The sequence below is a fragment of the Hyla sarda genome, chromosome 3 (genome assembly GCF_029499605.1).
Source record: "Hyla sarda isolate aHylSar1 chromosome 3, aHylSar1.hap1, whole genome shotgun sequence".
NCBI lineage: Eukaryota > Metazoa > Chordata > Amphibia > Anura > Hylidae > Hyla > Hyla sarda.
Window position 1 is genome coordinate 433,587,227 of NC_079191.1, and position 287,713 is coordinate 433,874,939.

Here is a 287,713-nt window from a genome sequence, read left to right on the forward strand (position 1 = left end):
CAGAATATAATTTAAAAAAAAAACATCTGGTCCTTAGAAGGTAAATACAACCTTAGCTGAATAACACCACCCAGCCGATTCCACGGTGTCATTAGTTATTTAACAAAAAATGACATCAAGATGGAAAAGCCATGAAAAACTAAGGGCAAAAGTTATCAGAACCTGTGGAGAGGACCAGTTGCCTATAACAACCAATGAGATCGCTTCTTTCATTTCTAACAAGGCCTCTGAAAAATGAAAGCAGCGATCTGATTGGTTGCTATGGGCAACTGGTCAACGTTTTCTCTGCACAGGTCCTGATGAATCTTCCCCTATGTCTGCCCCATAAATCAATAGATTTTAGAAGCACCATGGGCAGCAATAACTGAAGGTAAGTAGAGGGCGCACCAACTTATACCAGTCGGGAGCAGGCCTGGTGCAAGGATTTTTGCCACCCTAGGTGAAAGCTGATTTTGCCGCCCCTTGACCCCGCCCATTGGCTCCTTCCGATGTATGGAAGCGCTTGCGATGTTAGGATGTTGGACAGACCTTAGTGATGCCCCCGTCTGCCTCGGAGGTGGCGCTGCGCTCCTCCAGCAGGCTGAAAAATGAGGATTAGTATAGTACAGGTGAAGTGGGGTCAGCGTGGTGGGTTTTTGCTTGATGGGCAGGTGCTTCGGATGGACGGGTGCCTCTGATGCTGGCTAACTTTATTGCAGCGTGCAGAGCAGTGCCTCCATCAAGAGGGAGCTCTAGACAACTGCCTATTTTGCCTATAGTTAGAGTCAGCCCTGGTCGGGAGAAACTAACACAGGGAGTGCCCTGCGGCACCATTACCACCGTCATCTCTAGGCCAACCCTTTCTTCCCAAGGAGTGTTGGAAATCTAGTGGAAAGACCTGAGCCACCATCCCCAGACCATGACATCTGAGGACTACCATGTCCATCATACACCCAGAAACTGATGCTAGCCGCCACGCCACCTCCATTCACGTCTATGGGAGAAGGCGTGACAGCTATGTACTAGCCGTCATTCCCCTTCCCATAGACATGAATAGAGGGGCGTGACATAACGAACGCGAAAGCTGCAAGCCGGCCCAGAGATTGCTGAGGTCCCCAGCGGCAGGCCCCCCGCGATCAGGTCTCAAAAATGGCAAGGGCATGATGAGAGTTGTAGTTTTGCAACATCTGGATGTCCACAATTTGGAGATCACTGTATTAAAGGCTTCCATGTCTGAGCATGCAGGGAGTTGTAGTTTTTTAACAACTGGAGGCACACTGGTTGGGAAACACTGCTCTGAGCATTGCTGTTGGTCTCCCATCCACTGCCCAGACCATGATACCTGCTGCTTAGCATTCTGGAAGTTGTAGTTTTGTAACATCTGGAGGTCCACAGTTTGGAGACCACTGGTTTAAACAATGACACCTGGAGAACAATGTAACATTCCCTTTAACAACGTCAGTTCTTTCTGTGCACAGATAGCATTGTATCCATAGAGATGTCTACAGCGTTTCCTTTGGAGGGGCAAGCTGTGCATAACCAGCTTGCCCCCTGACTGGTGAGCAGTTAAGGGGTTAAGAAATATACAGGCAAGGTTTTTAGCCCCCTCCCCCGTCTGTAAAAACTTGTTGGTAACTATAGTGGTATGTCCCATGGGTGGGGGGGAAGGAGTGCACCAATCAGTGGTGTAATAGTTTCCCGGGCTTTCAGGAGCCCTCCCCAGGGTATTTATAGCTGTGGTGCCTCCCTTCCCCCCTCAATCTGCCCAGGACCCGGAGTTTTGCCCTCCCTCCCTCCATTTTTTGTATCTCTGTTTATTGTAAGTCACAGCTTGGCGGTAAGAAGACGGTGAAAGCGGGGTCAACCCGGGGTAGACCTCCACACAGGACGGTGTGGCAGCACCTCTCGGGTTGGCAAGAAGCCAATCGGTGTCTTTGTTACAGTTAAATTGTTATTTATATAAGTAATTTTATTAATAAAGCTGTGGCCCATCCCCACCCACGGAAAAGTTGAATTGTTGTTGTGTCAGTTATTATTTAATTATTTATTGTAGTAAGGGGGAGGGGTAGTTATAGCCTGCTAGGAACTAATTGGGTCTCAACAGTCTAATCCTCCGAGACAATGGAGGAGCCGGCCGAACTTTGGGGTCAGCTGGTCACTAGTACCTCCTGGGTAACAATCACATGGTATATTTATTAAAGGTACAATACACAATATAATACATAACCTATCTACATGGGGGGAACAACTGCAGGGGGCCCTGGGGACACTGAGGTAGAGGGAAACACCATCCCGTACTGGGCCACCACACTGCTGTAGTAACAAACGTCTATGGCCTCAGGTGTAAGATCTAAATTCATAGGATGGAAAGAGACTGTTCCTTTTCAACGTTTATCTGGAATCTGATCTCTTCATAGATGTATACCGCAATATCATGACATAAAATATGATAATATCATGTTGTTGATCAATGAAAACCTTCTGGGACCTGCAAGAAGGGTTTTCCAAACCAGACAACCCCATAAAGTCTATAACTGCCCCATATTACATCGGCCAACCCAACCAATGTTGATTCTTCTTGCTGGTATATATAATAATATATCTTATTATCTCCTGAACTTGGCCGAATTCTGGGAAATAATATGTTTCAGTGTCCGACAGCATTGAAAATTGATCCTAGATACACATAAGGCAGGAACACGTAAATCTGGTTATTCCGGGTCTCGGTAATTGTGATATGTTCCATATGTCACCATTGTGTCCCCTTAGGGCATGGGGACAGAATAATTGCTATTTACAGTATACATGTCCAGCTGGACGCTGTGCAAATGGGAACAAATAGAGCAGACCTTATCTGGTGTCGGTATTATTGGGTGCAAGTGGAGGAATAACTTATAGCTTCTGGGTCCTAAAGCCAAATCGGTACCAGGCCCCCACTTACTATATGTCTTTGGACCACTAGGGCCCAGGTACAACACTTACCTGTGCATCCTACCATAGATACCCCATGGGTGTGATCGAAAGTGTAATTTAGGAGTAGAATAAGCTCAAAAAACATTCAGATCACATAAGCTAGAAGAGGCAGGAGTTGCCCCCAAAACTTTGTACCTAGATTTGTTCACTAGAACACCACACTAGCTCCACTCCCGCCTGCTCCCGTAACATGTGTGTCCAATCCTGCCCCCTCCCGCAAACATTTTGTCACAGCTTTTAGAAATAGTAACCCCCTGTGCCATTTCACCACCGGGACTGCATGGTGTGGTAGCCATGGGGGTGGTCAGGAGAAATACCTTATCACTTCGTGACGCCAGGGCACCGTTAGCCTATAAATGGTCCGAGGTTGGAGACTGCTTCTCCTGGGCCTGACACGGGGAGCAAAGGAACACACCGAGGTTATGGATAACTGTCTTTACTGAGCAGATGGTTTTACACGTTTAGTCTGGTGCAGAGTGAGAGGACGCAGCGTTACCCCTGTTGCCTTGCTGTTACTTGTGGTGCTTTCAACTAATAGATTGATACTGACTTGTGAGAGTAAATGATTGATCCTGGTAGCTCGGGTTCTGTCAAGGTCTTGTAGCTTCCTCCGCCAGGGCATGAACTTCCTCCGTGCGGGTGATCCTTGTAGATTGACCGGGGAAAGTAGATTTTATCTGGGCCGCCCCTTAGATCACATGACACACTGTACACCTTTGTTTAGACTAAACTAGACTGGGACAACTCCTCCCCCACTACACTATATGGGCTAGAATTTTGGGGTTCCCATTGGCAGGCAAGGTCACATGGGGTTCACACAGCTCCTCTCTTAAAGGTACAGTAACACATAAATCACACACATCAGAGTAACAACATTAAAATAATAAGAAAAATATATTACTTCGTAATAAAGTGCAAAACATAATAAATATGACAAGAAGTCTCTCAGTGGGCCCAAAACCGGAGCTGATAGTCTGCCTGAAGCCACAGGACAGCTCTTTACCGCCCATACCCGCAGGTTTTTTATTGGGTCCCCCAGGACCCACGGGATGCCAATCCTGATGCAGGGCTCTGTCACACACCACTTTACTCCAGATAATAAACATATAGGGGGAGATTTATCAAAACCTGTGCAGAGGAAAACTTGCCCAGTTGCCCATAGCAACCAATCAGATCGCTTCTTTCATTTTTAAGGAAGCCTATGAAAAATGAAAGACGCAATCTGATTGGTTGCTATGGGCAACTGGGCAACTTTTCCTCTGCACAGGTTTTGATAAATCTCCCCCATAGGGGGGTATTTATTAGGGATCGACCGATATCGTTTTTTTTTAGGGCCGATAGCCGATAATTTATACCGATATTCCGATATAAGTTATCGGCTATTTATCCCCCCGCGACACCGCTGCAGATCATTGATTTAAAGCGGAGGCTTTAAATCAATGCACTGCAGTGGCTTTTGCGGTGCCATAGGCCGCCGCTGCCACCACCACCCGCTTCTCTCCCCCTACCTGTCAGGGTGGTCCGGGCCATCCATCCTTCCGGCGGCATTCCGGGTGGAGGGTGAACCGGTCCGGGCTGTCCTTCTTCTCCGGGGGTCCTCTTCTCCACTCCGGGCGGGCTCCGGCCTAGTAACGCAGCATAGACGCCGCTGCGCAGTGACGCCCTTGCGCAGCGACGCACCTGACGTCACGGCGTAGCGGCGTCTATGCAGCGTACTAGGTCGGAGCTTGCCCGGAGTGGAGAAGATGACCCCCGGAGAAGGACAGCCCGTACCGGTTCACTCTCCACCCGGAATGCCGCCAGACACTACAGGAAGGATGGATGGTCCGAACCACCCCCATTACGGGTAAGTTTAATTTTTTTTATTGACTCGGAGGGTGGGGGAGGGGCCCGACCGGTATATCGGTATGGGCAAAAATCCATACCGTGGGAGAAAAAAAACCTGATATCCGCTTCATACCGGTATACTGCCCAGCACTGCGGTGGGGGGTGCGACGCGGTGCAGTGGGTCGGGGAGGCGGTCGCGGTGCGGTGCCGTGGGTCGGGGGGGGGGGGAGCGGTCGCGGTGCGGGCGGTCCGGGGGGGCGGGGCATTATCGGCTTATCGGCAAGGTAATTGCTGATACCGATAATGCCCAAAATCGTGATAAGGTAATTACCGATACCGATAATGCCCAAAATCGTGATAAGGTAATTGCCGATACCGATAATGCCCAAAATCGTGATAAGGTAATTGCCGATACCGATAATGCCCAAAATCGTGATAAGGTAATTGCCATACCGATAATCGGTCGATCCCTAGTATTTATCAAAGGATTTATGTGTTTTTTTTCACGTAACTTCTCCACATCTTCTCCACTGTCATTTTTACAACTTTCTCAAAATAACACGGTCCTGTGTGTGATTTCAACTTTCGTCAGTAATTCCTCATTTGCGCCAATCGATCTTTGGCGCAATTTTTGCGCAAATCCCGTTTTTTTTTGGGCGCGCCAATCCCCACCAAGAAATTTTGCACATGGAAAACACACTTAGCAATGTCAGAAAATGTAAAGGCGTCAAAATACATTAAAAAAAACATTTTTGCGAAAGCGGCGACAGCTCCGGGGCTGCGCAATACTATCCTGCGACATAGTTGTCTCTGAGGGACCTTCACCCTCCGTTGAGCCAGCATTGGACATGGCCGCACAGGTTCAGGAAAGGTAAGCACTAAAGCAGTGGTCTCCAACCTGCGGACCTCCAGATGTTGCAAAACTACAACTCCCAGCATGCCCGGACAGCCAACGGCTGTCCGGGCATGCTGGGAATTGTAGTTTTGCAACATCTGGAGGTCCGCAGGTTGAAGACCACTGCACTAAAGTAACCAAAAAAATAAAAAATAACCCAAGTTGAAAATAAAATCCATTTCACATGGTGGCTATAAACCCCACAAAAGAAAATAACTGACGTCGCTTACTGATATACTGCAGGAGGGACTACAAAATGGCTGCTTTATGGGGTACAATACGCGTCCTCTGTGGCGGTAAGTTCTGTGTAAAAGGCGCTGTGAGCGGCTGATTTCATAATTTGAGCCCAAATTACTAACAACTTGCACCAAATGATAAATTTGGTGCATGTCCACGAAAACCAAAGTGAAAAAAAAAGGGTAAAAAGAGACCGTCAACAGGCAAAATTGATAAATACCCCCCATACTGTACTTTAGCTAAGGCCGGGTTCACACCACGTTTTGTTAAATACGGTCTCCGTATACGGCTGGGAGGAGGGGGGCGGGGCTTAATCGCGGCGCCCGCACTCTGCCGTATTCGGGAACCGTATTTAATGTATGTCTATGAGCCGACCGGAGTGAACCGCAGCCTCCGGTCGGCTTAGTTTTCGTTGGTATGCGGTTTCCCGACCGTAGGCAAAAACGCGGTCGATCACGTTTTTGCCTGCTTTCGGGAAACCGCATACGGCCGAAAATGAAGCTTGACCGGAGGCTGCGGTTCACTCCATAGACATACATTAAATACGGTTCCCGAATACGGCTGAGTGCGGGCGCCGTGATTATGCCCCGCCCCCCTCCTCCCAGCCGTATTCGGGAACCGTATTTAACAAAACGTGGTGTCAACCCAGCCTAACACAGATCTTTACAATTAGATATTTTTGGTAAAAACATTGGCCCAGATTTATCCAACTGTGTGAGAGAAAAAATCGAGGGATTTTACTACAGCAACCAATCACAGTTCAGGTTTCACTTTACCTCAGCTCCTTAGCTGAGCTGTGATTGGTTGCTGTGGGAAAATCACTCTATATTTTCTCTCACACAGTTTGGTAAATCTGGGCCATTGAACGCCTCTATTTTCGTGGAGCCTAGAATGAAAACTTCAAAGTAGAAAACACTTGCCTTACATCTATGTACTAAAAACAATCATAGTTAATAATAAATCATTTCTCTAACAGAATCCTGAACACTAACATGCTATACTGAAAATTTAAAGGGGTTATCCAGGAAAAAACTTTTTTTTTTATATATCAACTGGCTCCAGAAAGTTAAACAGATTTGTAAATTACAGGTATCCAATAGGAGAAAGAAGCGGAGCACTCACCAGACCTTGAATGCTGAATCCTGGACTTGGCTGAATTCAGGGAGATATTATGTTACAGAGGCCGACTGTATAGAAGATTGATCCTAGATGCACATAAACAGGGACATGTAAATCTGGTTATTCCAGGTCTCAGTAGAGTTGATTTGTTTCATTTGTCACCATTGTATATGGTATTTGCGCGGTATTTACGGTATATACATCTAGCTGGATGCTATGCAAATGGAAAAATATAGAGCAGACCTCGTCTGGTGTGGATATTATGGGGCGCAATTGGAGCTTAAAGGGGTACTCCACTGCCCCAGCATTGTGAACATTTTGTTCCGAACGCTGGGTGTGGGCTGCAGGGGGTGTGACATCCGAACCCCGCCTCTTGTGATGTCATGCTACACCCCCTTCACGCCCCCCTCCCATAGACTTGCATTGAGGGGGCGTGGCGTGACATCACGGGGGGAGTGGCCGTAACGTCTTGACCCCCCCCCCCCCAGCCAGCACCCATCGTTCGAAACAAAATGTTCCGAGCGCTGGGGCAGTGGAGAACCCCTTTAAAGTTTCTTGGTCCCAATACCAAATCAGTCCCAGGCACGCACTTACCATGTAACCAAGGCCCAGGTCACAGACTACTATATACAGTGATGCAACATTTCGGTTACCAGTTGGGCTATTTTCAAGCATGTACAAGTGACGAAACACAATATATATGTATATGCATAACAATAAGATAGTTAAAGGGGTACTCTGCTTTTTATTTTTTTTGTTTAATCTTGCCTTGTTCTGTGGTGTATCCTTCTCCTCCCTGTGGTGTCTGCCTGAGTCGGGCGTATTTTACTTTCGTTCTTTTTCTTGTGGCGTGCATGTTGCGTTCGTGTCTTCTTCCGATTTCGCTGAGGATGTAAACTACGTTTTCCAAGGGTCTTTGCGGCTGTGTTTTTTGGGTCTGGTCATATTCTGCCCTTTGCCTCTAGTGTCCGCCCCGCTTCCGCCTCATTTTCTGTGATGTTCCGCCCGTCTCCCGCCCTGCTAGTGAACGTAGAGTGTTTGTTTGTGTGGAATCGTATGTCACTCCCTAGGAGACCTCACACAGACACCACGCATGCGCAGTACAAGAAGTCTTTCATACACACCACTGCCGGCTGGAGAATCAAGTACACAGGTGTGATGTTCAGGTATGGGATATAGTCCCGTACCGTACTTAGGCCCTGTCAGGTTGAGTCCCTCTGTGTTCTAGGAGCTCTCCTGTAGTGTCGCCCCCATAGTAATATATATAATGTATAGTGTTATGTGTGTTATGTATAAAGGACCTTTAAGGACCTTTGAGTTAGTCACATGATAATGTGTTCACATGATGTGTTTGTTACCCAGAGAGCACCATCTAACCAGGTGACCTGCAGCTTGACCTATGGGCTTCTGGCTCAGCCCCCGTTTATAAGAGGGGCAGCCATTACAATCTCTCTCTTGATCCTGAGGTAAAGTAAAGACAAGACGTCTCAGAGCCAGTGTCCAGCACATCTGGAGGCCTCAAGCCTAAATTACAGCCACAAGTCAGTAAGTCAAGTCCTCTATGTCTGCTGTCACTACCTACAGTCAAGTCTATAGTCTATTATAGTCAGCGTGGCTGTCCTAAAGTCTTTCAAAGTCACTACAAGTCTCAGCAAGCTGCAAGGTCCTTCTGTGTTACTGGCCACCTCTCTGGGATCCTGGCCTAGCTGTAAAGACTATTTCCCTCTGTCTACCTCAGTAAAGCTACCGTTAACCCTAACCTGGTCTTGGACTATTATTACCCTGCCTAACCTAGGGATAGTGGTACTACCGTTCGGGCGGTTACCAGGAAAACCACGCCCTGGTGTCACGAACATTTAGGGGTTAATAACATCTGCCCATGGGCTATGGCATCTGCCCCATACCTCACCTCATCACACCCTGAGACACCAAACAGGCGCACAGAGCTAATTACAATTTGAGACGCAGCAACCGCATCACACAGCCGAAAACAAACAAACATGCATGTGTGTGGCTACAATGACGATTGGTGCGGAAGTGCAAAATGAAAATATTTCCGGCATACAGTCACACAGTTGATTAAAGTCCATTTGATATTTATGAAACTATTAATGACACCCAGGAAATGGGGCAAGGCCAGAGTTTCCCAACTTGTATGCCTACAGCTGTTACAAAACTACATCTTCCAGCATGCCCAGACAGCCTTACTGAGACCAATAATATCAGTATACATGAAGGAAATATTATCACCATACATATTACCATCAGTCTGTTACTGACCAAATCCTGTAAACTGAGACCAAAATGTTACCAATAATATCAGTATACGAGGAATATTATCACCATACATATTACCATCGTACTTTTACTGACTAAATCCTGTATACTGAAACCAATAGTACTAATAATACCAGTATACAAGGAGGAATATTATCACCAGATATATTACGATTTTACTGTTACTGACCAAATCCTGTATACTGACCAATATTCTCAATAATACCAGTATACAAGGATGAATATTATCACCATACAAATTACCATCATACTGTTACTGTATACTGAGACCAATATTACATCCTGTATACTGAGACCAATATTACCAATAATACTAGTATACAAGGAGGAATATTATCACCATACTGTTGCGGACCAAATCCTGTATACCGAGACCAATATTACCAATAATACCAGTATACAAGGAGGAATATTATCACCATAATGTTTCTGACCAAATCCTGTATACTGAGACCAATAATACCAGCATACAGAGAGGAATATTATCAGCTTACATATTACCATCATACTGTTACTAAGCAAATCCTGTATACTGAGGCCAATATTGCCAATAATATCAGTATACAAAGGATGAATATTATCACCATATATATTGCCATCATACTGTTACTGACCAAATCCTGCATACTGAGACCAATATTACCAATAACACCAGTATTACTGAGATCAATATTACCAATAATACCAGTATACAAGAAGGAATATTATCACCATACATATTACCATCATACTGTTGCTGACCAAATCCTGTATACTGAGACCAATATTACCAATAATACCAGTATACCAGGAGGAATATTATCACCATACATATTGCCATCATACTCTTACTGACCAAATCATGTATACAGACCAATATTCTCAATAATACCAGTATACCAGGAGGAATATTATCACCATACATATTGCCATCATACTGTTACTGACCAAATCCTGTATATACTGAGACCAATATTACCAATACTATCAGTATACAAGAAGGAATATTATAACCATACATATTGCCATCATACTATTACTGACCAAATCCTGTATACTGAGGCCAATATTACCAATAATACCAGTACACAAGGAGGAATATTATCACCATACATATTACCATCATACTGGTACTGACCAAATCCTGAATACTGAGACTAATATTACGACTAATAATGATGTGTGTGCTTAGTCACTAATACATGCTTAACAATAGCTGTATAAGCATGCTAGGAATTGTAGTTTTGCAACATCTGGAGGTCCACAGTTTGGAGACTACTGCACTAGACCATCAAGGGGGTTGGCATAGACATCTTCAATATCCAGATGCCAAGGACCCTTGGAATCAAATTGTTATGAATGATTATTATATATTGGGGGAGATTTATCAAAACCTGTGTAGAGGAAAAGTGATGCAGTTGCCCATAGCAACCGATTTTTCAGAAATATATATATATATATATATATATTCTATTACAAGTCTATAACAGTTTCTATCAAGTTTTCTATAGTCTGGAACTTGTTCATTGGCAGGAGCATGAAAACAAGGCAAGAAGGGCCGGCCGGTGTGCACATGACCCTCCTATAAAGATAATGGCCTTATATACAGGTGACAACTCCAGGATCAGTGACGTAGCCCTCGTCTCGGAGGGGGGTGGGGGATCTGCTCATTTCCCTAATAGCAGCATGTAAATACAGGCAGAGCGGACACCCTCGGAGCTCAGGTAAACTTCACTCAGCTCTCACCTGACTGTAAAGAAAACTCTGACTACAAGTCAATTACTGATTGGCAAATATACAGGAATACAGATACAATACGGCCAATGTTTATCTAAGGCAAGGACTGAAGAAGAAGGAACAATACTGAGGAAATACAACGTTACACCCGGAGATCGTGGAGCAGAGGAGAGACTTTGATCATAACTGGATGGTTCCTTGAAGGACCTTAAGGTAAACCCATTGAGATCACCGTTAACGTCATGTGTACGATGTCTTAAGACACTAGACATCCTTGTTTTTGTGCCCGTAGACCGGTGTTTCCCAACCAGGGTGCCTCCAGCTGTTGCAAAACTACAACTTCCAGCATGCCCGGACAGCCTTCTGCTGTCCGGACATGTTGGGAGTTGTAGTTTTTCAACAGCTGGAGGCATCCTGGTTGGGAAACACTGCTCTGAATATTGTTGTTGGTCTCCCATCCAATGCCCAGACCATGATACCTGCTGCTTAGCATGCTGGCAGTTGTAGTTTTGCAGCAGCTGGAGGCATCCTGGTTGGGAAACACTGCTGTGAGCATTGCTGTTGGTCTCCCATCCACTGCCCAGACCATGATACCTGCTGCTTAGCATACTGGGAGTTGTAGTTTTGCAATAGCTGGAGGCATCCTGGTTGGGAAACACTGCTCTGAACACTGTTGTTGGTCTCCCATCGACTGCCCAGACCATGATACCTGATGCTTAGCATGCTGGGAGTTGTAGTTTTGCAACAGATGGAGGCACACTGGTTTAGAAGCACTGCTCTGAGCATTGTTGTAGGTCTCCCATCCACTGCCCAGACCATGATACCTGCTGCTTAGCATGCTGGGAGTTGTAGTTTTGCAACAGCTGGAGACACTTTAGTAGTTGAGGAACTAACATTACCAGCATAACCTTCTGTCCCATGTTACCGGTAGGTAAATAATGTTACCAGAGAGTGAATAAGGGACTTGTGGTAACTGATCGGAATCCCCCCCCCCCCCATTGTCTCCAGTATAAGCCTTGTTCACACTGGATACATATTAATTAGCAGATTTTCACTCTGTACACCATTAGTTTTGGCCATATGGGGCAGACATTAAATGGGCATCCAGGACAGGTAGTGTTTTGGAAAGACACTACTTAGGTACCTTAAGAGATTGAAAAAGGGTACCCTGGTCTATGATGCTGAAAAGCGTCAGCTAGGGTAGATACGTTAAAAAGGGCAGAATTAATAAAGAAGGCATCACTAAACTGGGCACTTGAGGTAAGGGGGCACCAAGGGCAGGGAGACTGCAAGGGGCCAGGAGTACCCAGGACTGGGATGCTGAAAAGTGTCAACTGGAGGAGATACGCTAAATGGGGCACATGAGATACCCTAAATGGGGCACGTGAGGCAGAATTACTAAAGAAGGCATCAATAAACTGGGCACTTGAAGTAAGGGGGCACCAAGAGCAGGGAGATTGCAAGGGGGCACCCAGAAGTGGGATGCTAAAAAGCATCAACTGGAGGAGATGTGCTAAATGGGGAACATGAGGCCGAAATACTAAAGAGGGTGTGGTGATGGTATGATAAGGGCACATGTTATTACCCTAGGGGCAGATGGCATTAACTGCTTGTATTCGTGACGCCAGGGCGTGGTTAACCTCTGCACCACCCGAGGTATGGCCGCTGGATCTTGGGCTAGGCACGGGGATAATAATGACTCCGACGCAAAGTTACGGAACAAGGGCCGCTTTACTGAGGCAGACAGATGGAATAGTCTTTACCGCTCAGTTAGGCCCAAGGAGGTGACTAGTGATTTTAGAGACTTGCGGGCTCGCTGAGACTTGTAGTGGACTTGAATAGAATGCTGCAGACCCACGCTGAATTTAGACAGACTTGACTGACTTGACTTCACCCCTATGGTAGCTTACCAGGCTTTGACGTTCACCTGTGGGGCACTTGGTTGGTGGCTGGGTGGCTGCATGGTCGGCCTTGGGTCTCTTCAGGACACCAGACACTCTCAGGTCTTGACTGTTCCTCAGCAGCTCCTCCCAGGGTTTATATAGGAGCACTTTGGAGGGGTCCTATAGGTCACCCACAAGTCATCTGGTCACTGACACCTTCCCAGGTTACAAAACTTGGTAAGAACATTTAAAAGTATATAACATTATAAAGGCATTCTCATACATAACATGAAGCACTTGTTAACCATTTATGATACACAGATTAAGGGGGGACTAAGGGGACACTGCAATAGAGTCCGCCACACAGGACAGCAATGTTACAGGGGTACAACTCCTGTACTGGGCCACCACAAGGACATCACTAAACTGGGCACTTGAGGTAAGGGGGCACCTGGAGCAAGCACTGGGGGGGGGGGGGGGGGGGGCATCTTTGACAAAAAGAATGAAAGTAAGCATTTGGGAACTCCCAAAGCATCTTAGGAAGACATTAAAGTTGGCACCTCGGGCAAATAGAAAATGGGGCACCAGAAGTGGACATTTGTCACAGACCTGTCATGGGTTCTTGGTGTAGATTAGTGTTTCCCAACAAGTGTGCATCCAGCTGTTGCAAAACTACAACTCCCAGCATGCCCGGACAGCCTTTGGCTGTCCAGGCCTGCTGGGAGTTGTAGTTTTGCAACAGCTGGAGGCACGCCTGGTTGGGAAACACTGCTCTGAGCATGGCTGTTGGTCTCCCATTGACTGTCCAGACCATGATACCTGCTGCTTAGCTTGCTGGGATTTTGTAGTTCTGCAACAGCTGGAGGCAGACTGGTTGGGAAACACTGCTCTGAGCATTGCTGTTGGTCTCCCATCCACTGCCCAGACCATGATACCTGCTGATCAGCATGCTGGTAGTTCTAGTTCTGCAACAGCTGGAGGCATGCCTGGTTGGTAAACACTGCTCTGAGCATTGGTGTTGGTCTCCCATCCACTGTCCAGACCATGATTCCTGCTGTTCAGCATGCTGACAGTTGTAGTTCTGCAACAGCTGGAGGCACACCTGGTTGGGAAACACTGCTCTAGACATTGCTGTTGATCTCCCATTGACTGTCCAGACCATGATGCCTGCTACTTAGCATGCTGGGAGTTGTAGTTTTGCAACAGCTGGAGGCACACTGGTTGGTAAACATTGCTCTGAGTATTGTTGTTTGTCTCCCATCCACTGTCCAGACCATGATACCTGCTGCTTAGCATGCTGGGAGTTGTAGTTTTGCAACAGCTGGAGGCATACTGGTTGTTAACATTGCTCTGAGTATTGTTGTTGGTCTCCCATCTATTCCCAGACCACGGTACCTGCTGCGTAGTTAAATTGTGACTATGGCAAATGTTATCGGCATGTATCAGCATTATTACAGGATATAAATGGTGCTGTCGGCAGAAACTTTCCTATATCCTGAGGCTCCGGATTCAGGAATGTAAAGCACAGCTGTAGTTATAGAATCCGGAGCAGAATGGTGGCTGAAGCCGCCACATGTAATACACTGAAACTACGAAAATATTTGGAGAATTTTTTTTTTTATGAATGTAAATTTTAAAGGAAAAAAAATGAATTACATCAAGTGTTTCATGTACGGAGAAGAATCCTTCTTGGGAAATTGTTCTTTTTCTGGTATAAGAATTTGGAATCTGGAAAAGTCTTATTAGACCTTCCAGTAGTTATTGATTTGTGAATGTGTTGGGGGGGACGAACTGTGCAGATACAATGATATTAAAGGGGCAGTCTGACGAAAAACATCTTCTACCCTATCCAAAGGAAAGGGGATAAGATGTCTGATCATGATGTTGCCCTTTAAAGGAAGAGATACATTCTGTCAAGCTAGAAACTCCATGCTGGCCCACCACAGATGTCTCCTTAAGTGCCCACCAGAGATGTCTTCTAGAGTGCCCACTACAGATGTCTCCTTAAGTGCCCACCAGAGATGTCTTCTAGAGTGCCCACTACAGATGTCTCCTTAAGTGCCCACCAGAGATGTCTTCTAGAGTGCCCACCACAGATGTCTCCTTAAGTGCCCACCAGAGGTGTCTTCTAGAGTGCCCACCACAGATGTCTCCTTAAGTGCCCACCAGAGATGTCTTCTAGAGTGCCCACCACAGATGTCTCCTTAAGTGCCCACCAGAGATGTCTTCTAGAGTGCCCACCACAGATGTCTCCTTAAGTGCCCACCAGAGATGTCTTCTAGAGTGCCCACTACAGATGTTCCCTAGAGTGCCCACCACCAATGTCTCTTAGAGTGCCCACTATAAATGTCTCCTGAAACGCCCACCACAGATGTCTCCTAAATTGCCCATCACAGATGACTCCTAGAGTGCTCATCACAGATGACTCCTAGAACGCCCACCACACTTGACTCCTAGAACGTCCACCACAGATGTTTCCTAGTGCTCACTATAGATGTCTCCTAGAGTGCCCACTACAGATGTCTCCTAGAATGCCCACCACAGATGTCTCCTAGACTGCCCACTACAGATGTCTCCTAGAGTGCCCACCACAGTTTTCTACTAGAGTGCCCACTACAGATGTCTCCTAGAGTGCCCACCACAGTTTTCTACTAGAGTGCCCACTACAGATGTCTCCTAGAGTTCCCAACATCAATGTATCCGAGAGTACCCACTATAGATGTTTCCTAGAATGCCCACCACAGATGTCTCCTAGAGTGCCCACTATAGATGTCTCCTAGAATGCCCACCACATATGTCTCCTAGAGTGCCCACCATATTTCATGTATCCTAGAGTGCCCACCAAATATCCTGTCTCTTAGAGTGCCCAACATCAATGTATCCGAGAGTACCCACTATAGATGTTTCCTAGAATGCCCACCACAGATGTCTTCTAGGGTGCCCACCATATACCATGTCTCCTAGAATGTCCAGAGCATCTATGGCAGGCACAATAATAGACATCACCAGAGGTTCTAAAGCAGATGCCCATAGGCTATGTCATTCTTGCCCCTTAGATTGCCAAGTACATCTTCCTAAATATGCACCTACCATAGCTTCAACAGTAAGTGCCTCATCCTCAGATGCCCCATTTTTCCTGTAATAGATGTCCCAGAGTATCTCCCACAATGCCCCAAGGTCCTCTATACCACAGATGCCCCTTTGCATGCCAATCCCAAATTCCCCTAAAAGTATCTGATACTGCCAAACTAATACGTGTCCCTGGGCATCTTCAGTGAATACCCCAGAGTATAGATAGATGATCCCAATTGGACATCATTATAGATGCCTCCCAGTGTGCCCACCACAGTGTCTCCCAAAAATACTTCCATTGTGCATGCCAAAGATGCCCCTTAAAATGCCAGTCACAATTGTCTTTGGATTCCTTTCTATATATGTTTCCTATTCCAGGCTATCACAAATGACCCCAATGTGACATTTGATTAAAGGGGTACTCCGGTGGAAAACGTTTATTTTTTTTTTAAATCAACTGGTGCCAGAAAGTTAAACAGATTTCTAAATTATTTCTATTAAAACATCTTAATCCTTCCAGTACTTATTAGCTGCAGAATACTACAGAGGAAATTATTTTCTTTTTTGGAACACAGAGCTCTCTGCTGACATCACGAGCACAGTGTTCTCTGCTGACATCTCTGTCCATTTTAGGAACTGTCCAGAGCAGCATATGTTTGCTATGGGGATTTTCTCCTGCTCTGGACAGTTCTTAAAATGGACAGAGGTGTCAGCAGAGAGCACCGTGCTCGTGATGTCAGCAGAGAGCTCTGTGTTCCAAAAAGAAAATAATTTCTTCTGTAGTATTTAGCAGCTAATAAGTACTGGAAGGATCAAGATTTTTTTAATAGAAATAATTTACAAATATGTTTAACTTTCTGGCACCAGATGATTTAACAAAAAAAACAAACAAACAAAAAAAACCTTTAATTCTGGCCCATTGGAGGACAGTAGGTCTTGGACCCTGAAGAAGTCACCAATTGGTGAAAGGTGCGTCAGAGGATTCCATGCAATGAATATTGCTATGTAAACTGGGTTTGCCAGGGGTCAGTTCCAGAAAGGTGGTCAGATATGGGCAGAAGAACTGGGGGGCATCGGTAATGTAGGAAAAAGCTGAGGTGAGTACGAGAGGGAAGGAACTATACTGAACTATACGTCAATAAGAAGGGCAAGGCAGGGGCAAAGGTCGTGTATACCACGTATACCATAGGCAATAAAGGGAGTATAATAATGGGCGTATGGCAGCACTAAAGGTGTCAGGGGTCACTACTCTGCTGTGCAGACAATGTATGAGGGGCAGATTTTGAAGGCATCCTTGGTCCTTGAAAAACACCAATTAAAAGGGTACCTGGATTCCGACAAGTGCCCCTGCTTAACCTATACTCTTCCTAAACGGGTTGAACAATATTCAAAAAACCTTGCTGCATTCTTCCCAAAACAGCGCCACTCCTCTCCGGAGGTTGTGTCAGGTATTGCAGCTCAGCATCCACGTGACACAACCTGTGGACAGGAGTGGCGGTGTTTTTAGAAGAATGCAGCCATTCTTCCGAAAGAAAATCCCACCCCAACCATGGACACATTCTGAGGACCCCCAAAAAGGAAAACTGCCCCTCCCCCCCCCCCCCCCAAAAAAAAAAAGAAGTTTGACTTTTGGGTCCTGCTGTTTTGTCACCCAGCTTTCCCTGAAGAAATGGCTGTAGATAAAATGTCAAGGGCTTGGGCTGGATTTTTGGTTTAGAACAGGGGTCTGCTAACTGTGGACCTCCAGATGTTGCAAAACTACAACTCCCAGCATGCCCGGACAGCCGTTGGCTGTCCGGGCATGCTGGGAGTTGTAGTTTTGCAACATCTGGAGGTCCACAGTTTGGAGACCACTGGTTTAGAGGAAGTAGACAGCACTGTGGCTCAGTGGTTAGTTCTGCTGCGTTGCAGCACTGGGTTCAAGTCCCTCATCTACAATGAGTTTGTATGTTCTCCCTGTGGGTTTCCTCCCACACTCCAAATCATACTACCAATGGCTGTCTGGGAATGCTGGGAGTTGTAGTTTTGCAAGAATTGTGGATTTATGGCTTGGAGACCACTGGTGGTTAGTGCTGTTGCATTACAGCCCTAGGTTCAAGTCCCCCATCTGCAAGGAGTTTTTATGTTCTCCCTGAGTTACCGCACTTCAAATAATACTACCTTCTTTCTGGGTATGCTGGGAGTTGTAGTTTTGCAACATCTTGGGGTCCACAGTTTGGATAACACTGGTATAGAGAATGTAGGTAGCACAGTGGCTCAGTGGTTAGTTCTGATGCATTGCAGTCCTGGGTTCAAGTCCCTTAAAGGCAAGGAGTTTGTATGTTCTCCCTGTATTTGCATGAAAACTCTTCCACACTCCTAATTATACTACAACAGCTGTATGGGCATGCTGGGAGTTGTAGTTTTGCACCACCTCGGGGTTCACAGTTTGGAGAACACTGGTTTAGCAAAGCAGGCAACATGGTAGCTCAGTGGTTAGTGCTGGTGCATTGTATCTCTGGGATTCTGGGTTCAAGTCCCTCATCTGCAAGGAGTTTGTATGTTCTCCCAGTTTCCTCCAAATCATACTGTTTGATGAAAGTAGATTGGGAGCCCCGACAGAGACTGATATTAGTGATGAGAAGTGCTGCAGCATATGTCTGTGCTATATAAATAAAGTTATTTTTATTAATCTCTGGGGTATTCCAGGAAAAAACTTTATATATATATATATATATATATATATATATATATATGTGTGTGTGTGTGTGTGTGTATATTTATATGAACTGGCTCCAGAAAGTTAAACAGATTTGTAAATTACTTCTATTAAAAAATCTTAATCCTTCCAATAATTATCAGCTGCTGAAGTTGAGTTGTTGTTTTCTGTCTGGCAACAGTGCTCTCTGCTGACATCTCTGCTTGTCTCGGGAACTGCACAGAGTAGAAGAGGTTTGCTATAGGGATTTGCTTCTACTCTGGACAGTTCCCGAGACAGGTGTCATCAGAGAGCACTTAGGCAGAAAAGAACAACTCAACTTCAGCAGCTCATAAGTACTGAAAGGATTAAGTTTTTTTAATAGAAGTAATTTACAAATCTGTTTAACTTTCTGGAGCCAGTTGATTATATATATATATATATATATATATAAAGTTTTTTTTCCTGGATAACCCCTTTAAATGCACAATCAGGTCTTTACTCTACTTTTCCGCAGCCTCTTATTCAGCAGTTTTCAATCTTCATCCCCAGAAAAGATCGATCAGTTGTATTAAATGCCTCGTCTACAGAACATAAAGGCGGTGACCTGCCATATAGTCTCTGTTTGGTGCCTTTTATATTATGGAGTGGCCCCGCTCCTAAATCTGCACCTAATGATCCGCTCCGGAGCCAAACAACTTTTTAGCCATCGATTTCTGCTGCAGCGACTGAAGGAGATTGATTTTAATGTGGAATATAATAGGATTACACCTCCAGGAGCCGCGGCCGCTGTCAGACGCCTCTTCAGGCTCCGTTAGCTTCATCTACTTCCATTTAATTAGAAATAATTTGTTCAGGGGAAGAGAGAAAAGTGAACAGATTCATGAGCCGAGCGATGTACGAGGGAATGATGGATGGAGAAGAACGATCCCGATCTCCCCTGAACCATCCGGAGGCTGCACGGCCCATAGAGAACTGAGTATTAGATGTAACTGTGGGGGATGGGGGTGAACTGATCGACGGCTCTGACTCTACTTTATCTCAAAGTGAGTCCACCCCATATATCCTGTCTGTCTATCTATCTGTGGTGTCAAGGGGTGGAATGTGAATGGAATGCACAGTTTGGGACCCCAGGGCAATGTTAACCTCCACTAAGGTTGAGATTCCTTCTCCTGGGCCAAGCGCAGGGACAATAATGACCACGGTGCAAGGTTATGGAAAACTATCTTTGCTGAGGCAGGAATGTTGTTATATCCTTCACAGATTTGTGTAGGGGGAAGTGCAGAGTAAGTTCGGGAAGCCTGTCGCCTTGCTGGGACTTGTAGTTGCCGAAACTGCAGACTTGTGCTCACTGACAACCACGCTGAATTAGAGACTTTATACTGACTGATGATTATTTTTCCACGGAGCGTTGTGCTTACCACCAGGCTTGAACTTCACGGGTTTTCCCTGAGAATGGCGTGGCTGCAGACTTCTTTCTGTGCTAAGGCCTCTCCGATCACCTAAGACTTCTCCTCACACTTCTCCACACTGTTCCTCAGCTCTCCAACTCCTAATGACTGCACAGCTCCCCCCCCCCACCCTTACACTATATAACAATAAGGTGGGGGCTTCCATTGGGGCATCAGGGTCACGTGGGTCACTTTGCAAAACTTCCTTAAGGAGACGGTAACATCATTGATTATAACATCGGAGGAGAACACATTACATTACAACAAAACACCTTAGAGTAGTGGACCCAGAACAGGAACACTAGAGGTGCCTGAGGCAACATTTAGCCAACAGGACGACATCCTGTACTGGGACACCACATAACTGAACAAGTCTTACAAAAGCAGATAATGACTGGGTGAGCTGCTTGACCTGTCTCTGATTTTGTAAGACTTGTTTTTTGGGAATGGAATAAACACTTTAGCATTTTTTTAAATCTGATGTGTGCTGCGGGAGATCATTTTTGTATCTATCTATCTCATATCTATCTATATATATCTCACATCTATCTATCTATCTCATATCTATATATCTCACATCTATCTATCTATCTCATATCTATCTATCTATCTATCTATCTATCTATCTCATATCTATCTATATATATCTCACATCTATCTATCTATCTCATATCTATCTATCTATCTCATATCTATCTCATATCTATCTATCTCATATCTATCTATCTATCTATCTCATATCTATCTATCTATCGATCTCATATCTATCTATCTCATATCTATCTCATATCTATCTATCTCATATCTATCTATCTATCTATCTATCTCATATCTATCTATCTATCTCATATCTATCTATCTATCTCATATCTATCTATCTCATATCTATCTATCTCATATCTATATATCTGTGGTGTCCCGGTACCGTATTTCATACTGTACCTTTGTAGAGGTCCCCATAGTCAGAGTCCCTAGGAACGTCGGGGTCCCTCTTCTATATTTCTCCCCTTGTCACCCCTCAGTTAATTCATATTTGTATAGAAGTTCATATAAATATAAGTGTAAATATATATACATATATATATATATATATATATATATATATATATTCAATTGCCTACCTGTTCAGCATAGCAGGACCTGCGGGTCATGTGATTAGGTTCAGAACTCTTTGGTTTTGCTAAAGGACCTTTGGTGGTTTTGGTCACGTGTTCACCCACAATGCAATGTAACGGTGAGTGACAGTTGTTATGGAACAATCCAAAACGGCCGGCCCCTGCCCATATAAGGGAGCCGCGGCCATTACTCGCTCTCTTGGGTTGCTGATTCTGGATGAGGTAGGACCTCCGCAGCTTACAAGACAATTTACTAGGCCAAAGCCTTGCGGCCTCGGCCTCTAACATAGCGGATAGACTAAGCAATTCCCCGCTACTCCCCGCAAGATCACTGGACCTAAACGCACCCTTCAATCCAGCGGATCTATGCTACAAAATCTCTGAGAAGCTAAATTGAGCTTATCTGATCCCAACCGACTGTCAATCGCTGCTCAGCTATATCTATAGAGACTCTGTTATCTGGACTGTTACTATTGCTGCATGTACAGAAAATCTTCAGTAAAAGTTCCTGCAAGTTTTCAGTTAACAGTGGTTGTGGACAATCCTTTATTTCTGCATCACCTATTGCTCTTGGGAAGGGTGGCAATAGGCCTATCAAGATTACAGTATTTAACCCTCACCCTGGCGTCACGAGTGACAAGGGTTAACAGCGCCCTTTATTATTCCGAACAGCAACGCCCTAACTACCCTACACCCCCACAAGGCTTTATCAACCAAAGTTACCACATATCTATATCTCAAATCTATCTATCTCATATCTATCTATCTATCTATCTATCTATCTAATAAACGAAAGGCAACAGCACTCCCATAAGATGCAAAAAAGTTAGGTCTTTATAAAAAGTTAGGTCTTTATTCACACAAGCGTGAAGGTGGCGACGTTTCGGCTAGCTCACCTAGCCATTATCAAGCCCTTGATAATGGCTTGATAATGGCTTGATAATGGCTAGGTGAGCTAGCCGAAACATTGCCACCTTCACTCTTGTGTGAATAAAGACCTAACTAACTTTTTATAAAGACCTAACTTTTTATAAAGACCTAACTTTTTTGCATCTTATGGGAGTGCGGTTGCCTTTCGTTTATTACTTGGGGAGATTTGCGACCGGGATCTGCAGTGTTACGCCGAGCGCTCCGGGTCCCCGCTCCTCCCCGGAGCGCTCGCTTCTCTCTCGCTACCGCAGCGCTCCGGGCAGCTCCACTGACCCGGTGCGCTGCGATACCGTCTCCAGCCGGGATGCGATTCGCGATGCGGGTAGCGCCCGCTCGCGATGCGCATCCCGGCTCCCGTACCTGACTCGCTCTCCGTCTGTCCTGTCCCGGCGCGCGCGGCCCCGCTCCCTAGGGCGCGCGCGCGCCGGGTCTCTGCGATTTAAAGGGCCACTGCGCCGCTGATTGGCGCAGTGGTTCCAATTAGTGTGTTCACCTGTGCACTCCCTATTTATACCTCACTTCCCCTTCACTCCCTCGCCGGATCTTGTTGCCATTGTGCCAGTGAAAGCGTTTCCTTGTGTGTTCCTAGCCTGTGTTCCAGACCTCCTGCCGTTGCCCCTGACTACGATCCTTGCTGCCTGCCCCGACCTTCTGCTACGTCCGACCTTGCTCTTGTCTACTCCCTTGTACCGCGCCTATCTTCAGCAGTCAGAGAGGTTGAGCCGTTGCTAGTGGATACGACCTGGTCACTACCGCCGCAGCAAGACCATCCCGCTTTGCGGCGGGCTCTGGTGAAAACCAGTAGTGACTTAGAACCGATCCACTAGCACGGTCCACGCCAATCCCTCTCTGGCACAGAGGATCCACTACCTGCCAGCCGGCATCGTGACAGTAGATCCGGCCATGGATCCCGCTGAAGTTCCTCTGCCAGTTGTCGCTGACCTCACCACGGTGGTCGCCCAGCAGTCACAACAGATAGCGCAACAAGGCCAACAGCTGTCTCAACTGACCGTGATGCTACAGCAGCTACTACCACAGCTTCAGCAATCATCTCCTCCGCCAGCTCCTGCACCTCCTCCGCAGCGAGTGGCCGCTTCTGGTCTACGACTATCCTTGCCGGATAAATTTGATGGGGACTCTAAATTCTGCCGTGGCTTTCTTTCCCAATGTTCCCTGCACTTGGAGATGATGTCGGACCAGTTCCCTACTGAAAGGTCTAAGGTGGCTTTCGTAGTCAGCCTTCTGTCTGGAAAAGCTCTGTCATGGGCCACACCGCTCTGGGACCGCAATGACCCCGTCACTGCCTCTATACACTCCTTCTTCTCGGAAATTCGAAGTGTCTTTGAGGAACCTGCCCGAGCCTCTTCTGCTGAGACTGCCCTGTTGAACCTGGTCCAGGGTAATTCTTCCGTTGGCGAGTACACCGTACAATTCCGTACTCTTGCTTCAGAATTATCCTGGAATAATGAGGCCCTCTGCGCGACCTTTAAAAAAGGCCTATCCAGCAACATTAAAGATGTTCTGGCCGCACGAGAAATCCCTGCTAACCTACATGAACTCATCCATCTTGCCACTCGCATTGACATGCGTTTTTCCGAAAGGCGTCAGGAGCTCCGCCAGGATATGGACTTTGTTCGCACAAGGCGTTTTTTCTCCCCGGCTCCTCTCTCCTCTGGTCCCCTGCAATCCGTTCCTGTGCCTCCCGCCGTGGAGGCTATGCAGGTCGACCGGTCTCGCCTGACACCTCAAGAGAGGACACGACGCCGCATGGAGAATCTCTGCCTGTACTGTGCCAGTACCGAACACTTCCTGAAGGATTGTCCTATCCGTCCTCCCCGCCTGGGAAGACGTACGCTGACTCCGCACAAAGGTGAGACAGTCCTTGATGTCTACTCTGCTTCTCCACGTCTTACTGTGCCTGTGCGGATATCTGCCTCTGCCTTCTCCTTCTCTACTATGGCCTTCTTGGATTCCGGATCTGCAGGAAATTTTATTTTGGCCTCTCTCGTCAACAGGTTCAACATCCCAGTGACCAGTCTCGCCAGACCCCTCTACATCAATTGTGTAAACAATGAAAGATTGGACTGTACCATACGTTTCCGCACTGAGCCCCTTCTAATGTGCATCGGACCTCATCACGAGAAGATTGAATTTTTGGTCCTCCCCAATTGCACTTCCAAAATCCTCCTTGGACTACCCTGGCTTCAACTCCATTCCCCAACCCTGGATTGGTCCTCTGGGGAGATCAAGAGTTGGGGGCCCTCTTGTTTCCCAGTACCCCTTGCCGTGACTCTGTGGTTCCCCCTGTAACCGGTCTCCCTAAGGCCTATATGGACTTTGCGGATGTTTTTTGCAAAAAACAAGCTGAGACTCTACCTCCTCACAGGCCTTATGATTGTCCTATTGACCTCCTCCCGGGCACTACTCCACCCCGGGGCAGAATCTATCCTCTGTCCGCCCCAGAGACTCTTGCTATGTCGGAGTACATCCAGGAAAATTTAAAAAAAGGCTTTATCCGTAAATCCTCCTCTCCTGCCGGAGCCGGATTTTTCTTTGTGTCCAAAAAAGATGGCTCTCTACGTCCTTGCATTGACTACCGCGGTCTTAATAAAATCACGGTAAAGAACCGCTACCCCCTACCCCTCATCTCTGAACTCTTTGATCGCCTCCAAGGTGCCCACATCTTTACCAAACTGGACTTAAGAGGTGCTTATAATCTCATCCGCATCAGAGAGGGGGATGAATGGAAAACGGCATTTAACACTAGAGATGGACACTTTGAGTATCTGGTCATGCCCTTTGGCCTGTGCAACGCCCCTGCCGTCTTCCAAGACTTTGTTAATGAAATTTTTCGTGATCTCTTATACTCCTGTGTTGTTGTATATCTGGACGATATCCTGATTTTTTCTGCCAATCTAGAAGAACACCGCCAGCATGTCCGTATGGTTCTTCAGAGACTTCGTGACAATCAACTTTATGCCAAGATAGAGAAATGTCTGTTTGAATGCCAATCTCTTCCTTTCCTAGGATACTTGGTCTCTGGCCAGGGACTACAAATGGATCCAGACAAACTCTCTGCCGTCTTAGATTGGCCACGCCCCTCCGGACTCCGTGCTATCCAACGTTTTTTGGGGTTCGCCAATTATTACAGGCAATTTATTCCACATTTTTCTACCGTTGTGGCCCCTATCGTGGCTTTAACCAAAAAAAATGCCAATCCCAAGTCTTGGCCTCCTCAAGCGGAAGACGCCTTTAAACGGCTCAAGTCTGCCTTTTCTTCGGCTCCCGTGCTCTCCAGACCTGACCCATCTAAACCCTTCCTATTGGAGGTTGATGCCTCCTCTGTAGGAGCTGGAGCGGTCCTTCTACAAAAAAATTCTTCCGGGCATGCTGTTACTTGTGGTTTTTTTTCTAGGACCTTCTCTCCGGCGGAGAGGAACTACTCCATCGGGGATCGAGAGCTTCTAGCCATTAAATTAGCACTTGAGGAATGGAGGCATCTGCTGGAGGGATCAAGATTTCCAGTTATTATTTACACCGATCACAAGAACCTCTCCTATCTCCAGTCTGCCCAACGGCTGAATCCTCGCCAGGCCAGGTGGTCTCTGTTCTTTGCCCGATTTAACTTTGAAATTCACTTTCGGCCTGCCGATAAGAACATTAGGGCCGATGCTCTCTCTCGTTCCTCGGATGCCTCGTAAGTTGAACTCTCTCCGCAACACATCATTCCTCCTGACTGCCTGATTTCCACTTCTCCAGCCTCCATCAGGCAAACTCCTCCAGGAAAGACCTTCGTCTCTCCACGCCAACGCCTCGGAATCCTCAAATGGGGTCATTCCTCCCACCTCGCAGGTCATGCGGGCATCAAAAAGTCCTTGCAACTCATCTCTCGCTTCTATTGGTGGCCGACTCTGGAGACGGATGTCGTGGACTTTGTGCGAGCCTGCACTGTCTGTGCCCGGGATAAGACTCCTCGCCAGAAGCCCGCTGGTTTTCTTCATCCTCTGCCTGTCCCTGAACAGCCTTGGTCTCTGATTGGTATGGATTTTATTACAGACCTACCCCCATCCCGTGGCAACACTGTTGTTTGGGTGGTCGTTGATCGATTCTCCAAGATGGCACATTTCATCCCTCTTCCTGGTCTTCCTTCAGCGCCTCAGTTGGCTAAACAATTTTTTGTACACATTTTTCGTCTTCACGGGTTGCCCACACAGATAGTCTCGGATAGAGGCGTCCAATTCGTGTCAAAATTCTGGAGGGCTCTCTGTAAACAACTCAAGATTAAATTAAACTTTTCTTCTGCATATCATCCTCAATCCAATGGACAAGTAGGAAGAATTAACCAGGTCTTGGGTGATTATTTACGACATTTTGTTTCCTCCCGCCAGGATGATTGGGCAGATCTTCTACCATGGGCCGAATTCTCGTATAACTTTAGAGTCTCTGAATCTTCCTCCAAATCCCCATTTTTCGTGGTGTACGGCCGTCACCCTCTTCCCCCCCTCCCTATTCCCTTGCCCTCTGGTTTGCCCGCTGTAGATGAAGTGACTCGTGATCTTTCCACCATATGGAAAGAGACCCAAGATTCTCTTTTACAGGCTTCATCTCGCATGAAAAAGTTTGCCGATAAGAAAAGAAGAGCTCCCCCCATTTTTGCTCCCGGAGACAAGGTATGGCTCTCCGCTAAATATGTCCGCTTTCGTGTCCCCAGTTACAAACTGGGTCCACGCTATCTTGGTCCTTTCAAAGTCTTGTGCCAAATTAATCCCGTCTCTTACAAACTTCTTCTTCCTCCTTCTCTCCGTATTCCTAATGCCTTTCATGTCTCTCTTCTTAAACCACTCATCATCAACCGTTTCTCTCCCAAATTAGTTTCTCCCACTCCTGTCTCCGGTTCTTCTGACGTCTTCTCAGTGAAAGAGATACTGGCCTCCAAGACGGTCAGAGGAAAAAGGTTCTTTTTGGTGGATTGGGAGGGCTGTGGACCTGAAGAGAGATCCTGGGAACCTGAGGACAACATCCTAGACAAAAGTCTGCTCCTCAGGTTCTCAGGCTCTAAGAAGAGGGGGAGACCCAAGGGGGGGGGTGCTGTTACGCCGAGCGCTCCGGGTCCCCGCTCCTCCCCGGAGCGCTCGCTTCTCTCTCGCTACCGCAGCGCTCCGGGCAGCTCCACTGACCCGGTGCGCTGCGATACCGTCTCCAGCCGGGATGCGATTCGCGATGCGGGTAGCGCCCGCTCGCGATGCGCATCCCGGCTCCCGTACCTGACTCGCTCTCCGTCTGTCCTGTCCCGGCGCGCGCGGCCCCGCTCCCTAGGGCGCGCGCGCGCCGGGTCTCTGCGATTTAAAGGGCCACTGCGCCGCTGATTGGCGCAGTGGTTCCAATTAGTGTGTTCACCTGTGCACTCCCTATTTATACCTCACTTCCCCTTCACTCCCTCGCCGGATCTTGTTGCCATTGTGCCAGTGAAAGCGTTTCCTTGTGTGTTCCTAGCCTGTGTTCCAGACCTCCTGCCGTTGCCCCCGACTACGATCCTTGCTGCCTGCCCCGACCTTCTGCTACGTCCGACCTTGCTTCTGTCTACTCCCTTGTACCGCGCCTATCTTCAGCAGTCAGAGAGGTTGAGCCGTTGCTAGTGGATACGACCTGGTCACTACCGCCGCAGCAAGACCATCCCGCTTTGCGGCGGGCTCTGGTGAAAACCAGTAGTGACTTAGAACCGATCCACTAGCACGGTCCACGCCAATCCCTCTCTGGCACAGAGGATCCACTACCTGCCAGCCGGCATCGTGACATGCAGCAACTGAACGCACCCTATCACCATTGCACATATCCTGTGAGTGCTGCTCTCTTGCTATTATCTCGCTATTATCTCGCTATTTGGCCGACAAATTGTGAGCTAAGTACCTCACTTTTTCATTTTTTGCACTATAGCTGTATAGCATTTCATGTTTTATCTGTATCATTGTGCTAGCAGTGTGCTGCTGTATTCTCCTGTTGCTGTATATTTAGCCCAGCAGCCTGCACCTGTATGCCAGGTCCATATAATAGTTTGGTATCAGTAGTGCTGGCCAATTTATCCTTGTTTGTGTTATACATGACTAGGGGATATTATAGCTGCTATGACCCCCCACCAGATCATCTATCATTTAACACCTTTAACTTAATCTTAACTTATTCCCTCCGATAAATGACATAAGACATGTGTTGGTTAAACAAAGGCCACAGCAGCCCATTTATTAAATAACATAAATAATCAATTACAACATTGTAAACCGATGTATGAACGTCATACATAACAATATAACCTGTCCTAACATTAGGATGTCTATTAGCGCAGGAGAAGAACCCGAGGGGCACCGTTACCAGACCACAGGTGATGGGATCTTCACTTGCTCCTAGCCGTAGCTCACCTGCACAGGAGCACCATTTTGTGAAGCCCACCAACCTGAATTCCACCTTCGGGCTGGGAACCGCTCCCAGCCCACCTCCACACCATCCAACATACCATGCCCATCCACTGGTGCCTCCCCAGATTCCTCTCCTGACCCCGCCACAACGGGGACAAGTGACCCCTTACTTGCCCCCGTTCCTCCACAGCCTCAATGCCCTCTCCACCGTCTCCTTCAACTCAAGAAGCCAAAGATCCATACCCATCCCATTAAGATGAATACCATCCGAGGCCACAAAATCCGCACCCCCTTCCTCCAAATCCCGGTGCCGCGCCACCAGACCCCCATTCCTGGCCACGAACTTACTCACCTTATTCACCTTAATCCTCGCCTTGTTGATCGCCACCACTGACCGAGCCTGCCTTCATTTCTGCCTGGCAACCATCTCGGACCACACCAGGACCAAATCCGGGAAAGAAGACCACAAGCGCAACAGGTCCAGTTTAATGTCCCTGATCAAGTCTCGAGACCTGCGCACCCCCAAATCATTCCCACCTAAATGGACAACTAGGACATCTGGGGACCGGTCCAGCTGAACAAAGAACTGGACCCTGGACAACAGTTCTGACCACCTCATGCCCCCCTTACCCAACCAGCGAACCTGGGCCACTGAACCGTCCAACCCCAACTGTCTGCCCGCCGACCGAACCCCCGCCCGTACTGCCCCACGCGTCACATATGAATGGCCGACAATCCAGACAAGCCCAGCCGCTCCACCTGAAACGACAAAAGAAAATAATACAGTACAACCCACAAGCGCAAACCCACGCACATCACAACAAATGAGGACGAACGTACAGCCTATACCTCTCAGATTCCCACCTCCCAATCCGCTTAACCATCTCCGGTCCCAGGCCCCACCGAGACGCCTCGGTCGCCGCACCTATCCGGAAGGAATGAGAACTGTATTCCTCCGCCACGTATCCCGCTGCACGCAAACACTTACGGAAAACCCCCACAAACTGAAAACGAGACAGAAAACCCCCGTCAGCATGGACCAGCAACGGACCCACAACCCCCACCCGCAAAGCCAAAAACGCGGAGTAACAAGCCACCGGGCACATCCCCGAACTCCCCTGTCGCGCCAAACGCACCACCGCCCCCCGACCCATCTGATCCGTCTTCGACCGCCAAACGCGGCACTGCAAAACCCTTTCCACCAAAACCACATCCGAAAAAAGAAGCCCCCCGGCCCGACAACGATTAGGAGACACCAACTCCGATATACGAAAAGCCCCGAAAAACGCCAACGCAAAAGCTAAACGGAACAAACATTGCTCATATACCGAAAAACACACCCCAGTCAATAAAGAACCCAAGAGCAACAACAAAGAAAACATCACCGGTTTGCGCAAATCCCTAGAACTAGCCCCCTTATGAAACCCCCGCACCGCCTGCCGCACCAAAAAAGACTTTGTCCCATCCGGCACTCCCATGATTTTTAGGTGATGAGGAAAAAACTTAAAGGATAGGGGATAAGATGCCTGATCGCGGGGGGTCCTGCCGCTGGGGACCCCGTGATCTTGCACACTGCACCCCGTTAAAATCAGTCACCGGAGCGAACATGCTCCGGGTCTGATTACCAGCGACCACGGGGCAAGCGGCGTGTGATGTCACTCCTCCGCCCCCGTGTGACGTCACGCTCCGTCCCTCAATGCAAGCCTATGGGAGGGGGCGTGACGGCTGTCACGCCCCCTCCCATAGGCTTGCATTGAGGGGCGTAGCGTGACGTCACACGGGGGCAGAGGCGTGACATCACACGCCGCCTGCCCCGTGGTCGCCGGTAATCAGACCCGGAGCGAACATGCTCCAGGGACTGATTTTAACGGGGTGTGGTGTGCAAGATCACGGGGGTCCCCAGCGGCGGATAGGGGATAAGATGTCTAAGCACCGGAGTACCCCTTTAACCCCTTAAGGACACATGACGTACTGGAACGTCATGTGTCCACTCCCGATCTATAACGCGGGGCCACGGCGTGGCCCCGCGTCATAGCGGTTCGGGCCCGGCCTCTAACAACGGCCGGGACCCGTGGCTAATAGCGCGCGGCATTGATCGCTGTGCCGCGCGCTATTAACCCTTTAGACGCGGCGTTCAAAGTTGAACGCCGCGTCTAAAGTGAAACCGAAAGCATGCCGGCTAGCTCAGTGGGCTGTTCGGGATAGCCGCGGTGAAATCTCGGCATCCCGAACAGCTGACAGGACAGCGGGAGGGCCCCTACCTGCCTCCTCGCTGTCCGATCGCCGAATGACTGCTCAGTGCCTGAGATCCAGGCATGAGCAGTCATGCGGCAGAATCATCGATCACTGGTTTCTTATGAGAAACCAGTGATCAATGTAAAAGATCAGTGTGTGCAGTGTTATAGGTCCCTATGGGACCTATAACACTGCAAAAAAAAAGTGCAAAAAAAAAGTGAATAAACATCATTTAACCCCTTCCCTATTAAAAGTTTGAATCACCCCCCTTTTCCCATAAAAGAAAAAACACAGTGTAAATAAAAATAAAAATAAACATAAATGGTATCGCCGCGTGCGGAAATGTCCGAGTTATAAAAATATATCGTTAATTAAACCGCACGGTCAATGGCGTGCGCGCAAAAAAATTCCAAAGTCCAAAATAGTGCATTTTTGGTCACTTTCTATATCATGAAAAAATGAATAAAAAGCGATCAATAAGTCCTATCAATGCAAAAATGATACCGTTAAAAACTTCAGATCACGGCGCAAAAAATGAGCCCTCATACCGCCCCATACACGGAAAAATAAAAAAGTTATAGGGGTCAGAAGATGACAATTTTAAACGTATACATTTTTCTGCATGAAGTTATGATTTTTTCCAGAAGTGCGACAAATTCAAACCTGTATAAGTAGGGTATCATTTTAATCGTATGGACCTACAGAATACATATGAGGTGTCATTTTTACCGAAAAATGTACTACGTAGAAACGGAAGCCCCCAAAAGTTACAAAATGGCGTTTTTTTTTTCAATTTTGTCTCACAATGATTTTTTTTCCCGTTTCACCGTAGATTTTTGGGCACAATGACTGACGTCATTACAAAGTAGAATTGGTGGTGCAAAAAATAAGCCATCATATGGATTTTTAGGTGCAAAATTGAAAGAGTTATGATTTTTTAAAGGCAAGGAGCAAAAAACGAAAATGCAAAAACGGAAAAACCCCCGGTCCTTAAGGGGTTAAGTGCAAAAACGGAAAAACCCGTGGCCCTTAAGGGGTTAAAAGGATTCTAATAAAGTGGACATTTTATCACTGCTGGATCGATATCTACCCTTTTTTAGGACACCCTGTACCCAGGCATGCTGAGAGATGTAGTTCTACAACAGCTGGAGGTCCACAGTTTGGAGACCACTGGTAGGTTCCCAGAAGCAGCCCTGCCCTGTGGATATACCATAACTCTTCTTGTATCAGTATACCCCGCTGTCATTTCCCAGGAATGTTCTGCTGGATCAGGTCATTGACAAAGCAATAAACCTCAATGTAAATTAGCGTAAAGCTGTTAATGACAACGTCACATGGGGTCAAGGGTCACCTGTATAGTGCGGAGTGTCATGGTTACAACCACATAACGTCACATACTCAGCTTTACTCTTGGGGTTCGCCCACTAAAAGTCCCAGTAAAATGACAGCAAAATTTGCTGGCACATGTATGACGGGAGAATTTTGCAATTTTTGGGAGATAACTTGACATTTTACATCACTGAGGATAATTAATGCTTTGTAACAAGATTTTCCCATTATCTTAATTTGAATAGCCGGCTTGTATTACCATAAATCCCCTGCAGTTGGCGCTATAACAGCCTCATAATAGGCTAGAACAACTATTTATCTATCTATCTATCTCATATCTATCTATCTATCTATCTATCTATCTCATATCTACCTATCCATCTCATATCTACCTATCCATCTCATATCTACCTATCCATCTCATATCTACCTATCCATCTCATATCTACCTATCCATCTCATATCTACCTATCCATCTCATATCTACCTATCTCATATCTACCTATCTATCTATCTATCTCATATTTATCTATCTATCTCATATCTACCTATCTCATATCTATCTATCTCATATCTATCTATCTATCTATCTATCTCATATCTACCTATCTATCTCATATCTCCAGGAGGTAATGGAGTAAATCCCCTTTGTCCTTAGAACAGTGTTTCCCAAACAGTGTGCCTCCAGCTGTTGCCAAAATGCAACTCAAGAATATGGGTCACTACTGTGGTAGATGTATACAATGACATTGGCTAATCCCTCAACACTGATGTTAAAATTGAGACAGTCACCAGTATATCCTTATATGAAGGACACACCAGAGCCCGCACACCAACGCCAAGGTTTCTCAATTTGGTGCGAGACCTAACGCTAACCTACCTGTGCGTGATAAACAGAACAGGGGCCAGTGGGCAATTACGGCAGCATTCGGCTGGCTCACAACTTCCTTCCAGATACCCTCCAGTGTTACTACGCACACATGCAATGGGAGGAGGGAGGCAAGCTGCAAGCCCCACCTGAGTTGGCTAATATGGGTGCCTGGCCTCACAGGTGCTACCTTAATGCTGCCTGGTAGATATTCAAGGCGCATTAATGTTGGAGTTTACACACCTCCAAATTTAAAATTTAAACAAACAACAAAAAACGTGGTCTCAAATGGCTGGAGGTGCTCAACCCCAAATGCGGTTGTGCATTTATACTGGGGGAGCAGATCCTGCCCTTGTAGTCCGTTGCTAGGGGCGATCCCCAGCATAAAAATGCATACAATGGAGGATGCCTGCAGCGGACTACAAGTGCCACAATAGAATCCTACACCAGATAAACGGTGTGGATGTGTAACAATTAGAATACAATACAGAAATGTAGGTGCACTACTGTGGTAGATGTAAACAATACATTGGCTATCCCTCAGGTGGGGCTTGCAGCTTGCCTCCCTCCTCCCATTGCATGTGTGCTCAGTCACGCTGGAGGGTATCTGGAAGGAAGTTGTGAGCCAGCCGAATGCTGCCGTAATTGCCCACTGGCCCCTGTTCTGTTTATAAAGCACAGGTAGGACTAGCGTTAGGTCTCGCACCAAATTGAGAAACCTTGGCGTTGGTGCGCGGGCTCAGGTGTGTCCTTCATATAAGGATACACTGGCGAATGTCTCAATTTTAACATCAGTGTTGAGGGATTAGCCAATGTCATTGTATACATCTACCACAGTAGTGCATCCATATTCTTGTATTGTATTCTAATTGTTACATATCCACACCCTTTATCTGGTGTAGGATTCTATTGTGGCACTTGTAGTCCGCTGCAGGCATCCTCCATTGTATGCATTTTTATGCTGGGGATCGCCCTTAGCAACGGACTACAAGGGCAGGATCTGCTCCCCCAGTATAAATGCACAACCGCATTTGGGGTTGAGCACTTCCAGCCATTTGAGACCACGTTTTTTGTTGTTTGCCAAAATGCAACTCCCAGCAAGCCTGGACAGCCTTCGGCTGTCCGCGCTTGCTGGGAGTTGCAGTTTTGCAACAGCTGGAGGCACACTATTTTGGAAACACTGCTCTCAGCATTGCAGTTGGTCTCTTAACCACTGCCCAGACCATGATACCTGCTGCTTAGCATGCTGGGAGTTGTGGTTTTGCAACAGCTGGAGGTACACTGGTCAGGAAACACTGCTCTGAACATTGCTGTTGGTCTCCCATCCCCTGCCCAGACCATGATACCTGCTGCTTAGCATGCTGGGAGTTGTAGTTTTGAAACAGCTGGAGGCACACTGTTTGGGAAACACTTCTCTAAACATTGCTGTTGGTCTCCCATACACTGCCCAGACCATGACACCTGCTGCTTAGCATTCTGGGAGTTGTGGTTTTGCAACAGCTGGAGGTACACTGGTCAGGAAACACTGCTCTAAACATTGCTGTTGGTCTCCCATCCACCGCCCAGACCATGACACCTGCTGCTTAGCAATGCTGGGTGATGTGGTTTTGCAACAGCTGAAGGCACACTGGTTGGGAAACACTGCCGTAGATGAAGTAAGATTCTGTCCAGGGCTGCTGCACTTGTCCCTATCTAAAGGGGGCACCACTGGCCTTGATGCCCATTCCCTGGACATAGGGTGGTATTGGTAACCTGGTACTGTATGGTATGATTACTTGTACATGATCATTGTATTACAGGGCACTATATGATACTCAATGGGAACTCCCTTGAAAAGTTTTATTTATTTTTATTTTTATGGAAGAACATTTCAAGTAAGACAGTATGGAGAAGATGGCAAATTGCGCAGTTAAATAATGCGATACATTACAGATTAGCAGTTTCGCGTCCCGCTTGACCCCGCTTCTGATTTTCCGAGTCTTCTCATCTCCATTTGCTTTTAATTCTAACACTTGTATGAGGAGAAGCCAAGTCTGAACATGAACGACAGAAGCGGAGATAAAAGCGAGCAAACGGGAGGTCGGGAGCAGAGGAACAGCCGGTGAACTTGGCTCCTGCTGTTTAAACTGGGAATCAGGTTGTTTGCATTCACCGAGCGGCGCAGAACGGCGCCTCAGATAATAAGCGTCATAAAATCAGCAGCTCAGTCATAATGACATAGAAGTCATCGCCACAAATGTCCTAAGTTTGTTCAACTTTTGCAAACTTTTTAAACAACTTTTAATTTATTTTTTTACTACTGAATGCTATTGTGTCTACCAAACATTATGGGGGAGATTTATCAAAAAAATTTTTTTTTTTTTTTTGTGAAAGAAGCGATCTGATTGGTTGCTATGGGCAATTCAGCAATTTTTTTTTTCTGTAGAGTTTTTACCTGCACAGACCATGCAACACATTGGCACCGATTTACTATTGTAAACCCGATATGTCTTGTCTGGTTGTGCGCCAAATTCTGGCACATTGCGCCAGAAATTCTGTCTGCGCCAAAATTTTAACCAGAATTAAAAAAAAAAAAAAATCCTGATCAACTCTCCATTTTACTAAAAACAGAAAAAAAGGGTGTGACCGTCTGGAAAAGGGAAGAGATAGGGAAAAAAAAAAGCAGAAGCGGCACTAATAATGCAGTTAATCCCAGATGAGGGAGGCTGGTGGAGATGTACGTAAAATTTGCTCCCCTTAGTGTGTTGTGCGGGTAGGCATAACACTGTATAGCGCTTGTCGGGAGGCAGCCGGCCGTTGCGGCAGCGGCTCGAGTGCAGAAGAGAACAGCTGGAAAGAGAGGAGCCTCTCTGGACCAGGAGGAAAAATCCAATTATTAGGCTCTAAAGGCCTGGAGACTCCAGATGTGTAAATCAATGCCGTCTTTATTCAGTCAAGGATGGCAGTTTACAGCAAGGACAACGCGTTTCAAAGGTTACACCTTCTTCAGGTCCATTTACATGTGTTACATAATGCACACTATATATACACAAAGTTTTATTCAAAAGTTTTTTTGAATAAAATTTTGTGTATATATAGACCCTCATTTACTTAGAAAATCGGGTTGTAAGTTTATCTTGCTTTCTTACCCGACTGCTTTTTTCCCCTGGTATTTATTATTATGTCGCATCCTGTTTGTCGCACGTGGGTTTTGTTGGTTTTGGTTTCCAACTCCTCTGAGTTGTCAGGAAAAAATCCACAACAATTCAACAAATTCGGGTTGGAAACCTTGATAAATACGTGGGAAAGCATGTATCTGGACCTGAAGAAGAAGGTGTAACCTTTGAAACGCGTTGTCCTTGCTGTAAACTGCCATCCTTGACTGAATAAAGACGGCATTGATTTACACATCTGAAGTCTCCAGGAGTGCGCCTTTAAAGCCTAATAATTGGATTTTTTCCTCCTTGTCTAGAGAGGTCAGTCCTGCCAGGCTCCTCTCTTTCCAGCTGTTCTCTTCTTTCTGGAAAAGGGGGCGTGGCCGCTGAAAAGGGGCGTGGTCCCAACATTTTTACAAAAACCCAACATACTTACTAAGGTTTCAACAGAAAATGTGGTGGATTTGAGCTGAGGAAAACCAGACAGATCAGAACATGTGTAAAAAAAAAAGCAAAATGTAGGGAAACCTTACTAAATACCGTGGAAAAATACCTGTCGGGAATCAAAACCCTCAAAGAAAACTACACAACACTCTTAGTAAATCACCCCCATTGGGGGTGATTTACTAAGAGTGTTGTGTCGTTTTCTTTGTGGGTTTTGAGCCAGTGGCTCTTCCTTCCTGTCAAACTTTCCACCGAGGGCTGTATTTAAAGGGGTATTCCAGGAAAAAACATTTTTATATATATATATATCAACTGGCTCCAGAAAGTTAAACAGATTTGTAAATTACTTCTATTAAAAAATCTTAATCCTTTCAGTACTTATGAGCTTCTGAAGTTAAGGTTGTTCTTTTCTGTCTAAGTGCTCTCTGATAACACGTGTCTTGGGAACCGCCCAGTTTAGAAGCAAATCCCCATAGCAAACCTCTTCTAAACTGGGCAGTTCCCAAGACACGTGTCATCAGAGAGCACTTAGACAGAAAAGAACAACCTTAACTTCAGGAGCTCATAAGTACTGAAAGGATTGAGATTTTTTAATAGAAGTAATTTACAAATCTGTTCGGGGACGACGGGACATCACCCCAAAAGCGTGAATGTCCTGCCGGATCGGGACGGTTAGGAGGTACGCTTTTCCCTACGTTTTGCTTATTTTTTTTTTTTTTTACACCTGCTCTGAACTGTGGGGTTTTCAGAGCTCAAATCCACTACTTTTTATGTGGGAACAGTAGTAAATATGTTGGGATTTTTTCAAAGTGTCGGGGCCACGCCTCTTTTGTCGGAACCTTGCCCTTTTCTTCAGAGGCCACACCCCTTTTTCTGGGTTTTCCTTGTAAAACAGAGAGTTTTTGGGGGGTTTTTGCTCATAAAATCTGATGCACGAAACGTGAGACACAATTTGGGTGCAAAACCGAACAAAAAGAGTCAGGATCACGTTAGTAAAAATTCACAGAGCAGAATTTATGCGTGTGGAATTCCACAAGCGCAAATTCAGAAGTGTGAATGGTAGCGCAGAATCCCATAGAAGTCTATGGGCTCTAATTTGAGGCAGAATTCTGCCGTGTAAATAGAGAGGACTACACAACTTCCTGTTAGGGTTATTTCAATTAAAAGCATACTGAATCTACCACATTTTGTGTTAACACTGTATTAGTAAGTTATATATATATATATATATATATATATATATATATATATATTTGGGTGATTAATACATTCTTTTTATAACAGAATATACCTTTAACCCCTTAAGGACCAGGCCATTTTACACCTTAAGGACCAGAGCGTTTTTTGCAAATCTGACCACTGTCACTTTAAACATTAAGAACTCTGGAATGCTTTTAGTTATCATTCTCATTCCGAGACTGTTTTTTCGTGACATATTGTAACTTGCATCCTTTCTTGGTGAAAAATCCCCAAATTTGATGAAAAAAATGAAAATTTAGCATTTTTCTAACTTTGAAGCTCTCTGCTTGTAAGGAAAATGGATATTCAAAATATTTTTTTTTTTGGGTTCACATATACAATATGTCTACTTTATGTTTGCATCATGAAATTTATGAGTTTTTACTTTTGGAAGACACCAGAGGCTTCAAAGTTCAGCAGCAATTTTGAAATTTTTCACAAAATTTTCAAACTCGCTATTTTTCATGGACCAGTTCAGGTTTGAAGTGGATTTGAAGGGTCTTCATATTAGAAATACCCCATAAAAGACCCCATTATAAAAACTACACCCCCCAAATTACCGTATATACTCGAGTATAAGCCGAGTTTTTCAGCACGATTTTTCGTGCTGAAAACACCCCCCTCGGCTTATACTCGAGTGAACTCTCCACCCGCAGTGGTCTTCAACCTGCGGACCTCCAGAGGTTTCAAAACTACAACTCCCAGCAAGCCCGGGCAGCCATCGGCTGTCCGGGCTTGCTGGGAGTTGTAGTTTTGAAACCTCCGGAGGTCCGCAGGTTGAAGACCACTGCGGCCTTCGACATCATCCAGCCCCCTCTCACCCCCTTTAGTTCTGTACAGTACTCGCCTCCGCTCGGCGCTGGTCCGGTGCTGCAGGACTGTCCGGTGAGGAGGTGGTCCGGTGGGATAGTGGTTCCGGGCTGCTATCTTCACCGGGGAGGCCTCTTCTAAGCGCTTCGGGCCCGGCCTCAGAATAGTCACGTTGCCTTGACAACGACGCAGAGGTACGTTCATTGCCAACGTACTTCTGCGTCATTGTAAAGGCAACGCCTCTATTCCGGGCCCGAAGCGCGGAGAAGAGGCGCCCCCGGTGAAGATAGCAGCCCGGAACCACTATCCCACCGGACCACCTCCTCACCGGACAGCCCTGCAGCACCGGACCAGCGCCGAGCGGAGGCGAGTACTGTACAGAACTAAAGGGGGGTGAGAGAGGGCTGGATGATGTCGAAGGCCGCAGTGGTCTTCAACCTGCGGACCTCCGGAGGTTTCAAAACTACAACTCCCAGCAAGCCCGGACAGCCGATGGCTGCCCGGGCTTGCTGGGAGTTGTAATTTTGAAACCTCTGGAGGTCCGCAGGTTGAAGACCACTGAGGGCGGATGATGACAAGAGGATGATGAAGGGGGGGGGTGTGGGATGATGACAAGAGGATGATGAAGGGGGGGGGTGGGGATGATGACAAGGGGATGATGAAGGGGGTTGTGTGGGATGATTACAAGGGGATGATGAAGGGGGGTGGGGATGATGAAGGGGGGTGGGGATGATGACAAGGGGATGATGAAGGGGGGGGGGGTGGGATGATTACAAGGGGATGATGAAGGGGGGTGGGGATGATGACAAGGGGATGATGAAGGGGGGGGTGTGGGATGATGACAAGGGGATGATGACAGGTGATGATGATGAGGGTCTGGATGATGACAGGCGGTGATGATGATGAGGATGTTAATGACGGGTCTGGATGATGACAGGGGGGATGATGTATTTCCCACCCTAGGCTTATACTCGAGTCAATAACTTTTCCTGGGATTTTGGGTTGAAATTAGGGGTCTCAGCTTATACTCGGGTCGGCTTATACTCGAGTATATACGGTATTCAAAATGACATTCAGTAAGTGTATTAACCCTTTAGGTGTTTCACAGGAATAGCAGCAAAGTGAAGGAGAAAATTCAAAATCTTCATTTTTTACACTCGCATGTTCTTGTAGACCCAATTTTTGAATTTTTGCAAGGGGTAAAAAGGAGAAAATTTTAACTTGTATTTGTAGCCCAATTTCTCTCGAGTAAGCACATACCTCATATGTCTATGTAAAGTGTTCGGCGGGCGCAGTAGAGGGCTCAGAAGGGAAGGAGCGACAAATGGTTTTTGGGGGGCATGTCACCTTTAGGAAGCCCCTATCGTGCCAGAACAGCAAAAAAAAACACATGGCATACCATTTTGGAAACTAGACCCCTCGGGGAACGTAACAAGGGGTAATGTGAACCTTAATACCCTACAGGTGTTTCATGACTTTTGCATATGTAAAAAAAAAAAAAAATTTTACCTAAAATGCTTGGTTTCCCAAAAATTTTACATTTTAAAAAAGGGTAATAGCAGAAAATACCCCCCAAAATTTGTAACACAATTTCTCCCGAGTGCGGCGATACCCCATATGTATTCTACGCCAGTGATTCCCAAACAGGGTGCCTCCAGCTGTTGTAAAACTCCCAGCATGCCTAGACAGTCAGTGGCTATCTGGCAATACTGGGAGTTGTTGTTTTGCAACAGATGGAGGCTCCGTTTTGGAAACAGTGGCGTACCAGACGTTTTTCATTTTTATTGGGGAAAGGAGGGGGCTGTGTAGGGGTATGTGTATATGTAGTGTTTTTTACTTTTTATTTTATTGTGTGTTAGTATAGTGTAGTGTAGTGTTTTTAGGGTACAGTCGCACGGGCGGGGGGTTCACAGTAGTTTCTCGCTGGCAGTTTGAGCTGCGGCAGAAAATTTGCCGCAGCTCAAACTTGCAGCCGGATATTTAGTGTAAACCTCCGCCCATGTGAGTGTCCCCTGTACGTTCACATTGAGGGGTTGGGAACATCCAGCTGTTGCAAAACTACAACTCCCAGCATGTACGGTCTATCAGTGCATGCTGGGAGTTGTAGTTTTGCAACAGCGCGAGGCACACTGGTTGTGAAACACCAAGTTTGGTAACAAACAGTGTTTTGCAACCAGTGTGCCTTCAGCTGTTGCAAAAGCTACAACCCCCAGCATGTATGGACAGCGGAAGGGCATAATGGGACTTGTAGTTATGCAACAGCTGGGGGCATACTACTTTGGCTGGGGATGCTGGGGATTGTAGGTATGCAACAGCTGGAAACACACTGGTTTGCTACTTAACTCAGTGTGCCTTCAGCTGTTGCAAAACTACAACTCTCAGCAGTCACCGACAGCCAACGGGCATGCTGGGAGTTGTAGTTATGCAACCAGCAGATGCACCACTACAACTCCCAGCATGCACTTTAGCTGATTGTGCAAGCTGGGAGTTGTAGTTACACAACAGCTGAAGGTACACTTTTCCATAGGAAAAAATGTGCCTCCAGCTGTTGCAAAACTATAAGTCCCAGCATGCCCATAAGGGCATGCTGGGAGTTGTGGTGGTCTGCCTCCTGCTGTTGCATAACTACAGCTCCCAGCATGCCCTTTTTGCATGCTGGGAGCTGTTGCTAAGCAACAGCAGGAGGCTGTCACTCACCTCCTGCTGCTGCCGACACACAGGTCAGTCCCTCGTCGTCGCCGCCGCCGTCGCTCCTGGGGCCCCGATCCCAACATTAACTCCGGGGATCGGGGTCCCCAGCACCCGGAGTGCACGTCCCACACCCACTCACGTCCTCCGGAAGAGGGGCGGAGCGGGTTGCGGGAGTGACACCCGCAGCAGGCGCCCTGATTGGTCGGCCGGTAAAACGGCCGACGAATCAGGGCGATCGTGAGGTGGCACCAGTGCCACCTCACCCCTGCTGGCAATGGCTGTTTGGGGCCGTCTCTGACGGCCCCGATCAGCCAGTAATTCCGGGTCACCGGGTCACTGGAGACCCGATTGACCCGGAATCGCCGCAGATCGCTGGACTGAATTGTCCAGCGATCTGCGGCCATCGCCGACATGGGGGGACATAATGACCCCCCTGGGCGATATGCGGCGATGCCTGCTGAACGATTTCAGCAGGCATCGGGCACCGGCTCCCCTCCGGCTAGCGGCGGGCGGCCGGGAATGGACAGAACGTACTCCTAGGTCCTCGGTCGTTAAGGACTCGGAAACGGGGGCGTAGGAGTACGTTTTTTTTACTTCGTAGGGGGCGTAGGAGTACTTTTTTTTTACTTCTATTATAAAATCTTAATCCTTCCAGTAGTTATTAGCTGCTTAATACTACAGAGGAAATTCTTTTCTTTTTGGAACACAGAGCTCTCTGCTGACATCATGAGCACAGTGCTCTCTGCTGACATCTCTGTCCATTTTAGGAACAGAGAGTTTGCTATGGGGATTTTCTCCTACTCTGGACAGTTCTTAAAATGCACAGAGATGTCAGCAGAGAGCACTGTGGTCATGATGTCAGCAGAGAGCTCTGTGTTCCAAAAAGAAAATAATTTCCTCTGTAGTATTCAACAGCTAATAAGATTTTTTATAGAAGTAATTTACAAATCTGTTTAACTTTCTGGCACCAGATGGGTAGAAAAATGGCAAAAGACTTATACAGTCTCCAGGAGGTAATGGAGTACATCCCCTGTCTGATAGGCTATAGAGGGTCAAAGACAGTGACTTATTTGTGTATAGAGAAGTGTTTTTATATTAGATTATCTAGGCCTCCAGCAGTGCATTAGAATTGTCATTGAATTTTCAATTCTAGTGGCCGTCATAAAAACTGCAATATTTAAATTTTCCTGTAATGATATTGAGGTGACCCTGTTCTTTTGGTAGTAATGCAATGGCTTCTGATCCTGTCCCAGTCTACATGTAAATTCAAGTGAATGGAACTGAACTGCACTAACTGGCAAAACCAGACAAACTGGAGAGACACATTATAGAAAAGCCTCCTTTGTACTTATTTGCAGGGGTCTTGGGATGGCCCATTAGAAGGTTTCCATTGTCCTGGAAAACCTCCAAGAACAGCAGTGAAGATAGAGGCAAAATTATACATACATATCAGCATGTAGGCCTGAAACAATGAAAAAATTTTTGTGCAATTAATAGTAATTTTTGTTTTTGTTACTCAGAATAGATATTATCAGTGAATAGTAAAGGTAACCAATACATCAGGTGACAGGGTCAATTCAAAGTAACAACCTGGAGGTTAGTTAAAATGTTTGGAACATTTTATTATGGAGATCACCTTGGAACTGGCTCAAAACTCCTAATTTTACTGCTATTTTTACTGACATGTTTATTCCTGGAACAGCTTGGATAATTTCATTCAAATTAGAAACAAATTTATTTGTAAACAAATCAAACCAGACTCCAGGCGGATCCCTGTACGGTGCACTGACTGGTTTGCAAACCAAATTCATGCTCATGGATTTAAATCTTCTGAAGGTCGGCTACATTGACGACGTCTTTTTTTTACATTGCTGCAAGTATCTTATTGTGTAACCATTCTCTTTCTCTAAATAGCTTCCAGCCATTATGCCGATCCCTGGAGTATATCAGAAAGTGGCAGAGGGCCAGCAGTCCCAGAGAAAAATTGGGACTGTAGAAAATCCCAAGAAATTTAAAGGACAAGACTTCAACAGCATACGGGACCTGTGCATCAGCCGAAAGCAGCTGTTTGAGGATGACATCTTCCCGGCCAACCTCTATTCTATCGGACAACATTTGCTATCACAGGATAAACTGCTGAGCATCAAATGGAAAAGACCGACCGTAAGTTAAAATAAATTATGCATTATTATTTTGCAATACATTATAAAAGTTTTCTTAAGTTTTTCCAACTTAACCTTAGATGACCCAATGACCATTCAATTGTTCAAGTAGAGATCAAGGGGAGCCAACCTTCACAGAAGGGAATAATACATAAATAGTTACATGTTATTTTTATTTTTATTTTGGAAGAAATACTCTTTTAAGTGGATGTTGTATTAGAATACTAAAATAGTTAAAAGTATTCAGCTCAGCGAGTGAAGTACCTCATTCATAACCTCCAGTGACCTGCTCCTTCTCTGGAGGACCCATCATATCCATGCACTACACAGACTTTGAATTTTAATGAAATCTGTGTAATACACTATTTCTCCTTTGGCGGCGCTACAAAGAATTGAATTGCTGCCGGGTAGCCCAACATATTAGAGTTACATGGTGGAGCTCTCATGGGGGCTCAAAACTGCTTAAAGGGGTACTCTGTCTCAGCATTTGGAACAAACTGGAATGCTGGAGCCGGGAGCTCGTGGCATTATAGCCCCACCCCTCATGATGTCACATCCCCCCCCTAAATGCAAGTCCATGGGAGGGGGGCGTGACGTCCCCTCCCATAGACTTGCATTGAGGGGGCGGGGCGGGGCGTGACGTCATGAGGGGCCGTGGCTATGACATCATGAGCTCCCGGCTCCAGCTCCAGCATTCGGAACAGTTTGTTCCAAACGCTGAGCAGAGGAGTACCCCTTTAAAGACCCCTTTAACCCCTTGATGACACAGCCAATTAAAATGTTTTCCTTTTTATTTTTTTCTCCTCGCATACTTAACCTCTTCAGGACATAGGGCGTATGGATACGCCCTGCATTCCGAGTCCTTAAGGACCGAGGCCGTTTTCATACGCCCGTGGGAATTCCGGTCCCCACCGCTAGCCGGTTGGGGACCGGAGCCGGATGCCTGCTGAAAACGTTCAGCAGGCATCCCGGCATATCGCCCAGGGGGTCATTATGCCCCCCCATGTCGGCGATCGCCGCAGATCGCTGGACAATTCAGTCCAGCGATCTGAGGTGATTCCGGGTCAATCGGGTCTCCAGTGACCCGTTGACCCAGAATTACTGGCTGTTCGGGGCCGTCTCTCACGGCCCCGAACAGCGAGAGGCTGCAGGGGTGAGGTGGCACTGGTGCCACCTCACGATCGCCCTGATCCGTCGGCCGACCGGATTACCGGCCGACCAATCAGGGCGCCTGCTGCGAGTGTCACTCCCGCAACCCGCTCCGCCCCTCTTCCGGAGGACGTGAGCGGGTGCGGGACGTGCACCCCGGGAGCTGGGGACCCCGATCCCCGGCGTGAATGTTTGGATCGGGGCCCCAGGAGCAGCTGCGGCGGCGGGACTGACTTTCCGGCGTGGATCGTTGGAGGTGAGTGACAGCCTCCTGCTGTTGCTTAGCAACAGCTCCCAGCATGCAAAAAGGGCATGCTGGGAGCTGTAGTTATGCAACAGCAGGAGGCAGACCACCACAACTCCCAGCATTCCCTTATGGGCATGCTGGGACTTATGGTTTTGCAACAGCTGGAGGCACATTTTTTCTATGGAAAAGTGTACCTTCAGCTGTTGTATAACTACAACTCCCAGCTTGCACAAACAGCTAAAGTACATGCTGGGAGTTGTAGTGGTGCATCTGCTGGTTGTATAACTACAACTCCCAGCATACCCGTTGGCTGTCGGTGACTGCTGAGAGTTGTAGTTTTGCAACAGCTGAAGGCACACTGGTTGTGAAACTTAGAGTTTTTTTTTTTTTTTAACCTAACTCAGTGTTTCACGACCGGTGTGCCTCCAGCTGTTGCAAACTCCAACTCTCAGCAGTCAATGTACACCATGCACCTTACATGCTGGGAGTTGTAGTTTTGCAACAGCTGGAGGCACACTGGTTGTGAAACACCGAGTTAGGTCACAAACTCAGTGATACATAACCAGTGTGCCTACAGCTGTTGCAAAACTAAAACTCTCAGCATGTACAGTCTGTCAGCGCATGCTGGGAGTTGTAGTTTTGCAACAGCTGGATGTCCCCCCCCCCCCCCCCTAATGTGAATGTAGAGGGGACACTCACATGGGCGGAGGTTTACAGCAAGTATCTGGCTGCAAGTTTGAGCTGCGGCAAATTTTCTGTCGCAGCTCAAACTGCCAGGGAGAAACTACTGTGAACACTACACTACACTAACCACAAAATAAAATAAAAAGTAAAAAAAACTACATATACACATACCCCTACACAGCCCCCCTCCCCTCCCCAATAAAAATGAAAAACGTCTGGTACGCCACGGTTTCCAAAACGGAGCCTCCAGCTGTTGCAAAACAACTCCCCCCAGTATTGTCGGACAGCCGTTGACTGTCCAGGCATGCTGGGAGTTTTGCAACAGCTGGAGGCACCCTGTTTGGCAATCACTGGCGTAGAATACCCCTATATCCTCCCCTATGCAAGACCCTAATTTAGGCCTCAAATGGGCATAGCGCTCTCACTTTGGAGCCCTGTCGTATTTCAAGGCAACAGTTTAGGGTCACATATGGGGTATCGCCGTACTCGGGAGAAATTGTGTTACAAATTTTGGGGGGTATTTTCTGCTTTTACCCTTTTTAAAAATGTAAAATTTTTTGGAAAACAAGCATTTTAGGTGAAAAAAAATTTTTTTTTTACATATGCAAAAGTCGTGAAACACCTGTGGGGTATAAAGGTTCACTTAACCCCTTGTTACGTTCCCCGAGGGGTCTAGTTTCCAAAATGGTATGCCATGTGTTTTTTTTTTTTTTTTGCTGTCTTGGCACAATAGGGGCTTCCTAAATGCGGCATGCCCCCAGAGCAAAATTTACTTCCAAAAAGCCAAATGTGACTACTCCTCTTCTGAGACCTGTAGTGCGCCAGCAGAGCACTTTTCACCCCCATATGGGGTGTTTTCTGAATCGGGAGAGATTGGGCTTCACATTTTTAGGGGTATTTTCTGCTATTACCTTTTGTAAAATTGTAAAATTTTTAGGAAAACAAGCATTTTAGGTAAAAATTATTATTTTTTTTTTACATTTGCAAAAGCCGTGAAACACCTGTGGGGTATTAAGGCTCACTTTACCCCTTGTTACGTTCCCCGAGGGGTCTAGTTTCCAAAATGGTATGCCATGTGTTTTTTTTTCGCTGTTCTGGCACCATAGGGGCTTCCTAAATGCGACATGCCCCCCAAAAACCGTTTCAGAAAAACGTACTCTCCAAAATCCCCTTGTCGCTCCTTCCCTTCTGAGCCCTCTACTGCGCCCGCCGAACACTTTACATAGACATATGAGGTATGTGCTTACTTACTTAGAGAAATTGGGCTACAAATACAAGTAAAAATGTTGTCCTTTTACCAAGTGTAAAAATTCAAAAATTGGGTCTACAAGAACATGTGAGTGTAAAAAATGAAGATTGTGAATTTTCTCCTTCACTTTGCTGCTATTCGTGTGAAACACCTAAAGGGTTAAAACGCTGACTGAATGTCATTTTGAATACTTTGGGGGGTGTAGTTTTTATAATGGGGTCATTTATGGGGTATTTCTAATATGAAGACCCTTCAAATCCACTTCAAACCTGAACTGGTCCCTGAAAAATACTGAGTTTGAAAATTTTGTGAAAAATCGGAAAATTGCTGCTGACCGTTGAAGCCCTCTGGTGTCTTCCAAAAGTAAAAACTCGTCAATTTTATGATGCAAATATAAAGTAGACATATTGTATATGTGAACCAAAAAAAAATGTATTCGTAATATCCATTTTCCTTACAAGCAGAGAGCTTCAAAGTTAGAAAAATGCAAAATTTTCTAATTTTTCATCAAATTTACGGATTTTTCACCAAGAAAGGATGCAAGTATCGACAAAAATTTACCACTATGTTAAAGTAGAATATGTTACGAAAAAACAATCTCGGAATCAGAATGATAACTAAAAGCATTCCAGAGTTATTAATGTTTAAAGTGACAGTGGTCAGATGTGCAAAAAACGCTCCGGTCCTTAAGGCCAAAATGGGCTTGGTCCTGAAGGGGTTAAAGGGGTACTCCCGTGGAAAACTTTTTTTTTTTTTTTTTTTAAATCAACTGGTGCCAGAAAGTTAAACATATTTGTAAATCACTTCTATTAAAAATCTTAATCCTTCCAGTACTTTTTAGGGGCTGTATAGTAAAGAGAAATCCAAAAAAGAAATGCATTTCCTCTGATGTCATGACCACAGTGCTCTCTGCTGACCTCTGCTGTTCATTTTAGGAACTGCCCAGAGCAGCATATGTTTTCTATGAAGATTTTCTCCTGCTCTGGACAGTTCCTGAAATGAACAGCAGAGGTCAGCAGAGAGCACTGTGGTCATGACACCAGAGGAAATGCATTTCTTTTTTGGATTTCTCTTTAGTATACAGCCCCTAAAAAGTACTGGAAGGATTAAGATTTTTTTAATAGAAGTGATTTACAAATCTGTTTAACTTTCTGGCACCAGTTGATTTAAAAAAAATGAAAAAAGTTTTCCACGGGAGTACCCCTTTAACCTGTTAAGGACCCATGGTGTAAACTTACGCCCTGAGTCCCGGTCCTGCGTTATAACGCGGGGTCACACGGTGACCCTGCATCATATCGCGGCGGGCCCGGCGTCATAGTGAAGCCGGGACCCGCCGCTAATAGCGCGCGGCTCTGATCATGGTGCCGCGCGCTATTAACCCTTTAGCCCCGCGCTCAAAGCTGAGCCGCGCGGCTAAAAACAAAAGTAAAAGTGCCCGGCTAGCTCAGGGAGCTATGGGGATGCATCAATCAGTGTAAAAGATCAGTTAATGCAGTGTTATAGCCCCCCCTATAGGAGCTATAATACTGCATAAGAAAAGTGTAAAAAAATCATTAACCCTTTCAATTATCCCTTCCCCTAATAAAAGTTTGAATCACCCGGCATTTCCAAGAATTAAAAAAAACTGTGTAAATAAAAATAAACATATGTGGTATCGCCGCGTGCGGAAATGTCCGAATTATAAAAATATACCGCTTTTTAAACCGTACATTCAATGGCGTATGCGCAAAAAAAATCCAAAGTCCAAAATAGCGCATTTTTGAACACTTTTTATACCACAAAAATGTGAATAAAAAGTGATTAAAAAGTCTGATCAGAACAAAAATGGTACCGACAAAAACCTCAGATCATTTTTTCATCCTCAGACCCATATGAGGCCCCTTTTTTCTTTTTGTACTATGCAATTATACTGAACACACATTCTAAACTGTTTTTTTATTTTTTCGTTTATTCTATTATCATCTTGTGGGTGGGCCACTTTTCTACACTCCATGGACATAAGCAGATGACTGTAGTGGGCATGCTCTGTGCCCTGTTCAGAGAGCGGGAGGAGGAGGAGAGCTGCTCTATATGACCTATAGCCAGTTCTGGACTCTGTGTTATCTACCTCCGGTGATGTTACCTCCCATTGTAACCTTCCTGTGTAGGATGACACACCTATTATATTGGTAGTGGGTCAGTTTCTGATAATAGATTTCTTTAAAATTGAAAGTTCTTGGTTATATCTTTTAAAGGGGTACTCCACCATCTCCATATAATGGGATTAGGATGGTTCCTGCGTCCTTAAAGGGGTACTCCACTGGAAAACATTTTCTTTTAATTCAACTGGTGCCGGAAAGTTAAACAGATTTGTAAATTTCTTCAATTAAAAAATCCCAATCCGTCCAGTACTTATCATCTGCTGTATAATACACAGGAAGTTCTTTTATTTTTTCATTTCCTTTCTGTCTGACCACAGTGCTCTCTGCTGTCAGGAACTGTCCAGAGCAGGAGAGGTTTGCTATGGGGGATTTGCTCCTACTCTGGACAGTTCCTAAAATGGACAGAGGTGTCAGCAGAGAGCACTGTGGTCGGACAGAAAGGAAATTCAAAAAGAAAAGAACTTCCTGTATATTATACAGCAGCTGATAAGTACTGGAAGAATTGGGATTTTTTAAAGGGTACCTTTCATCAAAAAAACTTTTGATATATTATAGATTAATGTATGCAGAATAACTTTACAATAGCATGTTATTAAAAAATATGCTTCTTTCTATTTAATTTTCCACTCTGAAAAAATGACCACTAGGGGTCTCCCTACTAGTCCTTTTTTATAGATTTCAGACTCATGTAGGAGTCCTAAATCTCAGACTGCAGCCGGAACACAGACAAACTCACCACTGCACACTGCCAGGGAGCAGTGTTAAGCTTGTCTGTGTCTCGGCTGCAGTCTGAGATTTAGGACTCGTGCATGAGTCTGAAATCTATAAAAAAAAGGACTGGTAGGGAGACCCCTAGTGGAAAATTAAATAGAAAGAAGAATATTTTTTAATAACATACTATTGGAAAGTTATTCTGCATACATTAATCTATAATATATCAAAAGTTTTTTTGATGAAAGGTACCCTTTGATAGAAGTAATTTGCAAATCTGTTTAACTTTCTGGCACCAGTTGATTTAAAAGAAAATGTTTACCAGTGGAGTACCCATTTAAAGAGGTAGGGGATAATATGTCTGATGGCGGGGGTCGTAGCGGCAGCACCCGGCGTTTTGAACATTATGTTCATAATGGTGGGTTTGGGCGACCGTGCTTGTGATGTCGCGCCACGCCCCCTTGTGATGTCACAACACGCCACCTCCATTCATGTCTTTGGGAGGGGGCGTGGCGGCTACCACGCCCCCTCCCATAGACATGAATGGAGGGGGCATGGCTTTTACATCACAAGAGGACGTGGTGTCACGACCACGGCCGCCCAAACCCAATAATGTTCAGAATGCCGGGTGCTGCATGGAGATCGCGGGGGTCCCAGCCGCCGGTCCTCGTTGGCCTTCATATAATAGCCTCAGCAATTGTATTGCCCCCTGTGGACTGCGTCACTCCAAGCCTGAAGATCAGGCGGGGAATTTAACTTTGGATGTACACGTTAACTTATAATTCCCTATATGAAATTTGGGTTTTGTAGATCCAACCCAGTCCTCAATGCCAACAGTCCAGGATTTGAATTTTTCCTTATTCTTTTCCAACGGAGTAACACGGATGTTGGTGGGCCTTGAGGACCTGATTGGGGCCTTTGCTCTAGAACATACTTTAACCAAGAGACCCAACAATATCACCTTCTATGTCATCGAGTCTTTCCGTGTGCGCCAACATTGGAACATTCTCAAAGTTCTTTATTTGGGCAAATCTGCTCCATGTTGACCAAGGGCTTGTTCTGGGATCTGTACGATAAGACGGCCAAAAGCCAACACCAGTCCATCACTAAAACTAATATGTATAAACTAGGTGTGCCCCAGTATTCCCACGAGATGTATAGAGCAATCAATATAATACAGTGTATCATGTCGCTGTTCAATTCCCTATAGTGACCACTAGAGGGGACAGGTAGTATTGCAGGGGGCCATTTAAATGGCTTCATAGTGTGGCAATGTAAAGAGTACCTTTCATGATTTTGTTAAATGTTATAATCCTCCCAGGTCACTGCCCCCATCATGATAAATCACCCCCTGCCTTTATTTATTTTATTTTATTTTTCTCCCTTGATATTGCTCTGTATTTTCTGCTCAGTCCCAGATTTACAGACCGGGAAGGGGCGTTCCCCAGCAGGCGTGACATCATCTGAAGCCATACAGGGGAGAACTTCCTCCCTCACTCTGCTATACGCAGCCCGGAGCAGTTCAGTGTGAGATGAGCTATTATTCGCTAAGGCTGCAACCCCCCCCCCCCCCCCTTCAGCACTCCAGACTGCATTTCCTGATTTTGGAGTCTGTGCAAGATATAGGGAGAAATGTGCTCTGGACAAGTAGGAAGACACCTAGTGGCAGCTTTTTTAAATACAAATAAAACTTTTTTTTCAACAAAGTACATTAGAAAGATTTTTCAGTTACCATGAGGAGTGCAATAGCAAAACATTTTTTTAATGATAGTGCCCATTGAAAGGGCTTCGTTCCGCTGTTTAGGGGGAGGGTCCTATCCAGGTAACCCTTATCAATTTACCTGAATAGTACATATTACAGGACCAGATAGGAACTCTAACCTCTATTATTTCCGAGTTAGATTTTCTTTTTTTTCTTCTTATTTTTTTTTTTTTAAGTAAGTAAAACATAACAAAATCAAACAAACAACAAACAAAAAAACATCAGCCGAGAATTTAAATATTAGGTCAAAAAAGGAAACTAGTTTTTTGGGCACGGCCCCACCCCCAAACCTCACTGAACACACAGGGCTGCCTCCGGGTACCCCTGTGTGTGCTGATCTGAGATTACGCAGCATATTTCCCACTGCGGAGCACATTTTGAGCAGCGTGAGATAAGCACTACGTGGGACCGTACCCTTAAAATTAATCTGACAGCTAGTTTCCCGCACTAAACAGAGTTTACTGGGTTATAGTGTCGGTGAACAGCTTTAAAATGAGGGGTCCCTTACTAAAATTGGTGCCTTCTATGCAGAGTTGTGCTTGTAAATAGTTTTATTCCTAATGTGCCCCAGTGTGCATTGGAGATGAGGAGCCGGCTGGCCGAGCTCCCCTGCCTCATCCATATTCCCTCTTCGGCTTGATTATTTGAATTCTTCACTAGGAAATGAGAGCCGGCAGGTGGAGGTTAGCGTGTCTCCATGCACCACTGAAGTCTCGCTACACCAAACTTCCCCCCACCGGCTCTCACATCCTAGTGACATGAGAGCGAAGAATTTGAATAATCAAGCCAGTGGCGGAACGGGGCAGAATATAGATGAGGCAGGAGAGCTCGTCCAGCTGGCTCCCTGCCTCCAATGTGCACTGAGGTGCATTAAGAATAAAGCAATTTTCAGGCATATCTCTGCACAGAAGCCACCGATTTCAGTATGTGACCCCTCATTCTACAGCTCTTCACCGGCACTATAACCCACTATACTCGGATTAGTGCAGGGGTACTTGCTGTCAGATACACTTTAAAGGAGAACTGTAGTGCACTATAACTTATAAGTCATAGTGATAAGTTATAGATCATGGGGGGGGGGGGGGGGGGGGCGGTCCAACCACTGGGACCTCCAGCAATCTCCTGTAGGAGGCTGTGGCAGTCTGCAGGAAGTGCCGTGTCATCCCCAGCAGGAAGCTGCGGCAGACATGCCCCCTCCGCGACCCCGTACAGGACATTGCGGGGGGGGGAGGCGAGCAGTCAGACCCTCCCATGATCTATAACTTATCCCCTATCCTTGGCATAGGGGATAAGTTATATTGCACAACAGTACTCCGTTAAAGGGGTACTCCGGCCCTAATACATCTTATCCCCCTATCCAAAGGATAGGGGATAAGATGTATGATTGCGGGGGTCCCGCCGCTGGGGACCCCCGCAATCTGTCATTCCGCACCCACCTTTGTGAGCTCTCCGCAGCGCTGGAGGCTCCGAGTGTGAAGCGTGATGACCACAGAGCCGGAGTATCATGACGTCACGACTCCGCCCCCCGTGTGACGTCACGCTCCACCTCCTCAATGCAAGTCTATGGGAGGGGGCGTGACGGCCGTCACGCCCCCTCCCATAGACTTGCATTGAGGGAGGGGCGGGTGGAAAGTGAAGCGGTAAATAAGTCAGATTTGTTTTCCTGCAGGTGTTTCTCTGTCGTCCAGTAATGTGATCCATGCGGTTATCTGGCACTATTATATTGTGTCACAATGGGGCGCCCACATATAATACTTTACACACACACAGGTCGTATCTCGGGTTCTAAAGTTCAGTTGCTTTTGTTTCCTTTCTTGCCAAATGAACTCACAATTATTAGTATATAAGATTAGATACTCGATCCCTTACCTGCTTTTTACGGATCCAGTTACTGTTTGTGGACATACAGGATCCAGACATGTTACAGTAAACGATGAGCCCTATGGGGGGCACTGAGGATAATGGGCGGGCAGCATGTAATTGGCACCCATACCCCCCCCCCTCCCCACCCCCACATTATTTGTTTCTAAAGCCTTTATCAAAGTTAACCCTGTGGTTTCAATACTAAAAACGACCATGATCATATGATCTCCTAAGAATTCAGGGATTTTACTTATCAGAAAACCTGCATAAATGCGGATTAACGAATTTATTTACGCCTCACTAGGGATAATGGGAGGAGATTTATCATTGCCTTCCTGAATTTTTTTTTTTACTGTAATTTGGCGCAAAATACATTTTGGGGCAAAAAAAATGTGCGCAATTTCCAAAGAGACACTTTCTGCACAACTGACAGATAAGACTGTCTGACATGTCTGGTAAGATGCAACAAATGTATCATACGACCTGCACCACTGTGATACATTTTTTTGCTTGTCCGGTCTAGTTTTATTGCTAACATTAGGAAAGTATTAAAGGGGTACACTGGAGGGAAAGAAAAAAAAATTCAATTAACTGGCAGCAGAAAGTTATACAGATTTTTTAATTACTTCTATAAATATATTAACCCTTCCAGTACTTATCAGCTGCTGTATGCTCCAGAGGAAGTCTCCCCACAATGATCTCTGCTGCCATCTCTGTGTCAGGAACTGTCCAGAACCTCTCCTGCTCTGGATAGGCAGCAGAGAGCACTGTGTATGGCTGGAAAGGCCTACACAACTTCCTGTGGAGCATACAGCAGCTGATAAGTACTGGAAGAATTAAGATTTTTAAATAGAAGTAATTTACAAATCTGTTTAGGGGTACTCTGGTGGAAAACACATTTTTTAAATCAACTGGTGCCAGAAAGTTTAACAGATTTGTAAATCACTTCTATTAAAAAAATCTTTACCCTTCCAGTACTTTTTAGCAGCTGTATGCTATAGAGGAAAGTCTTCGCTTTTTGAATTTCTTTTTTGTCTTGTCCACAGTGCTCTCTGCTGACACCTCTGTCCGTGTCAGGAACTGTCCAGAGCAGCATAGGTTTGCTATGAGGATTTTCTCCTATTCTGGACAGTTCCTGATACTGGCATCAGGTGTGGACAAGATAAAAAAAAAAAGAAATTCAAAAACAATTTTGAACAATTTCCTCTGTAGCATATAGATGCTAAAAAGTACTGGAAGGGTAAAGATTTTTAAAATCGAAGTCATTTACAAATCTGTTTAACTTTCTGGCACCAGTTGATTTAAAAAAAAATAAGGTTTTCCAGTCAATGTTAAAACTGTGTAGCTTTTGGTTTCTTTAGCCCTTTCTTGATTGTTATTTCTGCTGTTGTCATTTTATTTTCTGTTTATTCTGAGAAAATCAGATGGTCGGAACAGTTTTCCAAACAGGTTGCCTCCAGTTGTAGCAAAACTACCACTCCCAGGATGCTAAGTAACTGGTTTCATGGCCTCGGTAGTGGATGGTAGACCAACACCAATGCTTAGAGCAGTGTTTCCCAACCAGTGTGCCTCCAGCTGTTGCAAGACTACAACTCCCAGCATGCCCGGACAGCCGTTGGCTGTCCGGGCATGCTGGGAGTTGTAGTTTTGAAACAGCGGGAGACATGCTGTTTGGAAAACAGTGCTCTAAGCATTGGTGTTGGTCTCCCATCCACTACCCAGTCCATGATACCAGTTACTTAGCATCCTGGGAGTTGTAATTTTGCAACAACTGGAGGCAACCTTAGAAGTAAAGAAAAATTAGTTATTCATTAACTTACAAAAGTAGAGTCAAATCGCCATTAGTCAAACACAACTTCCTGATACAGATCGGTGGGTGGATATGGAGCCGCATGACTGCAAATAGCAACAAATAATAGCATTGTAATTGCAACTTTACAGAAACAAATCTCTTCCTAATGAATTCATTGTGTAGGGCAGAGGTAAGAGACTCCTGGAAAAGCCATGTAAACGGTGCGGTGTCCTACTGCATGAGTTACCAGCATTTTGTCGGACACAGAACTCCAAAGCCAAATTTATTAATATTGCATTGTGTTCTAGCTCCACTGTATTGTCTGTTAAAAGCAATGCATTTGGTGTTGGGTGTACTTTATTGACATCTAGTGGTTAAACTGTAATATGGCAGAGCAAATATGTTAGGGAATTATACTAAATGACACACCCATATATAGCCACCAGGTCCCTGCTCAGACATGCTAAGAGGTGGATGTCCTGCCTAGAAAAGAGGGGACTAGTCAGTAATCAACAGTACGCATGTTCACATGGCAGAAAATCTGCACATCTGCATGAAATCTGCATCCGCATTAGTTCGGTGCAGAATTCTGCAGATGTTAAACAGATGTGGAATTGATGCAGAATTTGTGCGGAAATGTTCACACGGATTCCACATGATTCCGCATCTTATCCACAGCCACCCGGGATTCCTGCGCTTCTGCGGTAATACTACTACTCCCATCTTGGAACAGAGTCTGCTCCATGTTGGGAGTAGTAGCACAGGGGTTGAGGGAATGATCGTGTGGTGGCCCAGTACAGAAGTGGCCCTTCTGTACACTATTGGTCCTAACAGGTGGACTCAGTCCCAGTCCCCTGGTCTCCACACTTCTCAGGACTCTCATCATCCCTTTTATTGTACAAAGAGTTAAAGTATTATATTCATATTGATGTTCCTTTAAGTGTTGTTACTAAGCCTTTGTAATCAAGGAAAGTGCCAGTGACCTGGTGACGTGTAGGTGACCTATGGGATTCCTCCAAATTAGCAGGGAGGAGTCGTCATAGGTCAGTTGTTGCTGAGCTACAGTGAAGTGAAGACCTGAGAGTATCTGGTGTCCTTAGGGAGACCAAGGCCCAGTCACGCAGCTACCAACAGTAAACCCCCTTCAGGTGAAAGTCAAAGCCTGGTAAGCCTAAAAACAGGGGAGAAGTCTAGTCAGCATAGTCAAGTTTGTCAAGTCTAAAGTCAGCGTGGGATTGCATAATTGAGTCCAAGTCCACTACAAGTCCCAGCGAGTCCACAAGTCTCCTAAAGTCACTGGTCATCTCCTTGGGCCTAAACTGAGCTGTAAAGACTATAACATCTGTCTGCCTCAGTAAAGCTGCCGTTGTTCCGTGACCTTGCATCAGAGTGATTATTTTCCCCGCGCCTGCCCAGAAATCAGCAGCCATACCTCAGCTGGTGTAGAGGATAACCTCGCCCTGGCATCACGAATACTAAGGGTTAATAGCATCTGCCCTAAGGGTAATAATATCTGCCCTTCATCACACCATCCCCACAATCACATCGGGTTTCACTGCTGAGACCCTATGCGCTCAAAAGTTATTAACCAGGGGAGCGGGCAGCATTCCAGCCGCATCGCTCTCCAACTATGTATTTTTTACTGTAAAAACTTCAGATTCAAATACCCTTCTATAGTGCGGATCAGGTTTTACATGTAGATGGCAGGCCGAGGAGCGCAGTGCAATGCCACCCGCTTCCCCGGCAGGAGCCATCTCTCCTACTACTGCTCCCATCATGGACAGTGTCCACATGAATTCGGGAAAAAGTTGGCACCATTGACTTCAATGGGATTCCTCAGCTGAAGTGGGGAAAAATATATATTTTCCAGACCACGGAATGCCGAATTTCAGCAGTGGAGTTCCGCATGCGGAAATTTAACTGTCTACTAGTCAGCAAGAAAAAGTCTGTGTACACAAATAAAGTGGAACTCTCCTTCAGGACCTAGTGGATATTAGTGTTGAGCGGCATAGGCCATATTCGAATTCGCGAATATATGGACGAATATTCGTCATATATTTGCGAATATTCGCATTTTTGTAATATTCTCAAATTATTTTCGCATATACAAAAAAAATCGTGTATGCGAAAATTAACATATGCGAAAATTAGCATATACGTTAATTAACATAAGCGGAAATTCGCATATGCGAAAATATGCATATGTAAATATTCGCTTATGCGCAAATTCGCACGCCGGTCTCACACAGTAGTATTAGAGCCTTCTTTACACCACACAAGCTGGAAGCAGAGAGGGATGATCACTGTGATGTGTACTGTGAAAAAAAAAATAAAGTAAAAAAACCAAAAAGAAAAACCAAATATTCGTAATTACGAATATATAGTGCTATATTCGCGAATTCGCGAATATGCGATATTCGCGAATAAAATTCGCATTGCGAATATTTTTGAGCAACACTAGTGGATATTTGTTCCCATCCAAATCAATTATTATTTGGTGCATGCATCGAAGTAAGTGAATAACACACTGACATGTTGTTCAGTACAGAAATTCTTCCTTCCTTTTATTACAGCATTTCACAGGGGTTTATATAGACTTCAGAATTAACATAAATTACCACCAACATTATTGATTAATTATTAGTGACGTGTGTGTGTTTAAGATACGTTTTTGCTAGCAGCTGCACACAGTTGGATAGGCGTGGCGCCAGGTTCGGTATGCCCTGCCGCCGACACTCCTATCCCCTGTACGTCAGCGCTGGGACCGCTGTGTGATTGACACACAGGTCCCAGCACATGCGCATCTTAGCTTATCCTCCGTGCGCGCCGCAGCGTGTTATCCTGGCAATCGCTCGCTCCCGCCATCTGCCTGCTCAGTGCGCCTGCGCAGTGCTAGAGGCAGAGAGGCAGGCGGCGGGAGTGAGTGCTTGCCAGGATAACATGCTGCGGCGCGCACGGGGATAAGCTAAGATGCGCACGTGCTGGGACCTGTGTGTCAATCACACAGCGGTCCCAGCAATGATGTACAGGGGATAGGTGTGTCGGCGGCAGGGCATAGAGAACCTGGTGCCACGTCTAACCAATAGTGTTGCTCCCGAATATTCGCAATACAAATTTTATTCGCGAATATCGCATAGTCGTGAATTCGCGAATATAGCGCTATATATTCGTAATTACGAATATTGTTTTTTTTTCTTTTCTTTTTTTTTCACAGTACACATCACAGTGATCACCCCTCTCTGCTTCCAGCTTGTGTGGTGTAAAGAAGGCTCTAATACTACTGTATGAGACTGGTGTGCGAATTTTCGCATATGCGAATTTCCGTTTATGCTAATTTTCGCATATGAAAACTTTCGCATATGCGCATTTGCGCATACGTGAAAATAAAACGAGAATATTACGAATATGCGAATATATGACGAATGTTCGTCCATATATTCGTGAATATTCGCGAATTCGAATATGGCCTATGCCGCTCAACACTACTAACCAACTGTGTGCGGCTGCTATAAAAAAAATTTGGGGGGTGATAAAAGCAGAGAGAACTAAGGTAAAAACACTACTGTAGACACAATCTGCACACAGCACAAAGGTGGTTATATAGCCCAAAGCTCATGACAGTTGCGCTTTAACCTTGTTCTTCTCCCCAAATATCCAAATGTCATTTTGACATTACTTTATCTCTCGGCAAACTGTTCAATCTTGATTGTCATGCTGCACTGGTGGGGGAGAGGCTGATTTCTGTCTGGTCAGCTAATATTGAGCAAAGAACTAAGCAGATGTAAAATAAGTAATTTTATCAATTAAAATATCTACGATTATATATATTAAATCCATTACACAAGTGCATTGCTGCAATCCAGATCCGGATGGGATTTTAGCCGGGCCTGGTCAATTAAGAGCAGCTTGAGAGACTTAAAATTTAAGAGACTACAATCAGGTGGTCTATATCCCGCCCTATGGACAGGGGGCGACTATAGAAACCCCTTGTGTCGGAGATCTGTGGCAAGATTCTGAAACTGTTTTGCCCAGCCCGCTCACAGTTTCTGCAGTAGTTACTTGATCACAGCAGAGTTCAAATACAGGAAAACACATTCACTTGTTTTACCAGAACTGCAATTCCCAATGGTGGGGTGCAGAGCTTAAATATTCATATTCTGAAAGAAATCCTGCACAAGGCCTGGCCAGAAGCCAGCTGGGGCAAGTAAGTGACTATGGGGCTTTGTGTATGTTATATCCAACGGCTGGAATTCTGATTTTCCTCTTCTCCTGCACTCAGAATAAATACTGGGTTAAAGGGGTACTCCGGTACTTATTTGCTGCTGAGTACTACAGAGGAAATAATTTTCTTTTTGGTGCACAGTGCTCTCTGCTGACATCACGAGCACACTGCTCTGTGCTGACATCCTTGTCCATTTTAGGAACTGTCCAAAACAGCATATATATGCTATGGGGATTTTCTCCTATTCTGGACAGTTCTTAAAATGGACAGAGATGTCATCAGAGAGCACTGTGTTCGTGATGTCAGCAGAGAACTCTGCGTTCCAAAAAGAAAAGAATTTCCTCTGTAGTATTCAGCAGCTAATAAGTACTGGAAGGATTAAGATTTTTTTTAAATAGAAGTAATTTACAAATCTGTTTAACTTTCTGCCACCAGTTGATTTAAAAATAATAATAATAATAATTCCACCAGAGTACCCCTTTAAACCTGAGTCCTAAATGGAATTCTTAGCAGGATCTGACTTTTCCCCAGGCTGTACATTACAGATACAATGGCACAACAGTATAAAATATTAGGAAAATCGATAGCACATCTGGAATGTGGCAATTTACAGATGATGCCTAACTACAAGCCCACCAGGGATCCCAGTGGGACACTGTACTTCTCGTTATCATTATAGGGGGAGTCATCTTGTTATTATTAAAGGGCAGAGTCAGCAGAGTCATCTCATTTGGTCAGGCCCCAGACCCCAATATTGTCCGTGTGCACCTGATACGGACCATGTATGTGGGCACCGCAGTAGTGTCGGGCCTCTGAATACTATGAACATCGTGTTGGCTCCGGGGCCTGAAGCTGAATGATTTTTCCTATTTCTACGGTCATTTCCTCGGCAGCACTAACCAAAGTGCATCTGTCAGGCTGTTTTCCCTTCACAGCAGAATTTGCACTTTAAGGTAGACCGAGCGCCCTGAAAAGCGTTTGCATGTTTATCATTTGCATCACAGCCCCGCAGGGATATGTCAGTAAAATGAAGTTATGTGAAGATCAGGGCAGAATCTCCGCTTCACAACACATCTCTCCATAGAGGTTTATCTCACAAGGTCGGCTTATCCTTCATACTATGAAATTCTCCCCCCCCCCCTTCTCTAACGCTATACGTCGTACTGCTCCATTTACCAACACAGTATAGGAAAAGCCGCCATCTGCTGTGTCTGTGATGTTTAAAATATCCTCAGGTAACAAAAATACATTGAACTTTATCCAAATATCATGATCTGGGTCCATTTAAAAGAGGCCAAGATGGCCATCTGATGTCTTCTGGACCTTCGTATATATAATACAGTATATAATAATATAAGTTCTCAGACCCCCTCCCCCCCGGACAATGGTGTGTTCACATACCGCACCAATGTCCTATGATTAATTACAGCTTATTGTGCACAGATGTAGCAGAATTGGAATCACGCGGTGAATAACAAACTCAGTTGTTGCAATGTGTTTTCAATCCGCATCCGACAAACAATAGCGCAGCCACACGGAAATGGCAGATGTTATGTAGGGTCGGCTGGAAATTTCCGGCCAGTGTTGGTGATGTGTCGGTAGCTAGAGAGTAGGTGCTGGGCCCTGGCCGCTTTCCCAACGGGCCTCGACATTGTTTGTCAATGGGGAATGCATAACCGAGAAGCGGACACTAAAATAATAAACAAATAATGGATTTATTTGCCCGTACAAGGGACAACGTGTTTCGAGGGGACCTGCTCCCCTCTTCCTCAGGTCTGTACGGACCTGAGGAAGAGGGGAGCAGGTCCCCTCGAAACACGTTGTCCCTTGTACTGGCAAATAAAGCCATCATCTGTTTATTATTTTGGTTTCCGCTCCTCGGTTATTTACTTAATCACTGTGCCACCAGCTAACGCCGATCAAGTGTCCTTAAGGAGTACGTGGGAACCACCACATAGGATGACCCTTGGGCACTTTTATAATTTTTATGTCTGGGTGCAGATGTGCCTGTGATGGTGCTGTACGTAATTGAACTATATCAAATTCCCATTCGGGCTTTCACCTTCCTGGGACTAAATCCCCAAAACTCAGGAACCCTAACCAAAATAAAATTTTTAATTACATTTTTATTTTGTCATTAAAATCTTAATTAGGGGAGAAATAAAAAAATATAGTGATTTAAAACCACAGAAATTGGGTCAGATCGGGGTTATTTGAAACATTCCCCTTTCTAATCTTAGATAGTTAGGTGTATATTTCCATTTGCCACCTTTATTTGTGGATTATATTTCTTATTATTTCCAACTCTAATATTTGTCAGTATATTCTGTCCCAATTCTGCTGTTGAAAGATACACACTACACCCCCCCTGACGTTTCGCCGGCCGTAACCGGCTTTCTCAAGGGTCGGGGTGCTAATGGCCATTAGCACCCCGACCCTTGATAAATCCCGATCTGACCCAATTTCTGTGGTTTTAAATCACTATATTTTTTGATTTCTCACCTAATTAGGATTTTAATGAAGAAATAAAAGTTACATTTAAAATTTTATTTTGGTTAGGGTTCCTGAGTTTTGGGGATTTAGTCTTAGGAAGGCGGAAGCCCGAATGGGAATTTGATATAGTATTTTGAACCCCTGGGAATACCTTATGGGTATTTTGGATTTGTGTAAGTAATTGTGACCCGATACAGTTGTGAACTTTAATGGGTACTACAATTAGGAAAAACTCCTCAGGATAGGGAATAAGTGTCTTATCGCGGGGGTGTCTGACAGCTGGGACCATCTGCGATCTCCTGAACAGAGCTGCATCTTTGCCTGGTCAACTTACCAGTCCCGTCTTCTCCCCTGAGCGCTATAGCCCCACCTTTGGACATGTACTCGTGGTAAACGGGAGGTGATTGGCAGGGCAGGCTCTGCCTACAGGCAAAATAGGCAGCCGCCTAGAGCGCCCTCTTTATGGGGGGGGGGGGGGGCGCTGCTCTGCCTACCGCAAGAAAGCATCCGAACCACTTGCGCAGCCAGCAGCATGAGGAGTAGGTATGTTGCAGCGTGTCACCCCAGTAGTAAAGTGGGGCGTGTCAAAGGGCGGAGCCAATGGACAGAGTCAAGGGGGCATCAAAATTAGCTTTTGCCTAGTGTGGCAAAAATCCTTGTACCAGCCCTGGTGATTGGCTGAGCTGGCCATCTCTGTTGTTTAGGACAAGCGCGTCTACAAAGAGGGGGTCAGGGTGCCTAGAGGAGTAGACATGACTGGTAAGTTGCCCAGGCAGAGACGGGGGGCCATTCAGGAGATCGTGAATAGAGGAGACATTTTACTAAGCTGGAGTGCCCCTTTAAAGTGTTACTGTTATGATGGTCCGGCAGCAGGATATGTTTCCTAAGGGAATCCCGTAGCCCAAAACTTGCACTGAGACTAATGCGATCAGATATAACGCCAAAAGTCCCATGAAAGTGTATGCAATACGTCTGATCTTGTTAGTCCCGGAGATCGTCCATGAAGTTCAAACATATCCTGTATCTAGATCCTCCTATGTACATAAACTTTACCGAGGAGGTTTCTCTGCGCAAACCCTTGTAGCAGACAGTCTATTTGAGGCGTAGGACTCCCCTTGGTAGCTTTGAAGAGAAGTTAAGAGAGTCTTTAGGGGTGACTAAGACTTAATTAATTCTTAAAGGGGTACTCTGCTGCCTCAGCATTCGGAACATTTTGTTCCGAACCCTTGGAGTGGGTGGGGGGGGGGGTCGTGACATCACGACCATGCCCCTCGTGATGTCACATCACGCCCCCTTAATGCAAGTCTATGGGAGGGGGCGTGGTGGCTGCCACGCCCCTCACATAGACTTGCATTGAGGGAGCGTGGCGTGACATCACGAGGGGCATGGTTGTGATGTCACGACCCCCGCCGCCCGCACCCAGCATTCTAAATGAATGCCGGGTACTGCGCAGAGATCATAGAAACAAAGAAACATAGAGTCGTGCAGATAAGAACCATTTGGCCCATCTAGTCTGCCCAATAATCTGAATCCTATCAATAGTCCCTGGCCCTATCTCGTATGAAGTATAGCCTTATACCTATCCCTATCTTATATGAAGGATAGCCTTATACCTATCCCTATCTTATATGAAGGATAGCTTTATGCTTATCCCTATCTTATATGAAGGATAGCCTTATACCTATCCCTATCTTATATTAAGGATAGCCTTATACCTATCCCTATCTTATATGAAGGGTAGCCTTATACCTATCCCTATCTTATATGAAGGATAGCCTTATACCTATCCCTATCTTATATTAAGGATAGCCTTATACCTATCCCTATCTTATATGAAGGGTAGCCTTATGCCTATCCCTGTCTTATATGAAGGATATACTTATACCTATCACTATCGTATATGAAGTATAGTCTTATGTCTATCCCTATCTCATATGAAGGATAACCTTATACCTATCCCTATCTTATATTAAGGATAGCCTTATACCTTTCCCTATGTTATATGAAGGATAGCCTTATGCCTATCCCTATCTTATATGAAGGATAGCCTTGTTTATATCCCTATCTTATATGAAGGATAGCCTTATGCCTATCCCTATCTTATATGAAGGATAGCCTTATACCTATCCCTATCTTATATGAAGGATAGCCTTATGCTCATCCCATGCCTGTTTAAACTCCTTCACTGTATTTGCAGCGACCACTTCTGTACGACCACTTCTCTGTACCACCTGAGTAGGTCTGGATTTGAATAACGCAGTTGCCAAGATGGCAGCTTTCAGCTGGGAACTTCTTAAAGGGGTACTCCACCCTTAGACATCTCAAGATGTCTGATTGTGGGGGTCCCGCTGCTGGGGACCCCCGCGATCTCCCTGCTGCACTCAGCGTTCGTTTAGAGCATTGGATGCAGCACCGGAGGCTTGTGACGTCCACGTCCCGCTCATGACGTCATGGCAACGCCCTCTCAATGCAATTCTATGGGAGGGGGCGTGACGGCCATCATGCCCCCTCCCTTAGACTTGCATTGAGGGGGCGTGGCCGTGACGTCACCAGCCTCCGCCCCGCATCGCCAGTTATCCGGCACGGAGCGAAGTTTGCTCTGTGCACCGGATGTCTGGGGTGCTGCAGCCGAGATTGTGGGGGTCCCCAGCGGCGGGACCCCCCATGATCAGACATCTTATCCCCTATGCTTTGTATAGGGGATAAGATGTCTAGGGGCGGAGTACCCCTTTAAACTCCTTTTACATCCTAAAGCCCCGCGGGGGGGATGTCAAAAGTGCATTGTTGCGTCAATGTCCACGGCGAGTCCTGCCGATATCAATGAGGGGCTCCTCCTTGATCGCCAAGGTAACCCTAGGGTCTCCTGTCCTCCATATCTCAGGAAGGGTTTATAGCCATGGAAAATGTAACGTCTTTAGAATTCATATTCTACCTATGATCCCGTCCCGCTGGACCCGGAACGTGCAGCCTCAATGCCCATAATAAATCTATGTATTTATGTAATGAGAAAGCCGTCAACAATTAATTCTACCTGAAGGTGACCTCCAGATGGAGCCGGGGGCTGCGCCGCGTGCCCGCCGTATCTCCAATCTGCATGAGGCTGTGTTTGAGGAGACGGAGCCCAACTTGACTTCTAATAAATATTTAAGAGCACATTAAACCTGAGCAGCAAATATAGATATGGAAAACGGAGGAATAAAGACGGAAAACAAAACCATCAGCCGGGAATCAGCGACATCTGCATAACAATAAGATGTGCTCCAAATAAGAACATTATCATAATCCCAATAAATCATCATTGGATCAGATTATACAGAAACTCCGCTTAGACTTGAAAAGTGTCCTAAATTATGAATGACACATTCCTGTCTAGAGTTGAGCGAAATTTTTAAAAGTTCGGCTCGGATGGCTCGCCAAACGTTCATAAAAAGTTTGGTTTGCGGGGAACAGTAATAAAGTCGGCCTCAAAACCCCTGTATAACAATGTCTAAGAGCTCTTAAAGGGGTACTCCGGTGGAAAACTAAAAACTATTTTTTTTTTAAATCAACTGGTGCCGGAAAGATAAAAAGATTTGTAAATTATTTCTATTGAAAAATGTTAATCCTTCCAGTACTTATCAGCTGCTGAATACTACAGAGGAAATTATTTTCTTTATGAATTTCTTTTATGTCTGGCCACAGTGCTCTCTGCTGACACCTCTGTCCATGTCAGGAACTGTCCAGAGCAGGAGAGGTTTGCTAAGGGGATTTGCTCCTACTCTGGACAGTTCCTGACACGGACAGAGGTGGCAGCAGAGAGCACTGTGGTCAGACTGGAAAGAACTACACAACTTCCTCTGGAGCATAAATCAGCTGATAAGTACTGGAAAGAAATAAACAGATTTGTAAATGACTTTTGTTTCAAAATCTTATTTCTTTCCAGTACTTATCAGCTGCTGTATGCTCCAGAGGAAGTTGTGTAGTTCTTTCCAGTATGACCACAGTGCTCTCTGCTGACACCTCTGTTCATGTCAGGAACTGTCCAGAGTAGGAGAGGTTTGCTATGGGGATTTGCTCCTGCTCTGGACAGTTCCTGACATGGACAGAGCTGTCAGCAGAGAGCACTGTGGTCAGACTGGAAAGGAATTACACAACTTCCTCTGGAGCATACAGCAGCTGATAAGTACTGGAAGGAGTAAGATTTTTTTAATAGAAGTAATTTACAAATCTGTTCAACTTTCTGGCACCAGTTGATTTAAAAAACAATAATAATATATATAGTTTTCCAGTAATAACAATTGTACCATGTGACTTGTAGCTGAGGTATGACTATTTTGAATCATTTATTATTTTGTCATTTTCAATTTTCCAGAATTTCTTCCAGGTTGAATTTACATTAAAATTATATTAAAACAAAATTCCATCTATTTTGGCTTCTTCCATTTGACTTTATGATCCGTATTCTCTGCGATTACTCGGTCACAATCGGTGTGCGACTTGTTCTTATTTCCTGTGGGATTTCAGGACATAAATGTATGAAGAAGAATGCACCTTTAATGCGCCCCCGGACTGGATTAGAGGGATTAATGCTCTGTAAAATGATCTAGACTTTTCAATTTAGTGTGTGTTTTTAAGCATGAATCAGAGAAATTTTTTTTTATTGTCTTTTTACTTTCCAGGGGTTTCGGAACAAAGTTAATAGCGTGTGAACTATTTAATTTATTTCGACGTGGAATTTTACACTAATGTAATGTAACCAATATAAAAATGAGAAAAAAATAAAATAAAACGGCCATATAATGGGTGAAAACGATCTGAAATATGTAGCTGGGACGAGTTAAAAATATCACTTTGAAGGATCAGCAGATTTGTAAAATACTTGAATGGACATCAGTATAAAGTGAAAGTCAAAGTTGTGAATGGGACAAGATCATAACAAAAAGGGGCAATAACCCCATCATCTCCATCACCCCTGTCCCCCACTAAGGCCTAAATGTAGAGAACCGCGTCTGATTTTGTTTTGATGAGTCTTTTTGATCGCTTTTTTTCCGGAGTTGCAGTTGGTTACTAACTACAACTCCCATCATACCCTGATACAGCCTGTGGCTCAGCAGCTGCCCCAAATGAAAACTACAACTCCCAGCATGTTGGACTCTATAGTGGTATATAGTATAGGTCAGTATTTCCCAACCAGGGGTGCCTCCAGCTGTTGCAAAACTACAACTCCCAGCATGTTGGACCATATAGTAATATATATGTGGTGAGGGTGTTGGAAGGGCAGATGTTGTTAACCCTTAGGGCAGATGGTATGAACTCTTAGCGTTCGTGGCACCAGGGTGTGGTTATCCTCTACACCACTAGAGGTATGGTCGTTGGTTCCTGGGCCAGGCGCGGAGTAAATAATCACTCCGATGCAAGGATATAGGGCACTTTACTGAGGCAGACAGATGTTAAAAAGTCTTTACAGCTTAGTTCAGGCCCAAGGAGATGCTCAATGAACTTTAGGGCGCTTGTTGGCTCGCTGGAACTTGTAGTGGACTAGATGGGAGTAATTTGGTGGAATCCCATAGGTCACCAACAAGTCACCTGTTCACTTGCAGCACTTGGTAACAGAGCTGTTAGAAATAATATTTAAAGAGACAAGCACATCAAAAGATTAACCAGCATTTGTGCTCGGGGCTACACACTCGTGCTCGTGGTTACAAACGTTACATACATACCTGAATGGAAGACATTAACCTTAACAAAAGGGGTCAGATCTGTGCCCATGACCATGTTCGAGGGCACGCCTTTAGTGGGCGTGCCCTGCAGTGAATGAATGTAATAAAATAAATAGGGAGGGTTTGGTAGGGATCCACAAAAACGTGACATATGCCCCGCCCTGAACAATACCACACCCTAACTACATTGCCCATCACAACACCTTAATTTACACCCTACCTTAAGACAGAGTAGAATCTGCCAACTAGTTATCAAAATAGGCGGTACCCAGTACTGAGAATCTATGGCCACTTTGCTCATTCTGTAAGAACGAGCCAGCACCAAATGAGGACCAGGTTGGCATACTAGCTAAATATATCCTCTTGTGACATTGTGGTAGAGGGATACTGATAGATGCCTTTCTGACCTGGCACAAAGCAATCCAAGTCCCTGCCAATAAGGGGCCAAAAACAAACCACCTGACAGACCTTGACAATGGTCTCCACATCGCCTGTAAACAAAACTAGGCTCAAATAAGCAACTTACCTGAAGACTAGCCGGACTGTACCCTCAGCCATACTCTGCACTACCAACCAACTGGTCTCGGGAAAGATGGCCTGCTGTGGGTGACCGAACCTTCCATAACCATCGTGCCTGTAGACATGACAGGTCTTTGCGCAACCCTCGCGCCTGTAGACATGACAGGTCTTTGAGTAATCATCATGCCTGTAGATGTGACAAGTCTTTACATACCCACCGTGCCTGTAGATGTGACAGGTCTTTGCGCAATCATCGAGCCTGCAGACGTGGCAGGTCTTTGCATAATCATCGAGCCTGCAGATGTGGCAGGTCTTTGTATAACCATCAAGCCTGCAGACGTGGCAAGTCTTTGGGTAACCATCGTGCTTGAAAACGTGGCAGGCATGGTAGGCATACAATCGCCTATGTGTCCTAATGTTGTTGCTCTGAAGACGTGTCAGTCACAACAACTATGCAATGCATCCCCAGACATGGCAGGTATGATGGGTATACAACTGCTTAAGTGTCACAATGTTTTTTCTGCGAAAATGTGTCAATAACAGTAAGTGCCCGGATTGTACCCCTGCAGACATGATGGTTACAATGTCAACAACTACTAGAGTAGTGCATACCCTTGGAAAAGGTTGCAAGGTAGATGCTGTGTGTAACATGCCTTGCTGATTCAAATGCTAGAAAATGCATAAGCCTGACTTGGTGATGTGTGGTACAGATGCTATTATTGCTAAGAGAGGCACATTGGCTGTAGTAACAACTAGCCCGGACTTCTGCTGAGACTAACGGACATAGAAAACCAGTGTAAAAATGTGTGATTTCAAAATTCTAACACCTGCGTGTGGTGCCGGCTATAATAGTGTAATGTAATGACTGACATATAGATAATATGTACCTAACACGAGTATGCATATGATACTGACCTCAACGTTTGTATGTGAACCTATCTACCCACAGTAAAGGTCATGGACGTATGACTGATGTGAAAGCTAAGAACCAATGTACTGTGTAAATGCTGTGTATGACTGCACAGTGTAAAATAACATAAAATGTTGTCAATACTCACTATAACATAGAGTAAATATCATGCTATCATGCTAAGCAGTTTATGCACAGTGTGACTACTACAAGCCTAACCAGCATAAATGCTATAGGCATATGTGCCGTATAACTATAAGCGCATATATGCAGTATAAACGATACAAGCAAATATAACAGTATAAGCTATGAACATATGTACAAATAATTACTGTAAGCACATGCACAGTATGCGCCGAACAAATGCTGTGAGCGTATGTATAGTAAAATGATATGTAAGTATGCAAAGCACGATGTCAATCACTGTGCACATTAATACTATGAGCATTTGCCCAGCACAAACAGCACGAGCGCACCTGCAATACAAACGCCATGAGCTTCCGAAGCAGCACCAACGCCATGGGTGCATGAATGCAAACACCCCGAGCACCTGCACAGAACAAATGCCATGAGCGCCTGGACACAAATGCTACGAATGTGTGAATGAGAGCTTATGAACAGTGTAAATACCCTGAGTGTATGAATGGTATGAATGCTATAGGTGTAAGAACCATGTAAATGCCATAAACGTATGACAGTAGGAATACAATGAGCGTATGGACAGTCTAAATGCCATGAGCCTATGACAATATGAATGTCAGGAGCGTACCATGAGCGTATAAACAATATAAAAACCATGAGCGCATGAAACCGTATATGATCGTGTGAACAGTGTAAATTCCATGAGCGTATGAATAGTATCAAACCCATGAGTGCATGGACAGTATAAATGTTACGAGCAAATGAAACAGTATAAATGCCATGAGCGTATGAAACATATATGTGCCATGGGCATATGAATAGTATGAATGCTCTGGGCCTATGCCCAGTCTAAATGCCATGAGCATATCAATATTACGAAGCCTTGAGAGTGTGAATAGTATAACAACCAAAGCATATGAAGAGTGTAAATACTATGAGTGTATGAACAGTATTCTGCCATTCGTGCATAAACAGTAACATACTATGAGTGTAGGAACGGAATAAATTCCATGAGCGAGTGAACAGTATGAGCGCATGAATGTCATGAGTATATGAACAGCACCATCATGAGGGTATGCACAGTATGAAAGCCATGAGCGTATAAACAGTATAGGTGCCATGAGCGTATGAACAGCATAAAAACTATGAGCATATGAACAGTGTAAACTTCCTGAGTGTATGAATAGAATAAAGCGCTGTAAACGTGTAAACAGTAACAATGCCCCTGAGTGTATGAACTGTGTAAGTACTATGAGTGTATGATCCGGAAAGCTATGGACAAATGCAGTAAAACTGTATACATATAATGCTATGAGGCGCTATAAAGAACCAATTACAAATGCTATGACGGCAACACACTACAGGCGCCCAATACAGTATAACCCCTACTACCATGTGTACAGTATAACTACTACCATGTGTACAGTATAACTACTAACATATGTACAGTATAACTACTAACATATGTACAGGATAACTACTAACATATATACAGGATAACTACTAACATATGTACAGTATAACTACTAACATATGTACAGTATAACTACTACCATGTGTACAGTATAACTACTACCATGTGTACAGTATAACTACTAACATATGTACAGTATAACTACTACCATGTGTACAGTATAACTACTAACATATGTACAGTATAACTACTAACGGGTGTACATCATAACCACTACTATCGTATGTACATTAACAAATACTTGCGTATGTACCGTATAACAACTACTAGCGTACATACATTATAACTACGAGTGCATGAACATTATAACAACTACTAGCGTATGCACAGTATGACAACTAATAACGAATGTACAGTACAACAACTACTAGTGTATGTACAGTATAAAACTACCAGTGAATGTACAATAAAAATGGTACAAATTTAAGTCTCGTATATATGATACAAGCGTGTATAGTATAACAACCACTAGCGCATGTACAGTGTAAATGGAACTAGCGTATGTACCGTATAACAACCACTAGCGCATGTACAGTGTAAATGGAACTAGCGTATGTACCGTATAACAACTACTAGTGCATGTACAGTGTCAAAACTACAAACATTGTACAGTATACCAGGTACTAGCGCATATACAGTACAAATGGTACAAGTGTATGTACCGTATAAATGGTACCAGTATGTGTACAATATGACAATTACTAGCATATGTACAGTGTAAATGGAACAAGCATATGTACAGTATAACAACTACTAGTCTGTGTACAGTATAAATTAAACAAGTGTATGTATCATATAAATGGTACAAGCGTGTGTACAGTATAACAACTACTAACATATGTACAGTGTAAATGGTACAAGCGTATATACCAAACAACAACTACTAGCGTATGTACAGTGAAAATGGTACACGCCCCCTCCTATTGACTTGCATAGCGGGGGCGGGGGTGACGTTACACGGGGGCGGAGTCATGACTAGGTCATAAGATGTGGATAGGGGATAAGATGTCTCAGGGCCAGAGTACCCCTTTAAATCTCTTGGCCACTTTGTAGTCTGAGAATATAGCGATCAGGATACAGATTTGCCAGAAGTCTCATGCATGTCCATTCGTAAATCCGTGTTGTGGTCGCTCTAGTCTTTTCCAGGAGATTTAAATAGGTATCCTGCCACGGACCACCATCGGAGTTACACTTTAAATCATTTTAGAAAAACCTAAAACATGGATAACCCCTTTAATGGTTCTTGTATAGGAGATTGTGCAGAGTAATATAGTACAAGAAAACTCATAAAATCTGATAATCCGCCATTTGGCTCCATTGATTCCAGCGTAAGTGAATATTCCAGCATTATGTCGCTCTGCGGTCTTCTGTGGTTGCAGAGTAACCTCCTCATGGACATTTTCCTCCAATTCTATAAAGAAAGGATAATGATTTCCATCACCCCCATCATGACAGGAGATGTGATCTATGTGCAGGATGAGCTGCGGCTGTCGCTCTTGCTTCGGGGTGTCGCCGCTTATTTCCGCAGCACTGACACTTCTCTCCGCAATCATCTCATCACATTTACATACAAAGCAGAACTGATGATGAGAAGGATTGTGGGTGCGGAGGAAGATGTGACACAGATCATTGCTCTATTGTGCTTTGTATGAGGGGACCTTCACATGGGGGGGGGGAGGTTTACCTTCTAGTTTCCTGCTGCGGGTTGCAGATTTCATTGGCCTTAAAGGAGTCTGCTGCAGATTTTCCACTGCGGAAAATCTGTCACAGAAAACCGGCAGGGGGGAACTTCAATGTGAACGTACTGTGGTGTCCCAGTACCGTATTGCATACCTTACCTTGTATGGTGGTCCCCAAAGTCAGAGTAACTACGCTCAGGTAGGGTCCCGCAGGTGGGACAGACCCTAGTTGCCTCCTTCTACTCCAATTCTGTAATGTTTATATATGTACATATTTAATAATAATGTATATTCAATATAATGTATAGTACTTACCTTGCTAGCGTCGCAGGAGTTTCGGTCATGTGACCATGTTAATATCCTCTATGGTATGTTAGAGGACCTTTGGAGGTCCTTGGGTCACATGTTACCCATAATTCTGTATAAAGGTGATTGACAGCAGTATTGGACAAATTAGCACTAGTCCAGCCCCTGCCCATATAAGGGAGCTGTAGCCAATTATCGCTCTCTTGGGTTGCTGCTCTTGTGGATGCCGGACTAGCAGGACGGATCTGCACAACTTTCAAAGACACGCTAGGCCTGAAAACCTACCGGCCTCAGCAGAACCTAAACCGTGAGTTCTAATCTAATCCCCGCTAAAGCTAGCGTGACTACTGGACCGCAACTAATTCCACTAAATACAGTGGAACAGCGCATATCATCCTAAAGACTCTAAAATTGCTTAAGGTCCCAACCTTTGTCAATCTCCAAGAAAATTTGCATTTGTAGAGACTGTTCCTGTTGTGAAGTTGCATAAAATCTGCAGTAAAAGTTCCGACTGTTTTCAGCAAACTCTCCGGTTGTGGACATTCAATTATTCTATACCTCCCTATCTTTCTTGGGAAGGGTGGCGGTAGGACAAGCATTACAGAGGACCCCCTCACCCTGGCGTCACGAATAGCAAGGGTTAATCAGACACCCTTTAGTCACCGCACAGCTACATCCCATATACCCTACTCCCCCAGGCTATCACAGTACCCTTAAAGGAGTACTCCGACCCTAGACATCTTATCCCCTATCCAAATTATAAGATGTCTGATCGCGAGGGTCCTGCTGCTGGGGACCCCCGCGATCTCGGCTGCGGCACCCCAGACATCCGGTGCACAGAGCGAACTTCGCTCCATGCCATATGACAGGCAATGCAGGATGGAGGCTCGTGACGCCACGGCCATGCCCCCTCAATGCAAGTCTATGGGAGGGGGCTTGACCCTGATGCTCTAAATGCTTTAAACGAACACCGGGTGCAGCAGGGAGATTGCGGGGGTCCCGCCTTATCCCCTTTGGATAGGGGATAAGATGTCTAGGGGCGGAGTACCCCCTTTAAAGTGGTTTCTTACAAAGACAACCCTAGTTCTTATCGTGCATATACAGTACAGCCGTGGCCAAAAGTTTTGAGACTGTCACAATTTTTTTTTTTTTTTTTAAAGTTTTCTGCTTCAGTAATTTTTGGGGTGTTTTTCGTTTTTACTGAAGAAGCATTTCATAAGTTTTTGAAATTCTGTTGAGAAATATATCACGTTCATAGAAAAAAACTAAAAACCTATTTCCATTGTTATTCCCATTGTTGACCCTTCTTCTTCTTTTCCAAGACTGTCATGGTGGATCTCAGCTTCTGGGTCAAATCCTGGTGACAACCAATTCCTAAAGGGGTACTCCACTGCCCCAGCGTCCGCAACGTTTAGTTAAGAACGCTGGGTACGGGGGTGGTGACGTCATGGCCACGCCCCTCATGACGTCACACACCCCTCAATGCAAGTCTATGGGAGGGGGCGTGACGGACTTGCATTGAGGGGGCGTTGTGTGACATCACGACCCCCGCAGCCCGTACTCAGCATTCAGAACTAAATTTTCCAGAAACTGGGGCAGTGGAGTACCCCTTTAACTCATCACTGTGTGGAGTTTATCATTATATCTGGGTTATTGTTTGTCCGTAAGCTTTTTGAGGATTGACACCCGGTTTTCCTTGGGATTGAGATCTGGGGTGTTTCCTGTCATGGACCCAAAATTTTTATGTTTTGTTTTGCCTTGGGACCTGGTCTACATCATACTGGAAAAAGCCTTGTTCATCACCAGATTAATACATAGTAATTATAGGCCCCCGGCTCTGTGCCTCCATATAGTTTTAGGCAGCAGCCACAGGCCCCGTCCACAGCCTATATGCCCCCATATAGTATAGTTTGTTATATGCCCCCGGCTCTGTGCCTTCACTATCATAGGCCCAATTTAGTAGGTAGGCCGCAGTCCCCCATCCATACTATTCCACTGCTTCGGTTCTCTAATGCCCCTCCAGTCTGGACCTACCTACTGTTAAAGGGGTTATCCAGGAAAAACTTTTTTTATATATATTAACTAGCTCCAGAAAGTTAAACAGATTTGTAAATTACTTCTATAAAAAAAAAATCTTAATCCTTTCAGTACTTATGAGCTTCTGAAGTTAAGGTTGTTCTTTTCTGTCTAAGTCCTCTCTGATGACACCTGTCTAGGGAAATGCCCAGTTTAGAAGAGGTTTGCTATGGGGATTTGCTTCTAAACTGGGCGTTTCCCAAGACAGGTGTCATCAGAGAGGATTTAGACAGAAAAGAACAACCTTAACTTCAGAAGCTCATAAGTACTGAAAGGATTAAGATTTTTTTAATAGAAGTAATTTACAAATCTTTTACATTGACGTGATCTAAGGTGATAGAAGGTGCTCAACCCCAAGTGCAGTTGTGCACCTACGTTGGAGTAGAGGACCTGCACCTATGGATCACAATATGGTTTCACTCCTGTGGTAGATGTATACAATGACATTAGCTAACCCTCAAAACTGATGTAAAACTGAGACATTAGACAGTATATCCTTATATGAAGGATACACTTGAGCCCACACACCACGCCAAGGTTTCTCAGATGGTGCGGGACCTATCCGCTAACCTACCTGGCCAGATAAATAAAACCAGCAACCAAAATATGGCAGCAATAGGTCCGACCTGCAGATTTACAAATCTGTTTAACTTTTTGGAGCCAGTTGATATATATAAAAAAGTTTTTTCCTGGATAACCCCTTTAAGCCTGGGCCATAGCAGTAGGTCCCCTGACTGGAGGAGCACTGAATACTGGGACAGGTGGTAGCTTAGATACCGTCCTGTACCGTTGCTCTTAGGTGTTCTCAGGGTTCATGGATCATACCCAGGTCCAGGCTCATGGCGCGCTCTCCTGACCGTCCTGATGTCCTCTTTCTCCATTCATGGTGGCTTAACTTCAGGGCATCACAAGTACCAGCAGCCTTTAGCCACTTAAGTTTGAACAACACAGACCTTGGCCACTTTAAAGGGGTTATCCAGGAAAAAACTTTTTTTTAATATATCAACTCCAGAAAGTTAAACAGATTTGTAAATTACCTCTATTAAAAAAAATCTTAATCCTTTCAGTACTTATGAGCTTCTGAAGTTAAGGTTGTTCTTTTCTGTCTAAGTGCTCTCTGATGACACGTGTCTCGGGAACCGCCCAGTTTAGAAGAGGTTTGCTATGGGGATTTGCTTTTTAATTGGGCGGTTCCCGAGACACGTGTCATCAGAGAGCACTTAGACAGAAAAGAACAACTCAACTTCAGAAGCTCATAAGTACTGAAAGGATTAAGATTTTTTAATAGAAGTAATTTACAAATCTGTTTAACTTTATGGAGCCAGTTGATATATATATATATATATATGTATAAATATAAGTTTTTTCCTGGATAACCCCTTTAAGAACATTGAGCAAGGGCTGCAGGCAAAACTGGCCAAAATCATAAAAAGACAGGACAGTCCCAAAATAATATTAAAAAAGAAAACTGGGACTCTGCCGATCCAAACATTTGGTCTCGACTTTATACAGTATAAGGCAGGGTTTTCCAGTGTGCCTCCAGCTGTTGCAAAACTACAACTCCCAGAATGCTAAGCAGCAGGTATCATGGTCTGTAAAGTGGATGGGAGACCAACAGCAATGCTCAGAGCAGTGTTTCCCAATCAGTGTGCCTCCAGCTATTGCAAAACTAACAACAGCCTTTGGCTGTCCGCGCATGCTGGGTTTAATAGTTTTACAACAGCTGGAGGCACACTGGTTGAGAAATACTATGGACACTATAGACAGGAAACCTCATGACACCCCACCCCCTTAAAGTCCGAAATCAGCTCCTGCTCTGGTGCACCCGGTCTGCTCATGCTTTACATGGACAATGTGATGCTACATTTCCCTTCACCATCTAAAATGAAAGATATAATCATCGATTTTCAGTGTAACACATGCTCGTCTATTCTCCCGGAAAATCGCTATTGCTTTGTCCACATAAGTGTAAACTATTATTTATACTGCACAGTCAAAGCTGTTAAAAAAAATAGAAAAAAGTGTTTTGCAAAGGAATAGTTGTAAAACATGAAAAAAAAAACCATATTAATTGGGCATCGACGTAAATTGCGCTATAATGCAGAATTACGTTTTTTGGAAGTAAAAGTAACCCCAAAAAAAACTATGGAGTGATTGCATTTACTCTTTTTTTTTGTTTGTTTTTTTTGTTTAACCCTTCAATTATGGCTTCTCAATACAGTATATGGGTCTCACTACGGAATTTTCGAGCGAAATCCCATTTGGAAATTTCGGTGTGAATGGATTTCCCGATGACTCATTCGCACTGCAGAATTTATTAGCCTGAAGATTAACAGGCAGTAATTCCGGATTCCGTACCCGCCGACAGAATGTTCGTTCCAGATGGGAATCAGACTGCATTGCCGTCAATGGTGATGGCACTGGTCTTCATGTTCCTAGCGCCAATGGATTTCCGCGGCGCGAGCTGCAGGTGAAATCTCTGCCCCGAATATCTCCGGGCAAAGATTCCATAGTGTGAATGGGCCCTTAAAGGAGTACTCCGGGGATATGAACTTATCAGGCACTTTTCCCCTATCCAGAGTGGTTGGACCCCCTGCAATCTTCTGTACCGGGCATCAACTACTTGTTCCAGCCTTCACCTTCCTGGGCAAACCCAATTGACAGCCCACACAGGGCCAAGTGACGGTGCGGGGGGGGTCATCACTTGCAGAGGGGGTCATCACTTGCGCTTATCTAGGAAGGTGGAGGTCGGAGCAAGCTCAGGACAGGTAAGCAGCCAAGGGCTCATACAGGCGATTGGGGTCGCACCCCCAACAATCAGGGGAAAAGTGTCTGATAAGTTCAGTTCCCTGGAGTACCCCTTTAATTATGCCATTAAAAAAGAATAAATTGTCCCGCAAAAAACAAGCCCTCATATGGCTATATTGACTGAAAAATCTTTAAAAAAAAGTTATGACTTTTGGAAAGCTAGGAGTTAAAAAACCAAAGCGCCATTGACGAACATTTTTGCCTTTGTTATCTGTGAAGGAGAACCCTAGGGAAATACTGTTTATGGGGAGACCTCTGTATATAAGGGGCACTTGGCTTTGTGGACACTATTGGGGGGACACTGCTGGCACTACTGATTATGAGGGGGCCATAAATGGAGGCACAATGGCTGCCCTTATGGGGGGGTGTCCTGTCTATGTGGGCGGGTTTGATATTTGAGAATGTTTTTCAGCAGTGGTTTTAAACTGTGGACCTCCAGATGTTGCAAAACTTCAACTCCCAGCATGCCTGGACAGCCAACGGCTGTCCGGGCATGCTGTGAGTTGAAGTTTTGCAAAAGGGAAGCCTTGATTTACCTTTCATGATCAGTGTGGATTCTCTGGAGGAGGCAGACAGGTGTTTCACTGTCTGGGCATGCTGTGAGTTGAAGTTTTGCAAAAGAAAGCCTTGACTTACCTTTCATGATCAGTGTGGATCCTCTGGAGGAGGCAGACAGGTGTTTTGGTGTCTGGGCATGCTGTGAGTTTAATTTTTGCAAAAGGGAAGCCTTGCCTTACCTTTCCTGATCCGTGTGGATCCTCTGAAGGAGGCAGACAGGTGTTTCGCTGTCGGGGCATGCTGTGAGTTGAAGTTTTGCAAAAGGGAAGCCTTGATTTACCTTTCATGATCAGTGTGGATCCTCTGGAGGAGGCAGACAGGTGTTTGGCTGTCTGGGCATGCTGGGAGTTCAAGTTTTGCAAAAGGTAAGCCTTGATTTACCTTTCATGATCTGTGTGGATCCTCTGGAGGAGGCAGACAGGTGTTTCGCTGTCTGGCCATGCTGTGAGTTGAAGTTTTGCCTAAGGGAAGCCTTGATTTACCTTTCTTGATCAGTGTGGATCCTCTGGAGGAGGCAGACAGGTGTTTTGGTGTCTGGGCATGCTGTGAGTTGAAGTTTTGCAAAAGAGAAGCCTTGATTTACCTTTCATGATCAGTGTGGATCCTCTGGAGGAGGCAGACAGGTGTTTGGCTGTTCGGGAATGCTGGGAGTTGTAGTTTTGTAACAGCTGGGGACACACTGTTTGGGAAACACCACACTAAGCAATGCTGTTGGTCTCCCATACACTGCCCAGACCATGATACCTGCCGCTTACCAGGCTGGGAGTTGTAGTTTTGCAACAGCTGGAGGCACCCTGGTTGGGAAACACTGCTCTGAGCATTGCTGTTGGTCTCCCATCCACTGCCCAGACCACGACACCTGCTGCTTAGCACACTAGGAGTTAAAGTTTTGCAGCATCTAGAGGGCCACAATTTTTGACCACTGTTGAACAGTGTGCAGTGCAGGCAACTTGTTGTACAGTGTGCAGTGCAGGCAACTTGTTGTACAGTGTGCAGAGTTTCCCTTTAAGCCTTGCTGTATGGTAGGAAGAGGCTTCTTATCTCTGATTCTTCGGATCTTTTCGCATGCGATGTGTAATTCAGAAGTTACTGCCGCAAACTTGTTAATCAGAAGTGTCATTTTATCAGTTCCCAGAGAAGTGTCGGAGGAGGAGGCGGAGGACGATGTAGCAGAGTTCAGTGATTAGATGAGCGAAACGTCTCAAAGGAAACCAAATGAAATAATCACTTCACCTCTGAATGAGATCCTGATGAAAATCTCCTCTGTAATTGAGAGACGCAGATTACAATCTACACTTATTGTGATAAATCCGGAATATCAAATCTGATGTTACAGGAGAGTGTCGGTAATGTGGAGGACTGTGGCGGAGCCTGCCTGCCATCACTTCATGTCTTCAGGATGTCTAGTCCACTCCGGACCACCAGGGTTATTATTATAAAAATAATCGCCTATAATGACTGGCAAGTGTGGACCACCTACCTGGTTTGGCTTTGGTGGACACCTAAGTGAGTGGTTCCCTGGTTTTCATCCTTGAAAGGGGTAATTCAGTCTTTCAATAAAGGGGTACTCTGCCGCTAGACATGTTATCCCCTTTGCAATGGATAGGGGATAACATGTCTGATCGCAGGGTTCCGGCCGCTTGGGACCCCCGGGATCTCCGCCGCGGCACCCCAGTCATCCGGTGCAAGGAGTAAACTCTACTCCGTGCCGGATGACTGGCAATCACAGTCACCACCCCCCCCCCCCCCCCCATCTCCATTCATGTCTATGGAAGGAGGCGTGACGGCTGTGTACTAGTAATCATGGAGTGACGTCACGTCACGATCACAGATCACGATTTCATGTCAGTAATGCGGCAGCGCTGGCCCAGAGATCGCGGGGTGTCCAAGCGGCCAGACCCCCCACAATCAGACATGTTATCCTCTATCCTTTGGATATGGAGTAACATGTCTAAGGGTGGAGTACCCCTTTAAAAAAAAAAAACAATGGGGAAAGATTTATCAAAACCTGTGTAGAGGAAAAGTGGTGCAGTTGCCCATAACAACCAATCAGATTGCTTCTTTCATTTTACACAGGCCTCTTAACCCCTTAAGGACCACGGGCGTATAGGTACGCCCTAACGCCTTGGTACTTAAAGACCAAGTGCATACCTGTACGCCTGTGAAAACCTGCACCCCATGCAAACCCCTGGGTGGGTACTGAGACCTCCCCCATGTCCATTCAGACCAGTGATTTGTGGCAATTTCGGGCTGATTGGTTCTCTGGTGACCCGATCGCCTGGAAAATAGGGATGATCGGAGCTGTCAGAGATTGCCCCAATCATCCTAAAGGATAGGCGTGAGGTGGCAGGACTGACCGGTGAATTGCAGTCCCGGCAAAGAAGGGGAAGATGGCGGTGATGGTGCGGGGGACGTGGATGCGGGGAGACCGGCGGCAATTACCTGCGATCACGCGAGGACCGGGGAAAGGAGGCGCAGGCAAGTGGAGGCAGCGGCGGTGACGTCAGAGGCAGCAGTGAAGATTGCTGTAAAGTGATCTTCACTGCTGCTTCTAGGAGTTTCGAAACTACAACTCCCAGCATGCCCAGACAGTCTCAGCATGCTGGGAGTTGTAGTTTTGCAATTTCTAGAAGGACTACAGTTTGGAGACCACTACACAGTGGTATACAAACTGTTCTCCTCCAGTTGTTGCATAACTACAACTCCCAACATGCCCTTTGGCTGTCTGGGTATGCTGGGAGTTGTAGTTTTGCAACAACTGGAGGCACACTGGTTGGGAAACATTGCCTGTTACCTAAGTGTTTCCCAACCAGTGTGCCTCTAGATGTTGCATAACTACAACTTCCAGCATGCATGGGCTATCAGTGCATGCTGGGAGTTGTAGTTTTGCAACAGCTGAAGGTCTGCCCCCCCCCCCCCCCCCCCCCCAGTTGAATGCACAGGGTACATTCACATGAGCGGAGGCTTGCAGCAAGTTTCCCGCGTCAAGTATGAGATGCGGCAAATTTTCCGCTGCAGCTCAAACTCCCAGTGGGAAACTCTCTGTGAACCCGCCCGTGTGAATGTACCCTTACGGTGTCCATATTAGGACATCATCAGGTGTCAGACAAACCTGTCTCCCCTCAAACAAACCTCTGTGTTACGCCGAGCGCTCCGGGTCCCCGCTCCTCCCCGGAGCGCTCGCAGCATCCTCTCATTCGCAGCGCCCCGGTCAGACCTGCTGAACGGGTGCGCTGCAATATCACTCCCAGCCGGGATGCGATTCGCGATGCGGGAGGCGCCCGCTCGCGAGACGCATCCCGGCTCCCGTACCTGACCCGTTCTCCGTCTGTCTTGTCCCGGCGCGCGCGGCCCCGCTCCTTAGGGCGCGCGCGCGCCGGGTCTCTGCAATTTAAAGGGCCACTGCGCCACTGATTGGCGCAGCAGGCTTAATCAGTATGTTCACCTGTGCACTCCCTACTTATACCTCACTTCCCCTGCACTCCCTCGCCGGATCTTGTTGCCATTGTGCCAGTGAAAGCGTTTCCTTGTGTGTTCCTAGCCTGTGTTCCAGACCTCCTGCCGTTGCCCCTGACTACGATCCTTGCTGCCTGCCCTGACCTTCTGCTACGTCCGACCTTGCTCTTGTCTACTCCCTCGTACCGCGCTTATCTTCAGCAGTCAGAGAGGTTGAGCCGTTGCTGGTGGATACGACCTGGTTGCTACCGCCGCTGCAAGACCATCCCGCTTTGCGGCGGGCTCTGGTGAATACCAGTAGCAACTTAGAACCGGTCCACCAACACGGTCCACGCCAATCCCTCTCTGGCACAGAGGATCCACCTCCAGCCAGCCGAATCGTGACAGTAGATCCGGCCATGGATCCCGCTGAAGTCCCACTGCCAGTTGTCGCCGACCTCACCACGGTGGTCGCCCAGCAGTCGCAACAGATAGCGCAACAAGGCCACCAGCTGTCTCAACTGACCGTGATGCTACAGCAGCTATTACCACAGCTTCAGCAACAATCTCCTCCGCCAGCTCCTGCACCTCCTCCGCAGCGAGTGGCCGCTTCCGGCCTACGATTATCCTTGCCGGATAAATTTGATGGGGACTCTAAGTTTTGCCGTGGCTTTCTTTCGCAAAGTTCCCTGCACTTGGAGATGATGTCGGACCAGTTTCCTACTGAAAGGTCTAAGGTGGCTTTCGTAGTCAGCCTTCTGTCTGGAAAAGCTCTGTCATGGGCCACACCGCTCTGGGACCGCAATGACCCCGTCACTGCCTCTGTACACTCCTTCTTCACGGAGATTCGAAGTGTCTTTGAGGAACCTGCCCGAGCCTCTTCTGCTGAGACTGCCCTGCTGAACTTGGTCCAGGCTAATTCTTCTGTTGGCGAGTACGCCATCCAATTCCGTACTCTTGCCTCCGAATTATCCTGGAATAATGAGGCCCTCTGCGCGACCTTTAAAAAAGGCCTATCCAGCAACATTAAAGATGTGCTGGCCGCACAAGAAATTCCTGCTAACCTGCATGAACTTATTCATCTTGCCACCCGCATTGACATGCGTTTTTCCGAAAGGCGTCAGGAGCTCCGCCAGGATATGGACTTTGTTCGCACGAGGCGTTTTTTCTCCCCGGCTCCTCTCTCCTCTGGTCCTCTGCAATCCGTTCCTGTGCCTCCCGCCGTGGAGGCTATGCAAGTTGACCGGTCTCGCTTGACACCTCAATAGAGGACACGACGCCGCATGGAGAATCTTTGCCTGTACTGTGCCGGTACCGAACACTTCTTGAAGGATTGTCCTATCCGTCCTCCCCGCCTGGAAAGACGTACGCTGACTCCGCACAAAGGTGAGGCAGTTCTTGATGTGAACTCTGCTTCTCCACGCCTTACTGTGCCTGTGCGGATATCTTCTTCTACCTTCTCCTTCTCTGCTGTGGCCTTCTTGGATTCCGGATCTGCAGGAAATTTTATTTTGGCCTCTCTCATCAACAGGTTCAACATCCCGGTGACCAGTCTCGCCAGACCCCTCTACATCAATTCTGTTAACAATGAAAGATTGGACTGTACCGTGCGTTACCGCACGAAACCTCTCCTAATGTGCATCGGACCTCATCACGAAAAAATTTAATTTTTGGTCCTCTCCAACTGCACTTCAGAAATTCTTCTTGGATTACCGTGGCTTCAACGCCATTCCCCAACCCTTGATTGGTCCACAGGAGAAATCAAGAACTGGGGTACTTCTTGTCTCAGGGACTGTCTTAAACCAGTTCCCAGTACTCCCTGTCGTGACCCTGTGGTTCCCCCGGTATCCGGTCTTCCTAAGGCTTATATGGACTATGCTGACGTTTTTTGCAAAAAGCAAGCAGAAACTTTACCTCCTCACAGGCCTTATGACTGTCCTATTGACCTCCTCCCGGGTACTACTCCACCCTGGGGCAGAATCTATCCTCTGTCTGCTCCAGAGACTCTAGCCATGTCGGAGTACATCCAGGAGAATTTAAAAAAGGGGTTTATCCGCAAGTCCTCCTCTCCTGCCGGAGCTGGATTTTTTTTTGTGTCCAAAAAAGATGGCTCCCTACGCCCTTGCATTGATTACCGCGGACTTAATAAAATCACGGTAAAAAACGCTACCCCTTACCTCTTATCTCGGAACTCTTTGATCGCCTACAAGGCGCCCACATCTTTACCAAACTGGACTTAAGAGGGGCTTATAATCTCATCCGCATCAGGGAAGGGGACGAATGGAAGACCGCATTTAACACCAGAGATGGACACTTTGAGTGTCTGGTCATGCCCTTTGGCCTATGCAACGCCCCTGCCGTCTTCCAAGACTTTGTTAATGAAATTTTTCGTGATCTCCTATATTCCTGTGTTGTGGTTTATCTGGACGATATTCTGATTTTTTCTGCCAACTTAGGCCACAACACCCCCACATGTTGGACCATACCATTCTGCACAGAGCAGTTTCACACTGGCTGATAACATTCCACACTGTTTGTCCCTTGGACCATACCATTCTTATCTGAATAGTTTTACACTGTTCCACCCCCGGGGAAGCCAAACCATTCCTACACTACTTCTGGCTTCCTGCTGCTATGAACCCCCCCTCCCCCTCCTTTATTTCAGGTAACTCTGGTCTTCTCCACCCGGAGCCCACCTTGTGATTCTTAATCATCTGACGTCTTCTCAGTGAAGGAGATTCTAGCCTCCAAGACTGTCAGAGGGAAAAGATTTTTTTTGGTGGATTGGGAAAACTGTGGCCCAGAGGAGAGATCCTGGGAACCTGAGGACAACATCCTAGACAAAAGTCTTGTCCTCAGGTTCTCAGGCTCCAAGAAGAGGGGGAGACCCAAGGGGGGGGGGGGTACTGTTACGCCGAGCGCTCCGGGTCCCCGCTCCTCCCCGGAGCGCTCGCAGCATCCTCTCATTCGCAGCGCCCCGGTCAGACCTGCTGACCGGGTGCGCTGCAATATCACTCCCAGCCGAGATGCGATTCGCGATGCGGGAGGCGCCCGCTCGCGAGGTGCATCCTGGCTCCCGTACCTGACCCGTTCTCCGTCTGTCTTGTCCCGGCGCGCGCGGCCCCGCTCCTTAGGGCGCGCGCACGCCGGGTCTCTGCAATTTAAAGGGCCACTGCGCCACTGATTGGCGTAGCAGGCTTAATCAGTATGTTCACCTGTGCACTCCCTACTTATACCTCACTTCCCCTGCACTCCTGCCAGTGAAAGCGTTTCCTTGTGTGTTCCTAGCCAGTGTTCCAGACCTCCTGCCGTTGCCCCTGACTACGATCCTTGCTGCCTGCCCTGACCTTCTGCTACGTCCGACCTTGCTCTTGTCTACTCCCTCGTACCGCGCTTATCTTCAGCAGTCAGAGAGGTTGAGCCGTTGCTGGTGGATACGACCTGGTTGCTACCGCCGCTGCAAGACCATCCCGCTTTGCGGCGGGCTCTGGTGAATACCAGTAGCAACTTAGAACCGGTCCACCAACACGGTCCACGCCAATCCCTCTCTGGCACAGAGGATCCACCTCCAGCCAGCCGAATCGTGACACTCTGTCACACCTCAGCTCTCAGACAAACCTCTGTCACACCTCAGTTCTCAGACAAACCTCTGTAACACCTCAGCTCTCAGACAAACCTGTCACACCTCAGCTCTCAGACAAATCTCTGTAACACCTCAGTTCTCAGACATACCTCCGTCATACCTCAGCCAAACCTCCGTCATGCCTCAGATGTCAGCCGGGCAGCCGTTAAAGTTTTCCAGCCTCCTTACGCTAACTGCGTAGCTGAGGAAAGCAGAGCATGTGCTCTGAGCGATATGGACAACTGCGCATGTGCAGGGCTACGCTCCTAACGCTGCCTACTTTAGCCCTACACTGTCAGCGAAGTGCTGCGCATGCGCTCTCAGTTTTCTACGAATCGAGGAAAACTTTATATCAACGGCTATCAGGCTGACGTCTGAGGCATGATGGAGGTTTGGCTGAGAGAGGTTTGGCTGTGAGCTGAGCGAGGTTTGGCTGAGGTGTGACAGAGGTTTGGCTGAGGTGTGACAGAGGTTTGTCTGAGGTGTGACAGAGGTTTGGCTGAGGTGTGACAGAGGTTTGGCTGTGGTGTGACAGGTTTGTCTGAGGTGTGACAGAGGTTTGGCTGTGGTGTGACAGAGGTTTGGCTGAGGTGTGACAGAGGTTTGTCTGTGGTGTGACAGAGGTTTGTCTGAGGTGTGACAGAGGTTTGTCTGTGGTGTGACAGGTTTGTCTGAGGTGTGACAGAGGTTTGTCTGAGGTGTGACAGAGGTTTTTCTGAGGTGTGACAGAGGTTTGTCTATGGTGTGACAGAGGTTTGTCTGAGGTGTGACAGAGGTTTTTCTGTGGTGTGAAAGAGGTTTTTCTGAGGTGTGACAGAGGTTTGTCTGAGGTGTGACAGAGGTTTTTCTGTGGCGTGACGGAGGTTTTTCTGTGGTGTGACAGTGGTTTGTCTGAGGTGTGATGGGGTTTGTCTGAGGTGTGACAGAGGTTTGTCTGAGAGCTGAGGGAGGTTTGTCTGAGGTGTGACGGAGGTTTGTCTGACTCCTGATGATTTCCTAATATGGACACCGTACACACATACAGCTTTGCTTCATGCACCACACACACACCCCACTCTACATGCACTCTATAGCCACAGTATTCAATACCTGCTCCTTCCTAGGAGTACAGTACCATGAATGCTCAGCCTGACTCCTCCCACACTTGTGACTGATCACATGGTCATAGGTCACGGAAGGTCCTTTTGCCCTGCAGCCTCTGCGGAGCTGTTCTCCTGCTGCTCTGTGTGTCCCTCATACAGGGCTGGGAGGTAGGAGAGGTCAGAGGTCAGCAGGGGATGAATGGAAATATGATTATTCATTTCTGTATGGATGGGTGTACTGGGGGGGATAGCACTGGGTCAGTTAGGGTGTCACCCCCCCCCCCCATAGCAACGCTCCTGCCTATAGGTCAGGATAGGAGCAGTATACACAGAATGATAGGACTCTGTTCTGTGGAATACAAGGAGGACGTTCTCTTTATGGTCACAGCGGGAAATGTGTCATTTATATGTATAAAGGAGTCATAAGTGAGTTTAATGGTTTTTACAGCTAATTTTTCTACAATAAACCATTAAATTACTGGCACAAGGAAGCACCAAGGGATAATACCGAAAAAGCATTTTGTAGACTCAAGTATCTACCGTATTTTTTGCCGTATAAGACGCACTTTTTCTTCCCCAAAACTGGAGGGGAAAAGTTGGTGCGTCTTATACGGCAAATACACATTAAAACATGTCCTATCACGGCGGTCCCTGCGGCCATCAACGGCCGGGACCAGCGGCTAATACAGGACATTACCGATCGCAATCAAAGCTGACCGCTGCGTCTGAAGGGAAAGTGACACTAACCCGGCTGCTCAGTCGGGCTGTTCGGGACCGCCACGGTGAAATCGCGGCATCCCAAACAGCTTACAGGACACCGGGAGGGACCTTACCTGCCTCATCATCCAATAGGAGTGGTGTGCGTAGCGACGTGATGGCGGCGACAGAGAGCGAGGATACCCGGCAGCAGAGACATTCCGGAGCGACGGGGACACCCCGGGGATGCGGCGACAGCGATGGAGGGCGACATCCAGGGCAGCGGTGACGGGTCCGTAGCGGCGGGACACATGAGTATTACCTCCTATACCAGTGGTCTTCAACCTGCGGACCTCCAGATGTTGCAAAACTACAACTCCTGGCATGCCCGGACAGCCAACGGCTGTCCGGGCATGCTAGGAGTTGTAGTTTTGCAACATCTGGAGGTCCGCAGGTTGAAGGTTCAGAATCTTTTTTTTCTAGATTTTTATCCTTTAAATTTGGGAGCGTCTTATATGGCGAAAAATACGGTATTTTACTAGATATCTTTGCGTCATGGGTATAGAACAGAACTATATCGGGTCCTTAGTATACTTAACTCTTTGTAGTCTGATCTCTTCATCTATCTTCTCTGTTCTCGTACAAAACACAGGTTGGTGTGCATGAACTGTGGGGAGTCACTTCTGACTTAAAGGGGTACTCCGCCCCTAGACATCTTATCCCCTATCCAAAGGATGTCTGATTGTGGTGGTCCCGCCACTGGGGACCCCCACCATTTCCCTGCTGCACACGGTGTCCATGCAGCACCGGAGGCTCATGATATCATGGCCACGCCCGCTCGTAATGTCACGGCCACGCCCTCTTAACCCCTTGGGGACGGAGGGTTTTTCGGTTTTTTGCACTTTCATTTTTTCCTCCTTACCTTTTAAAAATCATAACCCTTTCAATTTTGCACCTAAAAATCCATATGAGGGCTTATTTTTTGCGCCACCAATTCTACTTTGTAATGACATCAGTCATTTTACCCAAAAATCTATAGCATTGTTATCCCATAGGAGACTATAACACAGCACACACTGATCTTTTACATTGATCATTGTTATCCCATAGGAGACTATAACACTGCACACACTGATCTTTTACACTGATCATTGTTATCCCATAGGGGGCTATAACACTACACACTGATCTTTTACATTGACCATTGTTATCCCATAGGAGACTATAACACTGCACACACTGATCTTTTACATTGATCAATGTTATCCCATAGGAGACTATAACACTGCACACGCTGATCTTTTACATTGATCATTGTTATCCCATAGGAGACTATAACACTGCACACGCTGATCTTTTACATTGATCATTGTTATCCCATAGGAGACTATAACACAGCACACACTGATCTTTTACATTGATCAATGGTTTCTCATAGGAAACCATTGATCAATGATTGTGCCGCTTGACTGCTCATGCCTGGATCTCAGGCACTGAGCAGTCATTCGGTGATCAGACAGCGAGGAGGCAGGTAGGGGGACCAGCATTCATTTACTTTCACTTTAGACGCGGCATTCAACAGCTGCGTCTAAAGGGTTAATAGCACATGGCACCGTGATCAGCCACAGGTCCCGGTCATTGTTAGAGGCCTGTCTATGGCCTTGGCCCCGCGTTATAGAAAGGGAGTGGGCGAAGGGCTTACAGGTACACCCTCCATCCCCAACGGGTTAATGCAAATCTATGGGAGGGGGTGTGACTACCGTCACGCCCCCTCCCATAGACTTGCATTAAGGGGGCATGGTCGTGATGTCACGGTTCTCTGCTCCGCATCACCAGTCATCCGGCATGGAGCAAAGTTTACACCGGATGTCTGGGCTGCTGCAGTAGAGATCGGGGGGGGGGGGGGGGGGGGGGTCCCCATTGTCAAACATCCTATCTTCTATCCTTCAGATAGGGGATAAGATGTCTAGGGGCGGAGTAACCCTTTAAAGGGGTTCTTTCAATGTCAAAAAGTGATGGTATATTCCTAGGATTTACCAATATTTCATGGTTGCCGGTTATCATGGAGTCACATAGGTCTGCAGGGGAGTTGTATACACAAAACGGACCTCGTACAGGACATGATTCTATTTCCAATGGGTCAGAGGTCAACCTTTTTATTAGGAACAATATATTATATTATTACACAAGGTGATGACTTCAAGAGGGGAAAGATCAATTCTGGGGAAGGAGAAAAACAAACCTAAATAAACATCACCTATCACGTAAGATACGACCTCATTAGAAATATTTTTTTATTTACCATAAGGAGTGCAATAGCAAAAATGTGTTTTAATGAGAGTGCACATTTAATACTATATGGGAATACAGAGGTGCCTAATACCATATGAAAGAAAAGAGGGGGGTCTAATAATATATGTGTAGACAGAAGCAATGTGAACAGTCACAAGAAATCGTGCCATGTATGTAGGTTCTTCTCCATTATTGCAGTGATCAGTAATATGTAGAATAAATTGGGCCATGTATGTAGCCTCTTCTCCAGTATTGCAGTGATCAGTCATATGTAGAATAAATTGGGCCATGTATGTAGCCTCTTCTCCAGTATTGCAGTGATCAGTCATATGTAGAATACATTGGGCCATGTATGTAGCCTCTTCTCCAGTATTGCAGTGATCAGTCATATGTAGAATACATTGGGCCATGTATGTAGGTTCTTTTCCAGTATTGCAGTGATCAGTCATGTGTAGAATAAATTGGGCCATGTATGTAGGCTCTTCTCCAGTATTGCAGTGATCAGTCATATGTAGAATAAATTGGGCCATGTATGTAGGCTCTTTTCCAGTATTGCAGTGATCAGTCATATGTAGAATAAATTGGGTCATGTATGTAGGCTCTTCTTCAGTATTGCAGTGATCAGTCATATGTAGAATACATTGGGCCATGTATGTAGCCTCTTCTCCAGTATTGCAGTGATCAGTCATATGTAGAATACATTGGGTCATGTATGTAGCCTCTTCTCCAATATTGCAGTGATCAGTCATATGTAGAATAAATTGGGCCATGTATGTAGGCTCTTCTCCAGTATTGGAGTGATCAGCCATATGTAGAATAAATTGGGCCATGTATGTAGGCTCTTCTCCAGTATTGCAGTGATCAGTCATATGTAGAATAAATTGGGCCATGTATGTAGGTTCTTTTCCAGTATTGCAGTGATCAGTCATATGTAGAATACATTGGGCCATGTATGTAGCCTCTTCTCCAGTATTGCAGTGATCAGTCATATGTAGAATACATTGGGCCATGTATGTAGCCTCTTCTCCAGTATTGCAGTGATCAGTCATATGTAGAATACATTGGGCCATGTATGTAGGTTCTTTTCCAGTATTGCAGTGATCAGTCATATGTAGAATAAATTGGGCCATGTATGTAGGCTCTTCTCCAGTATTGCAGTGATCAGTCATATGTAGAATAAATTGGGCCATGTATGTAGGCTCTTCTCCAGTATTGCAGTGATCAGTCATATGTAGAATAAATTGGGTCATGTATGTAGGCTCTTCTCCAGTATTGCAGTGATCAGTCATATGTAGAATACATTGGGCCATGTATGTAGCCTCTTCTCCAGTATTGCAGTGATCAGTCATATGTAGAATACATTGGGTCATGTATGTAGCCTCTTCTCCAATATTGCAGTGATCAGTCATATGTAGAATAAATTGGGCCATGTATGTAGGCTCTTCTCCAGTATTGGAGTGATCAGTCATATGTAGAATAAATTGGGCCATGTATGTAGGCTCTTCTCCAGTATTGCAGTGATCAGTCACATGTAGAATAAATTGGGCCATGTATGTAGGTTCTTCTCCAGTATTGCAGTGATCAGTCATATGTAGAATAAATTGGGCCATGTATGTAGGCTCTTCTCCAGTATTGCAGTGATCAGTCATATGTAGAATAAATTGGGCCATGTATGTAGCCTCTTCTCCAGTATTGCAGTGATCAGTCATATGTAGAATAAATTGGGCCATGTATGTAGGTTCTTTTACAGTATTGCAGTGATCAGTCATATGTAGAATACATTGGGCCATGTATGTAGCCTCTTCTCCAGTATTGCAGTGATCAGTCATATGTAGAATACATTGGGCCATGTATGTAGGCTCTTCTCCAGTATTGCAGTGATCAGTCATATGTAGAATACATTGGGCCATGTATGTAGGGTCTTCTCCAGTATTGCAGTGATCAGTCATATGTAGAATAAATTGGGCCATGTATGTAGGCTCTTCTCCAGTATTGCAGTGATCAGTCATATGTAGAATAATTTGGGCCATGTATGTAGGTTCTTCTCCAGTATTGCAGTGATCAGTCATATGTAGAATAAATTGGGCCATGTATGTAGGTTCTTCTCCAGTATTGCAGTGATCAGTCATATGTAGAATAAATCGGGTCATGTATGTAGGGTCTTCTCCAGTATTGCAGTGATCAGTCATATGTAGAATAAATCGGGTCATGTATGTAGGCTCTTCTCCAATATTGCAGTGATCAGTAATATGTAGAATAAATTGGGCCATGTATGTAAGCTCTTCTCCAGTATTGCAGTGATCAGTCATGTGTAGAATACATTGGGCCATGTATGTAGGTTCTTCTCCAGTATTGCAGTGATCAGTCATATGTAGAATACATTGGGCCATGTATGTAGGCACTTCTCCAGTATTGCAGTGATCAGTCATATGTAGAATACATTGGGCCATGTATGTAGGCACTTCTCCAGTATTGCAGTGATCAGTAATATGTAGAATAAATTGGGCCATGTATGTAGCCTCTTCTCCAGTATTGTAGTGATCAGTCATATGTAGAATAAATCGGGTCATGTATGTAGGCTCTTCTCCAGTATTGCAGTGATCAGTCATATGTAGAATAAATTGGGTCATGTATGTAGGTTCTTCTCCAGTATTGCAGTGATCAGTCATATGTAGAATAAATCGGGTCATGTATGTAGGCTCTTCTCCAGTATTGCAGTGATCAGTCATATGTAGAATAAATTGGGCCATGTATGTAGATTCTTTTCCAGTATTGTAGTGATCAGTCATATGTAGAATAAATTGGGCCATGTATGTAGGTTCTTTTCCAGTATTGTAGTGATCAGTCATATGTAGAATAAATTGGGCCATGTATGTAGGTTCTTCTCCAGTATTGCAGTGATCAGTCATATGTAGAATACATTGGGCCATGTATGTAGGCTCTTCTCCAGTATTGCAGTGATCAGTCATATGTAGAATACATTGGGCCATGTATGTAGCCTCTTCTCCAGTATTGCAGTGATCAGTCATATGTAGAATAAATTGGGCCATGTATGTAGGTTCTTCTCCAGTATTGCAGTGATCAGTCATATGTAGAATAAATCGGGTCATGTATGTAGGTTCTTCTCCAATATTGCAGTGATCAGTCATATGTAGAATAAATCTGGCCATGTATGTAGGCTCTTCTCCAGTATTGCAGTGATCAGTCATATGTAGAATAAATTGGGCCATGTATGTAGGCTCTTCTCCAGTATTGCAGTGATCAGTCATATGTAGAATAAATTGGGTCATGTATGTAGGCTCTTCTCCAGTATTGCAGTGATCAGTCATATGTAGAATAAATTGGGCCATGTATGTAGCCTCTTCTCCAGTATTGCAGTGATCAGTCATATGTAGAATAAATTGGGCCATGTATGTAGGCTCTTCTCCAATATTGTAGTGATCAGTCATATGTAGAATAAATTGGGCCATGTATGTAGGTTCTTCTCCAGTATTGCAGTGATCAGTAATATGTAGAATAAATCAGGTCATGTATGTAGGTTCTTCTCCAGTATTGCAGTGATCAGTCATATGTAGAATAAATCGGGTCATGTATGTAGGTTCTTCTCCAGTATTGCAGTGATCAGTCATATGTAGAATAAATTGGGCCATGTATGTAGGTTCTTCTCCAGTATTGCAGTGATCAGTCATATGTAGAATAAATTGGGTCATGTATGTAGGCTCTTCTCCAGTATTGCAGTGATCAGTCATATGTAGAATAAATTGGGCCATGTATGTAGGTTCTTCTCCAGTATTGCAGTGATCAGTCATATGTAGAATAAATCGGGTCATGTATGTAGGTTCTTCTCCAGTATTGCAGTGATCAGTCATATGTAGAATAAATTGGGCCATGTATGTAGCCTCTTCTCCAGTATTGCAGTGATCAGTCATATGTAGAATAAATTGGGCCATGTATGTAGGTTCTTCTCCAGTATTGCAGTGATCAGTCATATGTAGAATAAATTGGGCCATGTATGTAGGCTCTTCTCCAATATTGTAGTGATCAGTCATATGTAGAATACATTGGGCCATGTATGTAGCCTCTTCTCCAGTATTGCAGTGATCAGTCATATGTAGAATAAATTGGGCCATGTATGTAGGCTCTTCTCCAGTATTGCAGTGATCAGTCATATGTAGAATACATTGGGCCATGTATGTAGGCTCTTCTCCAGTATTGCAGTGATCAGTCATATGTAGAATACATTGGGCCATGTATGTAGGTTCTTCTCCAGTATTGCAGTGATCAGTCATATGTAGAATAAATTGGGTCATGTATGTAGGTTCTTCTCCAGTATTGCAGTGATCAGTCATATGTAGAATACATTGGGCCATGTATGTAGGTTCTTCTCCAGTATTGCAGTGATCAGTCATATGTAGAATAAATCGGGTCATGTATGTAGGTTCTTCTCCAGTATTGCAGTGATCAGTCATATGTAGAATAAATTGGGCCATGTATGTAGCCTCTTCTCCAGTATTGCAGTGATCAGTCATATGTAGAATAAATTGGGCCATGTATGTAGGTTCTTCTCCAGTATTGCAGTGATCAGTCATATGTAGAATAAATCGGGTCATGTATGTAGGTTCTTCTCCAGTATTGCAGTGATCAGTCATATGTAGAATAAATTGGGCCATGTATGTAGCCTCTTCTCCAGTATTGCAGTGATCAGTCATATGTAGAATAAATTGGGCCATGTATGTAGGTTCTTCTCCAGTATTGCAGTGATCAGTCATATGTAGAATACATTGGGCCATGTATGTAGCCTCTTCTCCAGTATTGCAGTGATCAGTCATATGTACAATAAATTGGGCCATGTATGTAGGCTCTTCTCCAGTATTGCAGTGATCAGTCATATGTAGAATACATTGGGCCATGTATGTAGGCTCTTCTCCAGTATTGCAGTGATCAGTCATATGTAGAATACATTGGGTCATGTATGTAGCCTCTTCTCCAGTATTGCAGTGATCAGTCATATGTAGAATACATTGGGCCATGTATGTAGGTTCTTCTCCAGTATTGCAGTGATCAGTAATATGTAGAATAAATCGGGTCATGTATGTAGGCTCTTCTCCAGTATTGCAGTGATCAGTAATATGTAGAATAAATCGGGTCATGTATGTAGGCTCTTCTCCAGTATTGCAGTGATCAGTCATATGTAGAATAAATCGGGTCATGTATGTAGGCTCTTCTCCAGTATTGCAGTGATCAGTCATATGTAGAATAAATTGGGCCATGTATGTAGGTTCTTCTCTAGTATTGCAGTGATCAGTCATATGTAGAATACATTGGGCCATGTATGTAGGCTCTTCTCCAGTATTGCAGTGATCAGTCATATGTAGGATAAATTGGGTCATGTATGTAGGTTCTTCTCCAGTATTGCAGTGATCAGTCATATGTAGAATAAATTGGGCCATGTATGTAGCCTCTTCTCCAGTATTGCAGTGATCAGTCATATGTAGAATAAATCGGGTCATGTATGTAGGCTCTTCTCCAGTATTGCAGTGATCAGTCATATGTAGGATAAATTGGGTCATGTATGTAGGTTCTTCTCCAGTATTGCAGTGATCAGTCATATGTAGAATACATTGGGCCATGTATGTAGGTTCTTCTCCAGTATTGCAGTGATCAGTCATATGTAGAATAAATCGGGTCATGTATGTAGGTTCTTCTCCAGTATTGCAGTGATCAGTCATATGTAGAATAAATTGGGCCATGTATGTAGCCTCTTCTCCAGTATTGCAGTGATCAGTCATATGTAGAATAAATTGGGCCATGTATGTAGGTTCTTCTCCAGTATTGCAGTGATCAGTCATATGTAGAATAAATTGGGCCATGTATGTAGGCTCTTCTCCAATATTGTAGTGATCAGTCATATGTAGAATACATTGGGCCATGTATGTAGCCTCTTCTCCAGTATTGCAGTGATCAGTCATATGTACAATAAATTGGGCCATGTATGTAGGCTCTTCTCCAGTATTGCAGTGATCAGTCATATGTAGAATACATTGGGCCATGTATGTAGGCTCTTCTCCAGTATTGCAGTGATCAGTCATATGTAGAATACATTGGGTCATGTATGTAGCCTCTTCTCCAGTATTGCAGTGATCAGTCATATGTAGAATACATTGGGTCATGTATGTAGGCTCTTCTCCAGTATTGCAGTGATCAGTCATATGTAGAATAAATTGGGCCATGTATGTAGGTTCTTCTCCAGTATTGCAGTGATCAGTAATATGTAGAATAAATCGGGTCATGTATGTAGGCTCTTCTCCAGTATTGCAGTGATCAGTAATATGTAGAATAAATCGGGTCATGTATGTAGGCTCTTCTCCAGTATTGCAGTGATCAGTCATATGTAGAATAAATCGGGTCATGTATGTAGGCTCTTCTCCAGTATTGCAGTGATCAGTCATATGTAGAATAAATTGGGCCATGTATGTAGGTTCTTCTCCAGTATTGCAGTGATCAGTCATATGTAGAATACATTGGGCCATGTATGTAGGCTCTTCTCCAGTATTGCAGTGATCAGTCATATGTAGGATAAATTGGGTCATGTATGTAGGTTCTTCTCCAGTATTGCAGTGATCAGTCATATGTAGAATAAATTGGGCCATGTATGTAGGCTCTTCTCCAATATTGTAGTGATCAGTCATATGTAGAATAAATTGGGCCATGTATGTAGCCTCTTCTCCAGTATTGCAGTGATCAGTCATATGTAGGATAAATTGGGTCATGTATGTAGCCTCTTCTCCAGTATTGCAGTGATCAGTCATATGTAGAATAAATCGGGTCATGTATGTAGGCTCTTCTCCAGTATTGCAGTGATCAGTCATATGTAGGATAAATTGGGCCATGTATGTAGGCTCTTCTCCAGTATTGCAGTGATCAGTCATATGTAGAATACATTGGGCCATGTATGTAGGTTCTTCTCCAGTATTGCAGTGATCAGTCATATGTAGAATAAATCGGGTCATGTATGTAGGTTCTTCTTCAGTATTGCAGTGATCAGTCATATGTAGAATAAATTGGGTCATGTATGTAGGTTCTTCTCCAGTATTGCAGTGATCAGTCATATGTAGAATACATTGGGCCATGTATGTAGGTTCTTCTCCAGTATTGCAGTGATCAGTCATATGTAGAATAAATTATCTTTCATTTAATCAATTGCTGCGCACACCACAACGGGCTGGGAACACACAGAGGGGGCTTAATACTTTATGGAGACACAAAGTGTTAAACAGGTTGGCCAGTGCTATGTGCCACCCCACACCGCTAAAATCTTACAGCCCCTGAAAGTGAACAAGAAAAAAAGAGTCATTAAAAAAAAACAAAAAAAAAAAAAAAGTGACTTTGTGTAACTTATTAATAAATGTAGCCTGCGGGGTAAAGAATGGAGGTTGTTATTGTGGTATTGATGGCTCTATTCAATAATGTGGTGTCATTATATCGGTGCTTATTTTTTTTATTTTTTTTGCTGTTTGTATTATAGGACTAATACAGATACTGTACATAGATAGATATGAGAGATAGATATGAGAGATAGATAGATAGATATGAGAGATAGATAGATAGATAGATAGATATGAGAGATAGATAGATATGAGATAGATAGATATGAGAGATAGATAGATAGATAGATATGAGAGATAGATAGATATGAGAGATAGATAGATATGAGATAGATAGATAGATATGAGATAGATAGATATGAGATAGATAGATAGATATGAGATAGATAGATAGATAGATAGATAGATAGACAGATAGATAGATATGAGATAGATAGATAGATATGAAATAGATAGATAGATAGATAGATATGAGATAGATAGATAGATAGATATGAAATAGATAGATAGATATGAGATAGATAGATAGATATGAGATAGATAGATAGATAGATGTTAGATAGATAGATATGAGATAGATAAATAGATATATATGAGATAGATAGATATGAGATAGATAGATATGAGATAGATAGATATGAGATAGATAGATAGATATAAGATAGATAGATATGAGATAGATAGATAGATAGACATGAGATAGATATGAGATAGATAGATATAAGATAGATAGATATGAGATAGATAGATAGATAGATAGATAGATAGATATGAGATAGATATGAGATAAATAGATATGAGATAGATAGATAGATATGAGATAGATGTGAAATAAATAGATAGATATGAGATAGATAGATATGAGATAGATAGATAGATATGAGATAGATAGATAGATAGATAGATATGAGATTGATAGATATGAGATAGATAGATATATAGATATGAGATAGATAGATAGATAGATAGATATGAGATAGATAGATAGATAGATAGATATGAAATAGATATGAGATAATATATATGAGATAGATAGATATGAGATAGATAGTAGATAGATAGATAGTAGATAGATAGATAGATATGAGATAGATAGATATGAGATAGATAGATAGATATGAGATAGATAGATAGATAGATAGATATGAAATAGATATGAGATAATATATATGAGATAGATAGATATGAGATAGATAGTAGATAGATAGATAGTAGATAGATAGATAGATATGAGATAGATAGATATGAGATAGATAGATAGATATGAGATAGATATGAGATAGATAGATAGATATGAGATAGATAGATAGATATGAGATAGATAGATAGAAATGAGATAGATATGAAAAGTCACAGAAAACAAATAGTGATATATATATATATAGTTGCGCCAAATGACATACTCAGCTCTGCTACATCTGTATGTTCTCACCTCTTTCATGTCTGTTCTCAGGAACTTCAGAGAGACGCCCAGTTTCTGGTAGATGGCGCCAGCATATTTGACATCATGCAAGGAGAAATAGGTAAAATTATTTTATTGTTTCGGCTTAAATATATATTAAATGAAAACCAATAATATCTACAGCCCCGTTGATACTTTTCCTTTGCAGTAGGATACAGAAGAGCAGTGACACCTTTTTTTTCCCCCAATAGGAGATTGCTGGGTTCTCTCTGTTGTCGGGGCTTTAACTTTGCATCGAAAATTCCTGGAAAACGTTGTTCCCAAAGACCAGGAGTTCACACACAAATATGCTGGAATGTTTCATTTCAGGGTAAGAGGTGAATATCTTCGTTGGATATTTTGTGGCTGATTGGACAGATAGACACTTCACTTTACTAGTCACTTTGTTATCATTATGTTTCGTTTTATTCTGACAATGATTTGGCTTTGACACCAAATTCTTTTAGATTGGAATATGTACTGCGTCTGACTAGATAAAGGGGTACTCCGGTGGAAATCTTTATTTTTTTTTTTAATCAACTGGTGCCAGAAAGTTAAACAGATTAGTAAATTACTTCTATTAAAAAAATATTAATCCTTCCAGTACGCATTAGAGGCTGTATACTACAGAGGAGATTCTTTTCTTTTTGAATTTATTTTCTGTCTGACCACAGTGCTCTCCGCTGACACCTCTGTCCGTGTCAGGAACTGTCAGGAGCAGGAGAAAATCCCCATAGCAAACCTATGCTGCTCTGGACAGTTCCTAAAATGAACAGAGGTGTCAGCAGAGAGCACTGTGGTCAGACAGAAAAGAAATCCCAAAATAAAAGAATTTCCTCTGTAGTATACAGCAGCTAATAAGTACTGTAAGGATTAAGAATTTTTAATAGAAGTAATTTACAAATCTGTTTAACTTTCTGGCACCAGTTGATAAAAAAAAAAAAAAAAAAAAAAACGTTTTCCACCGGAGTACCCCTTTAAATGCTTCAAAAGGTCCAGTAAAGTTCGGACTGGACTGTGGGAATGGCTTTCCACCCACACTACAGCCCTTCCAGAAAAAGAGCCCATTTAAAGGGGTACTCCAGTGGAAAACTTTTTTTTTTATCAACTTGTGCAAGAATTTAAACAGATTTGTAAATTACTTTTATTAAAAATTCTTAATCCTTCCAGTACTTATCAGCTGCTGTATACTACAAAAGGAAATTCTTTTCTTTTCCGATTTCTTTTCTGTCTAACCACAGTGTTCTCTCTGCTGACACCTCAGGAACTGTCCAGAGCAGGAGAGGTTTTCTATGGGGATATTCTCCTACTCTGGACAGTTCCTGACATGGACAGAGGTGTCAGCATAGAGCACTGTGGTCAGACTGAAAAGAAATCCAAAAAGAAAAGAATTTCCTCTGTACTATACAGCCGCTAATAAGTACTGGAAGGATTAAGATTTTTTAATAGAAGTCATTTACAAATCTGATTAACTTTCTGGCATCAGTTGATTTAAAAAAAAAAAAAAAGTTTTCCACCGGGGTACCCCTTTAAGCTGCAAGACAACTATCCTAACTGCAACTTAGCTCCATGGAAATGCTGAAACGGACTGCCGGATCGGCCTCCTTTATAACCCTGGAAGTTTACTAGTTGATACAGAAACCTACTGTATTTGGCACGTATCTACCTTCCACCACTAACATATACATATATACATATATATATATATATATATATATATATATATATATATATATTATTGTATCAGTAGAAACACTCATTTGATGGAGATTTTTTTCACCTAATGTAGAATTTTAGTAACAAATGTGCACAAAGTCGGAGGAGAACACAAATTTTATGACAAGTATAGGTATCAGTCAGTGTACAGAGGCGGACCTTACCCTCGGGGGGGTTATTTTGGACCATCCTAATCCTGTTTGTTTTGCTCATACACCTGGATTAGGATGGATAATCTACATTACAATGTGCACATTACTGGATCAGAGCCCCGTGTGTACACATCTATATTTACTGCACCACATTGCGGGAGTATTTGGAGGTTACCTCACTATATAAATACAGAACGTCACTATGTAGAATCCAAAAATATCTCAAAAACATTGTAGACTCCATTCACTCCTGGTATCATGTAGGGTGAGGATAGTAACAACCTGCCTGACCATAGGTTAGTGTTTTCCTAACAGTGTGCCTGCAGCTGTTGCAAAACTACAACTCCCAGCATGCTAAGCAGCAGGTATCATGGTCTGAGCAGTGGATGGGAGACCAACAGCAATGCTCAGAGCAGTGTTTCCCAAACAGAGTGCCTCCAGCTGTTGCAAAACTTCAACTCCCAGCATGCTAAGCAGCAGGTATCATGGTCTGGGCAAGTGGATGGGAGACCTACAGCAATGTTTAGAGCAGTTGCAAAACTACAACTCCCAGCATGCTAAGCAGCAGGTATCATGGTCTGGGCAGTGGATGGGAGACCAACAGCAATACTCAGAGCAGTTGCAAAACTTCAACTCCCAGCATGCCCGGAAGCCGAAGGCTGTCCGGGCATGCTGGGAGTTGAAGTTTTGCAACTGCTCTGAGTATTGCTGTTGGTCTCCCATCCACTGCCCAGACCATGATACCTGCTGCTTAACATGCTGGGAGTTGTAGTTTTGCCACAGATGGAGACACACTGTTTAGAAAACACTACTATAGGTTTTCGCATATGTTGTACAACTCTTGTACTTTTCCCCCCCATAGTTCTGGCAGTACGGAGAATGGGTGGACGTGGTTATCGACGATCGGCTACCGATGCTCAATGGAAGATACTTGTCAGTGCAACCACGTGTCAGCAACGAGTTTTGGCCGTCTCTTTTGGAGAAAGCGTATGCTAAGTATGTCTGAGAATTATATGAATTTATTGTAATATATGTTTTATGATTAAAGCCTTTGACCATATATTTATCTATAACAATAATATCTTACTTATCCTGTACTGATCCAGAGTTATATCCTGTATTATACTCCACAGCTGTACTCACTATTCTGCTGGTGAGGTCACTGTGTACATACATTACATTACTTATCCTGTACTGATCCTGAGTTATATCCTGGATTATACTCCAGAGCTGTACTCACTATTCTGCTGGTGAGGTCACTGTGTACATACATTACATTACTTATCCTGTACTGATCCAGAGTTATATCCTGTATTATACTCCACAGCTGTACTCACTATTCTGCTGGTGAGGTCACTGTATACATACATTACATTACTTATCCTGTACTGATCCTGAGTTACATCCTGTATTATACACCAGAGCTGTACTCACTATTCTGCTGGTGGGGTCACTGTGTACATACATTCCATTACTTATCCTGTACTGATCCTGAGTTATAGCCTGTATTATACTCCAGAGCTGCACTCACTATTCTGCTGGTGGAGTCATTGTGTATATATATTTTGTAAGATGATATGAGTTATGTGTTAACTTTTTTGGTGTTATTTTTACGTAGTATTCTTAGCGCTTGAGGTTTCAGGATTAAGGAGAACCTGTTTTACGGATTCCTGATTTCCTATCTATGGCGCAGGAGATCCCGCCAGGTTCCTCATTATAAAGAAATATCTTTTTCTCTGTGAAGCTGCGGAGTTCTAGAGAATATATACCGTAGTTTCATAAAGAGCCGGATACTGGGAGAGGAGTCTGGGGGCCGCGATCCTCTGCCCATATTTTGTAGGGGTTTTTGTGGTGACAGGTTCCCTACAGAAAACCTCACAGCGTCCATCATTTCCCCCTTTCAGTCTATGAATTGTCGCTTTCATCCTCTTAGGTTACGCGGGTCGTACCAGAACCTGCACTGGGGATTCATCTCAGAGGCCATGGTGGACTTTTCTGGAGGGGTGCAAATGGATTTTAACTTATCCAAACCCCCACTGGACCTGCAAGACATTGTGTTAGCTGCTGCACGATCGGGATCCTTTATGGGGTGCACAACGCCAGGAGACGTAAGTATAAAATCCAGCATCAAGATGTACATAAAAAAGTCAAAAATATAAAGATGTATCTAGTGTACAGTATATTCTATAGACAGACTCATGTACAAACTTTAGGTAGAATATATATGTATATCTTTATCTACAGCATATACTGTGTATATATATCCAGGCTGTCGTGTTGTTGTTCACTGTAGCAGTGCTGTATGACAGCCCCTGTGTGTCCAGGCATTCTCACCACCCTTCACCATCTCTATTGTTTCGCTGCCTTGTTTACACATCATCGTGAACACAATTGCCAGCCTCTACTCCAGCTTTTGGTGCCAGCGCCAGTCACTCAACACTCCTAAATCCTTCACTAATCCGGCCACTGGGCAGGAACTTGGCACCAGAAGCAGAGGAGGATGCAAAGTAAGACACATTCAGTCAGGACCTTCTGTGCCATGTCTTTACCTGCCATGTCTACATCTGCCGTGTCCTTACCTGCCATGTCCGTTCTTGCCATGTCTATACCTACTATGCCCTTTTCTGTCACATTCATACCTGTTATATCAAAACCTGCCTTTTCCTTACCTATCCTGTCTTTTCATACCAGGTCTTTACCTGCCATGTCCTTTTCTGACATACCTGCCATGTCCATACTTGCCATACCCTTTCCTGTCACGTCTAAACCTGCCGTGTCCCTTCCTACCATGTCTTTACCTGCCGTATCTACATCTACCGTGTTCTTACCTGCCATATCCGTTTTTGCCAAGTCTATACCTACTATGCCCTTACCTGTCACATCTGTAGTAGCCTGGGGGTGTAGGGTGTGAGTGGTGTAGCTGTGCAGTGATGAAAGGGTGTTGGATTAACCCTTAACTTTCGTGATGCCAGGGTGTGGGTTCTTCCTCAGTATATATGCAGTGGTCCCTCAACATACGATGGTAATTCGCTCGAGATGGTGTCCCCGCCGCTCCCGATGGTGATCCCGGGCCTCCGCTGTGCTCCCCGCTGTCTTCTCCGGTCCTCTGCTGTCTTCTCTGGTCCTCTTCTGTCTTCTCCAGTCCTCTTCTGTCTTCTCGGGTCCTCTTCTGTCTTCCACAAGGCCTTACTGGTCCTGCATAGCGACGTCATTACGCCGCTGCGTACGCCATTCCTATTGGATGACGTGCGCAGCAGCGTATTGACGTCATCGGAGAGGGCCGAGAAGACACCGGAAGACCAGCGCTGGACCCGGAGGGCACCCCGGAGCATCGTGGAGGGGTAAGTAATACTTACCGCACCACACGGGGAACATTAAGCTGCTATCCGGCAGCAGCTTAAGCATTTGGCGCTGCCGGATAGCACTTAATGCGATGGCCCCGACATAAAAAAGCATCGTATGTCGATTTGATCATATGTCGGGGCCATCGTAGGTCGGGGGGTCACTGTATTTCCTACCGCCACCCGTCCAAGGAACGATAGGGAGGAATAAAGGATTGTCCACAACCGGAGGTTTAGTAAACTGTAGATAACTTTACTGCGGCTTTTATGGAGGTTGATAACAGCAAAAAGTCTATACAGAAGAGTAGTCTGTCAGTTCCTCACAGTTGGTTGGGACCTTGTAGTTTATAAGCTCTGAGTCTGGAATTACGCTGTTCCGCTGGATTTAGGGGAATTATTTAGGTCCAGCAGTCACGCAGGATTAACAGGATTTAGAGTTGGTAGACTCACGGTTAATAAGCTGCTGAATTGGTAGGCTTCAGGCCTAGTTTTGTCTTGTAGGTTTGCATGGATCTCCTCTCTCTCTGCTAGTCCGGAACCCAAGAGAGCGAGGATTGGTTAACAGCCCCCTTATATGAAGAGGGGTAGGCTTAGAGCTTATTGGTTCCCACCAGCTGTCAGTCCTTTCACAAAGCATTGTGGTACATCATGTGACCACATCAAGTGACCTGGAAGGTCCTTAAGCTTAACCTAACATTAGACTTATTAGTCATGTGACCTAAGGTCCTGGAAGTACTATACACATAAAATATATACAATTTATATATATATCAAACAACATACAATTAAAGAAGGAAGAGGTGACAAGGGGTTATCCCACTAGGAGGAGAACAATTTATTTTAAATCAACTGGTGCAAGAAAGTTATACAGATTTGTAAATTACTTCTATTAAAAATTCTTATTTCTTCTAGTACTTATCAGCTACTGTATACTACAGAGGAAGTTCTTTTCTTTTTAAATTTCATTTCTGTCTGACCACAGTGCTCTCTGCTGACATCTCTGTCCATGTCAGGAACTGTCCAGAGCAGGAACAAATCCCCATAGCAAACCTCTCCTGCTCTGGACAGTTCCTGACATGGACAGAGGCGTCAGCAGAGAGCACTGGTGTCAGATAGAAAAGAAATTTAAAAAGAAAAGAAATTCCTCTGTAGTATACAGCAGCTGATAAGTACTGTGAGAATTACGAATTTTTGTATAACTTTCTGGCACCAGTTGATTTTAAATAAATTTTGAAAAACAGACATGGCCGCCTATCCACAACTTGTACAGAGATCTTTGGCTTCTCATCACATTTTTAATACTAACAGGTCATTAGTATACATTGTGATCAAATAGTGTAAACCTGCACGCCATGTCACAGCCACCTGAATACAATGTAATTGTATTACTTACAAGTCCCATATATAATACTCTGTGTAATTCTATTTCAGTTACATACCGGGAACGCCGAGCTGCAGAACGGCCTCATTCAGGGTCACGCCTACACTGTGACTGACAGCACTCAGGTAAGACATAGGGGCAGATGTAGCTTATGGTGGGGGTCATCTCTCCTCCAGATGTTGACCATTCTAGTTGGTGCTCTGGATGGGAGAAAAAAAAACAAATAAGACCTGAAAGACATTCAAGAAATTTGAAGTTTTCAAAGTATTCAAACGGTTATCACCATATTTCTATCTCTAGAATGGAAAAACTATGGAAGACAGAACTAAACGATTGCTGATTCAATGTGATATAGACTAAACCAGTGGGGACGCGATACACGTTGCTTTGTTTCTTATGTAATATTGGTTATTTTTTTTATTTATTATATAATAATAGCTATTGTGTAGAAATGAAGAGAGGTCCAGCGCAGGTTCCAAGCAATACAAAAAATATTTATTCAGCGGTAACACAACATGATGACAAATGGGTGACGCGTTTCAGCCACAATCTGCGGCCTTAGTCATACAACAATACAATACAAACGAATCTCTTTCATAGAGGAGATGGGCGGGATTCTCTCCAACAGAATGGGTGTATCCAAGGAATGCAACCACTCCCTGGATTTAACCCCGCTGCAGGAAGTTAACCCACCCGTCTCCTGCACAATTATATACATGGGATAAAAACGCATGGTTCATGTGAACACATACTGACACTACAATATAAAAATAACTGAGATTCACAGCTATAATTCTCATGGTACAGATTAGATTATGGTGCCTGTGATAAGAAAATATAACAAAAAACACTCACCATATTTATTGTAAAAATTAACCTGGTATCGAATTTATATTTAATTTGGTTCTCTGTTATTCCACATGACAGGCACCGGACATCAGAGATGGGAGATTTATACAAATATTTAAAAAAATAAAATAAAAATACTGAAATAAAATCATATATATTGACAGTTAATTACGTCTTATGTTATATATATATATATATTTTTTTATATATAACTGTTTATTATTATATTTTATAAACAATTTTTCATTTTAACAGTAAGAAAATCAAAAAAGAAAAAACAGACATTGAAAACAAATAAAAAGTAAATATATCGGTATTATCTGAATCCGAACCAATAAATTGTTAGTCCTCTAATTGTATAATTCACTCAGATATGTCTTGTAATCATAACTTTCAGTTTCATGAACGTACACATCTAATTACAATAAGGAATAAGATTTGGCAGATCACTATATGATACAGCAAGGCAGTGGCGTTGCTAGGGTTGGTGTCACCCGGTGCGGTAGAAAAGGGTGTCACCCCCATACCTCCCCCCTCCCCCCAGTAAGTTTTTAGCCTGTTGTGACAGACACCACTGTTGTAGCGCATTGTGAGAAATTCCAGTATAATAATCAGATATACCAGTTGCCACAGAATGGGAAAGTGTTAAAGAAGTTTTCACCATTTAAATATACAGCTCCCAGAATTACTTAAAGGGGTACTCCACTGGAAAACATTAACTTTTATATCAACTGGTGCCAGAAAGTTAAACAGATTTTTAAATTACTTCTATTTAAATCTTAATACTTACAGTACTTATAAGCTGGTGTCTGCTCCACAGGAAGTTGCGTAGTTCTTTCCAATCTGACCACAGTGCTATTTGCTGACACCTCTGTCCATGTCAGGAACTGTCCAGAGCAGGATAGGTTTGCTATGGGGATTTGCTCCTACTATGGACAGTTCTTGACATGGACAGAGGTGTCAGCAGAGAGCACTGTGGTCAGACAGAAAATAAATTAAAAAAGAAAATAACTTCCTGTGAATCGCTTATACAGCAGCTAATAAGTACTGGAAGGATTAAGATTTTTAAATAGAAGTAATTTACAAATCTGTTTAACTTTGTAGCACCAGTTGATTAAAAAAAATGTTTTCCAGTAGAGTACCCCTTTATGCAGTGGTGAGGTTATGCTGGGAGTTGTAGTTTCACTGACCATAACTGTAGAACTGACAAGCGACTACAGCTCTGATAGGACACAGAGAGGAGAATGTACAATGATATCAGTGACTACAGGTGACGTCTTCTCTATAGTGAGGAGAATACACAATGATATCAGTGATTACAGGTGACGTCTTCTCTATAGTGAGGAGAATACACAATGATATCAGTGATTACAGGTGACGTCTTCTCTATAGTGAGGAGAATACACAATGATATCAGTGATTACAGGTGACGTCTTCTCTATAGTCTTCCCTTATCTAATTCAGATGGTACATACCGCCTGGTCCAGCTAAATCTTCTGTCTGTAGAATGTGACGCCCAGACGTCTCCTCACTATGTCAGCGCATTCTCATCCTCTATATGAAAACAATTATTATTATAAACCTGCCAGACACTGTATCCTCTAAATATAATACTACTATACACTATACTCTTTGATTATAAACCTTCCATACACCATACCCACTGAATATAATACTACCACACACTGTACATTCTGAATATAATACCAACACATACTGTACACTCTGAATATAAATCTGCCACATACTGTACCCCTGAATATAATACTATCACATACTGTACCCCTGAATATAATACTATCACATACTGTACCCTCTGAATATAATACCAACACATACTGTACACTCTGAATATATTACTACCACCCACTGCGCCCTCTGAATATAATACTTAGAGATGAGCAAACTACAGTAAATTCAACTCGTCACAAACTTCTCGGCTTGGCAGTTGATGACTTTTCCTGCATAAATTAGTTCAGCTTTCAGGTGCTCCCGTGGGCTGATAAAAGTGGATATTGTCCTAGGAGACTCTTTCCTAGAAATGTATCCACCTTTTCCAGCCCACCGGAGCACCTGAAGGCTGAACTAATTTACGCAGGATAAGTCATCAACTGCTGAGCCAACAAGTTCGTGACGAATCGAATTTACTGTAAGTTCGCTCATCTCTAATAATACTACCACCCACTGTGCCCTCTGAATATAATACTACCACAAACTGCGCCCTCTGAATATAATACTACCACAAACTGCGCCCTCTGAATATAATACTACCACAAACTGCGCCCTCTGAATATAATACTACCACAAACTGCGCCCTCTGAATATAATACTACCACAAACTGCGCCCTCTGAATATAATACTACCACAAACTGCGCCCTCTGAATATAATACTACCACAAACTGCGACCTCTGAATATAACGTTGCCATACAGTGCACCCTCTGAATATAATACCACAACCGCAGTAACACCCTCAACATCCGTTAGCTGATGCTATTACCACGGGAGGGGGGTATTGGTGGTGTTGCTAGTGGATGATCGGGGTGCTACTAGTGGGGGGGGTGTTGCTGAAGGATGATGAGGGTGCTACTGGCCATCCCCCCTGGCAGTATCACCCCCATCATCCATCGGCAGGATCATCCTCCTGGCAGGAGCACCGCCATCATCCACCATCAGGATCTGCTGATGGAGGTGCTGATGGGGGGGGGTAGTTGCTGGCGGATGATGAGGGTGCTACTGCCAGGGGGGGGAGCATTAGGTAGGCAGCAGTTCCCCCACATTAGGTAGGTAGCAGTTTCCCCACATTAGGTAGCATCTTTTCCCCACATTAGGCAGCATAGATTCCCCACATTTGGTACCAGTTTCCCCACATTAGGTAGGTACCAGTTACCCCACATTAGGTAGCAATTTCCCCATATTAGGTAGCACAGAATCCCCACATTAGGTAGCAGTTTCCCCACATTCGGTAGCACAGATTCCCCACATTAGCTAGCATAGACTCCCCACATTAGGTAGCATAGACTCCGCACATTAGGTATCATAGACTCCGCACATTAGGTAGCATAGACTCCCCACATTAGGTAGTATAGACTCCCCACATTAGGCCGCAGGTTCCCTTGCAGGTTCCCCACAATGCGTCAAAGTCTCCCCACACACACACACACACATGCACATGCACACACACAAAAAAAAAAACACACAACACAGAGAGACACACACACAAACACACACAGTCAGAGAGACACACACTCACACAGAGTCACACAAATACACAGAGTCACACACAGAGTCACACAAATACACAGAGTCACACACACTCAGAGAGTCACACAAACACACACACACACACACAAACATAGATAGAGACAGACACACACACTCACCGATCCAGCGCAGCGCGATCCTTCTCACCGGGCGCCGTGCGAGTGACGTAACTGACGTCCCCCTGCGCGGCCATGCGGTGTGACGTCAGGCCGGCGCAGACGTGGGAGCGGAGGCCGGGCACAGTACTGGTGAAGGTGAGGGGGGGGGCGTGATGACGGACGGGCGCACTGAAAGGGGGGGGGGTTGCTAACGGACGGGCGCACCGCACACACAGCACAGGGGGGGGTGTGCTGACGGATGGGAGGCCGGTCGGGCACATAGGGGGGTGTAAGTGTAGCTGGGGAGGGGGTGTGGGTGCTGCGGAGTCTTGGTGTCACCCCATTAGGTTGGTGTCACCCGGTGCGGGCCGCACCCCCCGCACCCGGGTCGCAACGCCACTGCAGCAAGGTTGCCATTCATGTAACCGAACCATTATTCTCTATAACGTTAATAAAGAACATATTGTATACGCAAGTAGAAGTGTAATCCTCTCTATCATTTCTAACAAGATTTATAATGGACTGGGGATAAAAGAATTATAAGATGACATATTTTGGCTAAAATGTGGTTCAGAGAATGGAGAAAAAAAAAAAAGTGGGGTAAAGATAACAGTAGAAAAATTATAGTTAGAAAGAAAGACAAATTAAAGACATAAGATATTATAATGAAAAGTATATACAAGCTCATGTGACAGTATCCGGACCTCCTCTGCCTCACCGGGGGATGGTATTCTCCATAAAGCCGTCCCAGTCCTTCCATGTATTGTTAAAATGGGTAAGTCTATTTTCAGAAATCGCTGATAAATATTCCATTCGTCTGACCTCAAGGATTCTATCAGTAAGCGATTGGGCTGATGGGGATTCGGATTTTTTTCCAATTTTGGGCCAATAAACATTTAGCTGCGGTAAGTATGTAATGGAAAAGCCTAAGTTTATGTTTTCTTACACCTGGAGGTGGGATGTTCAGAATATAAGTAAGAAGACATAAGGGAATATGTATCCCTACAGTCTTCGCTACCAGAGATTGAACTTCCAGCCAATAATGGCGAAGGGATTGACAATCCCAAAATATATGTGGCAGGGTTCCGGAAACCGAGCCACATCGCCAACATCTTGACGATACCTGTGGGTAAAAAGGGTTCAGCACATCTGGAGTATGGTACCAATGGAAGAGAATCTTATATTGATTCTCTTTGTGCGTTATACACCAAGAGGATTTCGCAGCTTGAACCCATATATTCCGCCAAGTAGACATAGGAAGCGAGTTCCCTAAATAGTCCTCCCATTTCTTCATGTAGTTATGTTTCGGGTTGTCTCGGTATATGAGGGAATTCAATATGTTATAAATGGTTGAGATTAATCCCTTTGTAGATACTCCCCCCCTACATTGTGTCTCAAAAAGAGTTGGTTTAGAAACAGGGATATCGCTTGTTGGTAAACGTGAATGTAGTAAAACGTCCTGATATTAGCAGAACTAGGGAGGTGATGTTTGTCTTTCAAGGTATGGAAGGGAAGAATTGTCCTCCTTATAGGGTCCACTAAATCCGCTAGGTGAAATAATTTAGCATTTACCCAAGGGGATATCGTATCTATGTCGTCACTGTTAGGAAAGAAAGGATTAAATATGAAAGGAGTCAGTAGAGCGTTAGCCGATTTTAGGGAATATTTAGTGTTGGCTAGTTCCCAAATCTTCAAAGTTGCTCTCATGGGACCTAGTACGTTCCTTGAAAGATTAGGAGGGTTAGGACTCCAAATTAGAGCACATAAATGAATGGGGGCCGACCACAGCTTTTCCACATCCGTCCATTTATTATACGCTAAGAAGCATGAGGGAACTGCTCTAAGATGTGTAGGGTAATACTATTGGTAGACATCTGGTAAAGCCAGACCTCCAAAATTTATTTTCACTGTTAAAACAGATACGGACAACCTGTGGCGACCCCCCTTCCAAATGAACTTATGTTATATATTTTTTATGTATATAGGTCCATGTATTTATTTTAATTATATTATTATATATGGTTTGTTAAAAAAAAAAATTTAGTCAGTTTTTAATGTAATACATTTTAGACTACTTTAAAAAAAAAAAATTTAATAGTAATAAATAAAACATGGGACCAAATTAATTATTGTTATATTCTAGATTTTATGCTTACGTTATATATAGTATATTTTTATTTTATGAAAGAGGACAAACATTCCACTCTATACACATATGTGTGCACACATACATTACCGTATATACTCGAGTATAAGCCGAGTTTTTCAGCACGATTTTTCATGCTGAAAACACCCCCCTCGGCTTATACTTGAGTGAACTCTCCACCCTCAGTGGCCTTCAACCTGCGGACCTCCAGATGTTTCAAAAATGCAACTCCCAGCAAGCCCGGACAGCCATCGGGCAACGCCATTATTCCGGGGCCGGGCCCGAAGCGCGGAGAAGAGGCCCCCCCCCCCGGTGAAGATGGACAGCCCGGAACGACTATCCCTCCCCACCGGACGGTCCCTGCAGCACAGATGGCCCGGACCAGCTCACCCTAACGTCCCGCCGAGCGGAGGTGAGTACTAAACTAAAGGGGGGAGTAGGAGGGGGGAGGGGGTCTGGATAACGACGAAGGCCTGGGCAGTGGTCTTCAACCTGCGGACCTCCAGATGTTTCAAAACTACAACTCCCAGCATGCCCGGACAGCCGATGGCTGTCCGGGCATGTTGGGAGTTGTAGTTTTGGAACATCTGGAGGTCTGCAGGTTGAAGACCACTGTTAAATCAGACATTGACAAGCGGTGATGATGAAGGAGGTGGTGTGGGATGATGACAGGGTAATGATGAAGGGGGGATGATGACAGGGTAATGATGATGAAGGGGGGATGATGACAGGGTAATGATGAAGGGGGGGGTGATGACAGGGTAATGATGATGAAGGGGGATGATGACAGGGTAATGATGAAGGGGGGGAATGATGACAGGGTAATGATGAAGGGGGGATGATGACAAGGTAATGATGAAGGGGGGGAATGATGACAGGGTAATGATGATGAAGGGGGGATGATGACAGGGTAATGATGATGAAGGGGGGATGATGACAGGGTAATGATGATGAAGGGGGATGATGACAGGGTAATGATGAAGGGGGGGAATGATGACAGGGTAATGATGAAGGGGGGATGATGACAAGGTAATGATGAAGGGGGGGAATGATGACAGGGTAATGATGAAGGGGGGGATGATGACAAGGTAATGATGAAGGGGGGGGATGATGACAGGGTAATGATGATGAAGGGGGATGATGACAGGGTAATGATGAAGGGGGGGAATGATGACAGGGTAATGATGAAGGGGGGGATGATGACAGGGTAATGATGATGAAGGGGGATGATGACAGGGTAATAATGAAGGGGGGATGATGACAGGGTAATGATGAAGGGGGGATGATGACAGGGTAATGATGAAGGGGGGGATGATGACAGGTGATGATGATGAAGGGGGGATGATGACAGGGTAATGATGAAGGGGGCGGGGATGATGACAGGGTAATGATGATGAAGGGGGGATGATGACAGGGTAATGATGATGAGGGTGTTAATGACGGGGGTCTGGATGATGACAGGGGGGGTTGATGTATTTCCCACCCTAGGCTTATAGTCGAGTCAATAACTTTTCCTGGGTTTTTGGGGTGAAATTAGGGGCCTCGGCTTATATTCGGGTCGGCTTATACTCGAGTATATACGGTATATATGCATACACACATCAGTGGAAAGTTGTCACTTGATCATAACATTAGTGACTATTAGTTTAGTAGTGTAATATCACGTCTTGTCTTTGATTAAGACCGTGGGGGTATCTGGTTTGTAATTTTATTATCCAGTACACCTCTCTATCCAACAACTTTTCTTTGATGTTTCCACCCCTAATAGTCTGGACGACTCTTTCTATCCCCTGAAGGCCAAGACCAGAGAAATCCCCCTAATGGTTTTCAGCACAATGCTTACCGTATATACTCGAGTATATATGGTACTTACCATGGACAAATGTCTAGATAGAAACTGAGGAATATCTGATAGGTGTTTCCTGATCCTCGCCTTCAGGGGACTCGTGGTACAACCAACATATTGGACTTGGCATAGTTCACATGTCATTAAATACACCACATTGCTGGTATTGCAGTTTATGTATTCAGACATGTTAAATGTTTCTTTTGTTGTAGAGAACATAAACATCCTACTATTTTTCATGATTGTACAACAAATACATTTCTGGTGTCCACATTTATAATTTCCTTTCACATTTAACCAGGTAGGTTTTTTTTCTCCTCCGTTGAACTGAAGAGAATGGGAGAAATATGCTGCCCAATGGTTTTCGCTCTTCTAGAGATACATTTGTATCCATTTTCGAAAGCTTTTGTATATTGACTGTCATTCGCTCCCATTGGCAGATATTTCTCCACTATCTGACAAACTTGTCTGACATTTTGGCTGTAATTGGTAGAAGAGATAAGTGTTTTTTTTATCACTCTGTAGTTTATGGTTCTTGTGTTTTTTATTATCTCCATATACCAACTCTCTCCTGTTTCTTTTGCTGGCAATATTTTTTGCTCTTTCTAGTGGCCATTTTTGATATCCTCTCTGATATAATCTTTGTGATATATCCTCCACCTCACGATCAAAGATCTCTGATGTGGAGCAATTACGCCTGGCTCTTATCATCACTTCCCCCACTGGTAAGTTTTTAATAACGTGAGGGGGATGACAAGATCTTGCCTGCAATATAGAATTGGCTGAAAGTTCCTTACGGTATGTGGAGGTCTCGATTTTCGCGTTCGCCACATCACCTCTCAATGTTAAATCCAAAAAACTGATTTCATTTTCATGGCTATATAATGTGAACCTAAGATTACAGGGATTAGAATTAAGGTATTCTCCAAACTGCTGTATGGTCGGCATAGACGACCCCCCCCCCCCCCGATAAACAGGACGTCGTCTATGTACCGACCATACCACAGAATGTGTTGACTATAACTATTTTGCTGAGAAAACAAAAACTCCTTTTCCCACCAGCTCATGAAGATGTTTGCTAATGAGGGCAAAAATTTTGCTCCCATGCTCGCTCCGGTGATCTGCAGAAAAAATGTGCCATCAAACATAAAAAAATTGTGTTTTAATAGATAATCTACCACCAAAATAATAAAATTCTGCAGATCACCGGAGTATGGAGCATATGTGGACAAAAACCACTCCAAGGCAATAAGTGCCTCCCTATTTGGGATGACCGAATATAGGGCCGACACATCAGCCGTTATCCATCGCATCCCGGGTTCCCACCTGATGTTGTCCATGGCAACCAGGACGTCTCTGGTATCCTGGAGGAAACCCGGGATGAGAGGGACCAACGGCTAAAGTCTGGAATCCACCCATTCGCACAATCTCTCGTTAAGCGAGCCGATTCCGGCAACTATGGGGCGAATTTGTGGAGGGAACACATTCTTGTGAATTTTTGCCAATGAATGAAATATAGACATAATGGGGGAGATTTATCAAAACCTGTGCAAAGGAAAAGTTACCCAGTTGCCCATAGCAACCAATCAGATCGCTTCTTTCATTTTGCAGAGGCCTTGTTAAAAATGAAAGCAGTGAGATGATTGGTTGCTATGGGCAACTGGGCAACTTTTCTTCTGGACAGGTTTTGATAAATCTCCCCCAATAGGATTAGATACCTTAATATAATCACCTTCTTTTGGGGTTAAATGCCCCTCACTTATGCCTAGATCCACTAGATTGTATAAAATGTCTTTGAACTGTGGTGTTGGATTAGACCTAAGTACAGTGATCCCTCAACTTACAATGGCCTCAACATACAATAGTTTCAACATTCAATGGTCTTTTCTGGACATTGTAACTTGAAACCAGACTCAACATACAATGCTACAGACAGTCCAGATCTGTGAAACGTGTCAATGGCTGGAAAAACCGACCAATCAGAATTGGCATCTTACTGGTAAAACACCTGTATTACTGAAGTGTATGCACTGACTGATGTCTGGTAGCGCCCCCTACAGTACAGGGAGGTATTACATGTTCTGTACTCTTTACCTGTATTACTGAAGTGTATGCACTGACTGATGTCTGGTAGCGCCCCCTACAGTACAGGGAGGTATTACATGTTCTGTACTCTTTACCTGTATTACTGAAGTGTATGCCCTGACTGATGTCTGCTAGCGCCCCCTACAGTACAGGGAGGTATTACATGTTCTGTACTCTTTACCTGTATTACTGAAGCGTATGCACTGACTGGTGTCTGGTAGCGCCCCCTACAGTACAGGGAGGTATTACATGTTCTGTACTCTTTACCTGTATTACTGAAGTGTATGCACTGACTGATGTCTGGTAGCGCCCCCTACAGTACAGGGAGGTATTACATGTTCTGTACTCTCTACCTGTATTACTGAAGTGAATGCACTGACTGATGTCTGGTAGCGCCCCCTACCGTACAGGGAGGAATTACATGTTCTGTACTCTTTACCTGTACCAGGGTTAGCTGCTCCTTTGGACATCAGGTGAGGGCGGCTCCATTTTACATTTTAGGACATTGTATGTTCTGTACAGGACCCTGAAGAAGCTCCTGTCCTCTACATAGACCAGTGTTTCCCAACCAGGGTGCCTCCAGCTGTTGCAAAGCTGTTGCTGTTCGGGCATGCTGGGAGTTGTAGTTTTTCAACAGCTGGAGGCACCCTGGTAGGGAAACATTGACATAGACAGTAATTTACAGCTCCCAGCAGCTCTTTCTTACTTTTATATGTACGATCTTGCTTTATCTATATTAATCTACTTATTATTCTTTAATCCTCACTTTTTCCTATTTTTGGATGACATTTTGGGGACTTCAGAACCAATTACCAGGTTTCCATAGAGTTATGGTTTCAACATACAATGGTTTCAACATACAATGGTCGCCCTGGAACCAATTAATATCGTAACTTGAGGGACCACTGTATCTGATAAGTATTTGTGTCGGATAAAATATCCAAATGTAATTGCCTATAGAGTTTACTATCCAACACCACAATTCCGTCCCCTTTATCGGCTCCACGAATAACTATCTCTTTAGCCACCATAAGTTCTTTAAGTGCTTTTCTCTCCTGTATATTAACATTGTGTTTAACTGGGGGAATGTTTTGAGACAATTTATACAAATCCTTCTCCACCAAAGCTTGAAATTGATCCAGTATCGGGCTGCGGGACATTACGGGTTAGACATTTGGGTTGGGAGTATAAAATACAGGTTCAATGTTTTTTCTGGATGACGTTAGTTGTTGTACCGTATATACTCGAGTATAAGCCGACCCGAATATAAGCCAAGACCCCTAATTGTACCCCAAAATCCCAGGAAAAGTTTTTGACTCGAGTATAAGCCTAGGGTGGGAAATACATCATCCCCCCTGTCATCATCCAGACCCCCGTCATTAACACCCTCATCATCATCACCGCCTGTCATCATCCCACACCCCCCCTTCATCATCCCCTTGTCATCATCCCACACCCCCCCCTTCATCATCCCCTTGTCATCATCCCACACCCCCCCTTCATCATCCCCTTGTCATCATCCCCACCCCCCCTTCATCATCCCCTTGTCATCATCCCACACCCTCCCCTTCATCATCCCCTTGTCATCATCCCCTCCCCCCTTCATCATCCCCACCCCCCTTCATCATCCCCTTGTCATCATCCCACACCCCCCTTCATCATCCCCTTGTCATCATCCCACACCCTCCCCTTCATCATCCCCTTGTCATCATCCCCTCCCCCCTTCATTATCCCCACCCCCCTTCATCATCCCCTTGTCATGATCCCACACACCCCCCTTCATCATCCCCTTGTCATGATCCCACCCCCCCCTTCATCATCCCCTTGTCATGATCCCACCCCCCCTTCATCATCCCCTTGTCATCATCCCCTCCCCCCTTCATCATCCCCACCCCCCTTCATCATCCCCTTGTCATGATCCCACACCCCCCTTCATCATCCCCTTGTCATCATCACCACATGTCATCAGCCCCCCCCTCCCTCATCATCACCACTTGTCAATGTCTGCGGTTTCAAAACTACAACTCCCAGCAAGCCCGGACAGCCGATGGCTGCCCGTGCTTGCTGGGAGTTGTAGTTTTGAAACATCTGGAGGTCCGCAGGTTGAAGACCACTGAGGGCGGAGAGTTCACTCGAGTATAAGCCGAGGGGGGTTGTTTTCAGCACGAAAAATCGTGCTGAAAAACTCGGCTTATACTCGAGTATATACGGTAATTCAAACAAAGTAGAGAGCTCCCTAAATGAGAGTCCTTCCACTCTGTTTGAATATGTATCAATATTCACAGGTAATTGTACCTCAATAATATCTGATTCAGAATTTGTTATATAAACATTTTCTGTATTTAAATCATGTGCATCAACAAAAACATCACCATTAGTGTTTAACCCATTGGAACCCTCTGCCCCCCCATATTAGAAGTCCCATCCCGTATATTGTCGCACTCCTGGATGTGGCTAAAGTGCCCGCGCACTGTAATGGAGCGAACAAATCGGTTTATGTCCAACATGGTTTTGTAAAAGTCAAAGGAACAGGCTGGGGGAAAGGAAAGTCCTTTTGAAAGTACCTTGAGTTGCTGCTCAGACAAAATTCTAGCCGAGAGGTTGAAGACCGGAATGGAAGCCGCTTCTATTTGGCGTTCTGTCTCCTGGTTCTTTTTGGAGCTGTGGTGTTTCCGGCCCCTGCGTCGTTTTTTTGATGACTTCATTCCCCTAAAACCACTTATCTTTTCTACCAATTACAGCCAAAATGTCAGACAAGTTTGTCAGATAGTGGAGAAATATCTGCCAATGGTAGCGAATGACAGTCAATATACAAAAGCTTTCGAAAATGGATACAAATGTATCTCTAGAAGAGCGAAAACCATTGAAGACCACTGCCCAGGCCTTCGTCGTTATCCAGACCCCCCCCCCCCCTCCTCCCCCCTTTAGTTTTGTACTCGCCTCCGCTCGGCGGGACATTAGGGTGAGCTGGTCCGGGCCATCTGTGCTGCAGGGACCGTCCAGTGGGGAGGGATAGTCGTTCCGGGCTGTCCATCTTCACCGCCTCCTCTCCGTGCTTTGGGCCCGGCCCCGGAATAATGGCGTTGCCCGATGGCTGTCCAGGCTTGCTGGGAGTTGTATTTTTGAAACATCTGGAGATCCGCAGGTTGAAGACCACTGAGGGCGGAGAGTTCACTCGAGTATAAGCCGAGGGGGGCGTTTTCAGCATGAAAAATCATGCTGAAAAACTCGGCTTATACTCGAGTATATACGGTATGTATGTGTGCACACATATGTGTATAGAGTGGAATGTTTGTCCTCTTTCATAAAATAAAAATATACTATATATAATGTAAGCATAAAATCTAGAATATAACAATAATTATTTTGGCCCATGTTTTATTTATTACTATTAAAAAATTTTTTTTAAAGTAGTCTAAAATGTATTACATTAAAAACTGACTAAAAATTATTTAACAAACCATATATAATAATATAATTAAAATAAATACATGGACCTATATACATTAAAAATATATAACAGTTAACGTAATTAACTGTCAATATATATGATTTTATTTCAGTAATTTTTATTTATTTTTTATTTATTTTTTTATATTTGTATAAATCTCCCATCTCTGATGTCCGGTGCCTGTCATGTGGAATAACAGAGAACCAAATTAAATATAAATTCGATACCAGGTTAATTTTTACAATAAATATAGTGAGTGTTATTCTTTGGTTTTTTGTTATATTTTCTTATCACAGGCACCATAATCTAATCTGTACCATGAGAATTACCCGTATATACTCGAGTATAAGCCGACCCGAGTATAAGCCGAGGCCCCTAATTTCAACCCAAAATCCCAGGAAAAGTTATAGACTCGAGTATAAGCCTAGGGTGGGAAATACATCATCCCCCCCTGTCATCATCCAGACCCCCGTCATTAACATCCTCATCATCATCACCGCCTGTCATCATCCAGACCCTCATCATCATCACCTGTCATCATCCCCTTGTCATCATCCCACACCCCCCCTTCATCATCCCCTTGTCATCATCCCACCCCCCCCCCCCCCCTTCATCATCCTCTTGTCATCATCCGCCCTCAGTGGTCTTCAACCTGCGGACCTCCAGAGGTTTCAAAACTACAACTCCCAGCAAGCCCGGGCAGCCATCGGCTGTCCGGGCTTGCTGGGAGTTGTAGTTTTGAAACCTCCGGAGGTCCGCAGGTTGAGGACCACTGCGGCCTTCGACATCATCCAGCCCCCTCTCACCCCCTTTAGTTCTGTACAGTACTCACCTCCGCTCGGCGCTGGTCCGGTCCTGCAGGACTGTCCGGTGGGGAGGTCGTCCGGTGGGATAGTGGTTCCGGGCTGCTATCTTCACTGGGGGCGCCTCTTCTCCGCGCTTCCGGCCCGGAATAGAGGCGTTGCCTTGACAATGACGCAGAAGTACGTTGGTAATGAACGTACCTCTGCGTCGTTGTCAAGGCAACGTGACTATTCTGGGGCCGGGCCCGAAGCGCTTAGAAGAGGCCTCCCCAGTGAAGATAGCAGCCCGGAACCACTATCCCACCGGACCACCTCCTCTCCGGACAGTCCTGCAGCACCGGACCAGCGCCGAGCGGAGGCGAGTACTGTACAGAACTAAAGGGGGTGAGAGGGGGCTGGATGATGTCGAAGGCCGCAGTGGTCTTCAACCTGCGGACCTCCGGAGGTTTCAAAACTACAACTCCCAGCAAGCCCGGACAGCCGATGGCTGCCCGGGCTTGCTGGGAGTTGTAATTTTGAAACCTCTGGAGGTCCACAGGTTGAAGACCACTGCGGGTGGAGAGTTCACTCGAGTATAAGCCGAGGGTGGTGTTTTCAGCACGAAAAATTGTGCTGAAAAACTCAGCTTATACTCGAGTATATACGGTATAAGTGTGAATCTCAGTTATTTTTATATTGTAGTGTCAGTATGTGTTCACATGAACCATGCTTTTTTATCCCATGTATATAATTGTGCTGGAGACGGATGGGTTAACTTCCAGCAGCGGGGTTAAATCCAGGGAGTGGTTGCATTCCTTGGATACACCCATTCTGTTGGATAGAATCCCGCCCATCTCCTCTATAAAAGAGATTCATTTGTATTGTATTGTTGTATGACTAAGGCCGCAGATTGTGGCTGAAACGCGTCACCCATTTGTCATCATGTTGTGTTACCGCTGAATAAATATTTTTCTTTATTGCTTGGAACCTGCGCTGGACCTCTCTTCATTTCTACATTATTGTAGGAGTTGTGGTCCGGTCTCGTCCGAAACGCAGGAAGGGCGTTCGAGTGAGCTGTGCCTTACACTTGGACTTTGTTGCAATAATAGCTATTATTACACATTATTGACCAGGTAGGTACTCTGGAAATAGAAGAGGATCAGAGGAATTTTTCTGCATATAAAAGATAAGATCATAGCTATATCGGGTGTAGAAGTAGCAGCTGCATCCATAACCTGGTATCTAAGAGAGGTCCAAAGACTTCTCTGTCACATGAGAAGATACCAGGAGAGAAGAAAGAACCTTAAAGGGTACCTCTCACCAAAAAAACTTTTGATATATTATAGATTAATGTATGCAGAATAACTTTACAATTGCATGTTATTAAAAAATATGTTTCTTTCTGTTTAATTTTCCACTTTGAAGAAATGACCACTAGGGGTCTCCCTACCAGTCCTGGCAGCAAGCATTTCAGACACATGCTGGAGTCCTAAACACTATGAGCAGCCAGTCTGCTTTGTTCACAAAGGAGAACACTCAGAGCTGTCAGCCTGCTTTGTTCACAGTCTGTTTGGCTGTGAACAAAGCAGGCTGGCAGCTCTGAGTGTTTAGGACTTCAGCATGAGTCAGAAATGCTTGCTGACAGGACTGATCGGGAAAAATACAATAGAAAGAAGCATATTTTTCATTGACATGCTATTGGAAAGTTATTCAACATTCATTAATCTAAAATATATCGAAAGTTTATTTGATGAGAGGTACCCTTTAAATATTATTTTTGGAGGATTTGCTCAAATTGTCAGACAAATTCAGATTTGTGAAGGAGCAGGGACTCCTGTCAATAAGAGTCCCTGCTCCCTTACAATAGCCCTCATTTACTAAAGGAGAACCGACGGTTTTTCTCGGTTATCGCGCCCAAAATTTAGGCGCACAACCTACATTTTCAAAAACACTCGGAGAATTTAATTTAACCTACAAAATGGGCGTGGTTTACTCAAAAATTGGCGTTAACCCAACAAAATGGAAAAATCCCTCGGAGTAATTGTGAAATCACTCTGAAAAAAGTGTGAAAAACCGACAGCCCAGGGGTCGAGTGAAAATGGAAAAATGGAGTGTTTTTGAGGAAGGGACAGCTGACCTTTGTGGTTCATGATTAAATTACTTGTTTTATACTTTAAAAGCATTTTTAACCCCTCAACGCTTTTATGATTAAATGATGTAATAGTTTTTTATTTATTTATATATATATTTAAAAAAAACTTTTGGGTTGTTAACCCATTAACAATCATGAATGTAAAGTTACATCCTTGTGCAGAGTAACTTTACTGTATTTATTTGGTCTAATTTGTATTTTTCCAGTGCGCCACTTTTTATTCCCGTGCAACAGAATTTAATATTGTGCGACAAAAAACGACACATGCGACAGATTAGTAAATGACAAGGAAAAAAAAGACGAGTCCACTGAAAAAAAAACCTAACCGACACCCCAGTCTTTGTAAATGTACTTTGTAAGTGTACCTCACCACTCGGTTATCATTTTCTAGACCAGGCTGTGTATGCAGTGTATTCAGCATCACCACTTACTTGTAAGAGGCTGCATACACTGAGAGACAAGATTTTAGGAAAATATGGTGGGAAAGGGCCAACCAATACCCTGATCACAGGTGATGACATCACTCAGGTTGCAGAGATAGTGCTCAGAGACAAGATCCAACCATGCCTCCTGAGACAGCAGAGGATGATGCATTGTCTTGTAAGAGATGGAGGAGTCAGAAGCTGCTGAGACAACACTACACTGACAATGAGAAAACTACACAACTTCCTGTCAGGAAAGAGGGATGAATTGGGGAGCTGCTGAGAGCTGTACTCACTATTCTGCTGGTGAGGTCACTGTGTACATACATTACATTACTTATCCTGTACTGATCCTGAGCTATATCCTGTAGATCTTTTATTAAAATTTCAAACATAACAATAAAAAAAATTACAAAACATAAACATACCATATCCGACAGAACATATCAATATAACGATCATAAAACCAAACACCATAGCATAAAATACAACACCAGTCCACCCCACACTCATTCCTGCACACAAACAAATATATACAATATTTACAAAAGACATATTCCTATAATACCCATTATACCCATACCATACTAATAAACTATATGCACTAATATACACTAATACTAAATGTGAATTTCCTGGCCCAGTTGCAATACCAAAAACCCAATACCAGTAATATACCAAAAAGAATAACAACAACAACAACAATAATATATACAAAATAATAAAAACCAACACAAACAAAATAACACCACTTTTTTTTTTTTTTTTTTTTTTTTTTTTGGCCCTGAGCTGGTCCCGCATCCCATGCCCCCAGTACATGTTACCAGACGTCCATGAACCAGTCCAGGATTTTCTGTATATATAAAAGTCCCATACAAACCCCCTCCCCCCTTTTAACCCACCAGCCAACCTAAACTAAACCCAAACCCCAGGTGGCGTCACACAATATATACAGTATATACATTACATAAAATATACACAGACTAACAATATATACAATACATAAGTATACAAATAGACTACAACAATAAATACAATAACAAATACATATAACACTATAAGCCAAACAACAAACCCCTAAAGCTCAAGTTCAGTACCTGCAAGCCCTATATTACCATAAACCAACTCAAAACAAAAAGACTAATGTGCCAGCATCAGCCCACCACCAGGGGGAGACAACGGGCTAAGGCACTTTAAAGGCAGAGCCCCTCCACAGACGAGAGGCCCTGCCAGCACCCAGCCTCTCGTACTCCAGAGAACGCACCTTCACCAGGTCACCGAGAATGTTCCTAACCACCACATCCACAGGGAGGATTTTACGCTGCGTCGACACTAAACACCGTGCATTCCACGTGTAGTACCTGATCACTGAGCTGACTAGGAATAAAGTGCACCGGTCCCAGCCTCCAAGGTTTCTGAATGCCCCATAGGCCCATTCCGCATAGGAGAGACTGGCCAGCCGAGGCCAACCAATGGAAGCGCCCACCCTGGTGTAAACCTCTGTGTTAAAGGGACAATGAAGCAGAAAATGCTCCATGCTTTCCAGCATGCCTCCACACTCTTCACGGGGACATCCCCGGTCATCAGAGCTCCTGCACTTCAGATTGTCCCTCACACACAGTTTCCCATGGAAGCAGCGCCAAGTCAAGTCCCAAAACTTCAAGGGGATCCTGATAGAATTCAAAAGCTCTAAACCCTCCTCCAGATCCCGACTTGGGCAGTCCTTGAGCGCCAATGGCCTCTGGAAATGGGAAGACAGGACCCCCTTGTCAAGGAATTTCCTTGACAGAGTCCTAATCTCCCCCATCCCCAGACCCCACCGACGAATAACCTTCAGAACCGGGGTAGCATAAGCCGGGAGATGCCCGTGTGGTGTGCGAAGATCCTTCACTTGCCCTCCTGTCTCCCATTCCTGAAAGAAAGGCCGAAACCATCCCCTACAGGAGGATACCCACGGAGGAGCCCTCTCTGACCAGAGGTTTGCTATATTGGTCTTAAGAAAGGTATTCACTAGGAATACCACGGGGTTGACCATACACAACCCCCCTAGTCTCCTTGTACGGTAAGTAACCTCCCTCTTCACTAGGTTCAGTCTATTCCCCCATAACATTTGGAAGAACACACTGTAGACCCGGGTCCAGAGAGGTTCTGGCAACATACATACACTGCCCAGATATATCAACAAAGGGAGCAGGAATGTTTTGATCAGGTTAACCCTTTCCCGGAGGGTCAAAGACCAACCCTTCCACTGATCCACCTTCTGAGCGGCGATCTTAAGCCTGCTGTCCCAGTTTTGTTTGGGGTAATCCCCTTGGCCAAATTCAATGCCGAGAACTTTTGCAGATTCCTGGGGCTCTGGAAGGGCGTCCGGGAGATCAAAACTAGGATCTCCCCCTCCCAGCCAGAGACTCTCACACTTATCCTGGTTGATCTTGGACCCGGATGCCTCCGAGTAGCGGTCCACCTCTGACATCACCCATCTGACCTCCTCTTGTGAGGAGACAAACACAGTGACATCATCAGCATATGCTACCGCCCTCAGAGCCGAATCCGGCACCGCCAGGTCCATTCTCACCCCCGCCAACGGTCCACAATCAATCCTCCTAAGGAAAGGATCAATTGCAAACACGTACAGCAAAGGGCTTAAAGGACAACCCTGACGGACACCAGATCCAACCTCAAAGGAGCGACCAATCCAACCATTCACAAGCGGGAAACTCTCTGCCCCTGCATACAAGGTCTTAAGCCAATCAACAAACCCCCCCGGCAGGCCATATCTCAGAAGAACAGACCAGAGGTACTCATGGTTAACCCGATCAAACGCTTTTGCCTGATCCAAGGAGAGCAAGTACCCCTTCCAGTGGCCAGCCCTACCCTGCTCCACAGCCTCCCGGACACTGAGCACAGCACTAAATGTACTGCGGCCCGGAACAGAGCAATGCTGAGCCCCCGAAAGGAGCCGGGGTGCAAACTCCACCAGCCGGTTAAACAGCACTTTTGCCAGAATCTTTCTGTCCGCATTGAGAAGAGCTATGGGACGCCAATTCTCAATGTGGGACGGGTCTTTACCCTTTGACAAGATGATCAGCGCTGACCTCCTCATTGTCTTTGGCAGAGTGCCCGAGGATAGACACTCATTAAAAACCGCAGTCAAGAGGGGAACCAAAGTGTCCTTAAAGGTCTTGTAGAACTCAGATGTTAAGCCATCCGGACCGGGTGACTTCTTGAGGGCAAGCCCATCAATCGCCATCCTGACTTCCTCTTCCCGGATCATCTCTGTCAAAACGTCAAGAGAGGGGTCTACTCCTGGTTCAGGGATGGTTTCAGCCAAGAAAGCTGATACCTTATCTCAATCTAGATCCTTCCTTCCCAAGAGGTGCGAGTAGAAGGATCTGACGACCTCCAGGATCCCTGATCTGGACCTTTTCAAGGATCCCGTACTATCAATCAGTCCTGAGACTATTTTACTATTCACTGACATCTTGCAGTTTCTGTAAGGGTCGGGCGAGCGGTACTTCCCGTAATCCCTCTCAAAAACCAAAGATGCGTGTCTGTCGTACTGGCACTTCATCAGCAAGGACTTCACTCTGGAGATATCATCACGACTACCTCCAGTCGAGACAAGGTTCTCAAGTTTCTTCCTCAGGCCCTGGTACAAACGGTACCTGTTTAGGCTTCTGAGGCCCGAGAGCTGGCGGAAGAATGTTGCAACCCTTTTCTTGAAGATCTCCCACCACTCTGACTTACTGCTACAAAGGCCCAGCAATGGTACCTGGCTCTGAAGAAAATCCTCAAAGGACTGTCTTATCTCCGCTTCTTCCAAGAGAGACGAATTCAGCTTCCAATAGCCTCTGCCCATCCGGGGGGTCTCTGTGACATTCAGAGAAAACAAAATTAAACAGTGATCGGAGAACTCCACCTCAACAACAGACACTGCTGAAGAGACGGCTTCCTCCTTCAAATAAAACCTGTCTATCCTAGACCTACAACTACCCCTATGATAGGTGAATCCCACGTGGCCTGGGGTGTGCCGGATGTGGACATCCACCAGGCGAGCCTCACTTGCTATGCTATTAAGGGCGACGCTATCATAAGTCAGCTTGTCTCTGGAACCTCCCCTGTCTTGGGGCCTCGTGACAGCATTGAAGTCCCCTCCAAAGACCACCTGCCGACTTGTAAAAAGATAGGGCTTGATCCTCATAAAGAGACACTTCCGGTCCCACTTAGACTGTGGGCCGTAGATGTTAATAAGGCGAAGTTCTTGTCCCTTCATGAGGACATCTAAGATCAGGCACCTTCCCATTTCTAACTCGATAACCCGTCGGCATTCTACCGCTGCGGTAAAAAGGACCGCCACTCCGCTATACGGCTCGGCCCCAAGAGACCAGTAGGAGGGCCCATTCCTCCACTCTCTTTTAGCCTTGTAGATAGATGACATATCTGTTAGCCTGGTCTCCTGCAAAAATAAAATATCAGCATTAATATGGGCAAAAAAATCATAGGCCGCAAATCGAGCTGTATCTGACTTAATGCTGGCAACATTAATGGATGCCAGAGTCAACGGAGAGGGTGCCGCCATCGAGGGTGATTGAGTTAGAAAGCTTTCTTTTTCCCACCATCCTTCCCATCCACCCCACCACCCTCCTCATCAGATGATGGTTTACCCCTTTTTAGTGAGATGGATGTGTCCATTTTCCCATTATATACTTTTTCCTCGTCCCCTGACTCTGGGCCAGTCTCCCCCCCTGAAGACATAGATTCCCCAGGGAGAGAGGACTCAGCGTCTCCTGTGAGCCCCCCCGCAACATCCGGAACCTCACCCACCGCCTCCTCCCCCTCCGAAGAGGAAATGTCGCGGAGGGCTCGGAACCGGTTGGAGAGACCAATCAGAGGGAGATCAGTTGTACCTTCCTTTGGCATCTGGCGGGTGGGAGAAGATATTACATCTCCTCTTTTTTTATTCCTCCGAGTACCCCGCTTTGTTTCTGCCCATCCCCCACTGTCCTCATCCGCGCTCTCACCATGGGAGGACAGTGAGGAGACAGCATCCCCCTCTTTGTGGATCCTCCCAATCTCCTCATCCAGTTCACTATCCCCCAGGGCCTCAGCAGTAAGACTGGCCGCAGGGACAGGATCAGGAGTCACCCCAGTTGGTTGATGCTCCTGTGAGTCCTGAATCTCCCTATCCCTTTGGCGCTTCTTGAGACGCCTCAGTTGGGCAGGCGTCTTCTGCTTACTTTTCTTCCCTGACCCCTGCACCCCTTCATCCCCGACGGCCATCGCCCCAGCAGAATCCACCTCAAGGCTTACTCCCACCGGGGCAACAACCGCGTTGACAAAGGAACGAGGGCAGCGACTGAATGGGTGACCTAAGTCACCACACAGGTGACACCTAATCTCCGCACAAGATGCAGCGAGATGACCTATTTCCCCACACAGAGTGCACTTCTGCACAGTGCAATTGGCACTAAAATGTGTGGGGTCACCACATCTGTGACAGAGCTTCGGCTGACCCTGGTAGAAGATCTGGATACGATCTCTTCCGAGGAAGGTCGCAGATGGTATATGGGTAACTGTGTTTCCTGAACGCCTCAGTTTCACCATAAACGTCCAGGCCCCTGACCAGATGCCATATTCATCCCTGTTCTTTTTTGGGACCTCCACCACCTCTCCATACCGACCTAGCCACGTCATGATGTCAATACAAGAGAGTGATTCGTTACGGGTTAAAACGGTCACTTTCTTGACATTATTTTGGCGAGACACCGCCTGAATGGCAAAGTCTCGCCAGCCGGGTTCGTTCTTTACCAACTCATAACTCGACCAGAAGAGCTCAAGCCCCTCCGGCCGAACAAAGCTGATATCAAACTCAGGGGTACCATAAGGATGTATTAAGGCGTAGATGTCAGCTGCCTTAAAGCCCAACTTCAGCAGAAGCTCAACAACTTTAGATCTTGGAGGACATGAATCACTGCCTCTCCACCTCAGCCGGACCACATTCCTACGGAGACCACCTGGCCCGGCTGTAGGGAGGGACCACACATTATCCCCCCCTCTTTCCTCTCGGAAGGCTGAAAGACCATGTCTCTCTATCCAGAAGGATAGATCAACCTCCCTACCCTCTACATTGATCGATCTCTCCCCTCTCCTTAAGGCCCCCAGGAGACGCTGCTGCAAACTGCTCTCCCCAGAGCCAGAGGACGAGGAAGGTGCCCCCCTCCCCCCAGCGGTGACATTTGCGTAGCTGCGTACCGGTGCTGCCACCGCTGGGGGTGCAACTGGACCAGGCCCTACATCCCTACCACTAATCTGCGCCCCTTCACCACCCTCCTCCACATAATCCATACCCAAACCATTGTCACATGTTTTAGCTAATGTGCCCCCCATACCTCCACCCGTGCTACAGCCCAAACCACCATTCAAAGCCCCAGACAGATTATTAACAGATACATTCACTCCTTCATTCACTATTACATTAACTTTCTCACTCATACTGGCTGGACCGGTGCGTTCTGGTGCAGATTTTGTACCATCAGCATCACTGGGTACCAGAGCTGGAGCCACCACCACAGGACAGGTCACCGGTCCCTTATACAAGGACCGGGAAGCCTGCCTAGCCTGCTTATTAGCGGCCCCAGCCCTGTTTTTATTGGTACCCTCCGCCTCATCAGTACTGGAGTTTCCTGCTCCTGGGCGCCGCTGATCTGGATCAGCGGCGCCAATACAAAATAGGGGTTTAAGTCCAGTCTTTCTGGGAGGCGAAGACATCTTAGCCCCGGCAGCTCCTCCACGACGACACCGCTGCTCCAAAGGAACAGCAGTGCCAACGCTCAGAGCCACCGGAGCTCCCGCAGCCGACTCTGGCACAAAATCGCCCCCCCCCCTCCCGTTAGGGAGCAACCCAATGTGCCAGAGCCTTTACTGCCCATCGCTGGGCAAATATCACTGTCCGACCTCACAGCCGATACACTGTCTGCTCCACCACTGTTACTGCAAACAGCTATGGAGCTCACCGCCACACTAGACTCCATACTCTCCCCACTCTCCTGCACTGAGTCCACAGCAGAACTCAGGCTGGGCTGAGAAATGGGGTTCACACAGTGAGCTGACCCTGCGGCCAGTCCGGGGGGTTCAGGGAGGGGGGTATATACAAATGTTACCTGCTCCTGGAGCTTGGTCTTCTTTGACTTCTTCTTTTTCCTTCCCCCAGGTGCCTCCTCTGGTAACTCATGTCCAAATGTGAAGTCCTGGAGGCGACCTGGGGACTCCAGGAGCTGGATCTGGGCCATCAGCGCCCCTCCCTGGTGACTGGTGCTACTCTCATCCCCCGAACCGCCAGGGCCGCAGCCAGATGACATTGCCACTTGCCCTGCAGGGAGCCCACTGTATGGGGTGAGATGTTGCAGACCCCCAGGTGGATTTGGCTCAACATTATCGGCCTCCACAACGTCTCCTTCCTCCTCCACCCGTGGCTGAAGCCCCCTCAGCTTTCTTTGCTTCTCCCTCTCCTTTTCTGCAAAGCGATCTTCATTCTGAAGCTTTTCTTTAAATGGCCCGCTGTTCTCCAAAATAAAAGTTTTCCTTTTCTTTAGATTGCTGATGCTGTTTTTAAGCTGTTTAATCCTTGCTGACAGCTCAGCCTTCTGGCGTTTTGACGCAGTTTCCATTAAGGCTTTTGCCTCCTGTACCTCCTCCTGGAGCCTATACAAGCTGCTCCTTGCTTCTTTATATCCCTGAAGTATCTCTGCAACACGGGATCCATAGGTGGTTCCAGGCTCCTGGGCCCTGGGCATTGCCCAATCCTCCTCCACACCTCCATGGGCATTTGGCTTTGCTCCAGGAGGAGTATCACAGTCCATAGTACCTGTAGTACCTTTTGTTGGAGCAGCCTTGCGGCTACTCTTCGTCTCCATGGGCTCAGGAGGTGCTGGAGATACATCGCTGCATCTCCTGGCAGAGCGCCTTAACCCAGAGACATCTGGTGCAGTTCCTAATGCTGGTCCCTCTGCAACTGGTCGCTGGCTCCCCCTGCCCCCCGTGGACCTACTTCGGGGGGCAGGTGTTGGGGTTCTCCGCTCCTCGCTCATACCAGGAAACAAACCCTCCTTCTGGGGAAAGGAAGGTCGCTCCTGGGAGAGAGGTGGATCACTCTCAAGGTCGAGCACACCAAACGCTCACAGGAAGCCCAAACAGGAAGATGCTCCCTCTAGTGGCCAGACTCCAGAGCTGTACTCACTATTCTGCTGGTGAGGTCACTGTGTACATACATTACATTACTTATCCTGTACTGATCCTGAGTTATATCCTGTATTATACTCCAGAACTGTACTCACTATTCTGCTGGTGAGGTCACTGTGTACATACATTACATTACTTATCCTGTACTGATCCTGAGTTATATCCTGTATTATACTCCAGAACTGTACTCACTATTCTGCTGGTGAGGTCGCTGTGTACATACATTACATTACTTATCCTGTACTGATCCTGAGTTATATCCTGTATTATACTCCAGAACTGTACTCACTATTCTGCTGGTGGGGTCACTGTGTACATACATTACATTACTTATCCTGTACTGATCCTGAGTTATATCCTGTATTATACTCCAGAGCTGTACTCACTATTCTGCTGGTGAGATCACTGTGTACATACATTACATTACTTATCCTGTACTGATCCTGAGTTATATCCTGTATTATACTCCAGAGCTGTTCTCACTATTCTGCTGGTGGGGTCACTGTGTATATACATTACATTACTTATCCTGTACTGATGCACCTAATGTGGGGGAACTGTACTGCACCTAATGTGGGGGAACTGTACTGCACCTAATGTGGGGGAACTGTACTGCACCTAATGTGGGGAAACTGTACTGCACCTAATGTGGGGGAACTGTACTGCACCTAATGTGGGGGAACTGTACTGCACCTAATGTGGGGGAACTGTACTGCACCTAATGTGGGGGAACTATACTGCACCTAATGTGGGGAGAACTATACTGCACCTAATGTGGAGGGAACTATACTGCACCTAATGTGGGGGAACTATACTGTACCTAATGTGGGGGAACTATACTGCACCTAATGTGGGGGAACTGTACTGCACCTAATGTGGGGGAACTATACTGCACCTAATGTGGAGGAACTATACAGCACCTAATGTGGGGGAACTATACTGCACCTAATGTGGGGGAACTGTACTGCACCTAATGTGGGGGAACTATACTGCACCTAATGTGGGGGAACTATACTGCACCTAATGTGGGGGAACTATACTGCACCTAATGTGGGGGAACTATACTGTACCTAATGTGGGGGAACTATACTGCACCTAATGTGGGGGAACTGTACTGCACCTAATGTGGGGGAACTATACTGCACCTAATGTGGGGAACTACACTGCACCCAATGTAGGGGAACTACACTGCACCTAATGTGGGGGAACTGTACTGCACCTAATGTGGGGGAACTATACTGCACCTAATGTGGGGGAACTATACTGCACCTAATGTGGGGAACTACACTGCACCTAATGTGGGGGAACTATACTGCACCTATTGTGGGGGAACTGTACTGCACCTAATGTGGGGGAACTATACTGCACCTAATGTGGGGGAACTGTACTGCACCTAATGTGGGGGAACTATACTGCACCTAATGTGGGGGAACTGTACTGCACCTAATGTGGGGGAACTATACTGCACCTAATGTGGGGGAGCTATACTGCACCTAATGTGGGGAACTACACTGCACCTAATGTGGGGGAACTATACTGCACCTAATGTGGGGGAACTATACTGCACCTAATGAGGGGAACTATACTGCACCTAATGTGGGGGGACTATACTGCACCTAATGTGGGGGAACTATACTGCACCTAATTTGGGGGAACTATACTGCACCTAATTTGGGGAACTACACTGCACCTAATGTGGGGGAACTATACTGCACCTAATGTGGGGGAACTATACTGCACCTAATGAGGGGGAACTATACTGCACCTAATGAGGGGAACTATACTGCACCTAATGTGGGGGAACTATACTGCACCTAATGTGGGGGAACTGTACTGCACCTAATGTGAGGGAACTATACTGCACCTAATGTGGGGGAACTATACTGCACCTAATGCCTAATGTGGGGGAACTGTACTGCACCTAATGTGGGGAACTACACTGCACCTAATGTGGGGGAACTGTCAGGGGGGGGGGGGGGGACATAATGAAGTGCTCCGTCTTCCAGGCAGCCTTAATCTGGCCCTGTTCAGAAAGAATTGTGGAATTATATAAAAATATTTACCAGGAAACGTGTATTGTTCTAATAACAATATCAAATGACACCAATTGTGTAAGTTCTCCCTCTTATAAAGATGAGAGTTCTGTAATTGTCATCATAGGTTATAACCTCAACTATGAGAGACAGAATGAGAAAAAAAAATCCATAAAATCACATTGTCTGATTTTTAAAGAATTTATTTGCAAATTATGGTGGAAAATAAGTATTTGGTCAATAACAAAAGTTCACCTCAATACTTTGTTATATCCCCTTTGTTGGCAATGACAGAGGTCACATGTTTTCTGTCTTCACAAGGTTGTCACACACTGTTGCTGGTATTTTGGCCCATTCCTCCATGCAGATCTCCTCTAGAGCAGTGATGTTTTGGGGCTGTCGCTGGGCAACACGGACTTTCAACTCCCTCCAAAGGTTTTCTATGGGGTTGAGATCTGGAGACTGGTTGGCTACTCCAGGACCTTGAAATGCTTCTTACAAAGCCACTCCTTTGTTGCCCGGGCGGTGTGTATGGAATCATTGTCATGCTGAAAGACCCAGCCACGTTTCATCTTCAATGCCCTTGCTGATGGAAGGAGGTTTTCACTCAAAATCTCACAATACATGGCCCCATCATTCTTTACTTTACACGGATCAGTCAGCAGAAAAAAAGCCCCAAAGCATGAAGTTACCACCCCCATGCTTCACAGTAGGTATGGTGTTCTTTGGATGCAACTCAGCTTCTTTCTCCTCCAAACACGACAAGTTGAGTTTTTACCAAAAAGTTCTACTTTAGTTTCATCTGACCATATGACATTCTCCCAATACTCTTCTGGATCATCCAAATGCTCTCTAGCAAACTTCAGACGGGCCTGGACATGTACTGGCTTAAGCAGGGGGACACGTCTGGCACTGCATGATTTGAGTCTCTGGCGGCATAGTGTATTACTGATGGTAGCCTTTGGTCCCAGCTCTCCGCAGGTCATTCACTAGGTCCCCCCGTGTGGTTCTGGGATTTTTGCTCACCGTTCTTCTGATCATTTTGACACCATGGGGTGAGATCTTGTGTGGAGCCCCAGATCGAGGGAGGTTATCAGTGGTCTTGTATGTCTTCCATTTTCTAATAATTGCTCCCACAGTTGATTTCTTCACACCAAGCTGCTGGCCTATTGCAGATTCAGTCTTCCCAGCCTGATGCAGTTCTACAATTTAGTTTCTGGTGTCCTTCGACAGCTCTTTGGTCTTGGCCATAGTGGAGTTTGGAGTGTGACTGTTTGAGGTGTATACAGGTGTCTTTTATACTGATAACAAGTTCAAACAGGAACCATTAATACAGGTAACAAGTGGAGGACAGAGGAGACTCTTAAAGGAGAAGTTACAGGTCTGTGAGAGCCAGAAATCTTGCTTGTTTGTAGGTGACCAAATACTTATTTTTCACCATAATTTTTTTTTTATCATTATGTCTCTCATAGTAGAGGTATACCTATGATGAAAATTTCAGTTCTTTTTTTTCTGTTCTAATTACCTTATTAGTTAGGTGAATAGATGATGTATAGTTTATAGACCTGAGATAGTTCAGTGTTTGTTATAGTGGCGGTATTTTCTTTGATGACATACATTTCACTTTCTATCCAGCAATAATATAGCATTTACACGTATGAATGGTGCCACTGTTGTAGGGATATCGTGTTTTCCATTTTACGCTGTGGTAGTTATTGGTTATATGCCCAATGTCAGACAGCACAACAATCACTTTTCTTGTTGTTCACGTACAAATAAATGAACCCATTGTGTTTGGGAATACAGCGTGCAGTATGTAGGAAATAAGATGCAGTAAATGATATGGACACACTGCCACCTACTGGAGATAAAGAGGAATGAATACACAAATGCAAACACCTTTTGTTTGCGTGGATTACTGTGTCAGGGTACGTTAACACGCGCGGATTTTCGCAGCGTAATTAGCTGCGGATCCGCTGGTGAAGGCCCCGCTCTATGCTGTCTTTACATGTGCCTGCTGGTAGCGGCAATACGCCGCTACGAGCAGACACACTGCAGCAATGTGCGCGGCGTACTCGCACATCGCGGCCTCTCTCCCTGCTCTGAGCTAGGCAGAGAGCTCCCAGGATGTGCGAGTATACTGCGACTGCTACATCGCAGCGTGCCTGCTGGTAGCGGTGTATTGCCACTACGAGCAGGCACATGTAAAGCCAGCATAGAGCGGGGCCTTCACCAGCGGATCTGCAGCGTAAAATACGCTGAAAATCCACGCGTGTGAACGTACCCTTAGGGTACGTTCACACGGGAGGATTACCTGCGGATTTTCCGTTGCGTATCTGCTGTGGAAAATCCGCAGCGGATTTTGCTACTATTGACTTCAATGGGTCAGAAGGAAAATCTGCAAATCTGCCTCTATTGCAGAGTCAGAGTCAAAGATAGAAAAATCCGCTGCAGATTTTCCTCAGCCAATATGCAGCGGAAAACCCACAGGTAATCCGCCCGTATGAACGTACTCTTAGGCTCGGTGTACACTTGTGTCAGAGTCCATTAAAGGGGTACTCCACTGGAAAAAAAATATTTTTAATCAACTGGTGCCAGAAAGTTAAACAGATTTGTAAATTACGTCTATTTAAAAATCTTAATCCTTCCAGTACTTATCAGCTGCTGTATGCTCCACAGGAAGTTATTTTCATTTAGAATTTCCTTTCTGTCTGACCACAGTGCTCTCTGCTGACACCTCTGTCCATTTTAGGAACTGTCCAGAGCTGGAGAGGTTTGCTATGGGGATTTGCTTGTACTCTGGACAGTTCCTAAAATGGACAGAGGTGTCAGCAGAGAGCACTGTGGTCAGACAGAAAGGAAATTCTAAATGAAAATAACTTCCTGTGAAGCATACAGCAGCTAAGTACTGGAAGGATTAAGATTTTTAAATAGAAGTCATTTTCAGGCACCAGTTCATTTAAAAATGTAAAAATGTTTTCTAGTGGAGTACCGCTTTAATATTGCAGGATTTGAGCTAAAAAAAGAAATAAAAAAATACAGCAAATTGTCATTTTTTGTTCAGTTGTATCCTAAAAAATAAAAGGACAGAGTATGGTAGCTCTTGTTTTGGAGGACTCTAGAATCACGTATAGGGGCACTACACCAAGGTTCCCAGTATGGTCCTCTTCTCTATCAGCCAACAATCAGCACTAGGACCAATCAGACTGCATTGCTGGCCCCATAGATGGCAATGCATTTCTGGGTGGATCTTTTGGGAGATTTGCTCAGAAACGCATTGCGATCTATGGGGAAGGCAATGCAGTCAATGCGGTCCTAGTGCCGTGCCATCTATGGGGATGGCAATGCAGTCAGTGCGGTCCTAGTGCCGTGCCATCTATGGGGATGGCAATGCAGTCAGTGCGGTCCTAGTGCCGCCGGCTCGATCTCCGGCAGAAATTCTGCCTGGAGATTCCGCAGTGTGAACCCAGCCTAAGGCTAGGTTCACACTACGGTATCTCTGGGCAGAATTTCTGCCGGAGCTTTAGCCGGCGGCACTAAGACCGCATGGACTGCATTGCCGTCCTCATTGACGGCAATGCATTTTTGGGTGGATCTTTTGGGAGATCTGCTCATAAATGCATTGCCGTCTATGGGGACAGCAATGCAGTCCATGCGGTCCTAGTTCCACCGGTTTGCTCTCCGGCAGAAATTCTGCCCAGAAATTCCACAGTGTGAACCCAGGCTTAGGGTACGTTCACACACGCAGATTTTTTAGCGGGTATTTGAAAGTGGCCGGGCTTTTCTCGGCTGTCCGCAGCAGATTTTCCACAGCTGAATTTTCCGCAGTGTACATTCCGCCGCGGAAAATTCGCTGTGGACAGCCAAGAAGAGCCCGCCCACTTTCAAATACGCAGCGGAAAACCCGCTAAAAAATCCACGCGTGTGAACGTACCCTTAGGGTCTATTCACACGGCAGAATTTCCGCTTGCAAAATTCCTCCTCAAACTAAAGCCCATAGACTTATATGAGATTTCGCACTCCCATTCACACTTCTGAATTTCCGCTTGCGGAATTCCGCAAGCGGAAATTTAGAAGTGTGAATGGGAGCGTGGAATTCAATAGAAGTCTATGGGCTTTAATTTGAGGCGGAATTCCCAAAGCGGAAATTCTGCCGTGTGAATAGACCCTAAGCCTGGGTTCACACTGCGGAATCTCCAAGCAGAATTTCTGCCAGAGGTTTAGCCGACGACACTAGGACCGCACAGACTGCATTGCCATCCCCTTAGACGGCAATGCATTTCTGGGTGGATCATTTTGGAGATCTGCTCAGAAACGCATTGCCATCTATGGGGACGGCAATGCAGTCCGCGCGGTCCTAGTGCCGCCGGCTAAATCTCCGGCAGAAATTCTGCTTGGAGATTCCGCAGTGTGAACCCAGGCTTAGACTCCAAAAGACAGTCCTGAAGTGCCTGTATGTGATGTATCTTCCTACTACAGAGATGATTTCATACTGAGACTGATATATAAAATCTTCTTCATCACCTGTAGATCGAATCCAGCAACAGATCAGAAGACATTGTGCGGGTGTGGAATCCCTGGGGCAAAGGAGAATGGAACGGACGCTGGAGCGATAAGTGAGTATCAATCCCTGCTGAAAACCGGGACATAGCTAGTCCTGATCTCAACTAAGAAGTGATACAATTGTATCCAGTCTAGACAATGCTCTGTGAGCTAAACATCCTGGACTCCAGACTGATACATTGTACATAGCTAGTCCTGATCTCAGCTGAGAAGTGATACAATTGTATCCAGTCTAGACAATGCTCTGTGAGCTAAACATCCTGGACTCCAGACTGATACATTGTACATAGCTTGTCCTGCTCTCACCTGAGAAGTGATACAATTGTATCCAGTCTAGACAATGCTCTGTGAGCTAAACATCCTGGACCCCAGACTGATACATTGCACATAGCTAGTCCTGCTCTCAGCTGAGAAGTAATACAATTGTATCCAGTCTAGACAATGCTCTGTGAGCTAAACATCCTGGACCCCAGACTGATACATTGTACATAGCTAGTCCTGCTCTCAGCTGAGAAGTGATACAATTGTATCCAGTCTAGACAATGCTCTGTGAGCTAAACATCCTGGACTCCAGACTGATACATTGTACATAGCTAGTTCTGCTCTCAGCTGAGGAGTGATACAATTGTATCCAGTCTAGACAATGCTCTGTGAGCTAAACACCCTGGACTCCAGACTGATACATTGTACATAGCTAGTCCTGCTCTCAGCTGAGAAGTGATACAATTGGATCCAGTCTAGACAATGCTCTGTGAGCTAAACACCCTGGACTCCAGACTGATACATTGTACATAGCTAGTCCTGCTCTCAGCTGAGAAGTGATACAATTGTATTCAGTCTAGACAATGCTCTGTGAGCTAAACATCCTGGACTCCAGACTGATACATTGTACATAGCTAGTCCTGCTCTCAGCTGAGAAGTGATACAATTGGATCCAGTCTAGACAATGCTCTGTGAGCTAAACACCCTGGACTCCAGACTGATACATTGTACATAGCTAGTCCTGCTCTCAGCTGAGAAGTGATACAATTGTATCCAGTCTAGACAATGCTCTGTGAGCTAAACATCCTGGACTCCAGACTGATACATTGTACATAGCTAGTCCTGCTCTCAGCTGAGAAGTGATACAATTGGATCCAGTCTAGACAATGCTCTGTGAGCCAAACATGTCAGAAATCACAACTATTGCAGGAATCTCTTGACAGTGTTGTACAGTTTTTTACTTTGAAGTCCGTAAAGTGTTGTCTTACATTATAACAGGGTCCAACCACAACAGCGCCCCCTTGAGGTCAGGCGGCTCAGTCCCAAATAAATCAGAAAGCAAACACATTGAGCTACAAGATCCTTGCAGTGGAGCGCTCACAATACTGCCCGTTCTTATACCCCATTGTACATCCTATGGTTGTTTCCACCTCTCCTCCATTATACGTTATTATTATTATGCTTTTGTTTATGATATTCGGGGGGGGGGGGATGAAATTATCTGTAAAGAAATCTGGCGCTCTGTTAATGCCGTTAAACCGACGCATAATTCTATTCCATTAGCAGTGAGAATAAAGCCGACTTTCCTGTAATTATATGACCGCCCCTAGAAATAATTGATATTCTTGATGTGGAAATAATGACTCTCCGCAGATCTCGTGTTGATTTTTCATCAGGCTGTTCATGGTAAATATAATGATACGGTATAAAGCGGCGGAATATGCCAACCTGGCGCACTATTGATATGTGGACGGGAACGTGAATAATAACCGCTGAGCAAAAAATTCAATAGTTAAACACGAGCGCGCCCGTTCCAAGGTCAGAAAATTACAGGGAAAGAAGTGTGTTTTTTTTTTACATTTTTAAGTAAGGTTTAGCATTTTCCAGCATTTGAGCACTTTTAGTGGCAGTGGTCCAAATACAGGATCAAAGGCATAAAAATTGTCATCTAAAACTTGTCACAATCAGATTGAATAGTCATTTCTGCCACTAGATGGCACTTTAGAGTTTTAGCATTACAGGTACCTCAACGGATGTTTTAATTTTCCAACAGCACCCCATGTGGCTAGGCATGGTACTGCAAATGTAACTCTTTTTTTTTTTTTTTGTATAACTGTTTATTTGTAACTCACTTTTTATATGAGCACTAGCTGAGAGCCCAGTGTTGCCCGGTCTTCCTACCCAGTCCTCTTATCCTTACCTTATCTTCTGACCTTATATACCGACCTCATACTCTAATTATATACTCCGTCCTCAGACCCCGATTTCTTACGCCGTCCTCATTTCTCATCCTCATATCCTGACCTTATATCCTGTCCTCCTACTCTGACCTCATATCCTGTTCTCATATCCTGACCTCATATCCTGACCTCATATCCCAACCTCATACTCCAACCATCCTCATATCCCAACCTCACATCTCCACCCCACACCCCGACCTTATACCCCAACCTCAAATCCCAGCCTCATATCCCGTCCTCATACTCCAACCTCATATTCCGACCACATATTCCGAGCTCATATATCAACCTCATATCTCCACCCCATAACCCGTCCTCATATCTCGACCTCATATTCCGTCCTCATACACCAACCTTATACCCCAACCACATATCCAGTCCTCATACTCCGACCTCCTATACTGACCTCATATCTCCACCCCATACTCCGACCTCATATATCGACCTAATACCCCAACCTTATACCCCAACCTTATACCCCAAACTCATATCCCGTCTTCATAGCCCAGCCTCATACCCCAACCTCTTACCCCAACCTCATATCCTGTCCTCATACCCCAACCTTATACCCCAACCTCATATCCAGTCCTCATACTCCGACCTCCTATCCTGACCTCATATCTCCAGCCCATACTCCGACCTCCTATCCTGACCTCATATCTCCACCCCATACTCCGACCTCCTATCCTGACCTCATATCTCCACCCCATACTCCGACCTCCTATCCTGACCTCATATCTCCACCCCATACTCCGACCTCATATATCAACCTCATACCCCGACCTCATATCCTGTCCTCATACCCCAAACTCCTATCCAGTCCTCATAGCCCAGCCTCATACCCCAACCTCATATCCTGTCCTCATATCCCATCCCCCACACTGACTATTCTCTGCTCTTGCTGGACAGTTGACAGGATGTTTATAAGTCCTGGACAATCTCTGCAGCCCTAGAGTAATGTAATCAGGAAATGTACCGGGGGTCCCATAGACTTGATTGAAACTTCAAAGAAAGAAGCCCCACCCTCGCATAAGGGATTGGGTTAGGGTTATTTTAACTCTTTAACTATAAGTAAAATGTAAAATAACCCACAGAGAAGCCTGAGGGGCCTTCAGGTATAGTTGTCATGGTTTCCCCCTTATATCTTTTATAGTAATGGGCACACATAGGGGTTCACAGTCTTATTATACCGAATTACTCACTAAGTTAAAATAAGGCATTAGGTTTATTACAAGTCAAATGAATAAAAGGTAGAACAACCCAAAATAAAGTATAATGACGTACTAAGCTTAGCAACATGTAACAAAAAGAACCGCACTGCTACATCTCATAAATCCAACATTCAGAGGATATAGAGGGAGATTTATGAAAACTTGTGCCCAATCAGATCATTTCTATTATTTTTCAGAGGCCTTTTTAAAAATGAAAGTAGCGATCTGATTGGTTGCTATTGGCAACTGCTCCACTTTTACTCTGCACAGATTGTGATTTATCTCCCCCATAGTTCTTCCATGCATCCTCCTATAAAGCTTTTTTTGTTAAGCTGCACTTGCAATACCACAGCTGACCTCTTGGTGTGCTAGAGTGCCAAACATCAACAATGGAATCAGAGAACGAAGCACTAACGCGTCACATTGTGTCCAATTTAAATTGTCTCTTAATATTCTAAGTCCAATTAACTTGTTTCCTTCTGTACTTAAATTTTTCTCTTCTCATTTCCAGTTCCTCACAATGGGACAGAATCCGGCCCGACCTAAGGAAGAAACTCAACATTGACAGGAACGATGGAGAATTCTGGTATATTTTTTCAGATTATTTCCTACATTCAGTCCCAGTATTTATTGAGATATATATACAGTGGTCCCTCAACATACGATGGGAATCCGTTCCAAATGGACCATCGTTTGTTGAAACCATCGTATGTTGAGGGATCCGTGCAATGTAAAGTATAGGACAGTGGTCTACAACCTGCGGACCTCCAGATGTTGCAAAACTACAACACCCAGCATGCCCGGACAGGAAGTTGTACTCACCTGTCCCTGCCGCTCCGGACCGTCACCGCTGCCCGGGATGTCGCCGTCCATCGCTGTCGCTTGTCTCCGACGCTCCGGCAAGGCCTCTGCTTCCCCGGCATCCTCGCTCTCCGTCGCCGCCATCACATCGCTACGCACGCCGCTCCTATTAGATGACGGGATGGCGTGTGCAGTGACATGATGACGACGATGGAGAGCGCGGACGACGCAGGAGATCCCAAAGAGGATGCGCCGGAGCCCCGAGGACAGGTAAGTGATCGTCAGCGGACTACACGGGGCACCGTAAACGGCTATCCGGGGGCAGCTGAAGTAGTCTGCGCTGTAGGATAGCCGTTTATGCGATGGCCCCGACATACAAAAGCATCGTATGTTGATGCTGCCTCTGAGAGACCATCGTATGTTGAAATGATCGTATGTCGGGGCCATCGTAGGTCGGGGGGGGGGGGGGGGGGTCACTGTATATATATATATTCCTATCAGGACTGGATCCCTTCATAGCAAGGTACTCCCTGGTTCCTTGAAAGCAAGAGATGATTTGTAGCCATTCTCTACTCTGGCCTTGAGATTAGTTTCCTAGACTGAGGTTCCCCATTTATTAAAGTAGGACCAACAATATGTTTCAAAAGGAAAATTACAGGGAAAAAAAAAATTTAAAAAAAAATCAGCAAATACACAACCTCAGGATAGGTGTATTTTACTACAGTACTATATAGTACTATATATCCTGATACCATAGAGATAGCAGCAGTATACAGATAGAGCTGGAGGGGAGGTGTATAACTACTATTTATCCTGATCCCATGGAGATAGCAGCAGTATACAGATAGAGCTGAAGGGGAGGTGTATAACTACTATATATTCTGATCCCATGGAGATAGCAGCAGTATACACACAGAGCTGGAGGGGAGGTGTATAACTACTATATATTCTGATCCCATGGAGATAGCAGCAGTATACACACAGAGCTGGAGGGGAGGTGTATAACTACTATATATTCTGATCCCATGGAGATAGCAGCAGTATACAGATAGAGCTGGAGGGGAGGTGTATAACTACTACATATCCTGATCCCATGGAGATAGCAGCAGTATACAGATAGAGCTGGAGGGGAGGTGTATAACTACTATACATTCTGATCCCATGGAGATAGCAGCAATATACACACAGAGCTGGAGGGGAGGTGTATAACTACTATATATTCTGATCCCATGGAGATAGCAGCAGTATACAGATAGAGCTGGAGGGGAGGTGTATAACTACTATATATTATGATCCCATGGAGATAGCAGCAGTATGCAGATAGAGTTGGAGGAGAGGTGTATAACTACTATATATTCTGATCCCATGGAGATAGCAGCAGTATCCAGATAGAGCTGGAGGGGAGGTGTATAACTACTATATATTCTGATCCCATGGAGATAGCAGCAGTATACACACAGAGCTGGAGGGGAGGTGTATAACTACTATATATTCTGATCCCATGGAGATAGCAGCAGTATACAGATAGAGCTGGAGGGGAGGTGTATAACCACTATATATCCTGATCCCATGGAGATAGCAGCAGTATACAGATAGAGCTGAAGGGGAGGTGTATAACTACTATATATCCTGATCGCATGGAGATAGCAGCAGTATACAGATAGAGCTGGAGGGGAGGTGTATAACTACTATATATCCTGATCCCATGGAGATAGCAGCAGTATACAGATAGAGCTGAAGGGGAGGTGTATAACTACTATGTATCCTTATCATATAGAGATAGCAGCAGTATACAGGTAGAGCTGGAGGGGAGGGGTCTTGGAGCTAGCGGGAGAATCTGAAGATGATGTCACCCTGTGGTTCAGAGGAAGTCAGCTGACCCAGGACTGACCCCTTCCTCTTCGTTATGCTTTGCCTTCCTCTGGTAAGATCGTGTGACACATCATGGCCTCTTGACCTCCTGGGTCAGGGAGGAGGAGCTTTATCATGCCATCGTGCCCCTTAATAGGACTTAATACAAATTAAACCGTTCATTTACCTAACATCCAGGTATGAACAGTAACAGGAGAAGCATAAATAGTTCTCATTCTGTGATCGGTAAATCCCAGTCATTGTGCAGCGGCGGGGACGTCTGTCGTATTTGACTACACTGTCGCATGGTTTATACATAAGCCGGGGCCCCAGGGATCGCTCCTTTACCGCATCCTTATTAATAACCTCACTACATTACACCGTGTCGGGTAATTAACATATAAGAGAATATATGAGCTATAAAGAGATCCACAGGGGCCGGGAAATAAAGTTCAGTGTGGATAAATAAAGGATTCCGCACCCGGCCGCCATGACAGGTGTCATAAGTAATGGGGGACACAGTGGAAAAGACTAAGGGCTTAATGGGGTACTCCAGTGGAAAACTATATATATATCTTTTTTTATGAAATGGTGCTAGAAAGTTAAATAGATTTGTAAATTAACAACAATTAACACCTTGGCGCTATGGAAGAAATGTGCCCCACAGCAGCTAAGGAGTGCCAGTCTAATGGGTCCCTGTATGACCATTAATGGTTACTACTGAGAAAAAGCAAAAAAAGCTATGATTGGCAGCAGCGCTAATTGAGGTCTTATTGAAAAGTCAGTAGCAGGTCTAGGTATATGTATGAACGTACAGATATGATATGTGCGCACCCATACACGTGAATACCAGAGCACTATGTTCTCCACAATTGAAAAAAGTCTTATATGTGGGATGAGCGTCCTATTCCTCCGGTGTGCGTTATGTTGCTGCAGATAATCCGGGCGTGTAGGCTGGTCCGAGCAGTCACTGGGAAATCTGCCCCGGCCGGCGGCGTCTCGACCTGTGTGCTGCAGATAATCCGGGCGCGTAGGCTGGTCCGAGCAGTCACTGGGAGATCTGCCCCGGCCGGCGGCGTCTCTACCCTTGTGCTGCAGAATAAAGGAAGTTTGAGTCCAGTAGCTGGGAGTGACTTCCCTACAAAGAGCTAGTTAGGCCAAAAAAGATCCAAGGGCGTTTCGGAGAATTCTATTCTCCTTCCTCAGATCCCTGAAGAAAGAGAACGGTATTCTCCTAAATGCCGTTGGATCTTTTTTGGCCTAACTAGCTCTTTGTAGTGACGTCACTCCCAGCTACTGGACTGTATGGTATAACCTGCAGTGTGGTGGGGTGCCTAAATTTTTGCCTGCACAGCGCCACTGCTGTTCAAGTGCAGGTACTACAACATTCACTTGAATGGCACTGAGTTGCACTTCTCTGTCTATCACCTGGATGGGGAGGGGGGGGGGGGGTGTGCACTGCTCAGAGATTAAAGGGTTCTCTGTGTTTTCTCTATCTCTTTTAAAGGAGTATTCCAGGCCCTAAAAACGTATCCCTTATCTGACCTCTGGGACTATTCTATGGTCACCTGAATTGGATCCAACTTTCCTGGTTGCATGGAATGGTTGGTCAGCACAAGCTCCATGCATTGTCTATAAGAGCACCGGAGATACCATACCCACCATTCCATGCAATGGGGAGAGTTGGGCCCCATGGAGATCACATGGGGTCCCAGAGTTCAGACCTCAACACTCCGGGCTGCGTGAAATGGTTGGTCACTCAGCACACGCTCCATGAATTGTGTAAGGAAGTACTAAAGATACAATGCAATGTATGCCGACCCACCTCTTCATGCAGCAGTGAGAGTCGGGCCCTATTCTGGAGATTTTGGAGATCCAAGACCACAGGTCAAAAATCTTCCGGTTGCATGGAAAGATGGGTCGGCACACACTCAATGCATAGTCTATGGGAGAGGTCCGGAGATACCACAGAACGTTTGCCGACCCACCATTCCATGCAGCCAGAGTCAGGGCCCTGTTCTGGAGATCACCGAGTAGTCCCTGGGGTCGGATAGGGAATACATTTTTAATGGCTGACATACTCCTTTTAATGGGATAAAGAATAAAGTGCACCCCCCATCCATCCAGGTGATGCACCAAGAATTGCAACTCAGTGGCATTCAGGAGAATGTTGTAGTACCTGCATCTGAACAGCAATGGCGCTGTGCAAGCAAACATGTAGGCACTTATATTTAGCAATTGGTGGGGGTCCCAGCAGTCAAACCCCCACCATTCTGAAGGTCAGATGGGTGGTGTAAGTTACACCCTTAAAACTGGCAGAAACACCCTCTGTATGTAAATTTCAATAAGCCCCGCCTCTGTTGATTCCATTGGAAAAACTACTGGAAGGTTCTTAAAGAAACAGGACATCTATAACTGAATGATTAAACTAGTTGGGATACAAAGTTGACCAGAATGTGTATCAGAGGGATTTCCAGCTGGCAGATGTGTAGTATTTAAAAGGGTATTGCGGCCAAAGACCTCTTATCCCCTTTCCAAAGAATAAGGGATAAGATGTCTGATTGTGGGGGGCCCACCTCTGGGACCCCCGCGATCACCGTGCGGCACCCGCATTCTATGCGGGGCTGCTGCTCCAGTCTCGGAAACATCTGTGTTTCCGGGACAGGAGACGTGACGTGACGCCCCTCGTGATGTCACACCATGCCCCCTCCATTCATGTCTATGGGAGGGGTTGCCATGCCCCCTCCCATAGACATAAATGGAGGGGGCGTGGAGTCACAAGGGGATGTGGCATGAGGTCACATCTCCAGTCCCGGAAACACATAGGTTTCCAAGACTGGAGCAGCAGCCCCGCATAGAAAGAAAGTCTAGTAGCAGTTTTTGTAGCTTTTTTTTACTAGCGATTTTTACCTAAAGAAAAATGCTAAAAAAAAAGAAACCGAGTGGCAAACTTGCCTCTTGGGTCGTAATCATGGACAACCCTTCTTACATTAATTTCCAAAATTCTTATTATTTGCAACTTTTATTTTTGGGACGTAACTTACACCATCTTTATGGACATTGTTAAATGGACACTGTCATTAAAAAATTTTTTGCTATTGCACTCCTATTGCAGCCTTATCCAATTATAGCTCATCACACACTGAACTGCTCTGGGCTGTGTGTAGCAGAGTGAGGGAGGAAGTTCTCCCCTGTATGGCTTCAGATTATGTCACGCCTGCTGGGGAACGCCCCTTCCCAGTCTGTGAATCTGACTGAGACTGAGCAGAAAATACAAAGCAATATCAAGGTAGAAAACTAACAAATAATAATAACAAAGGCAGGGAGTGGAGGGGCAAGCTGTGCATAACTAGCTTGCCCCCTGACTGGTGAGCAGTTAAGGGGTTAAGAAATATACAGGCAAGGTTTTTAATCCCCTCCCCCGCCTGTAAAAACTTGTTGGTAACTATAGTGGTATGTCCCATGGGTGGGGGGGAAGGAGTGCACCAATCAGGGGTTTAATAGTTTCCCGGGCTTTCAGGGGCCCTCCCCTGGGTATTTATAGCTGTGGTGCCTCCCTTCCCCCCTCAATCTGCCCAGGACCCGGAGTTTTGCCCTCCCTCCCTCCCTTTTTGTATCTCTGTTTATTGTAAGTCACAGCTTGGCGGTAAGAAAAAGGTGAAAGCGGGGTAAACCCGGGGTAGACCTCCACACAGGACAGTGTGGCAGCACCTCTCGGGTTGGCAAGAAGCCAATCGGTGTCTTTGTTACAGTTAAATTGTTATTTATATAAGTAATTTTATAAATAAAGCTGTGGCCGATCCCCTCCCATAAAAAAGTTGAATTGTTGTTGTGTCAGTTATTATTTAATTAATTATTGTAATAAGGGGGAGGGGTAGTTATAGCCTGCTAGGAGCTAATTGGGTCTCAACAGTCTGGTTTATCATGATGGGGGCAGTGAACTGGGAGGATTATAACATTTAACAAGATCATGACAGGTACTCTTTAACTTGTTATTCTCATCCTGTAGGATGTCTTGTCAAGATTTCATGCAAAATTTCGTACAATTGAACATCTGTAATCATACTCCGAGCTACTTAGATTTTGGCAGTCCTCAGTACGTCTGGGAGAGCACCAACTACTACAACCAGTGGGTGAGGGGCAGCAGCGCTGGCGGCTGTAGCTCTGCAGGTATGTAAAATATTATGTGACTGTGAATACTAGGCCATCAATGTGTGATCGGTGGGGTCCACCCCACAATGCAGTGGGATGTTGCCATTTGTGAACACCTACAACTATGTGTGGAGCTAAAGTTCAATTCACTTAAAATAGAGATGAGGTGCAGTACCCAAAGCTGCCATATGAAGGCACACACGACTTTGTCAGGTACTGCAGTATAGTGGCTGCCTCTTGGTTCTGCTGATTAGTGGGGGTCTCAAGGGTCACACAGGGATGGGCCTTTAATTTTTTTTTTTTTAGCTCAATGAACTACTTATTTATTTCACCTGCAGGACTTTTTTTTTTAATAACCAAATCTGTCTCTATCCTATTCAGAGGATATGTGGAAAAATCCCCAGTATGTAATCACAGTCCAAGAGTCACAAGGCACAAAGAAGGGATATAACGTGACCGTGGCTCTAATGCAGAGTCTCAGCAACGAAAGGAAATACAATCCTAGGTGGTTACCTATTGGATTCGCCTTCTGTAAGGTATGACAGGTGCGGGGAGGTGAAATCTGCAAATGTGTGTACTGCTATAGTAAATATACCTACTATAATACTACCTCCTATATAGAAGAATATAATCGCTTCTCGGCCTTTTGGCTAAGATCAAGTGTAGTATCTGTTCTTATCAGTTTTCATGCTGGTGGGGATGGGTGCTGCATGGAGGATGCAGGTGTACCAGGGCTTTCCGGGGATGGTTCTGAGGAATCAGCTCGACGGCTGCCCCGATGTGACCTGTTCCCTCCGGGTCTCGCCATGAGGCTGAGAGGGTCTAGAGCCGAGGTACTTTTATGCCTCGGGGAGTGGTGATGCCGAGGTGCCGAAACTCACTGGGAGTACCGGCTCACTGAGTTGAAGCACGGGCACCATAATCTTTTCACCTTGTGGCACTCACCTCTTGATTCCCGGCCTTCTGGCTAGGATCAGAGAAATTTTTATAGATCCGGCCGGATGTCCGGGCAGTATATCTGCACACATTCACTTATTTATTTCTTTTTGTCTCACTGTGTCACTTTTTGCGTGTTGTGTGTCCACAGGATTTGTCAGGATGTGGTAGCCCTTCTGGGTGTCCCTCCTGGCGGTCTAGGGGAGGTGTGTGTGGCCATTAGGTTCCGCACCTCCCTGCAAACACCCCGGGTACTCCTGCTTTGGCAGGGTACCTACCGTTATCGGCTCTGCGGGCAGATACCTTGGCTAACGCCAAGGGGGATGCCGGGAGCATTTGTGGTCCCCTAGTAGCTTCGACGAAAAGGGACATCGAACCTGGAACCTCGCAGGTACCTTTTGGTCCGGAGGCGAAGGGTAAGGTTTGTTGGGGGGCCTCTCTCCTATCGGAAAAGGGCTTGCGATAGACCGCATCCTTTGTGCACGTTTTTTTTGTGTAACACGTTTGCACTTTTTCTTGCACTTTGGGTGAATCGAGAGCACGTTCCTCGGCTTTAAAAAGAAAATACAAGAATATAACTACTATAATACTGCTCCTATATACAAGAATATAACTACTATAATACTGCTCCTATATACAAGAATATAACTACTATAATACTGCTCCTATATACAAGAATATAACTACTATAATACTGCTCCTATATACAAGAATATAACTACTATAATACTGCTCCTATATACAAGACTATAACTATTATAATACTGCCTCCTGTATACAAGAATATAACTACTATAATACTGCTCCTATATACAAGACTATGACTACTATAATACTGCTCCTATATACAAGAATATAACTACTATAATACTGTCTCCTATATACAAGAATATAACTACTATAATACTGCTCCTATATACAAGAATATAACTACTATAATACTGCTCCTATATACAAGACTATAACTATTATAATACTGCTCCTATATACAAGAATATAACTACTATAATACTACCCATATATATACAAGAATAAAACTACTATAATACTGCTCCTATATACAAGAATATAACTACTATAATACTGCTCCTATATACAAGAATATAACTACTATAATACTGCTCCTATATACAAGAATATAACTACTATAATACTGCCTCCTATATACAAGAATATAACTACTATAATACTGCTCCTATATACAAGAATATAATTACTATAATACTGCCCCTATATACAAGAATAGAACTACTATAATACTGCTCCTATATACAAGAATATAACTACTATAATACTGCCCCTATATACAAGAATAGAACTACTATAATAATGCTCCTATATACAAGAATATAACTACTATAATACTGCCTCCTATATACAAGAATATAACTACTATAATACTGCTCCTATATACAAGAACATAACTACTATAATACTGCTCCTATATACAAGAATATAACTACTATAATACTGCTCCTATATACAAGAATATAACTACTATAATACTGCTCCTATATACAAGAATATAACTACTATAATACTGCTCCTATATACAAGAATATAACTACTATAATACTGCTCCTATATACAAGAATATAACTACTATAATACTGCTCCTATATACAAGAATATAACTACTATAATACTGCTCCTATATACAAGAATATAACTACTATAATACTGCTCCTATATGCAAGAATATAACTACTATAATACTGCCCCCTATATACAAGAATAAAACTACTATAATACTACCTCCTATATACAAGAATATAACTACTATAATACTGCCCCCATATACAAGAATATAACTACTATAATACTGCCCCCTATGTACAAGAATAAAACTACTATAATACTACCGCCTATATACAAGAATATAACTACTATAATACTGCCCCCATATACAAGAATATAACTACTATAATACTGCCCCCATATACAAGAATATAACTACTATAATACTGCTCCTATATACAGTAATATAACTACTATAATACTGCTCCTATATACAAGAATATAACTACTATAATACTGCTCCTATATACAAGAATATAACTACTATAATACTGCTCCTATATGCAAGAATATAACTACTATAATACTGCCCCCTATATACAAGAATAAAACTACTATAATACTACCTCCTATATACAAGAATATAACTACTATAATACTGCCCCCATATACAAGAATATAACTACTATAATACTGCCCCCTATGTACAAGAATAAAACTACTATAATACTACCTCCTATATACAAGAATATAACTACTATAATACTGCCCCCATATACAAGAATATAACTACTATAATACTGCCCCCATATACAAGAATATAACTACTATAATACTGCTCCTATATACAGTAATATAACTACTATAATACTGCTCCTATATACAAGAATATAACTACTATAATACTGCTCCTATATACAAGAATATAACTACTATAATACTGCTCCTATATACAAGAATATAACTACTATAATACTGCTCCTATATACAAGAATATAACTACTATAATACTGCTCCTATATACAAGAATATAACTACTATAATACTGCTCCTATATGCAAGAATATAACTACTATAATACTGCCCCCATATACAAGAATATAACTACTATAATACTGCCCCCATATACAAGAATATAACTACTATAATACTGCTCCTATATACAGTAATATAACTACTATAATACTGCTCCTATATACAAGAATATAACTACTATAATACTGCTCCTATATACAAGAATATAACTACTATAATACTGCTCCTATATACAAGAATATAACTACTATAATACTGCTCCTATATACAAGAATATAACTACTATAATACTGCTCCTATATACAAGAATATAACTACTATAATACTGCTCCTATATACAAGAATATAACTACTATAATACTGCTCCTATATGCAAGAATATAACTATTATAATACTGCCCCCATATACAAGAATATAACTACTATAATACTGCTCCTATATGCAAGAATATACTTTCTACAACACTGCCCCTTATGAGACATAATGGCCCTGATTTACTAAGAGTGGAGTGTTTATTCTGGAGTGATTTCAATATTTTTGAAATTTACTATTCTTATTTACTATTCTGTCGCACATTTTTTTGTGTCGCACAAACTCCGAGTTAAAGAAATTAGTTGTGTGAGTCAAAATGGTTTAGACTTTGTTTGTTTAAAAATGTTTCCATGAATCAAAAGTCTTCATGTGTTATCATTCTTCAAACATTACAACAATTCTCCTTGTTTATCATCTTGGGTGATAAATTGATTTAAACCTAATATTGCAAATGTTTTAAAAAGAAAATAAATAAATATATATATAAAGATTAACAATCACAAAAGCCTTCAATATTTTATTCATAAAATTGCTGAACTGTACAAAATGTTTTCAGGTTATAAAACAAGTTACTTTTACAAAAAGCACAATGGTAAACAGTCCCTTGTTAGAAATTAGGGATCGACCGATATCGTTTTTTTAGGGCCGATAGCCGATAGCTTATACAGATATTCCGGTATAAGTTATCGGCTATTTATCCCTCCGCGACACCGCTGCAGATCATTGATTTAAAGCGGGCGCTTTAAATCAATGCACTGCAGTGGCTTTTGCGGTGCCATAGGCCGCCACCCGCTTCTCTCCCCCTGCCTGTCCGGGGGTCCTGAGACCTATCACTGCCACCGCTCTCCCCCCGCGCCGTACCGCGCCTAGGGGTGCCTCCAGCTGTTGCAAAACTACTACTCCCAGCATGCCTGGACAGCCGTTGGCTGTCCGGGCATGCTGGGAGTTGTAGTTTTGCAACAGCTGGAGGTCCTACTGTAGGTATAGTATATTATACAGACCCCTGTCTGTCCCGGAACCCTGACTCACCTTCCCAGTTGCTGCAGGGACCGTCTGGGGAGGGTGGTCCGGGCCATCCATCCTTCCTGTAGTGTCCAGCGGCATTCCGGGTGGAGGGTGAACCGGTCCGGGCTTTCCTTCTTCTCCGGGGGTCCTCCTCTCCACTCCGGGCAGGCTCCGGCCTAGTAACGCTGCATAGACGCCGCTGCGCAGCGACGCACCTGACGTCACGGCGTAGCGGCGTCTATGCAGCGTACTAGGCCGGAGTGGAGAAGAGGACCCCCGGAGAGGTTCACCCTCCACCCGGAATGCCGCCGGACACTACAGGAAGGATGGATGGCCCGGACCGGTAAGTTTAATTTTTTTTATTGACTCGGAGGGTGGGGGAGGGGCCCGACCGATATAGCGGTATGGGCAAAAATCCATACCGTAGGAGAAAAAAAAACGGTATCCGGTTCATACCGGTATACCGCCCAGCACTACGGTGGGGGGTGCGACGCGGTGCGTTGGGTCGGGGGGCGGTCGCAGTGCGGTGAGGCGGGTCGGAGGGGGCGGTGCGGGGCATTATCGGCTTATCGGCAAGGTTATTAGCCGAAACCGATAATGCCCAAAATCGTGATTATCGGCCATACCGATAATCGGTCGATCCCTATTAGAAATCACTCCATTTTTGGAATTTCACTCAGCCTCTTGGCTGTCGGTTATTGTGTGAGGCAAACTTGCGCTTTTTCTCGAGTGATTTTGGAAGTACTCTGAGTATTTTTGTTTTTTTGTCGGTAAAACGTCCATTTTTGCATAAAACACGCCCATTTCAAAGTGAAAAAAAAACAGAGTGTTTTCTAAAGTGTCGGTTGTGCAACTAAAATTTGGTAGCATAAATAGTCGCACAGATGTTGGGACTAAAATTTAGGCGCAAAAGAGTCGGTTGGACTTCAGTAAATGAGGGCCACTGTCTTTGCTGCCCCCACACAGAACTAGGTGGATATAAGGATCTTACGCTACTATTTACTTATTCAGTTCTTTGTAATACAGTATGCAGTAAGCTCCCCCTAGTGGTGGCTGTGTGCCTCCTTTTCATTATACTTTAGTTCTGTGTCTATGCAGGAGGTTAGGAGTTTTAGCCCCTTTAAATAGAAACAAACAACCAAATGTTGCTGTAAGGAAGGGCATCCGGGTGAGTCTGCTCCCAGATTATGCTGTGTCACCCCTGTCCATCTGATCTCTATATTGTGCATATTACTGCGCATTAGTATTTATATATATTTTTTCTTTCTTTTTCTTACAGGTAACAGCCAAGGTAAGACCATCATGGTAATGCAGATGCATGTATAGACAATACACTTCCAAAATTGTTATCCCATTCAGATATTAAGATTATATTGATGTACAATTTGGCAAAATTCTCCCCCTGTTCTAAGGTCTTAAATGATTTATCCAACATAGGGTGACTTTAGTACTTACCTGCCAGACAGACAGTAATGTACATGCTTACCAAGGATCTGTGCTTGTGTTGGTGGTAAATAGCCGGGTCCTGTGTCCCCCATCACGCTGCTGCTTTGTTTGTGTGATCTGGCTATTTCCTGTTTCTGTTCTCTCCCTTCTACTACAATCCCCAGGATCCCTTGATTCTAGGTGGGAGGTGATTTTTTTGCCTCCCACATATCAGCTACCCCACCCATTGCAGCACAGCTAGGCTCCCTTCCATACTGTGCTTGAAACTACAATTCCCTGCAGCCCTGTGGAGAACGATCTCCCTCCCACCCAACGATCACTCCACCCATTGAAGCACAGACACGCTCCCTTTCAGCACCTGACTAGTTATGTAATGTCTCGGGCCACACTGCAACTTGGGAAAAGCTAAGACAGCAGCTGTTAAAACCAAACATTGGGGCAGAGATCACATAAGAATTTCGAGACCAGCCATCAAACACAGGTACAGACATTATATTATGTACTACACTAACTTTACAGCCTCTGTAGCATAGTCAAATAAAATAAAAAAAAAACCTGGAATAGCCCTTTAGGGTGTGGTAGCCAAGAAATGGATCAGTGCCCAGAACAGCAGCCGGGTCTCCAGCAAAAAAAGATTTCTGACCCAGATTTTCTCATGAAGTTACCCTGTTGGTGATGAACCTTGGCAAACAGATAGATGTAAATCAGGGTGATTATATATTAGATGTTTGGTGGATGATTCAGACAAATATTAGTTGGATGGTAATATCTATGGCCATTACCACATTGTCAACCGATGCCGCCAACATTGTCCGGAACTCCGCTAATACCTTATAAAGATGTCCATCTGCAAATCTCATATGTAGGAATTGAGATCCTACCTCTAGGGCCCCCATAGGGCTCCATCCAGGCAGTGTATGAATGGATACTTTCCTACAGTCCCCATTTTGGTAGGACACACTTATGGATCGGACTGTAAAAGGGGTGGGATTAATGCAAACCCAAATACAACAAGGGCATTGGGAGGGAGGGGCTTTCTCACCAATTTCTTGGGTGTTTCCATTGGTAAAACTTTAATATTCCAATTTTGTTTTATGAGGAAAGCTAAATCTATAAGACATTTATGGCATCTCTTGTGGAATCACTACTTTGAAACTTCTTTAAACTACATGAACTTACCCTACTGGTGGAGAACCCTAGTAGGCAAGCAGATAGATGTGTATCAGGGTGACTTTATAATAGATGTTTGGTGGATGATTCACACAAATATTAGTGCGATCTGATGGAAATGTAACATCTATGGCCATTACTACATTGTCAACCAACACTACCAACAAACTCCGCTGGTACCTTAGGAAGATGTTGGATTTGGGATCCTACCTCTAGGGCCCCCACTTTGCACATGGATGGATTCTTGCCAACAGTCCCAATTTTAATGGGACAAACCCATGATTCTGGCTGGAAAAGGGGTGCGATTTTTAAGTTCTTACCAATATCTGGGGTGTTCCCCATTCTCCAACAGTGGGACCTAAATCTAAAAGGCATTTATGGCATCTCTTGGGAAAAACATTGAAGGGGTACTCTGCTGTTAGACATCTTGCCCCCTATCCAAAAGATATGGGATAAGATGTCTGATCGTGTGTAGCCCGCCACTGGAGACCCCCGCGATCCCCCCTGCAGCAGCCCGGTACCTCAGCAGTCGGGAGCTAAGTTTTCTTCGAGGCTGATGACAGGTGGTGCAGGGGACAGGGCATTGTGACGTCACGGCTCCGCCCCCCTTGACATCATGTTCCCCCCTCAATGCACGTCTATGAAAGGGGCATCACGCCCCCTTCCATAGACTTGCATTGAGGGGGTGGGGCATGACGTCAAGAGGGGGTGGGGCCGTGACGTCATGATGCCCTGTCATCAGCCTCGAAGAAAACTTAGCTCCAGACTGCTGAGGTACCGGGCTGCTGCAGGGGGGATCGCACGATCAGACATCTTAGGATAGGGGATAAGATGTATAAAAGCGGAGTACCCCTTTAAACTTTTGTGTTCTTCCCATAAATATGGTTTTGGTACAGTGAATATATTCCACTTCTGGAGATTCTCTTTGGGATATTTGGTCAGGAGACGCATCCTAGAGCAATATAATCATAGTCAAGCACACCGCATTGTGTACAAATATATATAGGAGGGACCCCCAACATTTGGTCCAGTCCATCCACTGCCCATGTGGTCAAGTATATAAGAGATACAATACCCATGGGTAGGAATTACACCGACATTGATAGCACAAGATAAAGGACAGATTAGCTGAACCTGCTGAGATGTATTGGGTACGACCTTCCTTATCAGAGGGTCCTATCGGACTGGATGTCATTCTGCAGACTGTAGGGGGCACTTAATAAGGGGAACAATGAGCTCTGGGCAGAGTCGTGGATTAAGTTTCGGCATTTAACCCCGCAGCAATCTGTTCTGTCTAGATTGGCCTCAGCTGCTTTGTTAATAACTCACAGCCGGGCACCATCACTAACAATTACCGATATGTAGACCGACCACGTACGGCGGCAAAATCCAGGATATTGGTATTCAGTGCTGAAACATAGATAGAACTTGTGAAGAAGAAGCTGTGGTGGAAGGAATTCTGGTGGGTTTAAAGGGGTACTCCGGTGGAAAACATTTTTTTAAATCAACAGGTGCCAGAAAGTTAAACAGATTTGTAAATTACTGCTATTAAAAATTCTTTGCCCTTCCAGTACTTTTAACCCCTTAAGGACCCGGGGTTTTTCCATTTTTGCATTTTCGTTTTTTCCTCCTTACCTTTAAAAAATCATAACTCTTTCAATCTTTCAGCGAAAAATCCATATGAAGGCTTATTTTTTGCGCCACCAATTCTACTTTGTAATGACGTCAGTCATTTTACCCAAAAATCTACGGCGAAACGGAAAAAAAATCAATGTGAGACAAAATTGGAAAAAAAAACACCATTTTGTAACTTTTGGGGGCTTCCGTTTCTGCACAGTAAATTTTTTGGTAAAAATTACACCTTCTTTTTATTCTGTAGGGACATATGGTTAAAATGATCCCCTACTTATATAGGTTTGATTTTGTCGTACTTCTGGAAAAAATTAAAACTGCATGCAGAAAAATGTATACGTTTAAAATTGTCATCTTCTGACCCCTATAACTTTTTTATTTTTCCGCTTATGGGGCGGTATGAGGGCTCATTTTTTTGCACAGTGATCTGAAGTTTTTAGCGGTACCATTTTTGCATTGATGGGACTTATTGATCGCTTTTTATTCATTTTTTCATTATATAAAAAGTGACCAAAAATGCACTATTTTGGACTTTGGAATTTTTTTGCGCGCACGTCATTGATCATGCGGGTTAATTAATGATATATTTTTAGAATTCGGACATTTCCACATGCGGCGATACCACATAAGTTTATTTTTATTTTTACTTACACAGTTTTTTTTTTTTTATGGGAAAAGGGGGGTGATTCAAATTTTTAATAGGGGAGGGGTTAAATGATCTTTATTCACTTTTTTTTTCCCCACTTTTTTTATGCAGTGTTATAGCTCCCATAGGGACCTATAACACTGCACACACTGATCATTGTTATCCCATAGGGACCTATAACACTGCACACACTGATCTCTTATACTGATCATTGTTATCCCATAGGGACCTAAAACACTGCACACACTGATCTATTACATTGATCACTGGTTTCTCATAAGAAACCAGGGATCGATGATTCTGCCGCTTCACTGCTCATGTCTGGATCTCAGGCACTGAGCAGTCATTCGGCTATCGGACAATGAGGAGGCAGGTAGGGACCCTACAGCTGTCCTGTAAGCTGTTCGAGATGCCGCGATTTCACCGCAGCTATCCCGAACAGCTCCCTGAGCTAACCAACATGGTTTCACTTTAATTTTAGACGCGGCGTTCAACTTTGAACGCCGCGTCTAAAGGGTTAATAGCGCGCGCTATTAGCCATGGGCCGGGCCCGACCAGGTATGCCCTGGGTCCTTAACAAGTAAAGCAGCTGTATGCTACAGAGGAAATTCTTTTCTTTTTGAATTTCTTTTTTGTCTTGTCCACAGTGCTCTCTGCTGACACCTCTGTCCATGTCAGGAACTGTCCAAAGAAGCATAGGTTTGCTATGGTGATTTTTTCCTGCTCTGGACAGTTCCTGATACAGACATCAGGTGTCAGTAGAGAGAACTGTGGACAAGACAAAAAAATAAATTCAAAAAGAAAATAATTTCCTCTGTAGCAAACTGTCAGGGACCGACCAGGGAGAGTGAGCCCTAAACTGACCCTAAAACATCTCTCCCTGCCTACTTGCCCATCCCCCCCTAAACGGTGGATCGACAACTGGTCGCCGGTCCCTCCCTGAGCTAAAGTGCAGTGGCCCTAAAAACATATACTAATAAACAGTCATCACAAGCCAGAAACATAACAGGAACATAGAACTCTATAATAACTGGACTCAGATAACAAACACAAAACAGATTAAGTTCAGAGGACACAGATCAGTGAGAAGCACAGAGGACACTATAGACCAATGGTAAAGCACAGAGGAAAACACTAGCTAAGTGATCATGTACTCTATGATCTGTGCATGTACAGAAACTCCAAAGGAAATCATAAACTTATAAACATATAGGCCCTCATTTACTATTGCAAACCCGACATGTTTTGTCGGGTTGTGTGCCAGATTCTGGCACATTGCGCCAGAAATTCTGTCTGCGCCAGATTTTGCGCCAGATTTTGCGCCAGAATTGAAAAAAAACTTACTAACTTTCCATTTTGCTAAGAAAACCTGAAAAAAGGGGCATTGCCGTCGGGGAAAGGGGGCATGGTCACCGAAAAGGGACGTGTTCCCGACATTTTCACAAACACCCAACATATTTACTAAGGTTTCAACAGAAATGTGGTGGATTTCAGCTACAGATCAGAGCATGTGTAAAAAAAAAGCAAAATGTAGGGAAAGTGGAAAATGTAGGGAAACCTTAGTAAATACCGTTGAAAATAAATTATAGGGAATTAAAACCCACAAAGAAACCTACACAACACTCTTAGTAAATAAAGCCATAGAGTTCAAAACAGCAAAGACTCCAGATTATGAACACTGTTCACACTGAACACAAGATAGGAAAACGGATGAGTCTAAACAGACTCCAGGAACAGACAGGAATATAGCATAATCCCCTAGAAAACCTCCGGTAGACACAGGAATAGCAATACCCTCTGAGTCCCCCACACAAAGGTAAATGGAATATATTGCTAAACAGGAATAATCACAATCCCTCAGAAAACCTCCAGCAGACACATGATCAAACTCCCAGAGTCCCCATGGACCGGTAACAGGGATATCTAGTTATAGAAACACAGAAAACGGATACAAAAGAAAACACAGTGTGAACAGATACATAGCAGAAAGGACATACAAATCCTAAAACCGACTATACAAACACGGATTAAAATCTACTATGAGCATGCTATCTAACCATGGGTAAAAGCCCAGAACATATCAAAGGTGCATGCTAAAACAGAGATAGTAGAATTTCAGCACAAACAAGGAGTGTTTCACCAAGAGCTCCATAGCAGCATATTAGGAAGTCAATCTGTAATCACCAGCTCAGAGGCTAGACTGAGCTGATCTTATGTAGACACACCTTAAGAGCCACCACGCCCCCTCCCATAAACTTGCATTGAGGTGGGGGGCGTGACATCATGAGGGGGCGGGGCTATGACATTACAAGCTGCCGGCGCCGGCTCCACCGTTCGGAACAGTTTGTTCCAAACGCTGAGCAGCGGAGTACCCCTTTAATTATTGACTGGCTGAGTTGGGAGAGAAAAAGAAACAATGATATATAAATAACATATGTAGCTTTTCCTTTCCCACAAGGTTTAGGTAGGAAGATTGGACAACGCTGGGCGCTCAGATAGTAGAATATAAAACGCTAAACCCTCTAAATCCTTTTTATTATTAATCTACCACCTATTGGTCTTTGCTTTGTCTTAATTTTTTGGGTCTTTTTGGGGAGCAATTACCTATTATACAGTGTAATTAGAATCAGCATCTCCATACCAGAAGATATTTGGGCTGGGGATAAATGGTAACTTTTGGCCCAGAGCAGTTCAGGGGGTTCCTATACAGAGAAAAGTCACAGCAAACATGGCAATTCCAGTGAGGCCGAACGTCTTATTGCACCTGTGGCTTTTGCCCAACATTTTTTTCCTCAACCGTTGCATATCTAAAAGCCTGATAGATGGGTGCAATTATTATTAATGGTACAAAAAGATGTTTTATGGTTTCCAATAGGAACCAAGGAAAAATTAAAACATGTCCTACTTTGGATTCCAAAATCTGGGAACTTCATTCATCTTTACTTCTAATCTTTTTTGGTCACTTTGCGTTACATTCAAATTCTACAAATCCTACAAATTTGTGGAAATATTCTAATGTTTTTCATATTTCAATAAAATAGACACAAATTTGTGATGCATATGAACCGAGAATTTCCCCCCAAAAAAGGACCAAATAAAATTACAGTTTTTAATGAAAACTGTATCGAGTGTTGACTGCATAATATCATTGTTTTTTTTCAAAATAAATTCTTATACCTTGTAATTCACACTATTATTATTATAATTTTTTTTTTTTTTTTTTTTACCCTGATGCTTCTGTAGGGAGTGAAGAATGGGTCACAACAAAAGTTTTCCAGGCAGCATGCTACAGACACCATCAACTCTGGACTAGAACAGGCCAGAGAAGTCACCAGATCCTTCATGGTCCCAGCTGGCACCTACGTCATTCTACCGTTCACTCAAAACAAGGGACAAGAGTCGGAGTTCCTGCTGAGAATCTTTACGAAAACTTCACAGATTGCTGAGTAATTATTTTTTGTTTTGTTTATATTTATATTTTTAACCCCTTAACGAGCACAGACGTAAATGTATGTTCTGGTGCGGCGGTACTTAGCGCACCAGGACGTACATATTTGTCCTGTGTATGACCGCGAGCATCGGAGCGGTGCTCGCGCCATACACGGCAGGTTCTGGCTGCTAGCAGCAGCCTGGGACCCGCCGGTAATGGCGGACATCCGCAATTGCGCTGATGCCGCCATTAACCCCTCAGATGCCGTGATCAGTAAAGATCATGGCATCTGCGGCAGTGCGCATGCTAATTTTCTTTCATTAGGAGGAACTCAGGGCCAACCGCACCAGCATATGGTCTCACAAGGGGTCTGAGGATCTCATCTCGGTACCTAATGACAGTCAGGCTACCTCTGGCATGCACATGGAGGGCTGTGCGGCCCCCAAAGAAATGCCACCCCACACCATTACTAACCCACCGCCAAACCGGTAATGCTGGAGGATGTTGCAGGCAGCAGAACGTTCTCTACGGCGTCTCTAGACTCTGTCACGTCTGTCACATGTGCTCAGTGTGAACCTGCTTTCATTTGTGAAGAGCACAGGGCGCCAGTGGCAAATTTTCCAATCTTGGTGTTCTCTGGCAAATGCCAAACGTCCTGCATGGTGTTTGGCTGTAAGCACAACCCCCACCTGTGGATGTCGGGCCTTCATACCACCCTCATGGAGTCTGATTCTGACCATTTGATTGGACACATGCACATTTGTGGCCTGCTGAAGGTCATTTTGCAGGGCTCCGGCAGTGCTCCTCCTTGCACAAAGGCGGAGGTAGCGGTCCTGCTGCTGGGTTGTTGCCCTCCTACGGCCTACTCCATGTCTCCTGATGTACTGGCCTGTCTCCTGGTAGGGCCTTCATGCTCTGGACACTACGCTGACAGACACAGCAAACCTTCTTTCCACAGCTCGCATTGATGTGCCATCCTGGATGAGCTGCACTACCTGGGTTGTAGACTCCATCTCATGTTACCACTAGAGTGAAAGCACCGCCAGCATTCAAAAGTGACCAAAACATAGGAACTGAGAAGTGGTCTGTGGTCACCACCTGCAGAACTGAGAAGTGGTCTGTGGTCACCACCTGCAGAACCACTCCTTTATTGGTGGTATCTTGCTAATTGCCTATAATTTCCACCTGTTGTCTGTTCCATGTGAAATTGATTGTCAATCAGTGTTCTTCCTGAGTGGACAGTGGGATTTCACAGAAGTGTCATTGCCTTGGAGTTACATTGTGTTATCGTTCCCTTTAGGTTTTTTGAGCAGTGTAGTATTAACTCCATATTGTGATTGTAGATATCCAGACACAAAACCAAGTGAAAGGAACCGAGAACTTACCTCCAACAACACCTCATCTCAGTGAGTATCTGACAATTCATATTACTATATACATTTGTTATACACGACTAGATGGACATTTTCTTCTCTATTTGAATAGACTTTGACATGTTGTCCAGACGGGTCAAAAGTTTAGATCCTTGAAATAGAAGGGCCAGCCAGCAGACTTAGGGTCTATTCAGATGGCGGAATTCTGCCTGAAATTAAAGCCCAATAAACTTCTATGGGACTCTGCACTCCCGTTGACACTTTGAAAATCCCGCTAGCGTATTGGGCTTTCATTTTAGGTGGAATTCTGCCAGCAGAAATGTTACTGTGTGAGTAGACCCTTAACCTAGCACGTTACTGCTGGGCAAACGGGGAAAAATGCTTCTTTAGGGTAAGGTCACACGTTGCGATCCGCTGGTGACCTGACCCATAGTGTGCCTCTAGCTGTTGCCACCCCGCCCCCTGGCCTTCTCGCCACAGCTGCTCCGTGATGTCTGAGTTCACTGCAGTGCACTTGGCGACTTGCAGGCCCCTGTGTGGCCTGCGAGCAGGCCAGGGAGCGGGGCGAGGCAGGGTGGTGGGGTGTCAACAGCTGGAGTCACACTATGGGTCGGATCACCGGCGTACGTGTGACTCTACCCTAAAAGGAGATGTCTCATACTTAAAATTAGAGAAAAACTTATCTCCTATCTGCAGGATAGGGGATAAGTTTTAGATCACGGGGGGTCTGGCCACTTGGGCCCCCTGCGTTCTCTTGTATGGAGCCCTGGCTCTCCCCAGGAGTGGCGCATCACGGCCCCCACCCGAAGCGGCGGTCTGCCACACCCCCTCCATATATCTCTATGGGAGAGCTGATCGGCTATCTTCAGGCTCTCCCATAGAGATTTATGCGAGGGGCGTAGTGGCCCCCACTTCGGGCGGTGGTCATGACGCGTGCTCTCGAGGAGAGCCAAGGCTCCGTACAAGAGATAGCATTGGGCCCCAGTAGTCAGATCCCCCGTGAACTAAAACTTATCCCCTATCCTGCAGATAGGGGATAAGTTTTTCTGCAATTTTAAGTATGAGACATCTCCTTTAAGTGATGCATTTTTTTTCTACTGGAAGCCACCACTAGGGGGAGCAAACTGTACACATATTTGTATAGTTCATATTGAAGTCAATGGCTCACATCTGCCAAGCTTTTAACACCAGCTTTTGACCTAAACTGAACTTTATCACTGTTCTTCTTGATGTGGGTCAATGGGTCAATGTAGAATTGGGTCAACAGCATGACAACTCTACTCCAAGCGGGGGGGGGGGGGGGGGGTATTTTTGACACTTTCTTTTAATCTACAGAGGCTGTAATCTGTATTTATATTCATAACAGATCTGAAAACATCAAAAAGGTCCAAAGAAACGGAAACCAAGCACCGTACCCCAATGATGCTACGTTAAGGTATGGGGTCAATGTTGTTCCCATAAAGTGTCCTATATCTCCATTAGGAATGGAGCTTCACCTTCTCCAATATCTGAGAATATGTTAGGACCTAGGTCTCCATAGATGGACCACCAGCTGTTGCAAAACTACAACTCCCAGTATGCTAAGCAGCAGGTATCATGGTCTGGGCAGTGGATGAGAGACAAACACCAATGCTCAGAGTTGAGTTTGCCAATCAGGGTGCCTCCAGCTGTTGCAAAACTACAACTCCCAGAATGCTAAGCAGCAGGTTTCATGGTCTGGGCAGTGGATAGGAGACCAACAGCAATGCATGAAGCAGTGTTTGTTAACAAGGGTGCCTCCAGCTGTTGAAAAACTACAACTCCCATCATGCCTGGACAGCCAACAGCTGTCCGGGCATGATGGGAGTTGTAGTTTTGCAACAGCTGGAGGTCAACAGTTTGGAGACCACTGTGCCTAAGACAGTGGTCTCCCACTGACCTCCTGCTGAGCAAAGCTGCAGTGTAAAGCATGTAATGACAGATCTGATGAGACAGGATTGTGGTTGGGTACTATTTTGGGTGCCCATATTAATTATGCAAAAAAAAAAAAAACAATCTAAGTAATTGAATGCTATGTATTAATGTAACGTTTGGCTTTTTCTTTCAGTGACTTTGGCTCGAGGCTCAGCATAAACACTCAGAATCCTAAGGTAAATGTGTACCCACCTGCTTAATGGCTTGTACCCATATGTGTCACCCGTTATGATGCCAGCTCTGATTTTTGTTGTTTAAGTCTCGCTCCCGGAAGACACTGATTTACAGCGCTGTATAAACCGCTACGTCTATGTGTATAGGATGGCGATGGGAATGTATAGTTAATGGGGTAATCACATGTCCACAGCATAGCCAGCACACATATAACTCTGCTTACTCATCAGTAAGGAGACCAACATAAACTACTGTCATCACAGAGCCCCCCATAAACTACTGTCATCACAGTGCCCCCGATAAACTACTGTCATTACAGTGCTCCCCATAAACTACTGTCATCACAGTGCCCCCCATAAACTACTGTCATCACAGTGCTCCCCATAAACTACTGTCATCACAGTGCTCCCCATAAACTACTGTCATTACAGTGCTCCCCATAAACTACTGTCATCACAGTGCCCCCCATAAACTACTGTCATCACAGTGCCCCCCATAAACTACTGTCATCACAGTGCCCCCAATAAACTACTGTCATCACTGTGCTCCCCATAAACTACTGTCATTACAGTGCCCCCGATAAACTACTGTCATTACAGTGCTCCCCATAAACTAATGTCATCACAGAGCCCCCCATAAACTACTGTCATCACAGTGCCCCTGATAAACTACTGTCATTACAGTGCTCCCCATAAACTACTGTCATCACAGTGCCCCCCATAAACTACTGTCATCACAGTGCTCCCCATAAACTACTGTCATCACAGAGCCCCCCATAAACTATTGTCATCACAGTGCTCCCCATAAGCTACTGTCATCACAGTGCCCCCCATAAACTACTGTCATCACAGTGCTCCCCATAAACTACTGTCATCACAGTGCTCCCCATAAACTACTGTAATCACAGTGCTCCCCATAAACTACTGTCATCACAGTGCTCCCCATAAACTACTGTCATCACAGTGCCCCCGATAAACTACTGTCATTACAGTGCCCCCCATGAACTACTGTCATCACAGTGCCCCCCATAAACTACTGTCATCACAGTGCCCCCCATAAACTACTGTCATCACAGAGCCCCCCATAAACTACTGTCATTACAGTGCCCCCCATAAACTACTGTCATCACAGTGCCCCCCATAAACTACTGTCATCACAGTGCTCCCCATAAACTACTGTCATCACAGTGCCCCCCATAAACTACTGTCATCACAGTGCCCCCCATAAACTACTGTCATCACAGTGCTCCCCATAAACTACTGTCATCACAGTGCTCCCCATAAACTACTGTCATCACAATGCCCCCATAAACTACTGTCATCACAGTGCTCCCCATAAACTACTGTCATCACAGTGCCCCCCATAAACTACTGTCATCACAGTGCCCCCCATAAACTAATGTCATCACAGTGCTCCCCATAAACTACTGTCATCACAGTGCCCCCGATAAACTAATGTCATCACAGTGCCCCCCATAAACTACTGTCATCACAGAGCCCCCCATAAACTACTGTCATCAAAGTGCCCCCGATAAACTACTGTCATTACAGTGCCCCCCATAAACTATCATCACAGTGCCCCCCATAAACTACTGTCATCACAGCGCCCCCCATAAACTACTGTCATCACAGTGCTCCCCATAAACTACTGTCATTACAGTGCCCACCATAAACTACTGTCATCACAGTGCCCCCCATAAACTACTGTCATCACAGTGCCCCCGATAAACTAATGTCATCACAGTCCCCCCCATAAACTACTGTCATCACAGAGCCCCCCATAAACTACTGTCATCAAAGTGCCCCTGATAAACTACTGTCATTACAGTGCCCCCCATAAACTACTGTCATCACAGTGCCCCCATAAACTACTGTCATCACAGTGCTCCCCATAAACTACTGTCATCACAGTGCTCCCCATAAACTACTGTCATCACAGAGCCCCCCATAAACTATTGTCATCACAGTGCTCCCCATAAGCTACTGTCATCACAGTGCCCCCCATAAACTACTGTCATCATAGTGCTCCCCATAAACTACTGTAATCACAGTGCTCCCCATAAACTACTGTCATCACAGTGCTCCCCATAAACTACTGTCATCGCAGTGCCCCCCATAAACTACTGTCATTACAGTGCCCCCCATGAACTACTGTCATCACAGTGCCCCCCATAAACTACTGTCATCACAGTGCCCCCCATAAACTACTGTCATCACAGAGCCCCCCATAAACTACTGTCATCAGTGCCCCCGATAAACTACTGTCATTACAGTGCCCCCCATAAACTACTGTCATCACAGTGCCCCCCATAAACTACTGTCATCACAGTGTTCCCCATAAACTGTGCTAGCTGAGTATTCTTGTAAAAACCGACCCGCATAGACTGTACTACAGAAGAGCACCCCAATATGCAATGCTAGAAGAGCACCTCCCCAAAATCATTCATATCAACAGAGTTCCCCCATAACTTGGCAAGGAAAGCTCTTTGTGATCTCAACCACAGAATTGAATACTATTCGGTCTGCAGCTCCTGTCTCCATAACACTCGGGGATCACATCTCTTATTACTCTTCTGCTGTGTTCCCTGCTCCCATCATCCGCAGTCACATGCCGGAGGTCAGCCATTAGATGGGGGCACTCCGCCTCTATACTTTTCCTGTGACATTAATTAAACATTAATTACATTTGCTGCCATTATTCATTAACACTGACTGGAAATGGATTTATTGTGTGACCTCCTGAAGGTGACCGTATAGAAGAGTCCACATTATATGCACATTAATACAGGAATTATCTACTGTATCTATCTCATATCTATCTCATATATCTATCTATCTCATTTCTATCTATCTATCTCATATCTATCTATATATATCTATCTATCTCATATCTATCTATCTCATATCTATCTCATATCTATCTCATATCTATCTCATATCTATCTATCTCATATCTATCTCATATCTATCTCATATCTATCTCATATCTATCTCATATCTATCTATCTCATATCTATCTATCTATCTCATATCTATCTATCTATCTATCTATCTATCTATCTATCTCATATCTATCTATCTCATATCTATCTATCTCATATCTATCTATCTATCTCATATCTATCTATCTATCTCATATCTATCTATCTCATATCTATCTCATATCTATCTATCTCATATCTATCTATCTCATATCTATCTATCTCATATCTATCTATCTCATATCTATCTATCTCATATCTATCTATCTATCTATCTATCTCATATCTATCTATCTCATATCTATCTATCTCATATCTATCTCATATCTATCTATCTCATATCTATCTCATATCTATCTCATATCTATCTATCTATCTATCTCATATCTATCTATCTATCTATCTATCTCATATCTATCTATCTATCTCATATCTATCTATCTATCTCATATCTATCTATCTATCTCATATCTATCTATCTATCTATCTCATATCTATCTATCTCATATCTATCTCATATCTATCCAACTCATATCTATCTATCTATCTATCTATCTCATATCTATCTCCTATATATCTATCTCATATCTATCTATCTATCTCATATCTATCTATCTCATATTTATCTATCTCATATCTATCTATCTATCTCATATCTATCTATCTATCTATCTATCTCATATCTATCTATCTCATATCTATCCAACTCATATCTATCTATCTATCTCATATCTATCTCCTATATATCTATCTCATATCTATCTATCTATCTATCTCATATCTATCTATCTCATATCTATCTATCTCATATCTATCTATCTCATATCTATCTATCTCATATCTATCTATCTCATATCTATCTATCTATCTATCTATCTCATATCTATCTATCTCATATCTATCTCATATCTATCTATCTCATATCTATCTCATATCTATCTATCTCATATCTATCTCATATCTATCTCATATCTATCTATCTATCTATCTCATATCTATCTATCTATCTATCTATCTATCTCATATCTATCTATCTATCTCATATCTATCTATCTATCTCATATCTATCTATCTATCTCATATCTATCTATCTATCTATCTCATATCTATCTATCTATCTCATATCTATCTCATATCTATCCAACTCATATCTATCTATCTATCTATCTATCTATCTCATATCTATCTCCTATATATCTATCTCATATCTATCTATCTATCTCATATCTATCTATCTCATATTTATCTATCTCATATCTATCTATCTATCTCATATCTATCTATCTATCTATCTATCTATCTATCTATCTATCTATCTATCTCATATCTATCTATCTCATATCTATCCAACTCATATCTATCTATCTATCTATCTATCTATCTCATATCTATCTCCTATATATCTATCTCATATCTATCTATCTATCTCATATCTATCTATCTCATATTTATCTATCTCATATCTATCTATCTCATATCTATCTATCTATCTATCTATCTATCTATCTATCTCATATCTATCTATCTATCTCATATCTATCTATCTATCTCATATATATCTATTTATCTATCTCATATCTATCTATTAACATACCTCTCTTTCTCCCCCATATTTAGGCCGTGTTAAAAAGATATCAAGATGGCAACTACGAGAGTATTTTTGCGCGTTATGCAAACCAGGTGATCATTTTATCATTGAGTACTTGTGCTTCATATTCGAACTACAAATCCCAGCAGACCCGGACAGACAGCATGCTGGGATTTTGCAACGAGCAAATCTCAAAAGTGAAAACGTAGTAATAAAATATTTGAATTTTGCGCAGAACTCGGAGATGTACCCGGAGCAGCTGCAGATGCTTCTGAATGATGTGGTTATCACCGGTAAGTGCCAGAATTATGGGGGGGACACGATTTGTACTATGGCAGTGCTCTCCAACTATTGCAAAACTACAATTCACGGAATGCCCGGACAGCCAACGGCAGTCCGGGCATGCTGGGAGTTGTAGTTTTGCAACATCTGGACGTCCAGAAATTGAGGACCACGGATCTAGTGATTGTACGGCTGAATGGATCCCAGGCCACTCCCCTTACCGTCAAAAACATGGAGGACTACTCAGGCTACACAGGGAGCATGGGGACACACAGTGAAGTAGTTAGGTTTTGTGCTGCCCTAGGCCTGACTAACCTCATGTACCTCCGTAATCTAAATGTGCCCGCTCCTACTTATCAAGACCACGCCTTTTCCTGTTTAAGGCACACCCCTTCCTCTGTAGACTCCACCCCTTCCTCTTTTGGCCCCACTTTCCCTCTATATGCTTTGACCTTTCCTCTGTAATCCCCAATGACTGTTGGCATCACCTTCCCTCTTCATGCTCCACCCTTTTCTCTGTAAACCCCACCCCTTTCTATTTTGGCCCCACCTTCCCTCTCCATGCTCCACCCTTTTTCTGTAAACTCCACCCCTTCCTCTTTTAGGTCCACCTCCCCTCTTCATACTCAATCCCTTCCTCTGTAAACTCCGCCCCTTCCTCTTTTGGCCCCACATTCCCTCTTTATGCTTCACCCTTTTCTCTGTAAACCCCACCACCTTTTGGCATCGCCTTCCCCCTTCATGATCCACCCTTTCCTCTATAAACTCCACCCCTCTCTCTTTTGGCCCCACCTTCTCTCTTTGTGCTTCACCCTGTCCTCTGTAAATTCCACTTCTCTCTTTTTGGCCACACCTTTCGTCTTTATGCTCCACTTTTTCTTCTGTAACCCCATTTTCCCCACTTTCCATTTTAATGCTTCACCCTTTTCTTTGTAAACTCCCCCTGTTACTCTTTTGGCCCCACCTTCCCTCTTCACACTCCACCCTTTCCTCTGTAAACTCCACCCCTTCCAATTTTGGCCCCATCTTCCCTCTTTATTCTCCACCCTCTTCCTATTTTGGCCCCACCTTCTCTCTTTATTCTCCACCCTCTTCTCTGTAAACCCCACTCCTTCCTATTTTGGCCACACCTTCTCTCTTTATGCTCCATCCCTTTCTCTGTAGACTCCACCCCTTCCTATTTATGCCACACCTTCTCTCTTTATGCTCCATCCCTTTCTCTGCAGACTCCACCCCTTCCTCTTTTGGTCCCACCTTCCCTCTTTATGCTCCACCCCTTCCTCTTTTGGTCCCACCTTCCCTCTTTATGCTCCACCCTTTCCTCTTTGGACTCCTCCTTTCCCCTCTTTAAACATGGATACGGAGCGCCTATTTGTCGATTTTATGATTTTAAACTATTTTTTTCATATATAAAATAAACAAATATGTAAATTCAGTAATTTTTAGAATCAGAGTTGGGTCGTGTCTGGCTCATTACCCGAGGGGGAGGGGGTTGTCAGAAGTTGGTGGCAGCCCCTGATAAATGGCCGCCCTAAGCCTGGGCCTTGTTTTCCTAGCTGCAGGGCTGAGGATGTGTGACGCTTATAGTGCATTGGTTTTCTCATTACAGATGCAGCGATATAGAACATACGACAAGTCACAATTGTTAACAAGCTATGCTGCAAGTAGGATAGTGGAAAGGGGAGGAGCTTATGCTAATCATTAAAATGGGTATTCCTGGGGCAGTGGGGCAGTTTCTAATGGCAGAAGCGGGCAGGATGGATAGCACACTAAAGATGATGATGATGGTTGAGATCATGATGATGTTGATGACGACGATGTTGATGATGATGATGATGGTGATGATGAAGATGGTGAAGATGATGGTGAAGATGGTGATTGATGATGATGGTGATGATTATGGTGACTGATGATGATGGTGAAGATGACAATGATGGTGGTGATGGTGATGATGATGGATGATGATGGTGATTGTGACGATGGTGAATGATGATGATTGTGAAGATGATGATGACGATAGTGATGATGATGATGGTGACAATGATGATTGATGGTGATGATTGTGAAGATGATAATGATGATGATGGCAATGATGATGGTGATGATGATGATAGTGGTGATGGTAAAGATGATACCGATGATGATGGTGATGATGATGACGACGACGAGGAGGATGGTGATGATGATGACGATGGTGATGATGATGATGACGATGGTGATGATGGTGATGATGATGATGAGGATGGTGATGGTGACGATGATGATGATGAGGATGGTGATGATGATGAGGATGGTGATGATGATGGTGAGGATGATGATGATGATGAGGATGGTGATGATGAGGATGGTGATGATGATGAGGATGGTGATGATGATGATGACGATGGTGATGATGATGATGAGGATGGTGATGATGATGAGGATGGTGATGATGATGATGACGATGGTGATGATGATGATGAGGATGGTGATGATGATGACGATGGTGATGATGATGATGAGGATGGTGATGATGATGATGAGGATGGTGATGATGATGAGGATGGTGATGATGATGATGACGATGGTGATGATGATGATGACGATGATGACGATGATGATGATGAGGATGGTGATGAAGGTTTTCACTCTCTGGATTTATTCTTCCTTTTTCACTTATAGATAAAACCTTTGCAGCCAACAGAGGAGACTTCGGCCTGGACTCCTGCAGAGGGATCCTAATGCTGATGGACGTATCTTTTACCGCAGCCCTAGAGAATGAAAGAAGTATTCACACATCAGCTTGTTACCTTCTGTCCATACGATAGGAGGATAACAAGCTGATCGGTGGGGGTCCGACCAATGGGACCCCCGCAATCCTGAAATGATCACAATTGGGGAACATTTAGCTTCCCCGTTGCAATTCAGATATTTATATTTCAGATATGTGTCCGATAGGAAATGTACTAAAACAAGAACTCGAAGAATTGTAACTTACTGTGATATTCTGTGTGTATACATATATATATATTGTAACCCACTGATCACTGGTGTAACAGCGCCATCTAGTGGTGACTTCTAGGTAAGACTGAAGAACGATGGTCCTTAATAAAACTCCAGCTGAATGCGAATGGAAGACTCAGTCTCAGTGAATTTGGCCGCTTGTGGAAACGACTGAACATGTGCAAGGTACAATAAACCCGCACTGTATAATGCATGTCTGATACCCCCAGTATATTCTTAGGGACACTAAAGTAGATATACTCTTGTATATAGGAGCAGTATTATAGTAGTTATATTCTTGTGTATAGGAGCAGTATTATAGTAGTTATATTCTTGTATATAGGAGCAGTATTATAGTAGTTATATTCTTGTATACAGGAGCAGTATTATAGTAGTTATATTCTTGTATATAGGAGCAGTATTATAGTAGTTATATTCTTGTATATAGGAGCAGTATTATAGCAGTTATATTCTTGTATATAGGAGCAGTATTATAGTAGTTATATTCTTGTACATAGGGGGCAGTATTATAGTAGTTATATTCTTGTATATAGGAGCAGTATTATATTAGTTATATTTTTGTATATAGGGGGCAGTATTATAGCAGTTATATTCTTGTATATAGGAGCAGTATTATAGTAGTTATATTCTTGTATATAGGAGCAGTATTATAGCAGTTATATTCTTGTATATAGGAGCAGTATTATAGCAGTTATATTCTTGTATATAGGAGCAGTATTATAGTAGTTATATTCTTGTACATAGGGGGCAGTATTATAGTAGTTATATTCTTGTATATAGGAGCAGTATTATAGTAGTTATATTCTTGTATATAGGAAGCAGTATTATAGTAGTTATATTCTTGTATATAGGAACAGTATTATAGTAGTTATATTCTTGTATATAGGAAGCAGTATTATAGTAGTTATATTCTTGTATATAGGAAGCAGTATTATAGTAGTTATATTCTTGTATATAGGAGCAGTATTATAGTAGTTATATTCTTGTATATAGGAGCAGTATTATAGTAGTTATATTCTTGTATATAGGAGCAGTATTATAGTAGTTATATTCTTGTATATAGGAGCAGTATTATAGTAGTTATATTCTTGTATATAGGAGCAGTATTATAGTAGTTATATTCTTGTATATAGGAGCAGTATTATAGTAGTTATATTCTTGTATATAGGAGCAGTATTATATTAGTTATATTTTTGTATATAGGAGGCAGTATTATAGCAGTTATATTCTTGTATATAGGAGCAGTATTATAGTAGTTATATTCTTGTATATAGGAGCAGTATTATAGCAGTTATATTCTTGTATATAGGAGCAGTATTATAGTAGTTATATTCTTGTACATAGGGGGCAGTATTATAGTAGTTATATTCTTGTATATAGGAGCAGTATTATAGTAGTTATATTCTTGTATATAGGAAGCAGTATTATAGTAGTTATATTCTTGTATATAGGAACAGTATTATAGTAGTTATATTCTTGTATATAGGAAGCAGTATTATAGTAGTTATATTCTTGTATATAGGAAGCAGTATTATAGTAGTTATATTCTTGTATATAGGAGCAGTATTATAGTAGTTATATTCTTGTATATAGGAGCAGTATTATAGTAGTTATATTCTTGTATATAGGAGCAGTATTATAATAGTTATATTCTTGTATATAGGAGCAGTATTATAGTAGTTATATTCTTGTATATAGGAGGTAGTATTAGTAGTTATATTCATGTATATAGGAGCAGTATTATAGTAGTTATATTCTTGTATATAGGATCAGTATTATAGTAGTTATATTCTTGTATATAGGAGCAGTATTATAGTAGTTATATTCTTGTATATAGAAGCAGTATTATAGTAGTTATATTCTTGTATATAGGAGCAGTATTATAGTAGTTATATTCTTATATATAGGAGCAGTATTTTAGTAGTTATATTCTTGTATATAGGAGCAGTATTATAGTAGGTATATTCTTGTATATAGGAGCAGTATTATAGTAGTTATATTCTTGTATATAGGAGCAGTATTATAGTAGTTATATTCTTGTATATAGGGGGCAGTATTATAGTAGTTATATTCTTGTATATAGGAGCAGTATTATAGTAGTTATATTCTTGTATATAGGGGGCAGTATTATAGTAGTTATATTCTTGTATATAGGAGCAGTATTATAGTAGTTATATTCTTGTATATAGGAGCAGTATTATAGTAGTTATATTCTTGTATATAGGAGGCAATTTTTATTAGTAAAAAACAAACAGAAATATTACAGTACACTCGACCAAAATTATCAAAACAATATCAAATATTAAATATCATACACTTCCATTACAAAAGAAACAATAATGTTAACTTAGAAAAAGCCCATTGCTTTTAAATGAGAATAAAAGTAAATAAATAAATAACAACACAAAAGCATCATGAAGGTAAATATCATACTATATACACATTCCTCCATAATAAACAATTTTTCTCATCCTTTCTGATCTCCAAGCACTTTACCCACCTCAATTCTGTCAGGATCAGGTCTACTGCTCTCCTATCATGGAAGGGTTCACTGTACATGGAGACTCGGGTCCTGGTGTGCCAATGATAGTATTTTATGACAGATATGATGATATATAAGGTCTCCCGGTCAATGCCACTTACACTAGATGTTACACCGTAAATTATTTCTGAGTATTTTAGGGTCTGTAATCTCGGGATTCTTAGCTTGTTGGATATCGTCTGCCATATGTGTCGCCCTCCCCAGCACTCAGATATAAAATGTGTCATGGTCTCCTCCTCCTGACACCCTAGGGGACACTTCCGATCTGACACATTTAAGTATTTTAAATTCCCTCTTACAAACAGTTTCCCATGCAGTGACAGCCAGGCAATATCATGGAATTTTTTCAGGAGCCTCACACTGTTTAGAAGCCTCAGACTGTCTCGTAAAATGGCGGATGTACAGTCCCTTAGAGCTGGCTGTAAAAAGAAAAAGGTCCTACAAACCCTGACATAAAGCTCTTTACGGGTCTTACTCTCTATATAGGACTTCTCAATGCGCCATCTCTTCAGACATCTGAGCCCGTATTCCAGGTAAGGGGGGAGGTAGTCACGCGTCCATCTCCCCCTCTTGAGACTGCCGCCTCGCACCAAAGACTCTGCAAAAGGCAATATCCAGTCCCTGATACTATTCGCCCACAGGGAGCTGTTGTTTGAGTCCAGGCAACCAAAATTAACTTTTAGAAACATGGAGTCAAAGAACACCCTTGGATTCAGCATATCCAACCCACCCTCTCTCCTCTGTAGGTAAGTGATCCCTCTTTTTATTGGGTTCAACCTGTTCCCCCAAAACATCTGGAAGAACAGGCTAAAGAGCCGAGCGGAGAAAGATTCTGGCAAAGGAAAAACGACAGAGACATATAAGAAGACGGGGACCAGGTAAGTCTTCAACATTTTAACCCTTTCTCTATAGGTCAGCCTCCAGTTCTTCCATCGCTGAACCTTTGCATTTCCGGCTTCCAATTTCTCTTCCCAATTTAGTTTGGCGTTATCGTCCCTCCCGAATTTGACCCCTAGGATTTTAATATAGGAGGAGGCTCTCACAAATTGGGGCAGATCAAAATCTGGATCAGTATCTGATACCCAGAGAGCTTGACTCTTCTCAAGGTTGACCAGAGACCCTGAGGCCTCCGAGTAACTTCTGATGGCCGCAGACAACATCTCCACCTCACGAGGCTCAGATATCGCTACAGTCACATCATCCGCATAGGCAACAACACTCAGGGGCAGGCAGTGGGGGACCGGCACCCCCTGAAAACCACACTCCTGCAGTGACCTCAGAAACGGGTCTAAGGCGAATACATACAGCAGCGGACTCAGTGGGCAACCTTGTCTCACCCCCGCCTCAACCCTGAACGTGTCACCCTGCCAACCATTGATCAGAGGAAAGCTCTCGGCCTCACAATACAAAGTCTTCAGCCAATCAATGAATTGTCCCGGAATACCGTACTTTGACAAAGTGGCCCATAGATACTCATGATCTACTCTGTCAAAGGCTTTAGCCTGGTCAAGACTGACAACATATCTCCCACACCTCAGGACTTTACATCTCTCAAACATCTCCCTTATGGAGATCACTGCCCCAGAGATGTTCCGCCCTTTTACTGTGCCATACTGACAGCCTGCCAACAGTGCCGGGGACAGACAAACTAACCTAGAAAACAGGATTTTTGCCAGAATCTTCCTGTCGACATTCAAGAGGGCAATTGGCCTCCAGTTCTTGATGTCACTCGGCTCTTTACCTTTAGACAGCAGAATCAGCGAGGACACTCTCATGGATGGAGGCATCAGGTGACTTTCTAGACAATTTGTGTAAACATCCACGAGGATTGGAGCCAAGAGGTCTCTGAATGTCTTATAGAATTCTGCTGTTATCCCATCTGGACCTGGTGCCTTCTTCACATGTAACTTATCAATGGCCTCTTTGACCTCCGCCACCGTCAATTCTGCTGTCAAAGGAGAAAAGTCCAAATCATTAGTATCAGGGAGCGGAGTTGTCTCCAAGAATTGGGTCATCTTGTCTCTATCCAAAACCTTCCTCTGAAACAAGTCAGCATAGTACGATCTCACCACCCCCAGGATACCCTCCCGAGATTCCTGCAAAACACCCTGGGAGTCAGTGAGACCGGTGACAGATTTATTTGCCACCCGCTCCCGGCAATTCTCAAAGGGATCAGGAGACCCTAAGGACCCATAATCCCGTTCAAGAACCAGGGAGGTATACCTGCTGTACTGATACTGCCTTATCTCAGATTTCAGCCGGTCAATCCTTTGTTGGTCCCCACCTGCCGAATATAGTGACTCCAATTCTTACCGCATCTTGAGATACTGGCCATACTTACTCTTCCCCTTTATAACTGACAGTCTCTTTAAGAGGGTTCTGATCTCATCCTTGACATCCTCCCACCAGGCGGCCATATCATCATAGAAGTCCACTCTATCTAGCTGGCTCTGTATAAGAGAGTGAATACCTCCTTGAACATGCACATCATCCAAGATATTAGAATTGAGCTTCGAGAGCCCCCTTCCAATATCTGGGCGCTTAGTGACACCAAGATGGAAAACTAAGGCCATGTGATCTGAATAAGGGACAGTTTTTTCATTCTTATCACTAATAAATTCTTCAGGACGCACAAACGCCATATCTATTCTACTGCTCCTGTCAGAACAGGTGTATGTGAGTTTTGGTTTTCTTCCACCCTGTGTGAACACATCACACAGACCGGCCTGCAAGATTATGTTATTTAGGACCTTGGAGTCCCTGGCCACCGCTCTACCTGAGGACCTGTCACTTGATGTCCTAGTGACGTTAAAATCCCCGGCCATTATAACAGGAACAGATGTGAATAGATATGGCTTGACATCATTAAATAGCTGGATCCTTTCGGTCACTGTCTGCGGGCCATAGATATTTATTAGCCGGAGCCTTCTACCATGGATAGTGACCTCCAGGATCAGACACCTTCCCATGACAACCTCTGTCATCCTATGTACAGTCACATCCCTGGTGGTAAACAATATGGCCACCCCGGCATAAGGCTCCACAGCCAGTGACCAGAAAGAGGGACCAGACGTCCATTCCCTCTCAGCCTCACGTAAATACCCCGAAGAAGTCAGGCGCGTCTCCTGCATGAAGATGACATCTGTGTCCAGATCCCTAAGATAGTCATAGACTATGTGCCGTGTCCTCCTCACTTTAATACTGTTCACATTAGTAGAAAGGACCCTTAAAGTAAACCCAGCCATGATAAGACAGAAGAGCAGAGACCTGATCCCCATCATCACAAGTCAGAGTCTGAGTCCCGCTGGCCACCACCTGTCTCCATATCTGACTCTACATTATCTTTCACACTCTGCGGTTTTCTTTTTATTGGGGGTTGGTCCCTGGTGTCACCATCACATTCACCCTCTATTCTTTTTATCTCAGTGTCCAAATCTCCCTCGGACTCTGACAGGACCTCGTACCTGTTGGACACCACCATCACTCCTGCCCTGTTGTCAGCCCTTTTCTTCACACTGATATTATTCTCCCCCTCAGGCCTGCGGGAGGACTTGTCTTTTTTCCTCCTTTTATTTTGCTGCATCCTATTCCCCTCAGACACAAAAGAGGACACCCCCGGCTGCTGCTGGTCTTGTGGCACAACCTTCATGTCCCCCTGTGTGCTCTCTGACTGCTGAGGTGTTGGTGCAGTGTTACTCACATCTGTCTGAACCTCCTGTCTGGTCAGTATAGGGTCTGATAACAAAGCCTCCTCCTCTACAGCCTCTGCCCCCGCCACAAGGTCCTCATCAGGAAGCTCCCGGCAGATGTTGTGCCAGGCATTGGGACAGTCCCGGTGAGGGTGACCGATCTCACCGCATAGATTGCATCTGATGTTCTGGCAATCGCCACTTAGATGACCAGTCTCACCACACAGGTTACACTTTACCACAGTACAGGTGTTAGCCAGATGCCCAGGTTTACCACATTTAAAACACTTTCTGGGCTGACCGGGGTAGAAACAAACGCCCTTCTCTCTACCAATAAAGAAGGAATTTGGCAGATGTTGGGTGATGTTCCCGTGTTGGCGCAGCTTCACCAGGACCTTCCACCCTCCAGTCCAGATACCGTCATCATCTCTGTTCTTGGTGAGATCAGACACCAGGTCACAATGTCTGCGGAGCCACACCACAATGTCCTGGGGGGGAACAGCTTCATTCCAGAAGATAATATTGATGATGACGGTATCTGGCTTGGATATGGGAATAAAACTAAATTTACTCCATCCATCCTTGTCTCTGAACCTGGGGAAGTTGGACCAGAACCGATCCAGATTAGACATGAGCTTAAAGCTGACATCATAGCCCTGTCTATCTGGTAGGTTTATTACAGCCAAGATGTCCGCTGGCACAAACCCCATCTGGTGGCACAGGAGCTCCCTCACCACAAACCTCCTATCTGGAAGGTCCTCCTTGGCACCTCTGTGCCGAAATCGCACAACATTCCTCCTTTTAAATGCCTGGCCAGTGTAATTGGCGCTGGAGGTGAATGATGGAGCACCACGGCTCCAGGCATTTCTAGGAGGAACCTGGCGGGTACCTGCGTCCTGTCTTACAGGGTTGGGGTCTACTCTAGGGGGCCCTGCTACAGCTGAAGTACTTGTAAGTAAAGGGGGGAAATCATGCACAGAATTGTGTACCACATCACCTGTCCCATCCACCTCTATATCATTATCAGACATAACATCCCACACAGATTGTGCACCCCCTCCAGCCACCGACCCCTCAAGAACATCACAGTCCGCACCCTCAGTCCGTGCCCCAACATCATCACAGTCCTCACCCCCAGTCCGTGCCCCAACATTATCACAGTCCTCACCCCCAGTCCGTGCCCCAACATTATCACAGTCCTCACACCCAGTCCGTGCCCCAACATTATCACAGTCCTCACCCCCAGTCCGTGCCCCAACATTAGTGCTCTGCTCCATTACCCCATCACCTTCATACACCGGCAAATGTCCACTGTCCTCCTGATGCACTGGGACTTCTGGGACTTGTAGTGCCTCTGCAGGTAAGTGAGTTGCAGGCTCCAGAACAGCTGCAGGTCTCTGAGGTTGCTGCTCCTCGGGCTTATGAACATGCCGATCCTTGAAGGTGAAACTTGGGGGTTTTATAAGGGGTCTTGTCACCTCCTGGGGCTCATCTGGGGTGATGATAGGTGCCACATCCGATCTGGGCTCTGCACCAAAACTCAGCTGGTACTGGGAAAAGCGTTCCTTGTTCCTATAGGATTCCGCCAAAGGTCCCATCCTCTCCAGTATAGAGTCCATCTCACTCACTATGGTGGCCAGTTCTGTGCTCAGTGTATACAGTTTATCATCATGCATTGTCTTGTATTGTGGATTTGCTGTCTTCAGTTTATAGACACAGTCTATCTGCATTTGCAGCATTTGTTTTTGGTGTTTCAGCTCCTCCATCCTCCTCACCAGTGCTGGGATCTCCTCCGCCAGCTGTAGCTCTGGTGCCCGGGCGGTCTCTTTGCCCTGCTGGAGGGGTCTGGACAGTCTCTCCGGCTGGGTAAACACAGCGGAGCCTTGGCTGGTTGTATCTCCTGAGGCCCGGTCACATACATTAGGCTCTGGGGCAGGAACAGTTTTGCAAACACTTTCAGATTTCTCCACATATTTCCCTGGTGTCACCTCCATAGACTTGTCAGTGTTATGGCTCTTACCTCCAGCCTGGGATCTTGTGCGGCCTGAGCGGGTCATGCTGGAGACCACCTCTTGTTGCTGCAGGTTCTCCTGTAGTGTCTGTCTCTCCAGAGATGTCCTCCTCTGTCTCTGTGCTGGTGAGTGGAGCTGCACACCTGCTGCCTGTGATCCCCTCACCTCCTGTGCACCAACATGTGATCCCCTCACCTCCTGTGCACCAACATGTGATCCACTCTGCCCCAGCTCCTGTGCACCAACATGGCCTCGGTTAGCAGACTTTGAAGTTCCCACGATAGATTCTGTCTTGAATTCAGTCATATTACCATCACACTGTACACCATGGCTGGCAGACTGTTTCACATCACATTCCTTACACATACTTGCTGCTGCTTTCTTTTCTTTACATACGTCCATTGCTGTATTTTCCCTCTTTACAATGGCTGGACTTACATGCTCAGTATTCTTCTGTACTGGAAGGACTTTAGGATTTACATCCACATTAGAAGAAGCCTGGGAGTTTCCCCCCAGTGTAGGCCGAGAAGCCTGGGCCTTGCTTGGGGAGCTTCCCCGCCCAGGGTGGCCCCGCCCTGGGCTTTCTCCAGACATCAGGAGAACCACAGACACACAACCTCACAGCTAGGAGGCAGTATTATAGTAGTTATATTCTTGTATATAGGAGCAGTATTATAGTAGTTATATTCTTGTATATAGGAGGCAGTATTATAGTAGTTATATTCTTGTATATAGGAGCAGTATTATAGTAGTTATATTCTTGTATATAGGAGGCAGTATTATAGTAGTTATATTCTTGTATATAGGAGCAGTATTATAGTAGTTATATTCTTGTATATAGGAGGCAGTATTATAGTAGTTATATTCTTGTATATAGGAGCAGTATTATAGTAGTTATATTCTTGTATATAGGAGGCAGTATTATAGTAGTTATATACTTGTAAATAGGAGCAGTATTATAGTAGTTATATTCTTGCATATAGGAGCAGTATTATAGTAGTTATATTCTTGTATATAGGAGCAGTATTATAGTAGTTATATTCTTGTATATAGGAGGCAGTATTATAGTAGTTATATTCTTGTATATAGGAGCAGTATTATAGTAGTTATATTCTTGTATATAGGAGGCAGTATTATAGTAGTTATATTCTTGTATATAGGAGCAGTATTATAGTAGTTATATTCTTGTATATAGGAGCAGTATTATAGTAGTTATATTCTTGTATATAGGAGGCAGTATTATAGTAGTTATATTCTTGTATATAGGAGCAGTATTATAGTAGTTATATTCTTGTATATAGGAGCAGTATTATAGTAGTTATATTTTTGTATATAGGAGCAGTATTATAGTAGTTATATTCTTGTATATAGGAGGCCAGTATTATAGTAGTTATATACTTGTAAATAGGAGCAGTATTATAGTAGTTATATTCTTGCATATAGGAGCAGTATTATAGTAGTTATATTCTTGTATATAGGAGCAGTATTATAGTAGTTATATTCTTGTATATAGGAGCAGTATTATAGTAGTTATATTCTTGTATATAGGAGGCAGTATTATAGTAGTTATATTCTTGTATATAGGAGCAGTATTATAGTAGTTATATTCTTGTATATAGGAGCAGTATTATAGTAGTTATATTCTTGTATATAGGAGGCAGTATTATAGTAGTTATATTCTTGTATATAGGAGCAGTATTATAGTAGTTATATTCTTGTATATAGGAGCAGTATTATAGTAGTTATATTTTTGTATATAGGAGCAGTATTATAGTAGTTATATTCTTGTATATAGGAGGCCAGTATTATAGTAGTTATATACTTGTAAATAGGAGCAGTATTATAGTAGTTATATTCTTGCATATAGGAGCAGTATTATAGTAGTTATATTCTTGTATATAGGAGCAGTATTATAGTAGTTATATTCTTGTATATAGGAGCAGTATTATAGTAGTTATATTCTTGTATATAGGAGCAGTATTATAGTAGTTATATTCTTGTATATAGGAGCAGTATTATAGTAGCTATATTCTTGTATATAGGAGCAGTATTATAGTAGTTATATTCTTGTATACAGGAGCAGTATTATAGTAGTTATATTATTGTATATAGGAGCAGTATTATAGTAGTTGTATTCTTGTATATAGGAGCAGTATTATAGTAGTTGTATTCTTGTATATAGGAGCAGTATTATAGTAGTTATATTCTTGTACATAGCAGCAGTATTATAGCAGTTACATTCTTGTATATAGGAGGCAGTATTATAGTAGTTATATTCTTGTATATAGGAGCAGTATTATAGTAGTTATATTCTTGTATATAGGAGGCGGTATTATAGTAGTTATATTCTTGTATATAGGAGCAGTATTATAGTAGTTATATTCTTGTATATAGGGGCAGTATTATAGTAGTTATATTTTTGTATATAGGAGCAGTATTATAGTAGTTATATTTTTGTATATAGGGGCGATAGTGAAAAAGTTATAATGTTAAATGTTTTTATTATTAATTGTTTTTAATATTATTAAATATTTGTAAATGTTTTCTTTTGTCACTTTTATCTTATTTCTTACTTTCATTAATCTGGTGTAAATTGTTACTAACATCGTTGATTTATTGCTTTCAGGATCTTTTCCAGACCATTGATGTGAACCAGACCGGATTCCTTGATGGATATGGATTGGCAAGAGCCGTCCAAGAAGCCGGTACGATATTCATATCATATTTGCTTTTTCTTAATGAATTTACTTTATTCTTGTTACTTATATATTATTCTGATTTGTGCCACAGCAAAGCTTAAAATCCAATTTCTGTGTATTCTCTCCAGTTTTCCTCTATGTAGACAATATCCAGTTTACTGTGCAGTCTGGATTCAGGGTGATACATTGCAGTATGAGACGTATTAGTTCTATACAGGGTTTTCGTCTCTGGCTATAAAGAATGTTCCTATTTGCCAACAGCAAGCAGAGATCTTAAACACAAAGTTAGTATAAAGTTGCAGAACTTTAGATTGCACCATGTTAGCTTTACTATCTTAAAGGGGTACTCCACTGGAAAAATTTTTTAATTTATATATTTATTTATATTTTTATTTATATTATTATAATTTTTTTTTTTTTTTAAATCATCTGGTGCCAGAAAATTCTACAGATTTGTAAATTACTTCTATTTAAAAATCTTAATCCTTCCAGAACTTATCAGGTGCTGTATGCTCCACAGGAAGTTGTGTAGTTCTTTTAAGTCTGACCACAGTGCTCTCTACTGACACCTCTGTCCATGTCAGGAACTGTCCAGAGCAGAAGCAAATCCTTCGAGCAAACCTATCCTGCTCCGGACAGTTCCTGACATGGACAGAGGTGTCAGCAGAGAGCACTGTGGTCAGACTGGAAATACCTGTGGAGTATATAGCAGCTGATAAGTACTGGAAGGATTAAGATTTTTATATAGATGTAACTTACAAATCTGGCCTCAGTTGATTTAAAAAAAAAATGTTTTCCAGCGGAGTACCCTTTTAAGGCATCCGAAAAAGAAACAAGGAGTTAAACCTATCAGTACCGATGACATTAGAGCGGCACAACCTTCGTATCTCACCAGTCAGTAAATCACGGCAGTCCCAGATCTTTAGGCTGGAAAATAAGGATTGATACATCCTCCCAGGGAGCAGACAGGGCTTATTACTTACACTTCTACAAGAACAATGTCTGGTAACGTTGATGGATCGCCCGCGGCAGATCATGGACTCTGAGTTTAATGATATTGAGGTTTCAGGGTTCAGAGCCGGAGGGGGTGGCTGGAGAAGGACATTAATCGTCATTCATGGTGGACGGCGCTCGGTATATTACTGATCCTGACTCTCGGGTTTTAGAGGTTGTTGTGCGATTTGTTACAGTCAGTAAGAGGGGCTGGGATTAGCGGTATTACATGGTAAATTATATGGAATGTGTATTAGCTTAGGGCAGTGACTGATCTGTAATGTCTCCTGAAGAGCTCAAGGTCATCTGCCGGGGGCAAGATCTGAGCTTAAAGGGGTATTCCAGGTAAGATCTGAGCTTAAAGGGGTTTTCCAGCCATAGAAATCTTATTTCCTATCCAAAGAATAGAGGATAAGATGTCTGTTCGCAGGGGGTCCCGCCTCCTCCCGCCTCCTCCCGCCTCCTCCATTCATGTTTATGGGAGGGGGCGTGACGGATGTCACGCCCCCTCACATAAACATGAATGGAGGGGGCGTGGCATGACATCATAAGGGGGCGTGGCGTGAAGTCACGTCTCCAGTCCCGGAAACACAGAGGTTCCGAGACTGGAGCAGCAGCCCTTTGGATAGGGTATAAGATGTCTAAGGCTGGAATACCCCTTTAAACTTACCTCCATGTGATCATCGATGTCATTCCTAACATGTTTGTAAATCACTTCATTTACCAAAAATGATTCCTCACCTCAGAAAAACAGATCTAATATCTTGGCCACTAGATGTCACCCTTCCCTGGAATCTGCTGCCCACTGCTTGTTGTTGGGGAAAATCTGTCTGTAAAAAAACAGCCAAATCAGGACAGAACACAGAAAGCAGTGGGCGGGGCTTAGCATGTGCTTTGGGCAGGAGAGACAAAGAAGTCGATAGAGCCTGATTCACACTGTTCCTCATCGGTAAATTAAGGCTTCCCTCTCATTTTTAACCAACCATGTAGATATATGGTTGTAGATACCAGTGTACCTGCTGCTGTATGTCCCTTCTCTCCTTTTCAGCACCAGGTCAGTGCAGGTTTCACATAGACATGTCAAAAGTTTTCATCAGTCGGGATCTCAGTCCGCAACACCATTATTTGTCCTGCAGACATATAGTGGGGCCACAAAAAGGAGATCACCGATTGGCAAGGAGTGAAGTGTGCTACCACAAATTTCTCCCAACTTGTCCTCCTGATTGGTGGGGGTCTCAGCACTGAGACCCTGACTGATCAAAACTTTTGACATGCCTCTGTGACTATTTGTGACTTTATGTAAATATATACGTGTTTAGTTGCTATATGTAAATATATATGTAACGATGTGACTACATGAAACCATGTGATTATATGTAAATATATATGTAACTATGCGACTATATGTAACTATGTTGTGATATGCGACTGTATGTAACTACAGTATATGGAACTATGAGACTTTATGTAAATATATATGTAACTATATGTGACTGTATGAAACTATATGTAAATATATTCCCCATTCCAGGATACAGCACCAATCACGAGGTCCGAATAAATGCAGGCTTTAAAACTTTATTGCATCAGAGCAAACAATGTGCTAATTTCGGCTAATAAGCCTTTCTAAAGCATGGTACGTACATTATCCGGACCTCATGATTGGTGCTTTATACGGGAATGGGGACTATGCATTGAACCCAGCATTGGCAAGCAAGTGTATATCGTGCACCGCACTGGAGGCTGATCCTGTGCTGATCCTTTTACGTTTGGACAATATGTAAATATATATTTGTGGTCATGGCTACAGCAGTATGCCGATGATGACCCCTAAATACGTGTACTTAACTAGGATGGTTGACGGTGTGCCCAAACCATCGTCGAGGGTCAAACCTATAATGGGGCAGTGTGAGAAAAAAGGGGAGGGAGGGTGGTCCGGATACCTGCAACGGAGATGAGAAGCAGCGGGCCGTTTTTATGGTGAGCCTCCTCCCCTCCCACAAACACAGGCTGATAAATCAGTCTTAACTATATGTAACTTTGTGACAATATGTGACTATATGTAACTATGTGACTATACAGTGGGGCAAAAAAGTCAGCCACCAATTGTGCAAGTTCTCCCACTTAAAAAGATGAGAGAGGCTGTAATGGTCATCATAGGTTATAACCTCAACTATGAGAGACATAATGGGGGAAAGAATACAGGAAATCACATTGTAGGGTTGTAGGATTTCTAATTAATGAATTTGCAAATTCCTTGGTAAAATAAGTATTTGGTCGCCTACAAACAAGCAAGATTTCTGTCTCTCACAGACCTGTAACATCTTTAAGAGTCTCCTCTGTCCTCCACTCGTTACCTGTATTAATGGCTCCTGTTTGAACTTATCAGTATAAAAGACACCTGTCCACAACCTCAAACAGTCACACCCAAACTCCACTATGGCCAAGACCAAAGAGCTGTCAAAGGACACCAGAAACAACATTGTAGACCTGCACCAAGCTGGGAAGACTGAATCTACAATAGCCAAGCAGCTTGGTGCGAAGAAATCAACTGTGGGAGCAATTAATCTCCCTCAATCCGGTGCTCCACGCAAGATCTCACCCTGTGGTGTCAAAATGATCACAAGAATGGTGAGCAAAAATATCAGAACCACAAGGACCTAGTGAATAACCTGCAGAGAGCTGGGACCAAAGTAACAAAGGCTACCAGCAGTAACACACTACACCACCAGAGACTCAAATCATGCAGTGCCAGACGTGTCCCCGTGCTTAAGCCAGTACATGTCCAGGCCCGACTGAAGTTTGCAGGAGAGCATTTGGATGATCCAGAAGAGGATTGGGAGAATGTCATATGGTCAGATGAAACCAAAGTAGAACTTTGTGGTAAAAACTCAACTCGTTGTGTTTGGAAGAGAACGAATGCTGACTTGCATCCAAAGAACACCATACCTATTGTGAAGCATGGGGTGGAAACATGCTTTTGGGCAGGACAACTGATCCATGTAAAGGTGAAAACCTCCTTCCATCATCAAGGGTAAATGTGGCTTGGTCTTTTAGCAGGACAATGACCCCAAACACACCGCCCGGGCAAGGAAGTAGTGTCTTTGTAAGAAACATTTCAAGGTCCTGGAGTGACCTAGCCAGTCTCCAGATCTCACCCCCATAGAAAACCTTTGGAGGAAGTTGAAAGTCTGTGTTACATAGTTACATAGTTAGTACGGTCGAAAAAAGACATATGTCCATCAAGTTCAACCAGGGAATTAAGGGGTAGGGGTGTGGCGCGATATTGGGGAAGGGATGGGATTTTATATTTCTTCATAAGCATTAATGTTATTTTGTTCCAGGAATGTATCTAATCCTGTTTTAAAGCTGTTAATTGTTCCTGCTGTGACCAGTTCCTGAGGTAGACCGTTCCATAAATTCACAGTCCTCACGGTAAAGAAGGCGTGTCGCCCCTTGAGACTAAACCTTTTCTTCTCCAGACGGAGGGAGTGCCCCCTCGTCCTTTGGGGGGGTTTAACCTGGAACAGTTTTTCTCCATATTTTTTGTATGGGCCATTTATATACTTATATACGTTTATCATATCCCCCCTCAAACGTCTCTTCTCAAGACTAAACAATTGTAACTCCTTTAATCGCTCCTCATAGCTAAGATGTTCCATGCCCCATATTAGTTTAGTCGCACGTCTCTGCACCCTTTCCAACTCCGCAGTGTCCCTTTTATGGACAGGTGCCCAAAACTGAAAAGCATATTCCAGGTGAGGCCGTACCAATGCTTTATAAAGGGGGAGTATTATGTCCCTGTCCCTTGAGTCCATGCCTCTTTTTATACATGACAATATCCTGCCGGCTTTGGAAGCAGCAGCCTGACATTGTGCTATTCTGTAGTCTGTGATCTACAAGTCACCCAGATCCTTCTCTACCAGTGACTCTGCCAGTTTAATCCCCCCTAAGACATACGATGCTGCAAGTTATTAGTATACACAGCCCCCCTCTATATACACAGCCCCCCTCTATATACACAGCCCCCCCTCTATATACACAGCCCCCCTCTATATACACAGCCCCCCCTCTATATACACAGCCCCCCCTCTATATACACAGCCCCCATAAGACATACAACGCATGCAGGTTATTAGTACCCAGATGCATAACTTTACATTTATCCACATTGAACCTCATTTGCCAAGTGGATGCCCAGACACTTAGTCTATCCAAGTCATCCTGTAACTTATACACATCCTCTATATACACAGCCCCCCCACTATATACACAGCCCCCCTCTATATACACATCCTCTATAGACTGTACCGTGCTATAAAGCTTGGTGTCATCTGCAAAGATAGAAACAGAGCTGTTATTACCATCCTCTATATACACAGCCCCCCTCTATATACACAGCCCCCCTCTATATACACAGCCCCCCTCTATATACACAGCCCCCCTCTATATACACAGCCCCCCTCACTATATACACATCCTCTATAGACTGTACTGTGCTACAAAGTTTGGTGTCATCTGCAAAGATAGAAACAGAGCTGTTAATACCATCCTCTATATATACACAGCCCCCCCTCTATATACACAGCCCCACCTCTATATACACAGCCCCCCCTCTATATACAGAGCTGTTAATACCATCCTCTATATCATTGATAAATAAATTAAACAACAGCGGGCCCAGTACTGAACCTTGGGGTACACCACTAATAACCGGGGACCAATCAGAGTACGAATCATTGACCACCACTCTCTGGGTACGATCCATGAGCCAGTGTTCAATCCAGTTACAAACTAAAATTTCCAAACCCAAAGACCTTAACTTACCTGTCAGACGTCTATGAGGGACAGTATCAAACGCTTTAGCAAAATCCAGAAACACTATATCCACAGCCATTCTTCTATATACAGAGCCCCCCCCCTCTATATACAGCCCCCCCTCTATATACACAGCCCCCCTCTATATACACAGCCCCCCCTCTATATACACAGCCCCCCTCTATATACACAGCCCCCCTCTATATACACAGCCCCCCTCTATATACACAGCCCCCCCTCTATATACACAGCCCCCCTCTATATACACAGCCCCCCCTCTATATACACAGCCCCCCTCTATATACACAGCCCCCCTCTATATACACAGCCCCCCTCTATATCCACAGCCATTCCTCTGTATACAGAGCCCCCCTCTATATACAGAGCCCCCCCTCTATATACACAGCCCCCCTCTATATCCACAGCCATTCCTCTATATACAGAGCCCCCCTCTATATACACAGCCCCCCCTCTATATACACAGCCCCCCCCCTCTATATCCACAGCCATTCCTCTGTCAAGGCTTCTACTCACCTCTTCATAAAAGCAAATTAGATTGGTTTGACAACTTCTATCCTTAGTAAACCCATGCTGGTTATCACTTATAATACTATTATCCCCTATGTATTCCTGTATGTAATCCCTTATAAGTCCTTCAAACAATTTACCCACAATGCACGTAAGACTTACCGGTCTATAGTTTCCTGGGGAAGACCTAGAGCCCTTTTTGAAGATTGGCACCACATTCGCCTTGCGCCAGTCCCTTGGCACAATACCAGACACCAGAGAATCTCTAAATATCATGAACAGGGGTACAGATATTACTGAACTTACCTCTCTAAGAACTCTTGGGTGTAGTCCATCCGGCCCTGGAGATTTGCTTACATTTACTTTACTTAACTTACCTTGTACCATCTCTACATTAAGCCAGTTCAGTACATTACATGATGTGTTACCAGCACTGACCTGTACATGATGTGTTACCAGCACTGACCTGGCCAATGTCAGCTCCTTCTTCCATAGTATATACAGAACTAAAGAACCCATTCAGTAGCTCCGCCTTTTCTTGATCGCCTGTGACAACCTCCCCATTATCATTATTAAGGGGTCCTACATGCTCTGTCCTTGGTTTATTTGCATTTATATATCTAAAAAAATATTTAGGATTAGTTTTGCTTTCTTTGGCCACCTGTCTCTCGTTTTGAATTTTTGCTGTTTTTATTACATTTTTACAGATTTTATTAAGCTTCTTGTACTGTTTAAATGTTATAGCTGACCCATCAGATTTGTATTTTTTGAAGACTATTTTTTTGTTGTTTATTGCTCTTTTAACATCATGTGTCAGCCATGTAGGATTTAGTTTTAATGGTTTATATTTGTTCCCCTTTGGTATATATTTAGCTGTATAGTTATTTAGAGTTGATTTAAAGATGTCCCATTTACCTTCTGTATCAGTATTTGAGAACACCTCCCCCCAGTCTATGTCCTGTAGTGCAGCCCTCAGCCCAGGGAAATTTGCCTTTTTAAAGTTATATGTTTTTGCTTTCCCCGCCTGTCTTTGTTTTCTACATTTTAAGTCAAAAGTAACTATATTGTGGTCGCTATTACCAAGGTTTTCCCGCACAGTTACATTACCAACCAGCTCTGCGTTGTTGGAAATGATCAGATCCAACAAGGCATCACTTCTTGTTGGGTCCTCCACAAACTGGCCCATAAAATTATCCTGCAATAAATTTAGGAATTGTCACCCCTTTGTAGTTTTAGCCAACCCTGGACCCCAATCTATATCTGAATAGTTAAAATCTCCCATTATTACCACTGTACCTGCCCGGGCGGCCCTCTCTATTTGTTTATGCAGCCGAACTTCTATCTCTTCAGTGATATTAGGGGGTCTGTAGATTACCCCAAATATTATTTTTTCAGTATTTCCCTCCTTTTGTAATTCTACCCACAGTGATTCCACCTCCTCAGAATCATCACACACTATGGCATCGTTCACACTGACTTTCGTACCACTTCTTACATACAGACAGACTCCACCACCTTTTCTGTTCATTCTATCCTTGCGAAACAATGTAAACCCCTGCAGATTGACAGCCCAGTCATGCGAGGAGTCCAGCCATGTCTCAGTGACCCCAACTATATCACCAGCCATGTCTCAGTGACCCCAACTATATCACCAGACATGTCTCAGTGACCCCAACTATATCACCAGCCATGTCTCAGTGACCCCAACTATATCACCAGCCATGTCTCAGTGACCCCAACTATATCAATATGTTCCTCCAGTATCAAGGCCTCAAGCTCCCCCATTTTATTTGCTAGGCTTCTGGCATTTGTGAACATACACTTTACATTTCCATCCTTTATGTTATTGGGGTTAATGGGATTCAAGGGTGTAAGTTTTATTTTCCTATGAAGCCTATTCCTATTAACTATTCTAACCCCTCCCTCCGCTCCACCCCCAGGTACATTTATAATTCCCACCTCTCTATCTACACTATCTTCCCCCTCTTTGCTGTAGGTTCCCTCCCCCCAAGTCCCTAATTTAAACACTCCTCCACCCTTCTAGCCATCTTCTCCGCAAGCAAAGCTGCACCCTCCCCATTGAGGTGCTGCCCGTCCCTACGGTAGAGCCGGTAACCGACAGCGAAGTCAGCCCAGTTCTCCATGAACCCAAACCCTTCCTTCCTACACCAGCTTCTGAGCCACTTGTTTACCTCCCTGATCTCCCGCTGCCTCTCTGGTGTGGCTCGTGGTACTGGTAGTATTTCAGAAAATACTACCTTGGAGGTCCTTGCCTTAAGCTTGCGGCCTAAGTCCCTGAAATCATTTTTAAGGACACTCCACCTACCTCTTACTTTGTCGCCCAGCGTCAGCCCCAAAACATCACTGCTCTAGAGGAGATCTGCATGGAGGACTGGCCAAAATACCAGCAACGGTGTGTGAAAACCTTGTGAAGACAGAAAACATGTGACCTCTGTCATTGCCAACAAAGGGGATATAACAAAGTATTGAGATGAACTTTTGTTATTGACCAAATACTTATTTTCCACCATAATTTGTAAATAAATTCTCTATAAATCAGATAATGTGAATTTATGGATTTTTTTCTCATTCTGTCTCTCATAGTTGAGGTTATAACCTATGATGGAAATTACAGCCTCTCATCTTTATAAGTGGGAGAACTTACACAATTGGTGGCTGACTAAATACTTTTTTCCCCCCACTGTATGTGTCTTTATGTTACTACATGTAACTATGTGACTATATGACTATATGTAACTACATGTAACTATGTGATTATATGTAGCTATGTGACTATATGTGACTATGTGACTATATGACTATATGTAACTACATGTAACTATGTGACTATATGTAACTATGTGACTATATGTAGCTATGTGACTATATGACTATATGCAACTACATGTAACTATGTGATTATATGTAGCTATGTGACTATATGTGACTATGTAACTATATGTGACTATATGTAACTACATGTAACTATGTGATTATATGTAGCTATGTGACTATATGTGACTATGTGACTATATGACTATATGTAACTACATGTAACTATGTGACTATATGTAACTATGTGACTATATGTAGCTATGTGACTATATGACTATATGCAACTACATGTAACTATGTGATTATATGTAGCTATGTGACTATATGTGACTATGTAACTATATGTGACTATATGTAACTACATGTAACTATGTGATTATATGTAGCTATGTGACTATATGTGACTATGTGACTATATGACTATATGTAACTACATGTAACTATGTGACTATATGTAACTATGTGATTATATGTAGCTATGTGACTATATGTGACTATGTCACTATATGTAACTATATGTGACTATATGTAACTACCGTATATGTAACTATGTGACTATATGTAACTACATGTAACTATATGTAGCTATGTGACTATATGACTATATGCAACTACATGTAACTATGTGATTATATGTAGCTATGTGACTATATGTGACTATGTGACTATATGTGACTATATGTAACTACCGTATATGTAACTATGTGATTATATGTAGCTATGTGACTATATGTGACTTTATGTGACTATATGTAACTATGTAACTATATCTGACTTAATGTAACTATATGTACACTCAATTGCCACAATTGATTTTGACACCACAGTTGCGCGAATCCCTCCTAGGACTTAACCCTGAATGTTCCTCCTCTCACGTTGCCCCATTTTTGTCAATTTTGCAGGTCTCCTGGTCAGTGAGGCGGTGCTGAACATCATGCTCCTGAGATATGCCAACTACGTACAGAGGCTGAGCTTTGCCGACTTTGTCTGCTGCATGATTCGCCTGGAGACCGTGACCAGTAAGTGACAATAGTGCAGGTTGGTACAGGTGTACTTGTAGTGATATATATAAATAAGGCTGACAGTATTATGGAGGCAATGACCAGGGCTGACAGTATTATTGAGGCACTAAGTAGGGCTGACGGTATTATAGAGGCACTGAGTAGGGCTGACAGTATTATGGAGGCACTGAGTAGGGCTGACGGTATTATAGAGGCACTGAGTAGGGCTGACAGTGTTATGGAGGCACTGAGTAGGGCTGACGGTATTATGGAGGCACTGAGTAGGGCTGACGGTATTATAGAGGCACTGAGTAGGGCTGACGGTATTATAGAGGCACTGAGTAGGGTTGACGGTATTATAGAGGCACTGAGTAGGGCTGACGGTATTATGGAGGCACTGAGTGGGGCTGACAGTATTATAGAGGCACTAAGTAGGGCTGACAGTATTATGGAGGCACTGAGTAGGGCTGACAGTATTATTGAGGCACTAAGTAGGGCTGACGGTATTATAGAGGCACTGAGTAGGGCTGACGGTATTATGGAGGCACTGAGTAGGGCTGACAGTATTATGGAGGCACTAAGTAGGGCTAACGGTATTATGGAGGCACTGAGTAGGGCTGACAGTATTATGGAGGCACTGAGTAGGGCTGACAGTATTATGGAGGCACTGAGTAGGGCTGACGGTATTATGGAGGCACTGAGTAGGGCTGACAGTATTATAGAGGCACTGAGTAGGGCTGACGGTATTATGGAGGCACTGAGTAGGGCTGACAGTATTATGGGGGCACTGAGTAGGGCTGACAGTATTATGGAGGCACTAAGTAGGGCTAACGGTATTATGGAGGCACTGAGTAGGGCTGACAGTATTATGGAGGCACTGAGTAGGGCTGACAGTATTATGGAGCCACTAAGTAGGGCTAACGGTATTATGGAGGCACTGAGTAGGGCTGACAGTATTATGGAGCCACTGAGTAGGGCTGACAGTATTATGGAAGCACTGAGTAGGGCTGACAGTATAATGGGGGCACTGAGTAGGAGTGACAGTATTATGGGGGCACTGAGTAGGGCTGACAGTATTATGGGGGCACTGAGTAGGGCTGACAGTATTATGGGGGCACTGAGTAGGGCTGACAGTATTATGGGGGCACTGAGTAGGGCTGACAGTATTATGGAGGCACTGAGTAGGGCTGACAGTATTATGGAGGCACTGAGTAGGGCTGACAGTATTATGGGGGCACTGAGTAGGGCTGACAGTATTATGGGGGCACTGAGTAGGGCTGACAGTATTATGGGGGCACTGAGTAGGGCTGACAGTATTATGGGGCACTGAGTAGGGCTGACAGTATTATGGGGGCACTGAGTAGGGCTGACAGTATTATGGGGCACTGAGTAGGGCTGACAGTATTATGGGGGCACTGAGTAGGGCTGACAGTATTATGGGGGCACTGAGTAGGGCTGACAGTATTATGGGGCACTGAGTAGGGCTGACAGTATTATGGGGGCACTGAGTAGGGCTGACAGTATTATGGGGGCACTGAGTAGGGCTGACAGTATTATGCTCTTCCTATAATACTGATATATCATCCCTGTTGTCTTCATCCATTTGCAGAGGTTTTCCAAAACTTAACAAAGGACGGAGCTGGCGTGTACCTGAGCGCAGAAGAGGTGAGTGTCACATGACCACCTACTGCACGATACTGCTACATCACAGATGAACCTGATGTATATATGATATACGCTACACACAGTATACAGGTTCAGGGGCAATCACTGTCCATACAGGTGACCCCAGCCCCTTATAACCAGGTATTCCGGGCACTAAGCACTATGGCAAAAGATTGTAGCAAATCTGCAGAAAAACCAAACTCAATGAGGCACCTGGGAGATTTATATACAAGATATTTCCCAACACGTCCCTCCATATATGGGTCACATCACGTTTTTGCCATATTGTTTTCAATCATTTCTTCTAAAGAAAACCGTATAGCAAAAAAACGGATGGAACCGTATGGGAAAAAGTAAACCGTATGCGTTTTTAAAAGTGCATACGGTTCCGTCCGTTTTTCAAAAAAACACATACGTTTTAGAAAATGTTGTCCATTTTTAATGGGAGGGGTGTTGGGTGGGGACTTTAGGATGCAAATGCATATGTGCAAAGTAAAAATCGTATGTGCATTTCCCATTGATGTCCATGTTAAAAAAAAGTATGCGATTGCAGGACGGTTTTTAAACCGGAGTCAAAATCGTGGTTGACATAAGTTTTTTTTAATTTTTTTATAAAAACAGACAGAACTGTATGCACTTTTAAAAACAGTATACGGTTTACTTTTTGCATACGGTTCCATCCGTTTTTTTTTATCAATTGGTGCCAGAATGTTAAACAGATTTGAAAATTACTTCTATTTAAAAATCTCCTCCAGCTCTATCTGTATACTGCTGCTATCTTTATTGGATCAGGATATATAGTAGTTATACACATCCCCTCCAACTCTATCTGTATACTGCTGCTATGTCTGTTGGGTCAGGATATATAGTAGTTATAGCCCTCCCCACTAGTTCTATCTGTATACTGCTGCTATCTCTATGGGGTCAGGATATATAGTAGTTATACACCTCCCCTCCAGCTCTATCTGTATACTGCTGCTATCTCTATGGGGTCAGGATATTTAGTAGTTATACACCTCCCCTTCAGCTCTATCTGTATACTGCTGCTATCTCTATGGGGTCAGGATATTTAGTAGTTATACACCTCCCTTCCAGCTCAATATGTATACTGCTGCTACTATCTCTATGGGATTGGGGTATATAGCAGTTAAACTCCTCCCCTCCAACTCTATCTGTATACAGCTGTTATCTTTATGGGATCAGGATATATAGTAGTTATACATTTCCCCTCCAGCTCTATCTGTATACTGCTGCTACAATATCTATGTGATCAAGATATATAGTAGTTGTAGACATCATTTCTAGCTCTAGCTGAAAACTGCTGCTGCTATCTCTATGAGATCAGAATATATATTATATCTCCTCAGCTCTATCTATATACTTCTGCTATCTCTATGGGATCAGGATATATAGTAGTTATACACCTCCCCTCCAGCACTATCTGTATACTGCTGCTATATCTATGGGATCAGGATATATAGTAGTTATACACCTCCCCTCCAGCTCTATCTATATACTGCTGCTATCTCTATGGGATCAGGATATATAGTAGTTATACACCTTCCCTCCCAGCTCTATCTGTATACTGCTGCTATCTCTATGGGATCAGGATATATAGTAGTTATACACCTCCCCTCCAGCACTATCTGTATAATGCTGCTATCTCTATGGGATCAGGATATATAGTAGTTATACACCTCCCCTCCAGCTCTATCTGTATACTGCTGCTATCTCTATGGGATCAGGATATATAGTAGTTATACACCTCCCCTCCAGCTCTATCTGTATACTGCTGCTACAATATCTATGTGATCAAGATATATAGTAGTTGTAGACATCATTTCTAGCTCTAGCTGAAAACTGCTGCTGCTATCTCTATGAGATCAGAATATATATTATATCTCCTCAGCTCTATCTATATACTTCTGCTATCTCTATGGGATCAGGATATATAGTAGTTATACACCTCCCCTCCAGCACTATCTGTATACTGCTGCTATATCTATGGGATCAGGATATATAGTAGTTATACACCTCCCCTCCAGCTCTATCTATATACTGCTGCTATCTCTATGGGATCAGGATATATAGTAGTTATACACCTTCCCTCCCAGCTCTATCTGTATACTGCTGCTATCTCTATGGGATCAGGATATATAGTAGTTATACACCTCCCCTCCAGCACTATCTGTATAATGCTGCTATCTCTATGGGATCAGGATATATAGTAGTTATACACCTCCCCTCCAGCTCTATCTGTATACTGCTGCTATCTCTATGGGATCAGGATATATAGTAGTTATACACCTCCCCTCCAGCTCTATCTGTATACTGCTGCTATCTCTATGGGATCAGGATATATAGTAGTTATACACCTCCCCTCCAGCTCTATCTGTATACTGCTGCTATCTCTATGGGGTCAGGATATATAGTAGTTATACACCTCCCCTCCAGCTCTATCTGTATACTGCTGCTGCTCTCTCTATGGGATCAGGATATATAGTAGTTATACACCTCCCCTCCAGCTCTATCTGTATACTGCTGCCATCTCTACGGGATCAGGATATATAGTAGTTATACACCTCCCCTCCAGCTCTATCTGTATACTGCTGCTATCTCTATGGGATCAGGATATATAGTAGTTATACACCTCTCCTCCAGCTCTGTCTGTATACTGCTGCTATCTCTATGAGATCAGAATATATAGTAGTTATACACCTCCCCTCCAGCTCTATCTGTATACTGCTGCTATCTCTATGGGATCAGGATATATAGTAGTTAAATACCTCCCCTCCAGCTCTATCTGTATACTGCTGCTGCTATCTCTATGGGATCAGGATATATAGTAGTTATACACCTCCCCTCCAGCTCTATCTGTATACTGCTGCTATCTCTACGGGATCAGGATATATAGTAGTTATACACTTCCCCTCCAGCTCTATCTGTATACTGCTGCTATCTCTATGGGATCAGGATATATAGTAGTTATACACCTCCCCTCCAGCTCTATCTGTATACTGCTGCTATCTCTATGGGATCAGGATATATAGTAGTTATACACCTCCCCTCCAGCTCTGTCTGTATACTGCTGCTATCTCTATGAGATCAGGATATATAGTAGTTATACACCTCCCCTCCAGCTCTATCTGTATACTGCTGCTATCTCTATGGGATCAGGATATATAGTAGTTATACACCTCCCCTCCAGCTCTATCTGTATACTGCTGCTGCTATCTCTATGGGATCAGGATATATAGTAGTTATACACCTCCCCTCCAGCTCTATCTGTATACTGCTGCTATCTCTACGGGATCAGGATATATAGTAGTTATACACTTCCCCTCCAGCTCTATCTGTATACTGCTGCTATCTCTATGGGATCAGGATATATAGTAGTTATACACCTCCCCTCCAGCTCTATCTGTATACTGCTGCTATCTCTATGGGATCAGGATATATAGTAGTTATACACCTCCCCTCCAGCTCTGTCTGTATACTGCTGCTATCTCTATGAGATCAGGATATATAGTAGTTATACACCTCCCCTCCAGCTCTATCTGTATACTGCTGCTATCTCTATGGGATCAGGATATATAGTAGTTATACACCTCCCCTCCAGCTCTATCTGTATACTGCTGCTGCTATCTCTATGGGATCAGGATATATAGTAGTTATACACCTCCCCTCCAGCTCTATCTGTATACTGCTGCTATCTCTACGGGATCAGGATATATAGTAGTTATACACTTCCCCTCCAGCTCTATCTGTATACTGCTGCTATCTCTATGGGATCAGGATATATAGTAGTTATACACCTCCCCTCCAGCTCTATCTGTATACTGCTGCTATCTCTATGGGATCAGGATATTTAGTAGCTAGACACCTCCCTTCCAGTTCTATCTGTATACTGCTGCTACTATGTCTATGGGATCAGGATATATAGTAGTTATGCACCACCCCTCCAGCTCTATCTGTATACTGCTGCTGTTATCTTTATGGGATCAGGATATATAGTAGTTATACATTTCCCCTCCAGCTCTATCTGTATACTGCTGCTACAATATCTATGTGATCAAGATATATAGTAGTTGTAGACATCATTTCTAGCTCTAGCTGAAAACTGCTGCTGCTATCTCTATGAGATCAGAATATATATTATATCTCCTCAGCTCTATCTATATACTTCTGCTATCTCTATGGGATCAGGATATATAGTAGTTATACACCTCCCCTCCAGCACTATCTGTATACTGCTGCTATATCTATGGGATCAGGATATATAGTAGTTATACACCTCCCCTCCAGCTCTATCTATATACTGCTGCTATCTCTATGGGATCAGGATATATAGTAGTTATACACCTTCCCTCCCAGCTCTATCTGTATACTGCTGCTATCTCTATGGGATCAGGATATATAGTAGTTATACACCTCCCCTCCAGCACTATCTGTATAATGCTGCTATCTCTATGGGATCAGGATATATAGTAGTTATACACCTCCCCTCCAGCTCTATCTGTATACTGCTGCTATCTCTATGGGATCAGGATATATAGTAGTTATACACCTCCCCTCCAGCTCTATCTGTATACTGCTGCTATCTCTATGGGATCAGGATATATAGTAGTTATACACCTCCCCTCCAGCTCTATCTGTATACTGCTGCTATCTCTATGGGGTCAGGATATATAGTAGTTATACACCTCCCCTCCAGCTCTATCTGTATACTGCTGCTGCTCTCTCTATGGGATCAGGATATATAGTAGTTATACACCTCCCCTCCAGCTCTATCTGTATACTGCTGCCATCTCTACGGGATCAGGATATATAGTAGTTATACACCTCCCCTCCAGCTCTATCTGTATACTGCTGCTATCTCTATGGGATCAGGATATATAGTAGTTATACACCTCTCCTCCAGCTCTGTCTGTATACTGCTGCTATCTCTATGAGATCAGAATATATAGTAGTTATACACCTCCCCTCCAGCTCTATCTGTATACTGCTGCTATCTCTATGGGATCAGGATATATAGTAGTTAAATACCTCCCCTCCAGCTCTATCTGTATACTGCTGCTGCTATCTCTATGGGATCAGGATATATAGTAGTTATACACCTCCCCTCCAGCTCTATCTGTATACTGCTGCTATCTCTACGGGATCAGGATATATAGTAGTTATACACTTCCCCTCCAGCTCTATCTGTATACTGCTGCTATCTCTATGGGATCAGGATATATAGTAGTTATACACCTCCCCTCCAGCTCTATCTGTATACTGCTGCTATCTCTATGGGATCAGGATATATAGTAGTTATACACCTCCCCTCCAGCTCTGTCTGTATACTGCTGCTATCTCTATGAGATCAGGATATATAGTAGTTATACACCTCCCCTCCAGCTCTATCTGTATACTGCTGCTATCTCTATGGGATCAGGATATATAGTAGTTATACACCTCCCCTCCAGCTCTATCTGTATACTGCTGCTGCTATCTCTATGGGATCAGGATATATAGTAGTTATACACCTCCCCTCCAGCTCTATCTGTATACTGCTGCTATCTCTACGGGATCAGGATATATAGTAGTTATACACTTCCCCTCCAGCTCTATCTGTATACTGCTGCTATCTCTATGGGATCAGGATATATAGTAGTTATACACCTCCCCTCCAGCTCTATCTGTATACTGCTGCTATCTCTATGGGATCAGGATATATAGTAGTTATACACCTCCCCTCCAGCTCTGTCTGTATACTGCTGCTATCTCTATGAGATCAGGATATATAGTAGTTATACACCTCCCCTCCAGCTCTATCTGTATACTGCTGCTATCTCTATGGGATCAGGATATATAGTAGTTATACACCTCCCCTCCAGCTCTATCTGTATACTGCTGCTGCTATCTCTATGGGATCAGGATATATAGTAGTTATACACCTCCCCTCCAGCTCTATCTGTATACTGCTGCTATCTCTACGGGATCAGGATATATAGTAGTTATACACTTCCCCTCCAGCTCTATCTGTATACTGCTGCTATCTCTATGGGATCAGGATATATAGTAGTTATACACCTCCCCTCCAGCTCTATCTGTATACTGCTGCTATCTCTATGGGATCAGGATATTTAGTAGCTAGACACCTCCCTTCCAGTTCTATCTGTATACTGCTGCTACTATGTCTATGGGATCAGGATATATAGTAGTTATGCACCACCCCTCCAGCTCTATCTGTATACTGCTGCTGTTATCTTTATGGGATCAGGATATATAGTAGAAAAGGACTTGTCATTTTACATTGATTTTGGAAAATCACAGCAGAACAGCAGTAAACATGTGAGGATGTATAATAAAATGTGAACGCAGCCTAAAGACTTCAAATCTTCATAAAACACCTTCATTGTGATTTTAGGACAAATCACTTTCTCCTCATGGGGATATTTCTCTAATAAATACACTTTGAATAAGAAAACTCATTAAAAAAACTGCACATGATGTGAACTGACCCCAAACTACTTATGAGTCTAATTAGTTCCCCTGGGTGACCTCCAGCATCAGCAGCCTAATTAGATGCCCAGGTGCAGTGATCAGACTCCACCCCCTCTCTCTGCAAAACCAGAGGATGGGAAATGTAGGCAGCATTAGGAAATCATTTCAGTGATGGAATTGCAGTCAGTACGGCTAAAGATCCCATGCCTGCCACATCAGCTAAAACAGGTAAGCACAAGGCATACACAATAACCTTTATATTATTCTCTAATAATACCCTACGCTACATATAAGCCCAAAAAATACTTTCGGAGTCCTTCCTCAATTCTGTACAGGATTTTAACCTCTGGATGTAACCAACAATGATTCCATTTGCCAACATAAAGTAGAGATTTGTCACCTCTTGTAATACACAAGTGATTTTGCTTTGTTGTCTATGGTGGGGAGGTAAGTGGCACTGCTATCCTGGGCTTCACAGATATGGATGAGCAGGTGCCGGGGGTCCATCACAGCCCCTCATATACCCCGGGTCAGTGACCTCCAGCCTGGGGCCCCCCTGCTGGTGCTTCCTGGAAGTGCTGGTTTCCCTCTATATGAGGAGACCACAGCCGTATGTATTACCAGTGACCAAGAGGAATAGGTGACTGTGCACATTGTTTAATGTAATAAATGACTGAGCGGAATTTCTGTCTTATTTGCAGTGGATGCAGATTATCATGTCTAGCTGACCCCCGACCCCTGACCCCCATGAGGCTCTGACCTGGTGAGTTATTTGCTGAATTTAGAGCTGAAATCTCCCAGCATTCCCTGCTTGTCCGGTATCTGCACAAAACCTTGTTCAGGCTTTTTGCACTTAGGAAATGTTCATCTTTACACCCGACCATGAAAAGTGATAGAATATAATAGAAAATGAATAAAGGAGCGAAAGAGTTAGTGGTCAGAAGATGGTTGACTGTTTCCAATAGCAACAGCAGAATTATAAATGTAGCTCTGGAGTATAATACAGGATATAACTCAGGATCAGTACAGGATAAGTAATGTAATGTATGTACACAGTGACCTCACCAGCAGAATAGTGAGTCCAGCTCTGGAGTATAATACAGGATATAACTCAGGATCAGTACAGGATAAGTAATGTAATGTATGTACACAGTGACCTCACCAGCAGAATAGTGAGTCCAGCTCTGGAGTATAATACAGGATATAACTCAGGATCAGTACAGGATAAGTAATGTAATGTATGTACACAGTGACCCCACCAGCAGAATAGTGAGTGCAGCTCTGGAGTATAATACAGGATATAAATCAGGATCAGTACAGGATAAGTAATGTAATGTATGTACACAGTGACCCCACCAGCAGAATAGTGAGTACAGCTCTGGAGTATAATACAGGATATAAATCTAGATTTTCCTAGCTTGTGACGGAAAATATTAGTTATATGAAGACAGGAGGCGAGTATCTTGCATTAAATCTTTCTTTTTTAATGCTCATAGCAGAATATTTTAAAACCATACAAAACTCAAATTCCAAAGAAAAAACTTTAGAACTACATCTCCCAGCAGCCCTTGTGTCTCTCTTCACCCCTCCTAGCCCGACTGGCTCATATATAAAGGGCTGTCTGGAACCACTCCTCCTCTTTCTTTATGCAGTTGTCAGCACGGCGGGTGTCATCGTGAAGTACAGGAACAAATCCGACTTGTGGTCGTCTGCACACATGGTCAACAGGACCGCAGGAACCTGAGCAAACAGGAACAAATCTCATGAACAAGAGAACCGGATTATATCAGCCTCCATAGAGCAGATGAACGTAGTCCACCTCAATAACCTGGAAAAAAGAAAACAACAAACACTGTGATAGGGTGGGTCGGGAGGGAAGATACTCGCCTCCTGTCTTCATATAACTAATATTTTCCGTCACAAGCTAGGAAAATCTAGATTTATATATCAGACAGGAGGCTCGTATCTTGCAAGTTCAAAGCTGAAAACAATGATAGATATAAATATACTACAAGACTGACATAGAGACATGTTCCTCTGGACGGAAATAAAATTGCCGGAACGTCGTCCGAGACGACCAATCAGCAGCCATAAGAAGATCCGACAGAGAACCACCGGACACTACTACTTTAGTAGCCATAGCCCCTCTGGAAGAATGGGCGCCAAACAGGGATACGTCAATCCCTGCCATTTCCATAGCTAACCGCACCCACCGGGCTAAAGTGGCTGAAGTGACCGGGAGGTGTGGTTGAACATAAGAAATAAGCAATTGATTAGGGTTAGAAGAACGAAGAGGTGCTGTCCTAGACTCATATGCCTGGAGGCAACGAACCACACAAAGTTTGGGATGCGCTGGAAAGTATGGATAGAATACGGACTGAAGACCTGTCTTAGTCCTGCGCACCACGGAAAACTGAACACCACCCGGCGAGAACTGTCGTCGAGTGATATCCAAAGCTCTAACATCAGATACCCTCTTTATAGAGACCAGACATAAGAGGACAGTCAACTTCACAGAGAGAACCTTCAGGGAAAGATCATTGTTGTCTTCCCAAGAGGAGAACTATATTTAGGTCGAGGAGGACGTTTAAATTTTATTCCACGCAGAAGCCTGCAGACTAAAGGATGCTTGCCCACCGGCAAAGAGTCAATCGGATAGTGATAAGCAGAAATAGCAGATCTATAAACATTTATTGAGCTATACGATTTACCCGAATCGAAAGATTCAGCTAAATAATTAACCACCATCTGTACAGGTGCTTGAACGGGATTCATTTCCCGTTGAACACACCAACGAACCCAGAGTCCCCAGGCAGATCGATATGCCGATCTAGTCCCCGGGGCCCAGGCCAGGGCGAGGAGATCTCTAGCTGACCTTGAAAGGTCGTTACCTGATTCCGGCACCCCGAAACCAACCAAGCAAGGAGAGGCAGGTTGCCCTCCAGTACTAGGGGATGAAGACCCTTGCTCGGATTCGTCAATATGTGGTCCAGGGCTGGTAACAGCCTGGGAAAGTCTATCGTCATCCCCAGAAGTCGAGGGAACCATGGCTGAGTCGGCCACCACGGGGTGACCAACACTACCGTCGCCCTCTGAATCAATATCTGACAGAGGACCCTCGTGAGCAGTTGGAAGGGAGGGAACGCATAGTGTGTCCCCTCCGGCCAACGTTGGCAGAAAGCGTCTACTGCAGACGCTTCCGGGTCGGGCCTCCAACTGTAGAACAGTGGTAACTGGTGGTTGAGGCGAGAAGCAAAAAGGTCCGTATGTAGCGGACCCCAAAGATCTCGCAGAGCCAGGAATATCGACCGATCTAGTTTCCAATTGCTGGAGTCTGCCAGATACCGGGAGTTCCAGTCTGCCACGGAGTTGGATGTCCCCGGGATATATTCCGCTATAGGGACAAGGTCGTGGGACAGACAGAAATGCCAGAAGTCGGAAGCTATGTCCGCTAGTACTCTGGACCTCGAACCTCCAAGGCGGTTGATATATTGAACCGCCGCTACATTGTCCATGCGTAACAGCACGCAACAATTTGACTCCTGTGAAAGGAAACTCCTGACCGCGAAAAATGCTGCCAGCAGTTCCAATGCGTTGATATGGAGAAGAGACTCTTCTTCCGACCATATCCCGCCTGTAGATTGATGACCGCAGCGGGCGCCCCATCCCTGCCTGCTCGCGTCCGATTCTATGATCACGTCTGGGCAGGAGTTGAAAATGGACTTGCCATTCCACTCTACAGCGTGGCGAAGCCACCAACGTAGTTCCTCCACCGATTCCGGACATAGTTGTACTTCTTCCGCATAACGCAAACCTCGCCGGAGGTGCAAGGTCTTGAGTCGTTGGAGTGCCCGATAATGGAGCGGGGCCGGAAAGATCGCTTGAATGGATGCCGACAATAAGCCGACTATGCGAGCGATCACCCTCAAGGATACCTGACCCTTGCGTAATACAGCCCTGATTTCTTTGCGGATCAGGGCTAGTTTGGCTTTGGGCAAACATAGAACTGCTCTTCTGGTGTCCACCAGAAAACCTAAAAACTCCATCTCCTGAGCTGGAGACAGAACGGATTTTTCGTGGTTTATAAGAAAACCAAGTTCTTCCAACAGGGAGATTGTCCAATGACAGTGGAGACTGGCTAATTCTCTGGAATGGGACATGATGAGTAAGTCGTCTAGATAAATTATCAGACGTACTCCTCTGCTCCTGAGAGCGGCTACCACGGGTTTCATCAACTTTGTGAAACACCAGGGGGCTGACGACAGACCGAATGGAAGGCACGTGAATTGCCACAGACGGTTCCCCCAGTGAAACCTTAAGAAAGGTTGGGAAGCGTGATGCATTGGCACGGTAAGGTAAGCATCCTTGAGATCTACCTTGACTAGCCAATCTCCGGGGCAAAGGAGATCGCGTAAAAGATGGATGCCTTCCATCTTGAAGTGACGGTACGTCACATGTTGATTTAGATTTCTCAGGTTTATTACGGGGCGATAACCTCCACCTTTCTTCCTTACCAAGAAAAGGTTGCTTAGGAACCCCGTGGTCAAGGGATCGACCTCTAGAACCGCTTGTTTGTGTACAAGTTCTTGGAGTTCTCCGTCTATCAGGGATCTGTTGAGATCCGAGAACTGGATAGGTGGAGGGACGAACTCCATGTCCGGTAGAGATTGAAATTCTATTTGATAACCCGCTACTGTATTCAGTACCCAGACGTCTGCAGTAATCATGGACCAGACGTGGGAAAAATACCTCAATCTGCCCCCCACCAGTGTGTGGGGAATGTGTGGGGGAGTTGTACTCACCAGTAGACGGTCTAGCACGGGGGTATCCTCTACCTCCTCGGCTTCTCCATGGTCTTCCCCGGGGCGGAAAGAAGGGGGCGGGTTGTACCACCGGAACGGAGTACTGTGGTTGTGGTGGAACGTAAGGTGGAGCGGCAGGTCTGGCATAGGGCCTGTAGAAATTGCCTCGGCCGGCAGATCGGCCGCGTCCTCTGCCGGCCTTGTTAAAAACCTTGCCCCCATTGGTTTTCTTTAATGAGGACTGGGCTTTATCCAGGCCTTTGAATAAGCCAACAAACTTATTAACGTCCTTTAAAAGGTCGTCACCGAAAAGTAAACCCTCAGCCGAGGGGCCAGGTTCGTTCTCGGCTAGGTGAGAGAGCTGGGGTTCCAGTTTCATTAAAATAGACCTTCTACGCTCTATTGAACACGTAGTATTGGCCGTACCTAGTAGGCAAATGGCACGTTGTGCCCATCCCCGGAGCTGGGTTAAATCTACGGGGTCACTAGAGGAAGCGGCTTGTTCAGACAGATTGAGGATCTTTGTTAGGGGGCCAAGCAGATCTAAGATCCTATCTTGTATAGTCTTAAAGGATCTCTCTATCCCTTTCTTTGAGTATTTCCCAGCTCTGGATAGATATTTCATAAGTATGGGGTCTACTTCAGGCATCTCGGCCACCTTCTTGGTTATAAAGGGACGAGGGCATTCTGACCTTAGCTTATTTCTGTTTACCCGGTCCAATGCCCGCCGGGTCCAGAACTCTATATAAGTAGCCACCTGGGGCAAGGGGGCCCAGTCCCCTGATCGGGGGTGGGATATGTCGTCCGGATTAAAGAAGGGTTGCCCCAACGTATCTAGGATGGCTTCTCCTGATACCTCCGGCTCGGCGACATTAACGTCCGCCATAATGCCCGCATCAACGTCTGACTCGGAGTCTGCGTCCTCCGGTTCTTCAGAGTCCTCAGCTGACTCATCTGATGTATTATAAGAGTCAGGTTTAGTCCGCATGGCGGATTTATGCCTCTTGTTAGAATACTCCCCGAGGCTCGGGGGTCGCACTGAGTCATTCTGAACTGTTAATGGTGCGGGTTGACAGTCTGTGGAGGGACCTGTCGGAAGCATAAATTGTACTTCCCCTGCCGGGGAGTCGAAAGGCACGGTGACGTGCTTGCGTTTACGCAGAGCCTTGCTTGGCTTAGGAATGTCTGCCGATGTGGTAGGCAACATTTGAGTAGATGCAGAGGCCAGGGCGGCTTGCACTGACTTATTTATGAGATCCTGTATCTGCGAGGCAGAGAGGAATTGTGGGGTGTCAGGGGTTAATAAATCCCCCACAATCAAAGACTGAGAGCTTTCTCCAGCCATACCAATGTTTTGAGATTTAGTGAAGCTAATAAGTCTAAGCTTAGAGCACTGGAGTATAAAAGGTAGGTATAATAGTTATCAATGCCAGGGAAAGAACCCTTACAGTGTGCGCTGGTAAGCTAAAAGGCGGATCTATATAGTAATGAAGGGCCGTGTATGCTCCTGACCTGCTCACACTCGCCGTTCGCACCCGACTGACGAGGTGGGAGGAGGAGCGGAGAAGTATTAACGCTCAGAGCCGAAATATCACGAGAACTCGGCCGAGAGTCTCGTGATAGGACGGGAACTGAGCGTACAGCGCAGGTCAGTGGTTGGAGGAGGGCACGCCTCCTCCCCACCCTGCCGACAGCGCGCGGAGATAGCAGAGGAAGAGGAGGAGGAGCGGAGAAGTATTAACGCTCAGAGCCGAAATATCACGAGAACTCGGCCGAGAGTCTCGTGATAGGACGGGAACTGAGCGTACAGCGATAGGTCAGTGGTTGGAGGAGGGCACGCCTCCTCCCCACCCTGCCGACAGCGCGCGGAGATAGCAGAGGAAGATGAAGGCGCGAAAAGGGAGGAAAATGGCGCTGGTAAGTGAAAAGAGAGATAGGGTGGAAGCGCTGACTATCTGTATGGTAAGCTAAAAACCGGCCCAAGAGTCGCGTCGGGGACCGCGATCTAAACTGCAATCGCGGTCGGGACGCAGCAAGAAATAAGATTAGTAAGAGTAAAAGACATATATAAAAAACATATAAGAGGAATGAGAAACGAGAAGTAGTACTGAGTAAATCAGTACAGAAGAAGCAATACACAGAATCAATGAGGAAAGAAACATAAGATATACAAATCCAGTAATACTTATCACTTAACTGACTGCCATGAGCAGAAAGAAAGAGGAGGAGTGGTTCCAGACAGCCCTTTATATATGAGCCAGTCGGGCTAGGAGGGGTGAAGAGAGACACAAGGGCTGCTGGGAGATGTAGTTCTAAAGTTTTTTCTTTGGAATTTGAGTTTTGTATGGTTTTAAAATATTCTGCTATGAGCATTAAAAAAGAAAGATTTAATGCAAGATATGAGCCTCCTGTCTGATATATAACTCAGGATCAGTACAGGATAAGTAATGTAATGTATGTACACAGTGACCTCACCAGCAGAATAGTGAGTGCAGCTCTGGAGTATAATACAGGATATAACTCAGGATCAGTGCAGGATAAGTAATGTAATGTATGTACACAGTGACCTCACCAGCAGAATAGTGAGTACAGATCTGGAGTATAATACAGGATATAACTCAGGATCAGTACAGGATAAGTAATGTAATGTACGTACACAGTGACCTCACCAGCAGAATAGTGAGTACAGCTCTGGAGTATAATACAGGATATAACTCAGGATCAGTACAGGATAAGTAATGTAATGTATGTACACAGTGACCTCACCAGCAGAATAGTGAGTACAGCTCTGGAGTATAATACAGGATATAACTCAGGATCAGTACAGGATAAGTAATGTAATGTATGTACACAGTGACCTCACCAGCAGAATAGTGAGTACAGCTCTGGAGAGAGGGTGTGTTCTGCTGAGCTCCAGAGTTTCCCAGAGAAGCAGTGATTTTCTTCCACCCCTCCCCAGGTGTGTGGCAGACACCTGGGTAGGTTTTCCTGTTATGGAGCCCCGGGAAGCTGGGGCTTCATCTTGCACCCCCCGTTCTCGGCTGGCGGGGTGTGCAAAGGAACATGCAACAGCCAGTAGTCAGGATGGGGTGAGGAGATCCACCAGGGTCCACAACCATGTGGGGCCCCCTCCCCCGACCTCAGCTGGGAGCTGCAAAGCTTCCAGCAGAAGCTCATCCAGGCAGCGGAGTGGAAAGGCATCTGCATCTGTTTCCTCAGACCCCAGCAATGGGGGGTAAAGGGGCCCAGAGAATCCCTGGCCAGCTTTGGGTCCAGAATCCAGGCCAAGATGGCTCAGTATGAACAGCTCGGAAAACAACTAAGAGGCCTCAGAGAGGAGCTGAAGTTTGCAAGTTACCAAGCAAACAATGCAGCAAAGACCAAGAGGGCAGCATTTTCCACCAAGGTGAGAGCTCTGAAGAAACAGGTGGATGAGATTGTGAGGCTGAGATCGGACATTGTGGAGGGAGGTGGTATACTCAGCGAGAGACTTGTCAACAAGGATCGTTTCTCCAGCATGAAGGTCTCAGGACAAGTGAGTAACCAAGATGACTGCCAGAGTGAGGAGGAGGAGATGGAGGGAGGTGAGGAGGGGGATGTGAGTGAGGGGGATATGGATACTGGACCTGTATGTACCACCACCACTGTTACCCCAGACCCCCCACTTACCCTCAGTGAGGACTATGTAAACCCGGCTCAGGTGGCCTTACCTCCCTCCAGTGAGGAGGATGATGATGATGATGACGGCAGTGACTGCAGTGATGGCAGCGGCTTGGCAGATGGGGGTCTCCTGCGGGCGATTGTTATGCAGGAGTCCCCCAACCGTCTGGAAAACTTTTCCTTCGGGGATGATTTGGGCCCAGAGGAGAAGGGAAAGAAGAAGAAAGGAAAGGGCAAGAAGAGGAAGAAGACACAAGGAGTTAAGTTTGTCTTTTCTCCCTTCCAGCAGCCTGGGTCGGCTGAAAAGTCGGTTCAGGGTGCTGGGTCCCCCAACCTGCCAGACCCCGTTTCTGTAGTGGAGCGGGGCCAGCATGGGGGATACAGTAGTGCACCCAAAATGGCCGCGGGTGCTATAGAAAAAAAAAGGGCACCCTTCTGTGAGGGGGGAGGGTGTCCAGGCACCGGAAAATGGCGGCAGATTCACCCGTTCGGGGGGGCGGTCCCCTGGTTGAAGTGGGCGGTACAGGTCCTGGCACTGCAGGGCACTCTCCTGTGAGGGGGGGGAGTGTCCGGGCGCCGGACCTTGTTGGTTCAGGGGGCGGTCCCCTAGGTGGCGTGGTTGGTACTGGTTCTGGCGCCAGGGGGCACTCCGCTATAAAGGGGGAGGTTCCCTGCACATCAGCAGTAGCGGGAGTTAGTCCGGAGGGACAGTCTTTTTGCGAGGGGGCGTGGCCACCCATGTCAGAGGCGGAGCCTGTGTCTGCACCCCAAGACACAGGAAGAAAGAACTATGCAGCACCAATCCTGAAACCGGCAACCCTTAAACATGAAGCAAAAGACCCAGCCAGCCCAGTCTGTAACACACCAAGGGAGAGTGAACGCAAGAGTGAAAGTGAAAGGAAAAATGTGAATAAAAATGGTAATGTGCAGAATGTGAGTTATGGTGGTGTGCATGGGAGGAGTTGTAGTAGCAGTGTGGATGAGGGGGGTGCAAGCGGAGTGCAAGAAAGGGGGGTGCAAGTAGTGTGCAAGAGAGGGGTGCAAGTGTAGTGCAAGAGAGGGGTGCAAGTGTAGTGCAAGAGAGGGGTGCTAGTGAAATACAGGTGAGGAGTGGTAGTGGAATGACAGAGAGAGGTGTTATGGCTGTTAAGAATAAGGGTCTAGGTTTGGCCTCTGGGTCAATTCCTGGTTCGACTGCCCCCCCGGTAGTGGCTGCTTCTCCCAGAAGCTATGCCAGCGTCACTGCCGGGGGATCAGGGGGATCCCCATCTCCGTCTGGCTCTGGGGGTCACTTGCAACAGCGCCTCCTGGAGGCTCTACGTAGGGGAGACAGGTCAATCCATGTAGAGGGGAGGGGTGAGGTTGACCTGTCTTTTTGGACAGAAAGACATGGCTTAGGCGCCCACCGAGAACAAAACGGGGAGGTGGTCTGGTCCCTCCCGACATCCGGGCAGGAAAGTGGCCGTAGGAATGTGGTCCGTTTAGTGTGGAGGGGCGAAGATGCGTGTCCGCCTCGGGGTAAGGTGGTTGAGCTCCTCCTCCGGATGGAATTCAGGGCAAGTGACATCTTTGCCCTGATCCACCCCTATGGTACTTCCGAGTTTGACATCAGCTTTGTTCGGCCAGAGGGTCTAGAACTTTTCTGGTCGAATTATGAGGTGGTGAAAAGCGAGCCCGGCTGGCGGGATTTCGCCGTAAAGGCGATATCCCGTCAGAATCTGGCCAAGAAAGTGACCTGTTTGACACGTAACGAGTCACTATCTTGCTATGACATCATGACCTGGCTCAGCCGATTTGGGGATGTGACGGACATGCCAAAAAAGAACTATGACGAACATGGGATCTGGTCTGGGGCCTGGACGTTTTCCGTCAAACTGAAGCGTTCGGGGAGCACTGTTGCCCACATCCCATCAGCTGCTTTTCTTGGGAGAGACAGAATCCAAATTTTCTACCAGGGGCAGCCCAAGGTCTGTCACAGGTGCGGCAGCCCCACTCACTTTAGCGCAGCCTGTACCGTGCAGGTCTGTGTACTGTGCGGTGGGGTATGTCATCTTGCCGCATCCTGTAGGCAGATCAGGTGTCATCTGTGTGGTGTCTTAGGACACCCTTTCAGCCGTTGTCCTAGCGCCTTTGCCCGTGCGACGGTCACCTTGGCTGGGGAGAGCAGTAATGTTGCCTCAGCTGAGGAGGGCACGAGTGCGGGTGAAGGTGCAACAGGGTCAGTGAAGAGGGAAAAGTCCCGCCAAGCTGAGGCGGGAGGCTAATCGGAGAAGGAGCAGGGAGCTGGAGAGTTCCCATGTGGCAGGGGTAGCTTCTGGCCCTGCTCCTGAGGTTAGTCCTGAAACTGCTGAGACCCTGGGGGAGAATGTGCTGGATGAGGAAATGGGGAGAATCTGTAAAGAAGAGGGCAGCAAGGCCGATCTTTCCGATTCCTCCCACTATGAAAGTGTGGATGAGGAGGGTGAAGAGCAGCCAAAAAAGAAGGGCAGTAAAGGGAGAAAGAAGAGGTCAGAGCCCTCTAGTCCCCGTGCTGCGGACCAGGTCCCAAGCGGAAGCTTACCTGCCCCCCCTCTGATTGATCTGTCTAACCGGTACTCTGTCCTTGAAGACATCTCCTCCCCTTCCTTGGAGGAGGGGGTCGAGGATGGGGTGCCTGAAGTGGGGGAGCCTCCAGGGGGAACTGGGCCCTGTCCTGATGGGGCAATTTCCTCAGGGGATGGGGCCAAATCGGAGCCAGGCGGAGATGGGGATTCTAAAATGGTCCAAAGAGAAGGAAGCCTCCTCGTCTGGGAATGAGGGGGTAAAGAAGAAACAAAAATGAGGGGGTTAGGGCCGTCTATCTCAATCACCCATGATGGTGGCACTCACCCCATTGACGCTGGCATCTATTAACTGTGCCAACATAAAGTCTGATACGGCTAGATTCGCAGCCTTTGATTTTCTCGGCCGTGTTGAAGCCGATATTTTGTATCTGCAGGAGACCAGGTTGTTAGATCTAGCCTCCCTGGTAAAAGCCAGGAGAGAGTGGAGGCGCGGCCCCTCCCACTGGTCTCTTGCGGCTGAGCCGTATAGTGGGGTGGTGGTCCTTTTTACCGCTCCTGTTGAATGCAGACGGGTTATTGAGTTAGAAATGGGGAGGTGCCTGATCTTAGATGTCTTCATGAAGGGGCAAGAACTCCGGCTTATTAACATCTATGCCCCACAAACCAAGTGGGGCCGCAAAGATCTCTTTATGAGGATCAAGCCCTTTCTTTTTACAAGCCGACAGGTTATCTTTGGAGGGGATTTCAATACTGTCAAGAGATCCCAAGAAGGGAGAGGTTCCAATGATCGGTTGGCTTATGATAGCTTAGCTCTCAATAGTATAGTTAGGGAAGCTCGCCTAGAGGATGCCCACATTCGGAGCCCCTCAGGCCACGCGGGTTTCACCTATCATCGAGGTAGCTGCAGTTCTAGAATAGACAGGTTTTATTTGAAGGAGGAAGCCATCTCTTCCGCAGTGTCCGTGGTTGAGGTGGAGTTCTCCGATCACTGTATGATTTTGTTTTCCCTGAATGTTTCAGAGACCCCTCGGATGGGTAAAGGTTATTGGAAGCTGAATTCGGCCCTCCTGGAGGCAGCGGAGGTAAGACAGTCCTTTGAGGATTTTCTTCAGAGTCAGGTACCTTTACTGGGCCTTTGTAGTAGTAAGTCAGAGTGGTGGGAGATGTTCAAGAAGCGGGTTGCGGGGTTCTTCCGCCAGCTCTCGAGCCTCAGGTCCCTGAACAGGTATCGCCTGTATCAGGGACTGAGGAGGAAACTCGAGCTTCTCATCTCGACTGGAGGTAGCCGGGAGGATATCTCCAGAGTGAAGTCCTTGCTGATGAGGTGTCAGTACGATAGGCACGCATCTTTGGTTTTTGAGAGGGATTTCGGGAAATACCGCTCGCCCGACCCTTACAGAAGCTGTAAGATGTCAGTGAGTAGTAAAGTCATTTCAGGACTGATCGATAGTACGGGATCTCTGAATTGGTCCAGATCAGGGATCTTGGAGGTCGTCAGATCCTTCTACTCGCATCTCTTGGGAAGGAAGGATCTAGATCGAGACGGGATGTCGGCTTTCCTGGCTGAAACCATTCCTGAGCCAGGGGTAGACCCCTCTCTTGATGTTTTGGCAGAAGATATCAGGGAAGAGGAAGTGAGACTGGCGATCGAGGGGCTCGCCCCCAAGAAGTCACCAGGTCCGGATGGCTTAACATCCGAGTTGTTACGCCGAGCGCTCCGGGTCCCCGCTCCTCCCCGGAGCGCTCGCAACATCCTCGCTACTGCAGCGCCCCGGTCAGATCCACTGACCGGGTGCGCTGCGATACCGCCTCCAGCCGGGATGCGATTCGCGATGCGGGTGGCGCCCGCTCGCGATGCGCACCCCGGCTCCCGTACCTGACTCGCTCTCCGTCGGTCCTGTCCCGGCGCGCGCGGCCCCGCTCCCTAGGGCGCGCGCGCGCCGGGTCTCTGCGATTTAAAGGGCCACTGCGCCACTGATTGGCGCAGTTGTTCTAATTAGTGTGTTCACCTGTGCACTCCCTATGTATACCTCACTTTCCCTGCACTCCCTCGCCGGATCTTGTTGCCATTGTGCCAGTGAAAGCGTTTCCTTGTGTGTTCCTAGCCTGTGTTCCAGACCTCCTGCCGTTGCCCCTGACTACGATCCTTGCTGCCTGCCCCGACCTTCTGCTACGTCCGACCTTGCTCTTGTCTACTCCCTTGTACCGCGCCTATCTTCAGCAGTCAGAGAGGTTGAGCCGTTGCTAGTGGATACGACCTGGTTACTACCGCCGCTGCAAGACCATCCCGCTTTGCGGCGGGCTCTGGTGAATACCAGTAGTAACTTAGAACTGGTCCACTAGCACGGTCCACGCCAATCCCTCTCTGGCACAGAGGATCCACCTCCTGCCAGCCGAATCGTGACAGTAGATCCGGCCATGGATCCCGCTGAAGTTCCACTGCCAGTTGTCGCCGATCTCACCACGGTGGTCACCCAGCAGTCGCAACAGATAGCGCAACAAGGCCACCAGCTGTCTCAACTGACCGTGATGCTACAGCAGCTACTACCACAGCTTCAGCAATCATCTCCTCCGCCAGCTCCTGCACCTCCTCCGCAGCGAGTGGCCGCTTCCGGCCTACGACTATCCTTGCCGGATAAATTTGATGGGGACTCTAAGTTTTGCCGTGGCTTTCTTTCACAATGTTCCCTGCACTTGGAGATGATGTCGGACCAGTTTCCTACTGAAAGGTCTAAGGTGGCTTTCGTAGTCAGCCTTCTGTCTGGGAAAGCTCTGTCATGGGCCACACCGCTCTGGGACCGCAATAACCCCGTCACTGCCTCTGTACACTCCTTCTTCTCGGAAATTCGAAGTGTCTTTGAGGAACCTGCCCGAGCCTCTTCTGCTGAGACTGCCCTGCTGAACCTGGTCCAGGGTAATTCTTCCGTTGGCGAGTACGCCATCCAATTCCGTACTCTTGCTTCCGAATTATCCTGGAATAATGAGGCCCTCTGCGCGACCTTTAAAAAAGGCCTATCCAGCAACATTAAAGATGTTCTGGCCGCACGAGAAATTCCTGCTAACCTGCATGAACTCATTCATCTAGCCACTCGCATTGACATGCGTTTTTCCGAAAGGCGTCAGGAGCTCCGCCAGGATATGGACTTTGTTCGCACGAGGCGTTTTTTCTCCCCGGCTCCTCTCTCCTCTGGTCCTCTGCAATCCGTTCCTGTGCCTCCCGCCGTGGAGGCTATGCAAGTTGACCGGTCTCGCTTGACACCTCAAGAGAGGACACGGCGCCGCATGGAGAATCTTTGCCTGTACTGTGCCGGTACCGAACACTTCCTGAAGGATTGTCCTATCCGTCCTCCCCGCCTGGAAAGACGTACGCTGACTCCGCACAAAGGTGAGACAGTTCTTGATGTCAACTCTGCTTCTCCATGCCTTACTGTGCCTGTGCGGATATCTGCCTCTACCTTCTTCTTCTCTACTATGGCCTTCTTGGATTCCGGATCTGCAGGAAATTTTATTTTGGCCTCTCTCATCAACAGGTTCAACATCCCGGTGACCAGTCTCGCCAGACCCCTCTACATCAATTGTGTTAACAATGAAAGATTGGACTGTACCGTACGTTACCGCACGGAGCCCCTCCTAATGTGCATCGGACCTCATCACGAAAAAATTGAGTTTTTGGTCCTCTCCAATTGCACTTCTGAAATTCTCCTTGGACTACCGTGGCTTCAACGCCATTCCCCAACCCTTGATTGGTCCACAGGAGAGATCAAGAGCTGGGGTACTTCTTGTTTCAAGGACTGTCTTAAACTGGTTCCCAGTACTCCCTGCCGTGACCCTGTGGTTCCTCCTGTAACCGGTCTCCCTAAGGCTTATATGGACTATGCTGACGTATTTTGCAAAAAACAAGCTGAGACTTTACCTCCTCACAGGCCTTATGACTGTCCTATTGACCTCCTCCCGGGCACTACTCCACCCCGGGGCAGAATTTATCCTCTGTCCGCCCCAGAGACTCTTGCTATGTCTGAATACATCCAGGAAAATTTAAAAAAGGGGTTTATCCGCAAATCCTCCTCTCCTGCCGGAGCTGGATTTTTCTTTGTGTCCAAAAAAGATGGCTCCCTACGTCCTTGCATTGATTACCGCGGACTTAATAAAATCACGGTAAAGAACCGCTACCCCCTACCTCTTATCTCAGAACTCTTTGATCGTCTTCAAGGTGCCCACATCTTTACCAAACTGGACTTAAGAGGTGCTTATAATCTCATCCGCATCAGGGAGGGGGACGAATGGAAAACTGCATTTAACACTAGAGATGGACACTTTGAGTATCTGGTCATGCCCTTTGGCCTGTGCAACGCCCCTGCCGTCTTCCAAGACTTTGTTAATGAAATTTTTCGTGATCTCTTATATTCCTGTGTTGTTGTGTATCTGGACGATATTCTGATTTTTTCTGCCAACTTAGAGGAACACCGCCAGCATGTCCGCATGGTTCTTCAGAGACTTCGAGACAATCAACTTTATGCCAAAATGGAGAAATGTCTGTTTGAATGTCAATCTCTTCCTTTCCTAGGATACTTGGTCTCTGGCCAGGGACTACAAATGGACCCAGATAAACTCTCTGCCGTCTTAGATTGGCCACGCCCCTCCGGACTCCGTGCTATCCAACGTTTTTTGGGGTTCGCCAATTATTACAGACAATTTATTCCTCATTTTTCCACTATTGTGGCTCCTATCGTGGCTTTAACCAAGAAGAATGCCAATCCTAAGTCCTGGTCTCCTCAAGCGGAAGACGCATTTAAACGGCTCAAGTCTGCCTTTTCTTTTGCTCCCGTGCTCTCCAGACCTGACCCATCTAAACCCTTCCTATTGGAGGTTGATGCCTCCTCAGTGGGAGCTGGAGCAGTCCTTCTACAAAAAAATTCTTCCGGGCATGCTGTTACTTGTGGGTTTTTTTCTAGGACCTTCTCTCCGGCGGAGAGGAACTACTCCATCGGGGATCGAGAACTACTGGCCATTAAATTGGCACTTGAGGAATGGAGGCATCTGCTGGAGGGATCAAAATTTCCAGTTATCATTTACACCGACCACAAGAATCTCTCCTATCTCCAGTCTGCCCAACGGCTGAATCCCCGCCAGGCCAGGTGGTCTTTGTTCTTTGCCCGTTTTAACTTTGAAATTCATTTTCGCCCTGCCGACAAGAACATTAGGGCCGATGCTCTCTCTCGTTCCTCGGATGCCTCGGAAGTAGAGGTCTCTCCGCAACACATCATTCCTCCTGACTGTCTGATCTCCACTTCTCCAGCCTCCATCAGGCAAACTCCTCCAGGGAAGACCTTCGTTTCTCCACGCCAACGTCTCGGGATTCTCAAATGGGGTCACTCCTCCCACCTCGCTGGCCATGCGGGCATCAAAAAGTCCTTGCAACTCATCTCTCGCTTCTATTGGTGGCCGACTCTGGAGACGGATGTTGTTGATTTTGTGCGGGCCTGTACTGTCTGTGCCCGGGATAAGACTCCTCGCCAGAAGCCTGCTGGTCTTCTTCATCCTCTGCCTGTCCCCGAACAGCCTTGGTCTCTGATTGGTATGGATTTTATTACAGACTTACCCCCATCCCGTGGCAACACTGTTGTTTGGGTGGTCGTTGATCGATTTTCCAAGATGGCACATTTTATTCCTCTTCCTGGTCTTCCTTCAGCACCTCAGTTGGCAAAACAATTTTTTGTACACATTTTTCGTCTTCACGGTTTGCCCACGCAGATCGTCTCGGATAGAGGCGTCCAATTCGTGTCAAAATTCTGGAGGGCTCTCTGTAAACAACTCAAGATTAAATTAAACTTCTCTTCTGCTTATCATCCTCAATCCAATGGGCAAGTAGAAAGAATTAACCAGGTCCTGGGTGACTATTTACGGCATTTTGTTTCCTCCCGCCAGGATGACTGGGCAGATCTTCTACCATGGGCCGAATTCTCGTACAACTTCAGAGTCTCTGAATCTTCTTCTAAATCCCCATTTTTCGTGGTGTACGGCCGTCACCCTTTTCCCCCCCTCCCTACTCCCTTGCCCTCTGGTTTGCCCGCTGTGGATGAAGTGACTCGTGATCTTTCCACCATATGGAAAGAGACCCAAAATTCTCTTTTACAGGCTTCATCTCGCATGAAAAAGTTTGCCGATAAGAAAAGAAGAGCTCCCCCCATTTTTTCTCCCGGAGACAAGGTATGGCTCTCCGCTAAATATGTCCGCTTCCGTGTCCCCAGCTACAAACTGGGACCACGCTATCTTGGTCCTTTCAAAATCTTGTGCCAAATTAATCCTGTCTCTTACAAACTTCTTCTTCCTCCTTCTCTTCGTATTCCTAATGCCTTTCATGTCTCTCTTCTTAAACCACTCATCATCAACCGTTTCTCTCCCAAACTTGTTTCTCCCACTCCTGTTTCCGGTTCTTCTGACATCTTCTCCGTGAAGGAGATACTGGCCTCCAAGACGGTCAGAGGGAAAAAAAATTTTTTGGTTGATTGGGAGGGCTGTGGTCCTGAAGAGAGATCCTGGGAACCTGAGGACAACATCCTAGACAAAAGTCTGGTCCTCAGGTTCTCAGGCTCCAAGAAGAGGGGGAGACCCAAGGGGGGGGGTACTGTTACGCCGAGCGCTCCGGGTCCCCGCTCCTCCCCGGAGCGCTCGCAACATCCTCGCTACTGCAGCGCCCCGGTCAGATCCACTGACCGGGTGCGCTGCGATACCGCCTCCAGCCGGGATGCGATTCGGGATGCGGGTGGCGCCCGCTCGCGATGCGCACCCCGGCTCCCGTACCTGACTCGCTCTCCGTCGGTCCTGTCCCGGCGCGCGCGGCCCCGCTCCCTAGGGCGCGCGCGCGCGCCGGGTCTCTGCGATTTAAAGGGCCACTGCGCCACTGATTGGCGCAGTTGTTCTAATTAGTGTGTTCACCTGTGCACTCCCTATGTATACCTCACTTCCCCTGCACTCCCTCGCCGGATCTTGTTGCCATTGTGCCAGTGAAAGCGTTTCCTTGTGTGTTCCTAGCCTGTGTTCCAGACCTCCTGCCGTTGCCCCTGACTACGATCCTTGCTGCCTGCCCCGACCTTCTGCTACGTCCGACCTTGCTCTTGTCTACTCCCTTGTACCGCGCCTATCTTCAGCAGTCAGAGAGGTTGAGCCGTTGCTAGTGGATACGACCTGGTTACTACCGCCGCTGCAAGACCATCCCGCTTTGCGGCGGGCTCTGGTGAATACCAGTAGTAACTTAGAACCGGTCCACTAGCACGGTCCACGCCAATCCCTCTCTGGCACAGAGGATCCACCTCCTGCCAGCCGAATCGTGACACGAGTGGTACAAGACCTTTAAGGAGTCTTTAGCTCCCCTCTTGACTGAGGTATTCAATGAGTGTCTCTCCTCGGGCACTCTGCCGAAGTCAATGAGGAGGTCAGCCCTGATTCTTCTCTCAAAGGGTAAAGATACTAGCCGGATTGAGAATTGGAGGCCCATAGCTCTTTTCAATACGGACAGGAAGCTTCTGGCCAAGATACTGTTTAATCGTCTGGTGAAGTTTGCACCCCGGCTCCTTTCGGGGGCCCAGCACTGCTCTGTTTCAGGCCGAAGCACCTTAAGTGCTGTTCTCGGTGTCCGGGAGGCAGTGGAGCGGAGTAGTGCAGGTCTCTGGAAGGGGTACTTGCTGTCCCTGGATCAGGCCAAAGCATTTGATCGGGTGAACCACGAGTACCTCTGGTCCATCCTTCTGAGATATGGCTTACCGTATGCTTTTATTAATTGGCTTAAGACCTTATATGCAGGGGCAGAGAGTTTCCCGCTGGTGAACGGGTGGTCTGGCCGCTCTTTTGAGGTGGGGTCAGGAGTCCGTCAGGGTTGTCCTTTTGAGCCCGCTTTTATATGTGTTCGCAATTGATCCCTTCGTCCGGAGGGTAGATTGTGGGCCGTGGGCGGGAGTCGGGATGAGTCTGGCGGAGCTGGATGTCGCCCAGAGAGTGGTGGCATACGCTGATGATGTCACCATTTTCGTGTCCTCGAGAGAGAGAGAGGAGGTCGATGTGGTGATGTCGGAGGTGGAACGTTACTCGGGGGCATCCAGGTCTAAGATCAACCGGGATAAGTGTGAAAGTCTGTGGCTGGGAGGGGGAGATCCCACTTTTGATCTCCCGGACACCCTCCCAGGGCCCCAAGACTCAGCAAAAATTCTGGGCATCACATTCGGCTAGGATGATTATCCCACCAAAAACTGGGACAGTAAGCTCCAGGATGCCACTCATAGGGTGGATCAGTGGAAGGGTTGGTCTATGATCAACCAACCCTTCCAAAAGGGTAAGGGTACACCTGATCAAATCGTACCTGCTCCCCTTGTTTATCTATCTGGGCAGCGTATGTATCTTGCCAGAGGCTTACTATACTAGGATCTACAGCCTGTTTTTCCAACTGTTATGGGGGAACAGGATGAACCTAGTCAAGAGGGAGGCTACGTACCGCACAAGGAGACTAGGGGGTTTATCTATGGTAAACCCTGTGGTGTTCTTAACGAACACCTTCTTGAAAGCCAACATTGCAAACCTCTGGAAAGAGAGGGCTTCTCCGTGGGTACTCTCCTGCAGGGAATGGTTTTGGCCTTTCTTCCAGGAATGGGAGACAGGAGGGCAAGTGAAGGACCTCCGTACGCCCCATGGATATCTTCCGGCTTACGCTACCCCGACTCTATAGGCGATACGTCGGTGGGGTGTGGGAGATCAGGATCCAGTCAAGGCGTTCCCTTGACAAACGGGTTCTGTTGACACACTTCCAGAAGCCTCTGGCGCTCAGGGACTGCCCAGGTCGGGATCTGAGGGTTGGTTTAAGTCTTTTGAACTCGAAACGGATCCCCCAGAAGTTTTGGGACTTGGCCTGGCGCTGCTTTCAGGGGAAGCTATATGTGAGGGACAACCTGAAGTGTAGGAGCTCTGATGACCGGGGATGTCCCCGAGAAGAGTGCGGGAACACGCTGGAAAGCATGGACCACTTCCTACTTCATTGTCCCTTTAATATAGGGGTCTACAACAGGGTGGGCACTTCCATCGGCTGGAGTCAACTTGCCGGCCTTGCCTATTCGGAGTGGGCTTATGGGGCATTCAGGAACCTGGGTGACCGAGATCGGTGCACTTTATTTTTAGTTAGCTTAGTGGTTAGGTACCACACGTGGAACGCACGGTGTTTAGTGTCTACACAGCGAAAAGTCCTCTCCGAGGTGGAGGTCTGTAGGAATATCACCGGTGACCTCGGGAAGATCAGGTCTTTAGAGTATGGCAGATTGGGTACAAGTAGGGCTTCTCTCCTATGGAGAGGGTTTTCATTTGATGTGCCCTAGATGCTGAACCCTTTGGGGGAGGCACCTTAATTCTGGTTAGGGATAGAGTGGTAGGGTCAGTGTAGGGTCAGTGTGTAGGGACAGCTTAAACTTTAGGGGCAGCGATAGTGTGAGTCTAGGGAAAGTAGGTGAGGGATAGGTTTTAAAAATTATTTGGTATCTGGTCTGCCATACTCTGATCCCGGTGGAGGGCTGGCGCATGTCACCTTTAGCTTTTTGTTTTGTTTTAGAGAAATGAGTGTATGAAGGGCTTGCAGGTAACTGAACTTGGGCCTTACAATTGTTATGTTATGTATATAGTAATGTAGTTATATGTATAGTTATGTTATGTATATAGTTATGTTTATGTTAATAAGTGTATAGTATGTGTTTAAGTAATTATGTTGTGTGGCAAACCTTTTGGTGGCATGGCTGAATAGGCCTTGCTTTTACTTTCTTGTATATAAGTATATAGGGGGCTATAGAATAGGTTGGGTGGGGGAATGGGGGGTAAGAGGTGAGCTGGGTGGAGCCATTGATGAACAATATTGGACTCCATGATGCCCGGCTCCTGGTGTGGATTATGGACTGGACTGGACATTTATACCATCTCATGGCCAGAGGGGCTGGAGGGGCTTTGGGATTAGATAGTGAAAGAGTTGTTATTGTTATTCATTTACTTGTATTTCCGTATATTTATGCTTATTAATGTTTAGTTACCTTTCGTTTTAGTTAAGGCAGCCGGATCTATTTGTTTTATTAGGAGAGGATGGGTATGAGTGTGATATCCGCTAATGATGGTGGTGAGGATGGGTGTGAGTGAGTGTGGGATCGGAGGGAGGGAGAGAGGGAGAGAGAGAGAGAGAGAGAGAGAAAGGAAAAAAAAGTGTATGTATGTTTATATGTATGTTTATATGTATGTTTATATGTATGTTTATATGTATGTTTATATGTATGTTTATGTTTATACGTATGTTTATATGTATGTTTATATGTATGTTTATATGTATGTTTATGTTTATATGTATGTTTATATGTATGTTTATATGTATGTTTATATGTATGTTTTGTCTGTAATGTATCTGCTGCCTGTTAGTCAATATCTTCATTATGTCCAGGTTTGGACGGCTTTTATTTCCTATTGCCGGACATGGCAGAGTTTTTGTTTGTGTATTTGGTGTGAGTTTGGTGTGATGTATGGTGTTGGGGTACACATATTATTTCATTAGTTTATATATACGTGTACGTAATTAGTTTTAGTTGAAACTGGACTGGCTGGTAAAAGTTTAGTTTTTGTTATAATGACAATTTGTCTTATTTTGTTTCATATTTATGGCGCATGTAAGCTGAGTTTATGTTATGTATTATTGATTATGTCTGTTATGTTTTATATTTTATAATAAAAAGATTTACAGGATATAACTCAGGATCAGTACAGGATAAGTAATGTAATGTATATACACAGTGACCTCACCAGCAGAATAGTGAGTACAGCTCTGGAGTATAATAAAGGATATAACTCAGGATCAGTACAGGATAAGTAATGTAATGTAATGTATGTACACAGTGACCTCACCAGCAGAATAGTGAGTACAGCTCTGGCGTATAATACAGGATATAACTCAGGATCAGTACAGGATAAGTAATGTAATGTATGTACACAGTGACCTCACCAGCAGAATAGTGAGTACAGCTCTGGAGTATAATACAGGATATAACTCAGGATCAGTACAGGATAAGTAATGTAATGTATGTACACAGTGACCTCACCAGCAGAATAGTGAGTACAGCTCTGGAGTATAATACAGGATATAACTCAGGATCAGTACAGGATAAGTAATGTAATGTATATACACAGTGACCTCACCAGCAGAATAGTGAGTACAGCTCTGGAGTATAATAAAGGATATAACTCAGGATCAGTACAGGATAAGTAATGTAATGTATGTACACAGTGACCTCACCAGCAGAATAGTGAGTACAGCTCTGGCGTATAATACAGGATATAACTCAGGATCAGTACAGGATAAGTAATGTAATGTATATACACAGTGACCTCACCAGCAGAATAGTGAGTACAGCTCTGGAGTATAATACAGGATATAACTCAGGATCAGTACAGGATAAGTAATGTAATGTATGTACACAGTGACCTCACCAGCAGAATAGTGAGTGCAGCTCTGGAGTATATATATCTCTAGTAATGGATGTATTATCCCTGTATCTTGCAGATTTCCGTCCATTGTGAAGGCTCCTGACTGACCCGACAGCTTTTGCTCCTTATATTGGAGTTTCGCTGTAGTTTACATTTCTCTGCTGAATGTGTCTGTAAGTTTTATATAACTCACATTCCCTGAACTCTTCTATCACCGCAGGGAATTGTTCAATGATGTTTTTGTAGAAAATGTCTTTGATTTTAAATTAATGTTTAAGTTAAATGTTGCTGAAAAAAGCTGAATCTGCTTTTCTTCTTTTGTAAAAATGTGTTTGGTTGAAATAATAAATGAAGAAAAGTCCTCTTTGTCGAGTTTTAACTTTCCATCTGCAACACAAATCTGGGAACATCAATCGAATCAGTATAATGAGCAGAATACAGAACAATGCTTCAAATTCTGGATAGATGAATAGAAGGGAAAAAATAATCCCATGCTGCCATCTAGTGGTGATACATATAAATGCAAGAACTAAAATAACCATAAATACTATTACAGAAATACCAGACTGTTGAGACCCAATTAGCTCCTATCAGGCTATAACTACCCCTCCCCCTTACTACAATAATTAATTAAATAATAACTGACACAACAACAATTTAACTTTTCCGTGGGTGGGGATCGGCCACAGCTTTATTTATAAAATTACTTATATAAATAACAATTTAACTGTAACAAAGACACCGATTGGCTTCTTACCAACCCGAGAGGTGCTGCCACACCGTCCTGTGTGGAGGTCTACCCCGGGTTGACCCCGCTTTCACCGTCTTCTTACCGCCAAGCTGTGACTTACAATAAACAAAGATACAAAAAGGGAGGGAGGGAGGGCAAAACTCCGGGTCCTGGGCAGATTGAGGGGGGAAGGGAGGCACCACAGCTATAAATACCCAGGGGAGGGCCCCTGAAAGCCCGGGAAACTATTACACCCCTGATTGGTGCACTCCTTCCCCCCTACCCATGGGACATACCACTGTAGCCACTGGCAAGTTTTACAGGCGGGGGAGGGGGCTAAAAAACCTTGCCTGTACATTTCTTAACCCCTCAACTGCTCACCAGTCAGGGGGCAAGCTAGTTATGCACAGCTTGCCCCTCCATGAAACTGATAGGAGCACAAAGATTGAGCATATAAATAAACAAATGTTAATTCTCTTCATGTATGTGATATAGTTACAGTATACGAACAGCTTGTTATGATGTCTAGATGGATTATGGTTATGATATTTTCCTACTGTGAGCTAAATCCTAGACTCCAGACTGATACATTGTACATAGCTAGTCCTGCCCTCACCTGAGAAGTGATACAATTGTATCCAGTCTAGACAATGCTCTGTGAGCTAAACATCCTGGACTCCAGACTGATACAATGTACATAGCTAGTCCTGCTCTCACCTGAGAAGTGATACAATTGTATCCAGTCTGGATAATGCTCTGTGAGCTAAACAGCCTGGACTCCAGACTGATACATTGTACATAGCTAGTCCTGCTCTCAGCTGAGAAGTGATACAATTGTATCCAGTCTAGACAATGCTCTGTGAGCTAAACCTCCTGGACTCCAGACTGATACATTGTACATAGCTAGTCCTGCCCTCAGCTGAGAAGTGATACAATTGTATCCAGTCTAGATAATGCTCTGTGAGCTAAATCCTGGACTCCAGACTGATACATTGTACATAGCTAGTCCTGCTCTCAGCTGATAAGTAATACAATTGTATCCAGTCTAGACAATGCTCTGTGAGCTAAACAACCTGGACTCCAGACTGATACATTGTACATAGCTAGTCCTGCTCTCAGCTGAGAAGTGATACAATTGTATCCAGTCTAGACAATGCTCTGTGAGCTGCACATCCTGGACTCCAGACTGATACATTGTACATAACTAGTCCTGCTCTCAGCTGAGAAGTGATACAACTGTATCCAGTCTAGACAATGCTCTGTGAGCTAAACACCCTGGACTCCAGACTGATACATTGTACATTGTTAGTGTGAATCAATAGGGTTTGTTTTAATGGTTGGGGGTAAAAAAAACTTCTTGCAATTTACCTGCCCAAATTGCATTTAGACCCCCTGTGATTTTAGTGTTTCTTTTAGTTTCTGGAATTTTTTCCAAAAACATGTTTTTAGAGAAATTTTTGGGGCTTTTTGTACCTGTACAGACAGAACCTCTGAGACATCCACCAAGGCAACCTGGGCCTTATGTTCCTACCCACTAGGACACCTGTGTTATGGATCATATATGCTGCTGCTCCCTACAACTCAATGGCAGTTAAAGAAACAGCAGGAGGCAGACATGAAGTTGTGTAGCTCTCATTATCAGTGTGGTATTGTCACAGCAGCTCCCTGACTCCTCCGTCTGTTCTGACAGGAAGTTGTGTAGTCCTCCCATTGCCAGTGCGGTGTTGCCTCAGCAGCTACCTGGCTCCTCCCTCTCTCCCGAAACAGTGCCTCATTCTCTCTCTCTCTCTCTCTCTCTCTCTCTCTCTCTCTCTCTCTCTCTCTCTCTCTCTCTCTCTCTCTCTCTCTCTCTCTCTCTCTCTCTCTCTCTCTCTCTCTCTCTCTCTCTCCCTCTCTCCCTCTCTCCCTCTCTCCCTCTCCCTCTTTTGGAGTGTTGCGCCATTGTTTTCTATATATATATATATATATATATATATATATATATATATATAATCTTTAATGGGACATTTATGGAAGAATAAGATGTGGTTACAGCATTCTGCCTCGTGGTGAGCAATGTGACAGGCAGAGGAGTAGACAGGGAATGAATAAAGCAGTGATGAGACAGTGTGATATATCTTGCTATGTTCTGCAGCAGCTCTGGGCAGGAACTGGCAGGAGTGCTATGGGAGGGGGTTAGGCCGAGTGAAAGGTTTGTGATGAAAAGCAATGCATTCTGGGCAGCCGTTCCTCCAGAAAGTGTAGAACTACGACCCCCAAAGCAAATGGAATTGTTTACGTTTTCAAAACTGGGGCAGACAGGTAGGTAATGCTATATGCATATGCTTCTGCAGCATTTTATGTATTTTTTATTTATTTTTACCTTTTGGCAAAGTCATCAAAGTGATGGGAACATGATGTATCTAAATAATGAAGAAATGTTTGCCTAGATGTACTACAGATGTAGCAGAGCTAAATAGGCTACAGAGATGGGTTTATCATCTAGCACAGTGTTTCCCAACCAGGGTGCCTCCTGCAGTTGCAAAACTACAACTCCCAGCATGCTAAGCAGCAGGTACCATGGTCTGGGCAGTGGATGGGAGACCAATAGCAACCCAACCAGTGTGCCTCCAGCTGTGCCTTCCTATTTAGGGGATCGTATCTACCTATCTACTCTCCCTACCTAGTGGGAGAGAACTACCTACCAGGGGCCCTATCTACAGCAGGGACCTACCCACCTGGCTACTGGGGGGACTATTTACTTAATGGGAGAACCTATTTGCCAGGGCACCTACTTTTATGGGGCCCTATCTAACAAAAGGAGGGACCTACCTAGTGGGGCAACCTACATGCCTACCTAATAATGGACCAGCTTATTTAATAGGGGAGGGGGGGCTACCTACCTAATGGGGAAAACCTATTTACCTACCTAGATACTGGAAGAAGCAGGCCCGTCACTACAGGCCTGGCAAACCAAGCTGGCCAGGGGCCCCGAGCAGAGCCGGTGCTTGCCCGTCCTGTAGTGACGGGGCAATTCCCCCCATCACTATTAAGGACATCCCTGTGTCCCGAAAGATGTTTTCGGGACACAGGGACGCCCCCGTTAACTCTCTGCGGCCCCGCGTTAAGTTTAAAAACGCAGGGGCCGCCGGGTGATAGCGCACGCTGGGACGTCACCGACGTCTCGTGCGTGTGCCCATAGCAACGGAGGCGCAGAAGACCGGAGCATCGAGGAGGAGGAAGACATGCGCTGGCCAGCTTGGTAAGTGACCAGCGGCACGTCAACTTCGGTGTTCCGACCACCGCTTCTCCGGTCCCGGCAGGGGCGTACCTAGAGCATTTGGCACCCGGGGCGGCCCCTTTGTTTGGAACCCCCCCCTTAATTACACCCCATCCCTCCCCCCTTAATTACACGCCCTCCCTCCCCTCCCCCCAGGGGTGGGCTGACAACACTGGGGGCCCCCGGACCAAACAAAAGGCAAGGGCCCCTGCTAGTCTCTGCAGCTCGTCAATCTTCTGCCACGCTCCTATTCCACCTAAATCCCACACACAATAAACTAAAATGTATATATGTAAGAAACACTTTAACGTAAGTAAATTTCCATGACCAATAATACTGGTATACAAGGAGTAAATATATACCACCACACAATAACTGAATAATACCGCCATACTGTACTGAATAAAACCACTATACACAGACCAGTATACTATAAAGGATCTGTATACAATATAAGTGATTATATACAGGACCATATGGCGGTAGATATCAGCTGTACACAGGATGTGTATACCAAATAAGTGATTATATACAGGACCATATGGCGGTAGATATCAGCTGTACACAGAATGTGTATACCATATAAGTGATTACAGTTACATTTTGGGACTCACAATTACGTATTTTCTGATCAGCGGCGTCCTCTTTCCTTTTCTTCTCCGTCCGGATAAGACCGTCATGTGGATCTCTTAACATCTGCAGGAAAAACATGTCAGACTCTGCATATATTCAGTGCCCTCCTCTACACAATCTTTCCATCTATAGGCCCACAAACTAATAAAGCCCTCCTTGGTGTCCTGCACAGTAAAAGGGAAGGTAGGTAGGTAGCCAGGTAACCCCCTCTTTCCCATAGGTATAAGCAGAGTTACACCTCCCCCTCTCTTTCCCATAGGTATATGCAGAGTTACATCCCCCCCCTCTTTCCCATAGGTATATGCAGAGTTACACCCCCTCTTCCCCATAGGTATATGCAGAGTTACACCCCCTCTCTTTCCCATAGGTATATGCAGAGTTACACCCCCTCTTTCCCATAGGTATATGCAGAGTTACACCCCCCTCTCTTTCCCATAGGTATATGCAGTTACACCCCCCTCTCTTTCCCATAGGTATATGCAGTTACACCCCCCTCTTTCCCATAGGTATATGCAGAGCTACACCCCCCTCTTTTCCATAGGTATATGCAGAGCTACACCCCCCTTTCCCATAGGTATATGCAGAGCTACACCCCCCCTTCCCCATAGGTATATGCAGAGCTACACCCCCCTTCCCCATAGGTATATGCAGAGCTACACCCCCCCCCTCTTTCCCATGGGTATATGCAGAGCTACACCCCCCTCTCTTTCTCTCTTTCTCATAGGTATATGTAGAGCTACACCCCCCCCCTTCCCCATAGGTATATGCAGAGCTACACCCCCCTCTTTCCCATAGGTATATGCAGAGTAACCCCTTCTTCCCCATAGGTATATGCAGAGTAACCCCCCCTCTTCCCCATAGGTATATGCAGAGTAACCCCCCTCTTCCCAATAGGTATATGCAGAGCTACACCCCCTCTCTTTCTCTCTTTCCCATAGGTATATGCAGAGCTACACCCCCCCCCCCCACTCCCTAAAAAAAGGATGCTCACCTGATAACCCACGCAGCAATCTCCTCAGCAGCAAGGGCCCGCGTCTTCTCCCCTCCACAGTACAGGTGCCGATGAGTGACGTCATGGGCGCCTGTACTGCGTGCTGCGTGGAGGGCGGAGGTCACCTCTGTGTAAGCTGCAGATGTGGCTCACACAGAGGGGACAACTCCTGTATGTGCGTGTATCGCGCATACAGGAGAATTCTGTCTGCTGGGGATCTGGGACAAGTGTCCCAGATCCTCAGTAGTTGCGGCGGCAGGTCAGTCCGACCCTTGCACCCCCCTTGAGAGTGGCACCCGGGGCGGGCCACCCCCACTCATTATTTTCTTTTTGGAACACAGATATCTCTGCTGACATCACAAGCACAGTGCTCTCTGCTGACATCTCTGTCCATTTTAGGAACTGTCCAAAGCAGCATATGTTTGCTATGGGGATTTTCTCCTACTCTGGACAGTTCTTAAAATGGACAGAGATGTCAGCAGAGAGCACTGTGCTTGTGATGTCAGCAGAGAGCTCTGTGTTCCAAAAAGAAAATAAATTCCTCTGTAGTATTCAGCAGCTAATATGTACTGGAAGGATTAAGATTTTGTTTATAGAAGTCATTTACAAATCTGTTTAGCTTTCTGGCACCAGTTAATTAAAAAAAAAAAGTTTTCCACCAGAGTACCCCTTTAACCCACACACACTTAACTGGACCTAGGAGGAACACTCTAGACTAGGCCAGGGGCATAGCTGTAGAGTTAGCAGTCGCACCAGGGCCCTGGTGTCTTAGGGGGCTCCAAAGCACATCTGCCCCATTAGAGACCAGTAATATAATTAGCGTATGGGGCCCTGTTGCGGATTTTGCATCTGGGCCCAGAAGCTACAAGCTCCGCCTCTGGACTAGGCATATGGGCCTTAGCAAGACTAGAAACAGAGCTGGGAGACCCCCTCACACTACTCAGGCAAAAGCCATACTAAACTGGATTGGGTCCGGCCCTCTGAGGACTAAGGATTCCTCCCTCAGCTTTTCTGGAAACTTCTGTATAGAAGCTATGCTGTAGAGAATGTCATGTGACCAACGAATCACACTCATCGTATACAGCAAATGTACATATTTACGCCAGTGGTTTCAAACTGTGGCCATTCAGATGTTGCAAAACTTCAACTCCCAGCATGCCCAGACAGCCAAACACCTGTCTGCCTCCTCCAGAGGATCCACCCTGATCAAGAAAGGTAAACCAAGGCTTCCCTTTTGCAAAACTTCAACTCCCAGGATGCCCAGACAGCTAAACACCTGTCTGCCTCCTCCAGAGGATCCACATTGATCAAGAAAGGTAACTCAAAGATTCCCTTTTGCAAAACTTCAACTCCCAGGATGCCCGGACAGCCAAACACCTGTCTGCCTCCTCCAGAGGATCCACACTGATCAAGAAAGGTAAATCAAGGCTTCCCTTTTGCAAAACTTCAACTCCCAGGGTGCCCGGAGAGCCGTTGGCTGTCCGGGCATGCTGGGAGTTGAAGTTTTGCAACATCTGGAGGGCCACAGTTTGAGACCACTGATTTATGCTCTCGGAATACCTCAACGTATGCTACATTATTAACAGATTATCCAGTGTTGTTAAAGGAGTATTCCCCCCCCCCCAAGACATGTTATCCCCTAAGGATAGGGGATAACATGTCTGATCACGGGGAGGGGGGGTGTGTTGGGGGTTTATCCGGCCGCTGGGAGCCCCACGATCTCCGGGCCAGCACTGCGGCATGATGTCTCGCCACGCCCCCTACATTCATGTCTATGAGAGGGGGCGTGATGACTAGTAACCCCTCCCGACTCCTCCCTCAACTTTTCTGGAAACTTCTGCATAGAAGCTATGCTGTAGAGAATGTCATGTGACACCAACGAATCACACTCATCGTACACAGCAAATGTATTTACGACAGCGGTTTCAAACTGTGGCCATTCAGATGTTGCAAAACTTCAACTCCCAGCATGCCAAACAGCCAAACACCTGTCTGCCTCCTCCAGAGGATCCACACTGATCAAGAAAGGTAAATCAAGGCTTCCCTTTTGCAAAACTTCAACTCCCAGGATACCCGGACAGCCAAACACCTGTCTGCCTCCTCCAGAGGAGCCACACTGATGAAAAAAGGTAAATCAAGGCTTCCCTTTTGCAAAACTTCAACTCCCAGCATGCCCAGACAGCCAAACACCTGTCTGCCTCCTCCAGAGGATCCACACTGATCAAGAAAGGAAAACCAAGGCTTCCCTTTTGCAAAACTTCAACTCCCAGGATGCACAGACAGCCAAACACCTGTCTACCTCCTCCAGAGGACCCACACTGATCAAGAAAGGTAAATCAAGGCTTCCCTTTTGCAAAACTTCAACTCCCAGGATGCCCAGACAGCCGAAACACCTGTCTGCCTCCTCCAGAGGATCCACACTGATCAAGACAGGAAAACCAAGGCTTCCCTTTTGTAAAACTTCAACTCCCAGGATGCCCAGACAGCCAAACACCTGTCTGCCTCCTCCAGAGGACCCACACTGATCAAGAAAGGTAAATCAAGGCTTCCCTTTTGCAAAACTTCAACTCCCAGCATGCCCAGACAGCCAAACACCTGTCTGCCTCCTCCAGAGGATCCACACTGATTAAGAAAGGTAAATCAAGGCTTCCCTTTTGCAAAACTTCAACTCCCAGGATGCCCGGACAGCCGTTGGCTGTCCGGGCATGCTGGGAGTTGAAGTTTTGCTACATCTGGAGGGCCACAGTTTGAGACCACTGATTTACTGATAACATGTCTACGGGTGGAGTACCCCTTTAAACCCCGTTCCAGCTGGTCTCTTGTAGAGCGCACACACAGGATCAGAAGGGGTTAAGCGACAATCTTACCATCCCCATTTGTATTAATGGTCTCCTGTTATTTGCGCTGTACCCGCAGTTGTCAGAATCTTTCGTATATCTCGGTTTGTTCTGGATAAATATAAATATCGTCGCGGATCCTTCCAGACACAATACAATGGAAATCATATTTACATAAAGTGTTTTCCGAGCGCACTCATTAAACGAATTATTAATCCTCGCCATCATCGGCGCCATTCCCCTAATGTGATTCTGAGCGCCACAATGTATCTCACTTCAATAACGCGCTGTAATTAAATTTACTTTGTGGCGCGGCGTGTGGAAAATGTAAATGTGACATAAGCGTTACCGCGTATTCTACACATCCTCACACCCCTGTCCGTGTCCCAAATGAACCCAAAAAAAGGGAGGTCCCCCCTCATACTATGGACCCCTCTACCACCCCCCTCTATAAGCCTCATCACAGAGACGCTAGGGCCCTGGAGGACCATAGTGTCCATATATGACATTTATAAGGATTTATTTCTAGTGCAGCACAGGCTATTATTAGAGAATAATCTATAGGTTCTTGTGCATGCCTTGTGCTTACCTAGTTTAGATCATGTGGCAGGCATGGGGGTTTTCAGCCATACTGGAAGCAATTCCATCACTGGAATGATTTCCTAATACGTCACACATTGCAAATAGAGGGGGTGATGTCGCATCACTGCACCTGATGATTTTTTCCAGCATTTTGGTTATTTTTGCAAGGATTTTCCAAAATTTTGGGAAAATCACGGTAAACACAGAAGACGCAACAAAAATACAAGGAATGAATAGAGCCTCAGGGGAGGTGTATAACTACTATACATCCTGATCCCATAGAGATAGCAGCAGTATACAGATAGAGCTGGAGGAGAGGTGTATAACTACTATACATCCTGATCCCATAGAGATAGCAGCAGTATACAGATAGAGCTGGAGGGGAGGTGTATAACTACTATATATCCTGATCCCATAGAGATAGCAGCAGTATACAGATAGAGCTGGAGGGGAGGAGTATAATTACTATATATTCTGATCCCATAGAGATAGCAGCAGTATACAGATAGAACTGGAGGGGAAGCGTATAACTACTATATATCCTGATCCCATAGAGATAGCAGCAGTATACAGATAGAGCTGGAGGGGAGGTGTATAACTAATATACATCCTGATCCCACAGAGATAGCAGCAGTATACAGATAGAGCTGAAGGGGAGGTGTATAACTGCTATATATCCTGATCCCATAGATATAGCAGCAGCAGTATACAGATAGAGCTGGAGGGGAGGTGTATAACTACTATATATCCTGATCCCATAGATATAGCAGCAGTATACAGATAGAGATGAAGGGGAGGTGCATAACTACTATATATCCTGATCCCATAGAGATAGTAGCAGTATACAGATAGAGCTGGAGGGGAGGTGTATAACTACTATATATCCTGATCCCATAGAGATAGTAGCAGTATACAGATAGAGCTGGAGGGGAGGTGTATAACTACTATATATCCTGATCCCATAGATATAGCAGCAGTATACAGATAGAGCTGGAGGGGAGGTGTATAACTACTATATATCCTGATCCCATAGAGATAGCAGCAGTATACAGATAGAGCATTTGGCTGCCCGGGCATGCTGGGAATTGTAGTTTTGCAAGACAGTTGGAGGCACCCTGGTTGGGAGACACTGGTGTAGACACAATGTCTGACCAGCAGATGGCAGATTTCACCAATTTTGTTGTCAGATTCCAGACGTCTGAACGATTTGTGCTTTTCATATATGAAAATAAAGGAATTTGATCAATAATGTCATTTTTGTTGTTGTTTTCTCCTCATCGTCACATAAGATATTTATAGACACATGGAACCAAATATCTCCTGACATTGTGCGGATAACGCTGCGTCCTGTAGATGTCGCTGTTGGAGTAAAAATCTATAGATCTATGAAATTGGGAACGTTTTGTACCTTCTGTACCTGAAATATTCCGGTGCGGCCTCAGTTCACCCCAATGTCCGGGTCCTCACCATGTTTGTGCCGGTAGCTGAGATAGATGGAGCTGTCTGCACAGTCCTCGTGTGTTCTGTTTCCTGGCGCAGTCAGGAGGGGTTTGGTGTCCCAAAATGCCAGCACTGTAGGGTCAGAACAATCATTTCTAATCCTTTAGATCCTGCCAATATAATATATTGTTAAAGAAGCTCTCCAGCTCTATCTGTATACTGCTGCTATCTCTATGGGATCAGGATATATAGTAGTTATACACCTCCCCTCCAGCTCTATCTGTATACTGCTGCTATATCTATGTGATCAGAATATATAGTAGTTATACACCTCCCCTCCAGCTCTATCTGTATACTGCTGCTATCTCTATGGGATCAGGATATATAGTAGTTATACACCTCCCCTCCAGCTCTATCTGTATTCTGCTGCTATCTCTATAGGATCAGGATATATAGTAGTTATACACCTCCCCTCCAGCTCTATCTGTATACTGCTGCTATCTCTACGGGATCAGGATATATAGTAGTTATACACCTCCCCTCCAGCTCTATCTGTATACTGCTGCTATCTCTATGGGATCAGGATATACAGTAGTTATACACCTCCCCTCCAGCTCTATCTGTATACTGCTGCTATCTCTATGGGATCAGGATATATATTAGTTATACACCTCCCCTCCAGCTCTGTCTGTATACTGCTGCTATCTCTATAGGATCAGGATATACAGTAGTTATACACCTCCCCTCCAGCTCTATATGTATACTGCTGCTATCTCTATGGGATCAGGATATATAGTAGTTATACACCTCCCCTCCAGCTCTATCTGTATTCTGCTGCTATCTCTATAGGATCAGGATATATAGTAGTTATACACCTCCCCTCCAGCTCTATCTGTATACTGCTGCTATCTATATAGGATCAGGATATATAGTAGTTATACACCTCCCCTCCAGCTCTATCTGTATACCGCTGCTATCTCTATGAGATCAAAAAATATAGTAGTTATACACCTCCCCTCCAGCTCTGTCTGTATACTATTGCTATCTCTATGGGATTAGGATATATAGTAGTTATACACTTCCCCTCCAGTCCTATCTGTATACTGCTGCTATCTCTATTGAATCATTGTTTATAGTAATTAAAGAGGCATTGTCATTGTAAAATACTTTTTATGTAGTACATTTCTTTTTTAAAATATATATTTTTTCTATTATTATTATTATTATTTGTTTTTAATGAGTCCATTTTACCTAAAAAATTCTTAATTCTTAAAAATTGCCAGTATTGGCTGTAAAGCAAGGTTTTACCCTGTATAGGAGATCTGTGATGTGCAGGCTGCTCTACAGTGTGTGATTGTCCCTGATTGGCTGAGGCCACATACACCTTCCTCATCTATATTCACTGCTTCCTTTATCATGTGACCTGCTCAGGTCTACCGGCAGCCCAGAGTAACAGCTAAAGGAGCATAAAGGCACAGTTCTCATCTGAGTAACTAAACATGATATGTGTGATACTGCCTGCAGCCTAATATGTGTGATACTGCCTGCAGCCTAATATGTGTGATACTGCAAGCTCTCAGTAGAGTATCTAAGCATAATATGTGTGATACTGCCTGCAGCCTAATATGTGTGATACTGCAAGCTCTCAGTAGAGTATCTAACCATAATATGTGTGATACTGCCTGCAGCCTAATATGTGTGATACTGCAAGCTCTCAGTAGAGTATCTAAGCATAATATGTGTGATACTGCCTACAGCCTAGTATCAGTGATACTGACTTTACAACCCTATGTCTGCTGTATAGCAACTGGTCAACTTTTCCTCTACACAAGTTTTTATGAATCTCCCCCGTAATGTGTGATAATGTTAACAGCCTATTATATGTGATACACTGTGATAGAACAGCTGCCCTGACATTCAGGAGTCTGAGAAAGCAGGATGATACACATGGTCAGATATAGCAGATAGAACTTATGTACATAAAAAGTACTGTACTTTTATCACTAAACCTTTGCACTAATTTAGATCTATTTTTATTTTTACACATTGTCCCCTGTTGTAAACTCACCATAGTGTCTTAGTGTCTTTAGTATACTGCAGAAAAACTCCCAAAATCCTCCTCTCTGTGTACCATGTACAGCATGAAAACAGAAAGGAAAGGGTTACAGAGCAGCCTGCAGTGATTGGATGACTGCCCAGGCTCCTCCCCAGTGACTCAGAGGAGAATGAGGGAGGAAGATGAGTCATGTATAGTGAGGGAAGAGACGGACACGCCCCCTCCACAAGAGAAGAGGAAAACCAAGTGAGCAACAGATACAAGGTATTTGTGGAGAAATATAGGTACTAGACACATCATTTTGGGGGTATATGACAGGAACTGTTTAAAATTTACATAGGCCGGGCCTGGTTGTTTCAGCTAGAGCTGTACCTCAGCTTCTTGCACCCCTGTGATAATGGGAGACAGTATTAGGATTATCTGTATTCACCCCTAAATTTGTAGGTTTTAAGGGATATTAGAGTTTTTACATTTTACTTGTTTCTCAGTAGTGTTGGGCGTGGATATTCACAATGCGAATATTTATCGTAAATATCGCATATTCGCAAATATTGCAAATATAGCACTTTACATTCGCAATTACGAATATTCACATTTTTTTTTTTTCACAGTACACATCACAGTGATCATCCCTCCGTGCTTCCAGCTTGTGGTCTGAACAAGGCTCCAATACTAGTTACTGTGTTTGACTGGCGCGTGCGCGAATATTCGGGAATATTGATCCCTCCCATGTTTTAGCTTGTGGGCCAATGAGAATGATCATGTTTGCTGAAGATAATGCGATATTGCTCATGTGAATTTTATAGGGCATAGTAAAAAAAAGGCCGCGAATATGCGAATTTTGCGAATATATGACTAATATTCGGCCATATATTCGCGAAATATCACGAATTCGAATATTGCCTATGCCGCTCAACGCTATTTCTCAGCACATTATTACTTGTATCCATCTTATCATATGAAGAATAAGCGGCGACCATTAATAATGGGAAAATGTATATAGCGATATACCGATCCCATCAGCCTCCATTCAGAGAATTCCGCTAATGGAGCGTTAAATTGGATTTGTTGTTATCTGGGAGTCTCAATCATTCATCTTAAATAATATATTTAGCGTTTTGCGCTTTTGTGTGGCGCTTCCTGTTATCTGCAGCAAATAAAACAATGACATTTGTAGGTAAAGGACAATTCATGGTTAGAGTTATGTATTGCGGCACTGCAGAAGCTTTGTAAAGTCGAATGCATTGTGCGGGGGACGCAGTGGTCGCAGTGGTATCTGGACCCTGGTGCTTGGGGGTCCTCACAGGTCTTGATGCCACATAAGAAGACATCAGTATTAGAGGGGGAACATTGTCGCTGGAAACTCTTCTATAGATTTTTGCATTAGGGCCCAGGATCTACTAAATATGTCAATGTGATATGTCCCAATACCATTTTGTTTAAAGGGGTACTCCGGTGGAAAACATTTTTATTTAAATCAACTGGTGCCAGAAAGTTAAACAGATTTGTAAATTATTTCTATTAAAAAATCTTAATCCTTCCAGTACTTATCAGCTACTGTTGTGATGCACAGGAAGTTCTTTTCTTTTTGATTTCCCTTTCTGCCTGACCACAGTGCTCTCTGCTGACGCCTCTGTCCATTTTAGGAACTGTCCAGAGTAAAAGCAAATCCCCATAGAAAACCTATCCTGCTCTGGACAGTTAGCTAAAATGAACAGAGGTGTCAGCGGAGACCACTGTGGTCAGGCAGAAAGGAAATTCAAAAAGAAAAGAACTTCCTGTGCATCGCTACAGCAGCTAATAAGTACTGGAAGGATTAAGAATTTTTTTTTTTATAGAAGTAATTTACAAATCTGTTTAAGTTTCTGGCACCAGTTGATTTAAATAAAAATGTTTTCCAGTGGAGTGCCCCTTTAAGCCCGATTTTCAAGTACACACCAGTACAACTTACCAATATATGTGACAGCAGAGACGGCTCTAGACTTTGTGAAGTCTTACGTGAAAGATGAACATGAGGTCCTCACTGACATCCATAACTAATATACGTTCCCGTTACATAGGTAGAACCCATTAAGTTAAAGCCCCCCAGTATTTAAAGGGGTGCTCCGCTGCTCAGCGTTTGAAACAAACTGTTCCGATCGCTTGAGCCAGCGCTGGGAGCTCGTGACGTCATAGTCCCTCCCCCCATCACGTCACGTTCTGCCCCCTCAATGCAAGTCTGTGGGAGAGGGCGTGACGGCTGTCACGCCCCCTCCCACAGACTTGCATTGAGGGGGCGGGGCGTGACATCATGGGGGGGGGGGCTATGACATAACGAGCTCCCGACGGCAGCTGCAGTGTTCGGAACAGTTTGTTCTAAACGCTGAGTAGCGGAGCACCCCTTTAAGTAGGGAATTCCTCTATTGGGTAGAAGACCACCAATAGTTAGGTAGGGAATCCCCCCTATTAGATAGAATCATTGGAAAGGTTGTCCCACCAGCAGCTCATTGCACTCTTTGCCTTTCGTGTCTAGTTTAGTGTTGGGCGCAAATATCCGCATTTCAAATTTTTATCGCGAATATTGCGAATATATTCGCTATAAATTCTAAATTGCAAATATTCGCTTTTTTCACATATGCCCATTTTCCTTCTTTTCACTTGTGGGCCAATTAGAATGATGCAAATACACTTGTCAGAGGTCATGAACAACATCAGAGGTCATCAACAACTCACTGTTTTCTTCCTCAAATATGCGAATATGCAAATATAACGAATATGCGAAATTTGCGAATATAGGACGAATATTCATCTATATATTTGCGAAATATCGCGAATTCGAATATGGGCAATGCCGCTCATCACTAGTCTAGTTGCCAAGGCAGATGACGAGTTCTAATAACGTCACTATGTGCCCACCTTCCTCTATATGACACATTTGTGCCTGGCCTCCTCAGAAGGGCATCGTACACCAGGGACTTAAAGGGGTACTCCACTGCTCAGCGTTTGGAACAAACTGTTTCAAATGCTGGAGCCGGTGTGAGGTGGTTTTTTGCGCCCCCGTAGATCCATGCGTCCGCTCCTCCCCCAGCTCTCCGAACATTTCCGAAGCTAGAACTGGAGGAGGGCAGAGCAAGGGGAGGGAGGAGGTTCACGCCCCCTCCCTGAGCTCGGCTGGACGCAGATCTCTACGGCAGAGGACATAGATCGCCACAGCAGGTCCCCTCCCTCATCTCCCCTCCCTGAGGACATAGAGCAGTGCTCCCAATGAGCTCTATGTGTAAAGGGGGACATACTGTACGGGCTAAAGGGGGACATACTGTACGGGCTAAAGGGGGACATACTGTACAGGCTAAAGGGGGACATACTGCACCCTCAGCTCAGGGAGATGAGGGAGGGCACCTGCCGTGGAGATCTATGTCCTCAGGGAGGGGGCGTGCCGTAGAGATCTGCGTCCAGCCGAGCTCAGGGAGGGGAGATGAGGGAGGGGGCGTGAACCTCCTCCCTCCCCTTGCTCTGCCCTCCCCCAGTTCTAGCTTCGGAAATGTTCGGAGAGCTGGGGGAGGAGCGGACGCATGGATCTACGGGGGCACAAAAAACCACCTCACACCGGCGCCAGGAGCTCATGATGTCATAGCCCTGCCCCCTCAATGCAAGTCTATGGGAGGGGGCGTGACGGCCGTCACGCCCCCTCCCATAGACTTGCATTGAGGGGTGGGGCGTGAGGTCATGAGGGGGTGGGGCTATGACATCAAGAGCTCCCGGCGCCGGCTCCAGCGTTCGAAACTGTTTGTTCCAAATGCTGAGCAGTGGAGTACCCCTTTAACAACTTGTTGAGTTGGCCAAAGACTTCCATACATTTTTAAACCAGGGGTGGCAAACATCTGGCCTGCGGGACTTATAGGGCTCGGGACATCCTTCTGTTTGGCCTGTCACATAGAAGTTATAGAAGTTCTCCCTGCATTCCAGGGGGAAAGATGACAGGTGTCCTAGGTTTTAAAGGGGTACTCCGGTGGAAAACATTATTATTATTATTATTATTATTTTTTTAATCAACTGGTGCCGGAAAGTTAAACAGATTTCTAAATTACTTCTATTAAAAAAAAATCTTTACCCTTCCAGTACTTCTTAGCAGCTGTATACTACAGAGGAAATTCTTTTCTTTTTGAATTTCTTTTTTGTCTTGTCCACAGTGCTCTCTGCTGACACCTGATGTCCGTATCAGGAACTGTCCAGAGCTGGAGAAAATCCCCATAGCAAACATATTCTGCTCTGAACAGTTCCTAAAATGGACAGAGATGTCAGCAGAGAGCACTGTGCTCGTGATGTCAGCAGAGAGCTCTGTGTTCCAAAAATAAAAGAATTTCCTCTGTAGGATTCAGCAGCTAATAATTACTGGAAGGATTAAGATTTTTTAATAGAAGTAATTTACAAATCTGTTTAACTTTCTGGCACCAGTTGAAAAAAAAAAAATATATATATATATATATGTTTTCCACCGGAGTACCCCTTTAAGACCTCTATGCCATGGACAGCATACCTGCAGCCACTCTGGGGTTTCATTGTGCACGTCCCTTAAATAAAGGGACTCCTGGCCTCTAGTGGCTGCAGGAAGCTGTCTGTGGCCTAGAAGCAGGAGAATACGGTGATGACTGCGAGGGACATGTTGACTAGCATAATATGTAGTAATCACATAATAACCCCCATTTAGTGCCGATATAAAACAACCATAATATGTAGTAATCACATAAGTAATGTGTTTTGTTTTTGCCCCATATAAACATGGGTAAAGAACCTACAGGGGGATCCTACATACTGGGGGCAAACTACCTACAGGGGGCCTACCTATAGGGAGGTCTTATATACAGGGGGCAAATTACCACCTACATGGGCATCCTACATACAAGAGGCAAGCTACCTCCAGACTGAGGTAAGGACAAACCTTAAAAAACTATTCCGAGTAGCAACAACATCAGTAACAGCTAGCATCACACACCTCCCCAAAAACAAGCAGTTCCAGCCATCAGATTAGGGGAGTCGATTAAATCATTCCCCAAATATGGCTGCTCATTTTTAAGTTGATCATTTTTATGGCCCGTGAATAATCACATAAATATCCAAATGGTCCTTGACTGAGACAGCTCCTGCCTTTTTATGAATGTACTAATTCTTACTACCACTAGATGGAGCTTGTGTAATTTGGTACACAGATACTCGCTGCTCTGGAATGATAGATCTCCTCGAAAGAGCACACCCTGTGGTCAGACAAGGTATAGCAAGATACATTTTTTTTTTATTTTTTTAACAAGGGGTAAAGATTCAGTTTGTCTCACTAAACCTGTGTTTAAATTGAGAAATCAGGAAACAAGCTTGGCCAGCCGCTCGGCAACTGCACCTTGGGCTGGGGCTGTTTTTAGGGATGACAAATTGGGAAATTGCCCAGAACACCCCTTACCCTAGAGGGCTTTCCAGGACAGGAACCTTTACAAGGGGGTTGGGTTCATGGAGAACTGGACCGACTTCGCTGTCAGTTACCCCCCTCAATGGGGAGGGTGCAGCTGTGCTTGGGGAAAAGATGGCTAGAAGGGTGGAGAAGTGTTTAAACTAGGGATTGGGGGGGAGGGAACCTACAACATAGAGGGGGAAGATAGTGTAGATAGAGAGGGGGGGGGGACTTAGTAATGTACCTGGGGGTGGAGTGGAGGGAGGGGTTAGAATAGTTAATAGGGATAGGAGGGGGAGGGGTTAGAATAGTTAATAGGGATAGGAGGGGGAGGAGTTAGAATAGTTAATAGGGATAGGAGGGGGAGGGGTTAGAATAGTTAATAAGGATAGGAGGGGGAGGGGTTAGAATAGTTAATAGGGATAGGAGGGGGAGGGGTTAGAATAGTTAATAGTGATAGGAGGGGGAGGGGTTAGAATAGTTAATAAGGATAGGAGGGGGAGGGGTTAGAATAGTTAATAGGGATAGGCTTCAAAGGAAGAAAAACCATACACCATTGAATTGCATGTTGACGAATGCCAGAAATCTGTCCAATAAAACTGATGACCTGGAGGGGTTGATGTCTGAGGAGGATTATGACCTCGCGGCTATAACAGAGACTTGGTTGGACGATCGCTGTGACTGGGCGGTAACATACAGGGTTATAGCTTATTCAGGAAGGATCGGAAAAAACGGAAAGGGGGAGGAGTTTGTCTTTATGTAAAGTCCAATCTGAAGGCCGCACTGCGGGAGGATATATGGGAGGGAAACGATAATGTGGAGTCATTATGGGTAGAAATATATGGAAATAAAAATAATAAAATTCTGATAGGGGTTTGTTATAAGCCACAAACATAATGGAAGAGGCAGACGATCAATTATTGAGGCAAATAAACAAGGCAGCGAATCAGAATGAGGTGATAATAATGGAGACTTTAACTATCCTGATATAAACTGGAGACTGAGACCTGTGAATCTCATAAAGGAAACAGGTTTCTGACTATAGCGAAAGTCAATTATCTGTCCCAAATGGTGCAGGGCCTGACCAGAGGAGGCGCACTACTAGACTTAATATTAACCAACAGACCTGACCAGAGGGGGCGCCCTACTAAACTTAATATTAACCAACAGACCTGACCAGAGGGGGCGCCCTACTAGACTTAATATTAACCAACAGACCTGACCAGAGGGGGCGCCCTACTAGACTTAGTATTATCCAACAGACCTGACCAGAGGGGGCGCCCTACTAGACTTAATATTAACCAACAGACCTGACCAGAGGGGGCGCCCTACTAGACTTAATATTAACCAACAGACCTGACCAGAGGGGGCGCCCTACTAGACTTAATATTAACCAACAGACCTGACCAGAGGGGGCGCACTACCAGACTTAATATTAACCAACAGATCTGATAGAGTAACTAATGTGCAAGTAGAAGGACACCTAGGAAATAGTGACCATAATATAATACATTATAATTTGTTCTGCAATAAGGGAATCTCTCGAGGGGCCACAAAAACAATTAACTTTAGGAAGGCAAAGTTCGATCAACTCAGAGAAGCCCTTAACAATATAAAATGGGATAATGTCCTCAAAAACAAGAATGCTGACTCTAAATGGGAGAATATCTTTTAAAAATATCTTAAATTTTCACTGTAAGATGAACCTTATGGGAATAAAAGGGTCAGAAATAAAAGAAAACCAATATGGATGAATAGAAATGTTAAGGGGGCAATAAATGACAAAAAATAAAGTATTTAAACTACTAAAAGAGGACGACAGTGAAGAAGCATTAAAAAGCTAAAGAGAAAAATTTAAAATATGTAAAAAACTGATAAAAGCTGCAAAAATAGAGACAGAAAGACTCACTGCCAAAGAGAGTAAAACTAACCCCAAAATGTTTTTTAACTATATAAATAGCAAAAAGGTAAAAAATGAAAGTGTAGGCCCTTTAAAAAATGATGAGGAAGAAATTATAGACGGGGATCAGGAAAAAGCAAATATATTAAACAAATTCTTCTCCATTGTATTCACCAAGGAAAATGAAATGCCAGGTGAAATACAGCGAGATAAGGTAAACTCCCCAGTACAGGTCACCTGTCTAACCCAGGAAGAAGTACAGGTCACCTGTCTAACACGGGAAGAAGAAGTACAGGTCACCTGTTTAACCCAGGAAGAAGTACAGGTCACCTGTCTAACCTGGAAAGAAGAAGTAGTACAGGTCACCTGTTTAACCGAGGAAGAAGTACAGTGCCGCCTACAAAAAATCAAAATAGACAAATCACCAGGTCCAGATGGTATTCACCCCCGTGTTCTAAAGGAATTACCGTATTTATCGGCGTATAACACGCACTGAAGTTGAGTAGTTATTTTCTGTCTAACTGCTCTCTGATGACTCACATCCCGGGAGCTGTGCAGCTCCTATGGGGATTTTCTCCCATCATGCACAGCTCCCGGCACGTGACATCATCATTGAGCAGTTAGACAGAAAACTTCAGAAGCTAATAACTATTGGAAGAATTAAGATTTTTTAATAGAAGTCATTTACAAATCTGTTTATCTTTCCGGAGCCAGTTGATATATATAAAAAAAGGTTTCGCCTGGAATATCCCTTTAACCCCTTAAGGACCCAGCCAATTTTCACTGTAGGACCCGGCCATTTTTTGAACATCTGACCACTTTCACTTTAAGCATTAATAACTCTGGGATGCTTTTACCTTTCATTCTGATTCCGAGATTCTGATTAGTTTTTTCGTGACATATTCTACTTTATGTTAGTGGTAAAATTTTGTCAATTCTTGCATCGTTTCTTGGTGAAAAATTCCAAAATTTGATGAAAAAATTGAAAATGTTGCATTTTTTTAACTTTGAAGCTCTCTGCTTATAAGGAAATTTAATATTCCAAATAAATTCTATAATGATTCACATATACAATATGTCTACTGTCACGATGCCGGCTGGCAGGTAGTGGACCCTCTGTGCCAGAGAGGGATTGGCGTGGACCGTGCTAGTGGACCGGTTCTAAGCCACTACTGGTTTTCACCAGAGCCCGCCGCAAAGCGGGATGGTCTTGCTGCGGCGGTAGTGACCAGGTCGTATCCACTAGCAACGGCTCACCTCTCTGGCTGCTGAAGATAGGCGCGGTACAAGGGAGTAGGCAGAAGCAAGGTCGGACGTAGCAGAAGGTCGGGGCAGGCAGCAAGGATCGTAGTCAGGGGCAACGGCAGAAGGTCTGGAAACACAGGCAAGGAACACACAAGGAACGCTTTCACTGGCACTAAGGCAACAAGATCCGGCAAGGGAGTGCAAGGGAAGTGAGGTAATATAGGGAAGTGCACAGGTGAAAACCCTAATTGGAACCACTGCGCCAATCAGCGGCGCAGTGGCCCTTTAAATCGCAGAGACCCGGCGCGCGCGCGCCCTAGGGAGCGGGGCCGCGCGCGCCGGGACAGAACAGACGGGGAGCGAGTCAGGTAGGGGAGCCGGGGTGCGCATCGCGAGCGGGCGCTACCCGCATCGCGAATCGCATCCCGGCTGGCAGCAGGATCGCAGCGCCCCGGGTCAGAGGACGTGACCGGAGCGCTGCAGCGGAGGGAGTGAAGCGAGCGCTCCGGGGAGGAGCGGGGACCCGGAGCGCTCGGCGTAACAGTACCCCCCCCCTTGGGTCTCCCCCTCTTCTTGGAGCCTGAGAACCTGAGGAGCAGACTTTTGTCAAGGATGTTGTCCTCAGGTTCCCAGGATCTCTCTTCAGGACCACAACCCTCCCAGTCTACTAAAAAAAAATTTTTCCCTCTGACCTTTTTGGCAGCCAAAATTTCCTTGACCGAGAAGACGTCCGAGGAGCCGGAAACAGGAGTGGGAGGAACAGATTTGGGAGAAAAACGGTTGAGGATGAGTGGTTTGAGAAGAGAGACGTGAAAGGCATTAGGGATACGAAGAGAAGGAGGAAGAAGAAGTTTATAAGAGACAGGATTAATTTGACACAAAATTTTGAAAGGACCAAGATAGCGTGGTCCCAACTTGTAGCTAGGGACACGGAAGCGGACATATTTAGCGGAGAGCCATACCTTGTCTCCAGGGGAAAAAACGGGGGGAGCTCTTCTTTTCTTATCCGCGAACCTCTTCATGCGTGAAGAAGCCTGTAAGAGAGAATTTTGGGTCTCTCTCCATATAATGGAAAGGTCACGAGAAATTTCATCCACAGCGGGCAGACCAGAGGGCAAGGGGGTAGGGAGGGGGGGAAGAGGGTGACGGCCGTACACCACGAAAAATGGGGATTTGGAGGAAGATTCAGAGACCCTGAAGTTATACGAAAATTCGGCCCATGGAAGGAGATCTGCCCAGTCATCCTGGCGGGAGGAAACAAAATGTCGCAAATAATCACCCAGGATCTGGTTAATTCTTTCTACTTGTCCATTGGACTGGGGATGATATGCAGAGGAAAAATTTAATTTAATCTTGAGTTGTTTACAGAGAGCCCTCCAGAATTTAGACACGAATTGGACCCCTCTATCCGAGACAATCTGCGTAGGCAACCCGTGAAGACGAAAAATGTGTACAAAAAATTGTTTAGCCAACTGAGGCGCAGAAGGAAGACCAGGAAGAGGGATGAAATGTGCCATTTTGGAGAATCGATCAACGACCACCCAAATAACGGTGTTGCCACGGGAAGGGGGTAAATCAGTAATAAAATCCATACCAATCAGAGACCAAGGCTGTTCGGGGACAGGCAGAGGATGAAGAAAACCAGCGGGCTTCTGGCGAGGAGTCTTATCCCGGGCACAGATAGTGCAGGCTCGCACAAAGTCCCCAACATCCGTCTCCAGAGTCGGCCACCAATAGAAGCGGGAGATGAGTTGCACAGATTTCTTGATGCCCGCATGACCTGCGAGATGGGAGGAGTGACCCCATTTGAGGATTCCGAGGCGTTGGCGTGGAGAAACAAAGGTCTTTCCTGGAGGAGTCTGCCTGATGGAGGCAGGAGAAGTGGAGATCAGGCAGTCAGGTGGAATGATGTGTTGCGGAGGGAGATCAACTTCTGAGGCATCCGAGGAACGAGAGAGAGCATCGGCCCTAATGTTCTTATCGGCAGGACGAAAGTGAATCTCAAAATTAAATCGGGCAAAGAACAGAGACCACCGGGCCTGGCGAGGATTCAGCCGTTGGGCCGACTGGAGGTAGGAGAGGTTCTTGTGGTCGGTGTAGATAATAACAGGAAATCTTGATCCCTCCAGCAGATGCCTCCATTCCTCAAGTGCTAATTTAATGGCTAGAAGCTCTCGATCCCCGATGGAGTAGTTCCTCTCCGCTGGAGAGAAGGTCCTAGAGAAAAAACCACAAGTGACAGCATGCCCGGAAGGATTTTTTTGTAGAAGAACAGCTCCAGCTCCTACTGAGGAGGCATCAACCTCCAATAGGAAGGGTTTGGAAGGGTCAGGTCTGGAGAGCACGGGAGCCGAAGAAAAGGCAGACTTGAGTCGTTTAAAGGAGTCTTCTGCTTGAGGAGGCCAGGACTTGGGATCAGCATTTTTCTTGGTTAAAGCCACGATAGGAGCCACAATGGTAGAAAAATGTGGAATAAATTGCCTGTAATAATTGGCGAACCCCAAAAAGCGTTGGATAGCACGGAGTCCGGAGGGGCGTGGCCAATTTAAGACGGCAGAGAGTTTGTCTGGATCCATCTGTAGTCCCTGGCCAGAGACCAAATATCCTAGAAAAGGAAGAGATTGGCATTCAAACAGACATTTCTCAATTTTGGCATAGAGTTGGTTGTCACGAAGTCTCTGAAGAACCATACGGACATGCTGGCGGTGTTCTTCTAGATTGGCAGAAAAAATTAGGATATCGTCCAGATATACCACAACACAGGAGTATAACAGATCACGAAAAATTTCATTGACAGTCTTGGAAGACGGCAGGGGCATTGCACAGTCCAAAGGGCATGACCAGATACTCAAAGTGTCCATCTCTGGTGTTAAATGCCGTTTTCCACTCGTCCCCCTCTCTGATGCGGATGAGGTTATAGGCGCCTCTTAAGTCCAATTTAGTGAAGATGTGGGCACCTTGGAGGCGATCAAAGAGTTCAGAGATGAGGGGTAAGGGGTAGCGGTTCTTAACCGTGATTTTATTAAGACCGCGGTAGTCAATGCAAGGACGTAGGGAGCCATCTTTTTTGGACACAAAGAAAAATCCGGCTCCGGCAGGAGAGGAGGATTTACGGATAAAGCCCTTTTTTAGATTCTCCTGGACGTATTCGGACATGGCAAGAGTCTCTGGGGCAGAGAGAGGATAAATTCTGCCCCGGGGTGGAGTAGTACCCGGGAGGAGGTCGATAGGGCAATCATAAGGCCTGTGAGGAGGTAGAGTCTCAGCTTGTTTTTTGCAGAAAACATCCGCGAAGTCCATATAGGCCTTAGGGAGACCGGTTACTGGAGGAACCACAGAGTTACGGCAAGGGTTACTGGGAACCGGTTTTAGACAGTTCTTGGAACAAGAGGACCCCCAACTCTTGATCTCCCCAGTGGACCAATCCAGGGTTGGGGAATGAAGTTGAAGCCAGGGAAGTCCAAGGAGAATCTCCGAGGTGCAATTGGGGAGGACCAAAAGTTCAATCCTCTCATGATGAGATCCGATGCTCATAAGAAGGGGCTCCGTGCGGAAACGTATGGTACAGTCCAATCTTTCATTATTTACACAATTGATGTAGAGGGGTCTGGCGAGACTGGTCACTGGGATGTTGAACCTGTTGACGAGAGAGGCCAAAATAAAATTTCCTGCAGATCCAGAGTCCAAGAAGGCCACTGTAGAGAAGGAGAAGGCAGAGGCAGACATCCGCACAGGCACAGTAAGACGTGGAGAAGCAGAGTAGACATCAAGGACTGTCTCACCTTTGTGCGGAGTCAGCGTACGTCTTTCCAGGCGGGGAGGACGGATAGGACAATCCCTCAGGAAGTGTTCGGTACTAGCACAGTACAGGCAGAGGTTCTCCATACGGCGTCGTGTCCTCTCTTGAGGTGTCAGGCGAGACCGGTCGACCTGCATAGCCTCCACGGCGGGAGGCACAGGAACAGATTGCAGAGGACCAGAGGAGAGAGGAGCCGAGGAGACGAAACGCCTCGTGCGAACAGAGTCCATATCTTGGCGGAGTTCCTGACGCCTTTCAGAAAAACGCATGTCAATGCGAGTGGCTAGGTGAATAAGTTCATGTAGATTAGCAGGAATTTCTCGTGCGGCCAGAACATCTTTAATGTTGCTGGATAGGCCTTTTTTGAAGGTCGCGCAGAGGGCCTCATTATTCCAGGACAATTCTGAAGCAAGTGTACGGAATTGTACGGCATACTCGCCAACGGAAGAATTACCCTGGACCAGGTTCAACAGGGCAGTCTCAGCAGAAGAGGCTCGGGCAGGTTCCTCAAAGACACTTCGGATTTCCGAGAAGAAGGAGTGTACAGAGGCAGTGACGGGGTCATTGCGGTCCCAGAGCGGTGTGGCCCATGACAGGGCTTTTCCGGACAGAAGACTGACTACGAAAGCCACCTTAGACCTTTCAGTGGGAAACAGGTCCGACATCATCTCCAGATGCAGGGAACATTGGGAAAGAAAGCCACGGCAAAACTTAGAGTCCCCATCAAATTTATCCGGCAAGGATAAGCGTATCCCAGGAGCGGCCACTCGCTGCGGAGGAGGTGCAGGAGCTGGCGGAGGAGATGACTGCTGAAGCTGTGGTAGCAACTGTTGTAGCATAACGGTCAGTTGAGACAGCTGTTGGCCTTGTTGCGCTATCTGTTGTGACTGCTGGGCGACCACCGTGGTGAGGTCAGCGACAACTGGCAGAGGAACTTCAGCGGGATCCATGGCCGGATCTACTGTCACGATGCCGGCTGGCAGGTAGTGGACCCTCTGTGCCAGAGAGGGATTGGCGTGGACCGTGCTAGTGGACCGGTTCTAAGCCACTACTGGTTTTCACCAGAGCCCGCCGCAAAGCGGGATGGTCTTGCTGCGGCGGTAGTGACCAGGTCGTATCCACTAGCAACGGCTCACCTCTCTGGCTGCTGAAGATAGGCGCGGTACAAGGGAGTAGGCAGAAGCAAGGTCGGACGTAGCAGAAGGTCGGGGCAGGCAGCAAGGATCGTAGTCAGGGGCAACGGCAGAAGGTCTGGAAACACAGGCAAGGAACACACAAGGAACGCTTTCACTGGCACTAAGGCAACAAGATCCGGCAAGGGAGTGCAAGGGAAGTGAGGTAATATAGGGAAGTGCACAGGTGAAAACCCTAATTGGAACCACTGCGCCAATCAGCGGCGCAGTGGCCCTTTAAATCGCAGAGACCCGGCGCGCGCGCGCCCTAGGGAGCGGGGCCGCGCGCCGGGACAGAACAGACGGGGAGCGAGTCAGGTAGGGGAGCCGGGGTGCGCATCGCGAGCGGGCGCTACCCGCATCGCGAATCGCATCCCGGCTGGCAGCAGGATCGCAGCGCCCCGGGTCAGAGGACGTGACCGGAGCGCTGCAGCGGAGGGAGTGAAGCGAGCGCTCCGGGGAGGAGCGGGGACCCGGAGCGCTCGGCGTAACATCTACTTTATGTTTGCATCATAAAGTTGAAATGTTTTTACTTTTGGAAGACACCAGAGGACTTTAAATTATAGCAGCAATTTTCCAATTTTTCACAAAATTTTCTAAATCTAAATTTTTCAGGGACCAGTTCTGTTTTGAAGTGGATTTGAAAGGCCTTCTTATTAGAAATACCCCACAAATGTTACGCCGAGCGCTCCGGGTCCCTGCTCCTCCCCGAAGCGCTCGCGGCTTGCCTGGCCTGGCCCAATCACCCTGATTAGCTGCACCTGTTCCTTGCCCTACTTATGCTCACTTCCCCTGCACTCCCTTGCCGGATCTTGTTGCCTTAGTGCCTTGTGAAAGCTATTACTGTGTTACCAATACTGTGTTCCAGACCTCCTGCTATCCCACCTTGACTACGAACCTTGCCGCCTGTCCCGACCTTCTGCTACGTCTGACCTTGCCTCTTGTCTACTCCCTTGTACCGCGCCTATCTCAGCAGTCAGAGAGGTTGAGCCGTTGCCGGTGGATACGACCTGGTTGCTACCGCCGCTGCAAGACCATCCCGCTTTGCGGCGGGCTCTGGTGAATACCAGTAGCAACTTAGAACCGGTCCACCGACACGGTCCACGCCAATCCCTCTCTGGCACAGAGGATCCACCTCCAGCCAGCCGAATCGTGACAACAAATGACCCCATTATAAAAACTGCACCCCTCAAAGTATTCAAAATGACATTCAAATGGTTTGTTAACCCTTTGGGTGTTTCACAGGAATAGCAGCAAATTGAAGGAGAAAATTCAAATTCTTAATTTTTTACACTCGCATGTTCTTGTAGACCCTGTTTTTGAATTTTTACAAGGGGTAAAAGGAGAGAAATCTTCCTAAAATGTGTAACCCAATTTCTCTCGAGTAAGGAAATACCTCATATGTGTATGTCAAGTGTTTGGTGGGTGCACTAGAGGGCTCAGAAGGGAAGGAGCTACAGTGGGATTTTGGAGAGTGAGTTTTTCTGAAATGGTTTTTAGGGGGCATGTCGCATTTAGGAAGCCCCTATGGTGCCAGGACAGCAAAAAAAAACACATGGCATACTATTTTGGAAACTACACCCCTCAAGGAACGTAACAAGGGGTACAGTGAGCCTTAACACCCCACAGGTGTTTGACGACTTTTCGTTAAAAGTTGGATGTGTAAATAATTTTTTCTTTTTTTTCACTAAAATGCTAGTTTTCCCCCAAATTTTCAATTTTTGCAAGGGGTAATAGGAGAAAATGCCCCCCAAAATTTGTAACCCCATCTCTTCTGAGTATGGAAACACCCCATATGTGGACATCAAGTGCACTGCAGGCGCACTAAGGAGTCACATTTGCTAATTTTGCTGAAATGGGGGGGGGGGGGGGGGCATGTCGCATTTAGGAAGCCCCTATGGTGCCAGGACAGCAAAAAAAAAAAACACATGGCATACCATTTTGGAAACTACACCCCGCAAGGAACGTAACAAGGGGTACAGTGAGCCTTAACCCCCCACAGGTGTTTGATAAATGTTCATTAAGTGGGATGTGAAAAGGAAAAATTTTATTTTTTTCACACTAAAATGCTGGGGTTACCCCAAATTTTTCATTTTCACAAGTGGTAAAAGGAGAAAATGTAATTGTAAATTTGTAAGTACATTTTTTTGGAGTAAGGACATACCTCATGTCTGGGCGTAAACAGCGTGCACACCGGTCTCAGAGGTGCCGGAGATCACTCAGGGTCCTTGAGTTGTGTATTTCTCCTATGGAGCCAGAACAGTGGGACCCCCCTCAAGGGGCATTACATGGGGTAAATAACTGGGGTACACTAAATAACTAAAATGGGGTACAGTGGGACATAAAATTATAAAACAGGTTATGTTCCCAGAAGGATGATCCAGAGCATAGGTCTTATCAGTTTATTTTTTAGTTATTTTTTTTTTTTTGATTAAACATTTTTTTGTGCAATTTAGTGGTTTTATGGGGTTAAAACTTGGAATGTACTCTGGACTTCGTACATTGGGGTCAAATTGTGGAAAATTAAAATGAAGAGGGAAAATTTAGTACTCCATGGAAGTGTGATACTCCCTGAAGCAATCCTCAATGCAGAGGCCCAGCTGATCGGGGCAAGTGTCACATTGAGTGGTGGTGTCCTTCCAAATCCCCCTCTTGTGACACACTCGGCATTTTTTCTGGGATCGTCCCTTCTTTCCAGTGTGGGGGACCTCACCTGGAAAGTGTTGGCCTGGGACGATCCTGGCACCTATATTTCCAGTTCCTTGGGAAGTCCGGCCTGCTCTTTCCCGGTCGCCAAAGATCAGGACCTTTAGGACTTCTTCTTGGAACTGGAGGAATGTCCCTGTGTTGCCAGCGTACTGGGACAGTACAAAAGAGTTGTACATGGCAACCTGTACCATGTAGACCGCAACTTTCTTGTACCATACCCGTGTTTTCCGCATGGCGTTATATGGCTTGAGGACTTGATCAGAAAGATCAACTCCCCCCATATACCGATTGTAGTCCAGAATACAATCGGGCTTGAGGACCGTTGTTGTGGTACCTCGCACAGGGACAGGTGAGCTGCCGTTACCATGAATAGTGGTCAGCATAAGGACATCCCTCTTATCCTTATACTTGACCAGCAACAGGTTTTCATGGGTAAGGGCACGGGACTCACCCTTGGGAATAGGTGTCTTAACAAAATTTAGAGGGAGGCCTCTCTGGTTTTTCCGCACGGTCCCACAAGCGGACGTCAATCTGGTGGCAAGGGATGTGAAGAGAGGGATGCTGGTATAAAAGTTGTCCACGTACATGTGGTAACCCTTATCCAGCAATGGGTGCACAAGCTCCCAAACGATTTTCCCGCTAACACCCAGAGTGGGGGAACAATCTGGGGGTTCAATACGGGAATCTCGTCCCTCATACACTCTAAACTTGAGAGTGTACCCGGAGGTATTCTCACAAAGTTTATAGAGCTTCACGCCATACCGCGCCCGCTTCGAGGGAATATACTGGTGGAAGATGAGTCTCCCCTTAAAACTGATGAGAGACTCATCTACAGAGAGCTCCCTAAGCGGTACGTAGGCCTCCAAAAATTTGGCCCCAAAGTGATCGATGACCGGCCTCACTTTGTAAAGCCGGTCATGGGCGGGATCACCTCGGGGTGGACATGCCGCATTATCTGCATAATGCAGGCATTTCCAAATGGCCTCGAACCGCTTCCGTGTCATGACCATACTGTAAAGCGGGGACTGGTATAGGACGTCCCCGCTCCAGTACTGCCTGACACTTGGCTTTTTGACCAGGCCCATATGCAGCAAGAGGCCCCAAAATGTCCTCATTTCTGCTGCACTGACGGCGTACCATTCATTGGACCTGGCCAAAAAAGAATCCGGGTGGTGGGCGATGAACTGCCTGGCGTACAGATTCGTCTGCCCCACCATCAGATTGACAAAACTGTCACTGAAAAAATAACTGAAATAGTCAATTTCAGTGAATCCAGAATTGTCAATCCGGATTCTGGAGTCGCCAACAAACTCCGCAATCCGTGGCTGATAAGCCTCTGGGGGTCTCCAGGTTCATTGGAATGGGGCTCCGGTAAACTTGTCTGGGGGGTCGGACTCCTAGTACGAGCGGCATCACCACTCGCACTAGTGCCGGCCACTGGGCCACTATCATGGGGGGTGCGTGGCCTTGCCTGGCGGCGTCTCCGCCGCCGTGCAGGGGGCTCATCATCAGTACCAGATGATGAGGAGGACGATGAAGAACACAGGAATGTTGGATCTTCATCGTCCTCACTGGCAGATTCGGAGGCAAGAAAAGCATATGCCTCCGCTACCGAAAAGGCCCGGCGAGCCATCGCCTTTTTTCTACGGAGGCGGGGAGGGGGGGCGGGCGATGATGGGGGGGGTGTATGTACTGTGTGTGTGCTTGGTGTAACTATGTGTAACGTTGTGTGATTAGAAATCACACACTGTTATATGGGGGGGAAAAAATGCTGCAGCCAAAAAAAAAAATGGGGGGGGGCTAATGCAGCGCCCTGAACCCCTAATAGGGCCCGGAACACACTGAAAAACTGCAGAAGACCCTTGGGGACCTATTAGGGGGTCAGGGGGGGGTGAAAAAATGTTTACTTTTTTTTTACTTTTTACCCTACCTTTCCCTGGATTGTATTCTTTCCCTGATCTATGGGGGGCTTCTTTTCTTCTATGGGGGCTCCGATCTCGGCAGAGGGGGGGTCCCGGTCTTCCTCCAGCAGCTCTGACCGCTGATTGAACTCAGCCAGCGGCGGGAGCTGCAGGAAGATGCTGTCAACCACTCCCCTGCCGGCTGCTATTGGCTGGGGAGGGGTTAACAGCCAATAGCAGCGATCCTGGGGGGGTGACGAAATCGCCACCTCCCCATAGATACAGTGGGTGATAGGGGGTGTAACATACACCCCGGATCACCTTGTATCTCCGGGTCAGCGGGTCACACGTGACCCGCATCGCCGGAATAGCCGCAAATCGCATGTGTGAATTCACATTCTGATGACCCCCCTGGGCATTTGCACGGGATGCCTGCTGAACGATTTCAGCAGGCATCCCGACCCGATCTCCGCCCGGTGCACGGCGGGGACAGGAACTGCCCATGACGTAACTGTACGTCATGGGTCCTTAAGACCCAGGGTGTCGGGACGTAACGTTACGTCATGGGTCCTGAACGGGTTAAGGTAGTTTTATATAAATGGGGGTATTATGTGATTACTACATATTATGGAAGCTTTATATTGGCTTTAAATTGGGGTATTATGTGATTACTACATATTATGGTAGTTTTATATCAGCACTAAATAGGGGTATTATGTGATTACTAAATATTAGGCTAGTTTTATATCGGCACTAAATAGGGGATATTATGTGATTACTACATATTATGGTTGTTTTATATCGTCACTAAATGGGGGTATTATGTGATCACTACATATTATGGTAGTTTTATATTGGCACTAAATAGGGGATATTATGTGATTTCTACATATTATGGTTGTTTTATATCGTCAATAAATGGGGGTATTATGTGATTACTACATATTATGGTAGTTTTATATTGGCACTAAATAGGGGATATTATGTGATTTCTACATATTATGGTTGTTTTATATCGGCACTAAATGGGGGTATTATGTGATTACTACATATTTGGCTAGTTTTATATCGGCACTAAATAGGGGGATATTATGTGATTTCTACATATTATGGTTGTTTTATATTGACACTAAATGGGGGTATTATGTGATTACTACATATTAGGCTAGTTTTATATCAGCACTAAATAGGGGTATTATATGATTACTACACATTATGGTAGTTTTATATCGGCACTAAATGGGAGTATTATGTGATAACTACATATTGTGGTAGTTTTTATATCTGTATTTTGTAAGCTGAAATTAAGAGAACAGATGCCTAATATGTCAATATTGGAATAGACAGCAGTGAATGGAAATTTCAGGCTGTGATATATGGTACAGTAATGGGCTCCTACCACGCCCCACAACGTGGGGCATGGTAGGAGCCCATTACTGTACCATATATCACAGCCTGAAATTTGTACTCACTGCTGTCTATTCCAATACATTTTAATGTGATTCAATTCAGTTACTGATATTATTATTTACATCGGCCAAAGTTTTTCCAGCAGGGAGATAAGTTAAGCAAAGGGCTGGAGCAAGTCCAGCTCCTCCGTACGGTATAATCTCCAGACAGGGGATGAAGTTGATTTATCCTAAATTTACCTAAATCTCCATTCTAATCCTCTGTTTGATTTAGAATTTCAATTGCCGAACAGCATTTCTATAATTCCATTTGTGTGCCGGCAGGACGGGTCTAATCCTTAGGATGATGAACCTCTCATTGCGATGTCTGCCTTATCCCGCTTTTCGCATTGTTCCGGACCGCGGCCGGGCTCTCTCTCTCCGGTTCCTCATAGCAATTATACAAATGCAGCCGGCGATTATTTTGTCTTCTCTTCACGTTCTGACTTTGATCTCCGTATAATTGAAGATTGATAAATCCCGTCCGACTCTAATGCAATTAATCAGGAGGAAATTTAAATGTTCTGCATATTAATGATGATAATAACAATAATTACAATGTCAATAATAACATATTACGACGCGACAGCAGCCTATTATAATAAAGAGAAGAGAAATGATGGACGCCGCTCTAAATAGACAGGTGAAAACGGATCCGCCGCTTTAATAGCAATATAATTATAGGAAGAGGCTTTGATCCGCCCTCAAAGATGTATCAGATTTTATTAGATATTCTCGATTACTCATAGATAAAAAAAAAAAGTTATAATAATAGTAAAATGCAGAGGACCCAGTTGTGACCTGCAGACAAGGTGACTCTACCCTGCACGGAGGGATAGTAGACAAATCCTGATGACATTACATGATGTATGGGAATTGGGGGCCCTTATAGTATGCAAGATATATAATGTCCTTCTACCCATGAGGCCACATCTGTATACTGTTTTGCAAGAATTTTGCACATCCTGACCTACCACCTGTATACCATCTTGGATGAACACCACCTGTCCTGACCTACCACCTGTATACCATCTTGCAAGAACTCCACCTATCCTGACCTTATCACCTGTATACCATCTAGCAAGAATTCCACCTGTCCTGACCTACCACCTGTACACCATAGAGCAAGAAAACCACCTGTCCTTACCTACCACCTGTATACCATATAGCAAGAACTCCACCTGTCCTGACCTACCACCTGTATACCATAGAACAAGAAAACCACCTGTCCCGACCTACCACCTGTATATCATCTTGGATAAACGCCACCTGTCCTGACCTAGCACCTGTATACCATCTAGCAAGAACTCCACCTGTCCTGACCTACCACCTGTATACCATATTGCAAGAACTCCACCTATCCTGACCTTATCACCTGTATACCATAGAGCAAGAAAACCATCTGTCCTGACCTACCACCTGTATATCATCTTGGATAAACTCCACCTGTATACCATCTAGCAAGAACTCCACCTGTCCTGACCTACCACCTGTATACCATAGAGCAAGAAAACCACCTGTCCTGACCTACCACCTGTATATCATCTTGGATGAACTCCAACTGTCCTGACCTACCACCTGTATACCATTCTGCAAGAACACCTGTCCTGACCTACCACCTGTATACCATTCTGCAAGAACTCCACCTGTCCTGACCTACCACCTGTATACCATTCTGCAAGAACTCCACCTGTCCTGACCTACCACCTGTATACCATATTGCATTAACTCCAAATATCCTGACCTATCACCTGTATACCATCTTGCAAGAACTCCACCTGTCCTGATCTACCACCTGTATACCATATAGCAAGAACTCCACCTGTCCTGACCTACCATCTGTATAGCATGTAGCAAGAACGCCACTTGTCCTGACCCACCACCTGTATACCATCTTGCAAGAACTTTACCTGTCCTTACCTACCACCTAAAACCCGGCCTTGATACATCTCCTCCAATATGTTGATTCAAATCTGCATAGTGCCTGTAGCTACCACTAGGTGGAGCCAAAGAGCTTACTGCATTCTGTTTATACACTGAACTCTATCATTCTGCAGTATGCAGTAAGCTCGTGGGCTCCCCCTAGAGGTAGCTGCAGTCAGACACATATGTAGCATTACAACTTTATGTAGAAGGTTTGAATCTTTGGGTGAGAGAAACAAAGCACCGACCACTATAAAGAAATATAAGAAAATGAATCAGCATAGAATATTGGAACTAAAAATAGGATGGTCATCGGCACGTGTCATAAACCAGCGATCATGGGGGGGGTGGGGGGGATTGGTAGTTTCTCCAGCTTTGGACAATTTTTTCACCTTCCAAATTTCCTGATAAATCTATAATACATGAGAGTCGTGCGGCCGCACAGGACGAGCTCCATTATACTTCACATTGTAGAATTTGTCCTTCAGCATCAATTTTACGAAAACCATTCTGTGTCACAGGCTGGAGGATGGGGGCACAGCTATAAGGGGCATAATATTAATAATTTATATACAGCGTGGCCCAGGGGACGGCGAAAAGATCATCGTCCCTGTGGGGGAGAGCTATGTGAAGAAAAGGCAGAGGAAGTACTGCTAAGGATCCGCACGACACCCCCCCGGCTCTGACATTTATCACTTTTTTATTTGCGACCTTTGATAAGGTCACCATGGAGGATCACAGCGCTCACTGTTCTGCAGGAGATGCCTGGATCAGGTTTTACAGTGGGAACGGTAAAGCTTGGAGGTTTCTTTGAATATTCTAGTCCCGAGGATAGAGAGATTTTTTATTACAGAGTGAATTATTAGACATAATTTATTATAAAAGCTTATCCTTGGTGAAATAAACCCAGATATATAAATACCTGTCAGGAAATCTTCTAAAAGAAAGAAGAAATTGCCAAAATGCTTTAAGAACAACTTTAACCAAAAGACTGCTGATGACCACCACTAGGGGGAGCTAATTGAATATTCTCATTGCTCCCACATATTTGTATGCTCTGAGCTCCCCCTGGTGGCGACAATAGGATGTTATAATGTTATAATTTAACTCAATGTTTCTCAACCAGCGTGTCTCCAGCTGTTGCAAAACTACAATCCTCACCGAGAGAAGAGCTTTCGCGCTTGAAACATGTCTGACTAGTGTGTTTTACCGTGTGCTTCTCACTCTGCCTTCACTGCAGTGCTGGACCTTCTTTCCTTTCTCCAGAATCCTCAGCATGCCCTGGCTGCCTTGATCAGCTTTTACAGTGGGAACGTTTCAGCCCCTTTGAATGTTCCAGACCTGAGCACCGGGAGATTTTTAATATGATTAAAGAGTGAATTATACATTTTACACAGATTTTTAAGGAATTTATCATAAATGATTGCCCTTGGTGAAATAAATAAATGTAAATAAATTATATTTATATTCAGTATGTATATACTTGTCAACTCTCCAAGACTGCCAGGAAGGAAGAATTACCAAACTACTTTTAAAACAAGTTTATCCAAAAAGCTGCTGATGGCCACCACTAGGGGGAGCTAAGTGAATATTTATATTGCTTATAAAAGTTTGTATGCTCTGAGCTCCCCCTAGTGGCCGCAATAGGAAGACATAATGTTATCATTTAACTCAGTGTTTCCCAACCAGTGTGCCCCCAGCTGTTGCAAATGTATATATATTTATATATATATATATATATATATATATATACACACATTGATTATTTATTGTTTATAAAGCAGTAAAACATAACCAAATCTCGTAGTGCTGCAATCATACAGACCTGCAGAAAAAGTTAAACTCAGTAAAAAATTATGAAAAAATTGGGATTTTTATTTGCCCATTCACCACAAGTAATTTTCTATGATTTCTCCATACACTGTATAGTATCATTACATATTACTTGTCTATAAAAAAAAAAATAATAATAATAATTAAAAATGGGCCTTATCTGTCAAGGATATAGATATCTAAATAAAATCATTATATGGCAGTGCCCAAGATTATAAAAAATAAATAAAAATAAATGAATAAATACATAAATAAATACATGTAAAAAAAAAGGATGTTGTCCAAAATTGCTGTGTCGGGAAGGGGTTAACAAACTCATGGGCAGTAATGGCAGATGCAGTAAGAGGAGGGAGCTGGGATTGATGGCGATGGATTTGTATCATAAATTCTTCCTGTGATCTCCTCCTCGCCGCCCGTCACCTTCGATACAAACAATGGCGCGAGACATCATTATCTTCCCGCGCGCAGATTTTATTGTTTTTTGGTGATACTTAGTAGAGCTGGCAGATCCCAAGAATGTTTTGACCGTTCCTAATAGGAAGCCGCAACACAGAGACTGCGAGACGCATTATGATTAATTGCCAGACAGTAACACAAATGGAATATATTAGCGGAGAGATGACGGGAATGTCAGCCAGGAATGGGCCTGATGTGCGCGAGATGCTTAAAGAAATGCGCAATTAGGGGATCAGGCTGGAAATAGAAAGACAGGGAATGTCTGCGGATAATGTACAGATGTAGTAGAGCTGAACCGTTGATATCATACCATAGGAAGAGAAAACCCCAAAGTGTTTGCATGTATCTGTCATAACTGATGCTGCCCCCACCATGATCACTGTAGGGAGGGTATTGGGCAGGTGATGGGCAGTGCCTGGTTTCCCCCAGACATGATGCTGCCCCCACCATGATCACTGTAGGGATGGTATTGGGCAGGTGATGGGCAGTGCCTGGTTTCCTCCAGACATGATGCTGCCCCCACCATGATCACTGTAGGGAGGGTATTGGGCAGGTGATGGGCAGTGCCTGGTTTCCCCCAGACATGATGCTGCCCCCACCATGATCACTGTAGGGATGGTATTGGGCAGATGATGGGCAGTGCCTGGTTTCCTCCAGACATGATGCTGCCCCCACCATGATCACTGTAGGGATGGTATTGGGCAGGTGATGGGCAGTACCTGGTTTTCTCCAGACATGATGCTGCCCCCACCATGATCACGGTAGGGATGGTATTGGGCAGGTGATGGGCAGTACCTGGTTTCCTCCAGACATGATGCTGCCCCCACCATGATCACTGTAGGGATGGTATTGGGCAGGTGATGGGCAGTACCTGGTTTCCTCCAGACATGATGCTGCCCCCACCATGATCACTGTAGGGATGGTATTGGGCAGGTGATGGGCAGTACCTGGTTTCCTCCAGACATGATGCTGCCCCCACCATGATCACTGTAGGGAGGGTATTGGGAAGGTGATTGGCAGTGCCTAGTTTCCCCCAGACATGATGCTGCCCCCACCATGATCACTGTAGAGATGGGATTGGGCAGGTGATGGGCAGTGCCTGGTTTCCTCCAGACACGATGCTTCCCCCACCATAATCACTGTAGGGATGGTATTGGGCAGGTGATGGGCAGTACCTGCTTTCCCCCATACATTATGCTGCCCCCACCATGATCACTGTAGGGATGGTATTGGGCAGGTGATGGGCAGTGCCTGGTTTCCTCCAGACATGATGCTGCCCCCACCATGATCACTGTAGGGATGGTATTGGGCAGGTGATCGGCAGTGCCTGGTTTCCCCCAGACATGATGCTGCCCCCACCATGATCACTGTAGGGATGGTATTGGGCAGGTGATGGGCAGTGCCTGGTTTCCTCCAGACATGATGCTGCCCCCACCATGATCACTGTAGGGATGGTATTGGGCAGGTGATGGGCAGTGCCTGGTTTCCTCCAGACATGATGCTGCCCCCACCATGATCACTGTAGGGATGGTATTGGGCAGGTGATGGGCAGTGCCTGGTTTCCTCCAGACATGATGCTGCCCCCACCATGATCACTGTAGGGATGGTATTGGGCAGGTGATGGGCAGTGCCTGGTTTCCCCCAGACATGTTGCTGCCCCCACCATGATCACTGTAGGGATGGTATTAGGTAGGTGATGGGCAGTGCCTGGTTTCCTCCAGACATGATGCTGCCCCCACCATGATCACTGTAGGGATGGTATTGGGCAGGTGATGGGCAGTGCCTGGTTTCCTCCAGACATGATGCTGCCCCCTTAGACCAGAGCATCTTGTTCCTCACAGTCTGATCCTTTAGATCCTTCTCTGTAATCTCAGACGTCTTTCATGTGTTATTACTGAGGAGGTTTCTTTCTGCTGTGGTGGCCCAGTACGGGAGTTGCTACCCTGTACCCTTGCTGCCCTGTCAGGCAGCCTCCCAACAGTGTCCCTTGCACTTGTTCCCCCATGTATAGATGTTCTGCCATCTGTTATGCTAAATAATGTACAAAAGGTGTTATTACTTTAAAGGGGTTCTCCACCATAAGGGGATTTTAGTATGTACCTGGCAGACAGTAATGGACATGCTTAGGAAGGATCTGCACTTGTCTTTAGGCTAAATGGCTATGTTGTGAGATAATACCATAATACTATGGCTAGCTTTTAGTGAACTGGTATTTCCTGTTTGAGTTTTCTTTTTTGCCTACAAATCCCATAATTCCATTTTCCTCCCTCCCACACATCACCCACCCCACCTATTGAAACATAAATGAGCTGCATCCATTTAAAAGACCTGTGGTTTTCAATCAGGGTGCCTGCAGCTGTTGCAGATTGATCTCTCTCCCACCAAGCGATCCTTCCACCCATTGAAGCAGACAGGCTCCCTGTCATCAGCTGACTAGTGATGTCAGGTCTTGGCTGCATTGCAACCTGGGAAATATCTGAGACAACAGTCATTTTGTATGGTGTTAAAAATAAATATTGGAGTGAAAATCACAGAAGAAATGTGAATTGTGAATTGTTATGAACTACACTAACTTTACAGCCCCTGTAGCATAGTCAAATAAAAAAAAAATCCCGGAATACCCATTTAAGAAATGTTCCCATGTGATCACCAGTTGTCATGTGATTTGTCATGTGGTTGTAACCCAGGAGGTATCAGTGACCAGGTGACCTAGGGGTGACCAATGGGACCCCTCCAGATTCTCCCCCATATAAGCCCTGGGTGGAGCCCCTGCTCTCTCTCTCTCTCTTGGAGCTTTGCTCTTCCTGCTGAGGTGCAGTCGAGCCTAAGAGTCTGGAGTCTATAGGAGCCTCAAGTCAAGTCTGCAGCCACAAGATACAAGTCTACAAGTAACTACAGTCACAGCTTAGTCTCCAGTCAAGTCAGTCACTGTCATCTATTGTCAAGTCAGCGTGGCCTGCACTAAATTGTCCAAATCTACTGCAAGTTTCAGCTAGCCCTTAAAGGGGTAGTCCAGAGCTGAAAAACTAATTTGATATTCCAAATTTAGGGAATAAGTTTCAGATCGCGGGGGGTCCGACCGCTGGGGCCCCCCACGATCTCCTGTACGGGGCCCCGGTTTGCTGGCCAGATAGCGGGTGTCGACCATTGCTTGAAGCGGCGGCCGACAAGCCCCCTCAATACAATTCTATGGCAGAGCCGGAGATTGCCGAAGGGCCCCAGCAGTCGGATCCCCCGCGATCTGAAACTTATGCCCTATCCGTGGGCTAGGGGATACGTTTTTCAGCACTGGATATCTTTTTTAAAGGGGTACGCCGCCCCTAGACGATGTCAGATCAAGGGGGTCCCGCCGCTGGGGACCTCTGGGATCTACCATGCAGCACCCAACTTTAGCGGCTTCTGGAACCACTGGAGGTCCTCAGGCTGAGTCCATCTCGACCACGAGGACGGAGCATAGTGACGTCATGGCTCCGCCTCCTCAATGCAAGTCTATTGAAGGGGAGTGACAGCTGTCACACCCCCTCCCATAGGCTTGCATTGAGGAGGTGGAGCGTGACATCACACAATGTTCCATCCCCGTGATCGCCAGTAATCAGACCCGGAGCGAACACGCTCCGGGGACTGATTCTAACGGGGTGCGGCGTGCAGGTTCACGGGGGTCCCCAGCTGCAGGACCCCCGCGATCAGGCATCTTATCCCCTATCCTTTGGATAGGGGATAAGATGTCTTAGCACCAGAGTACCCCTTTAACCCCTTAACGACGAAGGACGTAAATGCACGTCTTGGCGAGGTGGTACTTAACGCACCAGGACTTACATTTACGTCCTAAGCATAACCGCGGGCATGTCCGGATCATGCGCGGCTGGTCCCGGCTGTTGATCGCAGCCAGGGACCCGCTGGTAATGGCGGACACCCACGATCCCGCGGATGTCCGCCATTAACCCCTCAGATGCCGTGATCAATACAGATCCCGGCATCTGCAGCATCGCGGTCACTTAAATGGATGATCGGATCGCCCGCAGTGCTGCCGCGGGGATCCGATCATCCAGCACGGCAGCCGGAGGTCCCCTCACCTGCCTCCGCTGCCTTCTGGGAGTCTTCTGCTCTGATCTGCCTTCCCGCAGACCAGAGCAGAAGATGGACCGATAACCCTGATCAGTGCTGTGTCCTATACATAGCACTGAACAGGATTAGCAATCGAATGATTGATATAAATAGTCCCCTATGGGGACTATAAGAGTGTAAAAATAAAAGTAAAAAAAGAAAAAAAAGAAAGTAAAAAAAATTGAAAAACCCCCTCCCCCAATAAAAACATAAATTGGCCCATTTTCCCTATTTCACCCCCAAAAAGTGTTAAAAAATATTTTTAATACATATTTGGTAGAGATGAGCGAACTTACAGTAAATTCGATTCGTCACGAACTTCTCGGCTCGGCAGTTGATGACTTATCCTGCGTAAATTAGTTCAGCCTTCAGGTGCTCCGGTGGGCTGAAAAGGTGGATACATTCCTGGGAAAGAGTCTCCTAGGACTGTATCCACCTTTTCCAGCCCACGGGAGCACCGGAAAGCTGAACTAATTTATGCAGGAAATATATCAACTGCCGAGCCGAGAAGTTTGTGACGAATCGAATTTACTGTAAATTCGCTCATCTCTAATATTTGGTATCGCCGCGTGCGTAAAATATCTGAACTATTAAAATAAAATGTTAATGGTACCGTACGGTGAATGGTGTGAACGTAAAAAAAAAAATCCAAAATAGCAGCTTTTTTTATAACATTTTATTCCAAAAAAAAAATTATCAAAAATGTATTAAAAGTTTTATATAAGCAAATATGGTATCAATAAAAGTACAGATCACGTCGCAAAAAATTAGCCCTCATACCGCCGCTTATACGGAAAAATGAAAAAGCTATAGGTCTTCAAAATAGGGGGATCTTAAACGTACTAATTTGGTTAAAAAGTTTGTGATTTTTTTTAAGCGCAACAGTAATAGAAAAGTATATGTCATATTTACCGTAAATTGTACGGCGTGAAAACGAAACCTTCCAAAATTAGCAAAATTGCGTTTTTTTTTAATTTCCCCACACAAATAGTATTTTTTTGGTTGCGCCATACATTTTATGGTAAAGTGAGTGATGTCATTACAACGGACAACTGGTCGCGCAAAAAACAAGCCCTCATACTAGTCTGTGGATGAAAATATAAAAGAGTTATGATTTTTTGAAGGCGAGGAGGAAAAAATGAAAACGTAAAAATAAAATTGTCTGCGTCCTTAAGGCCAAAATGGGCTGAGTCCTTAACCCCTTAAGGACTCAGGGTTTTTCCGTTTTTGCACTTTCGTTTTTTCCTCCTTACCTTTTAAAAATCATAACCCTTTCAATTTTCCACCAAAAAATCCATATTATGGCTTATTTTTTGCGTCGCCAATTCTACTTTGCAGTGACATTAGTCATTTTACCCAAAAATGCACGGCGAAACGGAAAGAAAAATAATTGTGCGACAAAATCGAAAAAAAAACGCCATTTTGTAACTTTTGGGGGCTTACGTTTCTACGCAGTGCATATTTCGGTAAAAATTACACCTTATCATTATTCTGTAGGTCCATACGGTTAAAATGATCCCCTACTTATATCGGTTTGGTTTTGTCGCACTTCTGGAAAAAATCATAACTACATGCAGGAAAATTTATACGTTTAAAAATGTCATCTTCTGACCCCTATAACTTTTTTATTTTTCCACGTACGGGGCGGTATGAGGACTCATTTTTTGCGCCGTGATCTGAAGTTTTTATTGGTATGATTTTTGTTTTGATCTGACTTTTTGATCACTTTTTATTCATTTTTTTATGTTATAAAAAGTTACCAAAATACGCTTTTTTGGACTTTGGAATTTTTTTGCGCGTACACCATTGACCTTACGGCTTAATTAATGATATATTTTTATAGTTTGGACATTTACGCACACGGCGATACCACATATGTTTATTTTTATTTTTTTTTACACTGTTTTATTTTTTTTATGGGAAAAGGGGGGTGATTCAAACTTTTATTAGGGAAGGGGTTAAATGACCTTTATTAACACTTTTTTTTTACTTTTTTTTTGCAGTGTTATAGGTCCCATAGGGACCTATAACACTGCACACACTGATCATTGTTATCCCATAGGGACCTATAACACTGCACACACTGATCTCCTATGCTGATCACTGGCGTGCATTAACACGCCTGTGATCAGCATTATCGACGCTTGACTGCTCCTGCCTGGATCTCAGGCACGGAGCAGTCATTCGTCGATCGGACACCGAGGAGGCAGGTAAGAGCCCTCCCGGTGTCCGATCAGCTGTTCGGGACGCCACGATTTCACCGCGGCGGTCCCGAACAGCCCGACTGAGCAGCCGGGATACTTTCAGTTTCACTTTAGAAGCGGCGGTCAGCTTTGACCGCCGCTTCTAAAGGGTTAATACTGCACATCGCCGCGATCGGCGATGTGTGGTATTAGCCGCGGGTCCCGGCCGTTGATTAGCGCCGGGACCCACACGATATGATGCGGGTTCGCGGCACGATCCCGCTTCATATCGCGGGAGCCGGCGCAGGACGTAAATATACGTCCTGCGTCGTTAAGGGGTTAAGGGGTTAAGGTCTCTGCATCATTGGTCACCTCCGTGGGCCCTGGCTGAACTGTATAGACTTTACCATGTGTCACTCAGTAAAGCTACCGTTATCCGTAACTTGGCGTTGGAGTCTTTATTGCCCCCGTGCCTATCCCAGGATCCAGCGATAAACCTTCTGGTGGTATTGAGAATAAACCACAAATACATGGGGTTAATGCCATCTGCCCCTAGGGTAATTCCATCTGCCCTCACACACCCCATACCACACTGCCATAAATCCCAGATTGGGGAGGCTGCAGTGATGGTTCTGGACCTTTTGGAAGTGTCTCCCATCTGCACACAGGATCTTTGGAGCTCAGCCAAAGTGACGATTGGGTTCTCAGTCTCTTCTCTTACCAAGCCCCTCCTCCCCCGATGACTTAGTTTGATGGGCGGCAGCTCTAGGAAGAGTCCTGGTTGTTCCTTCTTCTTCCATGTAAAAATGATGGAGGCCACTGAGCTCTTGGGAACTTTCAGTGCAGTAGAAATGTTTTTTTTCCCTTCTCCAGATCTGTGTCCCCACACAATCCTGTCTGAGCTCTACAGACAGTTCTTTCCGCCTCATGGCTTGGTGTTTGCTCTGATATAGATTGTCAGCTGTGAGACCTTATATAGACAGGGCTGTGTCTGAGCTCTACAGGCAGTTCTTTCCTCCTCTTGGCTCAGTGTTTGCTCTGATATACATTGTCAGCTGTGAGACCTTATATAGACAGGACTGTGTCTGAGCTCTAAAGGCAGTTCTTTCCCCCTCATGGTTTGGTGTTTGCTCTGATATACATTGTCAGCTGTGATGCCTTATATAGACAGGGCTGTCTGAGCTCTACAGGCAGTTATTTCTCCCTCATGGTTTGGTGTTTGCTCTGATATACATTGTCAGCTGTGATGCCTTATATAAACAGGGCTGTGTCTGAGCTCTACAGACAGTTCTTTCCCCCTCATGGCTTGGTGTTTGCTCTGATATACATTGTCAGCTGTGATGCCTTATATAGACAGGGCTGTGTCTGAGCTCTACAGACAGTTCTTTCCTCCTCATGGCTTGGTGTTTGCTCTGATATACATTGTCAGCTGTGATGCCTTATATAGACAGGGTTGTGTCTGAGCTCTACAGACAGTTCTTTCCCCCTCATGGTTTGGTGTTTGCTCTGATATACATTGTCAGCTGTGATGCCTTATATAGACAGGGTTGTGTCTGAGCTCTACAGACAGTTCTTTCCTCCTCATGGTTTGGTGTTTGCTCTGATATACATTGTCAGCTGTGAGGCCTTATATAGACAGGGTTGTGTCTGAGCTCTACAGACAGTTCTTTCCTCCTCATGGTTTGGTGTTTGCTCTGATATACATTGTCAGCTGTGAGGCCTTATATAGACAGGGTTGTGTCTGAGCTCTACAGGCAGTTCTTTCCACCTCATGGCTTGGTGTTTGCTCTGATATACATTGTCAGCTGTGATGCCTTATATAGACAGGGCTGTGTCTGAGCTCTACAGACAGTTCTTTCCTCCTCATGGCTTGGTGTTTGCTCTGATATACATTGTCAGCTGTGATGCCTTATATAGACAGGGCTGTGTCTGAGCTCTACAGACAGTTCTTTCCTCCTCATGGCTTGGTGTTTGCTCTGATATACATTGTCAGCTGTGATGCCTTATATAGACAGGTTTGTGTCTGAGCTCTACAGACAGTTCTTTCCCCCTCATGGTTTGGTGTTTGCTCTGATATACATTGTCAGCTGTGATGCCTTATATAGACAGGGTTGTGTCTGAGCTCTACAGACAGTTCTTTCCTCCTCATGGTTTGGTGTTTGCTCTGATATACATTGTCAGCTGTGAGGCCATATATAGACAGGGTTGTGTCTGAGCTCTACAGGCAGTTCTTTCCACCTCATGGCTTGGTGTTTGCTCTTATATACATTGTCAGCTGTGATGCCTTATATAGACAGGGTTGTGTCTGGTCCAATCAGTTTAATTTACCGCAAGTGACTCCATTCAAGGTGGAGAAACATCTGAGAGGTGATCGATGGAAATGGAAGACTGCTGAGACCCAATTAGCTCCTAGCAGGCTATAACTACCCCTCCCCCTTATTACAATAATTAATTAAATAATAACTGACACAACAACAATTCAACTTTTCCGTGGGTGGGGATCGGCCACAGCTTTATTTATAAAATTACTTATATAAATAACAATTTAACTGTAACAAAGACACCGATTGGCTTCTTACCAACCCGAGAGGTGCTGCCACACCGTCCTGTGTGGAGGTCTACCCCGGGTTGACCCCGCTTTCACCGTCTTCTTACCGCCAAGCTGTGACTTACAATAAACAGAGATACAAAAAGGGAGGGAGGGAGGGCAAAACTCCGGGTCCTGGGCAGATTGAGGGGGGAAGGGAGGCACCACAGCTATAAATACCCAGGGGAGGGCCCCTGAAAGCCCGGGAAACTATTACACCCCTGATTGGTGCACTCCTTCCCCCCCACCCATGGGACATACCACTATAGTTACCAACAAGTTTTTACAGGCGGGGGAGGGGGCTAAAAAACATTGCCTGTATATTTCTTAACCCCTTAATTGCTCACCAGTCAGGGGGCAAGCTGGTTATGCACAGCTTGCCCCTCCAGGATTTCAGTTTTTTAGCACAAGGAACAAAATAACAAATGTAACAAAAAATGGGAAAGAGTGTGATAACCTTACAAATGCATTGTACAGGGCTGGTGCAAGGATTCCTGTCACCCTAGGCAAAAGCAAATGTTGCCACCTTCTTGACTCCAAACATTGGCTCCGCCCTTTGACATGCCCTACTTTACTACAGGGGTGACACACTGTAACAAACCTCCTCCTCATGTAATCACCTTATTACTAGGTTGACACACTGTAACAAACCTCCTCCTCATGTAATCTCCTTACTACTGGGGTGACACACTGTAACAAACCTCCTCCTCATGTAATCACCTTACCACTGGGGTGACACACTGTAACAAACCTTCTCCTCATGTAATCTCCTTACTACTGGGGTGACACACTGTAACAAACCTCCTCATGTAATCACCTTACCACTGGGGTGACACACTGTAACAAACCTCCTCATGTAATCACCTTACTACTGGGGTGGCACACTGTAACAAACCTCCTCCTCATGTAATCTCCTTACTACTGGGTTGACACACTGTAAAAAAAACCCTCCTCACGTAAACACCTTACTACTGGGGTGACACACTGTAACAAACCTCCTCCTCATTTAATCTCCTTACAACTGGGGTGACACACTGTAACAAACCCCCTCCTTATGTAATCTCCTTACTACTGGGGTGACACACTGAAACAAACCACCTCCTCATGTAATCTCCTTACTACTTGGGTGACACACTGTATCAAACCTCCTCCTCATGCGATCACCTTACTACTAGGGTGACACACTGAAACAAACCTCCTCCTCATGTAATCTCCTTACTACCGGGCTGACACACTGTAACAAACCCCCTCCTCATGTAATCACCTTACTACTGGGGTGACACACTGTAACAAACCTCCTCCTCACGTAGTCTCCTTACTACTGGGGTGACACACTGTAACACACCTCCTCCTCATGTAATCTCCTTACTACTGGGGTGACACACTGTAACACACCTCCTCCTCATGTAATCTCCTTACTACTGGGGTGACACACTGTAACAAACCTCCTCCTCATGTAATCACCTTACTACTGGGGTGACACACTGTAACAAACCTCCTCCTCACGTAGTCTCCTTACTACTGGGGTGACACACTGTAACACACCTCCTCCTCATGTAATCTCCTTACTACTGGGGTGACACACTGTAACACACCTCCTCATCATGTAGTCTCCTTACTACTGGGGTGACACACAGTAACAAACCTCCTCCTCATGTAATCACCTTGCTACTTGGGTGACACACTGTAACAAACCTCCTCCTTATGAAACCTCCTTACTACTTGGGTGACACATTGTAACAAACCTCCTCCTCATGCTTCTGGCTGAGCAGGTGGTTTGGATGCTGGTTGTCTAACGTTCTTGTGGCAGGCAGAGCGGGGCCCCCTATCAAGAGGGCGCTCTAGGCAGCTGCCTATTTTGCCTATAGGCAGAGCCGGCCCTGGCATTGCACATATAACAAATGTCAACAGTGTTTCCCAACCAGGGTGCCTCCAGCTATTGCAAAACTACAACTCCCAGCATGCCCGGACAGCCGAAGGCTGTCCGGGCATGCTGGGAGTTGTAGTTCTGCAACAGCTGAAGGCATGATGGTTGGGATACACTGCTGTACCGCATCCACATCCAATCTCTCACTTTCCCCCCAGGGCTCGGATTACGGGCCGCTGGTGGGTTCATGTTGATAAATGGGGTTTAATAGATTAACCGTCTGCTGACAGTAATCCCATTATAAACTGGGTCTTGCGGACGGATTGTGAGATATCGTTGTATCCACAAATAAGACATAAAGAAGATAAAACGCTGCGGTCACCGACAATGAGAGGAAACTCTAATAATAACAACTGTCACTGCACAATTGTATTATCGCCTTTATAAATATCTGCAGGTCAGGAAAATTATATTTTGAAATGAGAAATAAATTAGAAATTTACTAATATGTTTCCCCCCCCCCCCCAAGTAAGTAAGGGGTTAACCAGGAAAAAACTTTTATATATATATCAACTGGCTCCAGAAAGTTAAACAGGTTTGTAAATTACTTCTATTAAAAAATCTTAATCCTTTCAGTACTTATGAGCTGCTGAAGTTGAGTTGTTCTTTTCTGTCTAAGTGCTCTCTGATGACACCTGTCTCGGGAAATGTCCAGAGTAGAAGCAAATCCCCATAGCAAACCTCTCCTATTCTGTGCAGTTCCCGAGACAAGCAGAGATGTCAGCAGAGAGCACTGTTGCCAGACGGAAAAGAAAAACAGCTCAACTTCAGCAGCTGACAATTATTGGAAGGATTAAGATTTTTTAATAGAAGTAATTTACAAATCTGTTTAACTTTCTGGAGCCAGTTGATATATAAAAAAAAAATTTTTTTTTTTTTCCTGGAATACCCTTTTAACCTCTTGGGGGTATGCGCTGTATATGTACGGTGCTGGAGCCTGGCACACATCGTTGTACATATATAGGGAGCGAGTACCAGTTGCTCTCAGCAGCCGGGACTCACTGTTAATGGCGGATTTCAGTGATCACGCGGATGTTGACCATTAGCCCTTTAGATGCTGTGATCAATGCCTATCATGGCATCTATAGGGAAAATTACAGATGTAAGTGGGTTTGGGGGGCTCATCGAACCCCCACAGTGTGATGGGTCCAATGCGTTTAACTGTTGGCTGGAGGTCTTTGTATATAGGCTGTACAAGAATATGACATATAGTACTATTCAGTACCATGTTATGTCATAGTACTGAACAGTATATGCAATCTAATGATTGCTTATAATAGTCCTCTATGGGGACTTAAACATGGTAAAATAAATATACATTAAAAAACATTTGGTATAAATAATCCAATTATTAAGGGGTATTCTGGGAAAAAAAGTTTTTTTTTATATCAACTGGCTCCAGAATGTTAAACAGATTTGTAAATTACTTTAATTAAAAAATCTTAATCCATCCAATAACTATGAGCTGCTGAAGTTGAGTTGTTCTTTTCTGTCTGACAACAGTGCTCTCTGCTGACATCTCTGCTTGTCTCGGGAACTGCACATAGTAGAAGAGGTTTGCTATGGGGATTTGCTTCCACTTTGGACAGTTTCCGAGACACATGTCATCAGAGAGCACTTAGACAGAAAATAACAACTCAACTTCAGCAGCTCATAAGTACTGAAAGGATTAAGATTTTTTTAATAGAAGTAATTTACAAATCTGTTTAACTTTCTGGAGCCAGTTGAAATATAAAAAAAAATGTTTTTTTTCCTGGATAACCCCTTTAAATTGTGGGGAATTTTAGAGTGCTACCTACTAGTGTAGAGCGCGAATATTCGAAATGCAAATTTTTACCACGAATATTGGCACTTAGCAAACATTTAGAATATAGCGATATTCGTTTTTTTTTCTTCACATCACAACAATAATGTGTACTGTGTGAAAATAAAGTGATCATCCCTCCCTGCTTCCAGCTTGTGGTCCAAAGAAGGCTCCAATATTATTTACTTTGGAGCACGAATATTTCGTTTATGCGAATATGCAAATATTCACAAATATCGGCACATCCAGAGGACACTGATCCCTCCCTTCTTTTAGGGGAAAGATATAATCGCGCATGCGCACTATGCGAATTTCATTACGAATTTCCGCATGGAAAAAAAAAGGGAACGAACATAGCGAATATGCGAATTTAGCTAACATGGGACGAATATTCGTCCATATATTCGCAAAATATCGCGACTTCGAATATGGCCCCTGCCGCTCATCACTATTACCTATTGATGCCTTTTCTGCACAGGAAAAAAAATGCCATAGATTTCTGCTACATAATTCTGCTGTGTATTTTGACAACACCTTTAGGGTATGTTCAGACGAGCGGATTTTCGCAGCGGATTTTGCTGGGGATCCGCCGCTGAAGGACCTCCTATATGCTGGCTTTACATGTGCCTGCTCGGAGCGGCAATACGCCGCTACGAGCAGACACACTGCGATGTGGGAATCGCCACGCGCATGAGCAGTATACTCGCACATCGTGGCAACTCATTGAGAAGGCGGAGCGGCCGTGATGTGTGCGAGTACACCTCGCATGCGCAGAGACTTGCACATCGCTTCAGTGTGTCTGCACGTAGCGGTGTATTGCCGCTCCAAGCAGGCACATGTAAAGCCAGTATATAGAGGTCCTTCAGCGGTGGATCTGCAGCGTAAAATATGCAGCAAATCCGCTCGTCTGAACGTACCCTTAGGGTCTATCGGATAAACGTCAGCCAGACAAGGCCCAGAACGCCAGTCACATACACTTCTTTCCTGATGCACTACATTACATTATACATATATTCAAGGTTGGCATTTAACATCTTCATTCTGCTGGTTCACAACATTTGATCCCGCCGAGTACGCCAAAATGTAAGATGGGTACGGCCGTATCACAGTGTAATAAGCTATTGGCAAAGCACTCCCATGCTGGTACTTAAAGGAGTAGTCCGGCGCGCACTTTTTTCATTTTATCCCGTCCGGGCTGCAAAATAAAAGAAAACACACTTTCTCTTACGTGCCAACGAGCCCCCGGTGCTCCGGTACACTCCGGTACAGGTGTTTGGTCCCCGGGCTGTATTCTTCTTACTTCCTGTTAGCCCGGCACGTCACACGGAGCTTCAGCCTATCACCGGCCGCAGCGATGTTCCATCTCGGCCAGTGATAGGCTGAAGCTCCGTGTGAAGTGCCGGGCTAACAGTAAATAAGAAGAATACAGCTCGGGGACCGAACACCTGTACCGGAGTGTACCGGAGCTCCGAGGGCTCGTTGGCAGGTAAGAGAAAGTTTGTTTTCTTTTCTTTTGCAGCCCGGACGGGATAAAATGAAAAAAGTGCGCACCGGACTACTCCTTTAATTCAAAATTTGTATATTTGTATAATATTTGTATATTCAACTGGGGTAAGTTAAAGGGGTACTCCACTGCTCAGCAGTAAAATACGCTGCAAATCCGCTCATCTGAACGTACCCTTAGGGTCTATCGGATAAACGACAGCCAGACAAGGCCCAGAATGCCAGTCACACACACTTCTTTCCTGATACATTACAATATAAATATATTCAAGGTTGGCATTTGACATGTTCATTCTGCTGGTTCACAACATTTGATCCCGCCGAGTACGCCAAAATATAAGATGGGTACGGCTGTATCACAGTCTAATAAGCTATTGGCAAAGCACTTCCATGCTGGTACTTAATTCAAAATTTGTATATTTTTATAATATTTGTATATTTAACTGGGATAAGTTAAAGGGGTACTTCACTGCTCAGCATTTGGAACAAACTGTTCCGAATTCTGAAGCCGGCGCCGGGAGCTTGTGACGTCATAGCCCTACCCCCTCAATGCAAGTCTATGGGAGGGGGCGTGACGGATGTCATGCCCCCTCCCATAAACTTGCATTGAGGGGGCGGGGTGTGACATTGTGAGGTGGTGGGGCTATGACGTCACGAGCTCCTGTTTGTTCCAAACGCTGAGCAGCGGAGTACCCCTTTAAGAAATACTGCTCTGTACTAAGAAAGTAATAGATCTCAATATACCCAACAATGCCCTAAAACGTTTTATTCCCATTGTAGACTGTATGACATGCTTCCAGGAACAAGTGCGCTATTATATGGAACACTTTCCATATTGTTCGCCGTACAAGACGCACTTTTTCTTCCCCAAAACTGGGGGGGAAAAGTCGGTGCGTCTTATACGGCGAATACACCCCTATCGCGGCGGTCCCTGCGGCCATCAACGGCCGGGACCCGCGGCTAATACAGGACATCACCGATCGCGGTGATGCCCTGTATTAACCCTTCAGACGCGGCGATCAAAGCTGACCGCCGCGTCTGAAGGGAAAGTGACACTAACCCGGCTGTTCAGCGATTTCACCGCGGCGGTCGCGAACAGCCCGACTGAATAGCCGGGTTAGTGCTTACAGGACACCGGGAGGGACCTTACCTGCCTCCTCGGTGTCTTCTCCGTTCAGGGATCCCCTGTATGGCCAGCGCTCTCCTTCCTCGTAGTTTTGCAACATCTGGAGGTCCGCAGGTTAAAGACCACTATTGGGTTCAAAATCTTTATTTTTTTAGATTTTGCACCTATAAATTGGGTGCGTCTTATACGCCTGTGCGTCCTATAGGGCGAAAAATACGGTATACATTAGAAGCTGATTATATCGAAGTGACCCAGATAAACAGTTTGCCCTTTGTTTTTATACTCATAAATGTTGTACCTGTAATCTTATTTCAGAGGACGACAGCTTTATCCTGTGTCCATAATTCTCGATTGTTTATCCACGAGTTCAACTTTTTAGATTTCTTCTGAAAGGAAAAGGACTTCCTGTATGGTGTCACCTACCTGGTTAGTACCATGTTCAAGCCTGGAGAGAGGCCTACTAACCTGGCATGGCTGTCCGGACATACGGAGCTGGGGGCGTACACATGACTAGGGGAGAGTAGAGTCACGCTACCCTTGCATCTTAAAGGGGTACTCCGGTGAAAACCTTTTTTCTTTTAAATCAACTGGTGGCAGAAAGTTAAACATATTTGTAAATTACTTCTATTAAAAAAATCTTAATCCTTCCTGTACTTATTAGCTGCTGAATACTACAAAGGAAATTCTTTTCTTTCTGATGACATCACGAGCACAGTTCTCTCTGCTGATGTTATTATAATAATAATAACGCATCATTTATTGTGGTCCTTAGTGGGATTTGAACCCAAGACCCCAGCACTGCACGGCAGCAGTGCTAACCACTGAGCCACCATGCTGCCCTTAGCATACATCTGCATGGTTGCTAAAATGGACAGAGATGTCAGCAGCGAGCACTGTGCTCGTGATGTCATCAGTGTTCCAAAAAGAAAGGAATTTCCTCTGTAGCATTCAGCAGCTAATAAGTACTGGAAGGATTAAGATTTTTTAATAGAAGTAATTTACAAATATGTTTAACTTTCTGCCACCAGTTGATTTAAAAGAAAAACCGCCCTTCTACTTACCCCCTCCCCCTCCAATAACCACAGACTTTTGTATGGTGCAAAGACCACAGCGGACCAATCGTTTTATTAAACAAATAACAATAAATAAATAAAAAATTTGTAAATATTCAAAGCTTTTATTGAGTAAACAACACATAAGAAAACAAAGTGACAATCACTAGTACTGGTTGAGAACAATGACATGAAGGAAACGTCAGAAACGTGCAGAAGCATAATAGTAAGGGTAAAAGTTCTTTCAGCTCACCTCCTCCACGGTCTGCACGGACTTGAGCCTGGCCTGGCTTGGTACTTGTGCGTAAATGAAGAAAGAGTAGTCCAGCAGAGCCTTAAGACGTAGATCCTTTATTAGATTTTTCTTTAAAAGTGCAGAGCACACACCATGAACCTTCACCTGGTCAGCAAACCTCCCCTATGGACGCGTTTCGAACTCATGCACGTTCTTGATCACCACACCACCTTTGTGCTCCATACCTCCTAAATACTGGATTCAGGAGGGGAGGAGCACCTATTCGGCGAAGACTTGCATGAAAAGCCCTAGCCAGGCACCTCCCGGGTCTATTTCCCCACTCATAGAAAGAGCGCGAGCACCTCTGTCTGAAATATTTGTATGAGTCGTTGAGAAGGGAAGTGATCTCATGGCGAACCTTGACTAGGTCTCAATACAGATTCCTGGAGGGATTGTTTATGCAAGGATTCCAGTTTGTTCAAAGTCTCAGAGGCGTTTCAGTTTTGCCGCCTTTTACCGTTTCAGTCGGGAACCATGTTTGATCAGTACCCCTCTCAAGACGCATTTCAGGGCCTCCCATTGGGTTTGCGGGGGTGTAACATCTGAAGCGTGGTCACTGATGAAGTGTGTCACAGTATTTTTGAGGTCAGAGATACATAGGGAATCAGTCAGTAGGGACTCATTGAGGCGCCACGTGAACTGGGGGGTGTTAAGTGAAGGGAGTAGAAATGTAGCAAAAACCAGAGCGTGGTCAGACAGGTATATGTTACCAATGCGTGTGGCGGTGAGCCTTGGCAGGTAGAAGTGTGGAATAAACAGATAATCTATCCTGCTGTAGACGTTATGAGGACTGCAAAAGAAAGTGTAGTCCCTGTCTGATGGATGCTGAAGACGCCACATGTCACAGAGTTATAGAGAGTGCAGTAAGCGTCTTAAACTACTCAGTTGGCGGTAGGGAACACTGGAACACTGAGTGGAAGTATCGAGAAGTGGCTGGAGAGGGACGTTGAGATCGCCACCAAGTAGCAGCATGCCTTGGCTGAACGAGGACAGGGCGTCTAGAGTGTTGGTTAGGAATGTAATTTGAGCACTATTAGGGGCATAGATCGTCGCTACCATCACCACCTGGTCCAAGATGGTACCCTTTACGAAGAGATATCTAGCTTCCGGGTCTGAACAAACCGTTTGGACTGTGAAGGGGAGTGATCGTGAAAGCCGATCGATACCCCTTTAGATCTAGAGTCTGGGTTGGTGCTGTGGTACCAGGTGGGGAAATAGCGACTGATCTTGTCAGGGACATGACCAGTTTTAAAGTGGGTCTCCCAGAGACAGACTATCCCTATTCTCCATTTGTGCACTTGGTACTGAATTTTGGCCCTCTTCTCTGGAATATTGAAGCCCTGAACGTTTAGTGTGGCTATGCGTGTCAGTCATACTCACAGACCAGATGTTGGGCTGGGAGGAACAATCGGCCGATGTGGGACGGACGAGCAGTCGCAGGTGAAGTTGACAGTCGGGATGAGGGCGTCTGGTCGCAGCTCTCTGTGAGGCACTCACGGGAGGACCCGGTGTGTAGGGGTCCAGTAGGAAGGACGACCATTCAGGGAGAGTCATTGAAGGCAAATTGAGTGCTTCAAGGAATCTGGGCAGGTCCTCAGGAACTCGCAAGGTGGCCGAGATGTCCCCGGCAGTCACTTGTAATGCGAACGGGAAGCCCCATCTGTAGGGGATGTGCCTGTCCTGGAGGACTCTGAGCAGCGGCCGGAGCAGGGCCCTTTGGCGTAGGGTTCTTCTAGAGAGATCAGGATATATTTGTATAGTGGCACCGTCAAAGTCCAGGTCCCCCAGTTGTCGGACCTTCTGCATAAGTTGTTCTTTGAGGGTGTAGCGGTGTATGTGACAGATGAAGTCACGGGGTCGAGACAAGTCAGTACTAGTAGCTCTAAGGGCCCTGTGGACCCGGTCAATTTCAATGTGTGTGTCGGGAGGTTGACCCAAGACCATGTTGAAGATGCCCGTCACCGTTGGGAGCAAATCTTGTGTACGGGTGGCTTCAGGGAGCCCCTTGAGCCGAACATTGTTCCGTCGGCTCCTGTTTTCTATGTCATCCATATGATCTGCCAGTCCCTGTTGAGTATGAGCAAAGGCACTGACTGTGGTCTTGAGGTCCCTCAGTGAGTCAAGGACAGAAGTTTGAAAGTTCTCCAGAGTAGTAACCCTAGTTTGGAGGTCAGTAACTTCCTGTTGTACTGGTTGAAGATCCCTAGTCCATGCTGCCCTCAAGTTAAGAGCCAGGGCTGAAACATCTGCTTTTGTGGGCAGGAGAGCTAACAGAGCCTTAAGCTCAGGGTGACCCTGTAATCGAACCACTTCTTGATCAGGCGGATCGGTTAGCAGAGGGTTAACAGGGTCCTGTCGTGGAGCGGTGGCAGAGTGAGGTTTAACTTATGTCTCTGATAGGCTTTTAATGGGGTCCCTTGCAACAGCTGGAGGGCCCGAGGAGGGGTTCACCACCCTCATATGTGCCAGTGGATCAGGTCCCCGTTCAATATTGACAGTCCCACCTTTGGCTGAAAGAGGGTCATTGGGGCAATGCATAGCGGGGCAGTCCTCCATTGCCAGCTCTCCTTCTGAGGATGAGAGGTGGGAGCCGGGAGGGGTAGCTGGGGTTCCGAAATGGCCGGGAGGCTCTGTGAGGGAGAGGGAGAGGCAGCTCCCTCCCCAGGCCTATAATGCAACATTAAGTCACAAGGGTCTGTCAGCGGCGAGACCGAGGGGGTCACAACTCACTCACCGTTTCCCGTGGCACACCCGCTCCTCACCATTTCCTGGGAACGCTCACCCTCTGGTGTGAGTGAGGAGGGGAGGGGAACGAGCAGCTCAACCGCCCGCTGCTCTGCGGCAGTGTTGGAGAGTTCCGGCGGTGGGGCAGGAGCGTGTCGCATCAAGCACAGGGAGTCCTCAGCAGCGTGTCTCCCGGAGGACGTCGGGTCATCTTCTGCGGCCCGAGTCGGGGTTGAGCGCTGGGACCTTGCAGGTAGATTCGGCAGGACAGGTAAGTGAGATTGTGGCGGTCCGGCTGTACCATCCAGTCCCCTCCGCTTCGCTGCTCTCGTTGGCGCCAACGGGGTTCTCTCCTCTTCCGGCGCGCGTGCCATCTTAGATTGTCCCGTAATCTCGGGCCGGTCTTCTCTCAGCTCCCGGAGCGGGCCAAAAAAGTTTGAAATCGGCACCACCGGCTGGCTAAGTGTGCCCCTCGACTTGCGGCTCCTATTGGACCTCCTGGTGCCCATATAGATGGCTTTTATCCCCCTATAAGATGGCCAAGAAGACGGAGCTCAGTCACCCCATGTCTTCCTTCTTACATAGCTAGCCACGCCCCCCCAACAATAAATAACATTTTATACTCTTTTTAATAAATAACAACAAAGTTAAAAACATTCCAAACACCTGATACAGGGTTAACATAACCTCCCCTCCAAAAATAACTAACCCTCACCATTCTGGAAGCGGAACCATCACCTTGGTCGACCATCTCCTGACCCAAGGGCACCATCTTCGGAGACCCACTCTGTCCGTTCCGTTAAGGACCCCCATGATTAGCTGGCTCCCAACCCAGCTCCCCCTGGCCATTATGACCAGGGCCTCCACCATTCTTCCAGCCTTCCTCCAAATCCCCCTCCAGCTCACGCCGCCATGACAGAACGAAACATTCCCACACTCAATCCAAAATCCCACCCACAAAACCAACTTCTAGGGCGAGCGGGACACAGCTCATCTCTCACAAATGGCCCCTCCTCTTCCTCTTCCTGCTTACCCTAAGCTCCTCTCTTTCTAGCTCCTCCCGCTTAACCCCTTACCGTCCCTCTTGCTCTAACCCCTTAACCCTATGCTCAGCTACCTACCCCGCCTGTCATGTGCCCCCTCCCATTTTGTCCATTACGGGGGTTTTCTTGATGACTAGAAGGGGGGCTTTAGCCCCTGCCCATTTGATGTTACTCCCAAATGTCTGGCATTATGGGAACAATTATGGGAAGTGCCCTTTTTTTCAGTTCAGCCCCTCCCCCCCAAAATGTCTGTGCACGTCCCTGATGCTGAGAGTGGAGTTTTGCAACAGCTAGAGGTCCTTGCTTTGAAGACCAAGGGCCTAAGACATTTGCCACCTACTTGGAGATCCAAGTCACTGCAGATCTATCTGGTGGCGGGGTGTGAGGTGCAGGGTAGATGCAGGGCAGATGTTATGGCCCAAGAGGCAGATGGTACTAACCCCTTCTTGTTGTGATGCCAGTGCGTGGTTTAGCCTTAAAGGGGTATTCCAGAAAATAAAAATAAAAATTATATCAACTGGCTCCAGAAAATTTTACAGATTTGTAAATTACTTCAATTAAAAAAAAATCTTAATCCTTCCAATAATTATTAGCTGCTGAAGTTGAGTTGTTTTCTGTCTGGCATCAGTGCTCTCTGCTGACATCTCTGCTTGTCTTGGGAACTGCACAGAGTAGAAGAGGTTTGCTATGGGCATTTGCTTCTACTCTGGACAGTTCCCGAGACAGGTGTCATCAGAGAGCACTTAGACAGAAAAGAAGAACTCAACTTCAGCAGCTCATAAGTACTGAAAGGATTAATATTTTTTTAATAGAAGTATCTTAAAAATCTGTTTACCTTTCTGGAGCCAGTTTATATATTAAAAAAAGTTTTTCCCTGGATAACCCCTTTAACCACCCAAAGGTAATACTGGTGATCCTGGGTTAGGCAGGGGCAATGAAGACACCAACGCCAGATTAAGGATAACGGCAGCTTTATAGTCTTTGCAGTACAGCCAAATATCCCGGGGAGGTGACCAGTGACACAGGGGGACCTCGCAGGTTTGCTGGCACTTGCAGTAGTTAGACTGACTTTAGTGCAGGCCACGGTGACTACAGATGGACTTGACTTGACTTGATGATGACTGACAATAAGATGACTTGACTTACTGATGACCGACTTGTGGCTGCAGGACTTTAGGCGTCCAATGTTCTGGACACAAACTGAGACGACTGCACTGGACCTCAGCAGGAAAGAGAGATTGCAGCCCCTCCCCTGGTTATATAGGGGACTGTGCAAGGAGCCCATAGGTCCCTTTAGGGGTCACCTGGTCACTGGAGCCCTCTGGGTAACAATCATGTGGTACAAACATGAAAGCAACAGTACATTAAATGAGGCAAACCTATATACATAATGGGGGTATGCTGCAGGGGAGACCTGGGGACATGCAGGGACTCTGCCTGACAGGACAGGAGGACAGTACGGGGGCCACATCATCCCGTACTGGGACATCACATCTATTTTATTCATACGGACCCAAATGCACAGACCTTGTTCTCACATGAAATCAGATCAGACCAAGAACAGCTCAGCCTAACATGGAGACGGGCGACATCCCCTACATTGTAAGAGGCTTCTAGTAATTGTGTAAAATGTCAACTATTGGATTAAATGATTGAGATTAAACAAATGTAGGCCACCGAATCACTGACACCCATCTGCCTGCAGAGAACGGAGAATAAAAAACACAAGACAATGAGAGTGTCATAGCCTACAGGCTGTAGGATTAGGGTCAGGAGCGTGAAGGGGGATGGGAGATTATTGGGAATATACACTGTGTACAGGACTCTTGTATGAGGACATAATCCAGAACCTACATGGAGGAGCAAAGGTCAACATCTGGGGTGGACATCTGATGACCAGAGAAAATCTCAGAATAGTGATCCCCAAGATTGACAGGTTGGGGGGGACTGTATGGGGAGAATTACTCTAAGCAAGTCCCAATACCAGCTACATGAACAAACGTGCCCCCCATGCAAAACACTGACTATATACACATTGGAAGCATAGACATCACTTCATGCAAGAAGCACTCTGTCGACTACAGGGCTCCTGAGCCCCAATTAGGGTTGCCACCTGGCCGGTATTTTACCAGCATAGCCGGTATTTTGGCCTCCGATGGTATTTATATAAATACTGGCCATGCAATGGCTGGTATTGATCCAACCGGTCCTCCAACTTGTTGCACCATATGCTATACCTGTGTTTCCCAACCAGAGCATCTCCAGCTGTTGCAAAAATACAACTCCTGCATTCTGTATATACTATATACTCCAACATGCTGGAACAGCCAGTGGTAAATTATCTGAACTTTATTCGGATTCCAGTAAAAACCGCAGAATATGGAGGGGCAAGCTGTGCATAACTAGCTTGCCCCCTGACTGGTGAGCAGTAAGAGGTTAAGAAAGATACAGGCAAGGTTTTTAGCCCCCTCCCCCGCCTGTAAAACTTGCAAATGGCTACAGTGGTATGTCCCATGGGTGGGGGGGGAAGGAGTGCACCAATCAGGGGTTTAATAGTTTCCCGGGCTTTCAGAGGCCCTCCCCTGGGTATTTATAGCTGTGGTGCCTCCCTTCCCCCCTCAATCTGCCCAGGACCCGGAGTTTTGTCTGCCGGTTGGTATGTATCTGCCCCTTATATTATGGCCCGGATGGAGCAGGAGGGTGAGGGTTGGCATGCTGGCTTGTGGCTGAGCTGGCCTCCCCTCCTGTTGCACCCTGGCGTTAGGTTCGGGAGGCTGGCGGACCTCTCGCCCTCTCACAGTCCCGCTCTCCTTTGCCACCCCCCCCCCCCCTGTCCTGCCCGTTCATTTAATCCCCTTCCCGTACCTTTAATCCTTTTCCCTGCCCGTTCCTCCAATCCACTTCTCTGCCCCTGGCCCGAGCCCCTTTCCCATGCGTGCTCCTTTTGAGCGCGCTTTGCCTCCTTCCCCGTTGCTGTCCCCTCCGTCTGCGGTGGCGGCCCCTGGGTTGCTGCGGCTGTTTTGTATAGCCTTGCGCAAATGGACGTTTATTAACGTCCATTTGCGCGTTCCCAGCTATAATACGCGCTCAAAAGGCGAGCGCGCATCATAGCCGTCGGGTCCCAGTTGCTATTAGCAACCAGGACCCGTGCTAATGCCGGACATCGCCGATCGGGCAGTTGTCCGGCATTACCTTTTTGGATGCGGCGATCAAAGTTGATCGCCGCATCTGAATGTATGTATAGGCGTCCCGGCTGCTCAGTCGGGCTGATCGGGACCACCGCGATTAAATCGCGATGTCCCGATCAGCTGGAACGCAGCAGGAGGGTTACTCACCTGCCTCCTGCGCGTCCGCTCGTGGATTGATTGCTCCAAGCCTGAAATTCAGGCTTGAGCAATCAATCACTGACAACCCAGATCATTGCCATGTTAATACATGGCAAGTGATCTGTGTGTGCAGTGTTATGGCTCCCTATGGAGCTATAGCATTGCGCACAAAAAAAAAAAAAAAAAAAAAAAAAAAAAAAAATTTTTTTAACCCTTGCCATGATAAATGTTTAGATCACTCCTCCCCCCCCCCTTTTTCTCCCATACATAAAAACATGAATTAAAATATAAATAAATAAATAATAATAATTAAATAAATAAATAAAATAAAAACTGTATTACATCAGGCATGTATATGGTATCGCTGCGTGCGTACATGTCCGTACTATCTAAATATGTCTTCGATTGCAGCATTCCTACAATGGCGTATGCGCAAAAAAAAAAATAAAAAAAAAAAATTTACTTAATTAATTCATTTTAAAAAAAAATAATTAAATAAATAAAAAAAAAAAAAAATACAAAAAAAAAAAAATAAATAAATAAATAAAAGAAAAATTACAATAAAAAAAAAAAAAAAAAAGTACAAACTGTGTAGATTTCAATACACAGGCACATGTGGTATTGCCACGTGCGTCAATGTCCGCACTATCAAGTTATATATCCTCATTTGATCCGCGTGTAAGCGCGAATTAAAAATTAAATATATAAATTCTACAGTCCCATATAGCGTATTTTGGTCGCTTTTCATACCTATAAAAAAAAAAAAGAAAAAATAATAATAAAATATATATATATATATATATATATATATATATATATTTATATCGCAACTCTGTTTGACACGACAATTGTATCGCTGTAAACTTCGGATCACGGCGCATGGTTCAGGCAGCCACTGCACCCCAAACCCTCCATCACCTCTCCGCCCCGATTTCCCGAAAAACCACCACTGCGGCCGCTGCTGTCCCTCTTCCTGAGTTCTCTGCTGCTGGTTTCCCGGCGCCATTCCGGGCGGCGGCAGAGTACCCGCAACCAGGTGGTCTCCAGCGTGCCTTGTTCAACGCCTGCGGTGGTGAAGTGGTTCCTCCTGCTTTTGTGCCTTCTCCATCTTCTGGACTTAGTGAGTGTGCTGTTGCGGGGGGGCAGGGGGGGCTCTATTTTCGTGCCTGCCCTTGGGGCTTTGGCAGGCCAGTTGTCTTCAACTGGCTAGCTGGGTTGGTTCCCTCTCCTTCCCCGGTTAGTGTGCTTATGGCTGTTCTGGTAGTTTCCACCTTTTGTTCCTGTGGGTTTGTTGGGTTTGGGTCTCGGATATAGGTGTATGTCTATGTTGGTCTCTGGTTGTGAGTTGGGTACGTCTCTTCTTGACGGGGTGCTTTGGTGTGGTATCATTTTCTGCGGTGCTCACTTAGGTGAGTGGTCTTTTGGCCTTACGCTCTGGATGACCGGGTTTTGTGGATTTAGCTCCTGAGGCTTGTTCCTTATTTTGAATCGGTGGCACCCAGTTACGGTTTTGTTTCTTTTGGTTTTCTCCCCCTTTGTTTGGTGTTTCTCTCCGTCACTAGTTGCAGTCCCTCTCCGCTGCTCTGTTTGTCCTAGTGTATTGTCTGATGTTTTCTCCTGTTTTGCTCCCGATCTTTGGTAGGCATGGGACTCCTGTATGTCGTGCTGGGTGCTTTAGCTGATGTGGCGGTGGGTAGGTTTCGCTTTGAGTCTCAGTTTGTCTTTCCTCGTGGTTTCTTTTGTTTGTGGTGGTTTTCCGGAGGGGGATACTCCTGTGCTCTACGCTTGTTGGGGTGTGGTTTGTTGCAGTCTTCCGCATGCCGCGTTGGCGTTGGTCTGCAGTTTTCCTGTGGACGGGGAGTGATTGCGTTTTCTCTGCTTTGGTTTCCTCGGGGCTCGCTAGGTGCCCCTGTTCCGGTCCTTGCTGGTTTACTGTAAGTTCCGCATGGAATATGGTTCTGGGCGGAGTTTTTTCCTGCAGGTTGTCTTTGGCCGCCGAGGGTGTCTGGTATTTGGGCCCCCGCATATGTGCCCCTGGTACGCTTTGGGCTGACATTTCGGTTGGTTGGGGTTTTTTCAAGGGTCATGCGGTGGCCTGGCCTGCTTTCAGTTCCCTGCACGGGGAGCTCGCTTTGTTCTCGGATGTGGCTGGTTTGGTCGGTTGTTGGTGTGGTGTTTGGTTTTCCAGTGGTGCTGTGGGGTGGTTTACCCCTGGGTCTTGGTAGTCAGTGGGTTTCTGCCATGCTTGGGGTTTTGTTTGTGCTTCTCCCTTGGTGTTGGTTGTGGGACTTTGGGTGCTTGCTTCGGCAGCTCATGTTCTAGGCTTGTAACGTTACTGTGTGGGTTGCAAGTCCCCTGCGCTTGGTTGCGCGCTAATTTTGTGATGCTTTTCTTCTTTTCTAGTGTGTGATTTGAGTGATCACGGGGCGTGTTTTTCTTCCTGTGCTCTGTCTGTTGCATCTAGTGCTTCGCTGTTTGGAGTTACAATTTCTTTCAGGGCTATGCTCCCTGTGTCGGTATTGGGTGTTGACGCTTTGTCCTGTTTTCTCTGGCTGTAGTTCCGGAGGGTTGCTTGTGTGGCCGGCCCGTGGGTCATCGGGGAGAGTGGTGTAATTTGTGGTCCGCTTTGGTGGCTCCTGCGACTTGGTCGCACTCACGGTACGGTACTTGCGAGTGGTTGGTGTTGGTGTGGAGGCCGGGATGTCTATCTACAGTCGTGGAGGGTCCCGGAGGTTCTAAAGGGTCTGTGGACAGGGGATAAAAACATAAAGAAAGAAAAAAAAAAAAAAAAAAAAAGTAATAAATAAATATTGGTTTCGGTACCTGGAATGCCCTTTGAAGTGACCTTACGAGGCTAATGTTTGATTTCCTGTTTCGTTTTAATAGGATGTGATAAAGGAAGTTATCTGCTGTGTCACCTCTCCAAGGAGGTTCGAGATTTGGGCAGTGTTCTCAGTGTATCCAAATAACATTCTGAGTATGTGATGTGGGATCTTCACCTGTTCATGTGAATCAGCTAAAAATAAAAATAAAATAAAAATAGTAAATAATTTAAAAAAATAAATAAATAAAAAGTTGGGTGGCTTTCCCGCTGTGCTGCACGGCACATGGCAGGGGGTGATTTTCTTTCTGCTTTGCGGGTGGTGTATACATAGGGGCTGGGCCCGCGAGTGGGTGGCCTTGCTGTCAGCGACCGTTTTTTCCTATCTGTTTTTGGGTCGCTTAGTGGCGGCTGCAGGTTTTTGGTTGTCGCTTTTGCGTAGTTTTTCTGATCCGAGTTTTTGCGCTAGCTTTTTTCAGGGCTATGTGGATGGGGCACTTTTTCTTTCTCCTCGTCTCCTTCCATGGGACTTGGGTGTCTGTGTTTTTGGGTGCCTATTTTGTGCGTTTCATGGTAAAAGTTTAAACAACATAAAATAAAAAATAAAACTAATAAAGGCCCGTCGGTCCGAGACTGTTTAGGCGATCCGGGACACGCAGCTCGTGCTCCATGAGGGTCCGCGAATGACTGTTTTGTGAGTTCTGGATTTGCTCTCTTTTTGTATCGGGGCCGGCGGAGGTGGCTGGGTTTCCGGAGAGGGTAGCGCTGCACGACGGCCGCGGGCGATCTGCAGGTTGTGTTGCTATATTCGCCCAGTTTGATGTTTCCCATGTGTGTTTTTGTTTTGAGAGCGGCTTTCGAGGTGGTGCGAGTGCTGCAGCACTCTTCGGTGTATGGGCGAGTCTGAGAGATGAGTTCACACGGGTTAAAAAAAAAATAAAAAAAATAAAAAAAAAAATAAAAATAAAAAAATAAATAAATAAATGAATTTAAAAAATTGGTCCTGGTGGCAGGTACCCGGATTTCCTGGAGAGGAAAAGTGTTGAGCGGATTTCCTGGAGAGGAAAAGTGTTGAGCGGATTTCCTGGAGAGGAAAAGTGTTGAGCGGATTTCCTGGAGAGGAAAAGCGTTGAGCGGATTTCCTGGAGAGGAAATGTGTTGGGTGTGCTGGGGGGCTGGAGGTGGCCCCAGGTGTTGGCTATCCACTATCTCTTGGGTGGGGGTCGGAGCCCAGTGTAGGGCTAACTGGTCTCCTCCGTGGCGGTAAGAAGACGGTGAAAGCGGGGTCAACCCGGGGTAGACCTCCACACAGGACGGTGTGGCAGCACCTCTCGGGTTGGTAAGAAGCCAATCGGTGTCTTTGTTACAGTTAAATTGTTATTTATATAAGTAATTTTATAAATAAAGCTGTGGCCGATCCCCACCCACGGAAAAGTTAAATTGTTGTTGTGTCAGTTATTATTTAAGTATTTATTGTAATAAGGGGGAGGGGTAGTTATAGCCTGCTAGGAGCTAATTGGGTCTCAACAGTCTGGAGGGGCAAGCTGTGCATAACTAGCTTGCCCCCTGACTGGTGAGCAGTAAGAGGTTAAGAAAGATACAGGCAAGGTTTTTAGCCCCCTCCCCCGCCTGTAAAACTTGCAAATGGCTACAGTGGTATGTCCCATGGGTGGGGGGGGGGAAGGAGTGCACCAATCAGGGGTTTAATAGTTTCCCGGGCTTTCAGAAGCCCTCCCCTGGGTATTTATAGCTGTGGTGCCTCCCTTCCCCCCTCAATCTGCCCAGGACCCGGAGTTTTGCCCTCCCTCCCTCCCTTTTTGTATCTTTGTTTATTGTAAGTCACAGCTTGGCGGTAAGAAGACGGTGAAAGCGGGGTCAACCCGGGGTAGACCTCCACACAGGACGGTGTGGCAGCACCTCTCGGGTTGGCAAGAAGCCAATCGGTGTCT

At 45.2% G+C, this 287,713-nt stretch overlaps 1 protein-coding gene and 1 pseudogene across 1 annotated transcript; both read left to right on the forward strand.

Moving 5' to 3' along the window:
- The first annotated feature begins 11,146 nt into the window (after window positions 1-11,146).
- Window positions 11,147-223,291, forward strand: LOC130363140 (calpain-13-like). Its single transcript, XM_056568540.1, has 25 exons — window positions 11,147-11,257; window positions 43,247-43,495; window positions 97,943-98,012; window positions 98,143-98,261; window positions 100,661-100,794; window positions 101,732-101,906; window positions 104,571-104,645; window positions 136,417-136,502; window positions 140,394-140,468; window positions 146,544-146,704; window positions 147,068-147,222; window positions 152,773-152,784; window positions 159,631-159,833; window positions 161,161-161,223; window positions 162,557-162,625; window positions 163,277-163,319; window positions 167,915-167,977; window positions 168,121-168,178; window positions 170,829-170,899; window positions 171,267-171,335; window positions 182,040-182,118; window positions 192,189-192,305; window positions 193,897-193,952; window positions 201,143-201,204; window positions 223,013-223,291. Exons 2-24 carry the CDS (start codon window positions 43,259-43,261, stop codon window positions 201,167-201,169), a joined length of 2,217 nt encoding a protein of 738 aa, XP_056424515.1. The 5' UTR covers window positions 11,147-11,257; window positions 43,247-43,258; the 3' UTR covers window positions 201,170-201,204; window positions 223,013-223,291.
- On the forward strand, window positions 147,317-147,476 carry LOC130363502 (U2 spliceosomal RNA; annotated as a pseudogene).
- Window positions 223,292-287,713: the final 64,422 nt, after the last annotated feature.

Bases quoted from the DNA above. Each gene is read 5' to 3' on its own strand.
- LOC130363140 (XM_056568540.1), top strand. From the start codon at position 43,259: ATGCCGATCCCTGGAGTATATCAGAAAGTGGCAGAGGGCCAGCAGTCC. The intron at 98,262-100,660 runs GTAAGAGGTGAA...TCCCCCCCATAG, and splicing joins CTGGAATGTTTCATTTCAGG to TTCTGGCAGTACGGAGAATG. The intron at 192,306-193,896 runs GTAAGTGACAAT...ATCCATTTGCAG, and splicing joins TCGCCTGGAGACCGTGACCA to AGGTTTTCCAAAACTTAACA.